Below are 288,358 nucleotides of genomic sequence, written 5' to 3'. Positions count from 1 at the left end.
TTTTAATTATCTTAGCCAGGTTCGATCCTGGCTCAGTCCGGTGGTATTTGAAGGTGCTCAAATACGTTAGCCTCGTGTTGGTAGATTTACTGGCACGAAAAAGAACTTCTGCCGGTCTAAATTCCGGTACCTCGGTGTCTCCGAAAACCGTAAAAGTAGTTAATGGGATGTAAGGCAAATATTATTATTATTATTATTATTATCATTATTATTATTATTATTATTATTATTATTATTATTATTATTATTATTATTATTATTATTCGTTTAGGCCTACTATGGACCACGTGGTTCTTAACTCTGGTGAGCTCTTTTTTCCCTTAGACCAGTATTCCTTCATTCTAGCGCTATGGATGTCTTTTCTTTCTTGAGTCCATTTCACTCCTACTCCTGGACGCGGTGATTTAGTTGTTAGTGACTGAAGAGAGTCAGATGTCTTGACTAACTTTCTGAATTTATCTCGGTTGTAAATGTCAATGTGATCAATGTTTAGGTATTGTAGGTCATTCCGCACTAAATTCGTCCATTTGGCATTTGTTGCTTTCCCTCTAGATACAATGTTGAAGATTCTTGAAGTGAGTCTCTGGCTGTCCATCCTGACTACGTGACCATAGAAGATTAGTCTTCTCTTCCTCATAGCTGTTGTAATGCTCTCTATTTTACTGTACAGTTCCTTGTTGTGCCTGATTCTGTAGCCATCTCCTTCTTTAATGGGACCCATAATCCTTCTGAGGATCTTTCGCTCTTTCAGTTCTAGTTTTCTGAGTTGTCCTTTCCGGGTCATGTTTAGGCATTCTGAGGCGTACAGTACAGATGGTCTTACTACGGTGTTGTAGTGTCCAAGTTTAAGATTCACGGAGAGGGATTTAGACTTGTATATGTTCTTACAAAGATGATAAGCTCTTTCTAATGTAGTGCATCTACTCTTCATTGCAAGATCCTCATTAACATTTGGGGTTATCCACTCTCCAAGATATTTGAATGAGTTGGCCTTGTGTAGTATTTTGTCCCCCCAAAAAATGAAGTTGGGTGCTTCTCTGATGTTGGTCAGAAATTCTGTTTTATTGACAGCGATCTTTAGTCCTGCTTTAGCTGCTATGCGTTCTAGGGAGGATAGCTAGTACGTATCTTCTTCCATATTTGAAGCTAAGAGTGTGAGGTCATCTGCGAAGGCTAAGCAAGTAAGTGTTAACTTGTCTTTTTTGTAGCCGATTTTTAATCCAGAGTTGTCAGCTAGTGTGTTCGTCCATTCCCGAATGACCTTCTCCAGCAGACAGTTAAACAGGATAAGGGACAAACCATCTCCCTGTCTAACACCTGTTTTGATCTCGAAGCTTTTTGATAATACCCCTCTGAATTTGACTTTGGACATGGTGTTCGTTAGAGTAGCCTTCACAAGATTCAAAGTCTTCTTATTCAGTCCCATTTCGGTCAACGTCTCAAAGAGGGACTGTCTGTCTACCGAGTCGTAAGCCTTCTGGAAGTCAACGAAAATTGCTACACAGGGTGAGGTGCTGAGGTTTTTGTAGGTAAAAGATAGTTTTGAGGTTCAGAATCTGCTCTGTGCATGATCTTGACTTCCTAAATCCAGCTTGGTACTCTCCTCTGCAGGAATCTAATTGTGCCTCCACTCTTTTAAGCAATGCTTTGGAGAAGATTTTGTACGTCACTGATAGGAGAGAGACCCCTCTATAGTTGTTAGGGTCTAACTTGTCTCCTTTCTTGTGCAGCGGGTGGATGATGGCTGAAGTCCAATCCCTTGCTAGTGTTTCTGTTGTCCAGATGTAAGTTATGATTCTATGGATACTGTCAATTGACTCATCATCTGCATGTTTCCATAATTCTGCAATGATGCCATCTTCGCCTGCTGCTCTGTTAGATTTCAGTTCAGAGATGATCTGTTTGATTTCTTCTTTGGTAGTAGGAAGGGAGTCAGGGTTAATAACATTCTTAGGTTGAAATTGTGGTTTTCCCTGTGGTTCTTCTGCATTGGGGAGGCCATCAAAATATTTTTCAAGGGCTGTAGTACAATCTTCATTGTTCATTTTCAGTTCTCCGTCTGGTCCTCGAATGTGGAGTGTAGGGGCTGAGTAAGCGTTTGTCTGAGATTTTAGAGTTTTGTACAAGTTACTGATGTTGTTCCTTTGAAAGTCTTTCTCTGCCTGATCTATGATGTCGTTGTTATATTGTTATATTCAAATTCAGAGGGGTATTATCAAAAAGCTTCGAGATCAAAACAGGTGTTAGACAGGGAGATGGTTTGTCCCTTATCCTGTTTAATGGTCTTGGCCGTGTTCTTTCTGACTGTTAGGAAGGCTGTATGATTTTCCGTGTTTTTGTTGCAGTTCCATTTCACCCATGCCTGTCTTCTCTCCTCTATTGCCTTATCACATGTTGGTGTCCACCATGGGTGTTTATTCCTTCTGGTTGCAAGGATGGTTTCTGTTGCTGCATCTATCAGTGCCTTCTGTAGGTTAGGCCAATCTGGTTTATTCTGATTATTGCTTAGTACCTTAGTAAAGTTGTTGTTCTCTTTCAGCTGGGATCGATTAAATTTTGGGATTCTGGACCTGGTGTAATTTTTACCTCTGTACTTCGTGAGTGGAATGAAATTTGCTTTGACCAAAGATAGGTAGTGGTCTGAATCAATATTGGCACCTCTCAATATCTTGACGTTCATTATTTCCTTGCTATTCCTTCTACTGGTGGCAACGTGATCTAACTGGTACTCTCCTAGCAAGGGATTGGGACATCTCCAGGTCTTGGCTTTTCGGGGGAGGTGTCTGAATGCTGTAGATTTAAGAACAAGGTTGTGATTTTTACACAGATTGATCAGCCTCTCACCATTACAATTCGTTCTCTTGTGGGCCGGGTATTCTCGGACTATGTTCTTAAACCTGCGCTCCTTACCAATCTGGGCATTAAAGTCCCCCATTAAGATGATCACGTGATGTTCTGGAATTTTATCGATTGTCTCTTCCAGTTCTTCCCAAAAGTATTCAACACTTTGAATATCACTCTTATTAGTATCATTGGTAGGTGCATGGAAGTTAACAATCGTGTAGGCTTTGTTGAGACTTCTGAAGGCTATAGTGGACGTTCTCCCATTTGGTGATGAGAAGGAGATAATAGAGTCGATCATTTTGTTGTTGACTATGAAGCCTGTACCCAGGTGAGTCATATTCTTCATCACTCTCTGACCTGGCTGTCCCTTGTAGATCCTGAAGCCTTGTGACTCAAAAGGTTCTTCGTCCGTAAATCTTGTCTCCTGTAAAGCCGTTATAAGGATGTTGTGTTTTGTTAGGACGTCCAACGTATGTTTCAGTTTTCCCGTTTGTAGGAGGGAATTAATGTTTATTGTTGCCAGATAGTTGATGTGTTTCTTCCTCTTACATGAAGATGCAGGCTCCCAAGAATCTGATGGCCTGCTTGCCCCACTGTGAGTGGGGGTGGATTTGTTACCACCTGGGATAGATTTCCAATTAGTCGTTTGCTCCATGTTTCCAGAGTTACGAAAAAGTTTAGAGGGGTTACCTGAAGGTACGTGGTGTTTAATTATCAAGGTTGTAAACCTTGAAGCCCCCAGCACTGATCGGTTCACTGACCCAGCTTCCTGCTGGAATTGGAAGCCCGATGTGGACTGGAGACGATCTCGAATGTACTATTCCTGTCTTGCAAGAAGATCTGAACAACTAGGTAATTGCTCCTGTTGATCGAGTCTTTCCTTTCAAAATGACCTCGAAATACAAGCTCCTGTTTCTCAAGAAAACACGCAGTTTCTAGTCTCTCAACAACAAGCCGAATTTGTTTTACGACTTAGTTACGTTTAATAGCTTGGATTCTTGCATCTTGCTCCACAGTAAACTTAATTTCTCATCATTCTGAATATGTTTATTTCAATGCAGATGCTTCTCCGCTTTTCTAGGATCATTTTTATAACAATTATCCCATTTAAAGTCAATTCCTTTTAACCACCAAACAAAACATACGTAAACCCTATAATAAAACCACGAATATCGTGTATACCAATAAAATCGAAATTTTCTACCCACTTTACCGTCAAAATAATATCTAAATTGGGCATACATCTTTGTTTTTGGATTCACACTTCTCTTCGTAAGTCCATTTTAAAGAGTTCAGAAGACTTGTGAAGTTCCCGAAGGGATCTAGCGGGCGATCAGCGAAGCACATAGCTTGCTGTCAGCCATGTAGTACATATTAAATAGAGATTATTGTAATTTTAGCATAATAACAACAGCAGACAAAATTCTCACGATATGTATGTAACTTAAACGTATTTCGTAGGGTAGGCATCGCCTCAAATGACTCCAAAGAGTTTCGCCACTGGAATACGGATAGCTGACCCCGTTTAAAACAATTTGATGTTGCATATAAATCTACATTTCGGCCATATATATTGTTTTTGTCATATTTTACTCATGTTAGTTATACAGGGTCATATTTGGTTATATTTTGAGCACTTTGTTTAAATTCAGCCGTAGTTTTTAACAAGGTACAAGGCGATAGAATGATACAAACGTTTGCAAGGAAAAAAGACATTGCTCTAGTTTGTGCTTTTTAGGGTAGAGATAGTAAGTGTCTATCATCACTAGGCTAGACTAAACAAACTTTTACAATGATTGCTCTGAGGACACTATAGTGATATTTCCAACTTCTATATTTTCAATTAATTTTTACCATTCTTTTTCTGAGGAATTCTCCTCTGATATAGTAATGTTTCTAACTTTCAATATTGTACTTTAAAACTTTTTGAGTAGGAATCTTTTTACTTTCATATTATCAGCATCATTAAAAAGTCCCTGGCATCATAATTTTTCCGTTTGGCACCAAATTTCCCACATATCTGATGTATAGTTAAGCTAATAAATATTAGAGTCAATGTTTGTTGTTTGACAGATATCATGTAGATATTTTTAAATGTATTGTTTAATTTTAAACAGTATGTGCAGACACAATATTTCGTAGATAAAATATAATTTTAACCACCTTCCACCGTAAAATGGACATTATCATTTATACACCAATTATCTAACTAACTACTACTGTTTAAACTTTCCCCTACATCAGACAAAAATTGTATGATAAGGGACTCTTTTTATGAAAGAAAACATGAAGATTTTACTAAGCCATAAAATGCAAAATAAAAATGTATGCAACTTCACCCATTTTGGACTATTGTCCTGCGCAATAAGTGTACCCTTCAGACTTACTTCTTCTCTCCTCCAGTGATATTTTCACCGCCTTCTTTTTCCTCAACTCTTTGCCTTCACCTGCGGTATTTTTCCTGCTTTGCTGGGGCGTGTCCAGTAGAACTTGGAACAATTAAATGCCAGCGCAGAGCCATTTAAAGGAGGCGCTGTGTACTTTAAAAATGGCGGCATTTAGGAAATAAAATCATTTTTGAAAGAGCACAGGTCGGGGTATTGTTACTGTTCTAAAGTCAGTTCCGATATTTCTCTTGAAATTCATGAAGTTTGCAAACTAATTGAAAATATTTGTTCACTCAGGGGAACAGAAATTCCTTAGATCGTTCCATCTCAAGTTTTCCAGCTCGATTCTCAACCATGTGGGTGGGCGGCGGTACAATAATATCCACGGTAAACCCTGCCTGTCGTAAGAGGCGACTAAAAGGGGCACCGGGTTCTCTACTTGGGAGCGTGGGTTAGTAACCATGGCTCCGCTAGCTGAGTGTCGCATTGCTTCCACCTACTTGTATCAGACTCCTCGGCTTAATCTTTTCTATTCGCCCTCCCTTGGTCAACTCTTGTTATTCCCCGGCCCCGACAGTATTAGGTTTTACATTTTCGCCGATCGGAACCTTTCTGTTTTTTCCCGATACCCTCATTTTCGAGGTGGCGGACCTTCTCCATTTTCCTTCTGATTATTGTTGAATGGTTGCCAGTTGTAGTTGCTCTTAAAACGATAATTACTACCAACTCGACTACGTAGTACACGATTGTCTAAATTTCAACCAGTAAGGTGGTATATGTTCAGTCCTCAGCCGGAAGGCTGGTTGGATCCTCAACAGTTCCACCGTCAGCTATCATAGATAGGAGTAAGTTTCCCGTTGCTTTCCTCACCGAGCCAGAAGTTGCTATTATATATCAGTCTGCCAAGCCCAGTTCAATGCATGCATCAACCGACCTTATGAGCAACATTTTTACACCATTCATAGCAGGGACTGGCTGCAGAAGGAATGGCATTGCTAGCATCACTCATACCTCAGTCACTTTCATATCGTCAAAGCCAAGGATGAGGCCGAGACAAGTCAAGGAAAGTAACAAAATTGCTCTAGCCTGTACCAGAAGGCACAGTGCACTGTAAGCGCTAGGTCTCACCAGCAAAGGCCCCAGTAAGGTGGTAGTGGTGATTATTGTTTTAAGAGGAAGTACAACTAGGCATCCATCCTCTCACCCAGTAAGCCCCAGGGGCTCTGAACTTTGGAGCGTGGGTTGGCGACTACGGGGCCCTTAACTGAGTCCTGGCATTACTTCCACTTACTTGTGCCAGGATCTTCACTTTTATCTGTCCTATCCAACCTTCCTTGGTCAACTCTTGTTCGTTTCCGACCCCGACGCTATTAGGTTTGCGAGGGCTAGGGAGTCTTTCATTTTCACGACCTTCGTGGCCCTTGACCTTCTTTGGCCGATAACTTCATTGTTAGAAATGTCGGACCCCTTCCATTTTTTCTCTCCGATTAGTGTTATATAGAGGATGGTTGCCCAGTTGTACTTCCTCTTAAAACAATAATCACCACTGCCGCCGTCTCACGCAGTAACCACAACAATCTGCTAGTAAATGAACGAGTGCGCGCCCTATCTTGGAATTTAACTTTGCCGTGATGGCTTGCGGGAACTGAGACTCCAACGACGCCAATCAAGCTGTCGATACGATGTGTATCAATTATTTACTAGAATGTAACGCTTAGACATACTGTATGTGTTACATTCAAAATGTAAAATATTTGAACATATTCAAGGCATGATATCTATTAGTTACAATAGAAACTACTACATTAATATAAACAATAATATAAATAAAAACTAGAATAAGTTTGAAAGACACTAAATTATATTCTAACTATTTTTTTACATGTTTAGCTTAGTAATTTACAGATATATATTTTTAGACCAGGTATGACTGAAACACTAATTTCCTTAAATTAAGTTTACATTTATTAACTGTTGTAATATATTTGATCTCTTGAGGTAGTTCATCGTATATTTTAAACAAATAATTAAATAAACCATTACAATTTTATTTTCAGAAGTAAATTACATGTAAAAATTATATTTTGTGAAAAGTATCGATTACGAGTAAAAATTATTAAACATTTCGTTACAAAGAATTCAATTACTTTTACTAAATTACTCCCCAACTCTGGGAATAAGACACCAGTGTCCTTGGCTCCTGATATCATATATTCAGAAAACATTCTTGAATAACCTCTGAATGTTTGTAGGTGTTTCTTCGAGACAAACTGATTACTCCAAACCATCGTCGCTGACGGTAGACAACACAGTCTTCGCCACAAGAAGAGCAAACAAGGTTTATGCGTATGATACACAACAAAGAGGAATGTATATAAGAAACAAGTACATGTAGGGACTTTGAAGGATCTCCATCCTATTTATCTTCTCCCTGACCTATATATGATCAGGCCAAGTTTAAATGATTTTTATTTTATTCACACTATTCACAATTACAATATTTCAATCTACATATCAGTGAATCAGAGGTAGAGAGCAGATTCCTCCTTAGTCCCATCATCACTAATATCCTCTCATTTGGTCCGCAGAAATGAACACGAAGTTCTTGGTGCTGGTGACGTTGATCGTTCTTGTGGCAGTGGCCAGCGCACAGACAAAACAAGGAAGGTGTCCATCTGTTCGTCCAGGTACGGCCGGCATTTGCGTTCAGAGATGCTCTTCTGATGGCTCGTGCCCAGGAAGACAGAAATGCTGCAGCAATGGTTGTGGACGTATCTGCAAGAACCCTGCCTGAAGTAATTTAGAAGAGGTGAGTACTAAGCCGCTGGTCGTACTGTTGTTTGCATCACTAGCCTACTGTCCATGACGTCCTACTCCATCTTTTTCATCCATTCATAACTGTTACAGTCACCATCTGTTCTAATCTACTGTCGTAAATCAAGGCCAGGTGAAATGTCACAAAAGTGCGGTTGGGTCAGTTTCAGAAAGCAAACTGCAATAAATGCACATATGAGTTGCCACTGAGGCATTCGTGAATTATCACAAATATAGCAAATTCTATTCGTGTACACTTGGGACTGCGCCACCAGCATTGTTCGTGTACACTTGGGACTGCGCCACCAGCATTGTTCGTGTACACTTGGGACTGCGCCACCAGCATTGTTCGTGTACACTTGGGACTGCGCCACCAGCATTGTTCGTGTACACTTGGGACTGCGCCACCAGCATTGTTCGTGTACACTTGGGACTGCGCCACCAGCATTGTTCGTGTACACTTGGGACTGCGCCACCAGCATTGTTCGTGTACACTTGGGACTGTGCCACCAGCATTGTTCGTGTACACTTGGGACTGCGCCACCAGCATTGTTCGTGTACACTTGGGACTGCGCCACCAGCATTGTTTGTTTTTTTACAATTTGCTTTACGTCGCACCGACACAGATAGGTCTAATGGTGACGATGAGATAGGCAAGACCCAGGAGTAAAGAAGGAAGCGGCCATGGCCTTATTAAGGTGCAGCCCCAGCATTTGCCTGATGTGAAAATGGGAAACCACAGAAAGCCATCTTCAGGGCTGCCGACAGTACGGTTCGAACCCACTATCTCCCGGATGCAAGCTCACAGCTGCGCACCCCTAACCGCACGGCCAACTCGCCAGGTAGCTTTCTTCGTGTGCTTAAAATGTTTGTCTTAAATTCTTAAATCTGTTCACCTCATAAGCAAAGCGGACTCTTTTCACAATTTCCAAGGACAGATATAAACTACTTTCCTAGAGCTCTGTATGTTATTTTGCCCTTGGATTACATGGATTCATACATATTTTAAAGAATGAAAATAGTAAGAATATTCTTATTTACCCTACTTCGTGTTACCATTTTCACGACTCAAGCCACCTTAATATTTCGTCATTCCCTCGTATTCTTCAACAGAGTCCGCCCCCCCTCCTCCTGCTTTCGATACTAAATATTGTTTGGATAAAAAAACAAACATTTACACCTTGACGGAGGAAAGGAGATTCCTGCAATATCGAATCATTTACTGAAAACACATTAAAAAGAGACATTTTCAAACTTTATAAATTATTCCAATATAATTTATCACCATGCTTAGAGACACCAAACACTGCGGCTAATTAAGCAGAAGTTATATACTGCGAAACTAGGGTCACTATAATCCTCTTACGCAGAACCGGGACAAGATTACCATGTACTTAAAGACACCAGAAACTGTGGCTCATTAAGCGAAAGTTACACGCCGCGAAACTAGTGTTTCCATAATCCTATTCCACAAAATTGGGGCATAAGTACGAGTGTGCATGACTAAAACCGGTGCATTATTGACAAAATAACTTTATTAAAGCAAACAATGGTAAAGAAACTTTCACACAAAATACATCGATGAATCATACTGTGGTGCTTGTATTTATAACAACTAAGGTTTCTTATTATACCAATAATATTTTTCAACAGACTGTTCTTTGTCAAGGCATTTTGATTTTTTTTCACTGCACACGAGTTAATACAATTCAGTGCCAAGATAAATGCCAAGAATGGTCCTAATCTATGACAGAGTTATCTATCCTATAAAAATACAATTCTTAACCGTTGACAATGAAAACCACATACGAAAACATCGCAACTGGAGAGCACAGCAAAAAGGAAACCAAAAGTGCGCGTGCTACTCGTGTAGCACTGGTTGTCATAATGTTCACAATATTCAAACCATATACAACGAAATTGAATATCGTCATTGTTCACACTAGCGAAAAGCTTACTGACAATATATATTCAATGATTACACTAGCTAAAACCAGCTGACGACATTTCGTCAACAGGAAAAAATATTCCTTGTTTGTATTCAAGCTTAGTCCGAAAATTGTACAAACCTCTACCCTTGTATGCAAGCAACCGGCATTAAATACAAGTGGGACACATGTCAGTAGCGTAGCCAGGATTTCAGTTTGGGGGGGGCCCATTCATCCAGAATTTTATTTTGATAGGTGTCCAAACTTCCATAGTTTAGGTGGTGTAGAATACCGAAAAAGGAAATTAGTGTCCTTGGATCCAAGTAAAAGTGGTGGATTCGTGCGGATTCCGGAAGCTAATAGTAATTTCCTTCTTCTTCTTCTTCCCCACTTTTACCACATCTGTGGGGTCGCGGGTGCGAAATGTGTCGCACATGTAGATTTGGCCCTGTTTTACGGCCGGATGTCCTTCCCGACGCCAACCCTATATAGAGGGATGTAATCAGTGTTGTGTGTTTATTTGGTGGTTAGTAATGTAGTATGTTGTCTGAATATGAATATGTTGGGACAAACACCCAGTCCCAAGCTAGAAGAATTATTCAGATGCGATTAAAATCAAAGACCCAGCCGGGAATCGAACCCAGAACCGTCTGAACCGAAGGCCTCAACACTGATCATTCAGCCAATCAGTCGGACTCCGGAAGCTAATATTAATGCACATTATATATAAAATGCTCAATAAAATAACTTTAGTTAAAACTCCTGGGGTGTCTGGACTCCTTGGACGACAACCCACTGGTCCCCCGGCTACCTCTGTTACTCCCATCCCAACATAACTGCAGCATTTCATATATTCCGCGGAGAAGTGAAATGAATGCAAGAATAAACACTTTGAGTAAGGATGCAATATTCTGGTTTAGAACAAATACGGTAATGTTATAATAATAATGGTCATGTGATAAGCAATAAAGAAGTGACATTTTATACAAATAATGCGGCAAAGATACACACACAAACACACACGCGCCTGCTTGCGCGCGCGTCGAATACAGGTTTCTCGTCCTTCTTGTCCATGGCTAGATGATGAAGGCAAGAGAATGATGGCCCACCGTGACTCGTTATTTCGACATTATAAACAAACCCTAGATGACACAGACTTCGACTCTAACCGCATCTTAAGAAATCGCAGAAAGCAGTTAATCAGAAATTTTAAAAATGCATATATTTTCGGATTTTAGCTAACAACTTAAATTCTAATCGCGCATGGGACCAACTTAGAGCTCTGGGAATAGGAAAACATAACAGAGACAGACAACTCCTGACATTCCACTTGACGAACTGAACGATTACTTTAGTAGAATAAATATTCAACCTACCCAAATTAACTGCACCAACTCACCGCCCTCCCCTCCAGCCAATCCGCCATTCACATTTCACAGTGTCACAGAAAATCAGGTTAAAAGGCTTTGTACTCGATTAAATCAAAGACTACAAGTGTAGATGATATTCCTATTAGTTTTATACATAACATTATGGGTGCTGTCTCGCCTATACTGACGCACATACTGAACTACTGTTTACTAAACGGAACTTTCCCTACTGTATGGAAAACAGCCAATATTATATCGGTACCTAAGAGTTTAGACCCACAATCACCCTCTGACTATCGTCCTATGTCCGCACTCCCTGCGCTTTCTAAAGACTTTGAAAGATTAGTATACGAGTAAGTTCTGGAATACCTAAATAAAAATGCTCTTTTGGACCCTTTGCAATCTGGATTTGAGAAGGGTCACAGTACCGCGACAGCACTTTTGAAGGTTACCGAAGACATTAGAAACGCTATGGACAAACGACTGCTCACTATACGTATCCTTCTTGACTTCAGCAGCGCCTTTGACACTGTACTAATTCCGACTATGCTACAGAAAATGGAACTGCTAAATTTCGACCTGGCTGCGCTTAAGGTTTTTAGTTCTTATTTGAGTAACCGTCAACAGCGTGTAACGGTAAACGACAAGGCCTCTAAATGGAAAATGAAACTTAGTGTTGCCCCACAGGGCAGTATTCTACGGCCCCTAAGTTTCTGTATTTATATCAATGACATACCATCTGTGACAGGAAATAACACACATGACCTCTGTGCTGACGATCTTTAAATAGGCTATATCGACACTGCAAGACAAGATATTAAAAGGGACCTCCGATGACTCAGTGTATATGCACAACGAAGCTCTCTTATACTAAACTGCAAAAAAAACTCAGACAATTATAATCGAATCACGAAAATGACTGAGCTTCTCAAACAATGTCGCAATCCCGCCTATCGTAGTTAATGGTAACATTATTCCCTACAGTAAAACGGTTAAAAATCCCGGCGTAATGATGAATGTAACAGTTGATTGGTCTGATCAAACGAAAGAAATACGTAAAAAGATTTTTGGAGTACTTCACCCTCTTAAACGACAGAGGAATGTATTTCCATTTGAGCTACAGGCCAAACTAATACAGACACTCATTCTCCCTATTCTTGATTATTGTGACGTTGTTTTAGTTGACATGACGAGAGAAGAAACACTCAAACTTCAACGAGCACTGAATTCCTGCCTGCGATTTATTTACAATATCGGGTACGATGTTCATATCACCCCATACTATCAGGCTGTCTCATGGCTGATGTCTGATAAACGTCGGCAGCTACACACTTTAACGATGATGATCAGAGTGGTAGCTGAAAGTTAGCCAATGTATATTTCTTCTAAATTCATCTTTTTATCATCATTTCACAACATTAATACACGTTCTAGATCCTTTCTTTCTATTCCACTGCACCGCACAAATAAAATTATTAAATCATTTGTGGTGACTGTCGCCAGATTATGGAATTCCCTGGCAGTTTAGGTCAGATAAACTAGCTTTTTTAAATCACGATTTAAGGTCACCTGCCGAGACTACCTGCTGAGGACAGCTGACTGAATGGTTGAAGTATGAATGTGTGCGTTCCTGAGGATTAGCCATGTTTAAGAGTTTTTAATATTAATTAGTTCTAATATTAATTTAGTAAGTAATTTATTTAAATTTATTTTAAATTATATTAATTTATATAGTTTTAACTATTTTAAGAAAGTATTCTATTTAAGATATTGATTAGTATGTGGTTAAGTGTACAAGAGGGCCTGGAGCCCTAACTTCGCCACTGTACTGAAGGCACAAATAAATAAATAAATAAATAAATAAATAAATAAATAAATAAATAAATAAATAAATAAATAAATAAATAAATAAATAAATAAATAATGTAAAACGTATGGGTATAGATATTTTGTTAGTTGGTAAAGGAAAATACACGTTACAACAAATGCTATGTAGAGTTTACCTTGTCCTGTTAGTTTCCAACGCGGTTAGGGCCACGCAGCTGTGAGCTTGCTTCCGGGAGATAGTGGATTCGAACTCCACTGTCGGCAGCCCTGAAAATGTTTTCCCGTGGTTTCCCATTTTCACACCAAGCAAATGCTGGGGCCGTACCTTAATTAAGGCCACGGCCGCTTCCCTCCCACTCCTAGGCATTTCCTATCCCGACGTCGCCATAAGACCTATCTGTGTCGGCGTGACGTAAAGTAAATTGTTAATTACTTTTCCACGCAAGTCTGGGATACAGAATATAGTAGTATAAAGTTAGAGTTTCGTGACGCTAATATTCGTATCTATAATTTTCATTAACGTGCCAGAAATCAACGACACTGAGCTGTTGCCATTTCAACACCGTTTTAAGGGTTACCGATCCAATCCGGGATTTGAACCTGCGAACTCAGACTCAGAAGGACAGCGACTCAACCAACTGAGCCACATATAAAAGGAGGCATTTTTGATTATTGTTATAAATAGATACAGCTAGTATTTATACAAAGGTTTTATGAGGAGCATTTATTAAGGCGTACGTTTTCTTACTGTCCTAAACGCACGAGGCCGGACAGAAGAACTAGCTGGAAGCTAAGGAGCCTTGCAGGCGTGTCGCTTCTTTCTCTGTTCACTTTTCCAAATCAAACTCCATGACGTAACAGCCCCGAAGCGCCATCGCCTACCAGGCGACGGCTGTTCAACCCGGAGGCCTGCAGATTACGAGGTGTTGTGTGGTCAGCACGGCGAATCCTCTCCGCCGTTATTCCTGGCTTTCTAGACCGGGGCCGCCATCTCACCGTCAGATAGATCCTCAATTATAAACACGTGGGCTGAGTGTACCTCGAACCAGCCCTCAGATCCAGGTAAAAGTCCCTGACCTGGCCGGGAATAGAACCCGGGCCTCCGGTAAGAGGCAGGCACGCTACCCGTACACTGTGGGGCCGGCTGGTACTTTTAGGTCTCCTTATTTTCGAATTTCATTTAAGATATCCTGCATTCGATTCCCGGCACTGACAGAGTTAAGAAAGGCATGGGATGGGGAAGATACAGCCTTGTTTTTGGGTGCAGTAGAGTTTTCCTTGAGTCTCTCGTAATCGAAATATATACAGCCTGGAAGGTAGTCACCTTCACGGGGTGTAGTACCAAAGTGGTTCCTTTTTTTAAGAAGACAAATTAAATGAAGATTCTACTTCCTCGCAAACGAAGAACGATATTATAAATTTTACGAACAGTTTCAATAATGCAGCCGGTTTATGTTAAGAGTACTAAAGCTATGATTGTACATGGTAACAATCAAAACCAACAATATATACTGAAGATCCGTCACCGCACCCGGTAGGACCGGCTTTCTTTTCATATTCACCGGGCGAGTTGGCCGTGCAGTTAAGGGCGCACAGCTGTTTGCTTGCATCCGGAAGATAGTGGGTTCAAACACCTCTGTCGGCAGCCCTAAATATGGTTTTCTGTGGTTTCCCATTTTTCACAGCAGGCAAATGCTGGGGCTGTGCCTTAATTAAGGCCACGGCCGCTTCTTCCCACTGTCAGCCCTTTCCTTTCCCATCGTCGCCATTGAAGACCTACGGTGCGACGTAAAGCAAATTCTAAATAAAAAATAAAAAATCTTTTCACAACCCCTTCCAAGGAAAAGTTGTATCCACACTACTGTCCTGGACTTACACCCCACCCACTGAAATTATTTTGTGGGTACGCCACTGCATCCACTCACCATTTAAGGTACAAGGTAAGTCCGAAGATGGTTGGATACTCAAAATACACCACCATAAATGATGCGGTTCTGGCTCAAAAGTATAAAGAAAGGTAAGGGACGGGATCAAGTGGTTTAAGTAGAATCCGTATCAATAGAACGTGACTACCCATTTTAAAAATGTCTCATGTATCGACTGCGATTCAAGCCTGGGCCGTCCTGATGAGGAGATAGAAGCATTGGAACTGAGTTATCACGCCCGCCAATTACAAAGTATTTACCCGCACTTTTGATGGTGCCATTTGAGGTTCCAATCAGTCCTCGATAATTTGACAAAATATATAGGCCTACCTATCGAACTTAGGCACGCATCCGCGATTGTCTTGGCACTGTAAGAATTTTAAAAAAACTTTTTCATAACTTACCGAGGATGCACATAGTGTTGGCTTTTCAGTGACAAAACGGTCCCTCTTCAAAAAATGTTACTTATATGGCACAAAATGAGGAACTAACGTGCAGATCACAATCCTGTCACAGTCTTCCCAACGCTGCAACTCAAACACAGCACATCTCTCAACCACGGTGCAACCCGAGGATCCCTAGGACATTGTTGTTTCCTGGAACCGATCTGCAAAAGCTGACACGATGTTGTAAGCTTGCAGCTGTTTCTGGACGTGGCCCCCGTTATCTCGGTGGTCACGTTCCGGCCCCCTACTGAGTAATCCCTTGCTAATTGGTCCTTTCTTCATGTCTTGACATTTGTCAATACACGGTTTCATTCCCAATACTGAGGCCTCTACAGGGAAATATCCTCGCGCATCAAAATCCTAAGTGTCTTCCTTTCATTCAAGCAGTACAAATATGGAGAATTATGTATGTCCCTATTGAGCCCTACTAATAGATTATTGTCGCTACGTTAATTTAACATTTCGGCGTACGTTTTTAAGTTGTTCGTACCGTACGTAAAACAACGGCTAATCCTCGCTCTAGTTTCAGAAAATATTTTGGGGGGGGCCCGGCCCCCCTGGGCCCCCCCCCTGGCTACGCCAGTGACACATGTCATCTTATGACAATACTGTGTGGCAACCTTAGTTGTAGTCGCACGATTCATTCTTAGTGCGCAATAGTGTTTGCAAATAAGTTTGTTTTGGCAACGAGCTAAATACGTAGCGTCTTGAAGAAATATACGTAAATCAATCAGCACTGATCTGCACTTAGGACAGTCGGCCAGGTGGCAGACTTCCTACCTGCTGTTTTCCTACCCTTTTCTTAAATGATTGCAAAGAATTTGGAATTTTATTGAACATCTCCCTTGGTAAATTATTTCAATGCCTAACTCCCCTACCTACAAACAAATATTTAATCCAATTTGCTCTCTTGAATTCCACCATTATCTTCATATTGTAGTTTTTCCTATTTTAAAAAACACCTCTCAAACTTATTCGTCTAATAATGTCATTCCACGCAATCTCTCCACTGACAGCTCAGAGCATACCACTTAGACGAGCAGCTTGTCTCCTTTCTCCCAAGTCTTCCCGGCCCAAAATGTGCAACATTTTGTAACGCTACTCTTTTGTCGGAAATCACCCAGAACAAATCGAACTGCTTTTGTTTGGATTATTTCCAGTTCGTGAATCGAGTAATCTTGGTGAGGGTCCCATATACTGGAACCATTCTCTAGCTGGGGTCCTACCAGAGATTTATAAGCCCTCTCCTTTGCATCCTTACTACAACCCGTAAAAAACCTCAGAATCATGTGCAGAGATCTGTACCGTTTATTTACAATTCCATTTATGTGATTACCGCAATGAAAATCTTTCCTTATATTAACCCCTAGGTACTTACAGTGATCCCCATAAGGAACCTTCACCCCATCAACGCAGTAATTAAAACTGAGGGGACTTTTCTTATTAGTGAAACTCACAACCTGACTTTTTAAACCCCGTTTATCATCATACCATTGCCTGCTGTCCGTCTCACAACATTATCGAGGTCATTTTGCAGTTGCTCACAATCTTGTAACTTATTTATTACTCTGTAGAGAATAACATCACCTGAAAAAAGCCTTACCTCTGACTCCAGTTATTTTCTCGTATCATTTATTATTTAAGAAAATCTGAAGGTGTCCAATAATACTGCCTTGAAGAATTCCCCTCTTAATGATAACAGGGACAGATAAAGTTTCACCTACTCTCATTCTCTGAGTTCTATTTTCTAGAAATATAGCCGCCCATTCAATCACTGTTTCTTCTAGTCCAATAGCCCTCATTTTTGCCGTTGACTCCCATGTTCTACCCTATCAAATGCCTTAGATAGGTCAATCGCGATACAGTCCATTTGACCCCCGAATCCAAGATATCTGCTATATCTTGCTGGAATCCTACAAGCTGAACTTCAGTGGAATAACCTTTCCTATACCCGAACTGTCTTCTATCGAACCAGTTATTAATTTCACAAGCATGTCTAATACAATTAGAAAGAATGCTTTCCCAAATATTTTTCAAGTGCTTTTGAAAACAACTCTTTCTTTCTAAAATTTTAAAATATCCTGTTATATTGCCAGTAAATCTCTGATTCCATACTTTTCGTTCATTTTTCCCCTTCATTAGTCCTAGTAATCTGGAGTTAACTGTAGTACAGGTTTCAATTTCCTGAACTCAATCGGGCTTTTACCTCGCCTTGCTTAGTTATTGTGCTGCCATCTCATTCACACTGCCCCCACTTTCTACGCCCTCTGAATTCTGAATTTCTACTTGATCTTGACGAACATTTTCATCCACTATTGTTTGCTCTTTGTAAGTATCTTCTCTTCTTCGTAGTACTCGAATTTATTTGTTGTCGAATTGCCTACGTAGTAAGTTATCAATACTATCAGTAAAACTTCACATCGACCCATCTCGCTTCCACCTCTATGACGAATAGATATGAATAGTTGGATGACTCCCTCTGAATCACATATACGCGCAAAATATCTGGTGTTAACTTTTCGTGTGCTGAAAAGTGAAAAATATTACGTATTTGAGAAGTAGGACGTATAATTCTGCATATGCTTCAATTTACTACCACATGAGAATATGCCAACAACTTGCTATATCCCGGATTACAAGCCGGGTTGCGATAAACAGTCAAATTAAAACCTTTGTTTTTCACTCCAAGGGATCCAAATTTGGTCTTCAAGTGGCCGAAGGATACTCCACAACAAGATCTGCCTTTGAGTAAAAAAAACGTATCTGTGATCTGCATTTTATCGCCGAAAATACCCAAAAATGTGACAATTTAATTATTCAATCAATCAATCAATCAATCAATCAATCAATCAATCAATCAATCAATCAATCAATCAATCAATCAATCAATCAATCAATCAATCAATCAATCAATCAATCAATCAATCAATCAATCAATCAATCAATCAATCAATCAATCAATCAATCAATCAATCAATCAATCAATCAATCAATCAATCAATCAATCAATCAATCAATCAATCAATCAATCAATCAATCAATCAATCAATCAATCAATCAATCAATCAATCAATGATCTTCATTTAGGCCAGTCGCCCAGGTGGCAGATTCCCTATCTGTTGTTTTCCTAGCCTTTTCTAATGATTTCAAAGAAACTGGAGATTTATTGAACATCTCCCTTGGTAAGTTATTCCAATCCATAACTCCCCTTCCTATAAATGAATATTTGCCCCAATTTGTCCTCTTGAATTCCAACTTCATCTTCATTTTCTGATATTTCCTACCTTTAAATACGCCACACAAACTTATTCGTCTACTAATGTCATTCCACGCCAACTCTCTGTTGACAGCTCGGAACAAAACTTTGCAACATTTTTGTAACGCTACTCTTTTGTCGGAAATCACCCAGAACAAATCGAGCTGCTTTTCTTTGGATTTTTCCAGTTCTTAATCAAGCAATCCTTGTGAGGGTCCCATACGCTGAAACCTGAAACCATACTCTAGTTGGGGTCTTACCAGAGACTTATAAGCCCTCCCCTTTACATCATTATTACAACCCCTAAACACCCTCATAACCATGTGCAGAGATCTGTACCCTTTACTTACAACCCCATTTATGTGATTAGCCCAATGAAGATCTTTCCTTATATTAACACCCAGATATTTACAATGAACCCCAAAAGGAACTTTCACCCCATCAACACAATAATTAAAACTGAGAGGAATTTTCCTATTAGTGAAACTCACAACCTGACTTTTAACTCCGTTTATCAACATGCCATTGCCTGCTGTCCATCTCACAACATTATCGAGGTCACGTTGCATTTGCTCACAATCTTGTAACTTATTTATTACTCTATACAGAATAACATCATCCGCAAAAAGCCTTACCTTTGATTCACTTGTTTATTCATATCATTGATATATATAAGAAAACATAAAGGTACAATAACACTGCCTTGAGGAATTCCCCTCTTAATTATTACAGGGCCAGATAAAGCTTCGCCTACTCTAATTCTCTGAGATCTACTTTCTAGAAATATAGCAACCCATTCAGTCACTCTTTTGTCTAGTCCAATTGCACTAATTTTTGCCAGTAGTCTCCCATGATCCACCTTTACAATTTTTTTAGACAGGTCAATACCGATACAGTCCATTTGACTTCCTGAATCCAAGATATCTGCTATATCTGCTTTACCTTGCTGGAATCCTACAAGTTGAGCTTCAGTGGAATAACCTTTCCTAAAACCGAACTGCCTTCTATCGAACCAGTTATTAATTTCGCAAACATGTCTAATATAATCAGAATGAATGCCTTTCCAAAGCTTACATGCAACGCATGTCAAACTTCCTGGCCTGTAATTTTCGGCCTTATGTCTATCACCCTTTCCTTTATACACAGGGGCTACTATAGCAACTCTCCATTCATTTGGTATAGCTCCTTCAACCAAACAATAATCAAATAAGTACTTCAGATATGGTACTATATCCCAACCCATTGTCTTTAGTATATCCCCAGAAATCTGATCAATTCCAGCCGCTTTTCTAGTTTTCAACTTTTGTATCTTATTGTAAATGTCATTGTTATCACATGTAAATTTTAATACTTCTTAAGCATTAGTCTCCTCCTCTATCTGGACATTATCCTTGTAACCAACAATCTTTACGTACTGCTGACTGAGTACTTCTGCCTTTTTGAAGATCCTCACATACACACTCCCTTGTTCATTAATTATTCCTAGAATGTCCTTCTTGGAACCTGTTTCTGCCTTAAAATATCTATACATACCCTTCCATATTACACTAAGATTTGTATGACTGCCAATTATGCTTGCCATCGTGTTATCGTTAGCTGCCTTCTTTGCTAGATTCAATTTTCTAGTAAGTTCCTTCAATTTCTCCTTACTTCCACAGCCATTTATATCTCTATTTCTTTCCAGTCTGCACTACCTTCTTAGTCTCTTTATTTCTCTATTATAATAAGGTGGGTATTTACCATTCCTTACCACCTTTAAAGGTACAAACCAGTTTTCACATTCCTCAACAATTGCTTTAAACCCACCCCAGAGTCTGTTTACATTTTTATTTACCGTTTTCCACCGATCATAGTTACTTTTTAGAAACTGCCTCATGCCTGCTTTATCAGCCATATGGTACTGCCTAACAGTCCTAATTTTAATACCTTCTTTTCTTTCACATTTATTTTTAACTACGACAAAAACGGCTTCATGATCACTAATGCCATCTATTACTTCGGTTTCTCTATAGAGCTCAACTGGTTTTACCAGCACCGCATCCAAGGTATTTTTCCCTCTAGTTAGTTCCATCACTTTTTGAATCAGCTGTCGTTCCCATATTAGCTTATTTGCCATTTGTTGGTCATGTTTCCTGTCGTTCGCATTTCCTTCCCAATTGTCATTTGGTAAATTTAGATCTCACGCTACAATCACATTTCTTTCGATGTCGTTTCCCACATAGCTGATTATCTTATCATATAATTCTGAATCCGTGTCAGCTCTACTCTTTCCCGGTCTGTACACTCCAAAGACATCGAGTTGCCTATTATATTTAGAAATGAGCCTTACACATAGAATTTCATGTTTCTCATCTTTAACTTTTTCGTAGCTTACAAATTCTTCTTTCACCAGAATTAATACTCCCCCTCCCACCAATTCTATCCTATCTCTACGATACACTTTCCAGTTCCGTAAGAAAATTTCTGCATCCATTATATCATTTCTCAGCCATGATTCAACTCCTATTGCAATATCTGGTAAATATATATCTATTAAATTACTTAATTCTATTCCTTTCTTTACAATACTTCTACAGTTCAACACTAACATTTCATGTCATCCCTACTTGACTGCCAGGTCTGTGAACTCTTATCACCGCTCCCTAGACAACCCCGTTTCTCTGAATGTACCTCGCTATTACCCTTCCAAAAAATTTCCTAACCTATACGAACCACTGCGGTTTAAGTGAAGGCCATCTGAGCGCAGATCCCTATCTCCTACCCACCCATTAGGATCTATAAATTTCACTCCCAGTTTCCCACATACCCACTCCATAGTCTCATTTAAATCCCCATTCACCCTCCAGTCAGTATCCCTCCTACACAGTATTCCACTGATAACAATCCCCGCTTCCTTAAACTACACCCGTGCTGCATTTACCAGATCCCACACATCCCCAAGTATGTTGGTACTTATATCAGCTTGCCTTACGTTGTTGGTACCAACGTGAAAAACTACCACCTTCTCCTTCCCCTCCTCCCTCTCTTCTACTTTCCTCAACATCTGCCACAACCTAATTCATGGATAACACTCTACCCCGGTTCCCTCTCCTCGACACACTTTCCCCACATGTCTAACGATGGAATCCCCCATGACCAGAGCCTCATCCCTACCCACCTCATTTGATCCCCTCCTCTACTGGTCATCCCTATCTTTCCTGATAGCTGCAGAAGCTACTTCTTCCTCCCTTTTCTCCTTCCCATGACCCTGTTCCACCCGTCTTTTCCTATCCGCTACTCTACATTTCCCTTTCTTACCTTTTCCCTTCCTCCTACTTCCACACATCTCAGCAACAGTTCTCTGTTCCTCATCTTCCCTCTGTTGTTCTACCTGGAGTGATTCGTACCGATTTCGCACAGACACCTGTCCTGAATTCTGATCCTGAATAGAGCCCTTAGCCTCCAATCCCCTTCCTCTTAGAACATTAGACCACCTGTCTTCTACAACTCCCCCCCCCTTTCCTTCCTCTCCCTCCTGAACATCTACTGTAACCTATACATTGTTTGAGGGAGGCCTATCTTCCTTCCTGTCTTCTGTGGGAATCCTAATTATCTCCCTCAAACTCTCCAACTCCTCCCTCATACCCCTCAATGCCTCGCCACACCCAAGTTCCTACACTTGCACTCCTTAGCCGTTCTTTACGGAAAAAATGAAAATAAAAGGAAAAATAAATTAACTTACGTGCAAAAAATGAACGGAGCGACATATTGTCTGGGATAGTATTCAAAGATCACACGACAATAACGTAATTCATATACGAGTACACTTCAATACTAGAATACTACAATACTATGGTGAAAAATGTTGAAATTCCAAGATAGAGAGGCAAACTGGATCCCACAGCAGTCACACACATTTTTTCCAAATCTTCCATTATACACAGTTCAAAAAATTAAGAGAACATGTTTTTGAATGTATGTCATGCTCCACAAAACAATACCATACACCCAGGTATATTACTAACTAAACCTTTTTTCTTTACCGTTGAAGTATACAAAAGAACATCAATGGATTCGCGTTTATTTTCAGAACACAAACGGAAATGTCCAAATAGGGACGAAAACGAAGTGTTAACAGTCCTCCAGGGTGGATTTTTATCATAGCTTGGCATCTACGTGGCATGCGCTGTATAAGTCGACGGAGGTCACGTTGCGGTATCAGGTCCCACTTTCAATGAGAACCTGTTCGAGGTCTTGGAGAGTCTGTGGTGGAACAGGACGCCCACGAACACTTCTGTCAAGCCTATCCAACACAAGCTCGATGGAATTAAGGTCGGGACTCACTGCTGGCCATTCCTTCTTTTGAATGTCCAGTTCTCGCAAGACAGCTCTGGTTATGCGCGCTATGTGAACCCTGGCATTGTCGTGCATGAGTACGAATTCATGATCAACACCGTATGCAGCAACCAACACATGCTTTATCGGTACCTGCTCGATGTACCCCGCATCGGTAAGAATACCCCGGACGACGACAAGATCCGTACGGCCATCAATACTGATGCCACCTCACACCATCACAGAACCTTGTCCGAATCAGTCGCCTTTCTGGACAACATTTGGCATGTACTGCTCACCACGGCGTCTCCATACACGTTGACGTCCATCACGCTGTTTCAGAGGAAATCTGGACTCGTTTGTGAACAACACAGATCTCCATTGACGAAGTTGCCAGTTGACGTGGGTACGGGAAAACGGAAGGCGAGCTGCGCGATGTTGCTGCGTTAAACGGGGCACTCGATCAAGACGTCTGGGTCGTAAGATCACGTCTCTTAACCTGTTCCTTACTGTCTGGTCAGATACCTTGATTCCAGTGACCCTCCTGAGGTCTTGTTGCAGTTTTCTGGCAGTTGCTGAACGACGCCGCAACGCACAGATGGTCAGATATTGGTCATCCTGTGGGGTTGTCATGCGTCCACGACCTTCTCCATCCCTTGTGAACTGGCCTGTCTCACTGTAACGATTCCACAAGCGGTAAATAACTGACGGAGAGACATTGCGATCCACAGCAACACGACGAAAAGTCCATCCTTTCTGGATCAAAGTGACGGCCCTTGCGACTTGAACCTCGTTAAGATGTATCATGCGATGTGCTGGTTGGCATACAACGTGCTAAAATGACCGCAGTAGTCTGTGTACCTCACAACGACACACGGACACACCGCTGTTCACTTTGTTTTGAGGGGTCGCCTGACAGTTTAATGCATGGCTACGCCTACAGATGGAGTGTAACTTGGATTTGACATACCCTGAGTAGCTAAGGTCTCAAAGTATGCTGTACGGCCATTGGAACCCCATCTACCAAATTAACGTTCACATACCAGACGTTGCAAAACATGTTCCCCGAATTTTGTTTGAACTGTGTATATATCCTGAAACATCATAGTAAAAGATGTCCATATCAACGCCAGTATACTAAAACAGATGTTCCTTCCACTCATGATTATTCCATACTGGACTCCTCTAGTATTAGCTCTGTATGCTCTAGTGCTGGTGATAACACAAAGTTAGTGCTGATAATCAGCAAGAAATCGTGTTAAGCAAAGAGAATGAAGTATCTCCACAGGAAGTTACTAATAAGATTCGAGATAAGCTGAGCTTGTTAACATATAAGTGAAGAAGTTACGTAAGAATTGCATGTGTTGGCAAGCCTGCAAAGGTTTAATATGTTTAATGCGATATATTTCCCAGCATGTACACAAACACTTGACATCTCTTTTTTTATTCAAGGTTATAACTGCTACAGAGTTTGATATACAGTCATTTTCGTGGCGAATTACTGAAAGAACACTTAGCGCAACTAAGCACAAACGTTTGAGATATTGATTACGTTACTGACGAATCAATTTACGAAGGAATGTCATTGTTAACTGTAAAATACTTTCTACGTATTTTTTGCAGAATACTTTCAAAACATGAAACACTATATCTTAATTTGAATCAAACGTATATAGCACATAAACACAGTCATCAGTCAGTAAACACAATGCACAGCCCTGAAGCACCACAGTAGTGAACGGTTTCAAATCACTTATTTAAACTATAAATTTCGAAGTAAATGACATCAATCCCCATATCGAAACACATGTTCAGAGACAGCTCATCCCTATCTATTTACACCAGCGCGCGTAGTGAAGGAACATATCAACCAGCACAAGTCATCACACTATACATTTCTATTCGTCCTGCTGTTATCCCAAGACAGACTACAATATATCACACCTTAGTGCTACTATCAATTGTCGGGAAAATGGTGGAATTCGTGGTGGTCGTAAGGGATGTGTGATTCGCACGTGTTTATGTTTGTTTACATTGTGTTTGAGGATATGAAGTACTATATCAACAGCGTTATTTAAGTACAAAGTAGGCCTAGTGTTAGAGGTGTAAATAATATTGTGCATAACAAAGTCTATTGTTGTGTTATAACGGCTGTAGATTTTGCTAAAGTGGATCGTTCGTGCTGCGTACTAGGTTGTAGATTAAACTATACTGTTGCAGATTATGTACTTCAGTTTTTAAATTCCCTGAATATACAGCTCTATGGGAGAAAATTAAGTCTAAGGCCAAACCGGGCCAAACCGGGCCAAACCGTTCAACGTATTGAACCAAGATTTGTGGTAAAGAAGCGTCCCTTACCAACAAAAAGTGGCAGTATTTTAGGGAGAAGAGTTGAATTTTGCTAAGATTTGATCCATTTTTGATGGACTCAGAACAAACTTCTGGTTCCACTTATTGTGGATGATAGTGCTCTTTTTACTAAGGTACACGATGATGGTAGGTTTGACGATATCTTGTCAAGGAATGCCTGTTTCGAAGTGTCGAGTGCACCTTGAATGTGAAAGTTTTTTTATAAGAAAATATATGTGTACCAAACGAGACCTTCTGTATAACAGCTGGGATAAGCTGTACAATGTGGTGAGTCAGTTTACAATTACGAACATCTTTCCACCTCCAATACGATTTATATTCCAGTGAATATTTTTGAGGATGCCTTCATTCCTGATAGTGATATGGATATAGTAAGATGTAGGAAAATAACATTTGCTTTGGAGTGATATTGCGGTTATTAGTTTCAGCTTAGGCACAGTATCCACCAGAGCTTTTGACATGGACTCCTACAATTTCTCCACATATCCAGGAGTCTATCAGTTGATGCAAATAACTAACATCATGGCTCTATCTCATCATGTATATCTTTGATAGAATAGGTTCGTACTAATACTATTAAAGCTTGTTCTAAATTTGACCAGGAACGCCTTGTATCCTACAGTTATCTAGAGAAAGTTTGTCTAGCTATTAGCATTTATCATAACATAAGAATATATCATAAGATTTTACATAATAAGTGCACTGTTATTTCTGAGGGCACTATCCGGTTCTGAATGTATTACCTAAAAAGTGGATTAACAGAGGTGTGCCCAGCCTTACTTTGAGTTTCCTACCGTAGCAATTCTGTCTTTATATTTCTGTAACTGCTCAGTTAGGATTGCATTGATGAATATAGTCTTATCTACTACCATCGTGTAGGCTACCTAAATAAAAGGAACGATATCATCCTTTATTACTATGTTAAGTGGAACCGGCTGTGTGTTAGATAAAATGTATCCATTGAATGTCATATATACTTACATGCTTCGTTATGTCAGTGTTGTGTTATACATATTTTAAACGATGCTGAGGTAATCCATTAACCTAACTAACACATTGGTTACTAATCCTCTTCTTGTTTATTGTGCTTCATTGCAATTATTGTCTACAAAGTACATAGTTTTGACATTAATCTTGGAGATCCTGGAGGAAAGAAATCTAATATGCGAAGCTTTCGCATCGAAATGAAATTATTCTGATGACTCCCTAACCTTGAACAGTAGGCAGCTGATCCCCCTATGACGCCCACCATGTTGGTTTTGACATTACGGTCTGATATATTGTAGTCGGTCTTGGTGATACTGTTATCCCATACTTGATAGTGTAAGGCAAGGACAACACGCAATGTTAATTTTTCTTTTGTTTCAGATGGGGACACACATCATCTAGTTCAGTATAGCGTCGTTCACATTTGAAGACAATTCCAGGATGTTATGTAAATAAAAACTACTTGAATTTATTTAATAAAGACTTTGTTCCTTTATTTCTTGCCACGTAATTACCAATGTTCAATTATTACACAACATAAGACACTAACAACATTATAAATATGTGGCTTACTCAGCAGCGCAGTGGCCTTTCACCGCTGAGTTTCGTGGTTCAAATCCTGGTCATACCATGTGAGATTTGTGCTGGACAAAGCGGAGTCGCAGTTTTTCTCCGGCTACTTCGGTTTTCCCTGTCATCTTTCATTCCAACAACACTCTTCATTATTATTGCATTTCATCTGTCAGTCATTAATCACTGCCGCACAGGAGTGCGGCAGGCATCGGCAGGCGGCACAAATCATATTCTCGCCTCTAGATAGGGGCTTCATTCATTCCATTCCTGACACGGATTTTCATTTAATTGAATATTTTGTATGGTCGGCGTAGTGGATTTCTGTTTAGAGAGCCCCTGGTTCGATTACCGACTAGGCTGAGGATTATAATTGCGTATGGTTTATTCCTCTAGCTCGGGGACAGACTACTCACTGTTGTGTGTTTCTGAGGTATCTGTGGTGGTGTGTTATATGTAGATGAAGAAATGAGTAGAAATCCACACGAAGTGTCGAGCCCAAGAAATGAGGAAAAGGCCAAAAAGGAAAGGATTACAGATATCTTGTACAGTTCCTTGGAAGAATGGTAAAAAGAATTAAAAGAAGTAAATTGATATTTGGATCATGTGCCGAATAGGGAACGAAGTCTGGAAGGCACAGCCTAGAGACGACTACAGTTTTCAGACACCCTGGCTGTAAGATGACATCAGTTTCTTACTCTACTGATGAACCTTTAGGTTCTTGCAAAATAAACGTCGTCGTAATTCGTAGTATAATGCACACAATCGCACATACGAAGTGCGTATTTTAAACAACAATATTTTGAAAAATATTTTCTTTTCTTTGAATACTACACACCTTAAACTATTTCTCCACGTAGTCATCACCATTATTAAGGTTCTTGAGGCGCCAATTATTGTACGAACACAGGCATGTGAAATGAGGAACAACTCTTAATGTAAACATTCCTATATAATAACAATATTCACAAGCAAACAGAAAGAAAAAAAGAAAACAGAACGATAATATAGCTTGTTTCTCAAGTACATTTTCGAACAAGTCTTACGTACGGAGTTTTAAATAATATTCACAAGTCAACAGAAAAAATAGAACATAATTCGTAAGTAAAATTTTTTAAGGAATATTTTATGTGTGAAGATATAAAAAATATTCACAAATAAAGAAATTAGAACTTGCTTCATAAATACATTTTCTTAATAAATATCCTATTACCGTATTGTATATTATGCATTTTATGATACAAAATGTGAAAACCTCTACCACTAAATGTACCGCCTGAACAGTGCCCATTGGGAAATGCAGTTCTCTGAAAGAATGCCCGCTTTCTAATCTCATTTCTTGATATAAAATCATCTAGCTCCTTCTCCAGATTTAACACCTTAGCAGCCCTTGACGACTACCAAACTCCACGTTTCAAGGAGACTTAAGATCTAGGAGAAACATTTGATGGGGGAATCGGGTCGGGGGGGGGGGGTTTATGGCACTCTGCTCCTCTAAGATCATTTCGGGGGGACAGGAAACGTCTTGCCCCCACAAAGCCGGCGCCACTGACCGGGCACACCAAATCATCTGTGATTACAGATGGTGCACATGATGACGATATTCACTGAACATTGGAAGACATTTCCTCACCATTCCATCCACCATACACCTCACACAGTTGGTGATGAATGTCAGTGTGTTTAATGTTTCTTGCGTTCAAGAAACGAATCGCGGACCGTGGATTGTTCGTTTGTCTTGAACATTTTAAACACTCACTATACAAGATACAATATATGAAGGTCTCCAGCATTGCACATAGCGTGTTAACAGATGAAGGAACCCATTGCGCTTGCTTAATATTACAACCGCAGCACTGCAGCGGAAATATACGCAAACGATACTTATTAAAAAGCCGTCGCTAGTAGCAATACTTGAATTGCACCATTCATTTTTATTTACATTGTCATTTTATTTACAAAAAAAAAAAAAAAAGAATGAGGTCTCTGTGTGTTATACCGGTATTCTATTTCTTTTAGACACTAACTGTAGAAACCAATTTTCTGATCAACCAGAGCGATGCTCTGTACAAGTCCCTGTACCACCATGACTTGATGTAAGCAACACGATTTGAATAAAATGCTACCGAACTTCTATTCCTAGTGATGAGTCGAGTTCGGAAGTTTATGACCTAAGGAAGTACAAAAGTTTCAAAGCAAATATGCTCTAAAAGTAGCTATGACTGAAAACGTTTAAAAAAGCCCTTAAAAGATGAAAAATATGACCTAAAACTAGCTAAATATGACCCAAAAATATAAAATATAACCTTAAAACTAGCTAAATATGACATTAAAACTGTTTATTTATCCGAGTCCGAAATCACTACAATATATTTACAACTACTCTATTTACACTTTGTTTATCCAATATTCAGCTGTCGAGATGGCACATTCATCAGCTTCTACCAAATCCATCATACTACATGGTTTAGACAGATTTATACAGATGAGAAGGTGTCTATGATGTTGCTTTTCACCACACTCACACAAATCTTAATCACCGTACATAAAAACTAGCTAAATATGCCCTAAAACTAGCTAAATGTGACACAAAAGGAAAATTTTTAGGGACAGCATGTATTAGAGTACTACTAACACTAAACATGTCAAAAGTGATAAGCGATAACAACATGTTTATTGTTAGAACCGGGCGAGTTGGCCGTGCTGTTAAGGCCACGCAGCTGTGAGCTTGCATCCGGAAGATAGTGGGTTCGAACCCCGCTGTTGCCAGTCCTGAAGATGGTTTACGATGGTTTCCCATTTTCACACCAGGCAAATTCTGGGGCCGTGTCTTAATTAGGACCGCTTCCTTCCACTACTAGCCCTTTCCTATCCCATCTTCGCCATAAGACCTATCCGTGTCGGTGCGACGTAAAGCAAACTGTACACTATCTTGTTACAAACGACGCCTCAATTTAAACAAAAAATCATATAATGAGAAAAATATGACCGAAGCAATAAAATGGCCGAAATATGAATTTATTTGAAATATAAAATTGCTTTAAATGGGGTCAGGAACTCATCATTCACAGTTAATTTTCAGGTTTCGGGTAAAATGACCTTAGGAATGAATTAGGACCTTTCCTTAACTTCCGAATCTTAGTGATGAGACAAGAGGTTTTAGAATTTAGCTAATTCTTTAGGAGAAAATATTTGGTAGACATGGTCTTGGAACATGATGAATTTCCTGGCTTACACATTTAATAATTTGATTTTAGGTTTTATCCACTGAACTGTTCGGGACTAATGCAACAAAGACGAAACTGTCACGTGGACTGCCAACGTCCAGTAACTTTGCTTGAAGGAGATATCGGCCAGTAAGTATTCGTCTACGTTCTCTGAGCTGATACAACGACAAGGCCAAGTGGCTCTAGATACCTGCATTCATTGTATTTTGGACGTAAATACATGTGTAAATAGGATATGAGCGATATGCAAATGAGCTGACGCGATAAACCCCCGAAGTAATGTTTAACGACCAGCGGTAATTCGCACAAGGAAAAGAGGAAAAGAAACACTGATAGCAATGGGTATAAAAGTTGGAGCAAGGTTTGCTTGGTTACCCAGAGACACGCAGTAAGTATGCAATCTAGCATTCAGTAATATCAAAATTGCTGGACATTCTTGAACACATTAGTTATTTGCAAGAGTCGTCGAGTTCAAAGAGTGTATTGGACATTGAAGGAGCTCTTAACCTTTATTCGTTGATAATTTTGTATTGTCATAAGATGTGTGCAGATAACTGTCTGGGGTGTTGTCGAATTGGTCCGATGGTTATAGGAATTTTGAAATCAACCAATTAGTGAGGTCGAACTGGTCCGACGGTTGGCACTGGGGCGGGGTCGAACTGTTTCGAAGCTAAAATATCGAAACCAAGGATCGAAGAAGTCTTATCATCTTCTCATATTTATCATACCAACTGTCCCAACAAAATGACACAGGAAAATATAGTAAATATATGTAGCGGCCTTTCGTCCTTGTCAAATAACGTATATATATATTGCCCTTTATGTTAGGTTAGGATCGCCACTTTTGATCCGATTGTGTCTTGTCACTTTTTGAATATCTAAATCGCTCAAAAACGACTATCTTAAAACCCCTCTCACTTAACATGGGAAGTAGTGGACACTTCTACGCGTTATACTCTGCTCTGAGACAGTCTAAGAACTGACACTGAATCTAGTGAAATGAAGCAGTTGTTGGGGTTTAGGTTAGTAACCCATTCAGGAATTCCTGCCTCTAACTGCCTAACAAAAACGCTGAAAATATAACCAGATGTACATTTACATCACTAAAGTGAACAAAATATGACCAAAGCAATAAAAGGCCGAAATATGAATTTATACCCATCGGGCCAGTTCGGTACTACCCAACTGTGAGTAACCAATTACAATTAATCTTGGAGCTGTCGACAAGTGCTTTATCTGTCATAAGCCGCAGTATTTGTCCAGGCGTGCACTTTACTTAATAATGTTATTCATTTTACGTCAAAATAACTACTTCCTTTAACGATTTTTCTTTTTTCTTACAAGTCGTTTTACGTCGCACCGACACAGATAGGTCTTATGGCGACGATGGGACAGGAAGGAATATACCGTACAATACCATATACTTTATTGCCGTTAGATAGCATACTACGTACAGTTGCAATAGACAAAGTCAAACGCAAAATATAACTTACAGTTTAACAAATATAAATACATTTAATTGTCATTAAACAGGTTTATATACACTGAAAAGTAAAATGGAAGCTTATCGTGACACGTTGTGCTATTAGTCTATTGAATAGTAACCGTGGATCTGATCATAACTACCAGTGTTACCTACCTATTAGGAAGGTGCTGAATTTCATATTCGCCCCTTGACATTAGCGTTACTTTTTCTTCAAATTCAGATAGTGAATAAAAACAGCCATTTTTATGTTTTAAGTTACTTCAGGCAATATCTTTCCACTGGGTCGGTAGCTTATTGAATAATTTTATCCCATTTGATCTATTAATTTCCTTGTGCATTTTTTATCTGACGTGTGCTAAACCTAAGTAGGGGCTGCCTGGCTGAGGCGGTAAAGGGGTGCTCGGTTCACCCGGAAGAACATGGGTTTGATTCCCCGTCAGGAAGTCTTAAAATTTAAGAAACGAGATTTCGGATTCCGGAGGTGCATATTGTCCTGAGGTTCACTCAGCCTGCACCAAAAATGAGTACGAGGTTATTTCCTGGGAGAAAAGGCGGCCGGGTGCAGAGCTAACCACTCTACCTCACCAAGTGCCGAGGTTACGGATAGTGGAAGCCTTTACCTTCCACCCCTCCAAGGGCCTTCGTGGCCTGTATGGAGATGACTTTGCTTTGATTCGCTTTGCTAAATCTAAATCATTCCTTCTCCGTATATCGTATGAATGTACATTTCTACGAGATGTCAGATCATCGAGATTTTCTTTGATATTAAAGATGCAATGAAATGTTTATAGTGATGGGAGAGTCATAATAGCAAGTTCTTGAAACACAGGCCTGCATGACTCCCTATTGGTCTTGCCTTTTATACACCTTATTGCCTTCTTTTGCCACTTAAACACATCTTGTGTGCCTGTCGAATTCCCCCATGAAGCATAGTATGCACACATCTGATTACTGCTAACTGACTCTTCCAGTCTTCGAAATAAAAATAACCCTCTCGACAGTCTTTTACCTAAATTTTTTGTGTGAGTATATCAGGTTAACTTAGAATTTGACAGAACTACGTTATTTATTCTCATCTGAAGTTGATTTAATTAAGTGAAAGTAAGTAACTTCTATCTTGTTACTATTTAAAAATAGTTTATTACCCTGCAACCAATTGGATGATTTGTCTAGCATATCTAACCTTTTATTTTCCACATTTGTAAAGTCCTTTCCACTTGTTATGATGGTGATATCATCTGCATAGAGCACTGACCTGCAAGGTAAATTACTTACATTTATGTACACGAGGATGAGCTACTCTGAGTGCTACAGACGTTTTGGTTTTCAACTTGTACAATTTGACGTCTGTTGTTGAGATAGGGTGTGATTAATAATAGGCCTAATTCTACATCTTTAACCCCGTAATAGTTGAGCTTTCTTATTAGTATATCATGTGGTATGAAATCAAAAGCTTTACTGAGGTCTAACAATGTAGCAAATGTTATGCGGTGAGACTCAAAACCCTGTATTACCTCAGTCACAACAGTTTCTACAGCTTTAATGATGGATTTACCAGATATGTAAACAGAAGGAGGGGTATTTAATAAATTGTACTTTTCAAAATATGCTGATAACTCTTCCTTTATACAATGTTCTATTATATTAGATATAATAGGAACAATTGGAATGTATTGATACTTTCCTGGATCCAATCTATCACAATTTTATCTGGAAAAATTCCTTCAGTCAGTTTCCAGCTTAGTTGAAGGAAATAATGTTATGTCAATAATGTTTTTAGGATATAGTTACTTGCTAATTGCTTTACGTCGCACCGACACAGATAGGTGTTATGGCGACGATGGGATAGGAAAGGCCTAGGATTTGGAAGGAAGAGGCCATGCCTTAATTAAGGTACAGCCCCACCATTTGCCTGGTGTGAAAATGGGAAACCACGGAAAACCATCTTCAGGACTGCCGACAGTGGGATTCGAACGATATGGTTACTTAATAATAATATTCGTAATTTGAGTAAATTAATTCTGATACTTTTTTAAGACTTTTACAAGCTTTATCTCTTGCCACCTAAATGGAGGTCTGTAAGTTTCAGAAATTACATTATTTTTAACATGTTATTGTACATTGTTACATTATCACGGGAGGCGCTACTGTTGTTCATATATTTGACACTTACTGTATTTACAACATAGTCATTCAATACATCAGGTTCTATTGGCACTGACATTTTATCCTCTGTCCTACCAATTTCATCGTTTATAACTGACCAAGCTGCCTTAATTTATTTTTGAGTTGTTAATAAAATAATCATTAGCTTGCTTTTTCAATGTTTTTATTTCTTTAGATAGCACTTTTTAATAAAGACAATTTTCTTTATCATTTGAAGAACCCCCCCCCCCCCCATTTTGCTTTAATGTAATACATCATCTTTAGATTCCTAATAGCTGCAAGGCGAGGAGTGTACCATTTCCCTTTCTGTTTACTTTATATTTACTTGATGTGTCAATTATCTTTGTTGTTCTAGGACACCATATTCTCGTACAGGACCATAACGTTTGCAAAAAGTTTTCAGTTGCTTCTGAAACATTACTGGAGTTTGCTATCATGTTTTCAAAATTGATTTACAGTAGGCCTAATTAATTTCTTAGCTTAAAAATATTATTATCTCCTAACATCCTAAAGTGTATAAGTTGTCTGTGGTTACTGTGTTTTTGCAAGACACTTTTGAATTTTAACCAAAGACCGCAGTGATCAGACAAAAGAGGCTCTGTGACACCACATGTACAATCACTTTTATGAACATTAGTAATGATCTTGTCCAAACAAGATTTTTTTCTAGTGGGTTGGTCATTGGCAAGATAGAAGTTATATGACCTTAGAAGATCACAAAAATAGATTTTGGCAGATGATTGAACTAAAGTGTTAATATTAATGTCTCCAATGGAATAGATTTTATAGTTTCGATACCTATCCAAGCACTCTGCGAAATTATCCCACAAGTTCATAAAAATGTTAATGTCGGAATCAGGTGTTCGATATAGAGAAACAGTTATCAGTTTAAAATGAGTAAATATCATCCCGGCTACTTCAAATAGCTTCTCTTCACAGAACTGATCTAAGTGTAAAACAGTGTATTTCATGTTGGTATTCATTTTCTTACATATTGCAACACTCCCATTTGAAACCCTACTTCTACAGAAATATGTCATTACCTCGTATCCTGGGTGAATATACACGTCAACCTCTTCCTTTTACAAGCCAATGTTCATTCACACACAGAATATCAACAGAGAATTAATTCAGGAACATTTCAATTTCACCAAGCTTATTTCTGATGGATTGTGAGTTGATATGGAAAATAGTAAGTTCTGTATTTGCATAACAATATTTGCTAGCGTTCTTAACTGTTCGTGGAGTTTGGTCCACTGGCCACTGCAAGCTTTCCTCTGGTATTAACATCTGTACTATTTCCTAATGTTACATTTACCTCATAATTGGCGACTCCCTTGTGAACCTGGATCCTTGTGCTTAAATATTGATTTAAGGACCAAGGATTTCCAAACAAGTTTCCCTGTACATGCCACTTCAGTGGTGTAGGTTTACTGATGTTTAATTTATCCTCCAAATCATTCCTGATAATATTAACAATTTGTCTACTTAGGGGTTCTTACCCATCTCTATTAAAGGGTAGGCCATGCTTAGTAAATAAGTGCCTGCTAAACTCCGAAATTTCTATTAAATCAAAATTTCTAAAATGTTTCCACAATAAATTTATTAATTCTCATATTTACATCCTGCACAGCCTGGTTCACATATGAGTCTTTTGCAAGATCATGCCTATATGGTACATTAACTACAGTAATTTGGAATCGGGTAATTTAGAAATCTTACCTTTGAGGTTGATAACTAATTCCTCACCTTTATCTACAGCAATATCATTTGTCCCACTTATAATCACTACATAGTTGTCCTTCTCTAAACAGGATCACAGTCCTTACGAACATTTCGTGCTCTAGCACCCTGTTTTACTAATCCCTGTATTCTGAAGATAAGACTTGATATTTTCTGCCATCCCTCGTCATTGACTGTCCGTGTACAGATGGATTTTCGGCTACCGTGACCTTAATTAAGGTGTGCCTGGTGTGAAATTGGGAACACTGAAAATCACCTTCAGGGCTGACGTTTTGGGGTTCGAACCCACGATCTCCCGAGTGCAAGCTGACAGCTGCGCCCCTAACCGCACGGCCAGCTCGCTCGGTTTTAATAAGTTTCGGAGACTTCGAGGGATTAGAATTTTGTCCTGCAGGAGCTAGTTTCGTGCTAGCAAATTCACTGACAGGAGGCTGGTGTATTTGAAAACTGAAATGAGCCGGGATCGAACCCGCTAAACTGAGCTCAGAAGACCAGCGCTTTACCGTCTATGCTACTTAGAGAGTCTACCCCCTACCGTTCAGTTGCTTGTCCCAACAGTGAAAGAGTTCCTCTATACTCTCCATAATGGCTGGCTGTTGATTGAACCACTGTTCTACAGAATTACAGACCACTTGATTGGCGATGAAACACTTTCTCTTCAGGGCCTTCCTTCTTCAGCGGGCCAAATCCACACGATAGTCGCAAGCCCAGTGTACCCGGTGCTGGGTTGACAGCGTGTTGACGTGCGTGGAGCATAAGCACATCTTATGACAGTTTTCCCGTCAAAGGACCTTCTGTGTACAGAAATTCAACCCTCCTACTTCGTATTCGTTTGGAGAAAACACTTAAACCCGATATTGCTTCAACATTTTTGTCTTCTTAGTAGACGCGTGTCTAGACATCGGTGGCAGCACGCCGTGCAGGGCTGTAGTCGAGGGAACAGGCGGGTATACAGTAGCGGCGATTACGGGGGGGAGAGGCAGTCACCTTCCCCCGAACTTTGTGGAGAAATTATTACATTTTTCTTCAATTTTAGCCGGCTGAATCTAGGAATTATAGGAATTATTTTAAAAACCAATTTGTACAAGCCCTGTTGTCTTATCAGTTAATTATTTACTTTAATTTCTTTAATTATTAACAAAATACTTAGGAGCAATACCCACAAAATATCGTTCGTCGCGGCTAACCGATTCGTACAGCAGCACAGCAAGTAGCGGAGACTCGCGCAGCAGCGTATACCAGGTGCTGTGAGGAAGGGCAGCGGTATAACTTTTGGCCAAGATCATGGACACTGAGGTAAGATTCACCCGCTTGTCGCGCGCATTCGTTCGTCTGGCAGTCTCTTTAGTCTCTGTTAGTTTCTTCGCGTGTAGTAACATACTAAATGATTTTTAATTGTATAACCTCCCCGTACTTTTATTTAATGTAATACATGTGTAATATTGCTCATTGGTGAATGTTTTATTGTAGAGTATTGAATCAAGATCTCAGAAAACTCTTAATACTGCAATTCAGTTGGTAAACTGTCACGCTTTACTCTCTGTAGAAATTCGCTCTGAGAGCATCAAAACTTACCATTTAGTAGGCTTTCTCTTTTTCTTCAGTTTTGATGTATATAGACCCCCCCTGCTGCTATATCCCGAAAATTCGGGAACATTTTGTTGTCTGTACATTTTTTCTGCTAAAATGGAGCTGATTAGTTGTTACGTTCCTGCTGTTTCACTTGTTTTCATGTTTATTAACGAAAAGCTTCAAACCGGAGCTATTTACACGGGCCGCCTTACTCTTAACTCAAAACATTCTCCCCAAGCGATATTTAAATTATTTCTGAGCTTCCGCTAAAACGTTGATAACTCCTGAACCATTCATGCAAATTATACTATGATGCTATTTTTATCTTAATAAACTTATTGAAATGAATAAACAACCTATTTTGATAATGATTACGTGATTAATCTAAAAATATAGTTCGTAATTTTAAATTTGATTCTTTTTACTGTCAACTATAACAGAGAAACACTTCTAGAGGGCTATGTTACACAGATAGGTATATACCGTCCCGTACGGTTTTGTAGAGATTTTTAATGCTGTAAAATTCTTCCAGACATACTTGGGGGTCTATCGTTGACGGTTTAGGCAGCGTAAGCCGAGTATACGCTTGGATGACAGTTTTTCTTTTACTTTCTTCACTAAATTACCACTATTCGGCTGTCTTCTGTTGTAGATTAATATCTCATACAGTTGAACCTTCCCCATGAAGTGTTCTACACAACGGGGGAAATCAAATCAATATCCGTTGGGTGGTTGTCAAGATAATTATAATTTCGTGTGGCTATTTGTAGCCGAGTGCAGCCCTTGCAAGGCAGACCCTCCGATGAGGTAGTGTGTGCTGTGTGAGTTGCAGGGATGTTGGGGACAGCACTAACACAGCCCCCGGGCCATTGGAATTAACCAATGAAGGTTAAAATCCCCGACCTGGCCGGGAATCGAACCCGGGACCCTCTGAACCGAAGGCCAGTACTCTGACCATTCAACCAACGAGTCGGACGTTGTCAAGCCCGCACAAAACTTGATGATATGTAGGCCTATAGGTAAGGTTAAAGGTAGCAGTGGAGGGCAAAAGGTTGTAATCACCACCAACAATAATATACTCTCATTTGTCTACAGAAATGAACACGAAACTGCTTGTATTGATGATGGTAGTTCTTGTGGCGATGGCCACTGGTCAGTCCCGATCAGGAAACTGTCCACGTGTTCGGCCAGGTACGTTCGGCATCTGCGTTGAAGAATGCTCTAGTGATGACGCGTGCCCAGGAGCACAGAAATGTTGCAGCAATGGTTGCGGCCGTACCTGCAGGAATCCTGTATGAATAACATCGGAGAGGTGAGTAAGTACAAAGTCACTGGTGATACTTTTGTTGTTCTGATCACCAGCCCATTGGCATATTTATAGCACCCTATCCCTTGCTGATACAGTTAAATCTGTCAAGTTGAACACCTCTCTAACATGACCAGTGCTGATATTGACAAAATTTTCATTGAACTGGAGAACACCCATTAGTTTATATGTACAATTTATTCTGTAAGTTGAGCACCTGTCTAACTTGAAGCTCGACATCTGGGTGTACGGAATTTAAAGCAATTTTCACCTGCATAAGTTGACCACTGTAGTTCAAACTTAGTGTGGTAGTGTACACATCAGTGGCGAATTCTGGTTTTTAGACGTGTAGGATGAACCATTAGTAGTTAGACATACAATAAGAAAATGAAGTAGGTAGGGTAAGCAATAAGAACGTGTTTCTTCGTTTGTTGATGACGTTCACGGAGAATATTTCCTAAATGATTTATATCAGCCACACCTGCATTGTTCCAAGTTGCAAAACTTTTTTTTTCTACTTGCTTTACGTCGAATCGACACAGATAGGTCTTATGGCGACGATGGGATAGGAAAGGCTTAGGACTGGGAAGGAAGCGGCCGTGGCCTTAATTAAGGTACAGCCCCAGCATTTGCCTGGTGTGAAAATGGGAAACCACGGAAAACTATCTTCAGGGCTGCCGACAGTGGGGTTCGAACCCACTATCTCCCGGATGCAAGCTCACAGCTGCGCGCCCCTAACCGCATGCAACTCGTCCGGTAAAGTTGCAAAACAATAAACACGACCAACAGAACAGTTGATTTAAATGTCTACACACGCTTAACTACGGTATTTCTCTATGCTTAGAAATATAGAAATTAAGTTTCGCTGTTTTACGAAACTGAAGTAAGCTGGGTAATGATGGTGTAGGCCGCCCTTTTTCCTTGAAAGCTTGTTGAATTGAACGGGCATTTCATTAGTCCTTCGATTACACAATCACAAGGTTCACTTACGTGGTTTTCACACTTTGATGTACTCGCATTATAAAACATTTTACGACGCGTTGATTCATTACAAGCTTCGGGTCTAGAAAAACCTGCTGTCGGACGAACGACCACGTCCTCGCTGCTCGATGTCTTGAGCACAGTTCCCCTCTAAACCTCGCCTTCTTCTCGCTGCGTTGACGTCACCTATAGCTATGTGGATTCAAGGACAGTTTAAGACGAAGCTAAGACGTCCTCACACCCAACACCAACCTGCTCAGAATAAAACTCTTTCCAATAGTGCCCTTCAATGAAAACCTACAACCTGTTTTTCAGTCTTTGACCGGGTCAGGGATGTAATGAATGCAACATATATAGGCTGTTGTTACAATGGGGTCGCCACACCCAAGGTGATTTTATTAATGACTGATAGATGTTATGAAATGAGAATGGAGAGTGTTGCTGGAATGAAAGATGACAGGGAAAACCGGAGTACCCGGAGGAAAACCTGTCCCGCCTCCGCTTTGTCCAGCACAAATCTCACATGGAGTGACCGGGATTTGAACCACGGTATCCAGCAGTGCCTTTCAATGACGTTGTTAATTGTGATGTGTCGTTTAGTTTTCAGTTACAGCAATAAATGTTAATAATATTTTATACAGAAAAATTGTGGAGTGTAGGATGCTATTTTTTTTTTTTTTTTTTGCTATTTGCTTTACGTCGCACCGACAGAGATAGATCTTATGACGGCGATGGGGCAGGGAAGGGCTAGGACTGGGAAGGAAGCGGCCGTGGCCTTAATTAAGGTACAGCCTTATGCCTGGTGTGAAAATTGGAAACCACGGAAAACCATCTTCAGCGCTGCCGACAGTGGGGTTCGAACCCACTATCTCCCGAATACTGGCCGCACTTAAGCGACTGCAGCTATCGAGCTCGATGAGTATAGGATGACACTCACATCTTATATGGAATAATTGCCACTGGCACACACATTCCTCACAAAGTAACAAGGCCACATTCCAAGCATTTTGCTACCCTTCTTTATTTGTTTCTTTAAATGATGATGTGCAATTAAGTTAACCTAAAAATGGTTTGAATGAGGGAGGTTCCAAGATGTTACCAACAACAATAATTAGTATACAACTTGTAAGAGGACAGACGGGGAAAACAAGCTGCCTGTCATGTTTGGTTCAGGTCAAACACGGTCAATCCTTATATGACCATGTGCAGCATTAAATACTTTTTTTTGTTTTAAGCGAGGTGTAAATTCTCAACTTTTGTGATGTACAGTGCTGTACTTCAAATAATAATAAAATTGTATGTTTATTAAGGCCGAATATGACCTAGATAAAGTAATAAATATGTGTACATACCGTAGTACAGTAAAATTTTGTAATTTTTAAGTCGCCACTTGATTTTAAAATGATTGTATTTTTTAAAATAAAATAACAACCTGTCTATGATGATCAGGTTTTATCGTATCTGCCCAGTCGTTATAGACTGATCTACTATAATCTACTTGTCGTATTTAGACTTCAACCTGTCTGTTTTGTCTTCACCGTTTTACGTTCCTAGTTCCAGAACGAATTCTAGATATCTCAACATTTTTCTTGTAAATATTTACCGCATTGTTTTCTGATTATCAACACAACTCGGTATCCCCACATTTGCGGTCAGTTTCTAAACATCTACTATTCATTCAGCTGCGGTATCTTTCTTTATGTAGTTGACTATCAATAGATCTAATTGGTAAACCAAGTCGTCTCACATAAATACGTCGTGAGGGGCGGGCAACGGCATGAAGTAAGTGACTTCGTGTGCTCCGAGACCGCTACGGTAGCTGTGAATGACCTACAGGAACCGTGAACAACCATTGTAAACGGGCTATGGTGAAAGGAAAACTGGTCAACGGCTTTGAAGGCAGATGATTTTAAAGCCCAATGGTTGAGGAGTCGGAAGAACCGACGTCCACTGCTTTGTGGTTAGAGTAACATCCAAAGGCTAAGGGTAATGAAATGAAATGAAATGGCGTACGGCTTTTAGTGCCGGGAGTGGTGGTGGTGGTGATTATTGTTTTAAGAGGAAGTACAACTAGGCAACCATCCTCTATATAACACTAATCAGAGGGAAAAATTGGAAGGGGTCCGCCACTTCGAGAAATGAAGGTATCGGCCAAAGGAAGGCAAGGGCCACGAAGGGCATGAAAATGAAAGACTCCCTAGGTCTTCATACGTAATACCGTCGGGGTCGGAAAAGAACAAGAGTTGACCAAGAGAGGTCGGATAGGATAGATAAAAGTGAAGAGCCTAGCACAAGTAAGTGGAAGCAATGCCAGGACTCAGCTAGGGGGCCCGTGGTCGCCAACCCACGCTCCAAAGTTCAGAGCCCTTGGGGCTCCTTTCAGTCGCCTCTTACGACAGGCAGGGAATACCGTGGGTGTTATTCTACCGCCCCCACCCACAGGGAGATTAGTGCCGGGAGTGTGCGATGACAAGTTCGGCTCGCCAGATGCAGGTATTTCGATTTGACTCCCGTAGGCGACCTACGCGTCGTGATGAGGATGAAATGATGATGAAGACGACACATACACCCAGCCCCCGTGCCAGGTTAAAATTCCCGGCCCTGCCGGGAATCGAACCCGGGACCCCTGTGACCAAGGCCAGCACGCTAACCATTTATTCATGGAGCCGGACAAGGCTAAGCGTGAGCTCCCTGAAAGAAAAGGTCCAGCAAGTCCGGGGGCTGTAAGGAGGCAGAGCGCCCTGGACAATTACAAAGCAGGTTGATGCCGTGCACACGAACTTTTCCAAAGCTTTCGACTCTGTTCAACATAATTTTTGTCAGCATACGGCATTCAGAAAGCTTGCTCGAATGGTTTAAATCTTTGCGACAGGAGGTATTCAGCAAAATACTAGGCCTCACTTCTCGTCCTTACCAGTCAATTTCTAGAGTTCCACAAGGTATTTGTGTTTCCTTCTATTTGTTAATGATCTGCCATTACAAATTCATTCCAGCAACTATCTGCTCTATGGTGATGATCTTGAAGTTTACACGGTAATTGAAAACATGAGTGACTGCGAATTACTACAGTCAGCTACAAATAATATTAGTGATTGGTGCAAACAGTGGCATCTAACCCTAAATATTTCAAAATGTAGTGCAATATCCTTCACGGGAAAATCGAAAGTTAATGCATTCAAGTATTATATAATATAAAAGGTCAAATAGCGAAGCGTCTTGTTGTTCTTACCGAGCTCGACAGCTGCAGTCACTTAAGTGCGGCCAGTATCCAGTATTCGGGAGATAGTGGGTTCGAGCCCCAATGTCGGCAGCCCTGAAGATGGTTTTCTGTGGTTTCCCATTTTCACACCAGGTAAATGCTGGGGCTGTACCATAATGAATGCCACGGCCGCTTCCTTCCTACTCGTAGCCCTTTCTTATCCCATCGTCGCCGTAAGACCTCTCTGTGTCGGTGCGACGTAAAGCAAGTTGTAAAAAGAATCTTGTTGTTCTTTTTAGTAATAAATGAACATGTGTTAGTGTAAAGATCGGCAATAAGGAATACAGAAAGGTAAGTTTCCTGAAAAGAAATGGTAAGAGTTTAAAATCCATTGTCTTATTGACAGCCATGTACGGTCGAGTCCTGCGTATTGCTCTGAGTTGTGGATCCGTTCACAGCAGTACTTAAATTAATGCCTTAGAGCGAGTGCAGATATGATTCTCAAATTGGATCGGTATAAAATCAATCGATCAATCAATCAATCAATCAATCAATCAATCAATCAATCAATCAATCAATCAATCAATCAATCAATCAATCAATCAATCAATCAATCAATCAATCAATCAATCAATCAATCAATCAATCAATCAATCAATCAATCAATCAATCAGGACTGTCGCCCATATGGGAGATTGTCTATCAGTTGTTTCTATTTCAACGTAGTTGGACATTTATCAGACATTTCCCTTGATAAATTATTATCCCTAATTCCGTTTCCTATAAACGAATATTTTCCCCAAGTTGTCCTCTTGAATTCCAGCTTTTTCTTCATTTTGTGATCTTTTCTACTTTTACAACTCCAGTGAAGCTTGTTAGTCTACTAATGTCATTCAGTGCCATCTCTCCACGGAGAGGTCGGAACATACCGCTTAGTCGAGCAGCTTGTCTCCTTACTCCCAAGTCTTCCCAGCCCATAGTTTGCAACATTTTCGTAACACTACCATAAATCACCCGAAACAAATGGTGCTGCTTTTCCTTGATTTTTTTCCAGTTCTTTGATCAAGTATTCCTGGCGAGGGTCGAATACACTGGAACCATGTTCTAGTTGGGGTTTTATCAGAGACTTACACGTTCTTTCCTTTAGCCTACATCCTTTGCTAGTGGCTTTATGTCGCACCGACACAGATAGGTCTTTATGGCGACTATTGGATAGGAAAGAGCTAGGAGTTGGAAGGAAGCGGCCGTGGCCTTAATTAAAGTACAGCCCCAGCATTTGGCTGGTGTGAAAATGGGAAACCACGGAAAACCATCTTCAGGGCTGCCGACAGTGGGATTCGAACCAAGTATCTCCCGCATGCAAGCTCACCGTTGCGCGCCCCTAACCGCACGGCCAACGGCCCCTAAATTCCCTCATATCCATATGGAGAGACCTGTAATATTTCTTTATTATCCCGTTAATATGATAGCCCAATTTAGATCTTTCGTTATATTAACACCTAGTTTCTTGATCCCCATTACTGTCACTCCATCAACAAAGTAATTACAACCTGAGCTAGTTTGTCATTGGAAACAAATTAGGGAAAGCCATCGATTTTGATGATGTGATTTGCAAAATTTACAGAGAACAAAGTGAGGGAAATTGTCTTAAAGTGCATATGCTCACAGTGTTAAGTAAATAAACCAGAAAACAACACTTGGAACTGTAAGTACCGTATCTTATTCTTCCCTCCTTTAATAATATCAATGTACGAAGGGGGATGACAGGAAATTTTCCTCACGGGGTTCCACCTACTTTGTTACGCCACTAACGGGAAGGAACTAGAATTTGTATTAACTGGAGCAAATTAAGACAACCAAGGAATTTACAGATATATTTGTGTATGAAACTTGCATTAATATACCTGCGCAGATTTCTAACACAAATCTTTGTACAAAACAGAACATAATCCATCGATGAGAGCTTGGTACACAAACATTGCAGGAGGCCAAATGGATTGTATTGCGACTGACCTAATCAAGACTTTTGGCAGGGTAGATCATGGAAAATTATTAAAGAAAAGGGGGGGGGGGCTAGCGGGGCTATTGAATATACAAAAATGTGGCTAGATGTGTGGCTGATTTTCCAGAAAATAGAACTTAGAGAATTGGTGTAGGAGAAGCATTATCCGATCCTGTAGTGATTAAGAGGCGGGCCCGAAAGGCAGTGTTATTGAACCTCTGTATTTTCTTGTACACAGTATATGAGTGATATGAGTAAGGAAATGGAATCACAAATACGGCTCTTTGCAGATGATGTTATACTGTATAGAGTAGTAAATAAGTTACAGGATTGTGAGCGACTACATAAAAAAAAAGAGACCTCGACAAAGTTGTGAGATGGAGAGAAGCCAATAGTATGATGGCAAACGGGGTGAAAAATCACGTTGTAAATCGGGCTGTGACGTCAGAACCACCCGGTGAGAGTATTGGCACACGAAGTGACCAGATAACCAGGAAGTTCGCCCGGTCGGAGTATAGTAATAAATCTTAACTTGTGCAGTTCTGAGCGAAAACACAGCGGCGAGTCACAAAGTGGTCGAGGATTTCCAGCGATGAATAGAAGGCCGAAAGTCCATTCCGGGCGAAATCAGTATAACAAGAGACCTAGGTAAATGTTTGGTGGTATTGCAGAATTTTCTATAACAACTGTACTAAAAGGCTTTATCTCAGTTTTGAACTTTTTTCTAATTGTAGCGAACATTTTAACCACTGAACATAAATTTTACGTACTTATTTCTAAATATACTGTCAAATTTTTCGAAATGTTCTCTTATTATTTTATTTTTGGATAGATCCAGGTGGTTTTGAAGTAAACCTGTTTTATATTTTTCCGTACACATTGATGATTTCAACTTTTTCATTTAATGTTAATTGTTTGCCATTTTAACACTTTTCAAGATACCGTACAGCAAGAATTTTGAGCTGTACCATTGAACCCTAGAACACTAACCCTCTTTCAACACACATTATTACTAACCCCTCGTAAATTTGACTACTCCAGTTTACAATTGTTATATTTTTTACGTAACAGCTAATATTTGATAAAATGTTGGATATTTGGAATTCTTATATTTCACATGAATACGTGAATCAAAATACTTAGATATTAAATCATGCAATTGTTTATTCAAAATAGCAAACTTAATACACATAAAATATTGTATTAACATGTTTTATAAGAATTTTATTTTATTATACAATATATTAAAATAAACCCATAAAACTATGACGGTGGGCTTTTATAGCACAAAGAATCCAAAAGTACCATGAAAATAAATAAAATAAGTCTAAATGTAAGAAAGGCATAAATACACATTTTACTAGTTGAATGAAAAACTTGCCTTGTAGTTCTAATTTTTTTACATGCCTCTCAAGAAACATCCTCTAACGATTCATTTTTGATAAATATTGTATTGCAATCAAAATCAGAATTTTCTGGTCTCTCGTCATCAGAGGAATCAGATGTAATTGGGTTCTGTCAGAGATCTAAAACTGACAACGGGTGAAGTGATTATCACAAACACTAATTTCATTTCCTCCTTCAGAAATTAGATGTTCTTTCTCATCTTCGTAATTCAAATATTCGTCACTGTCACTAGTATCATGAACACTGTCATCTTTCACGTTGTTGTCTTCTTCACTCTCTGCCTCATCTTCATCTGATTCGTACAATAATCGTCAATAAGTTTATCTGGTATTCTGGCAACCATTTGCGTTCTTCTGATTTATCTTCGAAAATGCCCTACGATAACAGAAACGCAGTTGATAGTGACATAAAAACAATACGTGTATACTTAAACAGTATGTGCCTGTTTAAATTGTAATAATAACAATTGTACCTTTAAGTCAATGAGAAACATAATCGCTGTGAGATCCCACGTATTCATTCTATATTGCACTATCACGTACCATTCGTCAATATGACGACACCCACCAAATTATCACAGGTATGAACAAAGATTATCATCAATCGCACACGCCACAGTCAACAACTCATCGAAAAATTCAGTTTCACGAAATGGCGGCAGGCACTCATTCGCGGAAGGCAATAAAATATACCGTACTACTACCTCCATTCGTACAAATTACGAAGGGTTAGAGTAATCTTGGGGCACATTAAATACGTCTGTTTGCCACCAATTCATGACAATTACAAATCATGCCCATTATACCATCACTGTTACCTGCGAATTTCTGGAGCTGTGTTTTCTTTTACCCTGTCCATTATTTCGAAGTTTTAAATTAACGCTGCGGTTACAGAACAATTAGCGGCCACCCGCGCGAGCTAGCGCTACATTTTATAAACACTGCTCAGTGTTGAAACGTTTGAAATTCTCAAGCGCAAGTGAAACGGTCCAATTTCTGCTTCCTCTCGCGAGTTGGGCTTATCAGCAGAGTGGTAATCATGGATTGCGAAAAATTAATAAACGAGGACAATTTGATTTCATTTCATTGCACTCAGATTTTAACATTTTAAAAGAATGATGTATAATGTGAAAGAAAATATAGAAAATGACATTATATTATATTACAAAATATTGTGTTACTGCAAGTTTGTCTTTTGCTGAAATGGAATGTTTTTCTGTGCTTTCAATAACGTCCTTTACATTATCTAAAATATGGTAAAATGTAACTGGTCTTCGATACATTTTTAATAATGTTATTGGTTTACCTATCTACTTTTTCGGTTTACGGGAGCGAGAAATTTTTGTTCGTCGTCTTTAAGCATTCTATGCAAATGGTGGAATTCACGTCGATTGTCATAAATTGGGTGTACGTTAGTCTATACTAAAGTGACCAGACGTCCCGTTTTGAACGGGACAGTACCGTTTTTCAACCTGTTGTCCCGGCGTCCCGACAGATTTTGTCGGGACGCCTCTTTGTCCCGTTTTGTTAGAAAATGAATTTTAATTTTAGTCTCTCTTTTCGTCAACGTAATATTTTAAATTATTATAGATACTGAAATTCGTGTATGGCAAGGTAACTGTTTGTATGTCCGTAACAACTAAGCTAGCTAAGAGTAAAGAGGGAATATAGGAGGCTGTGACAATATTAGTTACGAGCAACAACAAATATGGCAACCCTGCTACTCTGCCTGCATTGTTTTTCCTTGCTTGAAGCGAGTCCCTGGTTAATTCTCTCAACAACAGCAGTTGGAGTGTCGTATGATGCAGGATTAAAGATGCCGAAACGAAAATGTATGTTCACTACTGCGTTGCAAGAAAGGCAAGTGCCTTATTAACTTAGAATTTATAGCGAATTTAATGCAATTCAACTCCCAGTAACTATATATAGATCAACAAATACTTATTTTCTATCGTAGGTACACGTTTATAAAGAAAACACTGACCGATTGTGATTGTGATGTTCGTTGCACCATTTGTAACACCGAATTCACTGTGTCCAATGGAGGGAAAAGCGACATTGAACAACATCTAAAATCAAGGAAGCATAAAAACGCAGAAATTGCGGCATCGTCATCCAAAAGTGTAATCTCATTTTTTCGGCCAACTTCAGCAACAGACCGTGAACTGCACTTCGATGCAATTGAAGGAGCTTGGACTTACCACATGGTTGAAGAAAATCATAACTTTCGCTCAAATGACTGTGCTTCGAAATTAATAAGAAATTGGTTTGAACAGAAATTCTCTTGCGGTCGTACGAAGTGTGAAGCCATTGTTGTGAACATACTTGCACCTCATTCTTATGAAATATTGCAAAAGGAATTGAATGAAGTCAGGTTTGTTACAGTGTTTACAGATGCGTCTAATCGTGGGGAGAAAAAAATATTTCCTGTTATGGTTAGGTACTTTTTACCCCTACAGGGTGTCCGTGTTCGAATTTTGGAAATTGATGAACGTCCTGGCAAAACAGCAGATATTGTTACCGATTATCTGATTGACGTGTTTGCAAAAAACAATCTTAACAACAAGACAATTGCATTCTGTGGTGACAATACTAATAGTAATTTTGGTGGAGCAGCACGTAAAGGATACAGAAATATTTACCACAAACTTAGGATGTTATTACATCGTGAAATCCTTGGCGTTGGATGTGCAGCGCATATAGTGCACAACACAATTAAGACTGCTGATTATTTACCTATCGATGCAGAACTTGTTATTCACAAAATATATTACCATTTTCGCTCATACACTATTAGAGTAGAATCACTAAAGGATTCCTGCAATTTTGCTGAGATTGAGTACAGGAAATTGTTAGGTTATAGTAACACCAGGTGGTTAGCGTTGATGCCAGCACTTGGAAGAGTTCTTGCAATTTTTGAGGGACTGAGGTAAAATTTTCTGAGTCAGGAAAAATGTCCAATGATAATGAAAGATTTTTTGAAAACCCACTGGCGAAAATTGTTCTTCTTTTTCTGCACAACAAAGCTACAACTTTCCACCAGACAGTTCTCCAGGTAGAAGCTGAGTTAACAACAGGAGTTGAAGTAGCCATGGCACTTTCTATGTTGAAAGTAAATATGACTCAGAAAAAGGAGAACAATGTTATCCCAGATGTTGTAAACTGTGCTTTGCATGAACTAAAAGATGAGGGTAAGGTGAAAGTAGAGGAATTCCAAAAAATTGCTAATAGTTTCTATAATAATTTCGTGTGGCTATTTCTAGCCGAGTGCAGCCCTTGTAAGGCAGACCCTCCGATGAGGGTGGAAAGGTAAACTCGTGTCCTCATCCTGAGGTAGTGCAGCTCTTTTCAGGCACACCCCCAATGGAGGTGAGCTGCATGTACCATTTCAACCACATACCAGCCCTCCTGCCATTCTTAAATTTCTGGCAGTACCGGGAATCGAACCCGGGCCCCCGAGGACGGCAGCTAATCACACTAACCGTTACGCTACAGAGGCGGACAATAGTTTCTATGATTCATGTATTCAGTACTTAAAAGTCTGGACTGAGAGATTTGAAGTATATAAGAAATTTGAATGGATCTTGCTTAACAATGTCCTGAAACGGAATGATGTTGAAATATGTATACCTATGATTAAAATTGTATCTGGAGAATCAAATGTTGATGATAATGCTATTTTCAGTGAATTTGTTTATGTTAAGCAATTTGCTACTGCAGACAAAATCACTCAATGGAATAATGAAGGAAAAGAAGCCCATCTGAGATAGGTGGAAATGTTTCAGCATTTCTCTTCTCAAAGACTATCATTCAGTACTTTTTCTAAAGTTGTAGAATTTGGGTTATCCTTGCCAGGTACTAATGCACCTGTAGAGAGAGTTTTTGCAAGTATGAACAAAATATGTACATCAGAAAAAACCTAATTAAAAGTTGAAACGCTGAAAGCATTGTTGCTTACCAAAGTCAATCTAAAATACAGTTGCTTTGAGTTTTTCAATTAAGAAACTTCTGAAGAAAATCCATTCTTCAGAAAAATATGTCCTCTAGGCTAACTGTATAACATGATGTAAAATGTATGCGATTTTTATAGTAATTGTAATGCTTTAAATGTTCTGTATCCATTAGGCATATTGTAATAATTTTGCCTTATGTTTGTAATAAATAGATAAACAGGCTTACAGTTTTCTATTTGCTTTAACTAATAGACGGAATAATACTTTTTTTAAAAAATCAGTTGGTTAGTGTCCCGTTTTCAGCTTGAGAAAATATGGTCACATTATTAACAGGACGTCTGGGTCGTAAGGACACTTCTCTTAACCTGTTCCTTACTGTCGGGTCAGACACCGTGACTCTAATGACTTTCCCGAGGTCTTGTTGCAGTTCTCTGGCAGTTGCTGAACGACGCCGCAACGCACAGATGGTCAGATATCGGTTATCCTGTGGGGTTGTCATGCGTCCACGACCTCGTCCAACCCTCCTTGTGAACTGGCCTGTCTCATTGTAGCGATTCCACAAGCGATGAATAACTGAGGAAGAGACATTGCGATCCACAGCAACACGATGGAAAGTCCATCCTTCCTGGATCAAAGTGACGGCCCTTGCGACTTGAACGTCGTTAAGATGTCTCATGTGATGTGCTGGTTTACGTACAACGTGCTCATATGACCGCAGTAGTCTGTGTACCTCACAATGGCACACGGTCCGACTCGTTGACTGAATGGTCAGCGTACTGGCCTTCGGTTCAGAGGGTCCCGGGTTCGATTCCCGTCCGGGTCGGGGATTTTAACCTTAATTGGTTAATTCCATTGGCCCGAGGGCTGGGTGTTTGTGCTGTCCCCAATATCCCTGCAACTCTCACACCACACATAACACTATCCTCCACCACAATAACACACAGTTACCTACCCATGGCAGATGCCTCCCACCCTCATCGGAGGGTCTGCCTTACAAGGGCTGCACTCGGCTAGAAATAGCCACACGAAAAAAAAAACGACACACGGACGCACCGCTATCCACTTTGTTTTGAGGGGTCACCTAACATTTTAATGCCTGGCTACGCCTACAGATGGAGTATAACTTGGATTTGACATACCCTGAGTCAAGAAATAAGTATAAATAACCACCTAATCGATTAGGTGATTATTTATACTTACTTCTTGATTATACTCATCGATACGGTCAGGACATGGACAACTTGTAATACCCTGAGTAGCTAAGGTCTCAAGGTATGCTGTACGGTCATTGGAATCCCATCTACCAAATTAACATTCACATACCAGACGTTACAAAACATGTTCCCCTAATTTTTTGAAGTGTGTATATATCCTGAAACATCACTGAAAAAAGATGTCTATATCAACGCCAGTCTACTAAATTAGATGTTCCTTCCACTCATGTTTATTCCATACTGGACTCCTTTAGTATTAGCTCTGCATGCTCTAGTGCTGGCACACACAGCTCTGGTTACATCTCTCCAACACGGATATCTAATCTCCGTAGGAGCTCCAAGTACTTCTGCTCGGCCGGGTGGCTATCATCTTTATTTTGCTACCTCATCGACCTCAACAAAGCAAATAGGCTGGCACCTAGTTGGCAGTCGGCCTCCCCAACAATGTTTGCCTGCATCATTCCCAAGGTTGATCCCGCCATCTCCGAAGACGACATTTGCAGCGCACTCAGTTCAGCCAATTTCCGAGTCCATGATGCTTACCGGCTGCTGGACGACTCCACCTCATCCCCGTCTTCGCAGATTCTGCTGTAACTACCAACGCTGAACGATTTGAAGCGCTTCTTCGACACCCGAGTAGCTATACATCACCAGTACTACCTAGTGGAGCCTACTCCTCAACCCATCCTGGCTTAGCTCAGTGCAAATCCGACTACTCTACCCGTCGTAACCACTCCTCAACTTAGTACAACGCCACAGCCTTCATCGCCTACAGTTTCCACTTACACTACTACTACCACCACCACCACCACCACCACCATTACGACGACAGCCTATACCCTCACCCATATTCCCGCCACCACCGTTACTACATGCCATCCTTCATCCATAATGCTATCCTTCCTACCTTATTCCCCACTTTATACACAACTTTAAACCCAGCAACTCCCTGACGACATCTTAGATTCCGCTGCAGCAACACCGCCATCGCCTCCACACTCTACACAAGATGACGAAGCAGCAGCAGTCGGCGCACCGTCATCGACAACGCAGCCGCCACCACCAATCCACAAAATGTACAGCTGTGTGATCCGAGGTGTGGATCCTGCTCTCTCAAACCGAACCATTCTCCACCAACTCCAGCTGAGGGCGTCCCAGTTCGTCGCGTCTTCCGCATCCAGAACACCTCCGGCCCAACGTACATGGTTCGCATCCATCACCGCACCGCCGAAGATGTCCAACACCTCATCAGCAACGGAGTATACATCTATCGCCATCGCCGTAAAGTTGAGCCATCAATCTCCCCATCCCCACCTGTTCGACATCCCACTATCAATACTCCTCGCCGCCCCCGGCCGGCCCCTCCTTTTCAACCTAGTCCACCCGTTAGTCCACCACCTCCCCCCGACAAGTTCCTTCCCCCATTTACCACCGACGTTCGAAATCCTACAATTCCTCACATCTTCCTTCTACAATCTCACTACGACTCTGCACCTACTAACCATCTTCATCCTGGCACACTCATGTAAATTTCACTCCTAGTGTACATCCTCCTTCCTATCACCGTCTTCCCCTTCACTAAATTTTTCAAATCGTCTACCCATCTTCTACATCTAAAACACCGCACTGTTCTCATCGCTTCTCCCGGCCCGATAGAGTGCGTAACGCTTTAGGGGGCCCGCCCCGCCCCGCGGGGAATGAAAACAATAAAAAATCTAGTGCTGGTGATAACTTAAAGTTAGTGCTGATAATCAGCAGGAAATCATGTTAAGAAAAGAGATTGAAGCATCTCCACAGGAAGTTACGAGTAAGATTCGAGATTAAGCCGAACATGTCACATAAATGAAGAAGTTATGTAAGAACTGCACGTGTATGATATGTATTTATAAGAATAATATGGCCAGCCTGAAAAGGTTTAATGTGTTTACTGCTATATATTTCCCAGGATGTACACTAAACAGTTGACATCTATTTTATTTTTTTTATTTTTTTTTGTTCAATTGCTGCAGAGTTTGATATACAGTCATTTTCGTGGCGAATTACTGAAAGAACACTTAGCGCAATTAAGCACAAACGTTTGAGATATTAATTACGTTACTGACGAATCAATTTACGAAGGAATGTCATTATTGACTGTAAAATACGTCCTACGTATTTTACAGAGATTACGTATATAGCACATAAACACAGTCATCAGTCAGTAAACACAATGCACAGCCCTGAAGCACCACAGTAGTGAACGGTTTCAAATCACTTATTTTACTATAAATTCCGAAGTAAATGACATCAATCCCCATATCGAAACACATGTTCAGAGACAGCTCGTCCCTATCTATTTACACCAGCGCGCGTAGTGAAGGAACATATCAACCAGCACAAGTCATCACACTATACATTTCTATTCGTCCTGCTGTTATCCCAAGACAGACTACAATATATCACACCTTAGTGCTACTATCAATTGTCGGGAAAATGGTGGAATTCGTGTTTGAGGATATGAAGTACTATTTCAACAGCGTTATTTAAGTACAAAGTATATACTTAGTCATCAACGAGAGATGCATATTGCGTAGGCCTAGTGTTAGAGGCGTAAATAATATTGTGCATAACAAAGTCTATTGTTGTGCTATAACGGCTGCAGATTTTGCTAAAATGGATCGTTCGTGCGGCGTACGAGGTTGTAGATTAAATTATATTGTTGCAGATTCCGTACTTCAGTTTTTAAATTCCCTGAATATACAGCTCTATGGGGGAGAATTAAGTCAAAGGCCAAACCGAGCCAAACTGTTTAACGTATTGAACCAAGATTTGTGGTAAGGAAGCGTCCCTTTCCAACAGAAAGTGGCAGTATTTTAGGGCGAAGAGTTGAATTTTGCTAAGATACGATCTATTTTTGATGACCTCAGAACAAACTCCTGGTTCCATTTAACGTGGATGATAGTTTGTTGTTGTTTGTCTAACCCTTGTCCCGTTTCTTTACGGGGTCGGGTATGAGGTGAGATGAATCTGTCGTGGCGGGTTTTTATGACCGGATGCCCTTCCTGACGTCAACCTCATCAGAGGAGTTAATGAGATGAAATGAATGATGTGATATATGATATGCAGGGAGAGGGTGAAACCCGGTGCCGGCACATAGCCTACTCCTGTCGAATAGCACAAATGGGTCTGCTCAACGCTTAACGTCTCCATCCGACGGACGAATCACCATCAACAGCGTCATATGCTCTCACTCCATATGAGCACTGTGGAGAGGTTTGGAATTTAATCCAGGCTTTTGGCACGCAATCTAGTGATTAGAAATTGTATACCACAACCTCCCCTACGCTGCCGGCCAACATTCTGATGGTGAACATTTTTTCGACCAACGGGACTCGAACCGGCTAACCTCGGTGTCATACCGTTTAGACTTCAGCGCCTTAACGATCATAGCCACCAGGCGGGCTAACGTGGATGATAGTGCTCTTTTTACTAAGGTACACGATGATGGTAGGTTTGACGATATCTTGTCAAGGAATGCCTGTTTCGAAGTGTCGAGTGCACCTTGAATTTGAAGGTGTTTTATTAGAAAGTAGATGTGTGCCAAACGAGCCCTTCTGTATAACATCTGATATAAGCTGTACAATTTAGTGAGTCATTTTACAATTACGAACATCTTTCCAGCTCCAATACGATTTATATTCCAGTGAATATTTTGGAGGATGCCTTCATTCCTGATAGTGATATGGATATAGTAAGATGTAGGAAAATAGCATTTGCTTCGGAGTGATATTGCAGTTATTAGTTTCAGCTTAGGGCACAGTATCCACCAGAGCTTTTGACATGGACTCCTACAATTTCTCCACATATCCAGGAGTCTATCAGTTGATGCAAATAACTAACATCATGGTTCTATCTCATCATGTATATCTTTGACTAAATAGGTTCGTACTAATACTATTAAAGCTTGCTCTAAATTTGACCGGGAACGCCTTGTATCCTACAGTTATATAGAGAAAGATGGTCTAGCTATTAGCATTTATCATAACATAAAGTCCGGCTCCATAGCTAAATGGTTAGCGTGCTGGCCTTTGGTCACAGAGGTCCCGGGTTCGATTCCCAGCAGGGTCGGGAATTTTAACCTTAGGCCTAATTGGTTAATTTCGCTGCCACGGGGGCAGGGTGTATGTGCCGTCTTCATCATCATTTCATCCTCATCACGAAGCGCAGATCGCCTACGGGAGTCGAATCAAAAAGACCTGTATCTGGCGAGCCGAACTTGTCCTCGGACACTCCCGGCACTAAAAGCCAAACGCCATTTCATTTCATAACATAAGAATATATCATAAGATTTTACATAATGAGTGTACTGTTATTTCTGAGCGCACTATCCGGTTCTGAATGTATTACCTAAAAAGTGGATTAACAGAGGTGTGCCCAGCCTTACTTTGAGTTTCCTACCGTAGCAATTCTGTCTTTATATTTCTGTAACTGCTCAGTTAGGATTGCATTGATGAATATAGTCTTATCTACTACCATCGTGTACTTAAATAAAAGAAACGATATCATCTTTTATTACTATGTTAAGTGGAACCGGCTGTGTGTTAGATAAAATGTATCCATTGAATGTCATATATACTTACATGCTTCGTTATGTCAGTGTTGTGTTATACATATTTTAAACGATGCTAAGGTAATGCATTAACCTAACTAACACATTCGTTTGTAATCCTCTTCTTGTTTATTGTGCATCATTGCAATTATTGTCTACAAAGTACATAGTTTTGACATTAATCTTGGAGCTCCTGGAGGAAAGAAATCTAATATGCGAAGCTTTCGCATCGAAATGAAATTATTCTGATGACTCCCTAACCTTGAACAGTAGGCAGCTAATCCCCCTATGACGCCCACCATTTTGGTTTTAACATTACGGTCTGATTACAAGATATTAGAATCATTCCGTATTGACGGTTTTCACTTTACAAAGGTGAAAAAATTAGTGTATCCTCCTAATTCAATACATCAGTTGGTCTTGGTGATACTGTTATTGCATACTTGATAGTGTAAGACAAGGGCAACACGCAATATTAATGTTTCTTTTGTTTCAGATGGGGACACATACACGGCCGACTGGATCCCTCGCTGCGCTCCGAGCTAGCTAGAGCGACGCATCAAGTCGGCCGTGACACATATCATCTAGTTCAGTATAGCGTCGTTCACATTTGAAGTAAATTCCAGGATGATATGTAAATAAAAACTACTTTAGTTTATTTAATAAAGACTTTCTTCCTTTATTTCCTGCCACGTAATTACCAATGTTCAATTATTACGCAACATAAGACACTAACAGCATTATAAATATGTGGCTTACTCAGCAGCGCAGTGGCCTCTCACCGCTGGGTTTCGTGGTTCAAATCCCGGTCACACCATGTGAGATTTGTGCTGGACAAAGTGGAGTCGCAGTGTTTCTCCGGCTACTTCGGTTTTTCCTGTCATCTTTCATTCCAACAACACTCTTCATTATCATTTCATTTCATCTGTCAGTCATTAATCATTGCCGCAGAGGAGTGTGACAGGCATCGGCAGGCGGCACAATTCATGTCCTCGCCGCTAGATGGAGGCTTCGTTCATTCCATTCCTGACATGGATTTTCATTTAAATGAATATTTATTGTATGGCTGGCGTAGTGGATTTCTGTTTAGAGAGCCCTTGGTTCGATTCGCGTCTGGGCTTGGGATTTTAATTGCGTATGGTTTATTGCTCTAGCTCGGGGACAGACTATTCACTGTTGTGTGTTTCTGAGGTATCTGTGGTGGTGTGTTGTATGTAGATGAAGAAATGATTAGTAATCCACACGAAGTGTCGACCCCATGAAATTAGGAAAAGGCTAAAAAGGAAAGGATTACAGATATCTTGTACAGCTCCTTGGAAGAATGGTAAAAACAATTAAAAGATGTAAATTGAAATATCTGGATCACGTGTCGAAAAGGGTATGACGTCTGCAAGACACAGCCTAGAGACGACTACAATTTTCAGACATGCTGACTGTAAGATGACATCAGTTTCTTACTCGTGCAAAATGAAAAACGTCGTAATTCGTAGTATAATGCACACAATCGCACATACGAAGTGCATACTTTAAACAACATTATTTTGAAAATATTTTCTTTCCTTTGAATACTACACATAAACAATTTCTCCACATACCGAACTTCTATCCCTAGTGATGAGTAGAGTTCGGAAGTTTATGACCTAAAGGAGTACAAAATTTGCAAAGCAAATATGCCCTAAAAGTAGCTAAATATGACATTAAAACTTTTTATTTATCCGAGTCCGAAATCACTACAATACATTTACAACTACTCTATTTACACTTTGATTTTCCAGTATTCAGCTGTCGAGATGGCACATTCATTGGCTTCCACCAAATTCTTCATACTACGTGGTTTAGGCAGATTTCTACAGATGAGAAGGTGTCCATGATGTTGCTTTCCACCACACTCACACAAATCTTGATCACCGTACATAAAAACTAGCTACTGTATTTCTATACCAATATATAAAGAGGTAAAGTTTGTACCAATGGCTAATGTCTAATCCCAGGAACTACTTGATCGATTCTAAAAATTCTGTCACTAATAGAAAGACACATTATCCCTGAGTGCTATAGGCTATATTTTATTTTCAAAACAATTCGAGGTGGGGGGGGGGAGGGTGATTTGGGGAGATATAAAAATACTAGGCTAATATCGGCGAAATATCGAATTTGTCGTACAAGGACGAGACGAAGCTCATTTTAAGCCCCTTGACGCAAATAACAAAACTCACTAAGCTATACGGGCCCGAAAACCATGTTTTTAAGGCCCTAAAACCAACCGTTACGGAGATATCGGCACCACACTACCCCTGCTCTATGAAACGGTTAAGGAAATGAACTGCCGTAAACATGGCAACATCAGCTCCAGTATGCTTACAGCAGCGAGATTAACTACAATATATCACGAAAAACTAACATGTTAGAGACATAAAATTTGGTATTTGGAATCTCCTTTAAAATAAAAGAACACAAATTTCTGTTTTCAGAAAATCCACTTAAGGGGTGAGGGTTGAAAAGAAGTGAGGAAGGAGTTGAATTCTTTATATGAGGATACATATATCTCAGAAACGGAAGATGTTACAGACGTTAAAATTGGTAACCCGTTCTTGGAATCTCTTTAAAAAATAAATGAACGCACTTTTTTTTCCTGAAAAATCCACTTAAAAAGCGGGTGATATTTTAAAATGAGTATCTTCTTTTCTTCTACCTGTTTTTCCATACCTGTGGGGTCGCGGGTGCGAACTGTGTCGCACATGTGGATTTGACGCTGTTTTACGACTGGATGCTCTTCCTGACGCCAACCCTATGTGTAGGGCTGTAATTACCATTGTGTATTCCTGCTCTGGTTGGTAATGTGGTGTGTTGAGTGGATATGAAGAGGAGAGTGTTGGGACAAACACAAACAACCTGTCCTCGAACCAGAAGAATTAATCACACGCGATTAAAATATCCGACCCAGCCCTGAATTGAAACCGGAACTCTGTGAACCGAAGGCCTCAACGATGAACTCTCAGCCAAGGAGTGGGGCAGGTTTTAAAATAAGTATATCTACAGTATATCTCATAAGCTTAACATGTTATAGGCTTGAAAATTGGTATGTGTAATCTTCTTTAGAAATAAAGAAACCCATATTTTTGATTGTTTCTCACATGTAGAGTTCCATGTCACATATTCCAGATTTTGCTCTGCCAGTAGCTTGGTCATCTTAGTCCCAAAACGCAGTGCCACAAACCTGGTTTACAAAGAGGTTCTGGCGTAAATGAAATGAAATTTCTCGGCGAGTTTTTATAATTTAGGGGATTCTCAGATAATTTCTTAGTGCAGTACCGAGGAATAATTAATTTTTATCAACTTAACGAAATCCTCGCGAGCGAAGCCGTGAGTAACAGCTAGTATGACATAAAAGGGTAAAATATGCCCTGAAAATTAGCTAAATATGACCTAAAACTAGCCAAATATGACATAAAAGGTAACACATGCCCCTAAAACTAGCTAACTATCACCTAAAACTAGATAAATATGACCTAAACTAGGTAATTATGACTTAAAGTTGAAATATGCCCTAAAACTAGCTAAACACGATCTAAAACTAGCTAAATATGACCTAAAACTAGCTAAATATGACCTAAAAAGGTAAAATACGACAATCATTTTAGGGATAGCATGTATTAGAGTACTACTAACACTAAACGTGTCAAGAAGTGATAAGCATGTATCTTGTTAGATCCGGGCGAGTTGGCCGTGATGTTAGGGCCGCGCAGCTGTGAGCTTGCATCCGGAAGATAGTGTGTTCGAAGCCCACTCTCGGCAGCCCCAAAATGGTTTACCATGGTTTCCCATTTTCACACCAGGAAATGCTGGGGCTGTGCTTTAATTAGGGCCACGGCCGCTTCCTTCCCACTACTAGCCCTTTCCTATCCCATCGTCGCCATAAGACTTATCTGTGTCGGTACGACGTAAAACAAATTGTACACTATCTTGTTAAAAACGACTCCTCAATTTAAACAAAAACGCTCAAAATATACTAATCAAATATGCCCTTGCATCACTTATAACTATGACCAAAGCAATAAAATGGCCGAAATATGAATTTATTTGCAACTAGCTGCTGTACCCGTGCTTCGCTACGGGATTCTCAGAAAGACAGACCTTGTGGTTTTCTTAACTGAAGTCAACATAGGTCATTACAAAAACGTCAGTACGACAGTAGCGATTAATATTACGGTGCCGATCTAACAGTCCATAGTTCCAGAGCTAGAATGACCAGGCTGCAGACAGCCGTGAACACTCCTCTGCCATTATTCCGTTAAATATGCACACTGCGCATTCCAATTAGTGCCCCAGGGTAGGGATTGAATAACTCGCATGCTATGATGGACTAGTGTGTTACGTACCAGTAGTATCAGAACATTTATAAACCATGGGAATGGCATGCTAAAGAAGAACGTTATATAACTCCCCAGCTACTTCCAGCCAATATTCCGGCAGGCTGTTACATTCGGTACGACCGGGCGAGTTGGCCGTGTGGTTAGGGGCGCGCAGCTGTGAGCTTGCATCCAGGAAATACTGCATTCGAACCCCAGTGTCGGCAGCCCTGAAGATTGTACTCCGTGGTTTCCAATTTTCACACCAGGAAAATGATGGGGCTGTACCTTAATTAAGGCCAAGGCCTCTTTCTTCACATTCCTAGCCCTTTCGTATCCCATCGTCACCATAAGACCTATCTGTGTTGGTGCGACGTAAGGCAAATTAAAAAAAAATACTCAGTACGCAGCAGTAATCCTATCTATCGGAGATGAGTGGCAACAGAAGACGCAAAGCACATCAGAACAAACAATAGTCAACGTAATGTTATTGTTAATCAATTTCGTGAGCTTTATACATTGTAGGCCTTAACATTTAATTTTCTTTGGACTATGTGAGATTAGGGCGTCTTATAAAATTATTTGTAGCGTGTACTGTAGTTCCTTTTTTCTCCGAATTTACATACCGATTTTCATTAAATTCTGTTTTCCCATTTTCTCGCGGCTCGGCGCTGATATGGACTTCGTAACAAAAATCCAAATTCATGAATATCTCTGTGATCATAGCCGGTACGGTAACAATGTATAAGACAAATGATTGTAAACTTTAGTAATGTGGTATTTATCGATGCGGCCACTAATAACAGAAATATTTGAGAAATAAATTTTAGGCCTTCCCCTAAAGTACCATTTCACTCAGCGTGAATACAATTATTTATGACCTAGATTGTAGCGACTTATTCCCGGACATTGCATTCCGATTTTGATTAAATTCTCTTCAGCCGTTTTCTCGTGATGCGTGTACAGACAGACAGACAGACAGACAGACAGACAGACAGACAGACAGACAGACAGACAGACAGACAGACAGACAGACAGACAGACAGACAGACAGACAGACAGACAGACAGACAGACAGACAGACAGACAGAAATTACGGAAAATTAACAAGTGCATTTCCTTGTCACTGTGGACACGACTGATGCAGAAATACCATCCTTTTTAAATTCTGAGCAATGTACAGACAAAACTCTTATTTTAAATATATACTAGCTGATATACCCGTGCTTCGCTATGGAATTCTACATTGTATACAGAATTCTAGGCTAGGTAGTGTACACGCTGTGAGCAAGATTGTATTAAATTGCATAGCTCTTAACGTTACCCTAGAAACGCGATGGGAAAGACACCAAACGTCTTTTCTTATGTGAAAACTGCGTTAGGGGATTTTCATTGTAATAGTAGGCGTGAGCCATGAACACTCTTTAATTTCGATTGGCAGGGGGGGAGGGGGTCGTGAAGGTTGGGGGAGGGGCAAATAGTGCAGAGTCCCAGGGCAAAACTATGCCGTCTTACTCATCTGTTTAATAGGAGTACCCGATGAGTCGGAAAATTTCAATTTACTACACTGGCGGCGGTAAAATCTATTTGACTTGGAGACAATTTTTTCCTCCAAGCCAGAGCAGAAACTCCTTCTTCACTGCTAATTTGGAATAAAATGAATGTAGAATTTAATAAAAGTGAAGAGGAAGAAGCTTTCCTTAAGAAACGGCACCTTTCAGGGTTGAATTTTGAATTATTTAGTGAATTGTAGTGCTATAATTTGGAATAGGCTTAAATTGTAATTCTAGACCAGGTCATACTACTACTATTACTACTAAGTGAGCCTCTACCTTATGTGTGCACAAGGCTCATTCAAAACAGCACGTCAGAGTAGGGATCGAATAGCTGGAATACTGTGATGAACCAGTGTGTTACGTACCAGCAGTACGGTATCAGAAAGTGTATGAATGGCATGCTAAAGAAGAAAGTTTTCTAACTCCTCACCTTTTTCCCTCCAATATTCAATCAGGCTGTTAATACTCGGTACGCAGCAGTAATCCCATCTATCGGAGTTGAGAGACAGCATAAGAGACAAAGAACATTACAACAAACAATGTTCAATGTAATGTTATTGTTGGTCAATGTTATGCGCTTCCGATATTGTAGGCCTTCACATTTAGTTTTCTTCCAACTCTGAAATACCACTCTTATCATAGTCAGTACGGTAAAACTGAATGAAACATAAATGATCGGAAATTGTATTCTCTATAACTTGTGTTATGTAGTATTTTTCGATAGGACAAATAACATACGTATTTAAAAAATTAAATTTTAGGCACCTTCCCCTAAACTACATTTTTCCGGGCTGAGTGATATTGTTTATAGCTTAGACTGTAGTGTATTATTCTACAACTCTATATACCGATTTTCATTAAATTCTGTTGACCCATTCCTCCTGGCTCGGCATTGATATCAACTTGGCAAGAAAAATACAAATTAATGAATATCTCTGTTATTATAGCCGGTGGGTAAAAGTGTACAAGACAAAATGATCGGAAATTTAATGCTATATAACTTTAGTTATGTAGTACTAATCGATAGGACCACTAATAACACAAATATTTGAGACTTAATTTTAGGCCTTCCTCTAAACTACCATTTTACTCAGCGTTAATGAAATTATTTATAGCCTAGATTGTAGCGACTTATTCCCCGACTTTTCATACCGATTTTCATTAAGACAGGACCTCTAATAACATAAATATTTGAGAATTAAATTTTAGGTCTTCCCTTAAACTACTAGTTCTCTCAGCGTGAATACGATTATTTACAGCCTAGATTGTAGCGACTTATTCTCAGACTTTACATACCAATTTTCATTGAGATAGGACCACTAATAACAAATATTTGAGAATTAAATTTTAGGCCTTTCCCTAAAACTACCATTTCTCTCAGCGTGAATGAGATTATTTATAGCCTAGATTGTAGCGATATATTCCTCGACTTTACATACCAATTTTCACTATGATACGACCACTAATTCCATAAATATGTGAGAATTAAATTTTAGGCCTTCCCCTAAACTACCATGTCTCTCAGCGTTAGTAAGATTATTTATAGCCTAGATTGTAGCGACCTATTCCCGGACTTTACATACCGATTTTCGTTAAATTCTCTTCAGCCGTTTCCTCGTGATGCGTGTACAGACAGACAGACAGACAGACAGACAGACAGACAGACAGACAGACAGACAGACAGACAGACAGACAGACAGACAGACAGACAGACAGACAGACAGACAGACAGACAGACAGACAGACAGACAGACAGACAGACAGACATAAATTAAGGAAAATTAAAAAGTGCAGATCCTTGTTACTATAGACACGACCGATACAGAAATACCATCCTTTTCAATTGCTGAGCAATGTACACACAAAACTCTTATTTTATATATATAGATATATAGACATAAAATTGCTTTAAACGGGGTCAAAAATCCAACATTCACAGTTATTTTTCAGGTTTCTGGTAAAAATAACGTTAGGAATGAATTAGGACCTTTCCTTAACTCCCGAATCGTAGTGATGAGACATCTTAAGAGGTTTTAGAATTTAGCTAATTCTTTAGGAGAAAATATTTGATAGACATGTTCTTGGAATTTGATGAATTTCCTGGCTTAAACATTTAATAAATTGATTTTAGGTTTTATCCAGTGAACTGTTCCGGTGCAACAAAGACGAAACTGCCACGTGGACTGCCAACGTCCGGTAAGTTTGCTTGAAGGAGATATCGGCCAGTAAATAATTGACCACGTTCTCCGAGCTGATACAACACGACAAGGCCAAGTGGCTCTAGATAGCTGCATTCATTGTAATTTGGACGTAAATGCATTTGTAAATAGGATATGAGCGATATGAAAATGAGCCTACTCGATAAACCTCCGAACTAATGTTTCACAACCAGCGGTAATTCCCTCAAGCAAAAAACAAAAAAAACAAAACACTGATAGCAATGGGTATAAAAGTTGGAGCAAGGTTTGCTTGGTTACTCAGACACACGCAGTAAGTACGCTTTCAGTCACATCAAAATTGCTGGACATTCTTGAACACATTAGTTATTTGCAAGAGTCGTCGAGTATTGGACATTGAAGGAGCTCGTAACCTTTATTCGTCGATCATTTTGTATTGTCATAAGATGTGTGCAGATAACCGTCAGGGGTGTTGTCGAATTGGTCCGATGGTTATAAGAATTTTGAGATCAACCAATTAGTGAGGTCGAACTGGTCCGACGGTTAGCACAGGTTCGACTGGTTCGACGCTAAAATATCGAAAACAAGGATCGAAGAAGCCTTATCGTCTTCTCTTATATGATACCAACTGCCCAACAAAATGACACAGGGCAATATAGTAAATATATATAGTGACCTTTCGGCCTTGCCAAATAACGTATATATGTATTGCCCTTTAGGATAGGTTAGGATCACCACTTTTGACCCGATTGTGTTTTGTCACCTTTTGAATATCTAAATCGCTCAGAAAACGACTATCTTAAAACCCCTCTCACTTAACATGGAAAATAGTGGACACTTCTACTCGCATTGCTCTGCTCTGAGATTGTCAATCAATCAATCAATCAATCAATCAATCAATCAATCAATCAATCAATCAATCAATCAATCAATCAATCAATCAATCAATCAATCAATCAATCAATCAATCAATCAATCAATCAATCAATCAATCAATCAATCAATCAATCAATCAATCAATCAATCAATCAATCAATCAATCAATCACTACTGATCTGCATTTAGGGCAGTCGCCCGGGTGGCAGATTCCCTATCTGTTGTTTTCCTAGCCTTTTATTAAATGATTTCAAAGAAAGTGGAAATTTATTGAACATCTCCCTTGGTAAGTTATTCCAATCCCTAACTCCCCTTCCTATAAATTAATATTTGTCCCAATTCGTCCTCTTGAATTCCAAATGTATCTTCATATTGTGATCTTTCTTACTTTTAAAGACAACACTCAAACTTATTCGTCTACTAATGTCATTCCACGCCATATTTCCGCTGACAGCTCGGAACATACCACTCAGTCGAGCAGCTCGACACTGAGTCTAGTGAAATGAGGCAGTTGTTGGGTTTTGGGGTTTAGGTTAGTAACGCGTTCGGGAATTCCTGCCTCTAACTGCCTAACAGAAACGCTCAAAATATAACCAAATATGCCCTTACATCACTAACATGAACAAAATATGACCAAAGCAATAAAATGGCCGAAAAATGAATTTATACCCGTCGGACCAGTTTGGTACTACCCAACTGTGAGTAACCAATTACAATTTATCTTGTAGCTGTCAACTAGCGCTTTCTTTGTCATAAGCCACAGTATTTGTTTAGGTGTGCACTTAATAATGTTCTCCATTTTACGTCAAAATAACTACTTCCTTTAACGATTTTTCTTTTTTTTTACAAGTCGCTTTACGTCGCACCGACCCAGATAGGTTTTATGGCGACGATGGGGTAGGAAGGAATACACAGTAGAATACAATATACTTTATTGCCGTTAGATAACATACAGTTGCAATAGACAAACTCAAATACAGTATATAACTTACAGTTTCTTCTTCTTCTTCTTCCTTTTCTACAGCTTTTCCCACACCTGTGGTGTAGCACAATATGTGAATTTGGCCCTGTTTTACGGACGGATGCCCTTCCCGACGCCAACCCTATATGGAGGGATGTAATCACTATTGCGTGTTTCTGTGGTGGTTGGTAGGGTGGTATGTTGTCTGAATATGAAGAGGAGAGTGTTGGGACGGACACACACACTCAGTCCCTGAGCCACAAGAATTAATCGGAAGCGATTAAAATCCCCGACCCGACCGGGAATCGAACCCGGGACCCTCTGAACCGAAGGCCAGTACGCTGACGATTCAGCCAACGAGTCGGTCAGTATATAACTTGCAGTTTAAAAAATATAAGTAGGCCTACATATAATTGTCATTAAACAGGTTTATATACATTGAAAAGTAAAATGAAAGCTTATCATGACACGTTGTGCTATTAGTCTATTGAATAGTTACCGTGGATCTGATCATAACTACCAGTGTTACCTACCTATTAGGAAGGTGCTGAATTTCATATTCGCCCCTTGACATTACCGTTACGTTTTCTTCAAATTCAGATAGTGAAAAAAACAGCCATTTTTAAGATATTTTTTGAAGTTGCTTAAGGGAATATCATTCCAGTGGGTAGGTAGCTTATTGAATAATTTAATCCCATTATATCTATTCATTTTCTTGTGTCCTTTTTAATCTAATGTGTGCTAAATTTAAATAGGAGCTGCCTGGCCGAGGCGGTGAGGGTGAGCTCCGTTCGTCCAGAAGGACGTGGTTCGATTCCCGGTCAGGAAGTCGTAAAATTTAAGAAACGAGATTTCCACGTCCGGAGGTGCATATGGTCCTGAAGTTCACTCAGCCTACACTAAAAATGAGTACCAGGTTAATTCCTGGGAGCAAAGGCGGCCGGACGTAGAGCCAACCACTGTACCCCACCAAGTGGTGAGGTTGCGGATAGTAACCACCCCTCCAAGGGCCTTCATGGCCTGTACGGAGATGACTTTGCTTTGCTTCGCTTTGCTAAATTAAATTATTTCTTCTCCGTATATCGTATGAATGTACATTTCTACGAGATGTCAGATCATAGAAATTTTCTTTGATATTAAAGATGCAATGCAATGTTTATAGTGATGGGAGAGTCATAATAGCAAGTTCTTGAAACACAGGCCTGCATGACTCCCTATTGGCCTTGTCTTTTTCACATCTTATTGCCTTCTTTTGCCACTTAAACACATCTTGTGCGCCTGTCGAATTTCCCCGTGATAAATGTGAAGGGAAGAAAGCATAGTATGCACACATCTGGTTACTACGGACTCTTTCAGTCTTCGAAGTAAAAATAACCCTCTAGACAATCTTTTACATAACTTTTGTGTGTGAGTATACCAGGTTAACTTAGAATCAAAACGTATTCCCAATAATTTGATAGAATTATGTTCATTCTCATCTGAAGTTGATTTAATTAAGTAAAAATAAGTAACTTCTGTCTTGTTACTATTTAAAAATAGTTTATTAGCCTGCAATCAATTGGATGATTTGTGTAGCATATCTAAATTTTTATTTTTCACATTTGTTAAGTCCTTTCTATTTTTTATAGTGATATCATCTGCATAGAGCACTGACCTCCAAGGTAAATTACTTACATTTATATACACGAAGAAGAGCTACTCTGAGTGCTACAGATTTTTGGTTTTCAACTTGTTCAATTTGACGTCTGTTGTTGAGATAGGTTGTGATTTATAATAGGCCTAATTCTACATCTTTAACCCCGTAATAGTTGAGCTTTCTGGCATGGAATCAAAAGCTTTACTGAAGGCTAACAATGTAACACATGTTATGCGGTGAGACTCAAAACCCTGTATTACCTCAGTCACAACAGTTTCTACGGCTTTAATGGTGGATTTACCAGTTCTGAAAACAAAAGTGCGGTATTTAATAAATTGTACTTTTCAAATTATGCTGATAACTCTTCCTTTATACAATGCTCTATTATTTTAGATATAATTGGAACAATTGAAATGGGTCGACAGTTGCCTGGATCCAATCTATCACAATTCTTAAAGACAGATATTCTGACTGTAAATTTCAAACAATCTGGAAAAATTCCTTCAGTCAGTTTCCATCTGAGTTAAAGGAACTAAATAATGCCAATAATTGTTTTTAGGATATAGTTACTTAAGCCATAATAATAATCTTCGCAGTTTGAGTAGGTAGCTTATTGAATAATTTAATCCCATTATATCTATTCATTTTCTTGTGTCCTTTTTAATCTAATGTGTGCTAAATTTAAATAGGAGCTGCCTGGCCGAGGCGGTGAGGGTGAGCTCCGTTCGTCCGGAAGGACGTGGTTCGATTCCCGGTCAGGAAGTCGTAAAATTTAAGAAACGAGATTTCCACGTCCGTTAGATAACATACAGTTATACATACAGGTATTTTACCTGTTGAAAGCGTTCGAGTCGCAATTATGGGTTGCCACAATGGACAAAGTAAAGCATATCAAGATAATGTTTTTATCACATAGAAATATAGCGATGATATGGAACTTTTAGGTTACGGAGGTCCGTAAAAATGAGATCTTAAGATGTGTACAGATCCACGTATGGTGGTGGTAACTATTCTTTCGATGTTGTTCATAGGCAAGTCGAACTTCTTCCAGAATTCTACGAACAAGGCAGGTATTGTGCCACGAGCACCAATCATTAGGCCGATAATCTCTACTTCATTCAGCTGGTATTTATTTTTGTAGAATGGAATGGTGGGCGCGTAGATGTTCTGCTTTTCAAGATGAACTTCATTAGACTGGCCGACATGGTGCTCGAATTGGATGGTCGGATCGATAATGAAGCCTTTCTTGCCGTTATCTTTAAAGGCAAGTATGTCAGTTCGTCTTGTACTCCCTGTTGTAGACAAACCGTGGACTTCTTCATATACACGAAAGTTTTTGCTACGGAGTTATGCTGCAATCAGTGATCTTATCTTGTGGTGACGCGAGTTTCTCAGTACTTCGTCGTAGGGGCAAGAACCCAGAACGTGAGCCAGTGTTTCTTTCTCTCTGACGCATCTGCGACAGAGGTTTCCGCCCTGAGTGCTGCCCGGGATAGTTCGTACTGCAGAAACATTCGATGTAATCTTGATTGCCTCTCGCCATTCGCTACAAGAAAGTCCCTGGTGATGCCTAATCCAATTATCGGCCGGAGTGTATTCTTTATACAACTCTACACCGATCCCCTTCTGAGGCAAAGAGCACCAAGTTGCCATTTCACGACTTCTTAGTTCTTGGTGGATTTTTCTTGGATTTGGAAGGTCACTGCCTTTATTGGAGAGTCTGTTTAAATCTGTGATGTTGAGGGCCTGTGGACAACGCGTCGTTTCGGATGTCAGATCACGCATCTTAAAAACGTAGCTATTGCTGGCTCGGCAAAGAGCGTTGCATGCGCTTATTTGTTGCAGATGTACTTCCCAGCTTGCTTTGAAAAGTCCGAGGCCTTTGAATCTTAAGTCAGTATACAGAGCACTATCGGGTGTATCCGTGGGTAATTGCAAAATTTCCTTTAGGGAGCTCTTTACCATTTTGTCGGCGGTTTTCATGAAGCTAAGAGGTACTTGTGTAATTTCAGCGGTCTGAAAAGCATACACGAGAGTAGGGCTGACTGTTTTGTTCAAAACAATGAACTGTTGATCTGCTGTAAGCGCATCTAACTTCTTGTGCAAGGTTTTTAAAGAAGTGTTCGCATCAAATGTGAGTGTTTCGTTAAAAGTGACGCCAGGATATCGAATTTCTTATCTTTCTTTAATAGTACTGATCCTAAAATTGTCGTGAATATCGAGCACTCCGTCCACGACTTTCCCTTTTTCAATACATATGCCCACACATTTGTTGGCATTTATCTGTAGACCGATTTCCTGGAACAACGTGATAGCGATGCGTTTCAACTCAAGAGCTGCTTCTTTATTTTTGCCAACAATGACTGTGTCATCGGCGAAACCAACAATACTAAGAGGGGGCAATTCTGCAGAAACTGGTTTGCCATATGCTTGTAGTAGGTTTTCTTCTGTTATCTCATAAAAAATGAAATCTGTGGCAAGGTTATACAATGCTGGCGATAATGGAGATCCCTCTCAACAAGCGAATTGGCTTCGTTTTACCCTTAGTGGTTTCGATCTGTGTTGTATTGTCAGTCTGTAGATTAATGATTAGTTCCTTCAGTTTAGATGGAAGTGGCTCGGCAGCTATTGTTACATTTAGGCGCTGATGTCCGATGTTGTCGAAGGCTTTTGATATGTCTAAAAAAATCACGGTAACATCTTGCTTATCTGTCTTTGCTGTTTTGAGGAGTCCTCTGAGAATAGAAGTATTTATAAGGCATCTTGGCTGGACGTTAAAGCCTCTTTGGTGTTCATTGAAAGTTACAAAGGAGCGCAAATGCTGATCTAATACCCTTTCAATAACACGTTTAATTACCGATCACATCGTTACCGGTCTCCAGTTTGACAGACATTCGACATCGCCTTTCTTATGTATCAACACGGTTCTAGCACCCTTTAGACACTGGGGTATTTTACCTGTTGAAAGCGTTCGAGTCGCAATGCTTGCTATGATTTCGCATACCGTGTCGTCCCTGATGACACGTACTAAGACACGGTCAGGACCAGGAGCGGTATCTACTGCAATTCGATGTGTTGCTGCGGAGATTTCTTCTTTTGTGATTCTGGGGCTGAACGTTTCATCTAGCTCTACACGGTCTACGTCACTGATTTTGGAGCAGTAATCGTGCCTTATATTGGAATTTTCAATGGAAAATAAATCAGAGTAAGTGACAAATATTTTGGAAATATCGACGTTGCAAGATTCAGATCTTGGATTCAGTACCCTCCGCACGGCTTTCCTTCGCTGATTGTAGAACTGAAACTGAGTGAGCTGAGAGTCATATTCACGTTTTCTTTCTTGGCGTTCTCTCTTGGTCGCACGTTGTGGATTCGAGGACTTACTATATGTTTTACCTTGATGTCCGAGACGTTGTTTTCTCCTGGCTTCGTAATATTTCGTAGCAGGGTGTTTTGACCAGGTAAGAGAAGGATAGAGTTACTCAGAAATTCCGACAACTCCCACACGAGTATGTCGAACTCAGAATCGTTTTCACTGGAGAACTGAATGAATTTGTTCTTCCATTCCTTTAATTCTGACCGAAAAGTAGTCTCCTCTTGAACAGGATATTGATGCTCGATGGAAATAATATCATCTTCTGACTGAGATACGCGTTGACTGAAGTTGGTTAACAAGGTAGTTCGATGTATTTGTGGATGAGAGCGACTAATGTGAATGTTTACACCTCTTGCTCCTTGAAAATATCCACCACAGTGAGGGCATTGGGTTCTTCGCGTATCGGAATTATCTTCCGGTCTGTTCACAGTCTTCTCGTATTTTTCATCCTATACATCTTCACTTTCTGTCTCAGAGTCCGAATATTTATACTGTGGTCTAAAATTTCTTCCTAACGAAGACAATATTCCCGTGGAGCCCGTAGAAGTAGTAGGTCGTTCCGTAGGGGCGTAGTACTGATTCTCATTCTGGCTTAACCTGTCTTTATGCTTCTTCCCCATGTGGACAAGCAAACCTTTATGAGAAAAGGTTTTATCACAGTGAAGGCATTTATTTCTTGTTTTATATCGGTCTCCATTTTGAATGAGGACGGTGCACAGTGGGACGAAATGACGGAAACGTGGCCGAAAGTCTAAATCTTGGTAAAATTGGACATAAATGGGTACTATAAGGTTTTTGATATTGCTGATTACGAATCTTATGTTAAAATTGAAAAATTCAAAATGGCGGATCCAATATGGCGGACCAAAATTCGTAAAAGTTGGTTTAATTGGACAAAAATGAGTATTATAAGGTTTTTGATACTGCTGATTACGAATTAGATGTTAAATTGAAAAATTCAAAATGGCGGATCCAATATGGCGGACCAAAATTCGTAAAAGTTGGTTTAATTGGGCAAAAATGAGTATTATAATTTTTTTGATACTGCTGATTACGAATTAGATGTTAAAATTGAAAAGTCAAATTGGCGGATCCAATATGGTGGACCAAAATTCGTAAAAGTTGGTTTAATTGTGCAAAAATGAGTATTATAAGGTTTTTGATGCTGCTGATTACGAATTAGATGTTAAAATTGAAAAAGTCAAAATGGCGGATCCAATATGGGGGACCAAAATTCGTAAAAGTTGGTTAAATTGGTCAAAAATGAGTATTATAACGCTTTTGATACTGCTGATTACGAATTTGATGTTAAAATTGAAAAATTCAAAATGGCAGATCCAATGTATCGAACAATTTTTAAAAAAATATAATATTTATAGGCAAAAATATAGTTAATTAATTATTGAAAAACGAAAGTAGTTATTGTTTTTGAATTTAGGATTTTTCAATTATTATCAATAAATATAATTTGTGAATATTAATACATTTTATTAGAATTGAACAAAAGAAACATTACAATATAAGTTTACATCTTTATCCTTATCCTATTGGCTTTGATGTTCTTCAACAGTTGCTTCTGATTCATCTTCGAAATCGCTAATCTGTCCGCCCGAATCATAATCTTCGAAGGAATCACTGTCCCCACAAAAATCATCGTCGTCTGAATCTTCATCACTGTTAGAAGCAACTGGAGGTAACACTAAGAGAGTTTTCGCTTCTGGTAATAAAACCTTCTCTTCTTTGGGACGTACTTGACGCAAGGATGCTATAAAAGGATCAGTTGTTGACAGAAGTCTTCGAAAAATATCCCCCATGTTTTAAACTCGAGAACACTTTCGTGCGTGGTATTCTCGGTTTCGTTTGATTAATTTATTAGTCGCTTCTTGCGCTTCTTCTGATAGTTTGCCAATCGGTAGTAATGCTGCTTTCACTATATCCGGTCCGTGGATCAGTAGTCGGTGAACTCCAGTTGGCATGTTGTACCAGGGATACAATTGAACAAAGTATCTGGCTGTTTCTGTACAATATGTGCGAAATTTATCTATGTTAATTTCTTCACCACTTGAAATTGTTTGCAATATAACGTGAAAACGATGAATCAGATCCTGATTGACTCCGGTTATACTAGCTGATGTACGTGCGTTTTCGAAGAAACGTCGAGCCGTATTTCCATCATTAGTGCTGCCACCACCAGCTTTTGGCATATCAATGAGAAGTCCTAATTCTTTTCTGAAGCCATCCTGGACCATACGTTTTCTGCTTTCTTTCGCGGCTTTGTCTTCGGTTTTGCGCGCTTGCCACTTCTGTGTTTCACTTTGATATGATATATGAATGAGACATTAGAAGCAACGAATCCACGCATGAAGAGTTGACAGTCCTAATTTGTAATGATCGACGTTTACTGGTTTCTTTAACATTGCGTCAATGTCGTTGAACTTACTGGATGTTGCTTGACATAAATAACAACGTTGAGATGATTTAGTTCCCGTAACTGCATTACATACTTTACCGTCAACCAGGGTCATAGCTAATTCATATGTGACCACAATTTTTCTTGTGGCGATTACTCTTTCTAAAGGTTGCAATTGTTGAATCTGTTTGTCGTAATAAGATTTTTCATTCAGTTAGGTTTCGATGGTTTCTTTTACAAATTCTAATTTTAATGGCCTAAAATATTGAGTAGATGAAGGTTTTGTATTGGACCAAACTACAGATTGAACATTAGAAATTGTATTAACTGCTTTAAGTTGCAATGGAACAATCGAAGTGAAAAGTAAACTTGTATCTGAAATATTTGGATCAGTAAATTTCATTTTATAAATACTTTGTCCCGAAGTCCCATCGAAGCCCCACTTGCAAATAAAATTCATATGCTCAAGTTCTTCATCGGTCATTTGCGCAATATTGTTCTCCTTAAGTAACAAAATGCGATTTAAAGTATGATCTAATAAACCTTGCAATTTAACCTCAGCTCTGGATTCTGTAAAACTAAGGCAATCATCATGGGGGTAACAATCATTTTTAGCATGGCCACAGCCGTATATGGTGGAATAACGTTCATACCCTTCGCTTTGAAACGGTTTCTCATTAGTTGATATCGTCCTTTTGACATTCCTGTATCAAAAATAAGAGCTAGAGCTTCATCCCCGTTAAGGCCTGTATTATTTGAAGAAGATAATTTTTTCCGAAATTCTGCGACGTCAGATGGATTAGATATTGAAACATCTTTCACAATTTTGGAAGCATCTAAATTTCCTGAAGCTCGGAGACTCATTTGCGCAGCGTATGTCAGTTCTTTGTGATTATACTTCTCACGAATCTCCGCGGTTCTTCTTCTTTTTGATCTGTCGGACATTTCGTCAAATTCTTTTGGAGGTCGACCCATTGATCCACGCTGTTCGCTTCTCGTAGTAACACCAGGTACAGGAAAATTAATTAAACCATTTAGCCATGTTTCATTTTTCTTAAAAAAATAATCATTACGTTTGGAAGGCTGCTTATGTTTGGTCCTAAACACGTGAAATAAAGTTGAAATAATTGGCCTCATGTATTCCGGTAATGTATAAGGTTGTCCAATATTGTCAGCCACAAATTTTTCCAAATTGTCAACAACTACTTGCAGGTCACTGGAGAGATATGGTTTCATTTGGATGAAAATGTCTTTTCTCGAAAAATGCACATTATCATGGTTACTAGATGAACCTGAAAAAGCATAAAAAATAATATATACACATATATATATACATATGTATGTGTGTGTTTGTGTGTGTCTGTGTGTGTATGAAAAAAAAGATAGGACAGAATATAATAGCATCGTTTGTCCTTTTCTAAGTTATGCGTCAGATCCTTCAAAAGAAGGGTCAATGTTTCCATCTCCTTTCATCACATTCTTTCCTTTACTCTGCTACACGTATAAATAATAGCATAATTCACAGAAATATTGCTATAACTGAACTTTTATATAACTTTTTACAAAATGCATAAATATCGGCTAATACCAATTTTCACTTCAAATGTGGTTCATTACCGGAGTAGTGGCTAGTAGTGCGGTTTTCCAAGAGATTTTTAAAGTAAATTAATTATACTTCATCATAGTATGCGAGATTTAGCCGAATGCTGTCGTATACATAACTTTTACCTATCATTTGTTACTATATTTCAGTATTATTTTACGTTATTTAGCATAAAAGTTAATTATAAATAAACAACTGTTAATATTTTGTTTAACATCTAATAAGGTCTGAATAATAAACTACATACCAGGAGAAACATTATCCATTTTGTCGATACTTTTATAAACGTCTGAGATCACTTTTATCAATATCTTAACATGTGATACGTTGCTCGCTCCGCTTGCCTCGTGCGTGACTAACAGAAACGCTACGCGTTTGACCTGCTGTGCAACTTCACAATGAACCGGCTGGCTGTTTCTAGGGCCGGAATTCAATAGTCCCAACGTTCCTATTACCAACTTATGAGTCGAAAATCCCCAATAGAAAACTTTTTATTTCGGACTTTTGCCCACGTTTTCGTCCTTTCGTCCCACTGTGCGGTGGTATGATAATTCATGGCAGAGTACCATAGCGACCAAATAACAGTTTAACTAAAATCTAGCGCCTAGCGATCGCGGCGGAATTATTATAAGTTAACGGAGAGGTCAGAGTGGACTTTTGCAAAGAGAGTGCTAACTAAGGACCATAATCGCGGCCCCCTTCATCAGCCTCTATTGGCAGTTATTTGAGTTAAACCAACGACATGAAAGATGTAGACTGCTAAACATACTCGTTAAAGCGCCCCTGGTTGAAGCACAGCGAACTAACTTTTGCCTGTAACTATCATGGAGGCTGCCACTTCTTGGTCTTGACATTTAGCCCTTATCAGTTCAATGAATTAATGAGATTATAGTGTATGTTATTGCAAATTAAAGATTTATTTAAAAATAAACACGACATTTTCAGACATGATTAATGTTGCATTTATGTTATAGTGAAATAGGCGCGGTGAATATGGTGAGCATTTGCTTGATTAAAACAAGAATTATGTACGTAGAAGGATGGATAATCCGGCATCATACACTAACAATAAAGTCGTTCACTTCAGAAAGACATGTTATACGTACAGCAGTTCATTGAGGAATTCACACGCGTAGAGAAAGATACCACTGCCTTTTCATGACATACCTTCAGTGTCATTCTGGTATAATTTTTGAATTTTGCTTCTTGGTCTGGTTTGTTATGTTTTATGCTTTTTGCTACTTATGGCTACTTTATAAGAACTTCTGTGCAACATGCAGCACATACGTCCGTTGGTTGCGGCATCCTCTGCCTGTCCTAACGGGCCACTAAATGGGGTAACCCCGGATTCTAAAGTTGAGAACACCTGACCCCTGATTGAGTGTAGCATTCCTTCCACATACGGTATCCTACCAGCTTTACCATTTTAATATTTCTACCGGACCTCTCTTGGTCAAACTTCGCCTGACTTCATTGTACTGAATTCATAGCCTACATTTATTTATTTATTTATTTATTTATTTATTTATTTATTTATTTATTTATTTATTTATTTATTTATTTATTTATTCTTCTTTCTTCGTTTCGGCCTGCTGTGGACCACGTTATTTCAACCATTTGCATCCTTGAGCTTTAATTCTTCCCCAGTACTCACGCATTCTCGTTCTGTGACCCTCCTTTCTTTCATCAGTCCACTTCTTGCCTGTTTTCAACTTTGGCCTTTCTTGGAACCTCTTGTATCCCTGGAGCTTTTTCTGGGGAGGAGCACGTTTCTGGATGTCTTCGAGTGTGATTCCTATTTCTTGAAGGTATTTTTCAACTTAGACAAACCAGGGTCCCTTGGTTTTCTTGTTAAGAAAGTAGGAAAAGATCCTATTAGTCTGTCTCTGTGTGCTCATGCGTGCTATATGGCCATAAAAATTAATCCTCCTTTTCCGAATCGTGTCCGTTATCCTCTCCATATGCTGGTACAGATAGCTGTTGTGTCGTCTCCTGTACTCACCATTTTCTTTGATTGGTCCAATAATCTTTATCAGGATTTTTCTTTCTTTAGCTTCTAGCTTCTCCATCAGACCTTTTCTGTTCATTGCAAGGCATTCTGCTGCGTACAGTGCTTCCGGGCGTACAACCGAACAATAATGGCTAAGCTTGGCGTTGATGGACCCTGATATTTATTTATTTATTTATTTATTTATTTATTTATTTATTTATTTATTTATTTATTTATTTATTTATTTATTTATTTATTTATTTATTTATTTATTTATTTATTCATTCATTTAGTTTAACCTTGCACACCTTCAAAAAGACCGTACCAGTACTCCATCACACAACTTCTCCAGATCCATTCTATGGCAGATTCAAAGGAAATAAGCATATGTTTTGTTTTGCCTGCAAGTGTCATGGCTGCCAGTGGTTCAAGTAGATTCAAAGATGGCCATCAGATTAGCAGTCTATGTTTTTAAGGTCGTTGAGTTAAACGTAGTATAATGCGTGCGTTATTTTCAACGCATGGTTTGCTTGATAACATGCAATCTATGATTGACATAACAAGATCGATTAAAATGTCTACTATCGTTGCTACCAAATCCATTATAACCAAGTACAATAACTCACAAAAAGAGCCACGATTCCGCCGGATAACATCAGTGCACTATTAAAACCCACGAATGAACAGTACAAATTAACAACGACGCCTTAAAAACCGACCAGGCACTTATTTCTTATAGCACAATGACAGAGCACTTCATCCGCACAGCCATCTCTCAACTTTTCAAGCTTTATCTCTTGCCACCTAAGTGGAGGTCTGTAAGTTTCAGGAATTCCATTATTTTAACATGCTATTGTATATTGTTACATTATCACTGGAGGCGTTACTGTTGTTCATATATTTGACACTACTGTATTTACAAAATATTCATTCAATACATCAGGTTCTATTGGCACTGACACTTTATCCTCTGTCCTACCAATTTTATCGTTTATAACTGACCAAGCTGCTTTACATTTTTTGAGTTGTTAATAAAATAATAATTGGTTTGCTTTTTGCTGCTTTTATTTCTTTAGATAGCACTTTTTAATAAAGACACAATTTTCTTTATCATCTGAAGAACCCCCGCTTTTTGCTTTAATGTAATAAATCATCTTTAGATTCCTAATAGCTGCAAGGCGAGGAGTGTATCATTTCCCTTTCTGTTTACTTTATATTTACTTGATGTTTTATTATTTTTGTTGTTCTAGGACAACATACTCTCGTACAGGATCCTAACATTTGCAAAAAGTTTTCAGTTGCTTTAGAAACATTACTGGAGTTTGCTATCCTGTTTTCAAAATTGATGTACAGTAATTCATTTCTCAGCTTAAAAATGTTATCATCTCCTAACATTCTAAAGTGTAAAAGTGGTCTGTGGTTACCGTGTTTTTGCAAGATACTTTTGAATTTTAACCAGAGACCGCAGTGATCAGACAAAAAAGGATCTGTGACACCACATGTACAGTCGCTTTTATGAACATTAGTAATGATATTCTCTGTTGTATACAAGAAGTACGATATACAAAACACAACATAAAAGTTTATTAGTTTGCAGTCTTTCCTACAATATGTACAAAATAAAAGGAATTTAGACTTGCTTCTTAGAATGCTGAATACGCTAGATAACAACATAAGTTAGTTGACTGTTTGTAGAAGAAATATATACATATACACACTCTGAATTCTATATGTACAATGAGATCTATCTTGACGAGATAGGATGCCCAAAGGAGTGAAAGTTTGCGATAGCAGATGGCTATCTGAAGTTTGAGAAATTTGAAGGGAACTTGGAGCAACGTTCGTGTTAGCAGAATGCTAAGTAGGTGTATGTCAGTTACACGGGAGGCGGGTATCTTGAGGCGTAGTTGTCCTGAGGTGAAACCTCCCGATCAGAATTAGTCCACCTGTACAGTACACGTTTTTAAGAGGGTGCCTCCGTGTCTGACACACGGTGTAGTTTGATCGCTGGACACAGCTGACTGCCTGGAGCGGTGAAAACGCCGCACCAATATATACACGCTGGCTGACGTCACACAATATACGTCAGCGCACTGCTGTCCACACCTCGTACATCGAGTAGGTTCAATGCGTTAGCGGGTTGCGGAGCTCCCAGGCGGAGGACACTACAACATTGTCCAAACAGGATTTTTTTTCTAGTAGGTTGGTCATTGGCGAGAGAGAAGTTATAAGACCTTAGAAGATCACACAAATAGATTTTGGCAGATGATTGAACTAAATTGTTAATATTAATGTATCCAATAATAATAATAATAATAATAATCGTATGGCCTCAGCTACCGTGTGCAGACATTTCAATTTGACGCCATCTGGCTGTCTGCTCGTCAATTTCGACGTTCCGTTTTACTCTAGGTCCACTAGATGGCAGACCGAGTAAACCGAAACTCTCTTGGGCGTCCATGGCTGAGATTTAATGAATTTTGTCGGGTAAACACCAAATGTGTCACCACAGATCTTTTACATGCCGACATCGTACGACATGGAGTGTCGAATGGACTTTTTTCCGCCCTTCAAAAATCCGACTACCTCTGCCGGGTTTGAACCCGCTGTCTTGGGCCCGGAGGCCGACACTCTACCACTGATCCACAGAGGCACCTATGTAATAGATTTTATAGTTTCGATACCTATCCAAGCACTCTGTTAAATTATCCCACAATTTCATAAAAATGTTAATGTCGGAATCAGGTGTTCGATATAGAGAAACAGTTATCAGTTTAAAATGAGTAAATATCATCCCGGCTACTTCAAATAGCTTCTCTTCACAGAACTGATCTAAGTGTAAAACAGTGTATTTCATGTTGGTATTCATTTTCTTACATATTGCAACACCCCCGTTTGGAATCCAACTTCTACAGAAATATGTCATTACCTCGTATCCTGGGTGAATATACACGTCAACATCTTCCTTTTACAAGCCAATGTTCATTCACACACAGAATATCAACAGAGAATTAATTCAGGAACATTTCAATTTCACCAAGCTTATTTCTGATGGACTGTGAGTTGATATGGAAAATAGTAAGTTCTGTATTTGCATAATAATGTTTGCTAGCGATCTAAACTGTTCGTGGAGTTTGGTCCACTGTCACTGCAAGCTTTTCTCTGGTATTAACGTCTGTACTATTTCCTAATGTTATATTTACCTCATAATTTGCGACTCCCTTGTGAACCTGGATCCTTGTGCTTAAATATTGATTGAAGCACCCAGGTTTTCCAAACAAGTTTCCCTGTACATGCCACTTCAGTGGTGTAGGTTTACTGATATTTAATTTATCCTGAAAATCATTCCTGATAATGTTAACAATTTGTCTATTTAGGGTTCCTTGTGTATGTATGTTGAGTCCTCAGCCCTAAGGCTGGTTGGATCCTCAACAGCTCTGCCATCAGATTCCCGTTGCTTTCCTCACCGAGCCAGAGTTGCTATTACATATCAGTCCACCAAGCCCACTGAAATGCATGCATCGTCTGACCCTATGAGCAACATTTTCACACCATTCATTGCAGGGACTGGCTGCGTAAGGAATGGCATTACTAGCATCGCTCATACCTCAGTCACTTTCATATCGTCAAAGCCAAGGATGAGACAGAGACAGATCAATGAAAGTAACAAAATTGCTCTAGCCTATACCAGAAGACATAGTGCACTGCAAACACTAGGTCCTGCCAGCAAAGGCATAGGGTTCCTTACCCATCTCTATTAAAGTGCAGGCCATGCTTAGTAAATAAGTGCCTGCTAAACCCCGAAGCATCTACTAAATCAACATTTCTAAAATGTTTAAACAATTTATTAATTCTCATATTTACATCCTGCACAGCGTGGATCACACATGAGTCTTTTACAAGATCATGCCTATATGGTACATTAACTACAATAATTTGAAATCAGGTAATTTAGAAATCTTACCTTTGAGGTTGATAACTAATTCCTCACCTTTATCTACAGCAATATCATTTGTCCCACTTAATAATCACTACGTAGTTGTCCTTCTCTGAAACAGGATCACAATCCTTAAGAACATTTCGTGTTCTAGCACCCTGTTTTACTAATCCATACACCTCCATCCCCGGATTCTGCAGATAAGACTTGATATTTTCTGCCATTCCTCGTCCTTGACTGTCCGCGTACAGATGGTTTTTCGGCGGCCGTGGCCTTAATTAAGGTTTACCTGGTGTGACATTGGGAAACCACTGAAAACCATCTTCAGGGCTGACGACAGTGGAGTTCGAACCCACTATCTCCTGAGTGCAAGCTGACAGCTGCGCCCCTAACCGCACGGCCAGCTCGCTCGGTTTTAATAATTTTCGAAGACGTCGAGGGATTAGAATTTTGTCCTGCAGGAGCTAGTTTCGTGCTAGCAAATCTACTGACAGGAGGTTGGTGTATTTGAAACCTGAAATGAGCCAGGATCGAACCCGCTAAACTGAGCTCAGAAGACGAGCGCTTTACCGTCTATGCTACTTAGAGAGTCTACCCCCTACCGTTCAGGCACTTCTCCCAACAGTGAAAAAGTTCCTCTATACTCTCCATAATGGCTGGCTGTTGATTAAACCACTGTTCTATAGAATCATAGACCACTTGATTGGCGATGAAACGCTTTCTCTTCAGGGTCTTCCTTCTTCAGAGGGCCAAATCCACACGATAGTCGCAAGGAGACTAAGCCCAGTGTACCCGGTGCTGGGTTGACAGCGTGTTGACGTGCGTGGAGCATAAGCACATCTTATGACAGTTTTCCCGTCAAAGGACCTTCTGTGTACAGAAATTCAACCCTCCTACTTCGTATTCGTTTGGACAAAACACTTAAACACGATATTGCTTCAACATTTTCCTCTTCTTAGTAGACGCGTGTCTAGACATCGGTGGTAGAACGTCGTGGGGGGAAGGGGGGCGAGGGAGGCAGTCACCTCCCCCGAACTTTGTGGAGAAAATATTACATTTTTAACCGGCTGAAACTAGGAATTATAGGAATTATTAAAAAAGCATTTGTACAAGCCCTGTTGTCTTATGAGCTAATTCTTGCGTTTAATTTCTTTAATTACTAACAAAATTATTAGCGCAAATCCGCACGAAATATCGTTCGTCACGGCCAACCGATTTGTACAGCACCACAGCAAGTAGCGGACACTCGCGCAGCAGCGTATACCAGGTGCTGTGAGGAAGGGCAGCAGCGGTAAAACGTTTTGCCAAGATCATGGACACTGAGGTAGGATTCACCCGCTTGTCACGCGCATTCGTCAGTCTGGCAGTCTCTTTAGTGTCTGTTAGTTTCTTAGTGTGTGGTCAAATACTGAATGATTTTTAATTGTATAATTACACCGTGCTTCTATTTAATTGTAATACTTGTGTAATATTATTGTCCCTATGGTGGAAGTTTTGTTGTGTAGTATTGAATCAAAATCTCAAAATCTATTATTAGCGTACTTAAATTGGTAAACTGTCAACCTTTACCTTTCTGTCGAAATTCGCTCAGAGAGCATCAGAAAAACTTGAATTTTGTAGTTTTTTCAAAAAAAGTTTTGATGTATATACCCATCCCCCCCCCCCCCCCGCAAACCCCCGTGTACATTTTGTTGTCTGTAAATTCTTTGCGCCCCCACTTCTAATTACCAATTGCCGCTACTGCGTGTATACGCCATATGCCCTCTGCTTAACTCCACTCATTAAATATGCCTACTGATTTCTTGCGTATACCTTCCACTTCAGTTGATTTCCTTTTAAATTTCGCCTTTCTTTCCAGCTACGCTGGTAATCGTGAACATCGAAGGTTCAGCTTGATTAATAACATTACAGTATTAGTCATCACTTATTTAAGGTCGTCACTGTTCGTTGCATACGTCTCCAGTTGACCAATTTAAGCCGGAAAAGTATACAAAATTGTGGCTGCAAAACCACCGTACTGCAACATGCACTAATTCAAGAGTTTGTTCCAGTGAAAAGTGTGATCGCAGATCAAAAGAGGCATCTTTGATTATTTTTAATAAATAGCTGGAAGTAGGTCCAGTAGAAAACGGTTGTGAAAGCAAATTAATATTTTGAAATCAGTGCATCAAAATATGGATTTCTTCTTTATCATCATAAAATGTCCTCCTCTATAAGCCTGGTTTATGATAAATTGAGGGAAGTTTGTGGTAACTAGCTGTAATCCACTAATTTTAAACGCAAGGGTGGTCTGGTATCCAGGATTTGTCATGGCTGTACGCAGGGGAGAGGTTAGGGGGGTTTAAACCCCCTCCGAAATAAAAGTGAACTTGACAAATTTAAACAGCATGTACAGATTTTGAAATATCCTACGAAAAATAAGAAATATAATAAAAAACAAGCATTAGCAAAATAAACAATTGCATCTAACCTATACAATTCTGTGCCGTCTTTAAATGTTTCTTTATGAACATAGTTAACGAATTTACTGAAAACATAAATGGAAATTTTGACTTTGGGAGAGATATAGGGATCGTTTTTCATGTTCTTAATACATTTTGCACCATACAAACCAATTTCAATAAACATATACAAATATTTTCATGTTATCGAGCCGCTACAGGATTAACCGCCTCCATGGCTAAATGGTTAGCGTGCTGGACTTTGGTTAAAGGGGTCCCAGGTTCGACTCCCAGCAGTGTCGGGAATTTTAACCATGATTGGTTAATTTCTATGGCCCGGGGACTTGGTGTGTGCGTCGTCTTCTTCATCATTTCATCCTCATCATGACACGCAGTTCACCTATGGGAGTCAAATCGAATGACCTGCATCTGGCGAGCCGAACTTGTCCTCGGACACTCCCGGCACTAAAAGCCATACGCCATTTCATTTTTTTTTTACAAGATTAAAAATAATGAATCAAATGTCTAATCATTTGTAATACTTACAGTTAAATATACGGTTACCTCCCATTTTTAAACAAATGACAGAAATCTTTGTGTCGCAGTGAACGCACGTGTTAAAGCTTGTTCTGCCCACCAGAATTTACCTTTACGTTTCACCCGTTGAGTTTAAAAGGTACTGCTCTAAAACTATTTCAAACTTTTCTTTCTGTAAAACCTATTTTAAAGTAAAGAAATTATTACTATAGTTTTTTGTTATCAGAAGCAACTCCCCCACCACGCCGCAACTCCTAACCCCCTCCAGAAAACAATCCTGGGTTCGGGTTTGCGCCTGACTTAAGTCAATCAATCAATCAATCAATCAATCAATCAATCAATCAATCAATCAATCAATCAATCAATCAATCAATCAATCAATCAATCAATCAATCAATCAATCAATCAATCAATCAATCAATCAATCAATCAATCAATCAATCAATCAATCAATCAATCAATCAATCAATCAATCAATCAATCAATCAATCAATCAAGAGTGTACACTGTGAGAATTTTGGGACTACAATGCCGGAAGTGTCGTTTGATTCGTCTTCTTCTACCGCTCTTCCTACACTGGTGGGGTCGCGGTTGTGAACTGTGCCACATATGTGGATCTTGCCCGGTTTTATGGCCGGATGCCCCTCCTGAAGCCAACCATATGTGGAGGAATATATTCTCTATTGCGTGTTACTAGAGGTGGTTGGTAGTGTGTTGTGCTGTGTGGATATGGAAAGGAATATGTAGGTACAAACACATACACCCAGTTCCCGAGCTACTGAATTTAACATCTGTACATGCAGTTAAATCTCCGGAACGGCTAGGAATCGAACGCGGAACCCTCAGAACCGAAGGCCTGTACGCTGACCATTCAATCATGGAGATGGACTGTCGGATTCTACATCAGAAGTTCTCAAACCATTATGAGATTTTACCCCTCACTCACGGCTGAAAGTTCAATGTACCCCCACGAAAAATCCCTAAATAATAGGTTAAAAAATATGAGTATTTGGCTAATTAATAAAGCACTTTTAATAGATTAAAACCTTTCTCTTAAATACGCATCGTAAATAAGACGAGATTGTGAAATTAAATACATTTTTTTTTACCACATCGCAATAAAGAGTTTGTGTCTGTATCAAATATAATACAATGATAACAAAGTAACATAGGATAGCTTGTTTGTAGGAATGCTTCAAAAAGCACTAGATTTCAGCTTCAACATCAATATCAATGTCAAATTAATAAATAATGATGAAAAATGTTCGATCTTCATTCTGGAATTCAGACCTTGCGAACCATGAAACTGTCAATGGGAAGGGTGTGCCTGCCTGGCGTGGCACAGTTTTCTGATGAGTCGTGTTCAGGTGAAACTTTCAAGCAAAACGTGGTTTCATATATAGGCCCACATATTCAACTTTCTTGTTATTTATTTCCATATTTCAATTTGTCTTCATCTTTTCTCTGAAGGCTGCTAAACGTCTCAGGCGTACTCGCGTACCACAGTTTGATAACCACTGTTCTATATGTATTCGGTAAGAAAAGATGAAATAGAGAGATCCCAGAAAACCGTAGTGCGAAGGAGTGCAAGAAATTTCTTTCTACCGTAAAATGTCACAAGATTACGGACAATAAATGGCTTCAAAATTATCTTAAAATATATTCGAGAGAATAGAGCGGCTTGTGAGTATTCCAGACCATCCAAAATCACCGATATAGAACGTCGAATGTCTCATGTTAAGCGTCTAAGTCGGCCGAACGTCGTGAGGCGAGTTTCGCGCAACTCGAACCTCAGCGAGCACATGTACTGCCCTAGTGGTGGAAACACGGAAACATTTCCAACCCCTACTAACTACATACTGTACTATACAGAGTGGTCGGAAACAGCGTGAACCGGATACATGAGCGTTAGAAGGTTGGTCATACTGATAAATAATTTGAATTTTTAAAATATTTCGCTCCGTTGTTATCTTATCAGCTGCTGAAGTTAACCAATCAGAGCAATTCGCGGGCGAATTCAAATGAGCTATACCAGATGGTGTTGAGAAATCCGCACGTGACTTTAGACCGGCTTGAAAGCCATGCCGAGAAATCGGCATCGAACTCAAACACATCGTGGCTTTCAGCCAGTTTTACCGTAGCGTATTTATTACGGCGCGATCCTGTCAGCTCGGAGGCCCGTGTTCAAAACCCTCCCCTGGTTAAGTAGTTCTTTCGATTGGTGCTTTCAAGCAATGACATTCATCTGAACAACCCTTATAGTTATCATACATTTTGCGGTCAATAATTCGGAATTGTTTAAACATTTTAAGAAAAAAGGTCTGCGTACAGCGTTTCGTTGCGTACCACCAGAAGAAAGTACTGATTATTATTAACAAGAACAAAGTTATAGCCTATTTAAAGTGGTGGACCAACAGATGTGGATTGAAGAAAGCAAAGCGAAGTTCGCTCGATGGTTATTCGCAGTAGCGGCGATTAGGGGGGGGGGGGGGGAGAGCGAGGGGGGCAATCGCCCACCCATTTTGTGGAGAAAGTATTACATTGTTATTGCATTTCACACGGCTGAATTTAGAAATGAAGAGAATTATTAAAACAAGCAATTTGTACAAGCCCTGTGCTCTTATCTTATTTCCTTTATTTTATTTTATTATTAACATAATTCCCAGAGGAAATAGGAAAAAAAATGAAAGGTCGTTGATCGCGGCTAATCGATTTGTATAGCACTACAGCAAGTAGTGGACATTTTGCATATGCTGTGAGGAAGGGTAGCAGAGGTATATATCGTCGTTGCCGGGACGAAACCTCCTATATGATAATATTTTTGGAGATATACTGACCCGCAGCACATACATTATGAAGAGCGAGAATGCCTTGACAATATTCACACAATATTGCACCTTAGATGACAGAACTTCACCGGCCAAAGTTCCAAGCTAAAATATTTCACATAGGAGGTTTTGTCCCAGCAGCGACGATATTTTTTACCAAGGTCATGGATACTGAGGTATGATTCACCCGCTTGCCGCGGGCGTTCGTCACTCTGGCAGTCTCTTTAGTGTCTGTTAGTTTCTTCGCGTGTAGTCAAATACTAAATGATTTTTAATTGTATAACCTCGCCTACTTTTATTTAATTGTAATATTACAATATTGTACCTTGGTGAATGTTTTACTGTATAGTATTGAATCAAAATCTCAAAAACTCTTAATACTGCAATTAAGTTGGTAAACTGTCACCCTTTACCCCTCTGCAGAAATTCGCTCTTAAGAGCATCAAAAAACTTACCATTTTGTACCTTTTTTTTTTTTTCAGTTTTGACGTATATAGACCCATCTGCTGCTATATCCCGCAATTCCGGGAACATTTTGTTGTCTGTACAATTTTTTGCTGCTGAAATGGAGCTGATTGTAGTTGTTACGTTCCTTGAAGCTTTCCAGCATCTACTTTTAAACTGTCATAATGGTAAACAATCCCGAGTTCTTTTTTTGCAGTTTTTGTCTGATTGACGTAGAATGTCCCATTCCAGTTATTGACGTAAACGGTTGAAACTTCCGAGACTTTTATCTGTAACTATCCTTTTGATATTCCTGCTAATATCCTGCACTGCATTGTTTCACAGAATATTGGGGCCTTCCAGAAATTATCAGTAAGGAAATTACTTGTCTCATGTTTATTAACGAAAAGCTTCAAACTTGAACAATTTACAGTGATAGGCATTATCAGATTTTCTTGTAGACGTAGTTTCTTCCTAAAGCTTGTAAGTAGCTCAGAGCGACATTTTTCCAAGGTCCTTCGGGCCGCCTGACTCTTAACTCAAAACATTCTCCCCATGCGATATTTAAATTATTTCTGAGCTTTCGCTGAAACGTTGATAACTCCTGAACCATTCATGCAAATTATACTATGATGATATTTTTATCTTAATAAAATTATTGAGATGAATAAACAATCTATTTTGATAACGATTACGTGATTGATCTCAAAATATAGTTTGTAATTTTAAAGTTGATTTTTTTACTGTAAACTATAACAGAGAAACGCTTCTAGAGGGCTACGTTACACTTATAGGTATATACCGCCCCATACGATTTTGTAGAGATTTTTAATGCTGTACAATTCATCCAGACATACTTGGGGTTCTATCGTTGACGATTTAGGCAGCGTAAGCCGAGTATACGCTTTGATGACAATTTTTCTTTTACATTCTTCACTAAATCACCACTATTCGGCTGTCTTCTGTTGTAGATTAATATCTCATACATTTGAACCTTCCTTATGAAGTGCTCTACACAACGGGGCAAATCAAATCAAAATCCGTTGGGTGGTTGTCAAGATAAGCTCGCACAAAACTTGATGATATATAGGCCTATCTTCTTAAGACGTCATCTCCAAACGGAGGTAGACGATCCACGCAGCCAGCTCTGATCCTGACGTTGCAGCCATGCCATGTGAATTTATTGGAATATCTCACAGGATCTTTAATGCAGTTCTCGTTGCCTTCTGCATCCTAATGCCGTTGACCAAACTGGTTCCTCCGCTTTTGGGAACAATTTCTTGTCCCCAGGACAATAGAGTGCCGCTCATCCACTCTCAAAGAGACTATTGGCACTTGGTATAGGAGATCTCCTTATACCGGGAGATAATCGGTCGCTTCATTCGTTAGCCGCCTGCATATAAAATATAATTGTTTATGCAGTCGTTGCTCCCTAACTACCGCGGGGAAGTGAATGTCAGGATTTCACCGTCACTGAAACAAGGACCAAATGGCATTTCCTTGTTTCTCTGGTTCTTTTGAGAGGATGTAGGCCTATAGGTAAGGTTAAAGCTAGCAGTGGAGGGCAATAAGATTGTGATCACTACTAACAATAATAACCTCTCATTTGTCTACAGAAATGAACACGAAACTGCTTGTATTGATGATGGTAGTTTTTGTGGCGATGGCCACTGGTCAGTCCCGATCAGGAAACTGTCCACGTGTTTGGCCAGGTACGTTCGGCACCTGCGTTGAAGAATGTTCTACTGATGACGCGTGCCCAGGAGCACAGAAATGTTGCAGCAATGGTTGCGGCCATACCTGCAGGAATCCTGTATTCGGAGAGGTGAGTAAGTACAAAGACACTGAAGATACTTTTGTTGTTCTGACCACCAGCCCATTGGCATATTTATTCAACTGTCCATAGCACCCTACCCCTTGCTGATACAGTAAAACCTGTCAAGTCAAGCTGAACACCTCTCTAACATGACCAGTGCTGATATTGACCACATTTTCACGGAACTGGAGAACACCCATTAGTTTATATGTACAATTTATTCTGTAAGTTGAGCACCTGTCTAACATGAAGCTCGACCACTATCTGGGTGTACGGAATTTAAAGCAATTTTCACCTGCATAAGTTGACCACTGTAGTTCAAACTTAGTGTGGTAGTGTACACATCAGTGGCGAATTCTGGATTTTTAGATGTGAAGGATGAACCATTAGTAGTTAGACATACAATAAGAAAATGAAGTAGGTAGGGTAAGCAATAATAACGTGTTTCTTCGTTTGTTGATGACGTTCACGGAGAATATTTCCTAAATGATTTATATCAGCCAAGTTGCATTTTTTTTTTGCTACTTGCTTTACGTCGTACCGACACAGATAGGTCTTATGACGACGATGGGATAGGGCAGAGCTAGGACTGGGAAGGAAGCGGCCCTGGCCTTAAGGAATATACAGCACCAGCATTTGCTTGGTGTGGAAATGGGAAACTACGGAAAACAGACTTCAGGGCTGCCGACAGGGGGGTTCGAACCCACTGTCTCCCGGATGCAAGCTCACAGCTGCGCGCCCCTAACCGCACGGCCAACTCGTCCGGTAAAGTTGCAAAACAATAAACATGACCAACAGAACAGTTTATTTAAATGTCTACACACGCTTAACTACGGTATTTCTCTATGCTTAGAAATATAGAAATTAAGTTTCGCTGTTTTACGAAACTGAAGTAAGCTGGGTAATGATGGTGTAGGCCACCCTTTTTCCTTGAAAGCTTGTTGAATTGTACGGGCATTTCATTAGTCCTTCGATTACAAATCACAAGGTTCACTTACGTGGTTTTCACACTTTGATGTACTCGCATTACAAAACATTTTACGACGCGTTGATTCATTACAAGCTTAGGGCCTAGAAAAACCTGCTGTCGGACGAACGACCACGTCCTCACTAGTGATGTGCGCGAATGACGCCAGGAATCGCGAGAATCCGTTCGTACGACTTCGACGTCGCACTCAATGTCGCATGCGATGAATCGGTTTTCCGATGACGTCGCCAGAGTGTGCTGGGCCGGCCTTGGCTGGGCGCACTCACTAGGGTGGATCGTCTGGATATAAGTGGGGCAAATTCGAACGTGCAATATTTACTATAGAGCGTTCCAACCTTAAATTGCAGTACAGCGTAGATGGAGCGCGCTGTTGCAAAATCGACTCGTGAAGATCACGCTCGAGTGTGACTCAAACAGGGCGTCACAGTTCCCCATTTTTCGTTTGTAATTTTGTAATTTTAAGCTCATTCGTTCATAAATTAATATTTGTAGGATGGTAAAATAAATACAACATACCTTAATCACTGGCGTTCGGGAGATGAACTTGAGGTTGATCCGGACGATGAAGAAAGTCGTATTAAAAACTTTTCATCGTCGACATCGTCCTGTAATTCGTCTGCTTTCCACAAAACTCTTTCATTTTTCTTTACTTCGTTCACGTAATTTGCCCAATTGTCTTATGTTTTTATGGCATAAAAATTTTAGTTCAGCATTTGGAACAAAACCATGTTCATTACCCGCGTGGACTAAGGCAAATCACGGTCCTCGACTTTTCGGTGGCCTAAGTCCCGAACTCACCCCTTCAAAAGCGGCCTGCCGTGCACTTTTCACTGCCGTATCCTTCCATTCTTTTGTCACTGTCTGCCCAATATTTACCCACGATTAATCTCTGTAAATTATAGCTTTATTTTGTGCCCTCAAACGTTTTATCTCCCTGAGATATCTGTGCCTCCAATTAATAATTTCATCGGTTTCAGTGACAGCTGCTTTATACCCCGTCTTAAATAACTGAAGCCTTTATCATGTAAGAAGCGATACAATGTCGTTTTGGAAAATCGTGGCAAAGAATCTTCTCCATTTACGCGACTCAGAATCACCTTCAATGTCGGTGGTATGTTAGCAAATAAAAGAGACTGAACCGCCCGACGAATCCACTTCTCACAATTTCATCATATTTAATTTTTCTGTCGTCCTCTCTTTTTTTTCTTTCGAAAGTTCGCAAAGGACTAGGTGTGTGTTCCTTCCTTATAGCATAGATTGTTGTTCTTTCAGAACAACCTGTAGCTTCGGCTGTTTCACTGATTGCGCTGGTTATATTCATAGTCTTTAAAAAATAATCCAGGACACTCATTATAATATTGCGTTCTTTTCCCCTGAGTTTACCTACGGAACGTTTCTTTTTAATTTGACGATCCATTATACATCCTTCTGCACTTTTTCTTCGAACTAAGAACTATACATACGAGCACGAACTGACAACTACACAGACTACACAAATACAGTCCACTTGTCCTCAAGAACTATACATTTATCTTGTCCGGCTCCATGGCTAAATGGTTAGCGTGCTGGCCTTTGGTCCAGAGGGCCCCGGGTTCGATTCCCGACCGGGTCGGGGATTTTAACCTTCATTGGTTAATTCCAATGGCTCTGGGGCTGGGTGTGTGTGTGTGCCGTCTTCAGCATTAGAATTCACCACAGGTAAGGGGCCCTATTCTTATAGACGCGCAGGTCGCCTATGCGGCGTCAACACTGGAAAGACCTGCACTCGGCCTCTTCGGAGGCCACACGCCATTAAATATTATATATATCACTGATCTTTATTTAATCAATCTTATAATACTGATTAAATGAACACCACTGCACACGGCTGCCAGTATATTTAAAAGCTCAGCCAGCCGAGTCACTTGTGAAACGTAAACAAACGAGATGTTTTCCCTGTCATAAATTGAGATAACGAGATAGGGACTTGAGGTATGATTTAAAAATAACTTCCATATTCGAAGAGCGTTTGCTTTGCTTTAGCCACGCCATGATCCTTCTGCACATTTTCTTCGAAATTAGATCCCCACGCACGAGCACGAACTCACGAACCACACAAACGAAATACACTTTCCCTCAAGAATTGTACATATGTCACTGATATGTATTTAATCACTATTATACATACTACTGACGAAATGAGCACTGCACTGCATGCGACTGTCTGGAAATGTTAAAAGCACATGTTTGGGAGATCACTACCGGTACTTCAGCCAGCCAGACAGCCAGCCGAGTCACGCTCGAAACCAAAATTCAAGGAGATATTCTTCTTGTCACAAATTAATAACTAAGCAGGATAGGAACTTCGGGATTGTTTTAAAAATAACTTCCATATCTGAAGACCATTTGCCTCGCTTTGACCCCCCATGCAAATTCCATAGGATAGACGCTGGCCAGCGACTGACTTTTTCGTGCCTACACATAAAATTCCCTGAACATGACTGAAAATAAACGCATATACTGCATTTTGTTATCATTTAAATTTAAAAATAAACTTATCTACGTCGAGCTGAAATGTTTCTTTACCAGCAGTGAAAAAATTAGGAAAATAATGAATATAAAATAGGAGTTATGGCATGATAAGTTCTATGCAATGAAGATTTTGCATTTGGCGAAACTTTCCATTATATTACCATTTTCACACTAAATTATTTTTTTACATTTTTTTTGTTAACGACATCAAATGCGCCTTGAAATTCTGTACATAACACAATATTCACCCAATTTAACCGATAACATTCTGATTCACGGATATTTGGCAAACCCGCTGCATTAGAGTAGGACAGCGCTACACGCAAAACATGGAAGAAGGAAAGAGACGGAATTATCCCATTACTGCTGTACTGCAATTTAAGGTGGGAACGCTCTTATAGTTCTTTTGTATACAGTATAGTATGATATAGAACCCATTTAAATTACACGTCTTAATGGTTTTCATGAATAAATTATGACACACAATAATGAAATAACAATTTAACCTGGTAGTCTGGAAATCACATTACACATTTCGACACTGGGTGTAGCAATCGACAGTGTTATTTATGCTTATACTGTATTTTTCTAATGTGGTTTTCAAATATCGCTAGTATAAACGTGTTAAGTCTGTGGAATTAAGTGTGTTGTATGTATGTTGGGTATTCAGCCCGAAGGCTGGTTTGATCCTCTGCAGCAACATTTTTAATAAGTACACAACTTGTTAGTCCGCCTCTGTGGTGTAGTGGTTAGCGTGATTAGCTGCCACCCCCGGAGGTCCAGGTTCGATTCCCGGCTCTGCCACGAAAATTTGAAAAGTGGTACGAGGGCTGGAACGGGGTCCACTCAGCCTCGGGAGGTCAATTGAGTAGAGGTGGGTTCGATTCCCACCTCAGCCATCCTCGAAGTGGTTTTCCGTGGTTTCCCACTTCTCCTCCAGGCGAATGCCGGGATGGTACCTAACTTAAGGCCACGGCCGCTTCCTTCCCTCTTCCTTGTCTATCCCTTCCAATCTTCCCATCCCTCCACAAGGCCCCTGTTCAGCATAGCAGGTGAGGCCGCCTGGGCGAGGTACTGGTCATACTCCCCAGTTGTATCCCCCGACCAAGAGTCTGAAACTCCAGGACACTGCCCTTGAGGCGGTAGAGGTGGGATCCCTCGCTGTGTCCGAGGGAAAAGCCGTACCTGGAGGGTAAACAGATGATGATGATGACACAACTTGTTTCGTCGCATACCTGTCTTCCGTTACATGTAATTTCCAATGACATTTTCGAACTACTGTCCGACTCGTTGGGTGAATGGTCAGCGTTGAGGCCTTGGATTCAGAGGGTCCCGGGTTCGATCACGTGTCGGGTGGAGAATTTTAATCGCCTCTGATTAGTTCTTTTAGGTCGGGGACAGGGTCTTTGTGTTTGTATCAACACTTTCCTTTTCATATTCGGACAACACACTATACTACCAACCACCACAGGAAAACGCAATAGTGATTACATCCCTCCATATAGGGTTGGCGTCAGGAAGGGCATCCGGCTGTAAAACGGAGATAAATCCACATGTGCGATACAGTTCGCACCCGCAACCGCACAGGTGTGGGAAATGTGGTAGAAAAGAAGAAGAAGAAGAACATTTCACACTACTGCTAAATATTATTATGAGGAACTCTTAAAATTACTAATTTTATTTGCATCACTGCTTAAACTTAGTTAAGGTTGTCTTTTTAGTACAATTGTATTTTGTTGAAATAGTAGTATTATATTATGTCATAAACCCCCTACAAGTTTTGATTTGTTGACAATCCATACAATTTGAATAGTTTCAAACAGAGAATCATATTTTCTGATCAAAATACAGTCGCATTAGAGTATATAACTCCAGGACATTGTAATGAGAGCAGGCATGGCTTGTAAAGTGACCTGATTATAAATCAAAACGAACTCACATTACAGAACACATTGGTGCTGCACGTGTTTACGTATCTGCATCATAGATGGTGCTACTAGTCCCTCGGAATCGATTCCGGAATCGGGTACCCTATACCCCATGCCAAGACCGACTCCAATCCTCAGACCGTAATATATAAAAAAACATGGCGGCCGAAGTAGTCGGATTTCTGGGACTGGATAACGCGAAAATATCACGTGCAACGGCGGTAATTTAACATGACAAATGTAAGAGCATAGGGAAAACCACTGTGTTTTCACGAACGAAAATGCATCGGCAACAACTACCAATCACATATAATCAACTAGAATGACATACATTCTACTAGAAAAAAGAACAACAAGCTGATTATTTAGAAATTTCAATTACTCAAATAACGTTTTGTCTTAGATTTCACTTCGCTGGTTAGATGAAAATACATTATAAAACCGTTAAAATGATATTTATAACATCATTTTGAATGTTTCAAAATAAATTAAGGTGCGAAATTCCCCAATTTATTCGCTCTCATGAGAACTATGAAACATAATTTGTTGCCTTAGTTTTGAAGTAGTGCCCAGTTTCTTATATTCAGCACCCAATGAAAAGGAAGTACACCCGAAATAATAATGTTATTGGCTTTACGTCCCACTAACATTTTTACGGTTTTCGGAGACGTCGAAGTGCCGGAATTTAGTCCCGCAGTTCTTTTACGTGCCAGTAAATCTACCGACACCTTGACGTATTTGAGCACCTTCAAATACCACAGGGATGAACCAGGATCGAACCTGCCAACTTGGGATCAGAAGGCCAGCGGTTTAACCGTCTGAGCCACTCAGCCCAAGTACACCCGAAATAATTATATTAAGACATTGAACGGCCCTGGTAACGCTAACATAATGTTGGCATATGGCATAGCAACACTTCTCCCCCTGTGGGTGGGGGCGGCAGAATAACACCCACGGTATCCCCTGCCTGTCGTAAGAGGCGACTAAAAGGGGCCCCAGGGGCTCTGAACTTTGGAGCGTGGGCTGGCGACCACGGGGCCCTCAGCTGAGTCCTGGCACTGCTTCCACTTACTTGTGCCAGGCTCCTCACTTTCATCTATCCTATCCGACCTCCCTTGGTCAACTCTTGTTCTTTTCAGACCCCGACGCTATTAGGTTTGCGAGGGCTAGGGAGTCTTTCACTTTCACGCCCTTCGTGGCCCTTGTCTTTCTTTGGCCGATATCCTCATTTTTCGAAGTGTCGGACCCCTTCCATTTCTTCTCTCTGATTAGTATTAAATAGAGGATGGTTGCCTAGTTGTACTTCCTCTTAAAACAATAATCACCACCACCACCACCATAGCAACACTTCGTACAATGATAGTAACCTTAATGATGAAACGTTCAAGACACTAAAGATATAATGGATGGGCGAGCTTCAGTTCGGTGTAGTCTGCTTGATAACAGATAACCACAGCGTGAATTGGACGATGTTGGTAGTGTAAACCCCTGCGTTACAAACCCACCTAATCCCTCGAAGTCACTACTTCTTCTGTGTAACAGTATACAGATTGCTCCATCTGTCACACTTATAAGTTTTGTTATACTCCAAGATCCAGCCAAACATTTCCGCAGACAAGCACATATTATTGCAAAATACACTTGCATCTACATCACTCGACACTTTCAAGCACATAGACACTGACGGAATATCACAATATCAATTATATTCTATCTAAATTAATATTTTTAGAGGAACACGAATAGGTTCACCGTTTGGAATTAGAGAAACGTCTTCCCTAACCTCAGACTTATTCTCAAAATTATGTAGTACGCGAACCTTTTCTTGAGCCCAAGTTTCCATTCGGCACTATGAAGCTCAGGGCTAAAGAAAAGGTTCGCGTACTTTATGCACACTAGAGTTTTGTCATCGACTTAAAAATACCGGTAATCACGATATATATTCGTAATCCATTTCTCTCTTAATGTCTTATTCCGTCGAAAACGTAGGTATAGTTGTATGAGAGGCATTGCCAATGTTAGACTTGAACCTGGTTCACAACATGATCAAAACAAACTCATTCTCATATTACTGCGTATAATTACAGATCCTAAGTGTCCACTGGCTCATATAAATACACTCGCACACTTATATTATACAAAGCAACTAATATTTGTCGTCAACTTTAATGAAATTACACCGACTACATACGATAACAACAAACAAAAACAAACCCACATTTCCAACAATTGCGGCTACTCGATTCGCCATCTTTGAACGATCGAGAGCAGTGTTGCCAACTTATATTTTAAAGATCCGCTAAATACTACTAAAAATCCGCTAAAATTCCGCCAAGAAATCCGATCTCAAATAATGAGCATTAAAAGTGAGCAATAATAATAATAATAATAATAATAATAATAATAATAATAATAAATGAAATGGCGCATGGCTTTTAGTGCCGGGAGTGTCCGAGGATAAGTTCTGCTCGGCAAATGCAGGTCTTTCGATTAGACTCCCGTAGGCGACCTGCGCATCGTGATGAGGATGAAATGTTGATGAAGTCGACATATACACCCAGCACCCGTGACAGTGAAATTAACCAATTAAGGTTAAAATTCCCGACCCTGCCGGGAATCGAACCCGGGACCCCTGTGACCAAAGGCCAGCACGCTAACCATTTGGCCATGGAGCCGGAAATAATAATAATAATAATAATAATAATAATAATAATAATAATAATAATAATAATAATAATAATAATAATAATAATAATAATAATAATATGCAAACTAGGTGAATCCTCTACCTCAAGGCCCACACACAGAACAGACCAGTTAATTAGACGATCTTCCTTCATAGCATAAATATAAATAGTTTCATTATCTGTCGTCTTTCGTCAACTAAGAGATAAGTGCCCTTTCCCCACGCATTACAAATTTATTATACCATGATCTCATAACATCAAATCCAAATAACATGTTTTCCTCGTGTGACTGCTAGCTCCTGACAAGAAATACAGAATAGCTCGGAGACAGACTGGAGTAGAAATCTTTTTAAACACACAATGGATAAAATGCTAAATTCCGCTATAATAAATCTAGAATTCCGCCAAAAAATCTGCTGTCCGCTAAATGATATATTTCTCCGCCGACGGTCTTCTGATTCCGCCAAATTTAGCAGAAAATCCGCTAAGTTGGCAACACTGATCGAGAGTAGCATTAAGGTCTGAGCAAGACCAACTTCATCCTCAGACCGTAATATTAAAAAAAACATGGCGGCTGAACTAGCCGGATTGCTGGTATTGGCTAACACGAAAATATCACGTACATATTATATAAACGACCGTAATTTCACATGATAAATGTAACATCATAGGGAAAATCACTTTTACACGTATGAAAACGCTTCGCCAACAAGTACGCACCACATATAATCAACCAGAATCACATATTTTCTACTAGAAAAGAGACCAATAAGCTGATTATTTAGAAATTTCAATTCCTCAAATAACGTTTTCTCTTAGATTTCACTTCGCTGGATGGATGAAAATACATTATAAAACTGTTAAAATGATATTTCTAACATCATTTTGAATGTTTCAAAATAAATTAAGATGCGAAATTCATCAATTTATTCGCTCTCATGAGAACTGTGAAACATAACTTGTTGCCTTAGTTTTGAAGTGGAGGACAATTTCTTAAATTCAGTACACAATGAAAGGGAAGTACACTCGAAATAATAATGTTATTGGTTTTACGTCCAACTAACTCCATTTTTTATGCTTTTCGGAGACGTCGAAGTGCCGAAATTTAGTCCTGCCGTAGTTCTTTTACGTGCCAGTAAATCTATCGACACGAGGCTGACGTATTTGAGCACCTTCAAATACCACCGAACGGAGCCAGGATCAAATCTGCCAACATGGGGTCACAAGACTAGCGCCTTAGCCGTCTGAGTCACTCAGCCCAAGTACACCCGAAATGATTATATTAAACCTATGAACGGCCCTGCTAATGTTAACATAATGTTGACATATGGCATAACAGCACTTCACATAATGGTGGTAGCCTTAGTAATGAAACGTTCAGACACTAAAGATATAATAGGGTTTTACCCATTAAAGGACATGAGTGCAAGAACTCTATTGACTAAACATTTATATTTAACCACATGGGCGAGCTTCAGCTCGGCGCAGTCTGCTTGATAACGGATAACCACAGCATGTATCGGAAGGCGTTGGTAGTGTAAAACCCTACGTTACAAACCCCGCTAATCCCTCTAAGTCACTATTTCCCCTGTGTAACAGTATACAGATTGCTCCAACTGTCACACTAATAAGTTTTGTTATATTCCAAGATCCAGTCAAACATTTCCGCAGGCAAAGCACAGATCATTGTAAAATACACTTGCAACTAAATCACTCGACAATTTGAAGCACATAGACACTGAAGGAATAACACAATATCAGCTATATTTTATCAAAGTAATATTTTTCGAGGAACTCGAATAGTTTGGAAGTAGAGAAACGGCTTCCCTAACCTTAGACTTATTCTCAAAATGATTTATGCACGCTACAAAATAATCACGATGTATATTTCTAATCCATTCTCTCTTAATGTTCTGTTCCGCAGGAAACTTAAAAATAGTTGTATGGGAGGCATTGCCATAGTTAGACTAAAACCTGATCCACCTTGTGCACTCGTGTTCTTTAAGGGGTAAAAACACGATCAAAACAACCAGATTCTCACATTACTGCGTATGATTACAGATCCTATGTGTCCACTGATTCATATAAATACACTCGAATAATTATATTCTACAAAGAAACTAACATTTATCGTCAACTTTCAATAAATTACACCGACTACATACGATAACAACAACCAAAACAAACCCAGATTTCCAACAATTCCGGCTACTCGAATCGCCATCTTTGAACGATCGAGAGTAGCATTAAGGTCTGAGGATTGGAGTCGGTCTTGGTCTGAGGATTGGAGTCGATCTTGCCCAGGCATATGGAATCGATTCCTCGCGATTCCAGTCGCAACCTATCACTAGTCCTCACTGCTCGATGTCTTGAGCACAGTTCCCCTCTAAACCTCGCCTTCTTCTCGCTGCGTTGACGTCACCTATAGCTATGTGGATTCAAGGACAGTTTCAGATGAAGCTAAGACGTCCTCACACCCAATACGAACCTGCTCAGAATAAAACTCTTTCCAATAATGCCTTTCAAAAACGTTGTTAATTGTGATTTATCATTTAGTTTTCAGTTACAGCAATAAATGTTAATAATAGTTTATACAAAAGAATTGTGAAGTGTAGGATGATACATCTTATATGGAATAATCGCCACTGGTACACATATTCTTCACAAAGTAACAAGGCCACATTCCAAGCATCTTGCCACCCCTCTTTATTTGATTATTTAAATGATTACGCGCAATTAAGTCAACCTGAAAGTGGTTTGAATTAGGGAGGTTTCAACATGTTAGCAACAACAATAATTAGTATACAACTTGTAAGAGGACAGACAGGTAAAGCAAGCTGCCTGTCATGTTTGGTTCAGGTCAATCCTTATACGACCATGTACTGTATTAAATACTTTTTTTTTCTAAGCGAGGAGTAAATTTTCAACTTTTGTGTTGTACAGTGCTATACTTCAAGGAGTAATAAAATTACATGTTTATTAAGGCCGAATATGACCTAGATAAAGTAATAAATATGTGTACATACCGTAGTACAGTAAAATTTTGTAATTTTTTTTGTCGCCACTTGATTTTTAAAATTACTGTACTTTTTTTAATATAAAATGACAACCTGTCTATGATGATCAGGTTTTATCGTATCTGCCCAGTTGTTATAGACTGATCTACTCTAATTGACTTGTCGCATTTAGACGTTAACCTGTCCGTTTTGTCTTCACCGTTTTACGTTCCTCGTTCCAGAACGAATTCTAGATATCTCAACATTTTTGTTGTAAACATTCACAGCATTGTTTTCTGATTATCAACACAACTCGGTATCCACACATTTGCGATCAGTTTCTAAACATCTACTATTCATTCAGCTGCGGTATCTTTCTTTATGTAGTTGGCTATCAATAGATCTAATGGGTAAACCAAGTCGTCTCACATAAATACGTCGTGAGGGGCGGGCAACGGCATGAAGTAAGTGACTTCGTGTGCTCCGAGACCGCTACGGTAGCTGTGAAGGACCTACAGGAAACGTGAACAACCATTGTAAACGGGCTATGGTGAAAGGACAACTGGTCAACTGCTTTGAAGGCAGATGATTTTAAAGCCCAATGGTTGAGGAGTCGGAAGAACCGACGTCCACTGCTTTGTGGTTAGAGTAACATCCAAAGGCTAAGGGTAATGAAATGAAATGAAATGGCGTATGGCTTTTAGTGCCGGGAGTGGTGGTGGTGGTGATTATTGTTTTAAGAGGAAGTACAACTAGGCAACCATCCTCTATATAACACTAATCAGAGGGAAAAATTGGAAGGGGTCCGCCACTTCGAGAAATGAAGGTATCGGCCAAAGGAAGGCAAGGGCCACGAAGGGCATGAAAATGAAAGACTCCCTAGGTCTTCATACATAATACAGTCGGGGTGGGAAAAGAACAAGAGTTGACCAAGAGAGGTCGGATAGGATAGATAAAAGTGAAGAGCCTAGCACAAGTAAGTGGAAGCAATGCCAGGACACAGCTAGGGGCCCCGTGGTCGCCAACCCACGCTCCAAAGTTCAGAGCCCTTGGGGCTCCTTTTAGTCGCCTCTTACGACAGGCAGGGAATACCGTGGGTGTTATTCTACCGCCCCCACCCACAGGGGGATTAGTGCCGGGAGTGTGCGATGACAAGTTCGGCTCGCCAGATGCAGGTATTTCGATTTGACTCCCGTAGGCGACCTGCGCGTCGTGATGAGGATGAAATGATGATGAAGACGACTCATACACCCAGCCCCCGTGCCAGGTTAAAATTCCCGGCCCTGCCGGGAATCGAACCCGGGACCCCTGTGACCAAGGCCAGCACGCTAACCATTTAGCCATGGAGCCGGACAAGGCTAAGCGTGAGCTCCCTGAAAGAAAAGGTCCAGCAAGTCCGGAGGCTGTAAGGAGGCAGAGCGCCCTGGACAATTACAAAGTAGGTTGATACCGTGCACACGGACTTTTCCAAAGCTTTCGACTTTGTTCAGCATAATTTTCTACTGACTAAGTTGTCAGCATACGGCATTCAGAAAGCTTGCTCGAATGGTTTAAAATTTTACGACAGGAGGTATTCAGCAAAATACTAGGCCTCACTTCTCGTCCTTACCAGTCAATTTCTGGAGTTCCACAAGGTATTTGTGTTTCCTTCTATTTGTTAATGATCTGCCATTACAACTTCATTCCAGCAACTACCTGCTCTATGCTGATGACCTTAAAGTGTACACGGTAATTGAAAACATGAGTGACTGGAATTACTACAGTCAGCTACGAATAATATTAGTGATTGGTGCAAACAGTGGCATTTAACCCGAAATATTTCAAAATGCAGTGTAATATCCTTCACGGGAAAATCGAAAGTTAATGCATTCAAGTATTATATAATATAAAAGGTCAAAAAGCGAAGTGTCTTACGAAAATTAATGATCTTGTTCTTTTTAGTAATCAATAAAAATGTGTTAGTGTAAATATCGTTAATAAGGAATGCAAAAATTTGAGTTTCCTGAAAATAAATTGTAGGAGTTTAAAATCCATTGTCTCACTGAAAACCCTTTATTTCTCAGTCATACGGTCGAGTCCTGCGTATTGCTCTGAGTTGTGGATCCCTTCACAGCAGTACTAATTAATACCTTAAAGCGAGTGCAGATCATATTCTCATATTGGATCGGTAGAAAATCAATCAATCAATCAATCAATCAATCAATCAATCAATCAATCAATCAATCAATCAATCAATCAATCAATCAATCAATCAATCAATCAATCAATCAATCAATCAATCAATGATTTCGGACTGTTGCCCAGGTGGCAGATCCCGTATTAGTTGTTTGATTTCAAAGTAGTTGGACATTTATCAAACATCCCCTTGATAAATTATTATCCCTAATTCCGTTTCCTATAAAAGAGTATTTGTCCCAATCTGTCCTCTTGAATTCCAGCTTTAATGGCGGGACCTAGTGTTTACAGTGCACTATGTCTTCTGGTATGGGCTAGAGCAATTTTGTTACTTTCATTGATCTGTCTCAGCTTTATCCTTGGCTTTGACAAAATAAAAGTGACTGAGGTATGAGTGATGCTAGTAATGCCATTCTTTCTGCAACCAGTCCCTGCTATGAATGGTGTGAAAATATTGCTCATAGGGTCGGTTGGTGCATGCATTTCAGTGGGCTTGGTGGACTGATATGTAATAGCAACTTCTGGCTCGGCGAGGAAAGCAACGGGAAACTACCTCACTCCTCATTTCCATAGTACGCCTCTTCCTAGGCCATCTATGACAGCTGATGGCGGAACTGTTGAGGATCCAACCAGCCTTCGGGCTGACGACTAAACATACATGCATCTTCATTTTATGGTCTTTCCTACTTTTAAAACTCAAGTGAAGCTTCTTAGTCTGTAAATGTTATCCCATGCCACCTCTCCACGGAAAGCTCGGAACATACCACTTAGTCGAGCAGCTCGTCTCCTTACTCCCAAGTCTTCCCAGCCCAAAGTTTGCAACATTTCCGTAACATTATCGGAAATCACCCAGAACAAATCGTGCTGCTTTCTCTAGTAACAACACCCAACAGTGAATACATCCCTCCACATAGGGTTGGTGCCAGGAAGACCATCAGGGCATAAAACTGGGCTAGATCCCTGCCGAGTGCTGACCACAATACAATGGGAAAATGGCCAGGAAGAGAAGGAGATCGGATGAAGTATCTCTTCTTCGAGTAAAACATACATTTTTCTGCAGTTTCGCACTCAGGTTTTTAACGAAAAATTAACCAATATTGAACATCGTTAATTCATCATAGTGCTTCACTCATTTGCTAATATACGACTACAAACATCAAGCTCGATAGCTGCAGTAGCTTAAGTGCGGCCGGTATCCAGTATTCGAGAGATAGTTGGTTTAAACCCTACTGTCGGCAGCCCTGAAGATGGTTTTCCTAAGTTTCGCATTTTTCACACCAGGCGAATGCTGGGGCTGTACCTTAATTAAGGCCACGGCCGCTTCCTTCTCACTCATAGGCATTTTTTATCCCATCGTCGCCATGAGCCTATCTGTGTCGGCGCGACGTAAAACAAGTAGCAAAAAAAACTGCAAACAATATAAAAAAACATTCATATCTTTGGGTTTCAAGTGCTCCACACTAGATTGTATGTAGAGGAAACACAGCGAAATATGAATTCTCTTAACTCTATCATTTTTAGTATCCTTTTTCTCAAGTACAAGGAGTTGGATCAAGTTTTACTGCCGGATGCCGTTTCTGACACCCATCCTAAGTGTATTCATGTCATATTTCTCTGGTAGTGTACGTAAATGAAGAGGTGTGTACTGCAATGAACACAATCATCCAATCCTGGAGTGACAGGAAGTAATCAAATGCGGTTACAATATCTGGCCTAATCAGGAATCGAACCCGGGGCCTCTCTAACCAAACATCACCACGCTGACTATTCAGCCAAGGACCCAAGCCTCCTATTAATTCTAATCACAGGATTAAATGTAAGGAATTGGATTATTTGTAGAATGATAGTTTTGGCAAAATATTTTCTTTTTACAATTTACCTTACGTCGGACCTGTGCAGATAGGTCTTATGGGGTCGATGGTATTAGGAAAGAGCTAGGAGTGGGAAGGAAGTGAACTTGGCCTTAATTAATATACAGCCCCAGCATTTGCTTGGTGTGAAAATGGGAAACCACGGAAAGCCATCTTCAGGGCTGCCGACAAATGGGTTCGAACCCATTATCTCCCGAACTCAAGCTGACAGCTACGTGATCCAAACCACACAGCCACTCGCTCATTCCAGAAGTAAAAAAAACATATGAAGCTGTAAAATATTCCAGGAGTCTCAGCAACTGGCCTCTTACCATGAAACAGTTCAACTGATGTGTAAAAGAATAGCATTTCTGTACGAATGTTAATTACGCGATATTGAACCGCTGTATATCTTAGCTACGGGGTGTTGTTTCTTAAGTGATGGTACACTCGGGGCAAGTTCAGTCGGCCATGAAATGTTCGTCCGAGTATGTTCGCTTACTGGTCGAAGTCGAAGCGAGTCTTAACCAGCTTATGCAGGCCTCTAGCATTCAGGTAAGTGAATATTATTACTGCTTGTATTGACATAGACCCACTGTTTGTTTTCGAAAATGTTTGATGACTATCATACGTAACTTGATAATAATAAAGGATCTTACTTAGGACCATCATACAAAGTGCGGCAGAAACAATGGCCAATCAGAAACATTATATTTCAGCTTGACACATTAGAACTTTCTTTCTTTCTTTCTTTCTTTCTTTCTTTCTTTCTTTCTTTCTGAATCTGTTACTGTACAGGGTTGGTTTTTCCCTTGGACTCAGCGAGGGATCCCACCTCCACCGCTCAAGGGCAGTGTCCTGGAGCGTGAGACTTTGGGTCGGGGATGAAAACTGGGGAGTACGACCAGTACCTCGCCAAAGTGACCTCACCTGCTATGCTGAACAGGGGCCTGTAGAGGAATGGGAAGATTGGAATGGATAGACAAGGAAGAAGGAAGGAAGGGCGGTCGTGGTCTTAAGTTAGGTACCATCCCGACATTTGACCGGAGGAGAAGTGGGAAACCACGGAAAACCATTTCAAAGATGGCTGAGGTGAGAATCGAACCCACTCTACTCAGTTGACCTCCATAGTCTAAGTGGACCCCGCTCCAGCTCTTGTACCACTTTTCATTTTTCGCGGCAGAGCTGGGAATCGACCCCGGGCCTCCGGAGGTGGCAGCTAATCACACTAACCACTACACCACAGAGGTGGACGTGGTATTTTACATATTAGTAAAAAAAATGAATCAGTAGCTTTGTCATATATCATCGCTACAATATACACATTATCAAATAACATGGATCTTTTCAGGTTCTTCATATTTCTTTTCACCAATTTTACATGGTTGCCACTATAGCTATTGGTATATTTAGTGCGCAAAAACAATACATCGAGCGAGTTGGCCATGTGGTTAGGGTCCTGTAGGTGTCAGCTTGAATTCGGGAGATGGTGGGTTCGAATTCCACCGTCGGCAGCCCTGAAGATGGTTTTCCGTGGTTTTCCATTTTCACACCAGGCAAATGCTGAGACTATTCCTTAATTAAGGCCACGGCCGCTTCCTTCCCACTCTTACATACTGACAATAGTTCGCTAAATCTGTTGCACGGACATATTTTGTTAATTTCCCTCATAATATTTCTTCATAAATAGCAGAACCATATCAATCAATCAATCAATCAATCAATCAATCAATCAATCAATCAATCAATCAATCAATCAATCAATCAATCAATCAATCAATCAATCAATCAATCAATCAATCCTGATCTGCACTTAGGACAGTCGCCCAGGTGGCAGATTCCCTATCAGTTGTTTCCCAGTCTTTTCTTAAATGATTACAAAGAAATTGGAAATTTATTGAACATCTCCCTTGGTAAGTTACTCCCCTTTCTTTGAACGAATATTTGCCTCAATTTGTCCTCTTGAATTCCAACTTTATCGTCATATTGTGGTCTTTCCTACTTTTAAAGATACCACTCAAACTTAGTCGTCTACTAATGTCATTCCACGTCATCTCTCCACTGACAGCTGGGAACATACCACTTAGTCAAGCAGCTCGTATCCTTTCTCCCAAGTTACCAGCCCAAACTTTGCAACATTTTTGTAACATTACTTTTTTGACGGAAATCATCCAGGACAAATTGAGCTGCTTTACTTAGGATTTTTTCCAGTTCTTGAATCAAGTAATGCTGGTGAGTGTCCCATACACTGGAACCATACTTTAGTTAGGGTCTTACCAGAGGATTATATGCCCTCTTCTTTACATTCTTACTGCATCCCCTAAATACCCTCATAACCATGTGCAGAGATCTGTACACTTTATTTGCAATCCCATTCCTTATATTAAAACCTAAGTACGTAGAATGATCTCCAACAGGAACTTTCACCCCGTCAACGCAGTAATTCAAACTGAGAGGACTTTTCCTATTTGTGAAACTCGCAACCTGACTTTTAGCCCCGTCTATCATCATACCATAGCCTGCTGTCCATCTTAACATTATCGAGGTCATTTTGTAGTTGCACACAATCTTGTAACTTATTTATTACAGAATAACTGACTGTCTGTTAGGTCATCAGCCCAGAGGCTGGTTGGATCTTCAAATAGCACCACCAATGGTTATGCGGTTATAAGGAAACCCATCATCCGCGAAAAGCCTTATCACTGATTCCACTTCTTTACTCATATCATTTATATATATATAAGAAAGCATAAAGGTCCAATAATACTGCCTTGAGGAATTCCCCTCTTAATTATTACAGGGTCAAACCGGTTCGAACCCCACTGCCGGTGGCCCTGAAGACTGTTTTCCGTAGTTCCCCATTTTCATACTAGGCAAAAGCAGGGGCTGTACATTAATTAAGACGATGGTCGCTTCCTCTCCTTTCCTCTCCCATCGTTGCCATAAGACCTATCTATGTCGGTGCGATGTAAAGCCAACTAAAATTAAATATTTGAAATCGTTATAGTCTGAAATTCAAAACTGGGATTTACCTGTCTCCTGTGTTAGCATTCTGCACCATCGATATGTCTTTTCAAGTACACTGAGTGGCCAAAAGTCACGGGAAGAGCTATACCATTAGAAAATGTGCCGTGTATGACCCCTGAGCGTTGCGGCTAGCTGCGGCGTAGCTGGGCTGCTGTCTGTCACAGACACCAGTGTCATGAAGATAGCAACAGGTCGCGCGTTAACCGACTTTGAACGTGGGATGATTATCGGCCCACGGCGCATGGATTATTGTGGAGATTATACGCGAATTCGGGTTTCCGAGGGCAACACTGTCTATGGTTGATCTTCAATTTCGCAGAGAGAATTCTACCACCCGTGTAAACCGCCGCACGGAAAGACCACAGGTGTTTAACAAATGGACATCACGTAACCTCCGCAGAACCATAATGGGCGTTCGACGGGCTCCTGTGAGTCAGATCACCGCCCAGTTGAATGTTGGGAGCCAGGAACCCAATTCAACGAGGACTGTAAGGAGACAACTGCACCGCATAGGCTTCACCAGCCGACGACCAACTCGTGTTCCTTTGCTGACACCTCGACACAGAGCTCAACGACGCGCATGGGCCCGCGAATATCGGCAATGGACCCTGGAGCAGTGGCGGCGTGTGGTTTGGTCCGATGAATCCCGGTTCCAGTTGTATCGAGCTGATGGGCGCGTGAGAGAGTGGCGTATGGTCCATGAAGCAATGGATCAAGCGTGCCAAGAAGGTTGTGTCCAGGTGGGAGGTGGCTCAGTTCTTCTCTGGGCGGCATTCCCATGGTCGGAATTAGGCAGCATTGTCTGGCTGCAGGGAGCGCTGACAGGTGCACGTTATGAGCACCATCTGCATCCCTTTCTGGCCCTAGAGTACTCTGATGGAGATGCCATGTTTCGACAGGATAATGCGCCGTGTCACCGCTCTGGGGTGGCACGCAGGTGGTTGGAGGAGCACTCCAGTGAAGTTACGACAATGGATTGGCCCTCCTGATCCCCCGATCTTAATCCAGTCGAGCATTTATGGGATGCTATCGATGCTAGTGTACGCTTCATGAACCCCGCACCAACTACACAAGACCAATTGTGGGTAGCAGTGCAAGACGCGTAGGTCCAGATCCACCTTGTAGAGTCGATGCCTCATCGTGTTGCTGTAGTTTCGAGGGTTCGCTGAAGAGCAAGCAACTCATTATTAACATCACATTCTGTGTCTTTCCATGACTTTTGGCCACTGGGCGTATATCCGATTGCTTAGGAAACTAAGAACCGGGAAGTATTTGAAGGTATCGAAATAAATATTTAAAAAAGTTATGGCACTAAAGAATTCTTTAGCACTAATGATTAAATAGGTATTACCTTTCATGAGAAGCTCTTTGAATTGACACCAACCGTTCCAGAGTTTTCTCGTTTAACACCGTAACATTTTTACAAGCAAGAACTATGGTACCATAAGTAATATTTTATTTCCTTTGAAGCGGAACATTTTAAAAAGAGTTCTCGTTAGAGATTTGCTACAAAGTAACACTTGTTTTTCCTCAACAAAGTAGTTCGTAAGTGAGGGCGTTGAACATTCAGTCGCACGCTATGAGCCGAACAAATTTGTTGATACTAGCAAGTGGTTCTCCGTAGCTAAACATTCCATTTTTCCTTCCACTGTTGCTTAGTTGATGTTTTTTTTTTTTTTTTTTTGTTTTACAACGATCAATGCTGCGCCTTTAAAACGCATTGTAGTTCAGATTTACATCGTCAAGTGTTTCATTCGCCTACATTCCTTCTTTGCAGTGTTGACACCAACATGTGTGTCTACGTAACTAAAACGTACAATTTGTCTCTCTGACGATCCTCGCCGATTTTGTACCTTTTCACAGGAGTCGATACTGCGGTAGAAATGCCTCATAAGTTAGAAATTATTGCACTTGTTTACGTTTTGTTCAAACGTAACTACCTCGACGTTGGATCAGTGCATCATTCAAGTCACTTCCAATTCAACATTGCTTTGTATCTGCCCTGACCAATTCTTCACTAATAATTAAAGGACTTTTCTGCTATTGGGTCGTATATAAATTTAACACGCACCCGAACAGGTTCTTTCTGATTCTTCGTCATGACGTTAGCAATCCACTGCCTACCCTCCTTAGACTCGCTGTCTTTCGTCTCTTTATCTTTTAGTGAGTGGAAACGATTCTTATCAGCATCTTGATATTTTAAGGGTATTTTATTAAGTTCTCCTTCACTTGACCTGTTAATGCTATTATCTTTCATTTTACCTTCATCTACTGATTCATGAAATGAAGGATTTTTAATATTCCCATTCCTCAGAAGTGTCTTTATTTCTTCCTCATACTTAAGTGTAGTTAGGATGTTATCAGGGTTAACATACTTTACATCATTTGTGGAAAACAAGAAATCGTAAGGTTTTTCTGTTCCTAGTATGTCAATCTCTTTTCCATTAATGTTATTCTGGAACTGGTTTCCGATATAACCAGGAAGTTTTTTAGGTATTTCCAGAGGGCCGTATGGAAGAGAGTTAAGAGGAGAAATAGATTGAGAAGGAGGCTGATCCAGCGTTTTAACGTCCATTATGACATTTGCGGCTGTGATAGGGGCGTTTGCTGATTCTACCTGAACAGGCTGGGTGACGAAATTTATTGCTTCCTGAAGTTTCTGTTTCAGAGTGTGAGAGAGTTTTCCTGCCTTAGTGCTACTGAGGGTCGCTTGGGGACTTGAATATGCTTGGTGTTGAGGGGTCGATAACGTAATAAGAGAAACATATTGCAGGTCGTGTGGACGAATTTTCGCTAGTGTTGAAGAATTTTCAACTGTATGCTTGTTGGTGATTGGTGTTGTAGATAATTGTGCCATATAAACACTCCCAGATGCACCTCGTGTTGTTAGACTCATTAATTTTGTTGGTACTGTGAGGAACGAGCCTTTGTCATTACTTAGATTTTCTTTAACATTTGATGCTAGAGCTATGATATTGGATTCCTGGTTCTTTTTCTCTTGGGCAAGTGTAGTCTGTTGATATACTGGATGTGCATCCGTAGAAATATCTTTGTTCCCAGCGGAAGAAGTTTGAGGATATATTACCGCGGTACTCAACTGCGGGCCGACAGATCCTTCAGTCTGAGTGGGTAACGTGTTTGATCCATTGTTTCCCGGCTCTCCAATGGTAGATGGAATAGGGTTTTCCGCATTCAAATTGATTACGGGACTCTCCTGTGTGGCCTCAGTGATTCTTGAGCCGTTATCTTTGTTTACTTTAATGGTTGTCATCGCCTTCTTGAAGCAGCACCAGTACCAGGGTTCTAAAAAAAATTAAAGAACAAAATACATTACTTTAAATGGAAATAGGCTTTCATTCCAGATATGGGAGGATTTGATATGCAATGCCATTAGGTTGAAATATTCCACTGAGATCCATACGGGTAACTCGTGAAGTAAACCCTAAGATGGTGGTGGTGATGGTTATTGTTTTAAGAAGTAAAACTGGGATACCATCCTCTATATAACACTATTCAAAGGGAAGAATATGAAAGTGATCCGACATTTCGAACAATGAAGGTATCGGCCAAAGGAAGACAAGGGCCACGAAGGGCATGAATCCCTACGATTCGCAACCTAATACCGTCGGGGTCGAAAAGAACACAAGTTGACCAAGGGAAGTCGGATAGGATAGATAAAAGTGAGGAGCCTGGCACAAGTAACTGGAAGCAATACCAGGATTCAGCTAAGGGCCCCGTTGTCACCAACCGATGCTCACAACTTGAGAGCCCATGAGGCCCCTCTTAGTTACCTCTTACGACAGGCGGACGATAGCGTGCGTGTTATTCTACCACCCCCACCCACAGGGTTAAACCCTAAGAGCCAATGACCTAAATTTTAAGCCCCTTATGGCTGTTCTATGCATCTCTGTTCTGTCGTGTGTTGTGGCACGACTATTATCGAACGGATTTAATGGTGATATTTCATGCACCACGTTTGTCGTGCTAACTCGACTAGAGAAGTAGTTTGAAAGAACAGAAGCTGTGAAAACTATGGGATGTTCCTCCAATCAATTCTGTGAGAATGTGTGCGAGGTGCATTTCATACTTTATATAGAATAGGATAAAATAGAATAGAATACCCCCATCCCCTAGTTCCAGATCGCTAAGAATTGGGGATAACGTAATCATTTATTACAATCCAAATGAGTTGGTACTTGCATGGTTTTGTTACACTTAATTTTTCTATTACTGCCTTAAATATTACTCTCTAATTACACCCGATTCCTAAATTTTAGTTTCCAATTTTTTTTACTGTTTTTATCCTAGACCTTAACGTTGTTATATAGTCTAAAACAACGGTTCTAAACCTAGGGGGCACCCCCCCCCCCCAGGAGGCGTTGGAGAATTTCAGGAGAGGCGTGATCAGCAATGAAAAACTCACAGGAATTTGCTAAACAGTAAAAAGGTGTAAGAAAAGAATCTACTACAAAAAGTTATCTTCACCGCTAAATCGTATTATGTAGAAAAAACTTATAATAAAATTATTATAAGTTACTAAACGAGCTTCTTGATGACACAAAATCTTCCATTAAATTTGAAAAGTGAATTGAAGAGCTTGATTTCAGAACATTTGTCGTCCTTAAAAGCCGGAGTTTGATGCTACTTCCCAGACATTTCTTCAGATAACTAGCAATTTCAGTTGACGCGAGATCTGTTCAAAATAGAACTGGATTTGATTTCTAATTCCTTTTAGGAGCAGGCAATCGACCTAAAATGTGATTCCGAAGTAAGAGCTGAGTTTCTACATTTGACTGTTGAATAATTTTGGTTAAATTATTTTTCAATTAATAATAAAATCATTATAAATATTTTTGACATATTAACCTTAACAGAAAAGTAAATCTTGTGCAAATCAATAATAACTTATGGGGGTGTGAAATAATTTACAGGTACGAAGGGGGCGCAGGCTCACAAACGTTGAGAACCCCTGGACTATTAATTCGTGTTAGTGAAAGTATTTATTTCTGTCACTAGTCTGAACAATGTTATCCTTAGCTTACAATAGACAGTATGAATTAACTGAATGACTGTATGAATGAATGGGTGGGTGGATAAATTGCCTGATCGTATTACATTGGTACGCTGCCTGCCTGCCTGCCTGACTGACTGACTGACTGACTGACTGACTGACTGACTGACTGACTCACTGACTGGGTTCATGCATGCACGAAAACAGGGCTCTCTCCCAGTCACGGATAACCACCAACTCGGGAGAGAGCTTCTATTATTAACTGAGTATCGGACAATGAATGAGCGAATGGATGAATTAATTATCAATGAATTTAATGAATAAGTGATGAATGAGTCGAAAGCTCTCCGCCTACATCTACGGAACTCCAGTAGATACGGTGAGAATATTCCATGTGGATGAATACACGACTGACTGAATGGATGGATGATTAATGCAACAGTAAGTGAATGAATGGATGAATGAATGAATGATTGATTGAATGAAGCGAATTCATGAATGCATGAAAAAATGAAAAACATATCTGCCTCCCTGTCACGGATAACCACCAACTGGGGAGAGAGCCTTTATTTCTGGACGAGTAAATGAATGAATGAATCAGTAAGTGAATGCTCTCAACCTACAGCTACGGAACTCCAGCAGCAATTTCACATGCAATTAGTTACCTTAATGAAAACAACAATGACCTCAACAATGCAACCATAATACTTCAAGTTAACTTTGTGCTTTTTTCTTTGATTCTCATTTGCCACATAACTTTTAGTATCTCGGAACATTTTGCTGACCTACCCTGTGCAATCCATTCTTTACTTAACAGTTGTATAATTGCATAACATTCTTTCTCTCTTTCTACTTTTACTTTACAGTAACTACGCAGGGACTTAATCCTAACTGATTCTGTTTCCCTACATACTCTCAACAGGTGTGCATCCGCCATTAATTTTCCACATAAGAAACAGCAATTTTCTTTATTTTTCTCTCAGACCCTTATTCTTATAGAAAACCATTAGCCACCACAATATACCCCTTATTTCTCTATTCGCCAGTCTTTCTTTCTCTATGGGCAGATTTTTGCTATTTCTTTCCTTCAGTCGAAGGTTGCCACAATGGACAAGCATAACGAAATTAAATTATAATTTTGATTTACAATAATTTTGTTGATTAGATTATTTTCATAATGTCTTTAAACGAAGAGAGTTATAACACGTAGTAATGATTTCTCAGTAACGGAACTGAACCTCTTAAAGCTAACAAAGACACAGTTTGTAGTTCCAGAACATCTAAATAAAACTGCTTCCGAAAATTCACAGTGAATCGAATAATATGATGATGATGTTTGTTGTTTAAAGGGGCCTAACATCGACGTCATCGGCCCCTAATGGTGCGAAATGGGACGAAATGAAATGACCACTTAAAATTCCAAAAATCCTCCACTGACCAGAATTCAAAGCATGAGGACGAAGAATGAATGGATGGACGGATATGAATTTAAAACGATCAGTGGATCCGATCCACAGTGCATCACATGCACAGAAGCTGGCACAAAACAATAGTAGTACGGACCAAGGGACTGCTTCTATAGCACGATGCTGAGTCGATTATGCGTGTAGTCGAAACGGATCCAAAATCCAGGGCATCAGCCCCTCATAATGATACTTATCGCTAGGAAAGTAGAACCATGCTATGTGTAAGTTGCGGTACTAATCAAAAGTAGCGGAGACTCGCGGTATTCCACACATTATGGTACTATTCACAGGTAGTGTAATGGGCATATGTAACACAGACCTATAGTGTTTCGCACATAGCGGCGCTATTTACAGGCAACGCAAACCTATAAAGGCAACGCAAACCTATGGTGTTCCTCACATAAGTGGACTAACCACAGGGACTCGTACTATCCCGTGGAATTCCTCACACAGTGGGAACTGAGCATAGGTAAGGCAGAACCATGGTGTCGCTAATCCCATGGTGTCGCTCATATAGGTGTACCAATCACAGGTACTGTAGGACCCACAACCTGATTCACACACTGTCGCTGCTAATCACAAACCTATTGCGTACCTAACATACTAGTACTACGCGCAAGTAAATGCAACCCATGGTGTTCCCTGCGTGATGGTACTAATTACAAGTAGTTCAATGGTTCAAATTGGATCATCCCTTGGTCGCCCCTTTCAGTCACCTCTTATGACAGGCAGGGGATACCGTGGGTGAATTATTCGTCTGCTTCCCCCACCCACAGTGATGTGTGTTTGGTCCGCGAGAGGTATTTTATTTCCCTTAAGTCCGCCGACAAGCCGGTTAGGATCCCCCTATTCGCCACCTGAGACGCGCCACGTGGGAGTATCACCTCTCCCTCTGTTACGCCAGCATAGCAGGTTCGTGGAATCGAAGAAGTGTCCTTCAATCCAAATGTATATAATAAATTATGGTCGGTTCATAGATAAGCTTCTTTTCCCTATCAGAGTCTTCTGTTGGTTTGTGGAGATTTCATAACGAACTGTGGGGTATATTACAAATCCCGCACTCTCTGATTCCTTTTAGGCTATGATATCAATTCTCCTACTGCTACCATTATCGGTAAGTCTGAATACCTCTTCGGCGACCCTATATTTTTTCTTTCTGAGGGTATTTGCTATGAAGGACCGAATCGTGATATGCCTGGCGTTCCGCAGTATCCTCCATGAGGGCAAGTTCCCAAAACATAAGGAAGTGCTTCTATCTCTCTTCGGCAATGCCCACAGAGGTTTCCCTTTTTCCGTTGCCTCTAATACTTCCTCCGTTATTATTGGGTCATCTAATAAGGATATTGTGTTCTTCATGGTTCTAAATATGCCAATCTCATTTTCCCTCAGTTTCCATTTACCCTGACCCCTAACAATCCCTTGAAATGCTCTATCCATTCATCATTGCTTATACCGGTACTTACTTGGTTACTGTTCTTATTATCTTTACAAATTTTGTTTATTCTGTTCCATATTTTTGGTTTCATTTTCTTTACAATATCTATTCAGTAATGGTACTTCTTTGGACTGCCAATTTTTCTTATTTTTCCTATTGAACTTTGTACTCCCTTCGTTGCTTAGAAAATTTTACCCGTCTCTCAGGCCAGGGAGATGAGATACAGTGAGGAGATGTTCGGAGAAGGGGAGGGGGTTGGCGGCCGTGGCCTATACTAGCAACTGTCCCGGCATTCGCCTTAGTGCAGGAGAATGGAAAACCACGGAAAACCATTCTCAGTACAGCCAACGGTGGGGACCAGTTCCTCGTCTCCCGAATAAAGAGGCGTAGAGCCGCGGTAGAGCCGTGGTCACCCCTCCTCTGCTCGGTTTCCCGGTCGGAGTGCAGAGCTGTCGGACCACGGACCAGCCGTGACCACTTGTGAGCCGAGAACCTCTCTGCATCCATCGACCTTATTCGACAACAATGTATGATGCCAATAAGAAGTTGGTATAGTAGCCATCAGTCAGCTCATTTTCGAACAAACTCTCTCTGCGCGAAGTTAATAATAGACTAGGCTTATCAGTTGTGCGGTCTGATATTTTTCAAACTTTTCTTGAACAATTTTAGACTTTTTAATCGAGTAGATTATTATAACTGAGACTTCGTTATCGGTTATAGAGTATAGTTCTGTAGTTACCGAGAAATGAAATAAGTTCAAGTGAAATAGGAACATGTAAGTGGTTCATGGTTGGCAGTTCAACAGCTCACTCGTTAAACCTCGGAGGTATCAAATAAAAACCTATTAAACACTATCTTTCAATAATCCTCCGGTAATCCTTTTGTTTATATAACTTGACAATATATTGCTGTAATTAATAGGATTTTACATTTTATTTGACGGGGACCTTACTTTATATTTTGGCTGGCGGGCCCATGTAGCATTCGTTACACCTTCCCCCTTGAAGTAAGGGCAGAGAGTGTCTAAATGGGTAAACCAGATAACCTTTCAAGTGTAATAAGTGGTACATGGATCTGAATTCTAGGCCCGTTCGGCCTTTCAAAGTTGAGAGTTCGATATCTCTAAGAAAAGTAACATGTCTTACAAGCTTCAGCATCTTCATAAAAAAAACCAAAGATTCCCTCACCAAGGATGTATAAAGTCTTGTGAATTGGGAGTCCTTCTCCCATGTTACTTAGTTTACTCTTGTAATATCCCTTTCTAAATATTAATTCTGAGGGTTATTTCTTGTTAATCACTACTGTTGTAGTTGCTATCATTGAAAAGAAAATAGAAACCGAAAAGAAAATATCTTTTAACTAATCTATTCAAAATTTTGAAGTGTTTGTGTGGCATTTGTCCAATAGCCTAAACACTGCCCCTTTGTCCCCTCCTCTGCCCATGTAAACAATAATAATAATAATAATAATAATAATAATAATAATAATAATAATAATAATAATAATACCGGGGGAGTTGGCCGTGCGGCTAGTAGCACGCAGCTGTGAGTTTGCATCCGGGGCATAGTGATTTCGAACCCCACTGTCGGCAGCCCTGAAGATGGTTTTCAGTGGTTTTCCAATTTTTACACCAGGCAAAATGCTGGAGCTGTACCTTAATTAAGGCCACGGCCGCCTCCTTCCCACTCATAGGCCTTTCCTATTCCATCGTCACCATAAGACCTATCTGTGTCGGTGCGAAGTAAAGCAAATTAATAATAATAATAATAATAATAATAATAATAATAATAATAATAATAATAATAATAATAATAATAATAATGTTCGCCTTTGGTGTAGTGGTTAGTGTAATTAGCTGCCGCCCCGGAGGCCCGGGTTCGATTCCTGGCTCTGCCACGAAATTAAAAAAGTGGTACGAGGACTGGAATGGGGTCCACCCAGCCTCTGGAGGTCAACTGAGTAGAAGGGAGTTCGATTCCCACATCACCCATCCTCGAAATAGTTTTCCGTGGTTTCCCACGGTTTCCTCCTTCTCCTCCAGGCAAATGCTGGGGTTGTTCCTGACTTAATACCACGGTCGCTTCCTCGTCTATCCCTTCCAATCTTCCCATACGTCAGCACAGCAGGTGAGGTTCACCTGGCGGGGTACTGGTCCTCCTTCCCGGTTTTATCCTTGACCCAAAGTCGAGGCGGTAGAGTCCGAGGGAAAAACCAAACCTGGACGGTAAACGGATTATGAAAGAAAGAAAGAAAGAAAGAAAGAAAGAAAGAAAGAAAGAAAGAAAGAAATACGATAAAAATAAGTTATCTGGTTTTTATTTATTGACATGACATGAATGAACACGACGACAGCCTTGTAGCCAAGAGAACACTTCAGCTACCCGGGGCTACGAAGAGGAAGGCCTAAGAACAGATGAAGTGGCAACCTGTTTACGACTCCACTGATGTTCAAACACAAGCAGCTGCAACAACAAAGTGCAAGTACGTTCCGCCAACACGTATTACGTCATCAATGAAACACAATCATCAATAATAAAGCGAGCAAGAAGAACACTTATTGACGTGACAATTACGCAATACGATGTTATTCGTTTCTTGTCCGCCACCGTAGCGTTAACGGTTAGCACTATTAGGCCCAGACTCGATTTTCGGCACTGCCAGAAATTTAAGAATGGCAAGAGGGCTGGGATGTGATTAAAATGCTACATGCAGCTCACCTCCATTGGGGATGTGCCTGAAAAGAGTTGCACCACCTCAGGACGAGGACACGAGTTCTTTGTACGTCTCCTTGGCTGAATGGTCAGCATAGTGCTCGTCGCTTCTGAGGGCCCCTAGTCGATTCTCGGTCGGGTTGGAGATTTAACCTTAAATGGTTATTTGTACTGTCCGCAACACCCCCGCAACTCGCTCACCACACAACACCATCATCCACTGCAACAACTCGCAGGTTCCTATACACGGCAGATGCCACCCACCCTTGTCGGAGGGCCTGCCTTATAAGGCTAGAAATAGCCACACGAAATTATTATTATATTTTTATTCGTCTCTTAATGTAGTTATCATTTTATGTTGAGTATTCATCCCGAAGACTGGTTGGATCCTCAACAGCTCCACCATAAGCTGTCATAGATGGCACAGGCGTCACTGAAGAGGCGTACTAGAGAAATGAGGAATAAGATAGTTTCCCGCTGCTTTCCTCGTGGGACCAGAAGTTACTGTTACCTATCAGTCTGCCAATCCCACTGAAATACAGGCACCAGCCGACCCTATGAACGACATTTTCACACAATTCATAGCAGGGACTGGCTGCGTAAGGAACAGCATTACTAGCAACACTCATACTCAGTCACTTTTATACGTCAAAGTCAATGAAACGTTTAGTGGCGCCGACTTTCGGGGGAAAAGGCGTTTTTTTTACCCCCTCCTCACAAAAATGATCTGGGGGCGGGGCAGAGCGCCATTTTGCCACCGCCCTGCCCCCGGAAAAATCATCTCCTAGATTTTAAGTCTGAGCTGGCCCCGTGGTGTAGGGGTAGCGTGCCTACCTCTTACCCGGAGGCCCCGGGTTCAATTCCCGGCAAGGTTGGGGATTTTTACCTGGACCTGAGGGCTGGAATTGAGGAGCTATCTGACGGTGAGATGGCAGCCCCGGTCTAGAAAGCCGAGAATAACGGCCGAGAGGACCACACGGCACCTCGTAATCTGCAAGCCTTTGGGCTGAGCAGCGGTCGCTTGGTAGGCCAAGGCCCTTCAAGGGTTGTAGTGCCATGGGGTTTGGTTTGAATGTTAAGTCTCCTTAAAACGTAGAGTTAGGTAGTCTTCGGCCGGTATCCAGTAATCGGGAGATAGTAGGCTCGAATCCCACTGTCGGCAGCCCTGAAGATGGTTTTCCGTGGTTTCCCATTTTCACACCAGACAAATGCTGGGGTTGTACCTTAATTAAGGCCACGGCCGACTCCTCCCTTCCTACTCCTTGCTGTTTCCTATCTCTTCGTTGCCATAAGACCTATCCATGTTGGCGCGACGTAAAGCAAATAAAAAAAAGGAACGGTAAGATGGTATTTCATAGCGTTTTGAAGAAATACATTTGTCTGTAATATTGTGCACTTCATGCAACAACTACCTGTCTTCCTGAGACCTGGAGATTTCCTAAAATTACGGCTGAATAATTCTGTATGCTAGACTTGTGGCCACCCAATGAAAGAGAGTTATTTGTTGCAAACATCATAGAAACAGCAATAATAATGACGCCTCGTTCTGGCCTGTCAGTGCTGAAGAGTACATTACTCCACCATCCGAAGACGGTATAGAGGGAAACGTCACATATTTTGCAAGCGGCACGGTCCGAGAATTTGCCTGAAGCACTTTCGGAAGGCAGCATTGCGTTTAAGACAGATGGTTGGATAGATAATTAAGAATACGTACCACCATTATATTACCCACCTTGGTCGCTACATTTACGAGTGAGCGCTACAATGCGGGATTCCTTTCAGTTCAAAATTCTTAGGAGATAAACCTTATACTGTCATCGTTAGCAGAACTGTAGCCGTTGGTATTGGCGTCAAAATGTTTCAAAAATGCCATTTCGTCACAGAATAGGGAGCAAATATAATAAAGGCTCTGGAGGATTTCAATAGGTCATCATTGTCTGTCCACTGTCCTACGTCATACGTTTGAGAGCAATTGTTAGGAAAAGATTGTTGAAGAACCGACAGTGTACCAAATATTGAGCGCGTGCAAGGCGTTGGACTCCCTACAAAACGCAGTACCTACAGCAAGAATGAGTATAACTCGCTGGAACACGAAGATTACTATAACTTGGTACGTTATGGATCAGCGGAGGGAAATAGGTAAGGTAAGGGTGTATTCTGTCCGAAGGCAGGTCCGAACCCCCGCAGAGGTGTGCCTGAGCTGGAGTTTACGCACGGTAGAATGGCCAGTTCCTTTCCGTTCCTCCATTCCCTTACCCCCCCACAAACAGCGCGCGGCAACCCATCCAAATCTTGACCACGCCCAATGTTGCTTAACTTCGGAGATTTCACGGGATCCGGTGTTTCAACACGGCTACAGCCGTCGGCGAAGGAAATAGAGGAACTGTTAAATAAAAGGGGCCAATCAGAGAAAACTTCATGCATAGACAGGGACCTGTTACAAGATTTGATCATTTTCCTGCAATCTTTTCGGGACGAGATGGACAAGCTTCAAAGCGAACAAGTAAACTACATCTTAGTATGGAACCTGATCTGAAAGAAAATAAAACATGATATCTGCTTCAGCGAAGAATAAATCACGGCAAAATTTTAGAACGAGCTTTATATTTCTTCCGAATAAAATACAAGTCAAGAAAAAGCAACGAATTGCCACATTTCTCACCCCCACTTTTCAGCAACGGGAAAATGACCGACACTCGGGGAGGGATCTCATAATATCTGACATGCGTGCGGAGTATAAGACCTTCGAAGGCAGGACACTGTTTTCGAACTCCTAACAGAAGAATACGCGGTTCCTTAGAGGATGCTTGCGGTCAGTGGATGGACGAGGCACCCGCTTCTTAAGATCCTGATGAAGTGGACGTATACATCAGGACTGAATCTTGGTACTTCGGAAAATGGTGTTTGTAGCAACTGCACTATATAGAATACGTGCCACTGTGGCGAGATGTCGCAAGACATTGATTGCCAGCGCACCTAGCGGGGTGGCCTTGAAACTGAGTGTAGTTGTGCACTGAGTACACTATGAAGTTTCCAAGTCGTCGTTAATGAAAAAGTGGCTACAGGAGTTTCCCCATTTCACATCGGATGGTAAAATTATATTCCGTGACGTCTGCAGCACAGAGATGAGTGAAACTTGTTTTACATATTTCCCCTAACGAGTTATTTTCAATTTAGCGAAATAAACACAGTTTTTAATTGCTGTCTATTAAAATGCGTAAAATTGAAGCTGCCTAAAACTATTTCAGAACCTAATTCAGGTATTTAAAATAACATTTAAGCACCTAAAAATCCGAGGTCTAGTAATCACTACTGAATGTTTATGTGGTGGTTGGAAGTGTAGTGTGTTGTCTGTATATGAAGAGAAATATGTTGGAACAAACATAAACACCCAGTCCCCGAGCTATAAGAATTAATTACTCGCGATTAAAATACCCGATCCAGCCAGAAGTCGAATCCTTGTCAGTACCGACTTTCTTGGGATTAGGTAAAACAACATTCTGCTAAAAATCGGATGGTACTTCTCCCGTCTCATATATATTACACGCTAAATGGAATAACTTCGCCATGCTGGTTTCTCCTAAGCCAGTCAGCAATTCAGAGGGAATGTTATCAATTCCAGGTGCCTTGTTCCTATTTAGGTCTCTCAAAGCTCTTTCGAATTTTGACCTTAAAATTGCGTCTCCTATTTCATCAGCATCAACAGCCTCTTCTTCTTCCAGAACCAGATCATCTACGTCTTTGCCTTGATACGACTGTTGGATATATTCCTGCAATCATTCTGCTTTGTCTTTCCCTAGAGGTGGTTTTCCATCTGAGTACTTAATATTCATACACCTAATTTTCCTTTCTCCAAAGGTTTCCTTGATTTTCCTGTATGCAGAATCTACCTTTCTAAGGCCCATACAACCTTAGACATCTTTGCACTTCCCCTTCAGCCATTCTTCCTTAGCTGTACTGCACTTTCTATCCACTTCATTCTTTAATCGCCTGTGTTCCTTTGCGCCCTCTCCATTTTTTGAATTCTTATACTTGTGTTGTTAATCAATCAGGTCTAGTATCTCCTGAGTTATCCGTTGATTCTTAGTTAATCTTTCCTTCCTTCCTAACATTTCTTCAGCAGCATTCTGCACGACTGTCCATTCTTCCTCCACAGTGTTTCCTTCAGCCTTTTCATTTAGTCCTTGTACAACATGTTCCTCGAAACAGTCCCTCACACTCTTTCCTTCAACTTTTCTACATCCCATCTCCTTGCATTCCTTTCTTCAACTTCAGATGGCATTTCATAACCAACAAGTTGAGGTCAGAGTTCACGCCTGCTCTGGAGAAAATTTTGCCATCCAACACCTGGTTTCTGAAACTCTCCCTAGTCATAATTAAGTTTATTTGATACCTTCCAGTGTCTCCAGGTCTCTTCCACGAATACAGTCGTCGTTTGAGGTGTTTGAACAAAGTATAGCATAGAGTAAATTATGAACGGTGCAGAATTCAACCAGCCGATTTCCTCTTTCATTCATTTGTCCCAGTCCGAATTCTCCAACTCCATTTCCTTCTCTTCCTTGGCCTACCATTGCATTCCAGTCTCCCATGACAATTAGATTTTCGTCACCTTTTACATATTTTATTAAATCTTCTTATATTCTTTCGATTCCTTCATCATCTGCTGAACTCGTAGCGCATATAGATATGCACTATTAGATATGCACTATTGTAGTGGGCATTGGTTTGGAGTCTAACGTGACAACAATAATCTTTTCACTATGCTGGTCGTAGTAGCTTATCCTCTGCCCTATTTTCATATTTATTATTAAACCAACTACATTTTCCCTGTTTTATTTTTTGTTGATAAATCTGTAGTCGCCAGACTAAAAAACCCTGCTCTTCCTGTCAACGTACTCCACTTATACCAACTACATCTAAATTTAGTATATCCGTCTCCCTTTACAGATTCTCTAACCTACCACAACCAATCAAAATGCTAACATTCCATGCCCCGACTCCTCGCAGAATGTCAGTATCCATCTTCCTGATGATCGCCCCCTCTCGTGTAGTCCCCACCCGGAGATCCGAATGGGGGACTATTTTACCTCCGGAATATTTTACCCGGGAGGAAGCCATCATCAGCACATTGTTCATACAGAGTGAGCTGCATGTCTTCGGGAGTTAGTTACGGCTGTAGTTTCCCGTTGCTTTCAGCCGTGTAGCAGTACACACACACATATGTTGAGTATTATTACAAGGCCATATCAGTGAATCATCCAGACTCTCGCCCTTCGCAAACTGAAATTCTGATCCTGGCAGCCCTCCGTGGCCTGAAACCACACTGGTTTTCATCCGCCTTACTCCCAACCGCTGATCGCACCCTCCCTTCCAAAATGCCAGTGAACACTTTGTCTGGTATACTGATCGATGAAATACCTCGGTAGTTGGTGCGATATTCCCTGTTCCCTTGATTATAGATAGTGGCAATTACTGCATTTGTCCAATCAGAAGGTATCTTGCTGACATTCCATCCTAATCTTATTACTCTATGAATCAATTTCATCCTCGCTTTCCCACTATATTTCACAATATCAGGTCAAATTTCATCTATCCCTGCTGCTTTATAACAATGGAGTTTACTGACTCCTTTCCACTTCACCAACATCATTGCCCTCCTCCCCATGAGCTCTGTTGTTCGTGACGTCACCATGAAGATTTACTTTTACGTTGAAGATTTTAAAAATATTCTTTCCACCTGTCCATTATGAGTTCACTTGATTTACCCAAAACAGTATAAATTTCCTGTTTCCTTCCCTTTCTAGGATTGTGATTTACTGTCCAGAAAGGTTTCCCTGCCGATTGACCAAGTTCTTCCAGGTTATTACCAAAATCTTCCACACGACTTCATTTTGGATTCAACAATTACTATTCCCGCTCTGTTTCTTTCATCTACGTAAAATTCCCCTGTACGTCAGTCCTTGTTTGGAGCCATTTCTGATATGCCTCCTTTTTACGTTTGTAAGATGCTTGCCTGGCTGAGTACCTCAGACGGTTGAGGCGCTGGCCTTCTGACTCCAACTTGGCAGGTTCGATCCAGGTTCAGTCCGGTGGTATTTTAAGATGCTCAAACAGGCCAACTTTGTATCGGTAGATTTACTGGCACGTAAAAGAACTCCTACGGAACTAATTCCTGGCACCTCGGCATCTCCGAAAACCATAAAGTACTGCAGTTGGTGGAAAGTAAAAACAAATAATATTATTGCAAGATACTCTCAATTCATCATTCCACCAAGATCCGCACTGTTTCCCATCTTCACACACAGTTGTTCCAAGGCATTACCATGCTGTTTCTACTACAGCATCCCTGTATGCCACTCATTCTCTTTCTATATCCTGAACCTACTTATGTCCATTGTTTGAAACTTTACCCTAATCATATCCCCGGAGATTTTTTACACTTATTCGTCTAGAGACAGATTTCACTTTCTCTATCCTAGGCAGAGAGATGCTTAGTTCACTACGGATCAGATAATGATCCGCATCATCAAAAACCGGGCGAGTTGGCCGTGCGGTTAGGGGCGTGCGGCTGTGAGCTTGCATCCGGGAGATATTGAGTTCGAATCCCACTGTCGGCAGCCCTGAAGATGGTTTTCTGTGGTTTCCTATTTTCACATCAGGCGAATGCTGGGGCTGTACCTTAATTAAGGTCACGGCCGCTTCCTTCCAACTCCTAGGCCTTTTATATCCCATCATCGCCATAAGACCTCTCTGTGTCGGTGCGACGTAAAGCCACTAGCAAAGCATCATAAAAAAATTCCCGGAATACCTGCATGTTTCTAACAGATTTCCTGAATTCAAAGTCAGTTATGATATAATCTGCTGAATGGATCTCATACTCCTGCCCTCCCATGTAGCTGTGCATAGTTTTAATCTCTGCACATGGTTATGAGGGTGTTTAAGGGTTGTAGTAAGGATGTAAAGGAGAGGGCATATACGTCTCTGGTAATATACCAGATAGAGCATGGTTCCAGTGTATGGGACAATCACCAGGATCAATTGTTTCAAAAACTGAAAAAAAAAAAAAAAAAATCCAAAGGAAAGCAGCTCGATGTTTTCTGGGTGATTTCCGACAAAGGAGTAGCGTTACAAAAATGTTGCAAAGTTTGGGCTGGGAAGACTCGGGAGAAAGAAGACAATCTGCTCGACTAAGTGGTATGTTCCAAGCTGTCTGTGGAGAAATGGCGTGGAATGACATTAGTAGACGAATATATTTGAGTGGTGTCTTTAAAAGTAGAAAACATCACAACATGAAGATACAGTCGGAATTCAAGAGGACAAACTGAGGCAAACATTCGTTTATACGAAGGGGAGTTAGGGATTGGAATAAATTACCAAGGGAGGTGTTCAATAAATGTCCAGTTTATTTGCAATCACTTAGGAAAAGGCTAGGAAGAAAGCAGATAGGGAATCTGCCACTTGGGCGACTGTCCTAAATGCAGATCAGTAGTGACTGATTGATTTGAATGATTTGATGCATTTGTAACCGTTAATTTCATACTAGGTCCGACTCGTTTGTTGAATGGTCAGCATACTGGCCTTCGGTTCAGAGGGTCCCGGGTTCGATTCCCGGCCGGGTCGGGGATTTTTAACCTTCATTGGTTAATTCCAATGGCCCGTGGGTTGGGTGTTTGTGCTGTCCCCAACATCCCTGCAACTCGCACACCACACAAAACACTACCCTCCACCACAATAACACGCAGTTACCTAGACATGGCAGATGCCGCCAACCCTCATCGGAGGGTCTGCCTTACAAGGGCTGCACTCGGCTAGAAATAGTCACACGAAATTTAAAAAAATCCCATACTAGGACAGAAGTCCAGTAAATGCTTCGCATTCCTATCAGTTTCTATATCTTCCTCACATTTACCCATCACCTTCTCATACCCTTCAATTTTTTTCCAACTTTGAAAATAGCTCATTAGGACTATTCTATCCTCGTTTTTGACCCTAACTATGACGTCACTCAGTGCTTCATAAAACTTGTCAACTTTCTCCTGCACCCTCACGTAGAGACAATTTTCGTCCTAATTCGTCCAACAGCAAAATCTACCCAACCGGGCGAGTTAGCCGTGCGCGTAGAGGCGCGCGGCTGTGAGCTTGCATCCGGGAGATAGTAGGTTCGAATCCCACTATCGGCAGCCCTGAAAATGGTTTTCCGTGGTTTCCCATTTTCACACCAGGCAAATGCTGGGGCTGTTCCTTAATTAAGGCCACGGCCGCTTCCTTCCAACTCCTAGGCCCTTCCTATCCCATCGTTGCCATAAGACCTATCTGTGTCGGTGCGACGTAAAGCCCCTAGCAAAAAAAAAAAATCTACCCACGCCATTCGCTCATTAACGTTCTTAACGGAAACTATGCTGTGTGCAATAGTACCGCTAATGAAAAGTCCTACACGACAATCAGCCCTTCCCGTTTTAATACCCGTCAAGGACACTTTAAAATCTCCTACCTCTTCCTCGTTATCTCCTCTTACCCGAATATCTTTAACTCCTAACACACCCGGACTCATTCTCTTTGCTGACCCAGCCAGTTCTATTTTCTTTCTTCCATAAGCCCCATTAATACTGATAGCTCTCCATCGAATTCCATTTCGTCCGTTCGCCAAGTTGTTTCCAAGAAGTCCTTTGCCTGTCAAATGGAAGTGGGACTCCGTTACTCCTATGTGTCCGAGGCTGGCTCAAAATGTTCTGAGATCGGTAAATTCTTTTAAGGAGGGTGCTGCCCTACTTATACATAGTCCCAGTGAGGATCTCTCCTCTAACGGGTTAGGGACCACCACTGGATTATATAGTCCTAGCCGTCTGAGAACAAGGTAAGTCATGACTCAGAATATATCTGAGGTGCCCATACCAGCTGGTGTCCCGACTCTCAGAACTACTTACCACGCCACTCAGCCATTGCCCATTACGAACTAGGATATGACTACAGTAAGCCACACCATGAACCATTTCTTTAAATCATTTCAACAAAATCAAACTGTTCTTTGATTTAATGTTCCTTTCGTAAATGTATCACTCATTCAATTAAACTCCAAATGCTTCATTTAGTTTCTCAGTGTACGTTCCTCGTATCACCGTCCATGTGTTTATCTCAAAACGACCTCATAGGCTGGCAAAATCCAAGCCATTTCAGGAGCTTTCTAGCCCCGTATGACCCTCGGGTGTGGTGAGATTTCGCTGTGTCACGCAGTCCCACAGAGATCGCCGTCGCCCCTCTGCTGCACCTGAGTAGTGTTTGATGTCGGTGGAGCTGACGTAATTAGCAATATCTATGAGGGATGTCTGCTAGGAATCTGCATACACCTCGTTCTCTCAACTCACGACGTGGCTATTTATATACTTCCGAAAAAATCCAGCACCTTAAAAAAGTCCTTATTACAACATATATATATAACCTAAAAATAAGAAATTTGCCGTAAATATTTTTCGTAATAATTACTTCTAGAGTACCTCAGACAAACCTATAAAGGAAATTAGGCGACGCACATTTTATTTTTGATCTACGCTCGATTTCTTCTGTGTGGTTTCTGACAAAAGAGTAGGGCAACGGAAATGTTACAAAGTTTGGGTTGGGAAGACATGGGAGAAAGGGGATGAGCTGTACGGCTATCAGTGGAGAGATGGCGTGATATCTTAAAAAAAAAAAATGTCGGACCGGTTCAATATTGCTTGGCCAGTGCCCGCTGCGTCAGCACTAGTCGAAGTCGCACCAGGTCTGAGGGCCGACAAGCGTCACAAACACTGGACATCCAAGGACGATAGAATCCCCACAACCACCCAGTGTTCGAAACAATCAAGTTTTTGTTGTCTGCTGCGAAATTTAGTTTTCTTGACATATGCTCTTTTACAAGCATACACTTGACTTAATATTGACATTGATTTAGAGAAGCATGACTATGTCAAATATTTTGGGAATTTAATGGCCTGTTGATTTCTATATGTAACTAAACAGAGAAGTTGAAATATTATGGAAAATAGTTTGAATAAATGCTGCGTTTTTCCTCATTTATCTGAGCCAGTCAGCTCGGCTGGTGTTACGATGAAAGTGATGCGGAGAAGGGCAAGGAGGAAGCGGTCGTGGCCTATAAAAAGATCTGTCCCCGGCTTTATTGCAGCAGAATGGAAAACCACTCTCAGGATAGCCGATGTTGGGGACCAGCCCCTCCGAATGAAGAGCTCCAAGGTTAGCCAAAGCTAGCCTCTGATATCTGGAATACACCAAAAATATTCTCGGAAACGAGTAGCGACCGACGACGACACGTCCATTGGGAATACATTTTCTTGATAATGGAGAATCATAATTTCTTTAAAGCCTAGTACAAGGTCCCACGTACTTAGCAAATAAGCATTGTTAATCTGTTAGAGGAGAAATGATTGTCCATCATTATAAAAAAATGTACTCCCAACAGTCGCATAATGACAGTTAAGGCTTTCACAGCCATATATTAAAAAATCACACCAAAGAAAATAAAGAACCTTCAGGGCTATTAGGCCCTGTGGATATGTAGTATTTTACCCACGGCGTGAAATTATGCTCGTAATTCTTAGTTTATTACGAGAAATATTTTTGATGTATTCTAGGAATGTTAAAAACGACATAAAAGTAAGTAAATTTAACATTTTAAAATATTATTAATGTATAGAAATTATAAGTTATTACGTTATTGCGAACTTTGTGCCATCCAGCAAATTTGGCACTCTAGGTACGAACCCAACGAGTCCGTTTATGAATTTGGCACTGATTGTAAGGTATAAAATATTGTGAAAAGGCTGAGAAACACTTATCGAAAATAAAACTGTGGAGTAGCTTCCCTCTTTACATTAACTGGAGGCAACCCTACTTACCGGTTGAAGAATGTGTCGCATCTTTCATTGAAGGTGTTGGAGTGTTCAATAAATGCCCAGTAACATCCGTAGCGGGAGAAGCCCCTTGAGTGTTCTGGGTAGTTGGACACAAAATTTGGTTGATGTTGAACATAGTAGTGGAGGGAGCTGCGCTCGTGGTGGTGGCGGTGGTATTGTTTTTACACAGACACTCGAGCAAGTGAACCCGTTCCTCGAGCATGTTGCGGCTGTACGTAGTGGGGTAAGTTGTTTTGCACGTAGTGTGACGAATTGTTTTGTACGTTGTTAAACAAGACTTGTATTTCAATGGACGTGGTTTGCTGGTTGCTACTTGAAAGGTAGAATACTTGAAAGTAGAACTTCCCGGTCCAAACCCAACTTTAATTTTAACTTCAACTTGAGCTGAATGTTGCCCCTCATCGTTAGAAGGGCTGTGTGGTAGTGGTTCGAGCTTCTTGTTTGGAATGACTCTCCCATTTTGTAATTGTGGAGAATGATTGTATGACCCTATACTTTCGGTCGGTTCTCTGACTGGATCTTTTCCTTGGTTAATGATCTGTCCGTTGATATTTCCAAGATCTTTCTGATCGGTGTCATAATTCTTATCACCGTTAGGAACATTTACTTTCTTACTGATTTGCCCATCGATATTTTCAATACGTTGTTGATTAGTATCACTACTTATTTCAACGTTGATGAAATTTCCCTGTGTACTGATGAGCCCGTTAGCGATGCTTAAATTTGGCTGACTAATACCACTATTACTTGGAAAGTTCCATTGATTACTTATTGGAATATTAACGGTTCCAGTATTTAACTGCGTATTACCACCAATCTTATAACACACTGGGACGTTTCCTTGACTACTTTTCTGCCCATCAAAATTCTCTTGATCCGTATATGTCGGCATGCCTGTGGCGGTATAAGAAGAAATATAATTATTACTAAGAATTTCCTCTGTTTCCTTCGTAACAAATGCTGAGAAAGTTGCTGCTTCTGTCGTTTCAAAAACATTGCTCTCCATCATGTGCTCCGATGTTGCCAGAGCTTTCGAATTCAATTTTTGGACTCCGACGGCGCCCTGATTAGAAACATTACTATTCGTGAACCATCCTTTTCCTTTGCCTTTATGTAAGACTCGCGGAGTATTGATTGGTCTACCATTTGATACTGGAAGGACTTTTCGTCCTGTAAACATAGTTCTATGATGTCTAAGGGTCGACCTAAGGGTAAGTTTCATACGATCATGTAAAGCATGTCTGTGCTTCTCGTTTAACTGATTCTGTGGTCGCTCTGCGTCCTTATCGCTCTCACCAGCAACTAACTCTTCCTTTGCTTTCCTGGTAACGATGTTCTCGTCTTGGACATGAAGTTGACTTGAGATACCTGGTGTGACAGGCTTAATCATCAACTCTATATTGACGGAATGGGTGACAGATTGGTCATACCCCTCGTCTAATTTGTTAGCATTACTTTCAGGAACAAGTTGCTGCACTTGCTTTCTGTTTATGTCACATTCAGTTTCATTCTCCAGACCGATATTACTTTCCGTTGCTCTACCACTATATGATCGATTTTCTTCAGGAATTTGTATTGGTGATGTATACGACAGAGTTTCCTCCGGTTCTTCTGATTCCTCCTTCAGACCAACAAGGGGAACCTGTCTTATCCCGTTCCCGTATTCATCATCTGAACTCTCCAGGGAAGTGGTAGCCATTTCAGACTTAATGTGATTGTGCATCTTACTTTCATTGTGGCTATTTAACTGAACTCCATATTCTCTTTCAGCACGTGTAAACTGTTCAGTTGTATAACTCTCCGCTAGCTTGAACTCAGAAAATGCCTGTCCAAAATACTGGGTAACGTTTTGAGATTTCTCCTCCGGGTCACTCGCTTTGTTATAAGAATGACCTGAATCTTCGCGCGCTGCATCAGAGGCTTCACTATATTCTAAAGTTGCTTTTAAGTTATGAGATGTATTATCTTCTTCACATTTTGTCGGATAAATATAGTTGGAGCTAATTTTGCCCTGTTGCAATTTAGCACCCGCTACTATACGATTAGCACCTTCAAAGAATAGAACTGATAGACACACTGTGTAAGTTAACAGCCACATATATTTCCATTTCTGTCATTTAATTCACATGTATAATATTCTATAAAATATTTTTTCCTATGGTCCCATTTGCGATTTAATATGAATGTAACCATGACAATTCAGTGGAACTGCACGGAAATATTATTGTCCCCAACAATGAACCTACATTTCGGTTAATCCCGCATCGTTTAACGGGATGTTATTTAATTGTATTTTTCCTGAAAACAATAACTACCACCAAAACAATGCAAGGGAGGGGGAAAATTACTCGTGGCGTTAAAATGATAATAATTCAGGGCAGCATTGTGCTTTTGCCCTGTCTGGCTTCTTCTTTCTTCGTTTCTCCTTTACTGACGTTGATGAGAATCTATATCCCTCTTTTTCTGTCGTAGGGTACGTTCTGCATATGTAGCTATCTGATCCCAACATTCCTGGTTCCATAACATAACTAGAACAATTCATTCTGGTGTCAGTTCTCCTTGCTCAACTTCTAAACATCTTCTTCGTGTAGACCAATACTCACATACAAAAGGAAAAAGAAAACGGTGTGAAGTACATGGTCAGCAACATTACAATAAATACCGTACACATTGGATCGCTCGCTCTGCCTATTCTATGTAGACATTTTCTAAAGTATCCGTGGTCTGTCAAGAGCTGCCTAAGGTAATAATTAACTTCACCATGTGCCCATGCTACCCAGATCGCTATCAGCCGCTTAGTCCATTTACCTCGTGGATCTTCCTCCCATCTTTGCTGCCATCGTTCCATTCGTTTGCCGTAAACCAGCTTCTTGGCGCATTTCTTACCTTACATTTCTTACATTTCTTACCGAACTCTCCTTGAGTACGCCAGGCTTCCTGTCTCTGTGGTACGTCCAAGATGCACGCTGGTTTTCTGAGTCAGACAGTCGGCGCCGATTCGCATAAGTATATCCTTTGTTGTTGAGCGGGACTGGCCATAATGCACCTGCGCGCAGGAAGCCTGCGCACTGGTAGTCTGACTCTGATATTTACCGGAATGATTAGTTCATTCTCGTTTCAGACAACCTGCCGCGCAGGCTGTTGATTATCGTGTTGAGTGTGGTAATTCGCCCAGTTCTTCGTAAGCCTGTGTTCAATTAAAAAAATAAAAATAAAACGTATTCGAACTCATTCTGAAATATTAGAAAAATCTGTTTTCGTCGGCAAGTAACTGTGGAAAAAGGTGTTTGTATTCCCCGTAAATATATCTTAATTCATCAGTTGGATGTACTGTATATCACTTCTCATTGGTTGTAACATTGTCGCTTAGCAGCAATAGAGCTGCAGCCTGTTCTCTTGTTAGTTCCATGCTACATTGATCAGCTGTACCTCATGTTTTTTCTTTTGTGGCAGCTCTGTCTGCCCTGACAACCAGCTTTCATAATGGCCACATCCCACCTGCCGCTCGGAGTCAGACAGTCAGCACCGATCGTCTGACTCAGACAACCAGCGCGCATCTTGGACGTACCCTCTCTAACGCAAGTAAGTCAATCGGTGGTACTGCTGTTACTGTAAGGATCCCAGGTTCGGATACCGTACGATATGCACTTGTAATTCTTAAAGCTGATCTCCGCTCTATTGTAGCTATCCTTCGCCGGTATTTTCCATACTTTAAAGACTCAGTCCAAGTTTCAGAACCATACAGAAGTATTGATTGAACTATCGACATGAAAAGTCTCCTCTTGATAGATTTTGAACATTTTACATTGATCATTAATCTGCTTACCGCAATAGTTGTTTTGTTTTGTCTACCACACGTTTCATATGATCCCAGAATGTATGTTTGGTATCAAGTGTCACGCCAAGATACTTTATACTTCTAGATGTTTCGATCACTGTTTGTCCAAACTGCATTGGAATGATGACCATAATTCGTTTTCTTGTCAAAAGAACAATCTTTGTTTTATGATCTGCTAGAAGTAATGTGTGATTTGCCATCTATTCTTTAACATATCGCATAACTTTATTCAACTTAAACTGAGCCAACTCTAAATCTCGAGTTACTATCGAAACAACTACATCATCATCATAACCCACTAGAATAGTGTCTTCTGGCATCTCCAATCGCAACAAACCGTCATACATGATATTCCAAAGATTTAATCCAGGGATAGACACTTGTGATCCACCAGTTATGAGACGTTTCATTCATGGGCGCCCATATGACGGTTTGTAGGGAAGGGCCTAGACCTGCGGGTATGTAGTATTTTAAAAATTTTGGTAGGAGAACAGCGACTTACTTTCCACAGTAGAATAACACCCATGATACCCCGTGCCTGTTGGTGAGGGCGGTACTGCAACTTCTACGTAATACCGACTTTTAAATCATTTTATTGGAAGAAAAACACCTGACTACATTAGATTTTTGCCTTTCGCTGAGAGGTAGAGGGGGCCGCCCCCCCCCCTATCCCCCGGGGATGGGCGCCCTTGGTTTCATTCTCTGACCATCTTCTGCATAATATATTAGAGTACGATCTTTCAATGCTTCTTATTATGTGCATACTCTGGTAGTTTAAAGGTTTCTTGAAGGGCTTCCAACATGTCATTCTGTCTTGCCGAGTTGAAAGCACTCTTAACATCCGAAGTCACAAAAATCGCCCGTTTGTGCGCTTTCTGCTATATTCACTACTTCTTGCACTGCATCAAATTGTTGAGTGTACTCTACTCTAATTTAAGATGTTGCAAATAATAAACATACCTTAGTACGGGAAAGTCAAGAGGTCAGATAATTGTAATTATTTTCGTGAATGGATCCAGCCGAATTGGCTTGATAAAGAAGCAAATAAGGGAAGGGCCAGAAAGATGGAGTTAGCCTATAAATTAGTACAGAATAGATAGGCCTACAACAAAAGAACGATATCCTACAGGGCAAAGGTCAGATACTACAGCACGGTTATCAAGACAGAGGGACTTAACAGGTCAGAATGTCTGACACTCAATAAGAAAGGAAAAATAGAATATCTAGAGGAGAAAGAAAGGAAAATCTTGTGAAAAAAACAGGAGGAAGAGGAGAAATTAAGATCTATACAAACAGACGGAGAAGATCACGTACACTATACGTAAGAGCAGACTGAAATTTTATGGGCACCTCTCAAGAATGAATGAGAGTCGACTAACAAAGAAAATCTTTAATTACATAATCAAATTAAAAGCAACTATTAAATGGGTAGAAAAATCAAGAAAGGACATGGAGAAAGGTGGCATCAGTCCAAAAGAAATCTTTAATAGACGTATGTTTCGAGCTAAAATTGATAAATTCAAGGTGTTCCAGGAAAAGCAAAATGAAAAGTCCAAGAACATGTGGTCAGAGGAGTAGAAGAGGAACCACAGCGAAATGATGAAGAGGTTCTGGGAGAAGAAAGGACTAACCACCAAGTCAATTGTTTACCGTGGTCCGAACTAGACCAAAATAATAATAATAATAATAATAATAATAATAATAATAATAATAATAATAATAATAATAATAATAATAATAATAATAATCGGACTCATTGGCTGAATGATCAACGTTGAGGTCCACAGTTCAGAGGGTTCTGGGTTCGATTCTCGACCGAGTCGGGGATTTCAATATCGTGTGATTAATTCTTCTGACTCGGGGACGGGGTGTTTGTCTTTGTCCCAACATTCTCCTCTTCGTGTCCAGACAACACACCACACTACCAACCAACGCAGAAATACGCAATAGTGATTACATCCCTGCACGTAGGGTTGGCGTCAGGAAGGGCATCCGACCGTAAAACAGGGCCAAAACCATATGTGCGACAGCTCGCACCCGCGACTCCACAAGTGTTGGAAAAGCGGTAGAATAATAATAAAAATAATAATAATAATAATAATAATAATAATAATAATAATAATAATAATAATAATAATAATAATAATAATAATAATAATAATAATAATACACTGACTGACAGAGCAAATGCAACACCAAGAAGGAGTGGTCAGAACTTTATGCCAATTGCAGGGTAGACTGACGTCACTGAGGTATGCTCATGATGTGAAATGCGCCACTGTGCTGCGCACGTAGCGAACGATAAATGGGACACGGCGTTGGCGAATGGCCCACTTCGTACCGTGATTTCTCAGCCGACAGTCATTGTAGACCGTGTTGTCGTGTGCCACAGGACACGTGTATAGCTAAGAATGCCAGGCCGCCGTCAACGGAGGTATTTCCAGCAGACAGACGACTTTACGAGGGGTATGGTGATCGGGCTGAGAAGGGCAGGTAGGTCGCTTCGTCAAATCGCAGCCGATACCCATAGGGATGTGTCCACGGTGCAGCGCCTGTGGCGAAGATGGTTGGCGCAGGGACATGTGGCACGTGCGAGGGGTCCAGGCGCAGCCCGAGTGACGTCAGCACGCGAGGATCGGTGCATCCGCCGCCAAGCGGTGGCAGCCCCGCACGCCACGTCAACCGCCATTCTTCAGCATGTGCAAGACACCCTGCTGTTCCAATATCGACCAGAACAATTTCCCGTCGATTGGTTGAAGGAGGCCTGCACTCCCGGCGTCCGCTCAGAAGACTACCATTGACTCCACAGCATAGACGTGCACGCCTGGCATGGTGCCGGGCTAGAGCGACTTGGATGAGGGAATGGCGGAACGTCGTCGTGTTCTCCGATGAGTCACGCTTCTGTTCTGTCAGTGATAGTCACCGCAGACGAGTGTGGCGTCGGCGTGGAGAAAGGTCAAATCCGGCAGTAACTGTGGAGCGCCCTACCGCTAGACAACGCGGCATCATGGTTTGGGGCGCTATTGCGAATGATTCCACGTCACCTCTAGTGCGTATTCAAGGCACGTTAAATGCCCACCGCTACGTGCAGCATGTGCTGCGGCCGGTGGCACTCCCGTACCTTCAGGGGCTGCCCAATGCTCTGTTTCAGCAGGATAATGCCCGCCCACACACTGCTTGCATCTCCCAACAGGCTCTACGAGGTGTACAGATGCTTCCGTGGCCAGCGTACTCTCCGGATCTCTCACCAATCGAACACGTGTGGGATCTCATTGGACGCCGTTTGCAAACTCTGCCCCAGCCTCGTACGGACGACCAACTGTGGCAAATGGTTGACAGAGAATGGAGAACCATCCCTCAGGACACCATCCGCACTCTTATTGACTCTGTACCTCGACGTGTTTCTGCGTGCATCGCCGCTCGCGGTGGTCCTACATCCTACTGAGTCGATGCCGTGCGCATTGTGTAACCTGCATATCGGTTTGAAATAAACATCAATTATTCGTCCGTGCCGTCTCTGTTTTTTCCCCAACTTTCATCCCTTTCGAACCACTCCTTCTTGGTGTTGCATTTGCTCTGTCAGTCAGTGTAATAATAATAATAATAATAATAATAATAATAATAATAATAATAATAATAATAATAATAATAATAATAATAATAATAATAATAATAATAATAATACAGGGCGTCGGCCTAGAGAATTCTGGAAACTTCCTCTCCGCTATAAAAGTTGGGACCTTTTGGGCCATGTTGTCTTTCGATCGCTCCAGTTCATAGAGGAGGCAGGGGTTCTTGCCTCGTCCATTTCCGAAAGGTCCACCAGTTCAAGGTAATGGCAGACATCTTTTAAACATGTAATAGTCGCTGAAAGCTAACTCGAGAGGAAGGTTTCAAAATCCTTTCATAATGTAAAATTCTATTCTAAACACCTTAGTCTAATTTAGGTAAGTTGCTAAATAGTGGGAACCCTCTTTTATTCCCCTTCTACTTGGTTTAGAGGTGACTATGATTTCGTAAACTTTAAAATTTACCTCTTCCCTAGTCACCTCTGTAGTATAGGCTTAGCCTCTGTAACTTCGGACCATAAGCCCACATAGGGTTTTCAGTATGTTCAAGGGAATTTCAAAGGAGTGCAAGTTTTCGCCTCCTAACATTTTAATTTACGGCCAATAATTTTCATCTTTTCTTTTTCCAATAAGGCCATGTAGAATGGGCATGTATTGTCCATGTTAAATTGTAACTTCCAATTTAAGTGCAACTTAGACTGATGAACGGATAAATGAAAACTGTTTGTTTTTTGTAAAAGTTAGTTTGTGCCTCGGAGAAGGCTTGAAACCTGTAAATTTTTGAGAAGAGTCTCCTACTTAAGTATGTGAAGCAAAGATGCTCTTTGGGAATGTAGTAAATTTTGGAGCTCAATGTCCTCGAGGATTTATTGAAGGGAGCAGTGGTGCTGTTGTAAAAATTGTAACTTTGGAGCTTCAAGCTCATTTGTTAAATCGTTGTTGTCCGATTGTTCTAGACTTTTCCAATATTGTTTCTCGAGCTCACGAACTAACTTTTGTTCTATTGTTATTTGTTATTGTTTAGCAAAATTTAATATCTGAAAAGAAACAGAAAAAGACAAGGAAAGGAATAAAATTTCGAATTTTATAGTTTTAAATTACAATTTGATCTTTTCTCTATCCGCCAATTTATGCCCGCACCTTCTTACACCTGTGTGCTCCATGGTATCCCTGTAATAATAATAATAATAATAATAATAATAATAATAATAATAATAATAATAATAATAATAATAATAATAATAATAATTTTAAGAAATAACAACAATAATTCAACCGGTTCATGTGAATGGTACTCAAGTATCAGGTGCTGAAAATCCATCGCAAGTGCCATCACGTATATCTGTCCCTCCTGTAACTCCGTCATCGACTACAACCTGCATGGCAGGGCAGCAACAGCTGCTATAATAATTTCTACGAGTACCAAGGAAAAGGAGTGATATAAAAGACGCTGGACAAGTCTCTTACACATTTGTTTACCGCATATTCCCAACCTTCTTCCTATGGTGAAGACGAAGATTTTGAAGACTTTTGTACTGGATTTCTGGAGCGAGTTGGCTACACAGTTTGGGTCACGTAGCTGTTAGCTTGTATTCGGGGGATGGTGGTTTCCCTGAAATGTTTTTCGGTGATTTTTCATGTACACACCAAGAACATGCTCGGAATGTTCCCCAGTTGAGGGCACGGTCGCTTCCGTCCTAATCCTATCCTATCCTGGAGTTCTGGATTAAACTCTGCTGACCTCTTGCCTAACAGAAGGACTGTTTTCCTTATCTCTGCTTCTGGTAGTATCTGAAGTGTATATGACATTCGTTTTTCAACATATTTTATAATGTCGGGTCCGAGTTTCTGTTTGACTACAGATCCTTGGAAATATAGGAATACACAGGGCTACTTAGCAATCACGAGGAATTTTATATGAGAAGGTTTCCAAGCGTTAGTTCTCGGAGTGTATGGCTCATTTCAAACATTTTCTAGGAATAGTCATAAATGCGAGTAACGAGCCGGCGAAAGGGAAAATGGGAAAGAACAAAACGAAATGAAGATATAGTATTGCTACTTATAAGTACTTACTAAGGTGCGGTTAGGGGCTCCAAGAGGCAACAGGTATAGCGAATGTTCCTCCCAAACGTTGTCCTGCAACTTGTATTATGTTACTTTTATATGCTAATACTCCAACCTAATACTACAGTGTAACACAGAGCCTCTCAGGGTGCATGCATGCGTGCATTGCGCGGTGCACGGTGCAAAAGACGACTTCGCTTGGTTGACCAAAGTGCAGACCCCCACTCCTCGATTTGGAGAATTGGTGCTCTCTCTCTCTCTTTCCCCACGCCTGTCTCGCTCGCTCCGCCTGTCTCTCTCTTTCTCACTTGCTCTGTAGCGCTCCAAATCCGAGCCGAGTTGAGCCGAGCTTAGCCGAGTAGCTCAGGGACGAAGCGTTGGTCCGAGCCGAGTGGGACCGATGCACTGTGCACAGGAACTCTGCGCCTCAGTTTGCACGCGTGAGATTTTGGGCGTTTGAGGGGCCCTCTGTATTGGATACACAGGAACATGATACTGGAGAGTAACCATTTGTCCCATCCCTAATGCTCACTCCAAATCAGAGTTGCATGCAACAATCAAATTTCTAAGGGCTAAACGGCTCAATTGCACGTACATTCATCGTGAAATCACTGCTGTATATAGTGAGCGTGCAATTTATCGTCCAGGTGTTAGATAGACAGATAAGAAATGGGTGAGCCCTGTCTTCACAGAGCTCCACACGTAGGTCTATGAAGACCCTTTGTACCCCTTAAACAGGTTTGCCTAGTCCAGCCCTAGTGCTCCTATAAAGGATACTAGTGTCCGGATATTGGCATTCCTGATGTCTTCCAGGCTCACAAAATGTGAGCCAAGGTATCGATGTCTGGTGCTTGCAAGAGCTTCGTACTGACATAATACATGAGCGGAGGTCTCCTCCTCCTTACTGCATCTTCTACACATCGGATCCTGGGTGATTTTCATGATGTGTAGGTGTCTCTGTAAGGTATTGTGGCCTGTTAACAGTCCATCTACCATTCTCATTCTGGTCCTATTCAAATTCATTAGGACCTTTTTATAACTTTGGCTAGGCCCTTTGATAAGTTCACGTGCCTGCCTTGCTATAGTTAACCTCTTCCAAATATCTAAGTGAGACTGGTTTGTCCTCTGGGATATTACCAGTCTCACACTTCGGAGTGACACTCCCAGGAAGGGCTCTGGTCCTGTGAAAGAACCTTTTGAGCCTTGTTTCGCTAGTTTGTCAGCTTATTCATTTCCACTGATACCTGTGTGCCCAGGGACCCATAATAGGGTAACTGAGCTAAATTCACACAGCTGATCTAACATCCTTTGGCATTCCCATACCAGTTTTGATGTTGTTTTAACTGCACATAGTGCTTTTAGTGCTGCCTGGCTATCACTGCAAATAGTGATGCATCTTCTGTGTCCAGGCATATTCCATATATATACAGCACAGGCTAGTATTGCATATACTTCGGCCTGGAAAACAGTAGCAATTTACCCATAGGAAGGGAGAGCCTTGTCTTAGGCCCCCAGACCCCGGCGCCTGTGCCCGTCTCCGTCCGCGAGCCATCTGTGTACCATGTACAGCCCCCAGACTTAAGACGGGCCCCAGCATCCGCGGCCCACTCCTCCCTTGTGGGTATCACCACTGTAAATTTATAATCTATATAAATAAAATTGTATCTGTTTGTCTGTTTGTCTGTTTGTCTGTTCCACCATCACGTCGAAACGGCTGGATAGATCTCAACCAAACTTCATATTTAGAGTATACTCATCCCGGGGAAGGTTTAGATACGCATATCATTTTAAAATCTTTGAATACACGGGGGGTTTATAAGAAAACCAGAATGGTTTTTCCACCATCACGTCGAAACGGCTGGATAGATCTCAACCAAACTTCATATTTAGAGTATACTCCTCCCGGGGAAGGTTTCGATATGCATATCATTTTAAAATATTTGAATACACGGGGGGTTTATAGGAAAACCAGAATGGTTTTTCCACCATCACGTCGAAACGGCTGGATAGATCTCAACCAAACTTCATATTTAGAGTATACTCCTCCCGGGGAAGGTTTCGATATGCATATCATTTTAAAATCCTTGAATACACGGGGGGTTTCTAGGAAAACCAGAATGGTTTTTCCACCATCACGTCGAAACGGCTGGATAGATCTCAACCAATTTTCATATTTAGAGTATACTCACCCCGGGGAAGGTTTCGATATGCATATCATTTTAAAATCTTTGAATACACGGGCGGTTTGTAGGAAAACCAGAATGGTTTTTTCCACCATCACGTCGAAACGGCTGGATAGATCTCAACCAAACTATATATTTAGAGTATACTCCTCCCGAGGAAGCTTTCGATATGCATATCATTTTAAAATCTTTGAATACACGGAGGGTTTATAGGAAAACCAGAATGGTTTTTCCACCATCACGTCGAAACGGCTGGATAGATCTCAACCAAACTTCATATTTAGAGTATACTCGTCCCGGGGAAGGTTTCGATATGCATATCATTTTAAAATCTTTGAATAGACGGGGCTTTATAGGAAGACAAGAATGGTTTTTCCACCATCACGTCGAAACGGCTCGATAGATCTCAACTAAACTTCGTATTTAGAGTATACTCCTCCCGGGGAAGGTTTTGATATGCATATCATTTTAAAATCTTTGAATACACGGGGGGTTATAGGGAAACCAGAATGGTTTTTCCACCATCACGTCGAAACGGCTGGATAGATCTCAACCAAACTTCATATTTAGAGTATACTCGTCCCGGGGAAGGTTTCGATATGCATATCATTTTAAAATCTTTCAATAGACGGGGCTTTATAGGAAGACAAGAATGGTTTTTCCACCATCACGTCGAAACGGCTCGATAGATCTCAACTAAACTTCGTATTTAGAGTATACTCACCCCGGGGAAGGTTTCGATATGCATATCATTTTAAAATCTTTGAATACACGGGCGGTTTGTAGGAAAACCAGAATGGTTTTTTCCACCATCACGTCGAAACGGCTGGATAGATCTCAACCAAACTATATATTTAGAGTATACTCCTCCCGAGGAAGCTTTCGATATGCATATCATTTTAAAATCTTTGAATACACGGAGGGTTTATAGGAAAACCAGAATGGTTTTTCCACCATCACGTCGAAACGGCTGGATAGATCTCAACCAAACTTCATATTTAGAGTATACTCGTCCCGGGGAAGGTTTCGATATGCATATCATTTTAAAATCTTTGAATAGACGGGGCTTTATAGGAAGACAAGAATGGTTTTTCCACCATCACGTCGAAACGGCTCGATAGATCTCAACTAAACTTCGTATTTAGAGTATACTCCTCCCGGGGAAGGTTTTGATATGCATATCATTTTAAAATCTTTGAATACACGGGGGGTTATAGGGAAACCAGAATGGTTTTTCCACCATCACGTCGAAACGGCTGGATAGATCTCAACCAAACTTCATATTTAGAGTATACTCCTCCCGGGGAAGGTTTCGATATGCATATCATTTTAAAATCTTTGAATAGACGGGGCTTTATAGGAAGACAAGAATGGTTTTTCCACCATCACGTCGAAACGGCTCGATAGATCTCAACTAAACTTCATATTTAGAGTATACTCCTCCCGGGGAAGGTTTCGATATGCACATCATTTTATAATCTTTGAATACACGGGGGGTTTATAGGAAAACCAGAATGTTTTTCTCCACCATCACGTCGAAACGGCTGGATAGATCACAACCAAACTTCATATTTAGAGTATACTCCTCCCGGGGAAGGTTTCGATATGCATATCATTTTAGAAACTTTGAATACACGGGGGGTTTATAGGAAAAGCAGAATGGTTTTTCCACCATCACGTCGAAACGGGTGGATACATCTCAACCAAATTTCATATTTAGAGTATACTCATCCCGGGGACGGTTTCGATATGCATATCATTTTAAAATCTTTGAATAGACGGGGGTTTATACGAAAAGCAGAATGGTTTTTCCACCATCACGTGGAAACGGCTGGATAGATCTCAACCAAACTTCATATTTAGAGTATACTCATCCCGGGGAAGGTTTCGATATGCATATCATTTTAAAATCTTTGAATAGACGGGGGGTTTATAGGAAAACCAGAATGGGTGGTTTTCCTCCATTTTCTCTTTTACTATTGATTTTCTGTAAACTTCGTTTACCGTACGTTAAACGGCTCTTCATTATAAACAACTTTCGTTTTGTTCATAATTTACCTTACTCTTCACATGACGGAGAAATTTACAATTTTCCGCTGGTATCATGCTCTGCATTGAGTGACCGACAGACCGACAACGAACCTACAGGTTACCATGGCAACGTCTCTGCATGTCAGCAGGGAAGTAACGTATTGCCATTTTCCTCATCATGCTTTTAAATTCGTGGTTGTTCCTTAGGTAGAAGGCAAGAGAGGCGTCAATCGGCCTATCTGCGGGATATTGGCGGAATATCGTTGGATGTTATAACCGCCTTCGAATAGATTAAGTAATAACACCATTAGTCATCTTCTTATTATTTGTTTACCTAGGAATCAATGGACCTAAATTTCTCCTCTGTTACCGCTTTATTATATCCATAACTCACACTAGCATAATTTTTTGAGGGGCATTTGATTTTCCAATACATTAACTTGGCATTTACATATTTGTCGTTTTCCGGCTGCCCTCAATTATAATCCATTTTCTATTGCTTTCAACTTTCTTAACTGTATTATTTCTTCCTTAATTACGCCGTATGTACGCGAGTGCTACAAACTACTGGATGTATTTCCACCAATACTCATATTTAGAATACACCTGTCCTTGATAGGTTTTAGGGCAAATATTGTTTCTAAATCCCTGAACTGACTGGGGGTTTATACGAAACCGAAACAGTGATTTTGCACTTCCACAAAATATACACAACCAACGTTAATTTAAATCTACCTGCCTCGGTAGAAATTATCTAAACCTTTTTTCTCATGTGCATCATTTCGATACGAGGATTAATAAGGGAGATATCATTAACGGACCGTTTTTTTGTACAAGTCCCATCGGACTTAACTCACGAGCGGGTGCGTGTAAAGCGTATTCCTTACAACTTGAAAACTACTGAAGATATTCGAACCAAAATTCATATTTAGCATCCACCTGTCCAAAGGTAGGTTTTAAACGTAAATAACATTTCATGTTCCGGAATGGACTGGTGGTTTATAGGGAACCGAAATGGTGATTTTACTCTTCCACAATATATAGAGAACAAGACCAACCTGACTGGAAATCGACCAAACGTGTTGGAATTCCACCTCTAAACCTTTTTTTCATGTGCATTTTTTCGTCAGGAGGATTAATAAGGGAGATATCATGAATGGTCAGTTTTGCAGGTTAAGTCCAGCGGACATAGCCAAAAAGGTGTTTTACATGGAGCAGATTCCTTATCTACATAAATCAAATCGTAACGACTGTGTGCCTCTACAATGACTATTTTGGCGAAATTTTCGTACAGCTTTCCGTTTAAGGGGTAATAATGACCATCTGCATAATTTTTGGTTTAGTTTCCTGAAAGTCCTAATTTTTACCCGCCTCGCCGAAAATCCAGATTGCGGCATAATCTGCCAGAAGAAAAAGAAGATAATTGAAATTTGACAAAATTATACGTTTTAGACTATAACGAACGGAAAACATCCAAGATCATTAAATTTTTCACTTTTTATCCCCGAAGAATATCGAAATATGCAGGCAATTTTTATGATGGTGCAGACCTTCGGAAATTCCTATCACATAACAGATTGCACAATCTCCGTTCAATTTGGAATGATCTACAACCTTGGTCTTATGACTTTTTGCCGTATCTGTATCGCTTTTACGTTTGATTTCTCTCTATTAATGGATGTTAAGTCAATTTGGAATTTTCACATGCATAATTCATACCTTCGATTACTTCTATGAAATACAGAATCATCAAACTCTTCACGAAAATTGGCCCACCCAGTAGCCATACATGAGCCAAATGCTATGTATGTAGCCGTCACATAATTATTCGAAAATTAATGTAATGTGAGATAATCTTACAAGAACGTTACCCTGTTCCACGTTTCTAACTCAATCTGACCCAAGAATAGATTACATATCATAGGACCAGCCATTTAGGCCACTAAATCCGGCGTGTCTTATGGTATAATCCTTTGTCGATATGACGTACGTTTAGCAGCAGTTAATCTGTAAATGAAGGTCTTCAATATTGTAAACACGCATATACTTTCGTATGTCGATCTATATATATTCACTGATGTCGATTTTTAGCGATCGAGAAAGGGTGGGTCTGCTATTGTAATCAGTACTCCCCACACCGACTTTGACTGGCAGTATGAAAGGGTTCCTTCTCCAACTCCTGTGTAACTGTCATTAGTAAGGAAGGCCTACAATTGTAATGAATAGTTCCCTTCTCGATTTGACTTGCAGAAGGTAAGTGAGCATGCAGTTTTGTTTAAAACTCCCCTACCCGATTGTGTTTGGCAGTAGGCAAGGGTGCCCGCCATTATAAAGAAATGTCCTCATCTAAAATGTGACTGGCATTAGGCATAGTGGCCTGCTATTTTGATGGAAACTCACCAACTTGGTGTGACTGTCAGGAAGCTGGCTGAAAGTAGGAAAATGGGCCTGGCATTATAATGATAACTGCACAACTCAATTTCGAGTGATAGTAGGATAATTGCCTGCCATTATAATAAAAACTGTAATCTGTCTGGAAGTAGGAAAGTGGGCTGCCATTTTAACGAAAACTCTCCAAATCGATTCTGTCCGCATAGTAGGCAATGGGGCCTGAAATTATAATGTAAACTTCCCAACTCGATTGTGAATGGCAGTAGGCCAGTGAGCCTGCCGTTATATCACAAATCCATAACAAACACTTTACATTGGAAACAACGTACGGGGACCTCCCCATGCTCTTCCTCGGATAACGCTAAGAGACATGCAATTTTAAAACAATCTTATTGACTGCATGCACACTATTTACTTCGATATTCGAATACAATGTAGAATACCGTAGCGAAGCACGGGTACATTCGCTAGTTCAAATTAAAGCTAGGCTTCATCAGATCCGCGATCATCATTGTCATAGGGAAAGTCTGGTGGAGCCTTGTAAGAATAGAGGCATGCCCTCTATTCGGGTTTTTGAAGGACCATCCTCCGAGTGACCAGAGGCGATAGGCACTCATTCCCGCTATTACCTTAACATATAAATGTAAGGGGGGAAAACCTAGGATGGCCTCCATTGCACATAATGGTGTAGTATCCAGTGCCCCTGTTATTCCTAGACACGCAAGTCTTTGGACACTGTTTAACTTGGTGGTCACAGTTTTACTCTCCGAGCCTGGCCACGAGACTAAAGATGCATAGGTGATCGTGGGCCGTACAATAGAGATATAGAGCCACTGGACCACCTTAGGTCTTAGGCCCCAAGTCTTCCCGACGGCCCTGCGACAGGCCCACATAATCTTGCGAGCGTTATCCACCTTATAATCTATATGTTTCTTCCAACTCAGTCTTGCCTCAAGGATTACCCCTAGGTACTTAACTGAGGTTGTCTTAGCTAATTTTTTCCCAAATAGGAAAGGCTCTGACAGTCCGTCTAGCCTCCTCCTCCTGGTAAATACCACGAGCTCCGTCTTATCGGGATTAACCGACAAGTCTGTCTCGTGGCACCATCTTTCCACCCTACGTAAAGAGCTCTGTACGAGCTCGGAAACCGTGCTGGGGAAATTTCCTACCGCCATCAGGCTTATGTCATCTGCATAGCCTTGGGCGTATATTCCTCCAACATTTAACCTGGTAAGTAGTTCATCCACTACCAGACACCATAATGTTGGTGATAATACTCCTCCCTGTGGACACCCCCTGTCTATATTAGCTCTCAACATTACAGCGTTGAGGGTAAACAGAACTTGACGGCCCTGCAGTGAGGCCATAATCCATTTTATGAGCATACTGCTCACTCCTCTTCTCTCTAGACTACGTTCTATGGAGCCCAAAGATGTATAGTTAAAGACCCCTTCTATATCTAGGAATACAACCATAGCAAGTTGTTGCTGATCCAAGGCACTCTCCAGCCTAGAAACTAGCTGGTGTAGTGCCGTCTCAACCGACTTCCCTGGTTGATATGCATGTTGATGAGAATGCAGGGGAAAGTCCCTTAATACTTTCTCCCTGATATGTCTATCCACCAGTCTTTCCAAGGTCTTAAGTAGAAAAGACGTTAGACTAATGGGTCTATAATCCTTAGGTCTAGTATATGAAGACCTTCCGGGTTTATGTATATACACCACCTTCGCCTGACGCCACAAGGAGTACACGTACCCCATAGTGAGACAAGCTCTAAAGATTCTGACCAGGTATGGTATAAGGACCCCCTCCGCTTCCTGAAGAAGTGCCGGGAAGATCCCATCCACCCCTGGGCTTTTGTAATGGGCAAAGGATTCTAATGCCCACTTAACCCTTCTTGGGGTAACAATCTCTGCGGCTTCCTTCCAGCCACTTTTATCGGGTCTGAAGGATACGCTCGATTCTACCTCACTATTCGTGACTACCGAACCTGGAAAGTGGGCATCAAGCAGTAAGTTCAGGGTCTCCCTCTCTGTGGATGTGTATCCATCCGAAGGCGACTCCAGTGAACCCAGCCTTGCCCTTTTATCCAAGGTTCATGTTGACTTTCAATGGATTCACAAAACTGTCTCCAAGATTTCCTAGAAGCCTTTTTGACTTCTGACTTGTACCTTCTTTGTGATTCTTTGTAAGGATCTAGGCTTTCTTGATCCTGAAGTTCCCTGTATTTATTCCAGAGCCTTCGTGTATTTCTCCTCAGGTGTTCAAGATAACTATTCCACTTGAAGCTTCCTGTTACTATTTTTGCCTTAACAATAGGGCAGTTTAATTCATAAGAGATAACCAGTGTCCGTGTGAGAAAACTCAAGTCGTTTCCCCGCTGGCATCTTAGTGGGTGAGGTCCTCTGTGCCCTAGAAGCAGAGCCATTTTCAGGGTCCATCCTCTTGTGCCCATTGGATCCCCCCACAGTTGTTACTGTCGTGGTATTAGAAGGCCCCTCAGCTCCCGGAGTTAAGCCCTCTTTGGCCTGCTCCCGGGCCTTTAAGGCCTTCTTATATCTCCTCTTCTCAGCGCCAGAGCGCTGTTTCTTCTTCTTCTTCTTCTGGACCTGTAGATTGCCCACCTCTTGAGTGAGTCCTCTAACTGTCGAAGATGAACTATCCGAGGGTATCTCCGAAGAGTCCCCTTCGGTTGTTGTTGTAGTGTGTCTCTCGGAGGCCCCAGAAGAGCTCTCCGGTTTATGGATGGCTACCGTATTCATTCAAGTCCCACGAGTAGCTAGGGAAATATATGTCCGCCCAGGCAGAGCCCCGCATACCTGGGTAAGGCTACTTACTTCGAGAGGGCGCCAAGTATCTCGAAGGCTCCGTTCAAGACACATCTCCCATGTGCCATGCACCCCATCGGCACGGGTCGCATTACACCTTAGGGTTGGGCGGTGCTTTAGCTTCCTCCTCCTTGTATACCGAACGGTTACCCAATGGGGCTCCATTCGGCATCGCAAGAAAGGAGCGACTAGTCCCCCTCACCACGAAGAGGATCTTCAATTGAAGAGGGTAACCAGGGTTAGCCCTCTACAATTGTAGAAGCACGCACGAGGGGGGCCCAGGTGTTGTAAAGTGATGTAAGCAATTTGGCGCCGGACGCACGGATCTCACGGACGAATGTCGCGAACTCCAGCTCCTCTTTGTTTTTAATTATATTTGAGGGTCCTCCCTCCAGTCCCCTCCTCACGTCCTCCCTAAAGGACGTCCAATCGGTTCGTCTAGGGTTTCTGTAAGACGGGATCTCGAGGGAGCCCTCTATATAAAACACAATGTGTCTATGATCTGACAAGGAAGGCTCCAAAGAAACCTTCCAGTCTTTAAATTCCTGTATGATTCCCATGGAACCTAGGGTAAGATCTATGATCCCCTCACTCCTATTATTAATGAAGATAGGGGTATCACCAATGTTCATGATCTCAAGATCAGTTGTACATAGAAATTCTATGAGGTGCTCTCCCCTTCGGTTTGTATATTTACTTCCCCAAATGCTGTGATGAGCATTGGCGTCACATCCTACTATGAGGTTTAATCCTTGTTTCCTACAGTATATCACCAGTTTCTTGAACTCCTCCGGCGGGGGTGGAGTTTCAGAGTCTCCTGGGAAATATGCAGAGCAGACAACCAAGTCTTTTGGCTGTCCGCCCTCTTCATATCTTACTAGGACTGCTACCAGGTCTCTAGTAATGAAGCCTGGTATAGCCCAGGCGTTGTGATCTTTAACTAGTATACATGCTCTAGGCTTCTCCTCTGCTATTCCACTGAATAAAGTGAAGCCTGCACATTTTAGTCCCATGATATGCCCCTGTCTAAGCCAGGGTTCTTGTATCAGGGCGACCGAAAACCTGCCCTTCTGGATACTTCTAATAAGTACCCTAGAGGCCGCTACACAATGTTGTATATTTGCTTGTATGAAAGTAATTATTCTTACCTTCATGCAATACTTTACCTTATGCGGTCTCCGGAACGTGCTGTTCCGTCTTCCGCGATGAGTCTTAAGGCTTGGCTGGCCCAGGTTCCTGTCCGGGCTCCTGCTCTTCGCCCCTGTTAGTCTCGGTATTTTCTGTGGTGGGATTGGTCCTCTGGTTGTCACGCTTGCCCTCCACCAAGGTGAAGGTAGCCACATGCACACCGCAGAAGATCTTCTTCCCCACCACTTTCTCCACGTCTCTGGAGTCCATGCTAACCACAAGTCGGACACCTCTCTTCTCCTCCTTGCGGTCGTAGACCCTCCAGCTGGTGGGATTTAAGCCATGGTTCTGGCGTGTCATTCTTCCCAAAAGGACGTATCATCAGGATGTAACACAGCATTAGGAGAGCCTGAAGACCACTATTCGGGATGGATGCAAAGAAACGATGGGATGTAAGGTCAAGTAACATCAGAATTGGTTTGATGAAAGTTATGAAGATATTCAAGCATTGATCACAGATTACGAGTGGCGAAACTACATAAACTGCCTCGCAAAGAAAGAAGCCTTTTGTCTTGCCAAAGCAAATGCTCAAAGAAGAATACGTGCGCTCAAGAATGCATGGTGGACACCCAAAGCAAAAGAGTTGCAATATCTAGCAGACAAAGATGCGCGGAAAATCTTACAAGCCACGAAAGTAGTTTATGGTCCCACCACGATTGGTAGAAATCCACTCTGTGCAGTGATAGGAGTGCACTTCTAAAAGATCAATGCTTACTCATGAATAGTAGGAAAGAGCATTTTGAAGGTCTCTTGAATCAGAAATGAGTTGTTGAACAGGTGTATGACTCAATAGAACAAACACCCATCAAAGAAGAACTACCGGGCGAGTTGGCCGTGCGCGTAGAGGCGCGTGGCTGTGAGCTTGCATCCGGGAGATAGTAGGTTCGAATCCCACTATCGGGAGCCCTGAAGATGGTTTTCCGTGGTTTCCCATTTTCACACCAGGCAAATGCTGGGGCTGTACCTTAATTAAGGCCACGGCCGCTTCCTTCCAACTCCTAGGCCTTTCCTATCCCATCGTCGCCATAAGACCTATCTGTGTCGGTGCGACGTAAAGCCCCTAGCAAAAAAAAAGCAAAGAAGAACTTGGCTCCTTACCAAAACTGGATGAAGTTAAGCGTGTTGTAAATCAAGCAAGGTGACACATGGCCATCGGTCTTCATGGTATACCTGAGGAAGCTCTCATAGAAAGTGGTAAGGAACTCATAAGATACGGACATGAACTAATCGTTAAAATTTGGAACACTGAACAAATGCTTCCTGATTTCAGAGATAGTCTTATAGTTCCAAAATTTAATATAGGTGATCGAACAGACTGTAATAACATTCGGAGAGTATCATTACTGCCTTCCTTGATAAAGTTTATTGCTACAATTTTGGCAAATCCTATACTAACCTAAGTGGAGGAAATGGTACCAGAGAGCCATTGTGGCTTCAGGCCTTCTAAAGGACCACATACATGATATTTTGTCAGCTTCAGTAAGAATGCAGAGAACAGACTAGACCTCTTTATTTTGCCTTAATGGATCTCACCAATGCACTTAACTTTGTAAACCGTGATGCTTTGTGGAATATTCTATGTCTGTATAATTTTCCACAGAAATGTATATCCATCTTGAAAGGTATTTACACTGATATGATGGCAGCTGTTATCGGTATCAACTCTGTTGGAGAGCTATTTAATATCAATATCGGTGTTAAGCAAGGCTGTGTGATTGCCCCGACTTTGTTCTCATTACATATAGCCGCTGTTATGCAGCTAGTCAAGGACGTTCTTCCTCCAGGAATACCGATAACTTATAGACTGGTTGGTAAACTGTTTAATTTGAGCCATCTAATTGCAAGGACTTGTACACTTTCTTTAGCATTAGTCGAGTTACAGTAAGCTGATAATAATGCAGTTGTAGCTTAGTACAAAGAAGAACTAGTGTTATTCTTGAATGCCTTTTCATCTGCATGCAGAAAGATTGGTCTCGAAACGAATACAAGTAAGATACTGATTCTCTATCAACCAACCCTTGGAGAAGGATATAGATCAAAGTCTCCATCAACGGAGTGAGCCTTCAAGTGGTAAACATCTTTCCTTACCTTGGCAGCATCCTCTCATCAAGCGCAAACATAGGTTTGGAAATCCCATTTAGGGTCAAACGTGCTGGAGCATCCTTTGCCAAAACATCACGTCCAAACAACACTTAACACAGTGAGAGCAGCTCGCACGACCAGGGATCCATAAACAAGAAAACAATAACACAATATTCAGAAAAACTTACCAGTTCATGATCCTCAAGGAAAGGTCGTCGCATGGAGTGGAAGCCTGGACACCAGAGGTCGAGTGGAAAGAGGTACACATTATTATTATTATTATTATTATTATTATTATTATTATTATTATTATTATTATTATTATTATTATTATTATTATTATTATTATCCTGACTGAAATAACGACACTAATTCAAATAAAGGAAACATTTAATTAAAATAATTACCTCAAACTCCGACAACAACAGTAATAGAAATTAAAGAACATATTAATTAATTATTTAAATTCTTGAAATTAATTCGTATGGCCAAAATAACCTTTGGTTTGATTACGACGATAAATTAATAATCATGAAAATTAGGATCCTTTAAAAACACATCACGACATTAATTCATTAATAATAAATGATTACATAACAACCCTCGCTGGGTGTAAGAAGAGAAAATTAGGCAATTAAAGTCAAAACAATTCCCAACGACTACCAGAGTAACGTAAAATTAAAATGATACCAGATATAGGCGGAAATAGAGGTAGAATGACCATAGAGGTAGGCAAATCTTGAAAAATAAGAGATAACGTCCGCCTAGTAATAATTCAATTATCACATTAAGTTTCAACTAAAACTTCATGAACAGTATGCAAATTAAATACAATCAGCCCAAAATCAAGGGCGCTTGACTGTATACCAGAAGAATCAATCTTTCCATCATCCACGGTGAACTTCAACTATAACCTTCAACAACGAATGCGACACTCAAATATCAAAATCAACAGAGGCCAACGCCCACCAAACGTTTACACTAAGTTACCATGGGAACCACTCACGTGACACACCAACAAAATGGCTGCCATAAAACAACTTCAGTAGTCATTAGAAAATGCCTTTACTTTAGCATACTCCGCAAGATCTAGGTGGTTGTGAGATTAACCGAACCAATACCAATAATTAAATTAGTTAAAGAAAATATACTTGAACCACCAGATCAAGAGTTGCACCCATTACATAAATGTTTAATGTAGCACTTATAACTTACTGAACGTTAGCCAATTACCACTCAAAACCTTGAAGATATTTCAAGTTAAAAATTAAATTAACTCATCACCTTACAATTTTATATGTAAGCCCAACATTAAGTATCAATGGATTACATAGTTATGGTATGACCTGAATTTCCATACATTACTACTGCTAAGTCCAGTTTTCCTCAATTTTGAATAAACCGTAACCTTTTAAGTATCCCTAAAGCCAGACATCTTCCGATAACAGTTCCAGGGTATCTTGTCTAGTTGAATGCTCTGGTTACTCCGGTCTCGAAGAAATGCAAATACAAGCCAAAGCTACTTATAGTTGTCGGCGAGGTTATTAGAAATAAAATGCAATTGATGGCCTACATGCCAAGTAGGCGATTCATTTAACCAGGATCAATTTCCATTCTCCCTTTTTCTTATCTAATTTGCAGGCAAAATATCTCCCACCAGTAGTACGTGATAGACTTCCTTCTTTTTCTCAATCAAAACCAAAAACAAGCGACACACACAAGACATTGTTTCCACGCATTAACTGACGATCAAGTTAGTTTCATCGGGTACCGCAAGATGGCATCAGCGTACAGTCCGCCACTCAGTCAAGTATGTACCTGACGGCACGAAAGAGTTCTCCAAGTAAACACAGGATGGAATGTCATTGTATCAACTCGTTGGACCCAAATCTCGTAATTGCATTACGGGGAGATACTGAACAGTTCATGGGTCGAGTATAATAATTAAAACTCCATTATAAAAACTACGATCCCGAGTATAGACAATTCAGTTGTAGTTTCCAGCTTAGTATTAGCATCTGAATGCTGAACATATACAACGTATATATACGACGTATTAAAAAGCTGGCACAATAACGCCAGCGATGTTTAAGGAGAATTCTGCACATAACCTGGCAAGATAGTGCACAAATAGCAATGTACTTGAAGAGACACGGACCCCCTGTAGAGAAGCCATGGTTTTAAGACGTCATCTACGATGGACAGGGCATGCCCGATAATCGCATTCCCAAGCAAGTGTTTTACTCTGAGTTAACAGTAGGTAAACGTTGTTTGGGAGGTCAGTGGAAGCGATTTAAGGATGTAATTAAGGCTAACATGAAGATGTGCCACATTGATGTAAACAACTGGGAGACCTTAGCCCTCAACCGTTCATCCTGGAGATCATAAGCATCGCGCCGCACTACTTTTTGAAGAAAGCTTTAGGTGAATAGCGAACGATAAGAGGCAACGTACAATAAAGGAAAAGAGCAAAGTAGGAAAACAGCGGCTGGTCCACCCGAGACTATCTGCCATCTCTGCGGTGAATCGTGTGCCTCCCGTATTGGGCTGTGCAGTCATCTACGGACTCACATATGAAGAGGAGGTCTGTTCGGAAGACGAACCTACTCGTTTTCGAGTGTTTGCTGTAATTGTTTTTGTTGTATATATAATCGTAATATGTAATATTTCTAAACGCTCTATACCGCAATCCTCTATAAACCCAAGAATTATCATAAATAAGGAAGTGGTTAAAAAGGCGTGCCAATTGGAACAAATTAAGGAAATGATAAGGGATCAATCGAAGGAAATAAATTATATGAAGAGGTGGATTCAAGAAAAAATGTATGAGACAACGTCCACGGCTGGAAGTAACGCGGAAGAAATGGTGATACTGAGGAAGACGGTGAAAAATTTGGAAGAGGAGGTAACTTAGCTAAGTTGAAGAAAGATGAAGCAATTAGCAGTCAGGAATATACGAGGAAATGCATATTTTCTATGGTGTTCAAGAGGGAGCGAAAGAGAAATAAAGTGGATTTAGTGTGCTAAGTGGTGGAGGTGATAAAAAATAAAATGAAGATTAATTTAAGTGAAGTGGATATTTACGATGTGGAAAGGGTAGGGAGAGTGAGAGGTTATAGGCCAATAAAGGTCAGGTTATTATCTACCTTGATGGCCGATAATGTGGTGAGAAACGCACGGAATCTACAAGGTGAGAAAGTGTGGGTGAAGAAAGCGGAATATCACTTGTACTTAAAATATGCGTTACAACGCAATCATTTGGATTTGACAACCTTTATATTTTTCAATCGCTCTGTTTCCGACGATGGAATGGTAGGTTCAAGGGTTCAATATATGTATTAAGTTTTGTAATAAATGAGCCCCGCATTTTAAAATACACTTCCACTTCCTGAAAGTAACAATGACAAATGGAGATGGTCTCATATTACTTTTTTTAGGCCATTCAGTATGTAAAAGGACCCGGCATTTCCAAATGTATATTTCAGTATTTTATTTATTTATATATATTTTCTAATAATTAACCGGATTGAGTGGCTCAGACGGTTGAGGCGCTAGCCTTCTGACCCAAACTTGCCAGGTTCAATCCTGGCTCAGTCCGGTGGTATTTGAAGGTACTCAGATACGTCAGCCTCGTGTCGGTAGATTTACTGGCACGTAAAATATATCCTGAGAGACTGAATTTCTGCACATCGGCGTTTTAGAAAACAGTAAAAGTAGTTAGTGGGACGTAAAATCAGTAACATTATTATTATTATTATTATTATTATTATTATTATTATTATCATTATTTATTTATTTATTTATTTATTTATTTATTTATTTACTTATTTATTTATTTATTTATTTATTTATTTTTATTATTCGCTAATCGGCCAAAGAGGGACCATTAGAAGTTTCATTATGCACTGACGTAAACTCAGTTTTCCATTGGTCCAGTAGGTTTTCATGACCTCGCTGTGTCAAGTACGGCGTTGATGTGAGCACTTTGCACCAGTTGTCCACTTTACATCCCGGAAAGTCCCAAAATTCACAATGCTTGTTCTGAAATGGTGTCGTTTGTGTTCGTCATCTGGTCGTAGGCCAATTTCTTCGTGGTCTTTCTTAACATTAACGTACCAGGGAATCGTATTTTTGTTTTGTTTTTGTTTTGAGTCAAAATTGCTAAAAATGCGTTTTGTTCATTGAGAGTCATCCATCCGTAGTAAGTGACCGTAGAAGCGAGCTGTGCGTTTGCGCACTGTGTCCGTGATCTTCTCTATCTTAGAGTAGATTTCTTGTCTGGACTTTCTTATATAAGTTCCGCTTTTGTAGTTTGGGCCAAGAGTGTTGTGTAGAATCTTCCTCTCTTTTGGCTCTCACTTACCGAGCGCACATTTCCGAGAGAGGATAAGGCATTCTGACTCATAGACCGACTTGACGACATTATTATAAGGATGAATTTTGATATTTAGAGAAAAGCACCTTTTGTTATGTCGGTAAGGTGTATGTTCCGGTTGGTTTGGAAAGCTACCTCCATTTTATTCTCTGGCCGCTAAGGCCTCTGTATCTAGTCCGTTTGATTGGATCCACTCACCAAAGTATTTAAACTTATGCACACGGTTTATTGTTCCATATTCGGTGTTCAGTTGGGTAGTGTTTTCTTTTATGTTTGACATTACTTCCGACTTTTCAAAGGATATACCCAAACCTGTTTGTTCTTCTACCTCTTTCAGCACATTAATTTCTTCTGATACAGTTTCAAAATTTTCTGTTATTATTGCTACATCATCTGCAAATCTAACTCCGTTCTTCTTCGTCCCAATCCTTAAAGGCCTGAAGAAATTTCTATCTTGTAGTATCTGACGCCACTCATGTATTACTTTCTCCAGTACGCAGTTGAACAAAAATGGTGAGCGCCCATCTCCCTGCCTGATACCCGTATTAATTTCAAAGGCTACAGAGTAGCATCTTTGGAATTTTACCTTGGAGATGGTATTAGCGAGGGTTGCTCGCATTACCGATAGCAGTTTTTCGTTGATTACCATTTCTGCAATTATTTCAAGCAACACAACGCGGTCAATGGAGTCGTATGTCTTTGTGAAGTCTGCAAATGTACACACGTATGTTCGGCCACTCAACATATGATATCGTTTTATACTGTAGTTTTAAGATTGTGGATCTGCTCTGCTGCTGATTGGCCTTTCCTAAAACCTCCAAGCGAGCGATCAACTTGCCGTTTCAGTCGTTCTAGGATGGATGACAATAGAATCTTGGGCCGAATGCCCAGATGTTAGGCCCCTTTAAACAACAAGCATCATCATCATCACCATAGAATCCTGTATGCTGGTGGGAGTAATGAGATACCACGATACATATCTTATGGGAGACGTGATTAGCTCAGTGGCTTAGCTGCAAGCTTCCCACCCGGAAGCTGAGGTTCGAATCCCGGTCTATTCGGGGTCGAGAGCTTCATTTCAAGAATCACGTGACGTCAGGAAGGGCATACGGTCTTAAACCCCCGGCCAAAACCAAAATGAGCCTGGGTGCCTCCAGCGACCCCAGAAATAACTGGGATAAGCTGAAGAAAGTTTATATTACCTTTCTTATGTAAACGATTAATTAAAGCTACCTTCCAGTCATCCGGAAGTTGTTCTTTCTTATACAATATGCCTATTGATTCTTCCGGGGAGTATTTTCATAGTTCTGTTATGGAGGAGTCTTCACCAGATGCCTTTTTTTTTTAAGTCTTCCTGTGTCGCGTTTGATTTTATCGCGATCCGGGGGTGAAGACAGCAGGTTTCGACATGTTGATTTGCATATTATTTACGCTGAAACGAGTCGTAATCCTTCAAGCGCTCGCGCAGTCGCTGGCCTCGATTGGGTGTTCGTGTCGGAGCGGAGTCTGCTGTGTGTGAGGTCACACGCGGGGCTAGATGGAGGAGAATCTTAAGCCGCGTATACAGTTGAGCATTTACCCCGAATGAGCATGCGTTCGTCCAGTTTTGCGCAGATGAGTACAGGGCGAACCGAATGGATCCGCATGCCTGAGCCCGATCCGAATGTTGTCGGTACCTCAAAGTGAGCGCGTGCTCTGTTCGTGCTCAGTGTGGACGGTTGATAACGAGTGGGGTAGCCGAACAGTATGAGTCGACTGCTTACGTTATCGCTATGCGATTTCGCTCGTGCAAGTGAAGTGAAGGAAGAGTATGAAAGGTAATTTCAAGTTGAAATGGAATTGTACCAGGACAATTCTCTTATCCTCGTGGGGTACTACCACAAGTATCCCAAGGACGAGTTCTATTAAAAGGACGATGCTTGGAGTGAAATTGCTGCCCTCATGCAATTTTCATCGTTTTCTCCTTTTTGTTTTCAAGGAATGCAATAAATACATATAACAATAACTGGCGATGATCAATCTTCGATCCACCATTGTAGCCTCAGGTCAGGCAAAACACTGCACTACACCTAAACACAGACGGTGTTCTCGGTCCGCACGAGGTCCGAACGCAGTGGAAACTTGCTCAACAGATTGGCCTGCGGGTCGTGCTTGTGCGCTCGCGCATCGGCAACGCATGCTCAATCGGGGCGAATGCTCAAGTGTATACGCAGTTTTAGGCTTCCCATAAGTTTTAGCGTACTGAAAGCGATAACTGACAAAAGGCAATCGTTAATGTTTCTCATTAAGTGCAGTGTGATTGCCATTTAGGGGCAATCGCTTAAGTGCGGCCAGTATCCAGTATTCGGGAAATAGTAGGTTCGAACCCTACTATCGGCAGCCCTGAAAATGGTTTTCCGTGGTTCCCCATTTTCACACCAAGCAAATGCTGGGGCTGTATCTTAATTAAGGCCACGGCCACTTCCTTCCCACTCCTAGCCATTTCCTGTCCCATCGTCGCCATAAGACCTAGCTGTGTCGGTGCAACGTTAAGCAAAGAAAACAAAAACAAAAAACCTATTCACATCATTTACTGGCAGACTGAATCAAGTCCTGCTGCATTCTTTGATGTGTTCGCTTTTCAGAGAGTGATATTAGTAAATTACAATAGTTCTATATTCAATACATTTGTATTCTATACATTTAACTGTCTGGGTAGTAGATATTGTGTCCATTTACTCGCACTATAATGACAGAGTTCTTGTTATATCTTGGTACAATAAGAGACCTTAACTGTCATGAAAACTAGTACCACAAACTGATGTATTTAATGAGAAAGAGCTTCTTTGTTCTTTATGATTATTTTATGTTTGCTTTAAGTGAAGAACTTTTCTCTATAATCCACCGATTTTTGTCACGTATACTTCAATCCCGAATTTCTGAAGGATAATTGTGGCGACGCTGTACGTTTCAGTACATTAAACAGGATTCAGACGCAAGGGGTATTAATAAAACATGTAGACAACAGACATTCAGGAAACCTTAAATTTTATTTCATTATTTATTAGTTTATAAGGCAATAATGCCCTTAACCAAAGAAATGGAAGATATTATTAATATTATTCCTAATACCATCTTGCACTAACTGGGCTATCTTTGTAGCATTGGCAGCCATGTCCATTCCCATCTGAAGTCCCTCGTGGATTTTCGCTTGAGCAGCAGAAGTCATATCACCTATCATTTGCTGAGCGTTCTTTGTAGCATCGACAGCCAACTTTTGTTGCTGGGTGACAAAATCCTGGGTTATGCTTCTAATATCTTGTCCCATCTTCTCAGCCATAGAAATGCCGTTCATAATGTTGTATTGCATGTCTTGGATTCCTTCTTGGATTCTCGCCTGAATGTCGCCAGAAATCTTCTGCCCCATAGCGGCGGAGTTCTGTATCACCTCGGTGAACCTTTCCCGAAGCAGTTCAGCACCCTTTTGCATACTCTCGGTTAAGTTCATTGCCATTTCCTGGCTATGAGCAATGCCTGAGAAGACTCTCTGTTGAATGTTAGCCATTTCTCCTTGGACGTCAGCTGATGCATTGCCAATTTGCTGTCTAATGTTATCGTAGGCTTGATGAAGAACATTTCCAGTCATGTTCTGAATCTTAGCGAATATTTCGTGGAATATATTTATCTCCTTACTGGTGTCCTCCACGCCTTCCGCGGTGACATGATCGACATTCTGACGCATACGTTCCATCACATCTTGCAAGCGGCCAATCTGGCTAGTGGCATTTTTCTCGACACGACCGAAGATGTCACTTATTTCCTTGTCCAAGACACTGTTGTCAAATATGGCGTGGAGGTTGGTGATGAGATTTTGTTCCTCATGGATCAAGTTCTGAAAGTCTTCTATAACGGACTCGCCTAGAGCGATGCTTGGACTGTCCTGCACTGCAGCCTGACGCAGCGTCATTCCGCGAGCGACCTGAAACAAATGCATCATATTACTTATTTTTTTGAAAGAGGCGAATCCGTGAAATAATGAAGAAGACATCGAATTTAATGATAGACGATAACTGGCCTGAGATCGAGGTCGAATGTGCTGTAAAGAGGCAATTCTGAACAAAGAATGGGACTTAATGTGTACGTCATGGTTTGTTCTACAAATTGTGAAAGCACCTTTCTCTAGAATTAAAAAAAACTCAACGTCTGTAACTAACTAACTAACTAACTAACTAACTAACTAACTAACTAACTAACTAACCAACCAACCATGTATACCTGTATCGGTGTTCCGTTATAATTCATGAATCGCTCGACAGATATTTGTACAGTTTTTGTATTTTTTTATTTTTTGAATGGAGGAAGGCTTTTGCGTATTAAATATTGAAGTGTGATGAAAGATCCACCTGTAGGTGGGTGTGTGTGTGTGTTGAATAACACCCACGGTTTTTCCTGCCTGTCGTAAGAGGCGACTTAAAGGGGCCCCAGGTACTCTAAACTTGGAAGCGTGGGTTGTCGACCACGAGGCCCTTATCTGAGTCCTGGTATTGTTTCCACTTACTTGTGTCAGGCTTCTCACTTGGTCAACTCTTATTCTTCTCCGACCCAGACGTCCTTAGAATATTCGAAGGCTAGGGAGTCTTTAATTTTCACGCCCTTCGTGGCCCTTGTCTTTATTTGGCCGATATCTCCATTCTTCGAAGTGTCGGATCCCTTCAACTTTTTCTCTGATTATGTTATATAGAGGATGGTTGCCTAGTTGTACTTCCTCTTGAAACAGTAATCACCACCCCCACTGTCCGACTCGTTGGCTAAACGGTCAGTGTACTGGCCTTCGGTTCAGAGGGTCCCGGGTTCGATTCCCGGCCGGGTCGGGGATTTTAACCTTAATTGGTTAACTCCAATGGCACGGGAGCTGGGTGTGTGTACTGTCTTCATTATCATTTCATCCTCATCACGACGCTCAGGTCGCTTACGGGAGTCAAATAGAAAGACCTGCACCTGGCGAGTCGAACCCGTCCTGGGATATCCCGGCACTAAAAGCCATACAACATTTCATTTCGTACCACCCCCACTTGTGATGAAAGAAAGCCAAGCAATGACGGTTTCACCGAGTTCGATAGCTGCAGTCGCTTAAGTGCGGTCAGTATCCAGTATTCGGGAGATAGTGGGTTCGAACCCCATTGTCGGCAGCCCTGAAGATGGTTTTCCGTGGTTTCCCATTTTCACACCAGGAAAATGATGGGGCTGTACCTTAATTAAGGCCACGGCCGCTTCCTTCCCACTGCTAGCCCTTTCCTGTCCCATCGTCGCCATAAGACCTACTGTGTCGGTGCGACGTAAAGCCAATAGCATATATTATATATATAACGGTTTCTGCGAATGAACTGGAAGAAAATTGCGTCAAATGAACAATTTCTCGGCTTACGTTGACTAAATTGTTATAGATATCCACAAACTATATGCGAAGAATTGTAAACATAACAAATTCTACTAAGCCAATAATCTGATCCAATGGGAATACGAGGTCTAGCCACGCACACATGTTATACCTGTTGGCAGCGTGTTAGATTAACTGTCCAGCATAATTACACACATCAATCAATCCATTTGGCATGTTGTCACATAATCTTAAACTAAAAGTTGGAGTACCGGTCATTCCCTGAGGTACCTGAATACCCCAAAACTACGCAACGGGACCAATGTGCAAGTTACTGAGTTGCATAACTACCTCTTAGTGGGAATAATAATGAATGGATAAGGCACTGGAGGAAAGGTCATGTTATTGAGAATTCCTCTAATTTCCAAAGATCTCCCTTTTCAGTTAACTTTAAGAGTCTTTAATTTTCTGTACGACTTTTCTTTGGTATGGCTATAAATAGAGTACAGGAACAGACTTAAAAGATCGCTGAATCGAATGGGAACACGTCCTACTTTTCAAATGAACAAAGTTGCTTTTTGACGTGTCACTACACCGTGTCATCTTTATGTTCTAGCTCGTAGTGGTAAAACAAGGAATGTTGTGTATAATAAAGCCCTGAGCTAATTAGCTACATCTATCCACGTCTTCGTCCATATGAACCTAATTCGACATTATCTGTATAAATACAGTTGTAGGGGTGCGCTGTCTGTAATTTCGTTGGTTTTTGCCAATTTTTCAGATATTTATCAGTTTTAGGTCAACTCAAGACCGAGTCAGTTGTTTTTAGCTTTCGTGTTTGTCCGTCTATTCCACCTTCACAGCAAAACGGCTGGAGAGATCTCGACCAAACTTCATATTTACAGTATACCCATGCAGGAGCAGGTTTAGATATGCATATTTAATTTTTTTAAACAATTTGTTTTATGTCACACCGACACCGATAGGTTTTATGGCGACGATGGGGTAGGAAAGGGCTAGGAGTGGGAAGGAAGCGGCCAAGGCCTTAATTAAGGTACAGCCCCAGCATTTATCTGGTGTGAAAATGGGAAACCACGAAAAACCATCTTCAGGGCCGCCGACAGTGGGGCTCGAACCCACTATCTCCCGGATGCAAGCTCACAGCTGCGCGCCCCTAGCCGCACGGCCAACTCGCCCGGTGCATATGATTTAAAAATCACTGAATAGACTGGCGATTTGTCGTAAAACCAGAACAGATTGTTACAATTTTTTGTAAAATCTGCGGACTATATGTGAAACATCCCTTCATTTTAAACCACTTTTGTTTGCACATAATTTCGCTTACTCTTCAAATGACGGAGAAAATTACTATTATCAGCCTCCGATGACGGACAAGCTCCCAGACCGACAACGTACCTAGCGATTACCATGGCAACCTCTCTGACCGCTTGCCAGCAGGGAAGTAACGTAATGCCATTTTCGTCATCATTCCTGTAAATTCGTGGCTGTTCCTTGGGTAGAAGGTGAGAGAGACGTCAAGCTGCCATTCTGCGCGATATTTGAGGAATATTGTTGGAGGTTACAATCGTCTTCGAATAGCACAAAGGGTGGCTGTTAATATTTCCACGGTACTGCCGGCTATAGCCCATTATTTCACACCGTAAGGTGTTTTCTGGCATACGCTATAATTTTACTCTTTTTCTCTTCTACTTATGTTTTCTGCTTTAACGTCTTGCCTCTGCCTTGCTTCTTTAGGCTTAAGTAATAACACCATAAGTCATCTTCTTATCTGCTTACCTAAGAATCCCTGCGCATAAATGTGTCCTCTGTTACATCTTTCTTAAATCCGTAACTCATATCATCACATTTTAGTGAAGAAAATTACATTCATCCAATACATTCACTTTGTATTTACATATTTTTCCTATCTGGCTGGCCTCAGTTATTATTTTCAATTAATGTCGACTTTCTTAACTGTATTATTTTCTTCCTTAATTGCTCCGTATGTATGCGAGTGCTAATCCCGAAACCTCGACACTCTTTTCTTTGAGGACAAATTCTAAGCTTTTCAAATGTGTAACATTTTTGGCCCCGAAAATTATCGAAATATGATTTTCGTTTCGAGGCAATTGGTGGCTAAACGGTAAGTCCTATCATAAAACAGATAGCACAATCGTTGCTCAATTTGGATAAATCTACAACTTTGGTCCTACGACTTTTTTCGTATCTCGATCCCTTATACGTTAGACAGAGCTGCATTTCTCGATTATAATCAAATCTCTCCAACTCGATTGTGCGTGCCATTAGGACAAGGGGCCTGTCTTTATAATTAAAACTCCCTATCTCAATTATAAATGGCAGTAGACAAGTGAGCCTGCCGTTATAGCAGAAATTTCCGAACTCGATTCTGAATGGCAGTAGGAAACATGGCCTGCTGTTATCACCAAAGTCCCCAACGCGCACCTTACGTCGGAAACAATGTCTGGGGTCCTCCTCGTAGTGTTTCTGCATAGTGCTAAGGGACATGCAATTTAATATAATCTTACTCACTGCGTGTACAGTTATTTACGTAGAAATCTGTACGCAAGGTAGAATATTTTTGCACAGCACGAGTATATTTGCTAGTACTAGATTTATGTTTGCGAAATCACTTACTGGTTTGATCGAAGGCAGTTCGGGTTTAGGAATGGTTATTCCAGCGAGTCTCAACATGTAGGATTCCAGCATGATACAGCTATACGAGTGGCTAAATTTATACAAAATCGAACTCAGAGAATAAGAGTAGGTGAAATATTACTTGATCCTCAAATGATTATGATGGGGGTGGGGGCCGGGGGAATTGTCAAGGCAGTATTATTGGCTCTGTACGTTTTCTTATATATGTACTGGAACCGAGTGAACTGGCCGCGCGTATTAACGTGCTACGCCTATGGAGTCAAGCTCTGCTTGCGGGAGACGCGTGGGTTCGAATTCCACCGTCAGCTGTCCTGAGAAAGGTTTTCTGTGCTTTCCCATTTCACTTCCAGGCAAATGCTGGAACACTTTCAACTCTTAGGTCACAGCTGAGACAAAAGAGTGACCGAATGGGTGGCTTTATCTTTATCTGACACTGTAATAATTAGAGGGGAATTCATCACGGCAGTATTATTGGACCTTTGTGTGTATATATATATATAAATGATATGAGTAAAGAAGTGGAACCATAGATAAGGCTTTTTGCAGATGATGTTATTCTGTACAGAGTAATAAATAAGTTACTAGATTGTGAGAAACTGCAAAATGACCTCGATAATGTTGTGAGATGGACAGGAGACAATGGTATGATGATAAATGGAGTTAAAAGTCAGGTGGTGAGTTTCACAAACAGGAAAATTCCTTTCAGTTTTAATGACTGCGTTCATGGGGTGAAGTTCCTTATGGAAATCATTTAAGTACCTAGGTGTTAATATAAGGAAAGTCATTCATTGGGCTAATCACATAACTGGGACTGTAAATAAAGACAGGTCTCTGCACATGGTGATGAATGTATTTAGGGGTTGTAGTAAGGATGTAAAGGAGAGGGTATATAAGTCTCTGGTAAGACACCAAATAGAGTATGGTTCCCGTGTATGGGACCCTCACCAGGATTACTTGACCGAGCTCGATAGCTGCAGTCGCTTAATTGCGGCCAGTGTCCAGTATTCGGGAGATAGTAGGTTCGAACCCCACTATCGGCAGCCCTGAAAATGGTTTTCCGTGGTTTCCCATTTTCACACCAGGCAAATGCTGGGGCTGTACCTTAATTAAGGCCACGGCCGTTTCCTTCCCACTCCTAGCCATTTCCTGTCCCATCGTCGCCATAAGACCTATCTGGGTCAGTGCGACGTAAAGCAACTAGAAAAAGAAAAAAAAAGGATTACTTGATTCAAGAACTGAAAAAAAAATCCAAAGAAAAACAGCTCGATTTATTCTGTGTGATGTCCGACAAAAGGGTAGCGTTACGAAAATGTTGCAACGTTTGGGCTGGGAGGACTTGGGAGAAAAGAGACGAGCTGCTCGACTAAGCGGTATGTTCCGAGCTGTCAGTAGTGAGATTGCGTGATTGATTCATGAGCTTGAAAAATATCTGTTTCATGATAAAGATAGAGGTAGAATAATTATTTTCAGGCAACTGGGGACGTGGACAAAATCTAATATTAAAAAATTGGAAATAATATCCTTTTAAAAATGGTTTTATGCCGCGCCTATACAGATAGGTCTTATGCTGACGATGGGGAAGGAAAATGCTGGGAGTGGGAAGGAAGAGGCCGTGGCCTTAATTAAGGTACAGCACCAGAATTTTCCTGGTGTGAAAATTGGAAACCACGGAAAACCATCTTCAGGGATGGCGATAGTGGTTTCGAACCTACTATTTGCCGAATGCGAGCTCACAGCTGAGCGCCCCTAACTGCACGGCCTTGCTCGATTCCAACTACTACATTACGGTAAATTTAATAATTTGACACTGAGGAACAAATAAACAACCACAAACAAGGAAGCTGCGTATTAACATTCATCATTGGAGCTGGGCTGAGTAGCTCAGATAGTAGAGTGCTCGCCTCCGATCTGGCTCAGTCCGGTGGTATTTGAAGGTGCTCAAATACGTGAAACTCGTGTCAGAAGAAGAGTTACTGGTACCGTACGTGAAAGACCTCCTGCGCGAGGAAATTGCGGCACTTCAGCATCTTTAAAATCGGTGCAATCAGTTAGTCGGGTGCGAAATACATTATTATTATTATTATTATTATTATTATTATTATTATTATTATTATTATTATTATTATTCAGCATTGGAACTATTACTCCACAGAAGTTTTCGTGCGACCTCAGACAGCCAAGGCTTATTCAAATTTATTTCACTTGTTTTTGACGTGAAGTGTCATTGAAGTTGGGGTCGGGGGTTTCTAACCAAAAATCAATGTGATGCTTTCTATGTACCAGTAGCTTAGCCAGGAGTAGTCGATGGGGAAGGGTGGTGGTGGTTATAGTTGCAAAATGACGGTAGAACACAATCAAGGTGCATGCATGACTTATTACAAGGACACTGATAAAAGTGAATTACAGATCTGTTGGTTCTACAAGTATGTCCCTGAATGTTTATTTAGTTTATTGTTTTGGTCAGTTTCTGTTCATTTTCTGTAAAAATTCCATTGGGAGGGGGCGGGGTGTTTGTAACGCCTCCCTCAGTAACCACACCCCGGCCACGCCCCTCTATGTAACTCAAAAAGTCACCATTGCTTAAAGATATTACATAATGTGGAAGGTTTTATAGACAGTATTATTTTATAATAGGAGAACGAGTGCACAAGAAATGATCTGGTAACTGACGTAAAGTGTAAAACGTCATTACAAGTTGACTGCCCAATTAATACGTAGGGACTTACGCATGTTGTGCTACGCTAAGATCATTGTGCATCAAGAGTATCCCATTGTCAGAAGCGAGTACATGTTCCGGGCTTCCCGCAGACTAGTGATGGGAATACTTGATAGTTTTGTAATCACAGTTACAGCTGTGAATGCTATTTTTCAGTATCTCATATTTTTAACTGTTATCTGATCACAGCTACTTACACCACAGCGGCTGCGTTCAGATATGTTATTTATTTTACTGTTCTAAATGATTTATATTTAGGGTATATTATAAAAGTAGGAGCGTAAATAAAATATATTTTCACACTCTTATTTTTAAGCTATACTAAACGCTCCAATAAAAAGAATAGCTATAATTTTATTTACATATAATTTTTTGTAATTTTATTTTACTACATTAGCGGGGGAGAAAACAATCTGTCTTGCAGGTAGTTTTCCCTCCAAGTCAGAGAAGAAACCCTCTCATCCCTAAAATAATTTGAAAGTAATTAGTTTAGCATTTTAGTGAGGGTAGAGAGGGAATCCCTTCTCTTAGGAAACGAATTATTTCTGATAATTTAGCGGTCTGTTCAAATTTAAGAAAGGCCGAAAAGGTATGTATTAAAAGCAGGCTGTAAGTGATCCAAGTCCCATGATATTTACATCTTATGTTTGGTTTCTCGGTCCTTATGACCTGTGTATGTGTAACAGGTATAAGAACTGGTCTCCTATTGGCTGCTCTGTAGCAATCACAGCTAAGTGAGAAGGTCGGCTGCAACTGGTGGGCCAGAAGCGGTCTCAGGCTCTTAGCTGAGTTAACTCTTGTGCGTGTCAGAGAACAACAGTTCTTAATGTTGCCACTAGAGATCATAGCTACGAGAATGTCTACAAATACTACGAAACAGCTCACTTTATGTGACTGAATCGACATTCGGCACACCTTTAACACAACGTGAAATTTTTAATCAGTTTACTACATATTCTACAGTACGGTAATTCGTTGAACAGGACGGAAAAATTATAAATCACACATATTTCGCTCCATCGAACACATATTGTGATTACTACTGTTTGGTACGTTGTGTATGTATGTATGTATGTAAGTCCATCTCCTCACCAAACTCGGACCCCCTGTGGGTGGGGGCAGTAGAATAACACCCATGGTTCCCTCTGCGACTAAAAGGGGCCCCAGGGGCTCTGATCTTTGGAGCGTGGGTTGGCGGCCACGGGGTCCTTAGCTGAGTCCTGGCATTGTTTCCACTTATTTGTGCCAGGCTCCTCACTTTCATCTATCCTATCCGACCTCTCTTGGTCAACTCTTGTTCTTTTCCGACCCCGACGCTATTAGGTTTTCGAGGGCTAGGGAGTCTTTCATTTTCACGCCCTTCGTGGCCCTTGTCTTCCTTTGGCCGATATCTTCATTTTTCGAAGTGTCGGATCCCTTCCATTTTTTCCCTCTGATTAGTGTTATATAGAGGATGGTTGCCTAGTTGCACTTCCTCTTAAAACAATAATCACCACCATCACCAAACTCGGAAACAAACCAACACACCTGAATTATCCTTTTTACGACTGGGTGGCACTCACCTCTACCTGCAACTCAGAAAGCATAAACAGACAGACGCCTAGTTGGCTGTCGCCTCCCCAGTACATCATGTATTCCTGCCTCATCACAGGTGTGGACACCGCCCTCACGGAGAACTTCATTCTCACCGAACTTCACAGGTCCGGCTCCCGAGTCCACGATGTTCGCAGACTCCGGGATCGATCAACTTCACTACCTTCAACCCAGGTGGCATATCTTCGAGATGGAGACGAAACGTCAGTCCTCGAAGCCTGCGGCGCGAAGATCAACAACAGACTCCATGAAGTGTTGCCAACTCCAGAATACATATTGGAACAAATGTTTAATAATCCTAACACCCTTCCCACCGTTGTTGATGAATATCAACCTAAACCAACCCAGCAGGCACCACCGCCCCCCACCTCCATTTCGTCCACATCAACTACTACTACTACCACTACCATCACTACCTCGGCCTACACCTCTCCCCATACGTCCATCATAACTACCACGACCACCCACCCCTCTCCCATAATGTCAATACCCATCACCTACATAAACTCCACACCACCCAGTCCTCAGAAACCCCCTGCCAACCAAACGGATGCAACCACCACAGCACAGCCAGCCGCACAAGAAAATACAACCGCCGCAACACCAGTACCTCAGCAGCTACTAGTTCCGAGCTGTGTCATTAGAGGCATTGACCCAGCCATCACAACAAGAGACATCCTAGCAGAACTCCAAACAGCAGGCGTCCCAGCCCGCCGAGCATATCGAATTTACAACAGCAACGGCCCAACATTTATGGTTCGGATACAACTCCCCTCCGAAGAAGAAGTACAGCAACTGATATCCACCGGCGTCCGAATTCACAGCCAGCACCACCGAGTAGAGCACTCTCGCTCCCCACCCCATACTATGCGCTCCTCTACCAACAACCCTCACCGGCGCCCCCGGCCACCCCGACCACCCACCCCACCACCGAAATTCGCTCACCTACCCATTCCCCAAACTAACTTCTTCCTACCGCCCCTCCCGATTCTAGATCTTCTCCGACTTCTCGCCACATCCATCGGCAATATTACAACAATCCTCCACTTCCTTACATTCCTCCCCTACCCCAGCACTCCTTACTATACCTTCACATGCAAACTGCACCAATATATGCATTTGTAAACTGAATGTAATCCTATGCATATAAATCAATGTAACTCAATATATGTATCTCAATGTAAAATTCTCAATAAGAAGCACGAGAACAGAACTGCCCCCTTAGCCAAGAGGCCAAACCTCCACCTCACCCCCATACAAAACATCACCGTTTTTCCCCCTTCCAACTCCTGCAAATCCTCCAAATCCGCCAAATCTCCTGGCCAGAGAGAAGGCGTTACCTTCTGGGTGGCCCGCCCCTCCCCTTTGGGGAGGGGAATGAAAACTTTTCCCTTGGTCCTTATGTAAGTCGGTGGATGCAGAGTGGGTTTCGGCCCTTGGGTTTCGTCCCTGAAGAGGCAACGGCTTGTCCGTGGTCCAACAGCTCTGTACTCTGACGGGCCAACCGAGCAGAGGAAAGTTGGCCCCGGCTTTACCTTGGCTCTACACCTCTGCATTCGGAAGACGGGCCAGGGGCACAGTGCCGGACTTCACGCCTGGTCCCACCCGTCGGCTGTCCTGAGAATGGTTTTCCGTAGTTTTCCATTCTCCTGCACTAAGGCGAATGCCGGGACAGTTCGTAGTGTAGGCCACGACCACCCACCTCCTCACCTTCTCCGCACATCTCCTACACCGCAACAAACCTCTCGGCCTGAGAGACGGCCTCGCCGTCTAAGAAGCCCGCCTCCCCCTTCAGGGGAGGAATGAAAACGTTTAGTAGTAGTATTTTGTATGTATGTATGTATGTATGTATTTATGTATGTATGTATGTATGTATGTATGTATGTATGTATGTATGTATGTTCAGTCCTCAATCCTAAGACCGGTTGGATCCTCAACAGCTGTCATAGACGGCCTAGGCATCACTGAAGGGGCATATTAGGGAAATGGAGAGTGAAATAGTTTCCCGTTGCTTTCCTCACCAAGCCAGAAGTTGCTATTACTCATCACTCTGCCAAGTCCACTGAAACGCATGCACCAACCGACCCTACGAGCAACATTTTCACTTCATTCATAGCAGGGACTGGCTACATCGCTCATACTTCAGTCTTTTCACACTGTCAAAGCCAAGGATAAGACAGAGACAGATCAATGAAAGCAACAAAATTGCTTTAGCCTATACCAGAAGACATAGCCTAGTGTACTTACTATGACTAAATCACAGTTCGTGTGATTGTGATGCACATCACTCCTGCAGACACAGTTCTGCTGCGGTACTGATAACAGATGCATCACAGTGTGAGAGTGAAATGGCGAGTCAGCTGGAAACGTACTCTAAAGTTGAAATAAGCGGGACAGTATGCCACACCATAAAGCACAAGAGGCTGGAAAATTGAGCAAAGGCATTGTTCTGTTCTCCTGCACTACAATGCTACACCCCACACAGCGCACACAACACAAGCTTTGCTTCGGCATTTTCGATGGGAGGTATGGAAGTATCCGCCATACAGTCCAGATGTTGCACCATGTGATTTATTTCCATCTTATTGGTAAGCTGAAAGAACATTTGGAGGAAAGAGACTTTTCAGTGATTAGGAAGTTCACACAGCGGTTGTCGAATGTCTCCGTGATCAAGGAGCGGTTAGTCGAGGAGTTCACACCGTTGTTTATAGATAGGCTAATTGGTGACTATGTTGAAAAATAATTTCATGTATCTGTGCCACTTTGTAGTGTAAAGCAGCATTCATTAAAAATTACTTGGCCTGTCATAATAATTTACTTTTTGAAGTCCCCTCGTAGTACACAGAGGACCACAGTAAGGTACGGCCAAACTTTCACATTCCTCACACGTAGAAGAAGAAAATATGTTATAGGCCTATGGACAGGGGTCCGGAAGGACTTTACCGTATTTCCAGGTTAGAACTCACTTTCTACAACTCTACATTAGTCACGGGAAACACACAGGAACGGAACGTACCAGCTACCACATGAAACTCTTTCTTACAGGAAATGTTTAAAACACCCCCCGTTAGCACTGAAATGCAGACAGTGTTGATGTCATGTTTAAGCACTAGATGCCCCTTTGGGTGGGGGCGGTAGAAGATGGTACCCCCTGCCTGTCGTAGGAGGCGACTAAAAGGGGCCCCAGAGGCTCTGAACTTTGGAGGGTATGTTGATGACTACGGGGCCTTTGGCTGAGTCCTGGCATATCTTCCACTTACTTGTTCCAGGCTCCTCACTTTCAACTATACTATCCGATCTCCCTTAGTCAATTCTTGTTCATTTCCGACCCCGACTGTATTAGAGCACTCGAGGCCTAGGGAGTCTTTCACTTTCAAGCCCTTCGTGACCCTTGGCTTCCTTTGGCCGATACCTTCATTTTTGAAGTGTCGGATCCTTTCTATTTCTTCTCTCTGGTTAGTGTTATATAGAGGATGGTTACCTAGTGGTAGTTCCTCTTAAAACAATAATCACCACCACCACGTCAGGATGTCGTTTTAATCGAAGTTCAGCCCTCATCGGCATGGGGGATGGGGGATGAGAAGGGGTGAAAAAGAAAATGTCCAAAATAACTGATATTAGTGTTGATTCCACAGCTTTCGGGATCGCTAAACTGATCGGTGACAGTTCCAGTGACAGTTGGAATCGTTTACATGTCTATAGCACGACGCGTAATTGCATAATAATTACTTGAAAGAATCAACTACTTCCCGGACAATCTAGGCTTCCACAAGAACAGTTTAACGCGAAATTACATAATCTCAAACTTAAACTAAACATATAGCAGTAACTCTAAATCTACCAAAGAGCTCGTAAAATATTAATTGTGGCAATAAAGAAATCTACAATAATTCTCTTCAAACAGGTAATACAAATCCTAAAATTAAACATTCAAAAGAATACCCGAGCTAAGCCAGGTACTACAGATAGTATCCTATAAAGCGGTTGAAGATATTTATGTTTTGCCTCTGTCTTCGTTATATTAGATGTTGAATATACTGTACTTTTCGTCACTCAGCTTCTTGTAGAAATATTTTGAAGATGATATTTAAGGCAGGACCTTCGTTTCTTTGCAGTTTTAAATATAATACTGTAAGGTAGCGGGCCAAATTCCGTCCCCACACCTAATTTCGTCCCCCTAGGGATTTTCAGTTTGCAGGGTTGATAGGGCCTACCTAAAGTTTAGCCGTGTGCAAATGTGTAGCCTCATCCCGTCATCTTGTGCGAGTTGGTTGTGTGCACCATGTTTAGTTTCCGTGCACAAGCAGGATTCATTTTTCATACTGGGCTGAGTTAGTGCAGCATTCTAATTAAGAGCCTGTTATTCTTACAGTGAGCACAACACTGGACTGCATTTCAGTCGTGTGGTGTAGTTCCTGGCGTGTTATCGCTACAGTGAGGTGGTTGGCGTGAGTTACTGTAGGGACCATTATAATAAATCAGGGAATGATAGTAATTTCGTCCCCCTTCATTTTATTCAGATGAAAAAAGGCAAGCAGCGGGATAAGGAGGCTATAAGAAGGCTATTAAGGCATTGCGGGACAAGATAACGGGTTACAAACTTGCAAGTAAAGAGTTTAATATCGCACGAGCAACGCTGAAAGACTGTGTTTAAAAGAATACCAAGAAGACGTTTTTCATAAATGGCCTTCGGGTAATTCCTTATCAATAGTGTTTGGTAAGGTTATAAAAGACAAACATATTAAAATTAATTGAACTTTTCATAAATTTGCTGGGGGACGAAATTACGAACACATTTTTGGTAGTTTTAGTTTTTGAAGTATCTATGTCAAATATTGACTACTTTACGTTATAAAAGTTTCATTGTAACTTTCCCGTAAGTGGAGAATATATTTAGAAATATATATACCAATTTCTAGCCTTGTCCATAATATTCCCGAATTACTACAAGTCCAAATCTGCTAAGGGGTCGAAATATGGGCCCCTACCTCATGATCAAGAATCAAATAAACAAAAGAACTGTTCTTGGAAGATGATGGGTGTTGTGATGTTGGTACCTAACCACAGAACGAGAATACAAAAGTAACTTGATCTACTTTTCCTCTACAAAACAAGAGACGGACTGCAAGTACAAAACTTCGAAGGTTTTTCCTGTAATTGTGAAAATCAAAATCCACAGCCTGTTTCCAGTCATTCGACCGGGTCAGGAATAGAATGAATGAAGTCCCCATCTAAACAATCAGTCAATACTGATCTGCATTTAGGGCAGTCGCCCAGGTGGCAGATTCCCTATCTGTTGTTTTCCTAGCCTTTTCCTAAATGATTTCAAAGAAATTGGAAATTTATTGAACGTCTCCCTTGGTAAGTTATTCCAATCCCTAACTCCCCTTCCTATAAATGAATATTTGCCCCAGTTTGTCCTATTGAATTCCAATTTTATCTTCATATTGTGATCTTTCCCACTTTTATAAACGCCACCCAAACTTTTTCGTCTACTAATGTCATTCCACGCCATCTCTCCGCTTACAGCTCGGAATATACCACTTAGCCGAGAAGCTCTTCTTCTTTCTCTCAATTCTTTCCAACCCAAACTTTGAAACATTTTTGTAACGCTACTCTTTTGTCGGAAATCACCCAGAACAAATCGAGCTGCTTTTCTTTGGATTTTTTCCAATTCTTGAATCAGACAATCCTGGTGAGTGTCCATTACACTGGAACCATACTCTAGTTGGGGTCTTACCAGAGACTTATATGCACTCTCCTTTACATCCTTACCACAATCCGTAAACACCCTCATAACCATGTGCAGAGATCTGTACCCTTTATTTACAATCATATTTATGTGATTACCCAAGGAAGGTCTTTCCTTATATTAACACCTAGATACTTACAATGATCCCCAAAAGGAACTTTCACCCCATCAACGCAATAATTAAAACTGAGAGGACTTTTTCAATTTGTGAAACTCACAACCTGACTTTTAACCCCGTTTATCAACATATCATTGCCTGCTGTCCATATCACAACATTATCGAGGTCACATTGCAGTTGCTCAGAATCTTGTAAATTATTTATTACTCTATAGAGAATAACATCATCCGCAAATAGCCTTACCTCCGATTCCACTCCTTTACTCATATCATTTATATATATAAGAAAACATAAAGGTCCGATAATACTGCCTTGAGGAATTCCCCTATTAATTATTACAGGGTCAGATAAAGCTTCATAACTCTCTGAGATCTATTTTTTAGAAATATAGCAACCCATTCAATCACACTTTTGTCTAGTCCAATTGCACTCATTTTTTCCAGTAGTCTCCCATGATCCACCCTAACAAATGCTTTAGACAGGTCAATACAGTCCATTTGATCTCCAGAATCCAAGATATCCGCTATATCTTGCTGGAATCCTACAAGTTGAGCTTCAGTGGAATAACCTTTCCTAAAACCGAACTGCCTTCTATCGAACCAGTTATTAATTTCACAAACATGTCTAATATAATCAGAAATAATGCCTTCCCAAAGCTTACATACAACGCATGTCAAACTTAATGGCCTGTAATTTTCAGCTTTATGTCTGTCACCCTTTCCTTTATACACAGGGGCTACAATAGCAACTCTCCATTCATCTCGTATAGCTCCTCCGACCAAACAATAATCAAATAAGTACCTCAGATATGGTACCCATTGTGTTCAGTATATCCCCTGAAATCTGATCAATTCCAGTCGCTTTTCTAGTTTTCAACTTTTGTATCTTATTGTAAATGTCATTGTTATCATATGCAAATTTTAATACTTCATTGGCCTTAGTCTCCTCCTCTATCTCGACATTTTCCTTGTAACCAACATCTTTACATACTGCTGACTGAAAACTTCTGCCTTTTGAAGATCCTCACATACACACTCCCCTTGTTCATTAATTATTCCTGGAATGTACTTCTTGGAACCTGTTTCTGCCTTAAAATAAGTATACATACCCTTCCATTTTTCACTAAAATTTGTATGACTGCCAATTATGCTTGCCATCATGTTATCCTTAGCTGCTTTCTTTGCTAGATTCAATTTTCTAGTAAGTTCCTTCAATTTTTCCTTACTTCCACAGCCATTTCTAACTATATTTCTTTCCAGTCTGCACCACCTTCTTAGTCTCTTTATTTCTCTATTATAATAAGGTGGGTCTTTAGCATTCCTTACCTCCCTTAAAGGTACAAACCTGTTTTTACATTCCCAAACAATTTCTTTAAACCCATACCAGAGTCTGTTTACATTTTTATTTACCGTTTTCCACCGATCATAGTTACTTTTTAGAAACTGCCTCATGCCTGCTTTATCAGCCATATGGTACTGCCTAATAGTCCTACTTTTAAGACCTTCCTTTCTATCACATTTATTTTTGACTACGACGAAAACAGCTTTATGATCACTAATACCATCTATTACTTCAGTTTCCCTATAGAGCTCATCTGGTTTTATCAGCACCACATCCAGGATATTTTTCCCTCTGGTTGGTTCCATCACTTTCTGAATCAGCTGTCCTTCCCATATTAACTTATTTACCATTTGTTGGTCATGCTTCCTGTCGTTCGCATTTCCTTCCCAATTGACATCTGACAAATTCAGATCTCCCGCTACAATCACATTTCTTTCCATGTCGTTTCCCACATAGCCGACTATCCTATCAAATAATTCCGAATCCGCGTCAGTGCTACCCTTTCTCGGTCTGTACACTCCAAATATATCAAGTTGCCTATTATCTCTAGAAGTGAGCCTTACACCTAGAATTTCATGTGTCTCATCTTTAACTTTTTCGTAGCTTACAAATTCTTCTTTCACCAGAATGAATACTCCCCCTCCCACCACTCCTACCCTATCTCTACGATACACACTCCAGTGCCGTGAGAAAATTTCTTCATCTATTATATCATTTCTCAGCCATGATTCAACTCCTATTATAATATCTGGTAAATATATATCTATTAAATTTCTTAATTCTATTCCTTTCTTTACAATACTTCTACAGTTCAACACTAACAATTTTATGTCATCCCTATTTGATTTCCAGTTCCCTGTTCCCTTATCACCGCTCCCTAGGCCACCCTGTTTCTCTGAATGTACCTCCCTATTACCCTTCCAAACAAATTTTCTAACTTATACGTATTACTGCGGTTTAAGTGAAGGCCATCTGAGCGCAGATCCCTATCTCCTACCCACCCATTAGGATCTAGAAATTTCACTCCCAGTTTCCCACATACCCACTCCATAGTCTCATTTAAATCCCCAATCACCCTCCAGTCTGTATCCCTCCTACACAGTATTCCACTAATAACAATCTCCGCTTCCTTAAACTTTACCCGTGCTGCATTTACCAGATCCCACACATCTCCAACTATGTTGGTACTTATATCAGCTTGCCTTACGTTGTTGGTACCAACGTGAAACACTACCACCTTCTCCTTCTCCTCCTCCCTCTTTTCTACTTTCCTCAACATCTGCCTCAACCTAATTCCTGGATAACATTCTACCCTGGTTTCCTTTCCTCCACACACTTTCCCCACGTGTCTAACGATGGAATCCCCCATGACCAGAGCCTCAAGCCTACGCACCTCATTTGATCCCCTCCCCTCCTGGTCAGTCCCATCTTTCCTGATAGCTGCAGAAGCTACTTCCGCCTCCTTTTTCTCCTTCCCATGACCCTGTTCCACCTGTCTTTTCCTATCCTCTACTCTACATTTCTCTTTCCTACCTTTTCCCATCCTCCTACTTCCACACATCTCAGCAACAGTTCCCTGTCCCTCATCTTCCCTCTGTTGTTCTACTTGGAATGACTCATACCGATTTCGCACAGACACCTGTCCTGAATTCTGATCCTGAATAGAGCCCTTAGCCTGTAATCTCCTTCCCCTTAGAACATTAGAACACCTGTCTTCTACAACTCCCCCCTTTCCTTCCCCTCCCTCTTCTACACCTACTGTAACCTGTACATTGTTTGAGGGAGTCCTATCTTCCTTCCTGTCTTCTGTGAGAATCCTAATTATCTCCCTCAAACTCTCCAACTCCTCCCTTATACCCCTCAATGCCTCGCCACACCCACAGTTCGTACACTCGCGCTCCTTAGCCATTCTTACGGAAAAAAATGAAAATAAAAATAAAATATCTTATTTGCAAAAAATAAAAGAACGGAGGGATATATTGTCTGGGATAGTACTCAAAGATCACACAACAATACGGTAATTATTATACGACTACACTACAATACTACTTAGTCGTACTCTCTTTTTTATCCTACAACCCCTAACAGGATAAAAGCCGATGTTAATTACTGAATATCGAAAGGTAATACACAAGAACTACACAATTCGAAACTGCAATTAAGCCTATCCTAATTACAACAACAGAATTTTAGTAAGAGTTTCTACGGATACCTCTACTACACCAGTACTACACAAATATTTTACAATAATAAAATAAGCACACTAAATTCTAAATTATTCGTATACTACTGTACAGTACACTAGTCATTTTTAAACTACTTTCAGACGTATCCTAATTACGATACCGGTAACGTATGTCACTACTAAGCACAAACAGAAATGAAATTTGCAAGATTAGGATAGGAATTGCGCCGGCTGCCGAAGCCTGCTGCACTCCTCTGGGGCAATGATTAATGAATGACAGATGAAATAATATTCAAGAGTGTTGCTGGAATGAAATATGACAGGGAAAACCGGAGTACCGGGAGAAAAACCTGCCCCGCCTCCGCTTTGTCCAGCTCAAATGTCACATGGAGTGATCGGGATTTGAACCTCGGAACCCAGCTGTGAGAGGCAGGCGCGCTGCCACCTGAGCCACGGAGGCTCCATGAAGCTAAATTTATTTGTTGAGATTTCGAAACTCACGCTTAGTTTATGGAGACCTACACGAACCGATGGGCTTTCTGTGGGACCTCCGTCATTCTAATCATCGTAATACAGTACAAACGCTGTGTCTTCCAAAATAATTTAACCCTTTTCAAGTGAGTAAAAACACAGCTAGCGTAATTTCTGTCGCAATTATTTAATACTTTTTTTATTCATGTGCTATTCAACGCCTCATAAATTTGATAACGCAGAGTTATTCAACTGTTGAAACTAAAAGGATTGATGTAGTCAGATAGTTGTTTAATTTTTGAAATAAAAGTAGCATTTATGATTATCTCAATAATAATGTGAACAACCCATATGATTTATATAGCATTACAGTATCACATCCCGCTCACTCCATGTGAGATTTGTGCTGGACAAAGCGGAGGCGGAACAGGTTTTTCTCCGGGTACTCCGCATTTCCCCGTCATGTTTCATTCCAGCAACACTCTCCACTATCATTTCATTTCATCTGTCATTCATTAATCATCGCCCCAGAGGAATGTGACAGGCTTCGGCAGCCGGCACAATTCTTATCCTCGCCGCTAGATGGGGGTTTCATTCATTCCATTCCTGACGCGGTCGAATGACTGGAAATAGGCTGTGGATTTTCATACCGTACAGTAATTTTGCGAAGTTTATTTTCCTTATACTCAATAACTCGTTATCAAAAGTAACTTTTAAACGAGAGAAGTAGACGTGTAAAACAGTGGCGTATACTGAAGGCTACTAAGGCTATCAGTGAATCCCAAACCTCAAATGAAAATGATGGAAATCTAAATGGCATTATAATGTAACCATCTGACACATGGTTCCATTTGTAATACTTGAATGAATGAGAAAAAATGTCGCTCGTATTGTTGAGTGCAAGGCATCGGAGACATATCGCAGTCCAGGCGCTGCGACCCTCTCTCCGCGCCTCAGCTCGTGTGGCCCTTTGCTAACATAATGTACTCGGGGACCGAGGGGATTGGTCGACAAGGCTTCGTTCCGTCAGTTCGCCACTCGCCCTCGCACTGCTAACGAGGAAGAGGAAGGTTCTCCGGAAGACTCCGAACAGTCGCTATTGACACATATACTACTGTCACGTGTTTGCTGTTGCATATACAAGACATCTTACTAATTGTTTGTCGTTGAGTAAATTATTTGTGTGTTCCAGTATTACTGATCTCAGAACACTTTTAGTTTATTTGAAGTTAGAGTGTATAACATGACTGACCGTGTGGGGTTGCTTTTATAAATTGGCTGAACCGTATAAAACAGGTACTGGATAAACCATTCTCGCAACTGAAGTATACAGATAAATTGATGATAGTTTAAAATGGTAAGCCTGCCACACATCTTCCTCGGAATCAAGCTCCTCGTACTTTTAATTTCCCAGGCTTGAAAGGCTTGGTGGTGAAAAAAATGAATGACGAAGACGTCGTAAACACCTAATCCCCAAGTCAGGGGAATTAAGAGTAAGTGGAGGTTGACCCCAAGAATCGAACCGCGGCCATCTCACCAAAGACAAGCATTCTATCTATTTAGCCACAAAGCTGTACTTTAATTTGCTAAATACTCGGCTATCATTTCCACTGATCCAGCGTTGAGTATTGGCAGTGGCAGAGGCCAGGGCAGTAGCCTGTGAAACAGCCTTGACAACACAGCAGGCTACTCCGGTGGCCCAAAACGCTTTAAGGCTTGACGTTCACTAAACCAGTTTTCGAAAAAGAGTGTGTGTGGGGATGGGGGTGGGGGTGGAGGGTTAATCTTAGTGGTAACCCACGTCTTGATCCCAGTATACACTACTGGTGGGAAAATAAATGATCAATAAATCTTCTATTTCTAAAGATAACTATTATATGGGTTTGCAAATTACGGAAGATAATATTATAAATAATTTTTACTATTCTTCTGTGAGCTCTGTTACAGTTAAGACAACATTTCATAATCTTGATTTTGACGCTTTTCCAAATCTACATTACAATATTCAGGATTTTTAAAAGACCTAAGTTCACATTTTTGCAGTTTCGTTTTGTCTAACTTGACGTGGAAAGTCCCACGTAGGGTAATATTGCGAAATGTATTTCCCTCCTGCTTAATAACTTGTTACTCAATATAGTCACTTTTAAATGTAGGAAGTATAGTCTACTTACCGCAAGCACAAAAGCTACGAAGACGATGAATTTTCCCACCATGGTTGATATGTTGAAGATACAAGCAGAAGGCTACACCGCTATTTATACCCAAAAGTCGACTGGCCGTACAGATGTGCGCAAACAGACGTGATGTGTGGACCAAGTTAACTAAAACAAAACTATTTATGTTCGTTTGAAATGAGCGTTCCTTCAATTGCTAAAAATACTTGGCAACTGTTCTAACATGTGAGGCCACCTGCAGCCTCTCTGTAGTCCCAATACATAGTGTTGGGATGAGGAAATTTGTTGTTAAATCCTCTATCTTTACCCATAGCCGAGGTAAAGATTACCATGTTACGGGTCTCTGAATATTTATGAACTTTCTCAACAGTTTTAGAAAGACCCCTTCTTCCAGTACACTGAGAAAATTCACTTTATAACTAAGTTGAGAACTTTCAGGCACTAATAATAATGGCGTACGGCCTCCGGAGAGGTCTGGTGGGGGTCTTATTATCGTAACGGCCTAAAGGCGACCTGCCTGTGTGTGTGTGAAGATAAGGGCGCTACTTAGGATGATTTCTAATGCTGAATACGCCACACACCCACACTCCGGGTCATTGGAATTAACCAATTAAGGTTAAAAAACTCGGCCGGGCCGGGAATTGAACCCGGGACCCACTGGGCGAAAGGGCAGCACGCTAACCATTTAGCCATGGGAGCTGGACTTTCAGGCAATAAAGCAGCCAAAACAGGTACTACCAAAAATGTGTATAAACTTGTATTTATTTCGCTATGTTATTTAAAATTCAAATTATCTCATGAACAATGTTAAATATGGATTTTACTGTATTTGGAAGGATCAGTTGATTATGGACATCAGTTCTCCGAAGATAGAATAAACCTGTATGTACACTGAGTAGAAGTAGGAGAACATAAGAAAGAACACCTAACATATTGCCTGCTGTCTTTTCTGTCAATTATACAGTAAGTGGTCTGTTACTCTCTGCCAACCAAAGAGATATAGCAAACCAAAAACAAAATAATTTTATTCAAAACAGTCCCTCAGTTCTCTTCTGTGTTGTAGTGGTGAGCGTGAGTAGCTGCCAACCCCGGAGGCCCGGGTTCGATTCCCGGCTCTGCCACGAAATTTGAAAAGTGGTACGAGGGCTGGAACGGGGTCCATTCAACCTCGGGAGGTCAACTGAGTAGAGGTGGGTTCGATTCCTACCTCAGACATCCCCGAAGTGGTTTTCCGTGGCTTCCCACTTTTCCTATAGGCAAATGCCGGGATGTTACCTAACTTACGGCCACGGACGCTTCCTTCCCTCTTGCTTGTATATCCCTTCCAATCTTCCAATCCCCACACAAGGTCCCTGTTCAGCATAGCAGGTGAGGCCGGCTGGGAGATGTACTGGTCCTCCTTCCCATTTGTATCCCAGACCCAAAGTCTCACACTCCAGGACACTGCCCTTGAGGCGGTAGAGGTGGGATCCCTCGCTGAGTCCGAGGGAAAAACCAACCCTGCGGGGTATACAGATTAAGAAAGAAAGAAAGAAACTTCCCTCAGTTGAAAGTTGCCACAATGGACAAAACATAACATAACTAAACAAATGAAACTATAATTTTGGTTTAAAATAGTTTTGTTGACTACATTATTCTCATAACGTCTCTAAACGAAAAGAGTTGTAACACGCAGCAATTATTTCTCAGTAATGAAATGGAACCTCGCAAAGCTAATAAAAGGCACAGTTTGAAGTTCCGGAAACTCAAAATTAAACTGCTTCCAAAAATCCAAAATGAATCGAGGAACAGTCACTTGAACTCCTACCATTAATCCTATCACTTTAATGTCCTTAAATCCATATTTATCTTCATAATAAATTATGCTCGGTTCATTGATAAGCTTCTTTTTCCTATCAGTGTCTTCTGCCTGGTCTGTGGAGATTTCAAAACGAACTAAGGGGTCTATTATACTGTGTGATTAGCCGCCCCTTCCAATGTCATTTTATGCAACCCAACTAACGTGCGACATGTGTATATCCCCGCATAGGCGCACTGAAGTCCGCCTTTGTGGTGTGGTGGTTAGTGTGATTAGTTGTCGCCCCCGGAGGCCTGGGTTCGATTCCCAGCTCTGCCACGAAATTTGAAAAGTGGTACGAGGGCTGGAACGGGGTACACTCAGCCTCGGGAGGTCAACTGAATAGAGGTGGGTTCGATTCCCACCTCATCCATCCTCGAAGTGGTTTTCCATGATTTCCCACTTCTCCAAGCAAATGCCGGGATGGTACCTGACTTAAGGCCACGGCCGCTTCCTTCCCCCTTCCTTGTCTATCCCTTGCAGTCTTCCCATCACCCCAATAAGGCCCCTGTTCAGCATAGTAGGTGAGGCTCCCTCGGGGAGGCACTGGTCCTCCTCTCCAGTTGTATCCCCGACCCAAATTCTCACGCTCCAGGACACTGCCCTTGAGGCGGTAGAGGTGGGATCCCTCGCTGAGTGCGAGAGAAAACCCAACCCTGGAGGGTAAACAGATTAAGAAGAAGAAGGCGCACTGTATGGTACTAATGTCCAGTGAGCACATATTTCACACGATTCTGAACCCTACCGACAGGTTATATCGTCCGCTCGCAAAACATGACGCATTTAAATCATGTAACGACGTCCTTTGACCGTGCAACTATGTTAATGTGTCGTGCCTCTTGACCGGGAGTAACGAAGAGGGGAATCAATGCATACAAGTATGCAACAGTGCGGTAATTAATGTCTACACCAAACCGGATGGCGTATGTATAATACTTTCGTCGTACTAGCAGCGTGTTTCCCGTAGTGAAGTATAGCGGATGTCGTTAAGCGTTAGCCTAGCAGTCGACGGAATGTTCCATCGGCTGTTAGAATCATATTTTTGCATCTGTATGGTGTCTGAATACGGTAACACAGGCCCACGTTTGTCACATTCAAACAGTAGAACGATGCTGTTATTCATCTTGTGCCCTGCGCATACTCCGCTGGTTAAGGCCCGAATGTAATCTCTGCTGTCATTCGGCATGTTTTCTACATACATTGATTCGCTCCTCATTTATGGAGAAGGAAGACAAAGCGCGTGCGAGGCACTACGTCTGTAGCGGGAACGGTATCCCGACAGGCGACACCAGACTGCTACGACATTCCGTCGTGTTGAAAGACGCCTAAGGGCAACGGAGTTGATTTCCAAGCAGCCACAATCCGTGATAGGCCCGTTACATCGGGTGAAACAGAGGAGGCCGTTCTGCTGCAGCTCATAATAATCCACACATCGGTACAAGGGCGATTCCACAACATGTGAACACCAGTCAGCCGAATACCACTTAAACATAAATTACACCCATACCATCTTGAACTACACCAAGATCTCCATGGGCGGGATTTCGAAGCTCGAATGGAGTTTTGTCGGTGGCTATCAGGCAGGCTGGACAATGATGCAGCATTCATTTCGTGTATCTTGTTCTCGGACGAATCGCGCTTCCACAATATAGGGAACGTCAATTGCTCCAACATGCACAATTGGAGTCCGCACAATTGGGTGCGAGAAGCGCCTCTTTCAAGTACGACGGGGAGTGAATGTGTGATGTAGAATTTTGGGGGATTAGCTGCCAACCCCGGAAGCCCGCGTTCGATTCCCGGCTCTGCCACGAAATTTGACAAATAGTCGAGGGCTGGAACGGGGTCCACTCAGCCTCAGGAGGTCAAATGAGTATAGGTGGGTTCGATTCCCACCTCAGCCATCCTCGAAGTGGTTTTCCGTGGTTTCCCATTTCTCCTCCAGTCAAATGCCGGGATGGTACCTCATTTAAGGCCACGGCCGCTTCCTTCCCTCTTGCTTGTCTATCCCTTCCAATCTTCCCACCCCCCTGCAAGGCCCCTGTTCAGCATAACAGGTGAGGCCGCCTGGGCGAAGTACCGGTCATTCTCCCCAGTTGTATCCCCAGAACACTGCCCTTTTGGCGGAACAGGTGGGATCCCTCGCTGAGTCCGAGGGAAAAGCCAACCCTTGAGGGTAAACAGATTAAGAAAGAAAGAAGGAAGGAAAGAAAGAAAGAAAGAAAGAAAGAAGAAAGAAAGAAAGAAAGGAAGAAAGAAAGAAAGAAAGAAAGAAAGAAAAAAGGAAATAAGACTTTGTCTTCGAGCTGTTGATGTTTGAAAGATAATTATTTAAAAAATCGTCTTTGTGAAGTTGTAGTTATTACAGCTGGGCCCGCGGGTTAGAGTCAGCGTGCTTGCCCCTTAGCTGGAGGCCCTGAGTTCGATTTCCGACCAGGTTAAGGATTTTTATCTGGATCTGAGGGCTGGTTCTAGGTTCACTCAACCTACATGATTAATTGAGGAACAGAGATACACACAGTCCGATTTCAACTTGCCCATGCTTGCCTGAAGAGCACGTAAGCAAGCTAGTCGCACGTAAACAATTGAACAGGCAGACCTCTGCACTCCTGTCCAGGAGAACCTCAGCCCAACTTGGACAGGCTAGATTAACTTAATTGTATTCTCCCTAGTGCGCTAAGCAACGTAATAGCTTGTGCTATTTTTGCTTGTTCATAGTTTTGATATGAGTCTCGCTCGAATGCAGACAGGAACGGAGTTACTTGCCTGATTTTATATAGGGTTTCGTTAACACGTTCTATTATGTAAGTAATGATTATTTAGTCATATAATAGTCATTACAAAATTAATCTATTGAACCCTTGGGAGGTCCATAAAGGATACCTACCTTCCTTACCTATCAGCAGTTAGTATGAGATCTATCCCTTGGGTCGTTAACGGGTTCTTCGTCACTTGCTGAGGTAAAAGGCGGGTTTCAGTATTTCTAATCTATCTACTTAAATGAAAGATCAACTCTAGAAAATTTGTGGTTTGTTTAAGAAATAATGAGGGAAATTCGGAAATCAATATTATAATTCGAACTAATCTTGTTCAATCAACGCAACACTAATTACAACGCAAAGGAGAGGTATACTGGTTTGAGAAGCATTGACGTAAGTGCCTGATGGGCATCCTTACTAGAAACCATTGCCACAAATTAAGAATGAAGAAAGAAAGTCTGGAAATCCTTAAAATCGGCTTCCATGTGAGACTACATGTACCATCATGATGATTCGTGATGGTCCAGCCCTCCTAACACAAACTCTGGACTTTTGGTATAATTAAGGCAGTCCAATCGGTGTGTGCCACAGAATGGTTGTACGGCATGGACCCTTAATTGAATCGATGTGACGTGCGACTATGTCATGGACCGATATCTGATCTTCTAATTGTGGATGATGAGCGCAAGGAAAGTGATGCTATAATGGCATATGGCATTAATCCAAATCACTGAATTTGATGACCCCATGACCATCCAAGTTTCTAAGCTGAAGGTTAAACACTATTAAGTCACATCGGTTGATGACCAAGGTTTCCACTTTACTAATCCCAGTACAGTTAATGCTCAATCAATCAAAATCAAATAATGCAACAACAACAATGGTCACAATATTTTGCGGCAGTAAAATTCATTATATTCGGACATGTCCCTTTAAATGTTATGCCAATAATTGAACTTCTCCAGCAAAATAAACTAAGATTTCCAGAATACATCTTCAGGTAAATCACTTGGCTTTAAGTTATTTCACAAATACGGTTTCCACTGAGTTTAATAATTGAAATAAATTGAAATGATTTTATAAATCCTAATTAACAACAAATTCTATCTCCGCGGACGAATGGTTTCTTTAACAAGTCCCTACTCAAACTTATTTTACGTTTATTTTATAATGTTTATCGTCGCTTGATATCGTGCAGCTGGAAAAATTTACATTTCATTTATTTCCAGTATAATATCTTGTTTCATGACATCACACCATAAGTTTAATCTAACACTAGCAATTATTAACCTTTGGATAACCCTAATTATTAAATACTAAAAATCTGCGTAACTCGACGTAAAATGTAAGCCAAATACTATGTCACATCCCACCATGACATTTACATAAGGCTTTGTACACCCCTAAAAAGTAAATCAATAACTACTGCCATCACTCTATTTTGGACACCCTGAAAAGGGTAAACTTCGCTCATTATAGTCTAACTTCCATGGTTTCAAATATCCGTTCAGATCTCAGTTAAACAAGTTCCTATTATAGAATGATATCTAATAACATACACGTTACTCATGGATGAAGATTGCAATTAGTTTCTTGCAAAATTGCGTACTCCCTTCTAAAGAATACAATCTAATTTTCAAAACGTAAAAGATAGCACAGATACCGTTACTCTCCTCCAGCGGCGACCTCTCCGATCAGCTGTCTAGCAGAATGCGCCTCCCTCCGCTGCCATAGCTTTGACTGAAAACACCTGTTATATATTCACGTTGAACTGGTCTCAAAAGAATTAAATCTACGATTTCGCTGATAAAATTACAAATACGACATTCCTGGCCCAAGCAGATTATGCACAGAGATTTACTTTAAAATGTCATTCAAAAATTACACGTCATAAACTTACACTTCCGTGGATTCCCCTCACGATTTCCATCTTAAATATTATATTAATAACTTCCTCGGCTTCACACAGAATATCCCGGCATAATTACAGGCTTCCAATCACCTGATTCACAAAAATCCTACCTCAATTCACATCTAACAAAACTTGAACCTCTTGCCTCAAACACGACAAATCTCAGTGACAAAAAGAATGGAATAATAATCCTTAGAATCCACAAGGCATAACGCCACACAATACTAATGAAACATCTTCGCGTAGCGTGACCTCGTAATTCTGAACTGGATTTCACAAAAAATGACTGACAAACTTTACTGCTATTTATTGTCAGTCAGACACAGTTTAAACGGACATAGAAATAGCAGTCCCTTCGTGACAGATATTCACCGATCTACATTGCTCAACACGACAGCGCGCCTACACCCGATTAAAATGGGTAACCACGGATTTCTTGCACCACTTCCGTCAGAATTCAAACCGAATTCTTTTTCCGTCAGATTAAACATCTTGACACCACAAAATACAGCAAATAAGTTCACGAAAATGCCGATCTATTTTAGACGTTATACCATTTCATAACCCTCAAATTGACTATTTACAACACATTACATGGCACTCGAAAAAATTTATAAATATTTTCCAAGCATGAACAAAAACAGATGACTTTTCGTCATATTTTCTTACATTTCACGAAACAAATGGGTGACCAAACTGCGTCATAAATACCCATTACAAAATATAAGTGTGACATCATAATACAGATACATAGGCGGTGATAGAGGCATTTCACCTACCTTAACTGGACGTCAGCTTCCATCGTATTAGCTCACCAGCAACCTTCCGGTTTTATTTTATTTCGCCATTTCAACACTTCTGGCTTCACATTTTATTTTATTCATATTTCTTTTCTGAAATGAAGGCACAAAAAAGAACTACCCTTCACTCGATATTTCGCGGACCGAACACGATTACTATCGACCGCACACGGATATCTTCTTTTTTAACATAATATTATTTGAATTTCACTAATTGCGATATTCAGATGACCGTCTTTACATATGATGAACACTCTAATGAACAAAAACTATCTCTACTTCGAGACAATACTCCAGCCACATCGGCCAAAATCTCAGTTTCTACTGGACTTAGTCTATTATTCTCAGATCAGTTTACTCAGCAGTACGTCCTCTCACGAGCTCCAGTGATTCAAATGCAGGGTGATTTCAACATGGCGCACCCCTTTATTTATAGTTTTCCATCCCGTCTTTTGGGCATTATTTTCTTGCCGCCAAGAAATTTCGCGTACATTTTCCGACCTTGTGAAAATGTATTTAAAGCAGTTTTTACTGTAACCAAGTACTTGCTAAAATGCTAGTGACATTGTTCATGAACATTTAAAATTATCTCGTACCAAATTGACTGGTTAATTGACCTCGTTTGATAGGCACTATATTCTGACGACATGACAAGGTTTGAATAGACACGCGCGTCTTTCACGAAATTCTCTCGGAAACTGCTTAGCAATCTCAAATCTGTATTACTAAAGGCCAATTGTCTTACAGATAATTACAGGACACTCATTACATTACGTTCACTGCTAATTCCTTTTAATAAATATATTTATTTAACCATCACTTTATTCTGTATCCATCCACCTTCGACACGTGCGAGTGACGTCAGGTTCCATAGCGTGAGAAAGAAAGTGGCAACCTTCTTGCCTCGTGCCGCCTCTGCGAGATACAAAAATATATTCGAGCTTCACATTGCGATTAATATGGAGCCTCATGGTGTAACTTTAAGACTCTAATTTCTTGGGACACAAAGGTAATGGGTTCACTATGTTTAAATATATTTTGTAATATAGCCGTCTTATGTAAGGAATTAACAGATAATCTTTCACACCGGCAAAAATATTTACCTAGATAAACTCTAAACGAAATATATGAATGAACATAAGTAATACTGAGGTAAATTAAGCCTGCCCTCAAAGAAAGTAGTATATCATATTTGGCAACTTTACAGGAATGAAAAATATTAAATAGTTCTTTGATCTAGGTTTTTCTTTGTAAGTAAAACTTACACTTTCTTCTTCTTAGTAAAATAATATATTTTCATGTAAATGGTATCATAGAAGGATTACAGTGAGGATACAGCAAGCTCCCTGGAAGAAAAATGAATATCACCAGATAGTTAAAATGTTTTATATCAAGTCATGAGTGTTGTAGTACTTTTGCGTTCTAAATACAAGAAAACTCGAAATATACATTTTTTAAAATTGCATGATCAAGAAAGGAACATGTGTACTGTTTTCTAACTCGAATGGCCTTGAAATACAGGCTGATACTCCTTCTATCACAATGAGGAAACTATGAGGTATTTTAACAATGCAATAAATCCTGCAAAAATAGAAGTCATTTGTGCCTATTCAAGTTCAAATAAATTTGTTCTTTGCTTACACAACACTCCTGCATCCTATTGTACCGTTCCCGTCGGAGAGATGCGTGTTCGGTTCGCAAAAATAAGATCAGGGCTAAAATCAATCAAATATCTCAGGATAAAACATTCCATGGGTATGTTAACGGGAAAGAGTAACATAATTCCGAAAATAAAATCCAAAATAGGGGTTAAGATAGATTTATTGTCTAAAACAGTATTGAAAATTCGCAAAATAATCAAAATAATAAAGAAAAAAATTAAAAATGGCTCAAACAAGTGCCAAAATTACCAATATGTGCCGTGCAAATGATTAATAAATCATCAATACTTGACATGAAAAGACAGGCAATATCCCTTATTAATAAAATATAATTACAAAATAAATCTGGGGAAGAATACATACTTCGCTTCGGGTCGAGTCGACGTAGTTAAATTTATCTTAAGAAATCCTGACGGGTATCATTCAATTAACCTTCATACGAATAGAATTATACTAGAACCGATCCATATTAGAAATTATATTTACAACATTTATAAACGCTTCATTGTTCCAGAGGGAGCCCTAACTTAAATCTACACTGATTTTACAAACAGACCGTTCTGTTACAAGTTTGACGGCTAGAAAGCAACTTCCCAATAAAATGGGTTAGGGACTCATACGTAATAGACAAGTCTTTAACAACGATGACAATGACATGAACATCAAGAACTTATTAACACAAATCAATAAATGACACACTTCAAGAAACCTGTAAATATCTTTCAATAAAATAAACAAAAATTATCACTGTATATCCGCATATCTAAAATACAATTTATGAGATGATAAACTCCTTCTTATTATAAACCAAGGGAATCCTGGCTCCGCTACACATGTTGATGGTCATCTTCACGTCGTATCATAAATCTTCTGACATTACTGATTCTCCAGCTATGAGACAGCCTGCTTCGCAAGAGAAGATATCAGCTAATTGGATTCTTAATTCCTGCCTGAGAGATTCTAATGTATATAGGGGACACATATTAACGCCACAAATCACTGCCCTGTTCATTATACAAACAACAGGCCTCGAACTCAATGCTTTTCAATACGCATTACTACGGCCGTAAATACACATTTCGATTTAACGCGGCTACTACATATGATACACGGCACATCTGGCCTAACACCTCGGAATACAAGAGCTCGACTCTCGTAATATTAATGAACACTCTAGGCAAATCAAGCCTTTCTCTCACCACGCAGTAAACACCATTATATTTTCCCCTTATTTAAATTAGCAGGCTTAACACACATTTGTATGAATCTCCATTCATCAGGCTAATCTTGCCTTTTTCTCGTAGTATCACAACACAATCACAATTAGCTGATTCTCTTTGAATATCTAAATGACATTAATTCAACGATGGAATTTCGAGCTGGTTACATCTGCCATGCAAACACCTGTAAACATGTTACATGCTTTAAAACAAACTATTCCCTGCTAAAATTTATTCCCAAACAAACTTAAGGCTGTGCAGCCTCCTTAATGAAAGAGTCTATATCCCGTAACAAAAAATTTGAATACACAGTAACCTCATGACATACATCTATCCTTATCTACACCTAATAATTTCCCTCTTTCCCATCTAATAAAAAGGAAAAATAATAATAAGCAAACTTCAGGGTTTGAGCATGCATTTCCCCTGAAACATACCATTACTTTACAACAATAAAATAAAACTGGGCGAGTTGGCCGTGCGGTTAGGAGCGCGCAGTTGTGAGCTCGCATCCGGAAGATAGTGGGTTCGAACCCCACTGTCGGCAGCCCTGAAGATGGTTTTCCGTGGTTTCCCATTTTCTCACCAGGCAAATGCTGGGGCTGTACCTTAATTAAGGCCACGGCCGCTTCCTTCCCATTCCTAGGCCTTTCCTGTCCCATCGTCGCCATAAAACCTATATGTTTTGGTGCGACGTAAAGCAACTAGCAAAAAACAATAATAAAATATAGCTCAGCCACAAAGAGACTGATATTTACAATTAAATTACATCAGGATCGAACTAGCCTAATTCCTCCATCTAAGCATGCCTATGATTTTATATAAACTTAACTGGTGTCGTCTCAGCTTTCTTTATGGTCCCCAGGCCACTGCGCCTGCGAAAATTACGCCATCATTGCAACACACATGATAGCGTTACAAGATACACTGCTGGTCTTTGCTTCTTTCATCGCCGTCTTTGAAATGTGGTGCTCGGCACACACCATTAATTTATTCCGAACGATAAACGATGATTCGCACACGGTCTTCGCCATCACGCGTACCGAAAACAGCTTTTTCACTACGCGAATGCAACTGCATACACGGGTTTGGAGATATCGATAATAAATACCGTCTTAGTCATTAAGAATCCCGTGCCAAAACTGCACTCTGGCATACTGCAACGTAAAACATGATTTTATAGGTAGCAAAGATAATTGCTTTGTAAATTGTGCTGTACACTCCCGTGATTAAATGATATCACTTGCACTTAGATAATGCATATAACTCGTTAATTAACGTCTCACATTTCATGATATAAATATGTCTAATCGGTTGATGAAAATCGTCACAGTTAATGTTAACACCATTCGACATAGGCTTAGTATAAGAAAAACCGATCCGCGTGGTACACACATTCAGAGCAGATTGCCTGTCCTATTTCCTCAAGCTGCACGCGTTCACCAAACATCCTGTATTAGTAATACTTCGGGGATTTCCACTGATAGATGACGCAATTGCTCAACCGCTTACTTGGTAGAAAACGCTGACTCAATTAATATATATATATTACTTAATTAAATAATAATTAAGTACTGTTTCTGTCTGCAAGTATTTTTAAATACATTATTAACTTCTATTTCACATCAAAAACGTGGAGTATGGCTTTATAACAGATTGCCTAATTAAATCATTGATGGTGCAGCACTGTAAAAATCAAAGTTGGTAGGTCTGCATTCGTTTGTTTGTATATCCCTTCATTCCGCAATTTCGCTTCCAAGCTTGGGATTGGTCTCTTTCGAAACTGCCACTCTCAATCAATCTCGTAAATTCCCCGATTGTCTCATGTGAAATATACGAATTGCTTGCTGTTGCTATGGAAGTTTACAAGTTATTTTTAATGCCACGCGCTGCCGAGTTCTTGCATTGCGAACTTCCTCATTATACCAGGACTTCTTTCTTGTAATAAATCCCCAGCATTACACAAATATATATTTTCCTCTTGGGGCATTTGTGATATGGCACACTATGTTTTAACCATAACACAAAATAAACTTCAAACATACAATTACCATAATAACTGCAAACATTGCCCTCCGCGTCTTATAAAATTGCTTGTCTTCTGGCTGTAGATATAGTGGAATTAAAGCAGAATACAACGAACAGAATTGAAGTACTGGTAAAGGCAACTCAAGTCATGGCTGAATACTCATTACAGAATATTTTATTCATGTCTGCAGTAAATTACGGCTTTTTCTCACAGAGTTTACCTGCAACAAATTGTATCCACGTAAATTGCGTGATTTTCAATGCATGATCATGTTTCGTGTTCTCTATCACACAAATGTACAGTAATCTTTAACAGCCTCCCTTACAACAACCTTTGGAATTGCACACTCGGGCCTACACGGAAACAAACATGTTAATAATAAACTAGTTTGTTAAATAGTAAACGTATTATATGACATATTGTTATAAAGAGCACGTTACGCGAATATATTCCTTAACCCGGGAACCGTACATAGGGGCACTGAGTGCCGCAGGGAATTTTTAATTCGCAGTAATTTTATGTTCGCAACCCCTATAGTCTGCTACCTCCGTGACTATTCTCTGATCTTCGTACTCTCTCTCAGCTCGTGCACTGCAGTTCCGTGCTAATTAATCGGATCAATGGATTTTTTTCATTATTTGCTGAATGGTTAGAGACAGTGTGTTACACAAGACTTAGTCCCCGCGCTCTCTTTTTTTTTTTTTTTTGCTAGGGGCTTTACGTCGCACCGACACAGATAGGTCTTATGGCGACGATGGGATAGGAAAGGCCTAGGAGTTGGAAGGAAGCGGCCGTGGCCTTAATTAAGGTACAGCCCCAGCATTTGCCTGGTGTGAAAATGGGAAACCACGGAAAACCATCTTCAGGGCTGCCGATAGTGGGATTCGAACCTACTATCTCCCGGATGCAAGCTCACAGCCGCGCGCCTCTACGCGCACGGCCAACTCGCCCGGTCCCGCGCTCTCTACACACTATTTGCACTGTTATTCATTGTTGATTAATTTGTGTGGGTGATTACTGTGGATAAAAGCGGTATTTATTTCGAAGTGAGTCACTTTGGAGGGTTTTTGATGTGGTAGTAATACATATTTCTTCCATGGATACGACTCCAGAAAGCATAGTGCAATTATAGTACTATCTCAAAATACTTCTATAACACAAAGAGAGATTGCTACTAAATTTGGTATTGATGTGGGCACTATAAACAGAATTATTCAGTGGTACGATTGAACTGGATCAATTTCACCGAAGAAAAAGAGGGGAACTGTGGCAGGAAAAAGAAAACGACGCCAACTGATGACCGTTTCCTCTTCAGGAGAAGTAAATTATACCCTAGGCTAATTCCTGTGGACTTGGCACGTGAATTGGGGAAAGGGGAGTTAATATGCACGTTTCTAATGTTCGCCGTAGACTTCCATTAGCTGGAAGGAAAGCCTGCAAAACTGTAAAGAAACACCTTATAACAGGAGAAATGTGCAAGAAACGTCTTTTGTGGGCATGTAGTCATCAGAACTGAACAATGAAACACTGGAATACTGTTCCTTTCTCTGATGAGAGCTATTTTCAAGTGCGGGAGAAAAGGGTTCAATATGTGCGCCGAACGAACAATGAGACAACAACTTCACATCACTACCCCCTGTGGGTGGGGAACGCTGAAGAAGAATACACCCACGATATCCCCTGCCTGTCGTAAGAGGCGACTAAAAGGGGCAACCAAGGGATGACTGTATTAGAACCATGAAACTACTTGTAATTAGTACCATCATGTGGGGAATACTATTGGTCGCCTTTACTTGCGAGTTGTACCACTATGTTAGGTATACAATAGGTAAGTGATTAGCAGCAGCAGAGAGCGGTTCACTGTGGGTTTCCAGTACCCGTGATTAGTACCATTGTGAGAAACACCACGGGTCTGGGCGTTGCCTGTGATTAGTATCCACTATATGAGGAACACCACTGGGATACCAGCGCTCGTGATTATTGCACCTAGGTGAGGAACACCACGGGTTTGCGTTGCCTATGAATGGCGCCATTATGTAATAAACACCACAGGTCTATGTTACCTGTGCGACGTACAATACTTGTGAGTAGTACCATAATGTGTGGAACACCGTGAGTCTACGCTACTTTTGATTAGTACCGCAACATGACAAATACCATGGTTCTACTTTACTAGCAATAAGTACCAATATGAGGGACCGTTGACCTGGTTTTGGACCCCTTTAGACAACAGGATTGTGCTCTAGAAGCAGTGCCTTGGTCAGTAATACCATTGTTTATGATAGTTTCTGGGTCGGATCCACTGATTGTTTTAAATTCATATCCACCCATTCATTCTTAATGTTATTTTTTTAAATCTTGGTCAGAGGTTGATTTTGAACTTTTAAATTGTCATTACATTTATTACCATTAGGGGCCGATGACCTAGATGTTAGGCCTCTTTAAACAACAAGCATCATCATAATCAACTTCACATCACTTGCAACAGACCGTAAAATATCCGTGCAGAAGATGTTTAGGGTTTCTTCCACACATGAAAGATTGGGACCCTTGCTACCAGTTGAAAGGATGATGGAATCTGATCAGTACATCCAAATACTACAAAGAAGAGTTGTTCCTAAGCTGTAGGAGAGGTTTCCAGACGGTGACGGAATTTTTCAGCAAGATCTGGCTGGCTCCATGCCATACTTCAAAGAATGTGAAAAAGAAAAGTGTCAGTGAGAAAAATGGTCTTGTTTTAGAGTCGCCAGGGGGCTCTCCTGATATAAATCCCATAGAAAACTTGTAGGCTAGTTGCAAAAAGAGACTCTCAAGTCTTGACTGTTACCCCAAAGTATGCATGATAGAGTCTCTAATTAAAGTGTGGTTTCATGATGACGAACTGAAAAATATGTGCTTAAAACTTGTGGAATCGTTGCCAAATCGTTTTAAAGAACATATAAAATACAAAGGAGGACATATGAACTATTAGAAGTTATTTAAGGTATGTGTGTGTATGTTCAGTCTTCAGCCCTAAGGCTGGTTGGATCCTCAACAGCTCTGCCATCAGCTGTCATAGATGGCCTAGGCATCACTGAAGAGGCGTACTAGGAAATGAGGAGTGAGGTAGTTTCCCGTTGCTTTCCTCACCGAGCCAGAAGTTGCTATTACATATCAGTCTGCCAAGCCCATTGAAATGCATGCACCGACCGACCCTATGAGCGATATTTTCACACCATTCATAACAGGGATTGACTGCAAAAGGATTGGCATTACTAGCATCGCTCATACCTCAGTCACTTTCATATTGTCAAAGCCAAGGATAAGGCAGAGACAGATCAATGAAAGTAACAAAATTGCTCTAGCCCATACCAGAAGACATAGTGCACTGTAAACACTAGGTCCTGCCAGCAAAGGCAAATTTAAGGTATATATTATGTAAATAAACGAAAAAATGAAAAATGTGTGCTTTTCTGCCGCGTTCCGATTAATTCGCACGGGACTGTAATTCTAATGAGTGAGGACTGCTTGTATATCAAAATATATGTTTGGGACATACGGTTAATGAAAAACTTTATTTCTTAGTATCCAGTTTGGTTTTTCGTACTTTTTTAAACACGTATCTTTGTGTTACCATCGCTTGCCTGAAAGTAAAAAGATTTTACCAGAATCATATTATATGTCTGAGCCTGATATCCTTGATAATTTCATCAATGCTGTAGACGACGATGGAAATAAACATTGTTGAAGAAGATGACGCGAAAAAATATGAATTTCCCTTCCTGCTTCAGATGAAGAATTCATGAAATCTTGAGCATGACAAGGACTGGAAATCCCGTAAACACGCAGAGGAATCCGCCTTTCCATTGCGTAAAAAATGGTATTTACGATACTCACCCAACACCAGTTAGTCTCAGGTCTAGAATATGTAACGGCTGTCCAGAGTGTCTAAACTCACCATTACCTGCATTGAATGAAAGATATTCGTATGAAAAGCCATATGCTGGAATTGTGGGCAAATTTTGAAAGTGAATCTTATAGTAGTACCCTAAACCAAAAGGTAGAAATTTCTTTTCCTTTAATGTGACTTTTTTATATTTCATTACCAACGATTACTCTCGGCGTCTCACGAAAAGTCGCGGCAGCATGTAGGTAGTAGTAGTGTTTATTGAACTTAACAGGCTTTTGACCAGTTGCAGTGTTTCCCAATTCCAAATTAAAAATAACCACAGAAATAAACATTTATAAAGAAATGAAATCAAACTACTTCTACTATGTGGCCCCTCTCACATGGGCGGATATCCAGCTTCACATGCAAGACACCACCCCTATATTTGCAGAGTACAACGAATAAAACCATACTAAATCTACTATGCGGCCTCTGACATGGGCAGATAGCCAATCAACATGCAAGACGCCACCCCTACATCTAACTAAACTCTGAAATACTAAATCTACTATGTGGCCTCTCACACGGGCGGATAGCCAGTCCACATGCAAGACGCCACCCCTACATCTAACTAAACTCTGAAATATTAAATCTACTATGTGGCCTCTCACATGGGCGGATAACCAGTCCACATGCAAGACGCCATCCCTACATCTAACTAAACTCTGAAATACTAAATCTACTATGTGGCCTCTCACATGGGCGGATAACCAGTCCACATGCAAGACGCCATCCCTACATCTACACTAAGTCTATTCCAAATCTGACCGGTCGTGTCGTCCCACCCTGATGAGCAACAAGCCACCCTCCCTGGGATGACACGACCAGCCATGTCACGTGGGGCCAAAACTGTTACCTCACAGACCCTTAGAGCTGACAATGCTAATACCTCACCATTCCATTATGCAACAGCCCACATGTGAGTGGGTAATCAGCTCTGCACGTGTCCCGCCGCAACTCAATTTTCCTGCCGAGAGAGATGACTCGGCTCATCTTTCACTGACGCATAGGCAGCTCAATTCCTACCACTTATTCTACACATACGAACGCTCTGACAATACTTTCTTGGGATAGGGCAGGCCTATCCTTCCCTCTTCCAGCTACGTCCTACACTCCTCCATCCCACGTTTTCGAACTTACCTCTTACTATTCATATAATTCCATTACACATATACCTTAACAATGTAGTATATCACTACTAAAAGAAAGTCTAGCAACCTATCTCTCTTTTCCTGATTAAATCAGCAAGACCTATCTCCTTACATTCCTTACTCACTCGTCACTTGTCCTCAACTGCTGTTCCCCCTTGACGTGACCTATCCCACGACTTGCTGAATCAATCTTGTCATTCCTACAGTCTGCCGAGGTCGTGCCTTCCTTCCTCCTGAGTTTCTGCTTCCTGCCTTCTTAAGTTTTTGATTCATGTCCAATTGTCTCTCTCATATTTAACAGCACCTAAATCTAGACACCGTAACTTAAAATTTAAATTCATCGCCAATTAATTGTCTCTCTCTTATTTAACAGCAACTAGATCTACACACATATTTTTTGTTTGGATACTTCCCAAATTATTTTACACTACCACATAATTCAATTTTTACACATAGTTTTTAACCGCACTTAAATACCTACTCAATGTCCCTCCCCTAAAGCATTCTTTAATCACACACCCGATAATTTTTTTGCTCATTACCCAGATTTAATAACTTTCGTTGTCTTACAATCGGGAGTTTCACTGTCACATTTTCCGTTTCTTTGCATTGACCTACCAAGTGCAGGTCATCATTCGTTTTCCGACATAAAATACACAGTGAATTATCTTTATTCTTAATTCCTCCCTTATTTTTATTCAAACCCATAAACCACTACAAAGCCCTCCTCTCTCCTATCTACCACGTTACTAATATTTATCCTACCAACTTGAATTATCTGGTTAAATAAACTAAGGGGAGCTCTCTCTCTGCATTGTTCCACCTGTCGTTGCCTTTGTAGGCCTTTAACCCCCTTATAATCGATCTCTGGCTTCTACTTCCCCTACTACTCCACACCGCCTGCCATATGTAAACCATACTCACCATATCCACATACATTTTAATCTTCTACTGCCAGCTCCCAGCATACATACTTCTCAGTTGTTGCTGGTACACCGCTTGCAGAACTTTAGAAGCATCCAATAGTTAAGTACACTTTTTATACATTTCACTTCTATGTACTCCCCACACATTACCATCGCTCCGGCATTTGCAGTATAATGCGGTAGTCGTATTAACGTTTTACTAAATTTACAAATGATTTGATTTAATATATCCCTTTTGTCCTCTAGACCCCGTATTTTAGCCCCATACAGTACTCAGCTTAACACTATTGCTTTTAACACCATCCTTTGAATACTATCATTTATGCCCGGGATCTTTGTCTCTAGAATCTTGACGACTGAGAGAACCGCCACCCGCTTTCATTTCACTTTCTTAATTTGATCCTCCCATCCCCCACTTCTGTTTATGAGCACTCCTAGAGATTTCAACCTTTCTACTTCTTCAATCCTCTCTCCCTGGACCACCCATTTCCTTCCCTTTTTCCTCCCCCTATTCTTACGCACTACCATCACCTTCGATTTTTACCATTAATTTTCAGGGACCCCTTCCTAGCATATTCCGAAGCCGCATCCAAACTTCTCTGCAGCCCCCCCCCGGAAAGGTCAATAAAATCACATCATCCGCAAAAATCAATCCTGGGATCTCTAAATCGTTTATTACCGGCGGCGCCCAGTTATTTTCCCCGTGGCCTTGTAGTATATCATTTATGAATAGTAAAAATAGAGTCGGCGATAGCTTGCAGCGCTGTTTCAATCCTATCTTACAATCTATCATACTGCTTACTAAATTTTCCTTCAATTTAATACAACAATAAAAATTCTTATATATTGCCTCAATCGCTCAAATAATCTTCCCAGAAACCCCCACCCTTCCTAATTTTTCTATTAACGCTCTTCTACTCATTGTATCAAACGCCTTTTCAGAATCTATGGCGACTTGGTATATTTTACCTCCTTTTCTATTAAGATACATTTCCAGGATCACCTTCACTGTCATTATATTGTCTGCCATCCTTCTGCCCTTCCTAAAACCACCCTGAAAAATTGACAGTATCGATTGCTCCTCCGCCCAGACTCGCAATCTATTCGCTAGTACTCCTGTGTAAATTTTACTCAAGGAGTCTAGGAGGGTTATACCTCTATAATTACTCGGAAGATTCTTGTCACCTTTCCTGTTATATATTGTGCATATAATCCCTGTTTTCCACTCTTTAGGGAACTTACCACCCTCAAAGATCCTACTGAATAGTTTTACTATGCCCTCTATCATCTCTATGTGTTTACCTATTTCTTTCCAAAACACGTTGTTGATTCTATTGCTTCCACCCGCCGACCTTCCCTTAAGTTTACCTATCACCCCTAGTACTTCCTATTTTGAAATTTCTTTACCAAGCTCATATCTGTACCTCTATATCACTCCACAAGACCTTTCTCCCTTTATAGAATTCCATTTATTCTTTCCTCCTAATAATTCTCAGAAGTAATCCACTCATTGGTCGCAATCAGTACTCGGTTTTCCAAACATCTTACCCCCTTTATTAATTCTATTTATTCTGTCCCATAATCTCTCAGGTTCATTCATCCTGCATTCCCTGTTTATTGACTCTGTTTGTTCCCTCATCCAAAATTTCTTCCTCTCAGCAATCTTAAGTTTGCATTCTTTTCTTAGTTTACAGAAAGCTACTCTTTCTGCACTCACACCGTTCTTTCTAAATGCTTTTAGCGTTTTCTTGACTATTCTCCTTAATTCCTTGCACTCCTTGTTGTACAACCCTCCTTCTCCTTTCGTCTTTCTTCTCTTGCCTCTCTCAATCTGTGCCACCCTTTTGATGGGATATTCAATTAAATCCAACGCTCTGTCAATATTGTCTTCTCTGAGCGCTTTCTCCCAACGAGACCTAATTAGTTATTTTCTACAAGGGTATCTAATTCCTGTTTTACATTTTCTGACCATTTATATTTAATGTACCTTCTAACCTTTTCAGCTTACCTGTTTTCTTCTCCATATTTTACCTCTCCCTCACTTCTTTCGATCGTCACCTAGACTGGTGCATGATGACAATCAACCCAGTCTCCTATTTCGATCCTTCAAATTATCCGTAACATATCTTCCAAACAAATTACTAAAACATTAACGCTACCACCCTGTGCTATGATATATGCCAACTTCCCTTCCCTATCCTCTTCCCACAAACCATTGAGAATGAAAAATTTCCCTGCGGCACAAAATTTCAGGACTTTACGCCCATAACTATTACTCTCTTTATCTTCACTACGTCTTCCTTCCTTCATTATCATCTCATACTTTTTGCTGAATGTTGGTCAAAGCTTACCTCCAGCTCACCTCGCCTTCCAGTCACCAAATAAGAACATTCCGTCTTCATCGAATTTCCCGCCTATAATACTTGTTTCCAATAATAAATCCTCAATATTGTATTAGCGTAAGGTGAGCTCTTGGGATGACAGTATATAAAAGCCAAACATACCTTTCTGTCTCTCCCTTTCTCACTCCCCATATTGAATCTGACCCAGACCACCTCTTCCATGTCATTATCGATGTCCTCTATTAGTTCACCAATCTCTTCCTTTATTAAAACCACTAGCCCCCAGCGTTCTACCCTTGTTGCACTCTTCTCTCTTGGATTTGTACTCGACCACAAACCCTTCCACGTAATCACATTTCCTAAATCTAACCACGTCTCTAGGAGCGCAACAATGTCAAAGCTTTCGACTACCTTTGTGACCTCCTCATTGCCTAACTTGCTTAACAATCCTTCAATATTTACAAACCATATCTTCCAATCTAATTATACCTTACCCTCCCTTGCATCCCCATTTCCTCCCTTATTTTTACTTCTCGTTTTTATGGCCCTCTCTCTTTACGCTTCCGTTCCGTTTTTATGGACATATTGGGGCGCTGTTTACCCTCCATTCCCTCAGCACCTTTAGTTTTCTCATTCCACAGTTCCCTTAAGCTCAGACTTCTCGCTTTGTTCAAGGATTCCCTTCCTTTTATATCATCACGCGTAACTTCACCTTTGCTACGCACGTGTCCACTGAAGGCTTGACTTGCCGATTCTTGAGATTCTCCCTCCACCGATGCCTGCTGACTCCTCATTTCTGTTCCTGAAGTACACTGTACACTGAGCCCTGCCATGCGCTCGTCTCTTACCTCACCGCTTCCCTCCGCTCGCTCTGCCACCCGCATGCCATCTTGCCTTGTCACCTTGGTTTCTTCCTGCTTGATGTTCTCATCCATCTGCTGCAGCTTTGTCACTGGCCACAATTTCACCCGTCTGCCGTTGGATACCACCAGCTGTTGGCCCCTGATGTGCGCCGTTAGTCCTTGGTGCCTGGCTTTCATTAAATGCCTCCTTAAAATTTTCAAAAACTTACTACCTTCGCTTCCCATGTCTCTTTTAACCCATATTTTCTCACCATCTAAATTCTGCGCGTTTCTCACAACAATGTCAGCCATCAAGGTAGATAACAGTTTCACTTTAATTGGCCTACGGCAGCTTGTAGGTACGGCACGAATAACAAATACTACACTAAGCGACAAATGCTAGTCGATATAAAGAGTGCGAGCTCTTTGAGTGGTGATGGTGGTAATTATTTTAAGTGGAAGTACAACTAGGGAACCATCCTCTATATAACACTAATCAGAGGAGAAATTGGAAGGGATCCGACATATGGAAAAATGAAGGTATCGGCCAAAGGAAGACAAGGGCCACGAAGGGTGTGAAAGTGAAAGACTCCCTAGGCCGCGAGCGGTCTAATACCGTCGGGGTCGGAAGAGACCAAGGGAGGTCGGATAGGATAGATGAAAGTGAGGAGCCTGGCACAAGTAAGTGAAATTAATGCCAGGACTCAGCTAAGGGCCCCGTGATCGCCAACCTAAGCTCCAAAGTTCAGAGCCCCTGGGGTCCCTTTTAGTCGCCTCTTACGACAGGCAGGGGATACCGTGGACTTCGTTCTACCGCCCCCACCTACAGAGCTCTTTGAAAGAGATGCGAGTTCATTATTAAACTGTTCATTATGCAGTGCTTACAGTAAATGTGCCACAAAAGCACAATTGCACTACCCACTTTGGATATTCACAGCAGCATCTTAGTTAACAAGAATCACGTCGTACGAAACCGATGTTTATTGTCAGGCCTTGAGACTTGAGATTAACGCAGGCGTAGCAGCCGTGCTTACCCTCCGCACCCCTCACCCCGCATGCACGCGACTTCTCGCCCGACAGAGTTGTTCTTCGCCAAACATGAACCGTCTCATATACTGTATGAACACATGGGGGAGATAAAATATAATCTCAAAATGTTATTCTGTAGTTAATGCTTGTATTTTATGTTCAGATTGGTGACACTCGCTGTTGAGGTTGTTGGCTGAAATAATCCAGCACTGGAGTCGCGTCACCCTATTCAGAAATTTAGCGGTAAAAAGGTGGGTGGAAGCCTGAGTTGGCGGGGAAGTCTTGGGAATGAGGTGAGTAGCTACTCGACTAAACGGTATCGGTATGTTCCGAGTTGTCACTGAAGACGTGGCATGCAATGACATTATTAGGCGAAACATCACACTATCAAAATAAAGTTAAGATTAAGGAGGATAAATTGGGGGCAAATATTCGTTTATAGGAAAAGCAATGTCCGCCTCTGTGGTGTAGTGTTTAGTGTGATTAGCTGCCACCTCGGAAGCCCGGGTTCGATTCTCGGCTATGCGATGAAATTTGAACAGTGGTACGAGGGCTGGAACGGGGTCAATTCAGCCTCGGGAGGTCAACTGAGTAGAGGTCTGTTTGATTCCCACCTCAGCCATCCTGGAAGTGGTTTTCTGTGATTTCTCACTTCCCACTTCTCCTCCAGGCAAATGTCGGGATGGTACTGTGCTATTTCACTGTCCGAATTTCATAGTTTATTGGAATTAAAATGGACGCAAATGCCAAGACAAGTCAAATGCGGTGCATAATCTCAGTCATCTATTCTATCAATGAAATACAATATATGGCGTGATCGAGGCAGAAAAGATCAAGGCGGCAGTGACTAAGAGAAATAAGAGTTCAGAATTGTTAGAACACTACTATTGAAAGATTGAAAATTGAAAGAGCAAAACCTGAGCAAGCTAGTCTGGATTTCTTCGCGACCCGCCCTGGACGCAGGAAAGGCGCAGTACCTATTTTACGGCTACGGGCGCTTCCTTCTCTCTTCCCTGTCTATCCCTTCCAATATTCCCATCCCCCACTAGCAGGTGAGGCCGCCTGGACGAGGTACTGGTCATCCTCCCCAGTTGTATCCCCGACCCAGAGTCTGAAGCTCCGGTACACTGCCCTTGAGGCGGTAGAGTTGGGATCCCTCGGTGAGTCCGAGGGAAAACCAACCCTGGAGGGTAAACAGATAAAGAAGAAGAAGAAGAAGGAAAAGGAAGAGGAATTAGAGATTGTGATAATTTAGGCTACCTGATGTTCGATAGGTTTTCAACCTCTTTGAAACAATTTAAGAACTAATATAAGAATATGTTACATGAGTAACTTAGAACCTACTACCTGGGCGACAGATCAGTGGTAATTGACTGAATAACAAGGCTTATAACGTTGCAAAAACCGGTGCATCATCGACTACTTTCTTCTAAGGTAGGACATTTAGTTCGAAGGAGATGTTTGATGTTCTCGGCATGGCCCTCAAGCCGATCATAAGCTATATGCAAATTTAGCAACACCGCCTGGTAAAGCGCATTTGAATTTACCCGAGAAGCAATCTGATTTCAGTAGGTGAAAAAATGACAACGGAGTGAGATTGCGAATTTAAAAAGTATATTTATCAGTATGACCAACCCTCTATTGCTCATATACCCGGTTCACTTTGTTTCCGACCACCCTGTATAAGAATGAAATGGCATCTGTCTGTCTGCTTGCCTTCCGAAAGGGCATAACATCTAAACTGCTTGGCAGAATATCGTAACATTTTGCACAAACATTCCCAGAGAAAGCCGTCGCATGACCAACTAACTACAGAGCCTCTCTTATAAACCCAGACCGAGCGCACGGTGTTTGTACTCTGCGCTACAGGAGTTGCCTCAGCCCAACTTACGCCGCGCGGGGTCGCCTTGCATAGGCGTGTATACAATCTTATATTAAATCTTACCTTATAAAAGATGTCATCCTTCATAATGAGGGACTTCATAAACATAAACACCATTAAGATTTTCTGAACACCAATAGCAAGAGTTATGACTGTTCACATGGCCATTAAGACGAAACCAGCCCTCATCCGATAAGAACACAAGCTGTGGGTCGAATAAACGAGCATTCAGTGATGCATGATACCACTCACAATATCTCACTGTTGTTGCTGGATCAGCAGGCTTTAAACAATGGGCCCGTTTAAACCTGTACTGTTGTATGTGTAACAGCTTTATAGCTCTGTGTGCAAAAGAAACCGAAACCCCTACTTGTGCTAACTGTATGAATGATTTATTCGATGACAGTTCAAGATTAGCACCAATATCATCTAGCTTTTCCTCTGTTAAAACTGTTCGTGTGCGCGGATGTTTTTTGTTGAGCACTGTGCCGGTTGTTTCAAATTTATTTACACATACGTGAATCTGTAATCATGAAGGTGGCACTTCACCAGGAAATTGCTGAACAAATGTATCGCGTACCCATCGAGCCAACTTAAAATTTTTACATACGGAAATACGGTGTTGCAGTAATAACTATTTCACCATGTTAACAGCTGAGATTCAGACTGGCTATTGATGCTAGGTCGAACACATGCGCGCTCTTTGCGAAGTCAAGAACTAATCGCGCGCCTCGCGTACAGCTGCTTAGGTCTCGGAGAGTGGAAACGCCGCTGGGCGGTCTGGGTTAATAAGAGAGATCCTGTATACTTCCTGCCAAATGTTAAAGAAGTACTCCTAAGTTATATTATTTACAGGTGTTCTCACTTCCTGACTAGTAACAAAACCATTTTATCTAGCACTTTGCATAGCATAGAACCTCTCGAGGGGACACAGTTTCGTGTCAGACCATTGACCTACAGCAAATTTACTGTCAAGGGGTAGACGTGGAGGATACTCTTTACGCATTAGGTAACTTTAAAATATTGTGAATATATTCTGTTACATGTTACATGTAACTTTAAAATATTGTGAATATATTTTGTATTGAATAGGTGGAAACCTTTACTGTGTTGTTTACTCATATGTTATTCTCAGTTCAATACGGACCAACAACATGCAATTTATAACCCTTATTCAGGCAAGACGAGACGAACTACTGGCACTTACTTCATCAAAAGCAGTCTGATCAATTCTGGGTAGATATGTTTGGGAAGGTAGTGACTGGAAGGTCACTCTGTATAAGAACTCACCAAGAGAGCTGAGAGCTACCCTCTTCTTGAAGATATCCTGAGCCAAGATGAGAGAGAGCTTTCTTTTCAAGCAGTTTTACCGGAGGACCTCGATATATACATGAATGGACTCAAAATGTTACATGCGTAAACATTCCTGTCGTGACTTTTTGATTACAATGACAGTGAACCCAAAGTGGAAAGAAATGCCTTTTAAATCCCCTTTACCTCTCAAATACCGTGGTGTAGGGGTAGCGTGCCTGCCTCTCGCCTGGAGGCTCCGGATTCAATTTCCGTCCAGGCCAGGGATGTTTCTCTCGACCTGAGGGCTGGTTCGAGGTCCACTCAGCCTACGTGATTAGAATTGAGGAGCTATCTGACGGTGAGATGGCGGCCCCGGTCTCGAAAGTCCAGAATAACGGCCGAGAGGATGCGCCGTGCTGCCCAAACGACCCCTCGTAATCTGCAGGCCTTCGGGCTGAGCAGCGGTCGCTGGGCAGGCCAAGGTCCTTTCAAGGGCGTTAATTGCCGTGGGGTTTGGTTTGGTACCTCTTAAATACAACTCTACAATATTTCCAAAACATCATACATTTCAACTGTAAAATTCCTAATCTTACCTGTTGTAGACTACTGCGACACCGTGTCCATACTTACGGACATATCTCAAGACGGTAGGAAGATGCTCGAACAGAGTTTAAACACCTGTACTCGATTTAAATTTAAGTTGCGATATGATTCTCACATTTCACCTTATTATAGGAGTTGTCATGGCTTCGTGTGCACGAGCGTCGCAGTCTCCACATATTTTCCCTTCTGCATGGAGTTCAAAATTCAGGTGTGCGGAATTACCTTTCATCCAACTTTACTTACCTCTCCTTCAATCAAAGCCACGATGCACGATCTGACTCCTCTTTAACTATATATCTCAGTCACTCCAGGACTTACTACTGCTCCTTTGTAGTCACTGCCGTTAGGTTGTGGAATACTCTCCCTGCTTAGAGATTTGCGTTCTTGTAGGTGATTTAAGATGAACTGCCAAAATCACTTCCTGAGTACTTCTAGCTGACTTTTATGATGAGTGACGTGTGAATGAATGCGTGAATGAGCATATGTTGATAATAATTAGGAATGTATTTGCTAGTTGTAGGTTTTTACTGTATTTCCCTCTTTTATTATTACTATAGTTAGTTTATAATTATTATTATACTTATCTATATTATCATGTTGTGTATTCTATAATTATGTCTATTATAACTACCTCCATATTGGCTATTAGTACTGCTATATAATTTAATTATGATTTGTTGTACTTTTAAAATTAAATTTCTGTTAAACAACTCCTTTAATGTCGTGGTTAAGTGTAAGAGAGGACCTTGAGCCTTAACTTCGCCACGAATAAAGACGAATTCCTTAGTTATTTAAAACAGTCACTGTACCCAACTGATCGTAATATTAGGTCACGGTTATTTAACTTGAAATGGAAAGCTCTTGCGTACTTACTAACAAAAGAACAAATATTTGGACAAACTCCTTTTTACGTCCTCGCTTGAGTGGCATATGCGTGGTTTGCTTGTACTGTTACGGCTCGACGTTGCCGTCATTGATAAGGTCATTATCGCTTAATTGCCAGAGAGAGATAATCACACAGAGCTTCTTAGCTTTATTGAAAGTGACGTGGTGCTTGAGCCATGGGGGCCTGTGATGTGGCGCTCACCATATACAAACCAAATCCCATGGCGCAACAGCCTCGAAGGGCCATGGCCTACCAAGCGATCACTGCTCAGCCCGAAGGACTGCAGATTACGAGGTGTCGTGTGGTCAGCACGACGGATCCTCTCGGCCGTTATTCTTGGTTTTCTAGACCGGGGCCGCCATCTCATCGTCAGGTGGCTCCTCAATTGTAATCACGTAGGCTGAGTGAACCTCGAATCAGACCCCAGATGCAAGTAAAAATCACTGACCTGGTGGGAAATCGAACCCGGGGCCTCCGGGTAAGAGGCAGGCATGCTACCCCTACACCGCGAGGCCGGCGCTCGCCTATACAGTGTCATCCAATTAACGCAGAACCGTAGCTGGGGCGAGGCTCTGCCTCCACGGAGAAGCTATCGCTTCCCTCCGCTCGGGCAATACGACAGCAAACCACTGACTGCTGAATTCTAACGCACTTTAAAAGTGTTCACCCATATTACTAAAGGAGGTGCTGGAACTGCCTGCCTTCGTTTTCGACACATTTCTGGCATCGTCTTATAGAACTACCTATTACTCTTCTTTATCCACTTTGAGGAGTCGAGCTGATCTCTTGGCGAGTGGTGTCCTTCAGTTCGTCTAAAGTGTGAGGATTTGCTTTATGAAACTTTATCTTTCAATGATCTCCAGAGATAATAATCGCATTCTGTTAAATCAGGGGATCATCGGCTTTATCACCAAACACTTATTGCATTTTCTTCAGTGAAACATAGGCTACATGAGCCGTCACCGAGTCCTGCTGAAAGAAACGTGAAGGTACTTTTCCTCTCAGTTAATTCATCAAACAAGGGTCGCAAAATTTTGTTCACATATCAAACACTGTAACGGGTAATTGTTCCACTAAAATAATAACAACCAATGGTCCTATTACTATTCTCCCACCGGAAACTGTAAACTACATCACTAGAAGAAGTTCCTTGTGGACCAGATTATGTTTCTCGGCACTCCAGGATCGGCTGTGTTGAGAATTTTACTTAAGTAAAACTACGCTTCGTCTGAGAAGATAAATAGATTGGGATCAATCTTTAAGTCATGCATTTTATTCAAAATCCATTCACTAAAACTAATACTACGTACAGGATCACCCAGTTAAAATTCTTGTACAACAGTACATTTATAGTCGTGTTTCATGACTGAATAGTAAGCGTGCCAATCTTTGGTCAAATTGATTCAGGTTCGATTTCAGACGGGTCGGGGATTTTAACATTCATTGGTTAATTCCGGCAGCTCAGAAGGTGTGTGCGTACTGTCTTCAACAGTAGAATTCTTAATAGTTAGGATCCCATCCTGACCAACAGATACGCAGGTCGCTTCTGGTCTGTCTCCTTGTCCAATACTCTCATACTTTGCAACTTTCTTCTGTCCATGATGATTTTGTTCTGGGCCTAGTTGTGTCCTGAAAACCTGTGCAAGCCTGAATTTTCGATTTAAAAATCACTCTGTTGTATATCTCTGGTTCCTGTATCTTCTAGATCCCTTTGTAGAGGTGGTTTCCAACAAACACTGCCGCGTGCGGTGGAGCTCCGTCATGTTGAAACCACATCCTTCAGCGGTCAAGGAGTGAAACGTGTTCCAAAAACGGTGGTAGTTCATCTTGGAGAAACCACAGATATCGTTGGCTGGTCAGATGGCCATCAAAGAAATGGGGACCGATGAGCTGATCACCCATGATTTCACACCATACATGCACGCCCTACTGTACCTGAAAAGCTGTCTGTCGCACCCAATGGGGATTATCCATACTCCAGTAATGCATATTATGGCGATTAACGGTTCCATTGTTGTTGAATCGTGCTTGGTCCGTAAATAAGAGAGTCGATAGAAAAGCAGGAGCAGTGTCCACATGCTGTAGGATCCATTGACAGAACACCGCCCGGGCATCGAAATCGTGACCATGGAGCTCCTGGCGTAAGTGCAGACGGTATAGGTGAATCCGGTGGGTATGCAATATCCGCATAACAGACGCTCGGCTGATGTTCGTCTCCTGTGCAATGGCCCGTGTGCTAGTATGAGGATAGAGTCGAACACGACCTCTTCCTTGTCAGCAGATGTCACGGCATGATCTCGAACAGACGGTGTCCTTCCCAGGGATGCAGAATCCCGCAGGTGTCTTTCCACACTCCAAAATGTCATGACCGTCCGTTGTCGTCTATCCGGATAGCGTTCTTGGTACAGGCGTTGTGCCTCGTATGCATTCTGTCTAGCTTCTCCATGGATATGTAACATATCCACATACTCGTCGCTGGAATACATCTCGAGGCAGTGAATAAACTTTGTGTTGTAAAAAAATGGAAATGGCGTATGGCTTTTAGTGCCGGGAGTGTCCGAGGGCAAGTTCGGCTCGCCAGATGCAGGTCTTCTGATTTGACTCCCGTAGGCGACTTGCGCGTGATGATGAGGATGAAATGACGATGAAGACGACATATACACGCAGCCCCCGTATCAGCGAAATTAACCAAGTATGGTTAAAATTCCCGACCCTGCCGGGAATCGAACCCGGGACCTCTGTGACCAAAGGCAAGCACGCTAACCATTTAGCCATGGAGCCGGACTTTTTGTTGTGAATTGCTTCGAAGGAGGGGAGTTCGCGCAGATACTTGATGTACCTTTTTCGTGGTATCAGTACATCAATAGATCAGAATAGTCCCGCAACATGACGTTGAAAAGGAACACCTTGGATGAGACCTTCGACAAAGCTGACGTCGAAGACCCATCTTCCCCTACAAGCGTAACAAGGCGCTAGCTAAGTCAATAGAATATACGGGTCGTAGTCTGTCCTTACTGGGCAGTAATCTAGTAATTTGTAGTAGGGGAATCTTGATAATGAGAGGAATACTATCAAACTATGGAATGCAAAGAATGAATTTTTAAGGACAATTTAATTAATAAAGCACATGCTTAAATCTTTGCACAGATATGCCACCGCATCAACACACAGATAACAAACACTAATATTTCTTGATGTTAGGATGTCTATAATTATAGTCTCATTTCTATAATCGCATCTGCTCAGAAATATGAAAAAACTTGAGAAGGCGTCCCTTCTCGGACCGATTAATTATTTAAACACTTATCACTTCACACGCATGCCTATATACACAAATAATCTGACGGAGGCATATCGTGTGTGTTTTGCGTAAGTCAAGCTATTAATTTACATTACCAAATGACAAGCAGCATCGTTACGCTGTCAAGTTAAATGAGGTTTTGATCAAGATATTTGTGAGTACACTCTGAAGTATGCGAAGGTCGCCTCGTCCTATTCATTTTTAAAACCCTATGCAATTATCTCATAAGTGAATAAATATGTACATAATGCAAATTCCATCGGGATGTTACTTCACACTGCTGTACAATTGACATCCAAACGACGTTGTTCCCTGTAACGATACATTTTTAATGAACCAAGAACCCTTAGATTACATGATAAATCTCCTGAAAGGTAAACGACAAATAAATAAACACTTCACGTTCATATGACAGTTGATCAACAGTGTGGTCCATCCACAGTAGGTAGCAGTGGGTATGACTTTCACTGCTACTGCCTGGCAACGATCCGGGTTCCTCTGACAGTGTGGGTGTGAACATCTCAGTTGAAAACCCTGAGCGGTAAGATTTATGCAAAGGGTGGTGGGAATTCTCTCATCTAAGATAACTGCAGATCTACCGCAACGTTGTTATTCTACAAGTTATTACAAGTAAAGCTGTCTTGGAGAAAGAATGCGAACTTGAACGAGCCTTTTAAAACACAGCAGCGGTAGTTTCTTTCTTTCTCTCGGGCATTCAGCCCTGTCATGAAATGGCCTTTCAGGTTAATGACCTGTCTGCCAGAATACAAACACTTCCTTCGAGTAACGGGATTTTCTCTGCCTATCTTGCAATCAATACTCTCGCTGCCCATTCACTCTCATTTATTCCCAATATGTCACTAATATCATTAATGCGAATCGGCCTCTTTATATTCATCACACGGAATTACCCATCGCGTGGACTATTCAAATCGCTGGGCATTATTCACACTTTCTTAAATCACAGTCTTCTACACAGAGTTCGCGTCTTACTCTCTCGACTCGGCCATACATGTAAATTACAAAGGAAGCTGTTCTATGACTGGGGACAAATATACATCGACACTCGCGATTTTAGTATAACTCATTTATAATCACACCCACTGTCATATCGTATTTTTGATGCTCATATATTATCCTTAATTTACACAGGTGGGTATCTCATTGATGTGAAGCATAAATAGAAATTTAGGAATGTTTCTAAAGACTCATACAGAATTTAGCTGATGGTAACTGAATTTAATTTTACATGAATCTCAAGTCCCTTTACTGAATTACCCTGCTTCACATTTTATTTAACTAAGGGCCCTTAATCATAACAAGCAATTATATCCCGTGCAAATGGACTAAGGGACGGCCATAAAACCGTGAAGAAATCTATATACTCCTACTATGTAACTATTTCATCCTTCTGAAATTGCAAGTCCTAATCTACAGTCTACAGCATTTGCATGCAAGTTATATATTTATATTGAATTTAAATTGCGACTCTCTAATACTTCAGAATGGTACTTAACACTTGTCTGGTACAGTCCAACATCTCTCCTCCAGCGGGCACGGCATAGATCCTTAGTGGGACATCACGGCAGCGCCAACAGCATGAAGTCTGTAGTTCGATCGTAGATAGGTTGCCCTCATGGTGACTTGGATCACGTTCGTGCTGAGACGGCATCAAAGTCCACGATGCGTCGAATAGATGACCACCTGTGAACGTGGATATGCTCCTAAGAATGACGACGTCGCTGGTACATAACACAAATGAGGGGATTTTACTTAGTATAACTGTGTTAATTTGTGACACATTATACTGCTATGCGATCAGATCAAACTCATGGACTCGAGTTCTCTAATCAAACGATGGAAATGTTCATGCATCCCTCCGCTCTCCCCCATTCGTCTCCCGAATCCACTATCAGCAATTAGGCCCTACGTGATAGACGATCTCACTTTCACTTCATTGGTTACCCGGCCATGGCATGACAAGTACGATTTCAACTCGGCCTGTTTCACACTAGTTTCTATGGGATACAGAGTTAACTACTGCACTAGGGTTTTCTTAACTGATACCGCCCTTTCCGAATTCACTATCAGTGAGCCGCTTGTTCGTCTCTAAATTTACCATTTAATATTATACAGCTAACAAAGCTCCTCCACGATTTTACTGACATTGCTAAACTCGTATATTGAGTTCTACTGAAGCGTCGCCTACTAGCGTTTAAGTTACACATTAATCGCTACTATGTAGTTTATTCTATGAGTCCACACGTCACATGAATAATCACCGTCACGTCCTCAGAAAGTACGAATACTTCCACACATTTACATACAATTATATCAATGTTAATATTATGATTATTATCATTATTATGAAGCTTGTAGACGCCAACAAATAGTTACTGAATTTATCACACTTTATAACAAGGACTTGTTGAAGAGTCACTCACAACATACACAACGTCGCACTGCCATTAGAAATATCGAAGTACTGTGAATGTTCTGAAGCAGTCACCTTAAATAGAGAAACTGTGTTAGAACTAGTGGAGGGGACAAACTCCACCCCCTTATGAAGATTCACTTCGTTAATCGGCACTTTCCACCATTAATTGTGATATCAAATTGAAGCTCGTTCACTCCAGTTTTCACTGATCGATTCTCATTACTGCGTTTTGACGTAATCTCCATAGCGTCCTTTGGCGGCTTCGTGTGGGAGGGACTTGAACTTAGGAAGCTTGCGAATTTTCTCCAGCCATCCGTTTTTACCATCTGGCGAACACTTGTTACAGTATTTGTTTTTTGCGTACTTGGTTACATATTCATTACATACAACACTCCTTGGCGTGATAAATCTGCATGTATTTAGCCGATTATTATAAGCTTTGACTCTTGGAAATCCGTCAAGCATTACCTGATATCTGCAATTAATTTTTTTGAAACAGTGGAAGTCTTATGGATTGGTAGTGGTGTTTTCGCCGGAAAAGACCGAAGAAATGATATTTTTCCAGGGTTGGGTGCAGTGTTCGTGACCTACTTATCGGCTTGGCTAGTTTCTTCTCTCTCGCGCCTCACTCAGAGCGCTTTCGCCCGCAGGCCAAAATATGACTCGGTAGAGCAAGTACGCACAAGTAGAGTTTGGCTCATGGAACGAATTGCGCGTGACTCGTATCCCGGGAAGGGTAAACGTGCGCTAACTTGGGCGCTAATTAACGTAGAAGAGCGCGGGAAACGGCATATTTTAATGGTAGAATACCATAATATATTCCTGATGATATGATGAACGGTCACATACCTTACCTTTCATCGCATGTTGTTATCGTTCCAGTGGGGAATACTTTGCCTAACCTGTGGTCTACGAAGCTTGGAACATGTGCGACGTCGATAACTGGCCACAGATCTCGTCCAACCCAGCACCTTACCCAATGCAACGATACATACGGTCTTTTACAGGGTCAAATAAAAAAAGTCCTTGTAAGCTATCAAGTGCCTTTGCTGAGTGGCTCAGACGGTTGAAGCGCTGGAATTCTGACCCGAATTTGGTAGGTTCGATCCTGGCTAGGTCCTGTGGTATTTGAAGGTGCTCAAATACGTTAGCCTCGTGCCGGTAGATTTACTGGCACGTAAAATAACTCTTGATGGACTAAATTCCGGTGCCTCGGAGTCTCCGAAAACCGTAAAAGTAGTTAGTGAGACGTAAAGCAAATATCATTACCACTGAAGCTATCAAGTATGCAACCTTACCACATCCTAGGCAACTGGCTGTTAAAAGTTCTATTGTGGGATTCGAACCTCCTACCTCGAGCACTGTCCACTATCACATATCTCCCCGCCTGCTTGCCATGTGAGCTACTGCGACACTTGACCTACGGCGATCACTTCCCAGCCTATACAGTACCGTGCTCCCGGTCTGTGCGTCCAGCTCCTGTTTTAAAGTACGTGTTCTGCGTATCTGTACTCGTTTTACAGGTTCATTCGAGGTACTCATAATGAATTAATAGAGGCGCTCACGATTCCTGCTGTCTCGACCCAGCGCTCGTATAGAACACACCTACAAGAACCAACCACCGGCAATCAGAGACTAGCTCCCTAATTGCTAGCCACATCGCCGTCATCTACCAGGTTTTCGGTGTTGGGTACATCAGTACCAATCAAGCTTCAAAAATACCCAGCTAACCGCGAGCCCCTTGCTCGACTAAACAGGCCACCTGCAACACAGCCTGTTTAAACGGAACAATAGTCAACTGCCAGCCAAGAATCCGGGTAGAACCAAGAATTGTCGGCAAATCAAGCTCATCGCAGGCCACTTAGTAGTTTTTCAGGACTCATTGTGGTAACTGGTTCGAAGCTTGTCATGTTGTGACACGGCAAAACGACATCTGTTTCGACCGTGCCCACTGAGTGCGATCTTAACTAAACACCGTCCTCGCAAGAGTTTGACCTACCAGTGCTTCACCTCCCATAAATCCAACACAACAGTACAATAATCATGAACGACTGGGAGGCTCAACTAAATCTTTTCAGCCAATTAGGCAATCTTAATTTCACTTTACTACAAGAACCCACAATAACACGACCACAACAATACTACTCACAACAACCTAACCAGTACAGTCAAACCCCCACCCCACCTACCCTCTCACCACAAAGCAGGTCAATATCCTCAGCAAGATAACGAAGAAGAACAAGAATAACAAGAAGAAATCGACTTCTTCGCCCCCCTCTTCTATGTTAGAAACATTACCTCCTTCCCAGTCTCGCCAAAATGCAAAGTCCTAATCTTCCCACTCACAAATCCAGACCCAGATCCACTAACCAGGAAAACCATCATAAATGCCCTGTTGCCCATTTACAACCAACATTTAGCCGTCATAGAAGAATCCCATAACAACCTCCTTAGAGTCACTCACCGTAAAAATTCTTCTATCCGCGATATCCTAGAAACCCTAAAACCTACAAACATTCCCACACATATAATAATAAATACACTCAATAACACCTCCAACCAGTACGTACAAATTGATCCTGAAGTCATGAACCAACAAACCCAAACCCTACCCCTCCCTCGCTCACTCCCTCCCTCCCACACCCCAATCAACAAACCGTAAAACTAAACATGTTTCAATCCAAGCTACTCCCTCTACAATAGACTCTTATTCTCAAACCACTCCTCAAACCTCTGACTTCTGTGACAAAACCAGCCCACCCTCCGAAGAAACCTATGTGCAAACCATCCCAATACCGCTACTTCTCTCTCCCTCCCACCTCCATTATTCGTAAGTCAATTCAAACCAAACAAACCCAAGGAAAAGTAAAAATTTACTTTAAAATAATCGTGTATTAATGTAGGCCTTGTCCGCGACTGTGAATGAATTCGTTATTAAATAATGAATTCTGTTACCAGTCACAATATTCATTAAGTTGTAGTACACAACGCGTTTTAGGTCTTTCACTGCATCGTCAGGTAGTGAAATGGTGACATGCAATTGTAGCTAAATTTGATACACAATTGTTTTCAAAGACATAAAAGAGGCAAATACCATGTCAACTTTACAGACTACAAAAAGGCTTTCGACCTGCTGGATCATCAGATTCTTATTGATAAACTCGGACAAATACTAGGAAAAGGAAATTATGTGGCAAATATACTGGTAAACATCTTGCAGGATAATACAGCCATTGTAGGAGACATCTTCAATCTTCACGATCTATCATCTAGACGAGGGGTGTTCTGCAGGGTGACTCGATTAGTCCGCTCTTATTTAACCTTATTACTGCACACGTCGTGGAAATACTGAAGGGATTTAAAGGGCAAATCTCTCTACATACCTATGCGGATGACATGGCTCTTGGCTCTTCCGATTTAGAAGACTAACAGAAATGCTGGGATCTATTGGTATCCTGGGTAAAAATAAACAAATTGTAGTTAAACATGGACAGAATGGTTCACATGTTATTCAGAAGGGGTGGCAGAGTTGCCGCCATAGATCAACTGTCATATGAACAAGACCCCGTAAAAATTGTTGAGGCGTCTCCGAAAACCATAAAAGAGTAGTTAGTGGGACGTAAAACAAATACAATTATTATTAAAAATTGTTGATGATTATAATTATCTTGGTGTAACCTTACAGATCTTCGGAAGCTCCTTCACGAAACATGTAATAAAGAGGGCGACAGCAGCTATAATTCCGATGAGCGATATCAAACTGCTACGAAGACTATCAACAGACACTGCTATGGAGATTTTCTTCAGTAAAATAAGTCCCATCGCTACTTATGGGTTGCAAATCATCTGGCCATACCTCACCAACAACAATTTAAAAACAATTGAAAAAATGAGGGCAACTTTTGTGAAGAAGATTTTGTGTTTTTTGAGATTCGCACCTTCCAGACCAACTTATGCATTATCCAGGGAATCCTTTTATATAAAGGACTAGCTGATGTACCAGTGCTTCGCTACGGGATTCTCAGAAAGATTAACTTTTTGTTTTTCCTAACTGAAGTCAACTTAGGTCATAACAAAAACGTCAGTAGGAAAGTAGCGATTAAAAGCAATGTTATCATATAAAATACTCGATCCAATGAAAAACCGCACATTTTGTCACTTTTACTGCATCGTCAGGTAGTGAATTGGTGACACTCATTGTAGCTCTATTTGATAAACAATTGTTTTCAAAGACATAAAAGAGACAAGTACCATGTCATCTTCATAGACTACAAAAAGTTCCAGAGCTGCAATGAGCAGGCCGCAGACAGTTGTAAACACTCCTCTGCCATTATTCCGTTAAATATGCACCCTTTTCATTCCAATCAGTGCCTCAGAGTACGGATTGAATAGCTCGAATGCTATGATGAACCAGTGTGTTACGTACCAGAAGTATCAGAAAATTTATGAACAAGACGAATGCCACTGTCGGCAGCCCTGAAGATGGTATTCCGCGGTTTCCCATTTTCACACCAGACATATACTGGGTATATAATTTAATGAAGGCCAAGGCACCTTCCTTCAGACTCCTAGCCCTTTCTATCCCATTGTCGCCGTAAGACCTGTGTGTGTCGGTACGGCGTAAGACAAATTAAAAAAAGTACTCGGCACGCAGCAGTAATACTATCTATCGGACATGAGTGACAACAGAAGAAACAAAGGACATCACAACAAACAATGGTCAATGTGATATTATTGATGATCAATTTTATGAGCTTTCGATACTGTAGAGCTTCACATTTAGTTTTCTTTCGAATCTGTGATATTAGGGAGTCTCATAAAATTATTTTTGTCGTAGACACTAGTTCCTAATTCTCTGACTTTACATTCCGATTTTCATTAAATTCTGTTTACCCATTTATCGCGATTCGGCGCTGATATGAACTTAAGAACAACAATCCAAATTCAAGAATATCTCTGTGATCATAGCCGGTGCAGTAACAATGTATAAGACATAAGTGATCGGTAATTTAATACTGTATAACTTTAATTATGTAGTATTTATCGATACGTCCACTAATACCATAAATATATGAAAATTAAATTTTAGGCCTTCCCCTAAACTACCACTCTTCTCAGAGTCAATACAATTATTTATAGCCTAGATTATAGTGAATTATTCCCGGTCTTTGCTTACCGATTTTCATTAAGATACGACCACTAATAACATAAATATTTGAGAATTATATTTTGACCTTCCCCTAAACTACCATTTCACTCAGCGTGTATACAATTATTCGTGGCCTAGATTGTATCGACTTATTCGACTTGGCGTACCAAATTTTATTAAAGTCTCTTCAGCCGTTTTCTCGTGATGGATGTACATAAACACAGACAGATATAGACAGACATTACGAAAATTTAAAAAGTAAATTTTCTTGTTACTGTGGACGCGACTGATACAGAAATACCATCCATTTTAAATTCTGAGCAATGTACAGAAAAAATTCTTATTATATGTCTAGACGAAGGCTGATCAACAAAGACTAATTTTTTTCACAGATCTTTATTACTCCATTTCAATGTTTACATGATCTTTTTCGAAGCAGTCCTCTCCTACTTCAATGCACTTTTTATAGCGTCTCTGCCAGTCCTCGGACACATGCTGCAGACCATTCTTTGTCAGGTCCTTGAGAATCGCCTCACATTTCTTGAGCACTGCTTCACAGGTCTCAAATCGAATGCCCCTAAGCTTTGTCTTTAGTGATGGGTATAAACAAATCACCGGGTGCAAGATCAGGGCTATAAGGTGGATGCGGTATACAGGTAATGTTGAACCGGGCCAGAAACTGCATGACTTCATTTGCGACGTGAGGCCGTGCATTGTCATGAGGAAGTCGCCACCCAGTCCGAGAAATCTCTGGTCGTTTCTTTGCAATGTGCTTCCTCTGTGTAGCCAGTACTGACGTGCAGTAAGTTTCTGTAACAGTAGTGTGCGCTGTAATGCTCCTCTCCCGTCACCTCCATCGTCTAGTATGCCAAATGCACGTAGCGTCTACACAATACAGCATTACTACCAACCTACCGATACGAGAGTGCTGCCACCTACGACATTACACATAAGAACCCGCTCTTTTCAAATATTTATGTTACAGGTAGGAAGTTATCACGGAAGCTTAGTCTCAGTAATTGTTGATCAGCCTACGTGTATAAGACTACGGATGTGCTTACCATCCACAGCCGCCTACCAACAACTGTTAACAGAGCTACAGGCTAAGTAGAAAGAAATATGGCCCGAATTCTATAACAGAAGCCATGACATCTACAGCCTTGAAAGCGCCCGACTACGATCTTCGACATATGGTGACGTTTTTTAGTGCACGGCTTCCACTTTCGAGTGTACAAAACCAGAGCCTTCCATGGGCCAGCAGAGTGCATCTGTGAACTATGTGGACAGAAATTCATGTGAGTAGTGTAGTAGGAGACAGGGGTCTCTAAAAGACTTATGTGATGAATAACCTGTTATTTTCACTATAATAGTTTCATTTGGATCATTGGCTATGAGCTTCATTAAATCTATTATTAATTAGAAGGATGATTGAAGTCAAGGTCGGTTATCCTAAATCTGTTCAGAAATAGAAATTGCTGTGATAAGACTCGACGTTGACAAGAAAAACATGGCGCAACAGCACCTGAACTTGGTGCTCCATGGGCACTGATAACTTCTTCCATGCGTCATGGCCTACCAAGCGACCACTGCTTAGCCCGAAGGCCTGCAGATTATGAGGTATCGTGTGGTCAGCACGACGAATCCTCTCGACCGTTATTCTTGGCTTTCTATATCGGGGCTGCCATCTCACTTTCAGATAGCTCCTCAAGTGTAATCACGTAGGCTGAGTGGATCTCGAACTAGCCCTCTGATCCAGGTAAAAAATCTCTGACCTCTCCGTGAATCGCACCCAGGGCCACCGGGAAGGAGGCAGGCGCGCTACCCCTAAAGCGCGGAACTGCTAAGAGAAGAACCAAGCAATGCAAATAAGGGGATATGTTTTTGAAACTGTTGATATCGTGATCATAGCCAAAGAACTTCCAGTTTTACGAGGAATTCAAACCACAGGGATGTGCCTTTCATTCTTAAAATCTCACATACATTGGACGAGATTCGAACAGGGACAGCACGATTAGAAGCCATCACGATTAAGAAAGAGACGGGAATGTCCAAAAAGGAGTGTGCAAGTTTGCAACTTATCCCTCTTCCTGGTTAATATAGTAGGCATATTACCACTCATGTTCATAAAAAACAGAACCTTGAAAAACTAGAGACAGGAAGTTCTTATTCACAGGACATGTTCATTAGTATGTCCTGCAGAAATGATTAGCATTTCAGTCACCTGGGTTCAGCATGTGTCCTGTTGCCAGGTAGGCACCGGGTCCTCCATGGTCACTGATAAATTGTTCCATGCGTTAAGGCATCGACGCGTATAGGACGTGAATGGCGTCCTGGGGTATAGCCATCCATGCTGCATTCACCTGGTTCCACAGTTCATCATTAGCGGTTGGCACTGGGTCACAGCACCGCACCCATCGTTTCACCATAACCCGTACATTTTTGATTGGCGACAACTCCGGTGATCGGGCGGGCCAGGGCAATAGTCTGGTATCCTGTGACAACAAGAAGGCACGTGTTCATGCAGCGACAGTGGTCGCACATTGTCCTGCTGAAATATGGCGTCTGGGGTTTCGTGCAGAAAGGGTATGGCTACGGGTCGCAGGATGCCATTCACGTAGGTCAAACTGGTCACAGCGGCCTGGACTCGCACCAACTCTGATTTATGGTTGTACACAATAGCATTCCACACCATAAGGTCTTGAGTTGGCGCTGTATGTCTTGTGCGAATTCAGTTAATGTGTTGCCCCTCCCCCAGGCTACGGCCATCACTTTCAAACAAACAGAACCTGGATTCGTCCGAAAATGCTATCTGCTGCCATTTCTGTCCCCAGTGACGTCATTCCATTGCAGTCTACCATGTTGATGCACATTAGTCAAAGGTAGGCAGAGAAGTGGACGACGCGCCGGTAACCCAGACCGTAATAAACGGCGACGGACTGTCGTTCCACTATTGCGCCAGAGCCGGGGAGGACGCAGATCTGTCCTGCAATGCCATTCAGATGAGGGGTCGATCTTCTCGAGGGCTGGGTGGTGCGACCAGACCCATCTCGTCGTGTTCTACGGCCTTCTGTGAACCATTCTGTACACACCCGTTGCACTGCCGACAGACTTCGTCCCACACGAGCAGCAATTTCCCGGGTAGATGCATCACGTTCTCTCATACCAATAATGCGTCCTTATTCAAACGAACTCATTTGACGGTACGGTTCTCGCATACGTTTTCGAGGCATCCTGTATGTCTGTTCAAGTCACAGTGATCCATTACCTTCGGTTTATAGCGGTAACGAGAGTCGCAGGCACATTTTACCAGTCGGTGGTGGTACGCAGAGATATCGATGGACCTTGAACCTGAGGACCGACATGGTTCAAATGCTAATAATTTCTTCAGGACATTCTAATGCACATGTTCTGTGATTATGAACTTCCTATCTCTAGTCTTTCAAGGTATTCAGGTTTTTACGAACATGAGTGTAAATAGAACAAGCAATTAACGAAATCAATGAAGGAGAAGAAATTGGTATAAAAAATGCCAAAGATTCGTAATTTTATCCAAGTCTGGAAAAATGCTGCAGTTGATAAATGGAATTGTATGGACGCAATCTTAGATGCAGAGAGGATGTAGAACGTAAACAAGCCTAAGCAAGGGGGATGAATTTACTTACCTCAAATGTGTATTAGATGTTTGAGTGGAGCAGGACAATGAATAGAAGTGAAACAAGGACAATTGCTGGTTCAGATGGAGGGGGGTTCAAGCCTTTGAAATGTGGTGTTACAAAAGGATGTAATCTGGGAAAATTTGGTCACAAATGGAGATGTACAGAATCAAGTTGTTGAGGAGAGGACGATTTGATGAAATATGACTAAAGGAAAATGTAGAGAGTAAGAGCGGTAAGGAAGGACTAAGTTATGAATATAAGTTGGTGAACGGATTAGAGTAAATATAGGCTCTGACAGTTCCATGTGTATGACTAGTTTGGCACAAATAGAATTTTACCGTGGGAGACATCATACCATTCTAGGGGCATTTAATGCAGACAGGCACTTAACAAACCCAATCAGTTCTGCATATCTCCCTCCTGACCACATGGCACAATCAATAGACGGCAGTCACAGAGCGAGTTGGCCGTGCTTAGCTGTAACTTTGCATTCGGGAGATGGTGGGTTCATTCGAATCTCATCGTCAGCAGACCTGAATAAGGTTGTCAGTGATTTTCTATTTTCACACCAGGAAAATGCTGGGGCTGTACTTTAATTAAGGCCATGGCCGCTTCTTTCCCACTCCTAGCCCTTTCTCAATCTTACATATCCGAAAATCTTCGATGTGTTAGTGCGACGTAAAAGCACTAGCAAATAAATAAATAAATAAATAAATAAATAAATAAATAAATAAATAAATAAATAAATAAATAAATAAATAAATAAATAAATAAATAAATAAATAAATAAATAAATTAGACTGCATTCTGGTGTGACGAGGGCAAGGACCCAGTGTGTGAATATGGAGTAGAGCAGACTACAGTCCAGAATGATGCGCAATGGAAGGAGACCTCGCTGGGTTACAGAAGCAGGTTTGATCCTGGCTCAGTCCGGTGGTATTTGAAGGTGCTAAAATACATCAGCCTCGTGTCAGTAGATTTACTGGCACGGCAAATAACTCCCGTGGGACAAAATTCCGGCACCTCCGCGTCTCCCAAAATCGACAAAATTGGTTAGTGGGACGTAAAGTAAATAACGTTACTGGATATATCCTGTTTATGAATGACTAATCGTGCTGGCGCCTGAAAAACTCGTTAAGTGAAGATATTACCGAAAAAATAGTAACCCGCAGAACATATAACATTAGGAATGAGTTTTATTTGGACCTTGGATGACAGAGTTTTAAGTGCTGTGGTGGTGGCGATCGTCATTTTAACAATGTCCGGGTCCATGGCTAAATGGTTACGGTTAGCATGCTGGCCTTTGGTTCAAAGGGAACCAAGTTCGATTCCCGACCAGCTCGGGGATTTCAAGCTTAATTGGTTATTTTCACTGGCTCGGATACTGGGTGTGTCTGTCATCCTTAAATAGAAAATAAAAGGAAAAGCAACTAAAGACAAGTAAAGAATGCAAAACTGAGAGAAACCAAAAAAAAAAAAAAAAAAAGGAAATACCTACAACTAGGAAAATGGATGAGGTCCGACACTCCGAAAATCGAAGGTATCGGTAAAAGAATGAGAGGGGTTACGAAGGGCGTGACAATGAAAGACTCTCTACGCCTCGCAAACCTAATACCTGTCGGGTCAGAGGAGAACAAAAGTTAACCAAAGGAGGTCGGATAGGAAAGACGGTAGTGAGGAGCCTGGCACAAGTGACTTTTGAAGATTTTCCACAGTTCCTCGTAAAATTATAATAATTATTATTAACAAGAACAGTACAATTGGCAAATATCCCCGTGGAAAGAGAAATATACAGTAAATTATATACAGTAATAGTATAACAAAGCAAAATTAAAGCAAAAATTAATAACACTGGGCGAGTTGGCCGTGCGCGTAGAGGCGCGCGGCTGTGAGCTTGCATTCGGGAGATAGAAGGTTCGAATCCCACTATCGGCAGCCCTGAAGATAGTTTTCCGTGGTTTCCCATTTTCACTCCAGGCAAATGCTGGGGCTGTACCTTAATTAAGGCCACGGCCGATTCCTTCCAACTCCTAGGCCTTTCCTATCCCATCGTCGCCATAAGACCTATCTGTGTCGGTGCGACGTAAAGCCCCTAGCAAAAAAAAAGTTAATAACAACAAAATCAACAAATAATTAGGCCTACATGAAATTAACTACTACATAAACTATATCGACACGAAAAGTTCATAAAACTAAAAAAAGAAAAAATCATGGTAATAGAATAATAATAATAAGAATAAGGAAAGCCACAGGTACATTCAAACAAAAACAGGAAGAGAGACAATTATAAATGATATGCGAGCTGTGTAACTTTCCTTATTTTACAATGTACTTCACGCCCATCGACACAGATAGGTGTTATGACGTCGACGGAATAGCAGATCTCTAGGAGTGGGAAGGAAGAGACCGTGGCGTTCAATTAGGTACAGTCCCAGCATTTTTCTTGTGTGAAAATAGGAAACCACGGAAAACCATCTTCAGGGGGGCCGACGTTGGGGTTCGAACACACTATCTCCCGAATGCAAGCTGACAGCTGCGCGATGCTAACCGCACGGCCAACTCGCTGGGTCGCAAGATTTTGATTATTGAAAAATCAGAATATCAACTTTCGGTTCGATTGATTCTTTAGTTTTGGCTTGACTGAGCAAGAATGAGACAGTTTCCATCTCATGTTAAAACAGTACAGAATGTTTTTTGCAAAAATTGTATTTTTAAGTCGATTTTTTAGAAACAAAACATAGTCACGCGACAGCTCCCTGGGAGAATGCTTCAACAAAATGTCATGAAATTCCGCCCATCGGTTTAGGCGCGATGTCGTTTCTCAATTTCAGTTTTGTACCTGTCCGGCTCCATGGCTAAATTGTTAGCGTGCTTTGGTCACAGGGATCCAGGGTTCGATTCCCGGCAGGGAATAATCCCCAAATCGATCCACTGACCATAATTCAAAAAGATGATTATGAACAATGAGTTAAATAGCCTCTCCGGAGGCCGCATGGCATTATTACTTTTGTACATGATTGTAACCCTTCCTCTGCCCTACATGATTCTAATCGGATTCAGAATCTCCAGTCAGATTTATCACTAAAAATCAAGTATTAATTGTCGCTACAAAATGCTAAACAACATGCAGCTTACTTGTTATTTTCTTGACAAATGCACCACTCTGACTACAAGCGGCTGGTAATTGTACAAGTGCTTCTAGTTCTTGTGAAGGTTATCACATCACTATAAATAGCATGGAATCCCAGCAGATAATCAGTAGGTCCTCAGGATTCCAGTCGACCAGCTTACAGCAACATGACAGCCAAAATCACCTTCAGCCTCCTGATCCTCGCTTGTCTAGTGGGAACAGTAAGTGACAGTTCCACTCCCTAGAACAGTAGACATTGTAAGATTGTGATAGTATATATATCATACCCTCACACTATATGTAGAAGTGAGAGATATTATTGTCAGTATTCGATTTATTATTATTATTATTACTATTATTATTATTATCAGTATTTCATTTGTATATTTTATCATGTATGTAGTATGAGTAATTCGTTTTACGGCTGGGAAAACATTGCTTTAATAACTCTGGTAATTTGTATGACTCATGCGGCCATCCCAGTGTATTATGAGATGTGCTTGTTGTTGTACTAGGAAAGTTCTACGACTCATGGGAAACACCCCAGAGTGTGTTATTGTCTTGGGAGCAAGAAGAAGTTTAGGGCGTGGTCTTGACAAGAGGATCACTCATGATAGGCTGGCAAGGATCAATCTCGGCGAATCATGTGAGAGATGAGGTCTTTATATACTTCGACATCACAGCGGAAAGGAACCACTATTGACACACTGTACGAGAAAGTAGGAGTGCTGACACTGTACGGGGATGAAGTGGTGCTAACACGATACGGGAGTGAAACTGGATATGCGGTGCTGGAGTGACGCTGTTGCTATATTCTGGACTGGACTTCAAACGTTCGTGGAAAGTGGTTGATCGACAAATTATGGAGTGCTTCCGCATGAGATATTGTAGCACTTGTGGCGGCCTGGTATTATATGTTTGGTGAAAGGTATCTCAGACTTTCCATAATTTATGTTCAGGATCGACAAGCGTGTGTTGCTCAAATGTATCTATCTTTACAAGAAGTGTTAAAATCAGTGAACACAGTAATCTGAGGTACAGTATCTGTGTGATATTATAAGTGCCGATTATGAGAATCGGCAAGTCGTGTTGGTACAGAGACAGTGAAGGGTTCTTATCTACATATATGTACATTGGTCAACGGACTATCTGCAAATGGTGGCATAGTTCTCGCTTTCGTTTTCATTGTTGTTGTTGTACATATGGAGTCTTCCAGCAATATTTTGTGTGTGTATTATATGTATAATTTTGTGTGTTGATGAGGTGCTCATGCACGGATTTTATTGAGAATATAGTTAGCTATTTTAGAATCAGTGGAGTTATTGATGAACCTAGGTGCAGTTCCTACCTATTTAGTCGTTTTCTGAAGGTTAGGTAAGGCTTGTAGCAGATGTACCAGTACGCAGCATTATGTACACGCCCTGGGAGATAAAGAATTATCATGCTCTATCTAAATTCGAGAGATCCATTCTGGTGAACTCTGGCACCCATACTACGGACATTTCGATTAACTCTTTTTAATTTAATTTATTTCATGTATGTTATTTATTTATATATTTTTATGATATTCAAGAAATTATTTATTATTCACAAATAATTGTAATTGTCGCACCAACGTGTGGCTGAATGATTGGTACATCTCTTAGGCTTATTAGCGAAGGTGCACTTGTCAGGTGTGGTTGGAATTCTGCAAACTATGTCAGTGAAGTGTTTTATATGTACGTTATATGTATGTTGGAGTATGAAGAAATGTTGTAGCAAGTCGAGTATTATAAAATTGAGAAATAGAGAGGTTTTTAAAGTTGCTAGTACTATGAATCAGGATAAGAGAGGCCAAAAGAATTCCACCACAATGAATTTATCTAATTTAAGTGAGAGTAGCGAAATGGCTGATAGTAGAAAAGATCAATTTGCAACGGTAGCTGAGGAACCGAGTAACCCTTCTCATACTCAGAATGTAGGGGATCAAGGGGAGGCTTTAACCTTTAGTATGATTAAATCGCTATTTAATGAATTGTCCAGTAAGATTGATAGTCAGACTAAAGAGTTGAAAGGTGTGTTTGATAAATTGTCCAGTAAGATCGACGAGAGGGGTAAAATATTAAGGGAAGTATTTGATAAAGTAGAGAGTGAAATCGTTTATCAGAGTGATTTTCAGAATAGGGGGCGTGATGACATTAAGGAAGATGTGTCGGATGTCTTACTTTGTGCTAGTGGTGATGGTGGTAGCGGTGTTGCGAACGATAATCTTACAGAAGTTTCTGAAATTGAAGTTGTGAAGTTTGTGAAGTTGATGAAGGTTGTTTAGTGAGTGAAGAGTTTTTGTGGAGTATACATCATGAGGATGTTTTTGTTGATTTAAGTGTACGTGAGGAGAGTAATGTTAGGTCCATTATGTATGAAAATGGTGACTTTGATATTAATGAAACTTCTGGTAAGAGAGTGGAGAGTATCAGTGTTATTGACATGAAAGTGGTGCCAGTAGGAGCTGGTATGGAATGTGGTGAAGATGGTTTAATGGTTGAGGTATTGAGTAGTAATGATGGTAATCTCGAAGTGAATTATGGTAACGATTTCAGTAATAGAGTTAGCGTGAGTGAGAGAACGTGTACTAAGTGTGGTGTGAATGAGCTTGAGGTAACTGAAGTACGTATGTCTGATAAGCATGTGTTAACTACGACCGTTGTTCGTGAAGGGTTATTTGAAGCGAATTGTACGTCATGTTTTGTGCTTAAGGAGATTCATCGGAAGGGTGGTAAATTGTATGGTGATTCAGGGTTTGAAGATTTTGTGATAAATTGTTGTGTGAGAGATCATGTGCGTGTGTGGGAAATGGTTAAGGACAGTGAGAATGGAAATGTGCGTGAGATGAAGGAAAGTCTGTTCAAGCGAATGTGTAATGTTTTATTTAATGTTGAGAGTTGTGTGAATGATTTGAATGACGTGCTGTATGAGATCGATGTGGAATGTGTGAAAAAGTATGTGATCTGTTTGCTTGCATTAATTATGAAGAGTAATAATTGTGAGATTCCTGCTCATTTCAGAAATAGGGATTTCTTAGTTATGAATGTTCTGAATGAAAGCTTGTATGATTCTTGTGTGACTGGATGGGATGAATGTTTGTGTATGAGATAGATTGTATTCTAGATATAGTTAGATTTTATTGCGGTAAGCATTCCTCGTCTATCGATGCTGATATTAAGTTTATATATTGTTTTTCCATTTATATTAGAGTCCGTATACTGTGGACAGTAGAATAGGCAAATGTGCTTATCGACTTCTAACTTCTGACGACAAGGTCCTTTGGACATTTAATACCTATAGCCTTCGCAGATATAGGAGGTAGGATCTGCACCTTGGATGTATATATTATCAATATTGAATTAAGTGTACAGCAGTAAGAAGGGTGAATTTGAGATTGACCATGTTGCTATAACAGCACGAAACCAGAAAGAAATCCTAAATGTCAAAGTAAGGAAAAGCCTGAACATTGATTCGTATCACTATCTCTCTGAGATAAAAGTAAGATTCCAGCCGAATAGATCTAAACCGAGACAGCAAAGGAAGCTCAGGATCAATATAGAGACTCCGGAGCAGAATAAATTGGAATACCAACAGAACCTCTCCAAACTAAGGATGACCAACTGGGATGAAATCAGAGATTCCATGAACAAAGCTGCTGAAGGTTTAGGGAATCCTCCAAGGAAGCGGAAACATAGATGGTGGAACGAAAAATGTGACGATGCATTAGAAAGTAGACTAAAGGCCTGGAAGAGATGGCATTCGAACAGCAACAGCGAGAACTTGGAAGACTTCAAGGAAGCAAGGAAGGGAACAGCTAGAATCATAAGAACAGAGAAGAGAAAGTATGACAGGAATAGGATAGAGAAGATAGAAGATGAATTTAAAAGGAATAACACCAGGGAGTTCTACAAAACCTTCAAAGAAGACTTAAAGGGATACACACCACCAAATCTGTGCTTCAGACGAACAGACGGTAGCATAGCAACAAATGATAAAGAAAACTGCCAGCTCTTGGCTGACTACTTCCAAACGCTGCTCAACTGTGAAGAACCGCATGAAAGATTGCCTGTCCTGAAACTATCCAATGAGAATCCAAATTCCAAACCACCAAGTCTAGATGAGATAAAATGTATAATCAGAGAGCTTAAAAACAACAAAGTACCAGGGGAAGATGGCATTGTGGCAGAAATATGGAAGATTGGAGAAGAAGTGGCTGCAGAAAGAATACATCACCTCATAAAAGAGATTTGGAAAACTGAAAGGATTCCGAACGATTGGAAATATGCGCTTATCCACACACTCCACAAGAAAGGTAGCCGAATGGATATTAATAACTACAGAGGTATCTCTTTACTTTCAGTCGCGTACAAAATATTCTCCAAAGTGCTACTGAACAGGGTCGAAGAACAAATAGACTCCCTCATTGGAGAATACCAAGCTCATTTCAGGAAAGGGAGGTCATGTACAGAACAGATATTCAACCTTAAGGGTATTCTAAGGACTAGAGCATTGAGGGGCCAGAACACAGCGGTAATCTTCGTCGATTTCCAAAAAGCATATGACTCAATTGATATACAGACATTTTTAACGTCCTAGAAGAGTTTGGAATCGACAGGAAAACGAGAGTAATAATAAAACAAACCCTGACAGACACCATCCCAAAAATTATCTTTACAAGAAGTGTTAAAATCAGTGAACACAGTAATCTGAGGTACAGTATCTGTGTGATATTATAAGTGCCGATTATGAGAATCGGCAAGTCGTGTTGATACAGAGACAGTGAAGGGTTCTTATCTACATACACTGCCAGAAAAATGAATAGCATCTCGGTGAATTTTCTCCTCATATCAAACTATTTCATGTTTCAGTATGACAGGTCATTACAAAGTATTACAATCTATATATTTTCTGAAAGCTTGTTTTATTGCCTCTCTAATGCAGGATAACAAATTAATTTATTGCCCTTCACATAGCAGTCTGTGTAGCATTTCTTAATTGGAGGGACAAAACCAGAATTTTACACTTCACTAATTACTTTCTTATCTCGGCTCTAGTACTTGGTGGGATAGCCTTTTGACCTCAGAACATCTTGACACCTCCTCGGCATGGAATCTACTAGATTTTGGAGAGTTTCAATGGGTATTCCATGATACCAGATATTAACAATAGCCTCAATCAATTGCAGTCTTGTTCGGGGCTTCCTTTTTCTCATTTTCTTCTTCAAAATTGCCTTACAAATTTTCTATTGGATTTAGGTCTGGTGAATTTCCAGGCCAAGACAGCGCTGTGACATTTTCTTGTTCACCTGAGAAGTCTTTTACCACTTTTTCACGATTGCAGGGTGCTGAATCATCCTGAAAAATGAATGGGTGTCCTGCAAATAAATCCATTCCGGATGGTAACATTTTCTTTTCCAAGATTGTCTTGTACTTCTGCCCATTGATGGTGGATTCTAGGACATCAATACTCTCTACACCATTGTATGAGAAACACCCACAGAGCCTAACGCTAGTTGGAAACTTCACAGTTTTCAGAGTACAGGCTGGATTCAGTGCTTCACTTGTTTCCCGAAACACTCGTCAACCCCCGTCACTTCCACCAATATTGAGTTTAGATTCATCACTGAACAGAACCTTACGCCACTGCTCAGCTGGCCAGTGCTGATGTTCTTTAGCCCACTGAACACGCTTCATACGTTGCTGTTTGGTGAGCATTGGTTTCTTTACCAGCTTTTTGGACACCAAATAAAATTTTCGCAATCTGTTCCTTACAGTTCTAGAACAAACATTAACTTCAGACGTTTCCCTCCATTTGTCTCTAAGTACTTCCGAGGTAGCAAATCCATTTTCCAGACATAAACGATGCAAAGCATTGTCAGATCTGGGTGAAGTTTTCAGTTTTCTACCACAGTTTCCCACTCTACCACTGATAAGACCACCTGTTTCTCGAAACTTTGTCAATTGTCTCCCAGTTGTACTTTTGTGCACTCCCACAATTTGAGCTATCTCAGAATTAGTTTTACCACATTCATTTAATGTCACAATGGGTGTAGCCTTTCTTGGTGATATATCACATTTTCTACCCATTTTTTATTACAATTTGGCACTCGAACTCTTTCAAGCAAAAAGAAACAAACTGGTAAACACGAAAACTTCTATGAGGATTCAGAGGGATTATTAACAGACAAGAAGTAGGAATGCACAACAGGAAGTAGTACCTAGCAGCTGTTTACACAACAGAGACATCTGTGGACGGTCAGTAACACTAGTAGAAGCATTTACTGCTATCTACGCTAGCATGTAATGTGCAAATTTTTTGTTTTTTCCCCTTCAATAAAGAAATGCTACGCAGACTGCTATGTGAAGGGCAATAAATTAATTTGTTATCCTGCATTAGAGGGGCAATAAAGCAAGCTTTCAGAAAATATATAGATTGTATTACTGTGTAATGACCTGTCACACTGAAACATGACATAGTTTGATATAAGGAGAAATTCCGGCAGTGTATATGTACATTGGTCGACGGATTATCTGCAAATGGTGGCATAGTTCTCGCTTTCGTTTTCGTTTTCCCACTGTTTTCGTTGTTGTAAATATGGAGTCTTCCAGAAATATTTTATGTGTGTATTATAATATGTATAATTTTGTGTGTAATGAGGTGCTCATGCTCTGATTTTATTGAGAATATAGTTAGCTATTTTAGAATCATTGGAGTTATTGATGGACCTATGTGCAGTTTCTACCTATTTAATCGTTTTCAGAAGGTTAGGTAAGGCCTGTAGCAGATGTACCAGTACGCAGCATTATGTACACGCCCTGGGAGATAAAGAATGATCATGCTCTATCTAAATTTGAGGGATCCATTCTGGTGAACTCTGGCGCCCAAACTACGGACATTTCGAGTAATTTTATTTATTTATTAATTTATATATTCTTATTCATGATATTTTACTTTATTTGTTTGGTAGTCACCAAATTATTACAAGGTTCCATTTACAGTAGCTCAGATTGGTCGTGATGACGACGTTTACCTACGTTTTAACGTAAAGACCTCAATAAAATCAGGCTACATACAGTACATTAGAACTAGCACGGCAACACGCAATAACGAGTAGATTCCTCTACAAAGGGTTGGTGCCAGGAAGAGCACTTTGAACCCGAATTTTGTTTAGCTGAGATATCGCAACAGACCGAAAGAAGAAAACCAAACTGAACTTCACTTTTATCTCGAATTAGGTGTACAAAATTCTGTCCGTGGCCGTGTTAAGGCTCCCACAAACAGACACGATATTCAGTTTGGTTTATGTCCTCGATGAACAGTCAAGAATCCATCTTGATGGGAAGAAGTTTTTCTTCTGACAGCCGCTCTTGATTGAAGACAAAGGTGAGCTCCATTAATTATGCGCCAAATTTACATAGATTCGTACGCTGTGTATTGATAGATGTTATTATTTTTCCTCCGATCTACAGCATTCAAGCCTTATTGATCTATTAAGGAGAAAAATAATAATGCCCAACCTAGGCAGCTTAAGCTGACATACACATATAATAATTCTTGTAAAATAAACATAACTAACACCAAAACAAGGGAAAAAAATGCGATATTGATGTAAATAATAATAATCAAATGGCAATGAGGCAGAATGGTCTGTTGTCCCTAGTATAAGGCAGTATGGCAATGAGAAGTTAAACTGGTAACATATTGCTGTGTAGAGTACGATGTTTTGTCGGATTGCATCTGCTCTTTAAACAAAGAGTATATCAGTTCCGGCCGGGTTCGCACTCAGCACATTCTTTCTTGAACACTGACCTCTCTATTTTTCTACTTAAGTTGAAAACCTGACTTTGCATTACCTCCACTGTAGTGCCGGTGTGCAATTTTTCACCTTACGTTTCGTTACTGTTGACCACTATTTGAACTCTATTATCTCACTATATTTATTATCTTTAGAATCCAGACAACTCACCACATTAACTGAACCCATATTCACTCACAGTTAACTTGGACCCTAAGCTCATATACCATCCATCTCCACATATTAGCTTTACCCTTAACACCTATCCAATTTACAATCTCTCTCTTACTCATTCACTACAACACACTTTACCGCCTACGAATTTAACTATTTAATCACTCTTGTCATAGTTACGAATAACACACAAACTCCGCTATCCTCATGTGCACACCAATTTACTTTCTACTGCAGATTGCCTTTTTTGCCTCTTGTCACTATGCCTTCGTCCAATTTGTACTTCTTACCCCATATCTCTCTTAGGCTTAAACTTCTCCCTTTCGCCAAGGCACCTCTTGCTTCTTCTTCTTGCCTCCCGGCCGTATTTTCACTTCGTTTGTGTGCTCTTGTCACATCCTGTGTTTCCGCCCCCACAATCACTCCCTGTATCTTCCTTTCTTCTCTCACACAGGCCTCCGTCCTCAGCTCCTTAATTAATGCCCTGGTCTCCCTGGTCTCTTTCCTTATCTCCCTCCTCATCTCATTTGCTACCTCCCTGGCTCCTTTTTCGATCGATTTGAAGATAGCATTCACGTCTTCTTTTGTCAAGTTAATTTCCTCTTGCTGCGAGCTTGGGTCCAGTGCCTTATTTTCTTTGGTTATTTCTTTATCTCCAGGTCCGTCTTCACCCACTTTACTGTCTCTGACTTGCCTTTCTTCCACTCTCTTCCCCACTACCCCTTCGTCCTTCCTATTCTTTTCCATTTCCCGTAATTTCTTCGCTGTCCACACTCTGGTCCATAGTCCATGGGATACTACTAATTGTTGATCCTTAATGTAGGCTCTTAACCCTTGTATTTTAGCCCTGACCAAATGTTTTTTCAGAGTGTTTATATTCTTTACCCCTTCTCTTCCCATGTCTCTTTTAATCCAAATTTTTGTGTTACGTATATTGTCTGCGCCTCTTATCACTACTTCCGCCACCAGGGTGGAAAACAACTTCAGTTTTATCGACCTATCACCCCTTTTTTTTACCTATCCTTTCCACATCATCAATATCAACTTCACGAAAGTTAATTTTCATCATTTTCTGAATGACTTCCACAACTTTGTAAGTTGTCAGCACTTTGTCTTTCCCTTTGTCTTCCGGCACTCCATATTTAAATAAGCATTTCTTCCTGCGTTCTCGGTTACTGTCTTCAATTTCTGCTTTCAGCTTCACCACCTCTTCCTCCATCTCCTTTATTTTTGCCTTGCGCGATATCATTTCTCTCTCGCTGATTTCCACTTGGTTCATTCTCTCGTGTGTTTTTCCCTGTATCCAACGCCTCATATGTTCAAATTCCTTCATTTGTTCCTTCATCATATTTTTAATCTGCTCAAACGGACATACTTCTTCCACCACTTCTTTCACCATTCTTCTTATGTCCTCCAAGTCTTCCCCGTTCATGTTACCACTGGAAGTCGGGCCGGGGTTCACCTCCACACCTCCTATGGCTAAAAGTACCATAATCACCGCTGCCACCAGTATCATCTCGCCCATCATTCTTGTTTCTACTTTACCTCCTTTATTTCCAGCTGTTTCCTTTTTCCATCTCCCCTGCCATCTTCCAATAGCTGCACGATATTGATCCACACCAATCATCTTCCTCTTCCCTCCCGTCTTACTTTTCCACTCACCGGTCACACTCCACACCGGCTCTACCGGCACCTCAACTCAGCACGTCTATCACCGAACGCTGACTAGGTTAGACTGGTACGCTGTGCATATGTAGACATATTTATAAGTGCATAAAGAGTTTTATAATGAAATACCTGTCAGTGGTTGTTATTTATGTTCTTATCTTAGGGGAATAAAAGAAGCACCTCTGTCGATGTTACAAACATTTTGAGAGAGGAACTGGGAAAATTGTGTACATTGATTCTCCAAATTCTTAAGGATAAAAAACAATTTTAAATGTGCTTATGTGACTCCGTGGCTCATGAGGCAGCGCGTGGGCCTCCCACCATTGGGTTCCGTGGTTCAAATCCCGGTCACTCCATGTGAGATTTGTGTTGTACAAAGCGAAGGCGGGACAGTATTTCTCTGGGTGCTCCGATTTTCCCTGTCATCTTTCATTCCAGCAACACTCTCCAATATCATTTCATTGTTCTGTCAGTCATTAATCATTGTCCCAGAGGAATGCGACAGGCTTCGGCAGTCGGCACAATTCCTATCCTCGCCGCAAGATGGGGGATTCATTCAACCCATCCCTGACCCGGTCACTGACTGGAAAACAGGTTGTAGGTTTTCTTCTCTTCTTCTTTACATGTTCTTCAGAATGAATACTGAAAGTTTAGATGAAATTCTGAGAGATGTGCTTCACGAAAGTATAGAATTTAAATGTTTTCTGTCTCGATCAGTTCTTTATAAAAAATTCCCAAGTGTCGTGCTACAGTGAGCAGTCCACTCTGTAACCATTTATAATCGTCCGGAACTAAATATCGCTCTGTGTGTGGGAGCTTTTACTCTTTTCGTATTCGGGCCATTTTATTAGGCTAATATAAGGTAATGCCTTTGCTGGCGAGACGTAGTGCACAATGTTTTCTTGTATAGGCTAGAGCAATTTTGTTACTTTCATTGATCTGTCCCTGTCTTAACCTTGGCTTTGACAATATGAGAATGACTAAGGTATGAGCGATGCTAGTAATGTCATTCCTTATGCAGCCAGTCCCTGCTATGAGTGGTGTGAAAATGTTGCTCACAGAATCAAGTTGGTGAGGAAAGCAAGTGGAAACTACCTCACTCCTTATTACCCTAGTATGCATCTTCAGTGATGCTATGGCCACCTATGGCAGCTAATGGTAAAGCTGTTGAGGATCCAACCAGCCTTCGCACCGAGAACTGAACATACATACAATGCAAGGTAATTAAGTTGCCAGAGCACTAGACGGGTACACAACAGCGAGTCTAATTTTAACTTCGAGATATTTTCCAATATATTGTGTCTGCACTTGACGTAGACATGCCCCGGTTTTAGATTGTACTGTATGTAGATAAAGAGGCGCGTGTTAAGATGAACACAAACACGCCGTCCTCGAGCTATAGGAATTAACGACACGCAGTTAAGACCATCGGCCCTTCCGACTCCTTGGCTGAAAATGCAGTGTTGAGGCCTTCGAATCAGAGGGTCCCGGGTTCGATTCCCGTGCAAGTCGGGGATTTTAATCGCAACAGATTAATTCTTCTTGCTCGGGGACTGGGCGTTTGTGCTTGTATCAACACTTTCCTATTCATATTCAGACATCACACCACACAACCAACCATCACGGATACACGCAGTAGTGATTACATCCCTCCATACGTTTGGTGTCAGGAGGGGCATGCAGCTGTAAAACAGAGCCAAATCCACATGTGCAACACAGTTCACCCCCGTGACCCCACAGGTTCGGGGAAGAAGCAGCAAAAAAGGAAGACGAAAGAGTTAAAATAATCGTTCCGCACAGGAGAGGAAGTATGACACTTGGTGAGCCTCATTTACATTTGAAGGGGGGATAGAGTTACTTCATTATGTTTTCCTGTAAGAGGAGTAATAACGAAGATATTCGCGAATGCTATATTGTCCGCAAACTTGCAAATATCTCCAGAAAACGGACGAATCACCATCAACAGGGTCATATGCCCTCACTCCATATGAGCAGTGCGGAGAGGTTTGGAATGTAATCCATGCTTTTGACATACAATTTAGTGATTATAAATTGTATACCACCACCTCGCCTACTCTACCGGCCTACTCTATCATTCTGATAGTGAACATATTTTCGATCAACGGGACTCGAACCGGCTAACCTCGGTGTCAGACTATGTAGACATCAACAGCAGGCGGGCAATACTACTACTACTACTACTACTGCTACTACTACTACTGCTACTACTACTACTAATAATAATAATCGCATGATCTCAGCTACTGTGTACAGGAATTTTAATATGACACCATCAGGCTGCCTGCTCGTCAGTTCGATGTTCTGTTTTGCTCTAGGCCTACTAGATGGGAATGGAATCTCTCTTGGGGTCTATGGCTGAGTTTTGATGGATTTTGTCTGGTAAACACCAAATATATGACCCGAGATCATTTTCATGCCGATATTGTACGAGAGCGAGTACCGAATGGACTTTTGTCCGCCCTTCAAAAATGCGACTACCTCTGCTGTGTTTGAACCAGCCATCTTCTGATCTGGATGCCGACACTCTACCAGTGAACTACAGAAGGAGCTACCGTTTAGATAGAAATAATTTTTGAGAAGGTACTTGGAAGTTTGTGAAAGAAAAAATTGCGAATATCTCCGATGAAGATATATGGGATCTAAAAAACTGAAATTATCTTTTTCGTAATTTTTATGATATACCGTTTTAACGAAAAATACGTCTAGAGTTTCGGAACCGCACTTTACTAGGTGAGCGTTACAACAAGAACAAGAACATCAATAAAATATAACAAATTTCAAATCAAAATAGGTGACATGTGCGATAGTGTTCGATATCTCGTTATAGGAGCAGTGTATCTAATAACGAGAGTCTGTTGCAGCAGTGCTGCCATCTTGAGGTACTGAAGTCGTCATACCACGAGGTGAGTCTAGCTCTGGGCTCAAGCGTAGTATTACATCGTATGGGATGTCGAAGTTTCACAAATATACAGAAATATACAGAAAACTGTGGTGCAAAGAAGTGTGAACAACTTTTTTCCTTCACAAGTTATTACGACTTGTTGGAAAGAAATGATTTCCGAAGTATCTAAGAAGCCTTCGAGAAAATCCAGCGGCTTGTGTGATTTCCAAAGAATCGAAAGTCACAAGTACTACGTGTCAAAAGGCTCATCGGGAGCGTCGCGAAGCGAGGGCGGCCAAGGGTCGCGATGTGAGTTCCGCGCTACTGAAACTTGGGCGAGCAAATCTACAGTGGTAGAAAATGATTTGGAAATCATAGACGTGAATACTTCTGCTCTTGGTTCATCGACTTTCTTCAGGACGTGTCAATATGTTTAACGTTAAGAAATACAATGTGAAGAGTAAAATCCCTAACCCTTACAGACTAGAAATTTGATTTCGACAATATTTATATTCTTATTCTTCTTAATCTGTTTACCCTCCAGGTTTGGTTTTTCCCTGGGACTCAGCGAGGGATCTCATCTCTACCGCCTCAAGGTCAGTGTCCTAGAGCGTGAGACGTTGGGTCGGGGATACAGCTGAGTAGGATGACCAGTACCTCACCCAGGCGGCCTCACCTGCTATGCTGAACAGGGGCCTTGTGGGGATGGGAAGATTGGGAGGGATAGACAAGGAAGAGGGAAGGAAGCGGCCGTGGCCTTAAGTAGGTACCATCCCGGCATTTGCATGAAGGAGAAGTGGGAAACCACGGAAAACCACTTCGAGAATGGCTGAGGTGGGAATAGAACCCCTTCTACTCATTTGACCTCCCGAGGCTGAGTGGGCCCCGTTCCAGCCCTCGTACCACTTTTACAAATTTCCTGCCAGAACCGGGATTCGAACCTGGGTCTCCGGGGTTGGCAGGTAATCATGATAACCAGTATACCACAGAGGCGTACAGCGTGGTTTTAATTCAGTGACAATTCTCAACACAACGGCGAACTTCAATATTTATCAGGGGATTCGTATTCTACGTACTTGCGTCGATGACCTCGACGCTGCCCGACTGGAAACTTTTCTATACAGGTAATAGTAAGGAAGGAATTTGACATTTCCTGTTTTGGCTTCATTAATATTGCTACTCTGCATTATATTGATCATATAATATACAGCGCAAGGCTATCTATGAACTCGAACACCGATTTTATAGAAATTCTCTTAAAACCTTTCTTCCGTGATGTCGTAGCTAAGAGGCAGGCAATGAATTGAACCCACTTTCGACTCTTTTGGATTCAACTTCGAATGAAAATGAAGAATTAGGCAAAAGTTTGAATGTCCATACAATGTTACAACTTCCTTGTTCAGGGGCGTAACGTTAGGGCATTCAAGGCCTGCAATGCAGGTGGAGCCCCGCAGACTTCTCGCTAAAAGTATATACTGTATATCCTAATGTAAATCTGGGCGGAAGTAATCAGGGCGGTTTTGCATAATCAGCATTGCATAATGTACTACTAAGTACGAACAACTAATCAGGTTTGCCGTTCAACCACGGAGGTAGCCAAATGAAACCTATTAAACATTATTTTTAAATAATTTTACAATAATGAATAGTCTCTTTGTTTATATAATTTGACAACATATTACATTTCTTACTGCTGTAATGAAATTTATATTAGTTATTCATAGATTTTACATTTTATTTGAGGGGGACCGTTCTTTTAATTTTAGCAGGCTCGCCCGTATTAAATCCGTTACGCCCCTGATATTGTTATGAACTAGTGTCACACATTATTATAACTGCATCTGCTTTAACATGCAATGTTTTACTGTTCGCAGCTAGTACACGCCATGCCAGATACTTCCGCGTCCGCCAGTTCCGAGAGTGTCGCTACAGATGCTACAGCTGCTTCCGTCACTTCCGAGTCCGGCAGTTCTCAGAACGCCGCTGACTACAACACCCAGACCCCAGACATGTTTGGTGCGATCGTGCGTATTCCATTCCAAATAGCACAAGGCGTAGAACACTGGGGTATCAACATAGCCCAGAATGTTGCCCAAAGAGCACCACAGCTTGCTACTCTTCCCCTCAGACAGTTCGGGAACTTCATTGTCAGGGGTAATAGGTTGAATCATTGGTGATATTTGTATGCCAATAATCAAAAGAAGCATGGAGATAAAGATTGAATGGAAATAAATGTTATTATTCAGTATGCTTGTTTCACTCATTCCCTTATCACTAGAATCTGAATTTTAAAATGGTGTTACATCAGTAGGCATTGAAATATTGCTCTCTACTTTGTCTTTGGATTAACGACCCGTCCCGACTGTGCACAAGTGTAATTTTGAAGTTCGTTATCGTTGTTTGTCCTCGTGGTGTACGTGTGACATTTTTCCTAGAACTACTAAGTTATTCTCTTCTAAGCAATACTTAAATCATTCCTTTTCTTTCACAAGAACGATGAAAACTGTTAACCATTCATACGATAATATTATTGACGTGAATAATTATCTTAATAATAATAATAATAATAATAATAATAATAATAATAATAATAATAATAATAATAATAATAATAATAATAACGTGTGGCTATTGCTAGCGTGGTGCAGCCCTTGTAAAGCAGACCATGTGACAAGAGTGGGTGGCATCTGCTGTGCATGGGAAACTGCATGTTGTTGTGGTGTTATCCTTACCTTTCGTCACCGTTTTTCTAAATTGCATATCTGGAACTCTATCTTTACGGCCATTTCTTCTACACCTCTTTCTATGTACAATGGCATGGATTCCACTAATTAAATACCAGCTGATTTCTAAAAGTTTTTACATCATAACCTTTCCATTCCCGATGTTTCTTGAATCTTCCCTTCCCCTCTCGCTCCTACCTACATGTTATACTTCCCCGCCGTGGGAACCGTATAAATATCAGTTTCTACCACTTTCTCACTGTCTGTGCTATGGTGCTGGTGTGAGAGCGAAGAGTTTCAAATTTCCTTCGCTCTGTTTGGATGCACCTACTTGCTGGCACTATCTCTACGAAGCATGTCCATCATGTATCTTTGATTGTAGGGGAAGAGACCTCTCTTGAAGCTTGCACTTCTACACAAACAGACTATCTATTTTTTAAGCCTTGCCTTCCCTTTTATTTTCTATGTTTTGAGAAAATGCTCCGTAATGCTTTCCATAAGTCTCACCTGATTTTGAGCGAGCGATTGATCCAGGCTTAATCCTTGTGAAATGAAATGGCGTATGGCTTTTAGTGCCGGGAGTGTCCGAGGACAAGTTCGCCTCGCCAGATGCAGGTCTTTCGATTTGACTCCCGTAGGTGACTTGCGCGTCTTGATGAGGACGAAATGGTGATGACGACGACACATACACCCATCCCTGTGCCAGCGAAATAACCAATTATGGTTAAAATTCCCGACCCTGCCAGGAATCTACCCCGGGACCCCTGTGGCCAAAGACCAGCACGCTAATCATTTAGCCATGGAGTCGGACTAATCCTTGTGATTCTGCCGTTTATATTTCCATGTTATGTACTTCTTTCCCTTCTATTTCATTCGGTGGTTCGAGCAAATGACCTGTCATTTCCGGTACGGTGTGACTTAAAAAAGTATTGTGATAGCGGAATACAGTTTCTTGTTTATTATTTTCTGCGCTATACCATACTTATAGATTAGTTACCGTACACGGGATCCAGACCATATTGTACTTTGAATGGGCTTCTAATTCGCTGTTGGTGTGTGACGTCGCAGCGCGTGAAATTTTAATTGTGGGCGCGGTTGTTTGACAGTTGCCACGCCACGGAGAGGTGGGTGGTGTGCTCTGGTGTTTGACTTTGAAATTAGGTGGTTAGTGTGTAGGTTTGCCAATATGTTACTACTATTACTACCACTAAATTCTACTAATATGTTTGCATTCCACCCTGAAGGGGGGAGGCGGGCCTCTTAGACGGTGACGCCGTCTCTCAGGCCGGGAGATTTATTACGGTGAAGGAGGTGCTCGGAGAAGGTGAGGGGCTTGGTGGCCGTTGCCTGAACAAGAAACTGTGGCGGCATTCGCCTTAGTGCAGGAGAATGGAAAACCACGGAAAACCATTCTCTGGACTGCGGACGGTGGGGATCAGGCGTGAGCTCCAGCCCTTTCCCGTCTCCCGAATACAGAGTCATTGAGCCACGGTGGAGCTGTGGCCTCCACTCTTCTGCTCGGTTGGTTGGTCAGAGTGCAGAGCTGTTGGACCACCGACCAGCCGCGCCCACCTGCGAGCCGAGATCCACTCTGCACTTACCGACCCAATATGACGGAGGGTGTGCAGTGCCGTACATTACCTCCCCTGAAGGGGGAGTCTCTTAGACGGTGACGCCATCTCTCACGCCGGGAGATTTGTGACGGTGAAGGAGATGTTCGGAGAAGGTGAGAGGGTTAGCGGCCGTGGCCTATACTAGATCTGTCCCGGCGTTCGCCTTAGTACAGGAGAATGGCAAACTACGGAAAACCATTCCCAGGACATCCGATGGTGGGGATTAGATCCTGTCCGTCTCCCGAATACAGAGGCGTAGAGCCACGGTAGAGCCGTAACCACCCCTCCTCTGCTCAGTTGGCCGATCAGAGTGCAGAGCTGTTGGACCACGGACCAGCCGTGGCCTCTTGAGGGCCGAGACCCTCTCTACATCCACCGTGCAAGCCGTAGCCGTCATACGTATGAGCCGCCTGTACAAACCCGAGTTCCATGTGTATAAGAGAGCAAAGGGGTAAACATACAGGTTTGAATTTTACTTTAGGTTTGATATAATTACATGAGAGTGATATAGGCCCCCCTATGAAGTATTATAGTATATTTAGCAGTATTCTTAAACTTTTACCAACTGTTACTCCTGCAGAGCAGAGGTATGTTTTGACTGCGCTCTAGTAGGCAACGCGAAAATTAGAATGTTTTGCCACGTGGGGCACATGCTGCGCTCTAGTGTAAAAACGAAAAGCCTTATTAAAACTTTTTGGCGCAGGGCATGCTGTGTAGGTTTAAGTTCGATGTTTATATGACCTCAATGGTAACCGTACAGGTTTGGATTCTACTCTGGGCTAATACTATTAATAATAATAGTACGAGGGCAAATCAATAAGTGTCAGCAATTTTTCTCTAATTGTCTTTAGGTTGGCTCTATGGCGTTGTGTGCTCACCAACCGCTGTATGGCATCGTTGTCTACGTCTGCGGTAGGTTTGGGCGTTACAGATCAGTACAGCTTGCACTGTAGTGACGTAAAGATTGCCGCGCCACTCTCTGTTGGCACTAAGGAAGAACGGTGTTCCGTATTGAAGGTGTACGAGGAGCGGAAATACATAAAAGACGTTCACCACATAACGGGGACAATATTTTGCCATAGCGGATGCTTTCATTCCATGCTCTGACGTTTGCTCTCTGGTTCGAAGTGGTGAACCCTCGTTTCATCTCCAGTGATGATACGTTTCAGAAATGTTTCACCTTCGTTAGCATGACGGTCCAGTAGCTGCTGACAGATTCTCACACGATTGCGCTTCTGCTCTTCATTGAGTTGTTTGGAACCCATCTCGAACAGACTTTGTGAAAGTTACGCCTGTTATGCATGATTTCATATGCGGCACCATGACAGATGTGCGTATGGTTTGCTACGTTATCAACAGTCACTCGTCTGTTACTCAGGATTAGATCACGCACTTCTTCAATATTGGCAACAGTTACGGCTGCAGATGGAAGCCCGGAACGTCACGCTCGTGCGGGCCCTTGTGAACTGTTTTGAGAGTTGTTGTTAATGCCTTAAAAGTAGACAATATAATAGGTTTAGCCTGTTTTAGAAGACCAGTCCTTAATAATAAGAGAAACAATGCAAGAAAGGCTTCTTCCACCGTTGTATATGCATGAATATGCTGGCGAGAAGCGTGTAAGGGTGGTGGGGCAGGGAGGCATGCCCTATATGGTTAGCAGGGCGTGACATTTTTTTTTTATCAACATGTAGCATGATACGAGGAGGAGGAGTTGGTCATTCTGTTTATGAAGAAGCGCACATAGATTTTGGTAACAGATTTAACATAAAGTAACTGTTTTGTACTAACGTATGAATGTTACTTAAGCGCAAGTACGTCCTTTCCTCTTTTGCATGACAAATATATACGACCATAGGTAGGTATATTCCACTCTGCTTTACTTCTGAGCTGTAAATTCTCCCCACATCGTTGTTTTGAGCGTACGATTTAAGCGTTCTACAACTCTTGTCTTGAGATTGCTCTACATAGAATAGTGATGTACTAATACTAAAGCAAAGCAAAGTAACCTCCGTACAGGCCATGAAGGCCCTTGGAGGAGTGGAAGGTAAAGGATTCCACCATTGTTAACCTCGACACGTGATGTGGTAAAGTGGTTAGCTTTACGCCCGGCCGCCTTTGCCCCCAGGAATTAACCTGGTACTCTTTTTTGGTGTAGCCTGAGTGAACCTCAGGGCCATATGCACCTCCGGGAGTGGAAATCTCGTTTCTTAAACTTTACGACGTCCTGACGGGGATTCGAACCCACACGTCCTTCCGGGCGAACCGAGCACGCTTTTACCGCCTCGGACAGGCAGCCCCTACTAATACCAATCTTAATACTAATACGAATAGTATTGAAATGGTGGACCCTTCCTACCCTTTGATAGTGATCAATTGTCAATACGGATCATAATGAAATTCATAACTTATGATTGTTGAACAATATGTGTGGAGGCATCTTTAACTAGAGCCGCTGTCTTAGAACGCACAGGTTCTGCAAAAGCAAACTTAGAGTACACATCGATGACAGTAAATAGATACTTATACCCTTTATTGCTAGAGGCATAAGGAACAATTTCTCCTATGTCAGCTTACCATATTTCATCCTTTCCACGTGCAATAACACATCTGCGACGTAAGATGCGACGAGATGGTTTAATTAACACATATGCAATGCTTATCTTTACAGGCACGGTCTTGCCTTGAGGAGCCATTACCCAATAATAGCAGCATGACGTAATTATTCCTATATTTCTATAATTACTGGTTCGTGACCTGTGTGGCTGGCATCTTAAGAGGCTCTTAGCAGTTGCAAACGCTGTACGAGTAGGTTGGGGTCATTCCAGCATCTACGTCTACATTGGACAACAAAGGCTTATAGATAACATTGAGACCACGTGCAGTCAGTGGATGTGAAGAAAACAGCTTAGAAATAAACTCTCGATAATTGCGACTCCTATTTGCATTTACAGCTTCTTTTCTCTTGTAATTACGTCGAGTAGCGTTAGTAACAAAAAAGAATCGAACTTTTCTTCTTAGGATGATCTGGCGTATTTATATTCTTGTCAGGTATTCGAGAGGAGAGGAGTTTTAAGAGTCCTTCAGTAGGTTTATAGGGGACACCTTTTACGATAAGACTGTCGCTGTTAATCTTAACATCACCTATACGAAAACAGTCATCTTCATAGCGAATATCGTAGGTTGTGCCGGTGCGTCCTTAAAGGAATTTTTCTATATAAGGAGCAAAGAAAGAAGCATAGGTGTTTTGAATAAATGTTTTTAACTGATTACGATACTCTGGTATAATCATAACCTCAGACAAGGAAGGTAGATGTTTTTATGTAGTAGGTGTTCGCTTGTTTGGATTGTAACGAGACGTCAAGATCTTCTTACTCCTCTCTTTTCTCTTCACTCTCTTCTTCATCCTGCTTCTCCTCTTCCTGTTTCTCCTTATCTCGAGGTGTAATAGAACTTGTAGTAGGCGCAGTTGATGTGGCAGAATTAAAAATCTGTTTTAAAGGTATATCGAGTTGCGTTTTAAAAAGGAATCAGTATTTACTAGAACACGTTTCAGCTCTATAAATTTACTTCGAATATCGTTTTGTGCGCGGATAATACGTCGTGCAATAGCTTTGTTCGTTGTTGACATGTTGTCGGCGTTAGATCAAGTGCTGTCCGTAGCCGCTGTGTTCATGCTTATAAAATGCCAAAACCCATGCGATACCGACCATAATGAACGTAAGTTTCTTCATCAATAACTAAGAAGCCGTAACGTCACGATGGCCAATATGTAGCACACAGGCGTTTAAAGTCATTGAATACCATATCAGTGTTAACATGATCACCATAAACGTGTCGCATGTTCCGCTGATCTTGTCGGAAAAACACTGTGCTATGAGCGTTGTCACAAATCAGCTAATTAGGCACACGAGAATAGCCATGCTTTCACGAATGATTTCACGGGCCGTACTTATAGACATGATACTGTATAGGCTTTTGGGCTTATGCTGTGTCAAGAAAATAAGGTGAAATTCTTAACGTTTCGCAGAGAACTGTGCTCTGCGTCCTCAGAAGAAATCTTGAGTGTCCACAAGAAAGGTGTTGAAAAGGCACGATGTTTCGGAAAGTAATAAGGTCAGCACGGTTTATATTAAAATGACACTATTTATACATACGTGAATCACAGATGGATGCAGTGAAAACAATAGACATAGAGATTACAATCGTAACGTGTCAGAATGGACAAAGAAACCATAGTGTGTAGGTGGCGCTACTTGATGGTGGCTCATCCAGAGTCATATGAATATATAAACATTCTCAACACACCCTCTCGAAGGATGAAGCAGCTTCAACGTTTTAGTCTTCTGACACCCAAACACACCAAACACTTCCAGTGCTTATCCTTCGGTAGTCCCTTGGTTAATATATCTGCAGGCATCTTCTCAGTTGACAAATATTCAAGGTGAATGTCCCCAGATGAAAGAACCTCTCGTACAAAATGATGTCGCACATCAATGTGCTTAGTCCGAGAGTGGAAAACCGGATTTCCAGCAAGCTTCTGAGCTCCAGTGTTGTCGTTATATAGCTGTACAGTCGACACGCTGTTAATGCCTATCTCCCTTGCTAGTCGTAGTAAGTGCACTGCCTCTTTTGATGCCTCACTCAAGGCCATATATTCAGCCTCCGTTGAGGACAATGCCACTGTCCGTTGTTTCCTGGATGCCCAAGATACGACCCCGCCATACATTGTGAAGGCAAAGCCAATGTATGACCTGCGATCGTTGATGCATGCAGCCCAATCAGCATCTACATACCCAGTTAAATTACTGGTATCGCTTCCAAAGGTGATTGCCACATCAGAAGAACCCTTCAGGTACCTCAGTACCCTCTTTGCTGCTTGCCAGTGTTGTATTGGCTTAAGACACTCACTGCACGAGATATGTCTGGGCACGTTGCAGTTGATAGGTACATAAGAGCACCTATGAGCTCTCTGTAGGGGGGCCTCTCGCCATCATCCTTGGACCGAGGATTTGATCTTGACAGTTTAATTCCAGCTTCAATTGGTGTGGCCACAGGCTTGCAATCAGACATTCGAAAGCGATCTGAGATGTCCATAATGTAACCTTTCTGTTTCAAGGTGATACCGGATTCATCTCGAGAAAACTCAATCCCGAGACAGTACTTAATGTCTCCTAGGTCTTTGACCTCAAACGACTTTTGTTGAAATTTGTGGACCTCGTCAATTACTCTCGAGTTCCGTAACAAAACTAAAATGTCACTAACATAAACTATGATTAGGAGAGCATCAGAACCCTTCACATAGACGCTCGAATCGTCGGACGTTGGTTTGACACCAAGCTTTAGTAGTTGCTCGTTCAAGCGTTGGTGCCAACAGTGGCCAGCCTACTTCAAGCCATACAGAGCCATTTTAATACGGCATACACAATCCTTGTTCAACATCTTCAGCATCCTCTTGGCTTCAGCTATGATCTGATGTTGTATTGCTTTCCTGTACGATGAATTCGAGTATTTCTCTGGTGTAAAATCACCGAGAAAGAAATAACAATATTGAACGGACAAAGTGTCAAAGTGTCATTATTTAAGAAGCCCTTCTCGTAAACAGCAGAGATTTCTTCTGAGGACGAAGAGCACAATTCTCTGCGAAACGTTAAGAATTTCATCTTATTTTCTTGACACGGCATAAGCCCAAAATCCTATACAGTATCATGTCTACACGAGAATAGGTTTGACATAAATAAAAACAATCTGTATATTTATGACGTCCCATACTAAAGTATGAATGAACAGTGTCTTGTTTTTCTGTTGCAACATCGTCAAAGATCATAGCACAATTGGCAAGCACAACATCCGGTGGCAGTACTTGTTCACGTGCATTAACCCGCGGTTACTCGCATGGTGAGCGCGGCGCTCACCTTCGTAGTATATTGCTTCTTGTTGGAATATTACAAAACCTACACCTTTGTAAGTCCCTGTACCTTTGTAACAGATTATTATGAAGGGGTTGTGTCAGTCATTTTCATTATCTTTGAAGATAAACACCCGCAATTCATTATTAGGCACGGAAGTGTATGTTTGGTGAGCGGTGCGCTCAGTAGCGAGGAACTGTGCTACTTATATTTCGCTCATTGTAATAAGCCAGGTTTTGTTTTATGCTTGTGTTTAATGCGAAATATTTATACTGTGGGTGTTAGACAATATTTACAAGTTATTGTGGCATTCAGTGACCAGATACTTTCGTGGTTGTGTGAAAGGAAGGAGGGAAGGTCTTGAACATCGAGACTGATGGTATGAAACAGATGAGGTTTACGGAAGTGAGCCTAACTCTGTTTCATAGTGTCTGCAAGTTCTGGGGAAGGAAAGGAACTTTCGTTTATAGCAAACTGTGATATCAATGCACATAGCTTGTTTTACGACCGGATGCCCTTCCTGACGCCAACCTCAGTTGAAGAGCTAATAAAGATGAAATAAATGATGGTGAACAAAGTTGGCTAAACAGGTGTAAGGAATCGGCTGTAGTCTGTGAATAGAAACTGCCCCGGTATTTGCCTGGAAGCGTAAACAGAAAACCATTCTCAGGACAGCTAACGGTGGAGATCGAACTTACGCCACTCCACTGGGCCGTGTTCCTAAATAAATAACTATCTCAACTGGACATATTAAAAATACCTCCATATTCATATGGATATATTATAACCTTTAAACACAAAGGTGAGCGCTGCGCTCACCAGCGAGTAACGGCGCACGTAAAGACCTAGCGAGTAATGCCGGGTTAAAATGAAAATATTTCAAACCAGCTTTAACCAGATCCTGCATGATAAGTTGCAGAATTATATACAGCGGTTGATAGAGTGACTTTGCGAAAATGTAAATATTCTGGAAGCATATGCCATTTGAATGGGTAATGAGTGTGAGTAAAAGATAGATCTTGCCATATACTGATGATCCGATAATGATACTGTGACCGTTCATCACGTCACCAAGAGTGTACTACGGTATCCTGTAGATAAATATGCCGCTTTCTGCGCTCTTCTACGTTAATTAGCGCCCGAGTTGGCGCATGTTTACCCTTTACGGGAATAGTATAAGGGCCCAACTAAGACAACTGAGACACATTTACACACGTGCAGAAATGCACACGCACACAACATATAATATTTTTCCAATTTGTCCTAGGTGGGCACAGCGAAAAAAGTTGATAAAATACCACCAATTTAAGACATTTATATACTAACATTATTATTTATTATTATTATTATTATTATTATTATTATTATTATTATTATTATTATTATTATTATTATTATTATTATTATTATTATTCTGTCTTAGGTGGGCCCGACGAAAAATTGTTAAAATACCTACAATTTAGGACTTTTATACTAACATTAATTATTTTTCCTAGGTGGGCCCAATGAAAAAATTGTTATATACCCCACAATTTACGGCCTTTATACTAATTTTATAATTTTTTCTTATTTGTCTTAGACGGACACAACGAAAAAATGCTTATTATTGTATTGGTCCTACATGGGCCCACCAAAAAAGAATTAAATAAAAAATATAGTAACATTATTATTATTATTATTATTATTATTATTATTATTATTATTATTATTATTCCGGGGTTTTCCGTGGAACGCAGAGGTGAAAGAAGGTGCCGGAGTGAATGGGTCTAACTACAATGTCAAGACTAGAATTAAAACTCAAACTGAAAGTTATATTTTCAGAACTTCAATTTTTTAGGTCAATATTATAGGTACAAGTAGCAATTCTTAAACAAAATTGGGAAAATTCAAGGTTCAGAACCTTAACACTTGGGGCTTTAAGCCCTTAGCTTAACATTTCCTGAGCTACAAGCTCAAATTTACAAAAGAGCACAAATAATTCAGGGGCAGAAATCCCCTAATTCAATAGCACTTGCTCTCCAAAATCTAAATATCCAGCCTTCCAGAGGCACTCTTTATAATTACAAAAAAATTGGAAAAGAGCTAACAGGCTCTCAGTTTCTTCTAGCCTATTCAAGGCAATATCAGAAAATTACAATCACTCGCCCGTTAAGGCACAACGTACAAGTTGAAACAGCGGTATCTAGTACCCAACCTACAGGGCTTTTGCGGAAAAGAACAGGTTAAGTAAATGGCCCGAAACACAAGCTGAATGGAGGCGTATGCTTGCACAACTAGATATGAACACTAAAACAACCTAAGGGGCTCAAGGCCGATGAAACATGGGCTATTCCCAAACTACCGAGGTGACTCGTTTAGAAATTACTTTACCACATTGCAGAATGAAAAACAGTTATAAAAACGTAGTCACCTCAAACCAAGATGAAGGGGAGCTAGAGAGGGTAATTCACTCTCTATCCCCGCTTTACAGTTAAAGGGTTTACGAAGTTTTTACATTAGCCGAAAAAAGATTTACATTTTAGAAAAGTTGGTTACATAGTTAAATATTCGGACGTTTCCCTCGGGTTAAACTGCGGAGGTAGCAAGAAAGAAAAGTTATGTGGCCATTATCTTGTAGAAGTTATAGCAGCTGACGAAAGAGGCCGCCCGCCTCCCGCTTTGACACACACACTCAGTAAGATGACGATCAATTGGCCAAGAGACGTGAAAAGCCGCAGTTTATAAACCCTCTGGGAAGGTTCGAGATCTTTCACGACTAAACCAGCCACGCCCTCTCAATTTTATTGGTCCATTTCAAAGTTACACTCAGAATCGAAGAAGAAGCCTGAGATAGGCTGAAAATTAATAACAGAAATTTGGGATTGGCTAGATTCAAAACTGGCGGAAATAAAAAGGAAATATTGCCAACCCAAAAATAAATGAACATCATTCAGTTACAAAAACCTAGAAATACAAAACTTATTTCAATTATAACTTCCTACAACTCGCACCAGGATCCATGATCATAGTTTTTTGTAGTGTCATATGTGGAAGAAAGTCCAAACTTCTTGATGCATGGCAAACAAAACCAGGAGAAATTCAGTCAGTTTAAGAAACTTCACAATAACAAAATTACATCATATATCTGTGGTGACATCTTCTGAGTAAAGTTCTAAGTTGATGTAGTTTCAGTTTCACTGTTTTACCAATAGAGGAGTTCATTTAGGCGCTGAATTTGAATGCGCGGCGATAGGGTGTACCTCCCGCTAAATTATTATTATTATTATTATTATTATTATTATTATTATTATTATTATTATTATTACTATTATTATTATTATTTCCTACTTGTCCTGAACGGGTCAAGAAAAAAATGGTTAAATACAAATCTATACATAAAACATTACTGTGCACTGAAAGAGTATTAAAAATATAAACAATAGAATAGCATACACTTAACTGTGTTCTTGTGCTATATACAAATATATACACTTAGATGTGTTCTTATAGTAACATATATACAATATGAAGAAAAAATCACAGGCTTACGAGTGCTTACCACTACTCCAGAGGCCTTCATTCACACAGACTTACGGATATTCTCCCACCCCTTTCCAAAGTACTAGAACGCTTGGTACACGAACAAGTCCTCACTTACTTGACTAACTTCTCACTGCTTGACCCTTACCAATCTGGTTTCAAGAAAGGACACAGCACAATGACTGCCCTACTGAAAGTAACTGATGATATCCGACAGGCAATGGACACTCGACAAGTGACTGTACTGGTTCTACTTGATTTTTCTAGTGCTTTTGATACTGTTGTTCCACAACTGCTACTTTCAAAATTGGATTCAATAAATTTCAGCAAGACGGCAATAAACTTTTTCAGTTCGTTCCTCAAAAATCGCCGTCAGTGTGTCAAAATAATTAATAGCAGATCTGAGTGGCTTAACAAACCCCTCGGTGTCCCCCAAGGGTCTGTACTTGGACCATTGCTATTTGCAATTTACTTACACGATGTTGCCAAATCGATTACACATTGCAAGTATCATCTTTATGCTGATGATCTGCAGATATACTACCACTCAAGAACTGATAAAATTCAGAGTGCTGTAGAAAAAGTTAATGCTGATTTAAGTCTCATAAGTAATTTTGCATTGAGTAACAATCTCAAAATTAATCCTCTTCAAACGCAAGCAATTATCATTGGTACTTCGAAAAACTTACACGTCTTAAAACAATATGAAATTCCTCCTGTAGCACTAAACAATACCATTATTCCATTTTGTGAAACAGTTATGAATCTTGGTGTGGCTATAAGAGAAACATTGAACTGCTCGCAACATGTGACGGAAGTGTGCCAAAAGGTATATAAAAACCTGCATCCTCTGAAGCGGTTTAAAAATATATTTCCTTGGTCCTTGAAAATAAAGCTCATTCAATCACTCTTGTTTCCAATTCTCGAATACTGTGATACAGTTTTTATTGATATCAATAACGAGCAAAGCATGAGACTGCAACGTGCCCAAAATGCATGCATCAGGTATGCATTCGACATACAACCATACGCCCATGTATCCCCATTCTATACACAATTATCTTGGTTACGACTGAATGGCAGACGTAGACTCCACGCAACTACTTTGGTGTATCAAGTGCTTTCTGAAAACACTCCTCCTTACCTATCCACCAGATTTCGCTATCTTAGTTCCCTACACCTGTTCAATACCCGGTCAGGCTGTACGCTAGAAATTCCTGTGCAACGAACCGCAACCTACAACAGATCGTTCACGATCACCGCCACAAGCTGGTGGAATGAACTCCCCAATGACATCAGGGAAGCTAAATCTAAGACAAAATTTAAAATCCTTTGCCAGCGTCATTTTTAAGCACTTCCAGTCTTTCTTGAGTGTGAATGGGATGCTTGAATGAGAGTGAATATGGTTGTTTATTGCAATGTGTTCCTGTATATAATTTAGTTATACTTTACTCACCTTAGTTTAGTTAGTGATACTTTAGTTGCTTTAGTTATACTTTAGGTTGTAAAGATTTCATATATTTAAATTTTATGTAAAAATTACATTGTATATACATGAAGTGGTTAAGTGTAAGAAAGGGCCGGGAGCCCTAACTTCGCCACAATAAAGACGATTTAATAATAATAATAATAATAATAATAATAATAATAATAATAATAATAATAATAATAATAATAATAATAATAATAATAATAATAATAATAATAATAATAATATTTCTATCAGATAGGTAAGTAAAGGACTTTACTATGCTTTTCAACTCCCCAGTTTCAACTACTTTTCCAGTAATTCATTTTTTTATTTTCCCATCTTTTGCAGGTTTTAAAAGTATTTTTTCAACCATAATGTTCAATTTAATTTTTCTCTAAAACCAAGAATTTTAAACATTTTACTTCTTATTAGTAGAAACATATTCTTATTTTTCCTTAATTTAAAATAAATAATGACTCCCTTCTAAAATTTGAACTCTATTGAATGTTTTTAACTAAATAAATTGAAGTTGAAAATACAATGTCTACTACCAGTAATAAATACTCTATAACGGAACTACTTGGAAATAAAGCAAAACCAACAAACGTGCGATTTGGATTGTGGCTGCATGCAGAAAATTTAAATAATAATAATTTAGTTACAAATATTGGAGATATAATTTATACAGATGGAAAAGAAAGATTAAGAGAATTTAAACTTAATACATAACCATTTTGCGATAATGTTATGGTTGTTAAGATAACATATTTTACAGATTGCGAAGGAGAATTAAGAAATAGAGGATCTGAAGTTAAGAAACAAAAATGTGGAGCACTTAATAGTTACTTAAGAGGAACATTTTCGAAGTATACGCTTTCTGGACATGGATTTAAGGCCAAAATTCCCTACCTCTTAGATTCTAATATAAAAACAATAAATGGAGTAAAACAAATTATAGAACGAGATTTAGAAATTATAAATCACAAATATAAAAATCCAGTTGCTATTCCTTATAAAGTAGAACTTGCTGATGTAAAACTAGAAACTCTGTAAACATAATTACCAGACATATTAGAACAACTTTCTAAAGAACATTATTATTTATTAGAGTTAGATATGACACAAGATTTTGAAGGAATATTTAACAAAGAAGAAATAGTTAATTATTTAATATACAACTATAATTTCGAAAGGAAGGAGAATATAAAAGTGTTTGTAATATAATTGTAGATAATAACAAAACAGTTAGAAAAGATTGTTTAACATGGACGAATAGTAATTCTAGAGTTAAAATAGATAATAAATTTATATGCCAAAGTCCAGGAGTAAGTAAACAACTAGGAAACCATATTATAGATTGTTAAATTGTCCAAATAGAAGATTAAAAGAAACAATTACATCTACATTAGCTAAAGAAAATGGAATAAGTAGATTGGAAGCAGCGATTTATAATTATATTAATGACGAATTTCAAAACTAACAAAAATTTGATCCAATAAACGACTGTATAAATTTAATACGAGATAGTAGAAAATATTTCTGTAATGCACCATTGTATTCTGTTCCGCTCTCCAAAATGTGGGAAAAATTAACAGATAGTTTACAAAACAGTTGCTGTGTGGTTTTTAAAGATTTGTTACAGTATGTATATTGGGAGATCATAAATAGTAAAAAAATAACTGGAATACAAATTAAATTACCAGAAAAGCAAGAAGATAGGAACAAGATTATTAATTATGTACTATGGGCATTTAGTGTTAATTATTTACCAATTAACTATTTAGAAGTTAGATAAGATACAGAAAATACAAATGTTATATCTATTAATAAAAATGTTATATTAAAGCAGGAAAAACTTATTTTTCTAAATCTAATTCTTTTTTTCTACTCTTAATATTAATATCGATATAGACGAGTTGGGATTAATAAGAACTAAAAATTATATTCCAGAAATTTTAAGAAAGAAGACTAATATTACTAATAAACTATTTCCTTTCCCAATTAAGAAAATAAAACCAATTTATAATGTATATACGCTGTCTGCTAGGAAAAGAGAGAAATAATTAGGAGAATTAAAGATCCAAGAGAGAAAATTAGAATATTTAGAAAGAACACAACTCATAAAGGAAAAGTATAAACGTGTACTAGAGAAGGAAGAAAAATTAAACAAAGGAAGAATAAATTATTTTAATAAAAGATGGATAGAGTTCGACTTGAGAAGTTCTTATAATGTATATGCCCTTGTAAACAAAGGAATATATATTTATGCAGGTGCATTATGTGAAAAAGATGGAGTTAAATATATTTATTTTTACAGCAATATTTAAAAATAAATTAATAGATATTAGTAACGATAGAGAAAAATTAAAGTAGGAAGGATTTGTTTTTATTCCTTATAACGGTCTAGAAACAATGTATCATCCAACAGACAAACCATTTATGGAAATTAAAATTAATGGAACTAAAATTTATAATGGCCATTCTTATCCAAATATAGAAGTTTTTAAAATTTTACCCGCTTTATGGGCAAAGGAAAATTTAAAATATAAGGGGGAAATAAAAGAGCAAATATAAGAGCAAATGGAAAATACAAGAATGGGAGAACTAAGTGGAAAAGTAAAAGTTTTAGATTGTAACAGACTGGAAAAGTTTTAGATTGTAACAGACGGGAAAATTTAGAAGATGGAACATAATTAATAATTGTTAACATATCTATAACAAAATATAGGGGCAAAGATAGATAAATTTCTAAATTCGAAAATATTGGAGAGTGTTTTGTTTCTAATTATTGGTTAGAAAAAGAAATAGAAGATAGAAACATAGATTTAAATTATACGGTAAAAGTTAAATTAGACAAAATAAAAACAACACCAAATAAGAATAAGGAGAGGCTAGTATTTATTGTTTAAGTTACTATATTTTTTATTTTAAATATTAACATTTTTAACATCGAATGTTTCTGGTATAATTATATTATTTTGTTTAAAATAACCTAAGAATAGTTCTGGATATATATTATTTATTCCTTGTAATTCTTCTATAAATTTCCTTATATAATGCTTTCCAAAAATGTAGCAAGGTACTAATCCATTATTTTTCTCTAGATCCCAAATTGTATACATGCTATCAGCCAAATAAGTAGTATAGAAATAAAATAATTCCTTTTTTACTTTTTCTTTGGTTATATAAATATCTGCATCGTGTTTATATGGTGCAATACCTTTAGGTATAGTTAGTTAATACGTTTATATAATAAGAAACGTTTAACTAACTTTAATTTAATTTATAAGTATAATTATAATGTAAACAGAGTTAGAACTGGAGTTAAAAAGATAAATAAAGTCTTCATGCTTTTTAAATGGAGTCCAAAGGTTTTAATTCTAAAGTTATAGAGTTATATTATAGAAATAAGATGCATTGCCAAGACACAAGAGGAAATTAAATTAAAGAAAAATTAAACGATTTACTGCACGAAGAGTACCAAGTAGAATGTTTAGATGAAATACACTGACTGACAGAGCAAATGCAACACCAAGAAGGAGTGGTTCGAAAGGGATGAAAGTTGGGGGAAAAAACAGAGACGGCACGGACGAATAATTGATGTTTATTTCAAACCGATATGCAGGTTACACAATGCGCACGGCATCGACTCAGTAGGATGTAGGACCACCGCGAGCGGCGATGCACGCAGAAACACGTCGAGGTACAGAGTCAATAAGAGTGCGGATGGTGTCCTAAGGGATGGTTCTCCATTCTCTGTCAACCATTTGCCACAGTTGGTCGTCCGTACGAGGCTGGGGCAGAGTTTGCAAACGGCATCCAATGAGATCCCACACGTGTTCGATTGGTGAGAGATCCGGAGAGTACGCTGGCCACGGAAGCATCTGTACACCTCATAGAGCCTGTTGGGAGATGCGAGCAGTGTGTGGGCGGGCATTATCCTGCTGAAACAGAGCATTGGGCAGCCCCTGAAGGTACGGGAGTGCCACCGGCCGCAGCACATGCTGCACGTAGCGGTGGGCATTTAACGTGCCTTGAATACGCACTAGAGGTGACGTGGAATCATACGCAATAGCGCCCCAAACCATGATGCCGCGTTGTCTAGCGGTAGGGCGCTCCACAGTTACTGCTGGATTTGACCTTTCTCCACGCCGACGCTACACTCGTCTGCGGTGACTATCACTGACAGAACAGAAGCGTGACTCATCGGAGAACACGACGTTCCGCCATTCACTCATCCAAGTCGCTCTAGCCCGGCACCATGCCAGGCGTGCACGTCTATGCTGTGGAGTCAATGGTAGTCTTCTGAGCGGACGCCGGGAGTGCAGGCCTCCTTCAACCAATCGACGGGAAATTGGAAACTGTTCTGGTCGATATTGGAACAGCCAGGGTGTCTTGCACATGCTGAAGAATGGCGGTTGACGTGGCGTGCGGGGCTGCCACCGCTTGGCGGCGGATGCGCCGATCCTCGCGTCCTGACGTCACTCGGGCTGCGCCTGGACCCCTCGCACGTGCCACATGTCCCTGCACCAACCATCTTCGCCACAGGCGCTGCACCGTGGACACATCCCGATGGGTATCGGCTGCGATTTGACGAAGCGACCAACCTGCCCTTCTCAGCCCGATCACCATACCCCTCGTTAAGTCGTCTGTCTGCTGGAAATGCCTCCGTTGACGGCGGTCTGGCATTCTTAGCTATACACGTGTCCTGTGGCACACGACAACACGTTCTACAACTACTGTCGGCTGAGAAATCACGGTACGAAGTGGGCCATTCGCCAACGCCGTGTCCCATTTATCGTTTGCTACGTGCGCAGCACAGCGGCGCATTTCACATCATGAGCATACCTCAGTGACGTCAGTCTACCCTGCAATTGGCATGAAGTTCTGACCACTCCTTCTTGGTGTTGCATTTGCTCTGTCAGTCAGTGTACTTCTTAAAAATGATTGTGCAAAAATTACAGTTTACAACAAAGAAAAGGACGAGTTTGTCTCTCTAAAGGGCCTTCCAAAACGAGCAAGAAAAATGTATATAAATAGAATTCTTAAAGCGACTAATAAATGTTACAAGGAAAGCGATTCGGAGGACACTAGTATAGAAAATTAAATCGTAAACACAAGCGACCAAACTGTAAGAGATTGAAAAGAAGACATAGAGGAAAATATTAAAAATGTCGGAAATAATTATGGAAGAGACTGGCCTTAAAGCAGATTTGTTTTTTGTATTATTTTAGTTAAATTTAATTGTGTTAATTCTTTTATATGTTTATCTTTTATTTTTTATTTTAAGAAACATACAGTATTAGAGATATAAAGAGTAAACATAAAAACAGATAAAATATACAAGCACTGCATATTAAAACCGGATGTAATATAAATACACACAGAATATACAGACATATAGAACAGAGAGACACAGAACAGACAAACACGCAGAACAGACACACAGAACATTTTTCTAATCCAGAACCAGTCCCACTAACCAGGAAAACCATCGTCACTGCCCTGTTGCACATTTTCAACCAACATTTAGCCGTCATAGAAGAATCCAATAACAACCTCCTTATAGTCACTCCCCTAGAAACCCTAAAACCTACAAACATTCCCACACCTATAATCATAAATCCACTCAACAACACCTCCAACTAGTACGTAGAAATTGATCCTTAAGTCATGAACCAACAAATCCAAACCCCAATCCTCCCTCCCTCACCCCAGTCAACAAACCGTAAAACTAAACATGTTTCAATCCAAGGTACTCCTTCTACAACAGGCTCTCATTCTCAAGCCACTCCTCAAACCTCTGACTTCTGCGACAAAACCAGCCCACCCTCCGAAGAAACCTATGTGCAAACCATCCCAATACCGCTCCTTCTTCCTCCCACCTCCATTATTCGTAAGTCAGTTCAAACCAAGCAACATACCACCTCCACACCCGCACAAACCTCCAAATCACAGGCTCCGAAGAAGAATAAGCAAACACTCAACACACAATCCAAGCCTCAGGAGCCCACCAACACTACTACACTAAGAGACACCCCCCCACTCTTCTCGCTCTCGCCCACCGCACCCCACACTTACAATTATATGCTATAACTGTCTCAAATTGGACCATCATGCAGCTCGCTGCAAAAACAACACCCGCTGTGTCAGCCACACTGTCAAGCGAATAATAGCGCTGTCAGTCCATACAGTATTTCAAATAAATATAATTTTTATAACCACTTCGAATTTCACAAATTTTTCGGCTTTCTAAATTCCTTCAAAACCTAAATTATTCACTAACTTAACAACTTCCTTTAACAAGCTACCTTCGCTATACTAAACACCGTCTTTCACTAACTAGGCCTAAAAATTTTCTGAATTCACATTCATACTAATAGACTGGGTGAGAAGCATTGAATTGCACCGGTGCCAGTAATTAATTCAAAACTCCTCCCGCCCCCTGTGGGGGGTAGTCTTAAATTTATTATGGACAACTTCTAGCCCGTAAACACACATCCCTGTTTAGAAGAAGGACCGATGCCTTTCAGAATTGTAGTAAATATGAAGGGATGCATAAAACTGGCTCACAACCACAAGTTTTTATACAATATTTTAAAACTTTGCTTAAAATTGTGCACAAGTGCTCAATTATTGTGACTTGGACTCTAATGAAGTCATTTAAAATTCACTTTTTTTGAAAACCTACAAACTGTTTTCCAGTCAATGGCCGAGTCAGGGATGGGAAGAAATGAAGCACCCAACTTGCGGCGAGGGTTTGAATTGTGCCGGCTGCCGAAACCTGTAGCACTCCTCCGGGGTAATTATTAATGACTGACAGATGAAATGAAATGATAGTGGAGAGTGTTGCTGGAATGAAAGATGACAGGGAAAACTGGAGTACCCGGAGAAAAGCTGTCCCCCCTCCGCTTTGTCCAGCACAAATCTCACATGGAGAGACCGGGATTTGAACAACGGTATCCAGCGGTGAGAGGCCGGCGCACTGCCGCCTGAGCCACGGAGGCTCTCAATGTGTTTTTATGACTTGAAATTCACGTTAACTACTTTAAGTGTGTTAGTGCCGATACCTTTCCTGGTTTATATATTTGTTTGAATTGGTGATGATTCAAAGAGAATCGAAACTAGCCTTAATTTATTAAAGGTATAAATGATACAGATTATACAAAATGTTGAATGGTGCAACATCCCTCTACTGATTCGTATCATGTAAAACAAAGTAGTTCACATTTCACTTATGAATGAATGGACATTTATTTATTTATTTATTTATTTATTTATTTATTTATTTATTTATTTATTTATTTATTTATTTATTTATTTATTTATTTGGGAAACCACACCAGCGAGATGCCGAATTAAAGAGTTCCCAGTAAATTTTTTTTTACTATACATACATACATACATACATTATCATTATAGACTGTTATGCCTTCAGTCTGTAAGCCTCTGTGAATTTACTAAACGTCGCCACAATCCTCGATTTGCAACTAGTGTTGTGGCCTCATTTAGTTCTATACCTCTTATCTTAAAATCGTTAGAAACCGAGTCTAACCATCGTCGTCTTGGTCTACCTCTACTTCTCTTACCCTCCATAGCAGAGTCCATTATTCTCCTAGGTAACCTATCCTCCTCCATTCGCCTCACATGACCCCACCACCGAAGCCGGTTTATGCGTACAGCTTCATCCATCGAGTTCATTCCTAAATTAGCCTTTATCTCCTCATTCCTAGTACCCTCCTGCCATTGTTCCCACCTGTTTGTACCAGCAATCATTCTTGCTACTTTCATGTCTGTTACTTCTAACTTATGAATAAGATATCCTGAGTCCACACAGCTTTCGCTCCCGTAAAGCAAAGTTGGTCTGAAAACAGACCGATGTAAAGATAGTTTCGTTTGGGAGCTGACTTCCTTCTTACAGAATACAGTCGATCGCAGCTGCGAGCTCACTGCATTAGCTTTGCGGCACCTTGATTCAATATCACTTACTATATTACCATCCTGGGAGAACACACAACCTAAATACTTGAAATTATCGACCTGTTCTAGATTTGTATCACCAATGTGACAATCAATTCTGTTGAATTTCTTACCTACTGACATCAATTTAGTCTTCGAGAGGCTAATTTTCATACCATACTCATTGCACCTATTTTCAAGTTCCATGATATTAGACTGTAGGCTTTCGGCACAATCTGCCATTAAGACCAAGTCGTCAGCATAGGCCAGACGGCTTACTACATTTCCACCTAATTGAATCCCTCCCTGCCATTTTATACCTTTCAGCAGATGATCCATGTAAACTACAAATAGCAAAGGTGAAAGATTACAGCCTTGTCTAACCCCTGTAAGTACCCCGAACGAAGAACTCATTCTGCCATCAATTCTCACTGAAGCCCAATTGTCAACATAAATGCCTTTGATTGCTTTTAATAATCTGCCTTTAATTCCATAGTCCCCCAAGATGGCGAACATCTTTTCCCTCGGTACCCTGTCATATGCTTTCTCTAGATCTACGAAACATAAACACAACTGCCTATTCCTCTCGTAGCATTTTTCAATTACCTGGCGCATACTGAAAATCTGATCCTGACAGCCTCTCTGTGGTCTGAAACCACACTGGTTTTCATCCAACTTCCTTTCAACGACTGATCGCACCCTCCCTTCCAAGATGCCAGTGAATACCTTGCCTGGTATACTAATCAGTGAGATACCTCGATAGTTGTTGCAATCCTTCCTGTTCCCTTGCTTATAGATAGGTGCAATTACTGCTTTTGCCCAATCTGAAGGTACGTTACCAATACTCCACGCTAATTTTACTACTCTATGAAGCCATTTCATCCCTGCCTTCCCACTATACTTCACCATTTCAGGTCTAATTTCATCTATTCCTGCTGCCTTAAGACAATGGAGTTTATTTACCATCCTTTCCACTTCCTCAAGCATAATTTTACCAACATCATTTTCCTCCTCCCCTTGAGCTTCGCTGTTCACAACACTACCAGGATGATTTCCTTTTACATTGAGAAGATTTTCAAAATATTCCCTCCACCTCTCCAGTGATTCCCTGGGATCTATTATGAGTTCACCTGAATTACTCAAAACACTGTTCATTTCCTTTTTTCCTCCCTTCCTAAGATTCTTTATTACTGTCCAGAAAGGTTTCCCTGCTGCTTGACCTAGCCTTTCCAGGTTGTTACCAAAATCTTCCCATGACTTGCTTTTGGATTCAACAATTATTTGTTTCGCTCTGTTTCTTTCATCTACATACAACTCCCTATCTGCCTCGGCCCTTGTTTGGAGCCATTTCTAGTAAGCCTTCTTTTTACGTTTACAAGCTGCTCTCACTTCATCATTCCACCAAGATGTTCTCCTTTTCCAATCTTTACACACAGTTGTTCCAAGGCATTCCCTGGCTGTTTCTACTACAGCATCCCTGTATGCCACCCATTCACTTTCTATATCCTGAACCTGCTTAATGTCTACTGTTCGAAACTTCTCACTAATCATATCCATGTACTTCTGTCTAATTTCCTTGTCCTGGAGATTTTCTACCCTTATTCGTTTGCAGACAGATTTCACTTTCTCTACCTTAGGCCTAGAGATACTTAGTTCACTACAGATCAGATTGTGGTCTGTATCATCAAAAAATCCCCGGAAAACTCGTACATTCCTAACAGATTTCCTGAATTCGAAGTCTGTTAAGATATAGTCTATAATGGATCTGGTACCCCTAGCCTCCCATGTGTAGCGGTGAATAGCCTTATGCTTGAAGAATGTATTCGTAACAGCTAAACCCATACTAGCACAGAAGTCCAGCAAACGCTTCCCATTCCCATTAGCTTCCATATCTTCCCCACATTTACCAATCACCCTTTCGTATCCTTCAGTTCTATTCCCAACTCTCGCATTGAAATCGCCCATTAGCACTATTCTATCCTTGCTGTTTACCCTGACTACGATGTCACTCAATGCATCATTAAAATTAAAATTTGCCAACTTCATCCTCATCTGCACCCTCACATGGTGAATACACGGACACAATTCTAGTCCTAATTCCTCCAACTGACAAATCTACCCATATCATTCGCTCATTTACGTGCCTAACAGAAACTATGTTCCGTGCAATGCTATTCCTGATAAAGAGCCCTACCCCAGACTCTGCCCTTCCCTTTCTAACAGCCGTCAAGTACACTTTATAATCTCCTATCTCTTCCTCGTTATCTCCCCTTACCCGAATATCACTTACTCCTCGCACATCCAGATGCATCCTCTTTGCTGACTCAGCCAGTTCTACTTTCTTTCTTCCATAAGCCCCATTAATATTGATAGCTCCCCATCGAATTCCAATTCGTTCGCCAAGTTGTTTCCAAGGAGTCTCTCGCCTGTCAAATGGGAGTGGGACTCCGTTACTCCCATAGGTCCGAGGCTTGCTTAAAATGTTCTGAGCTCGGTCGATTCATGAAGCAGGATGCTGCCCTACTTGCACATAGTCCAAGTGAGGATCTCTCCTCTAACGGGTTATGGACCACCGGTGGATTGTATAGTCCTAGCCGCCTGAGCACAAGGAGGGCCAGGACTCAGAATATGTCCGAGATGCCCACTCCCATTCCATAGCAACTGGTATCCCGACTCTCAGGACCACTTACTAGGCCACTCAGCCGTTGCCCATGGTTCACGAACTAGGACGTGACTACAGTAACCCACAAACATGAACAGTAACACAAAATGTCCGTCTCTGTGGTGTAGTGGTTAGTGTGATTAGCTGCCACCCCCGGAGGCCCGGGTTCGATTCCCGGCTCTGCCACGAAATTTGAAAAGTGGTACGAGGGCTGCAACGGGGTCCACTAAGCCTCGGGAGGTCAACTGAGTAGAGGTGGGTTCGCTTCCCACCTCAGCCATCCTGGAAGTGGTTTTCCGTGGTTTCCCACCTCTCGTCCAGGCAAATGCCGGGCTGCTAACTAACTTACGGCCACGGACGCTTCCATCCCTCTTCCTTGTCTACCACTTCCAAACCGCCTGGGTGAGGTACTGGTCCTCCTTCCCAGTTTTATCCCCCGACCCAAAGTCTGAAGCTCCAGGACACTGCCCTTGAGGCGGTAGACGTGGTATCCCTCGCTGAGTTCGAGGGAAAAAGCAACCTTGGAGGGTAAATAGATTGAGAAGAGAAGAAGAAGAACAGTGCACACTTAAAAAAATTAATAAAGAACGAATAAAAATCAACTAACGACAAAAGTAGGGGAACATTTTTTAATTTAATAAGATAACTGTAGGGACACAACAACTAACAAAAAATAATAGAAAATGAAAAGAACGAGGAATATTCAAGATTGAAGGTAAAACGAAGAGAAGAATTTATAGCTAGGCACAGTAAGGTAATACAGATGACATATAAGTAAATAAATATTGGATTATTTACAATAGAGGGGACAGAAACGATGGAGATAAAGAGAATATGAAGAAAAAAGCTAGCTTAAGTCAAGGAATATTTGATTAAAGGAGGCATACGAAGAAGAAACCTACAAGTGCCTCTCAGAAGATAAAGAGTATTGTGTACCGAATTTAGCCACAATTGCATGTCACCATTTCACTACCTGACGGTTCGGTATAAGATCTAAAACGCGTTGTGTACTACAATTTAATGAACATTGTGACTGGTAACATTATTTAATAACGAATTCATTTACAGTCACGGACAAGGCCTACATTAAAACACGATTATTTTTAAGTAAATTTTTACTTTTCCTTGGGCTTGTTTGGTAATACAAAGATGTATTGCAATATTAATTAACATTATTAATAAATTTGCTTATATTTAAACATTCTAAACATGTTTAATAAAAGTATTTCTGTTAAATGTGAATTTAGGTTGGTACAGAAATCGGATTCTGGACAAGTGAAACCTGCGACCGTTATCTGCTCGCAGGAAAGTAGCCGACCTTAGATTCCTATGCAACGCTGTAATCTGTATCCTTCTTTTTCCTACATGTCCCAACTCGCAAAACCAGGATGAATCCACCACTTCATATCCGTATTTGCACTTCTCTTTTGTTCAAAGAACTTTATTTATTCGCATTCCAACTCTCCTTAACGTTGTTTTCAAAGACATAAAAGAGGCAAATACCATGTCAACTTTACAGACTGCAAAAAGGCTTTCGACCTGCTGGATCATCAGATAATACAGGATAATACAGCCATTGTAGGAGACATCTTCAATCTTCACGATCTATCATCTTAGACGAGGGGTGTTCTGCAGGGTGACTCGATTAGTCCGCTCTTATTTAACCTTATTACTGCACACGTCGTGGAAATACTGGAGGGGTTTGAAGGGCAAATCTCTCTACATACCTATGCGGATGACATGGCTCTTGGCTCTTCCGATTTAGAAGACTAACAGAAATGCTGGGATCTATTGGTATCCTGGGTAAAAATAAACAAATTGTAGTTAAACATGGACAGAATGGTTCACATGTTATTCAGAAGGGGTGGCAGAGTTGCCGCCACAGATCAACTGTCATATGAACAAGACCCCTTAAAAATTGTTAATGATTATAACTATCTTGGTGTAACCTTACAGATCTTCGGAAGCTCCTTCACGAAACATGTAATAAAGAGGGCGACAGCAGCTATAATTGCGATGAGCGATATCAAACTCCTACGAAGACTATCAACAGACACTGCTATGAAGATTTTCTTCAGTAAAAGAAGGCCCATCGCTACTTATGGGATGTAACTCATTTGGCCACATCCAACCAACAACAATTTAAAACCAATTGAAGAAGCGAGGGAAACTATTCTGAAGAAGATTTTGGCCACATCTCACCAACAACAATTTAAAAGCAATTGAAATAACGAGGGCACCTTTTCTGGAGAGTATTTTGGGTTTGTCGCGATTCGCACCGTCCAGACCAACTTATGAATTCTCCAGGGAATCATGTTATATACCTAGAGGACTAGCTGATGTACCCGTGCTTCGCTGCGGGATTCTCAGAACGACTAACTTTGTGTTTTTCTAACTGAAGTCAACATAGGTCATTACAAAAATGTCAGTAGGAAAGTAGCGATTAAAAGCAATGTTATCATATCAAATACTCGACAACTGCATCGTCAGGTAGTGAAATGTTGATACACAATTGTTTTCAGACATGAAATAGGCAAATACCATGTCATCTTTATAGACTACAAAATGTTCCAGAGCTGGAATACCCAGACCGCAGACAGCTGTAAACACTCCTCTGCCATTATTCCGTTAAATATGCACACTGCTCATTCCAATCAGTGCCTCAGAGCAGGGATTAAATAGCTCGAATGCTATGATGAACCAGTGTGTTACGTACCAGTAGTATCAGAAAAATTATGAACCAGAGGAATGGTATGCTAAAGAAGAAAGCTATCTAATTCCCCAGCAACTTCCCGCCAATATTCAGGCAGATTGTTACACTCGGTACGTCCGGGCGAGTTGGCCGTGTGGTTAGGGGCGCGCAGCTGTGAGTTTGCTACCGGGAGATGGCGGATTCGAACCCCACTGTCTGCAGCCCTGAAGATGGTGTTCCGTGGTATCCCATTTTCACACCAGACAAATACTGGGTATATTAATGAAGGCCAAGGCCGCTTCCTCCACACTCCTAGCCCTTTCTATCCCATCGTCGCCATAAGACCTATCCGTGTCGGTGCGACGTAAACAAATTAAAAAGAAAACTCGGCACGCAGCAGTAATACTATCTATCGGAGATGAGTGACAACAGAAGACACAAAGCACATCACAACAAACACTGGTCAATGTGATGTTGTTGTTGATCAATTCTATGAGCTTTCAATATGGTAGGGCTACACATTTAGTTTTCTTTCGAAACTGTGATATTAGGGAGTCTTATAAAAATATTTATAGCGTAGATTGTAGTTCCTAATTCTCCGACTTTACATTCCGATTTTCATTAAATTCTGTTTACCCATTTTATCGCGATTCGGCGCTGATATAAACTTAAGAACAACAATCCAAATTCAAGAATATCTCTGTGATCATAGCCGGTGCAGTAACAATGTATAAGACATAAGTGATCGGTAATTTAATACTTTATAACTTTAATTATGTAGTATTTATCGATACGACCACTAATACCATAAATAGTTGAAAATTACATTTTAGGCCTTCCCCTAAAATACCATTCTTCTCAGCGTGAATACAATTATTTATAGCCTAGATTATAGCGAATTATTCCCGGACTTTGCTTACTGATTTTCATTAAGGTACGACCACTAATAACATAAATATTTGAGAATTATACTTTAGGCCTTCCCCTAAACTACCATTTCACTCAGCGCAAAAACAATTATTTATAGCCTAGACTATAGCGAATTATTCCCGGACTTTGCTTACTGATTTTCATTAAGATACGACCACTAATAACATAAATATTTGAAAATTACATTTTAGGCCTTCCCCTAAACTACCATTCTTCTCAGCGTGAATGCAATTATTTATAGCCTAGATTATAGCGAATTATTCCCGGACTTTGCTTACTGATTTTCATTAAGATACGACCACTAATACCATCAATATATGAAAATTAAATTTTAGGCCTTCCCCTAAACTACCATTCTTCTCAGAGTCAATACAATTATTTATAGCCTAGATTATAGTGAATTATTCCCGGACTTTGCTTACCGATTTTCATTAAGATACGACCACTAATAACATACAATTTGAAAAGTAGAATTTAGCTTTTTTTTTTCTTTTTTTTTTTTTTGCTAGTTGCTTTACGTCGCGCCGACACAGATAGGTCTTATGGCGACGATGGGACAGGGAAGGGCAGGGAGTGGGAAGGAAGCGGCCGTGGCCTTTATTAAGGTACAGCCCCAGCATTTGCCTGGTGTGAAAATGGGAAACCACGCGAAACCATTTTCAGGGCTGCCGACAGTGGGGTTCGAACCTACTATCTCTCGAATACAGGATACTGGCCGCCGGACTTAAGCGACTGCAGCTATCGAGCTCGGTAGTAGAATTTAGACCTTCCCCTAAACTACCATTTCACTCAGCGTGTATACAATTATTTGTGGCCTAGATTGTATCGACTTATTCGACTTGACATACCAAATTTTATTATAGTCTCTTTAGCCGTTTTCTCGTGATGGATGTACATAAACACAGACCGATAGGTAGACAGACATTACGATAAATTAAACAGTGCTTTTTCTTGTTACTGTGGACGTGACTGATACAGAAATTCCATCCATTTTAAATTCTGAGTAATGCACAGGAAAAAAAACTCATATTTTTTATCTAGACGAGGGCTGATCAACAAAGACTGGGACTGATTTTTCACAGATCTTTATTACTCCATTTCAATGTTTACATGATCTTTTTCAAAGTAGTCCCCTCCTACTTCAATGCACTTTTTATAGCGTCTCTGCCAGTCCTCGGACACATGCTGCAGACCATTCTTTGTCAGGTCCCTGAGAATCGCTTCACTTTCCTTGAGCACTGCTTCACAGTTCTCAAATCGAATGCCCCAAAGCTTTGTCTTTAGTGATGGGTATAAACAAATCACAGGGTGCAAGATCAGGGCTATAAGGTGGATGCGGTACACAGGTAATGTTGAATCGGGTCAGAAACTGCATGACTTCATTTGCGACGTGAGGCCGTGCGTAGTCATTACGAAGTCGCCACCCAGTCCGAGAAGGCTCTGGTCGTTTCTTTGCAATGTGCTTCCTCAGTGTGGCCAATACTGACGTGTAGTATGCTGCTGTAACAGTACTACTCCTCTCGCGTCACCTCCATCGTCTGGTATGCCAAATGCACGTAGCGTCTACACAATACAGCATTACTACCAACCTACCGATACGAGAGTGCTGCCGCCTACGACATTACACATAAGAACCCGCTATTTTCAAATATTTATGTTACAGGTAGGAAATTATCACGGAAGCTCCGTCTCAGTCTTTGTATATCAGCCTACGTGTATAAGACTACAGATGTGCTTACCATCCACAGCCGCTACCAAGAACTGTTAACAGAGCTACAGGCTAAGTAGAAAGAAATATGGCCCGAATTCTATAACAGAAGCCATGACATCTACAGCCTTGAAAGCGCCCGACTACGATCTTCGGCATATGGTAACTCGTGTTTTTCAGTGCACGGCTTCCTCTTTCGAGTGTACAAAACCAGAGCCTTCCATGGGCCAGCAGAGTGCATCTGTGAACTATGTGGAGAGAAATGTGAGAGTTTTAAGTGGTGTGGTGGTGGCGATTATCATTTTAATAATGTCCGGCCCCATGGCTAAATGGTTATGGTTAGTATGCTGGCCTTTGGTTCAAAGGGCGCCGAGTTCGATTTCCGGCCTGGTCGGAGTTTTAAGCTTAATTGGTTATTTCCACTGGCACGGGGACTATGAGTGTGTGTGTGTGTGTGTGTGTGTGTCGTCCTTAAATAGAAAATGAAAGGAAAAGGAATTAAAGACAAGTAAAGAATGACAAAAATAAGGAAACCTTAGGAAAACAGAAAACAATAGGAAGTACCTACAACTAGGCAACCATCCTTACTTAACACTTACCAGACAGGAAAATGAAGAGGTCCGACACTTCGAGAAACGAAGGTGTCGGTTAAAGAAGGGGAAGGACTACGAAGGGCGTGAAAATGAAAGACTCCCTACGTCTCGCAAAGCTAAAACCTGTCGGGGTCAGAGGAACACAAAAGTTAACTAAAGGAGGTCGGATAGGAAAGAGGGAAGTGAGGAGCCTGGCATAAGTGGATAAATGATCAGAACCCCATGGTCGCCAACCGACTTTCCCAAGTGATAACCCGTGGGGTCCCCTTTCAGTCACCTCTTATGACAGGCAGGGATTACCGTGGATGTGTTCTACCACCCCCACTTTATAATTATTATTAATGATGACGATGATGCTTGTTGTTTAAAAGGGCCTAACATCAAGGTCATTGTCCCCTAATATTATGAAATGAGACGAAATCTAATGACAATTGAGAAGTCCAAAATTCATCCACTGACCAGAATTCAAAACATTATGATGAAGAATGAATGGATGAATACGAATGTAAAATAATCAGCTGATCCAGCTCACAATACTGAAAGTTAAAAAATATTCCAAAATCGATCCACTGACTCGAATTCAAAAAGACGACGATGAACAATGATTATGTAATTAAAACAATCAGTGGATCCCACCCGCAGTCGGGGATTTTAATCGTGTTTGATTAATTCTTCTGCCTCGGGGACTGGGTGTTTGTATTTGTTCCAACTCTTTCCTCTTCATATTCAGACAACACACTACCAACCACTACAGAAACACGCAATAGTGATTACATCCTTCCATATAAGGTTGGCGTCAGGAAGGGCATCCGGCCGTAAAATAGAACCAAATCCACATGTGCTGCACAGTTCGTACCCGCGACCCCACAGGTGTGGGAAAAGCGGTAGAAGAAGAAGAAGAATATGAAGTGGATCCGACCCACAATGCCCCACCTTCTCAGAAATTATCTTAAAACAATAGTATTGCTGAGCAAGGGACTTCCTCCAAAGCACAATGCTGAAGCTATGATGCTTGCTGTCTAAAGAGGTCCAAAATCAAGGTCAAAGCACTAATCACAGGCAACGTAAACTCGTGGTGTACCGCATATAGTGATACTAATTACAGGTACTGTAAACCTACAGTGAACCGCTCTCTGCTGCTACTAATCACAAATCTATTGTGTACCTAACATAGTGGTACTACTTGCAAGTAGGGCTAAATGCAACCCATGGTGTTCCGCGCGTGATTGTACTAATCACAAGTAGTCTTATGGTTCTAATTCAATCATCCCTTGGTCGCCCCTTGTAGTCGCTTCTTACGACAGGCAGGGAATACCGTCGGTGTGTTCTTCGTTTGCGTCCCTCACCCACAGGGTGTTTATTATTATTATTATTATTATTATTATTATTATTATTATTATTATTATTATTATTATTATTATTATATTGCGAATGATCCCATTAGGACTACGCAAAGTACTTAGAGACAGGCATTTGCCTTTCTTTGTGCCCACACTTCCTTCATTCGTTTGCTGTGTGCTTCTTTTCTCTCTTGAGACCATGTTGTTCCGGTCTTCTTCTTTGGTTTTTCCTCTTGGTCAACTTGCCACTTATGAACTTTGGTTCTGAAGATAACCCGGCTTTGGATGTCTTCAGGTGTAATTCCTGCCAGTTTGAGATCTGTTTTAATTTCGCCAATCCATTTTATTGTGTCCGTTTTAGCTTTACTTCGGTTTTCATAAAATTCAACTATTTGCTTGGTAAGTCTATCTGGGTTCATCCTTTTTATATGTCCAAAGAATCTTAATCTGCGTTTTCTGATGTCGCTGTGAATGTTAGAAAATTGTTTGATTTCCTGTTTCCCTCTAAGGCGGTACTGTTCATCTACGAGTTTTGGGCCTAAAATTTTTCTAATGATCTTGCGTTCCTTTTTCTGAATATTTTCTAGATCAGTTTTCCTGTTCAAAATTAGTGTCTCTGATCCATAGAGGCATTCTGGTTTTATAACTGTATTATAGTGTCTTGGTTTAGCATGCTTGGAGAGACACTTTTTGTTATAGATATTTTGGGTGAGTCTATAAGCAGTTTCCATTTTTTGGCATCTAACTTCATTGGCTTTTGTTTCCATTCCATTCTCCTGAATTATTTCACCGAGATATTTGAATTGCTGGACCCGTTTTATTTTGCCATATTTTGTCTCCATGAATTTAGGGGCTTCTTTGCTGCAGGTCATGTATTCAGTTTTTTCAAACGATATTTGGAGGCCGACTTTTTCCGCTGTTTCTTTCAGGAGTTCGATCTGGTTTATAGCTGTTGAAACGTCACGAGTTAAGATTGCCAGATCGTCCGCAAATGCCAGGCAGTCTACTGCTAATTTGCCCCCACCAAGAGTGATTGGTTGGTCAATCTTGAGGGCAGACTTCTGTTTGCGCCATTCCTGTATTACCTTTTCAAGGACGCAGTTGAAGAGTAGTGGAGAGAGCCCATCTCCCTGTCTTACTCCTGTTTTGATCGGAAAAGGGTCTGAGATTTCCCCCATGAATTTAACCTTAGATTTTGTGTCTGTCAATGTCTCTTTTACAATTGCGAGTGTTTTCCGGTCTAGACCCTGTTCTTTTAATATCTGAAACAGTGATTGACGATCAACTGAATCATAGGCCTTTTTGAAATCAACAAAAGTACAAACTACATTTTTGCTACAAATTCTCTGATGCCTTAGGATTAACTTTAGGTTCAAAATTTGCTCTGGACATGAACGGCCTGGTCTGAAACCTGCTTGATATTCTCCAATTTTTGGTTCTAGTTGCTGTTGGGCTCTATCGAGAAGGCACTGAGATAAAATTTTGTAGGCAACAGATACCAATGAGATTCCTCTGTAGTTATTTACATCTGTTCTGTCTCCTTTCTTATGTAAAGGATGAATTAGTGCACTTTTCCAATCTTCTGGAATTTGTTCTGTTTCCCAAATCTCTTGGATGATACCGGTGAATTCTTTTATAGTATTTGGGCCTGCTGATTTGAGAATTTCTGCTATGATCCCATCCTCACCTGCAGCTTTATTCATTTTAAGTCGTTTTATCTGTCTGGTAATTTCCTCTTCATCCGGTGGTACTGAATTTGGGTTTGTGAAGTCAGGTTCCTGCGGTGGAAATCTTTGTGTTGGCTCTGGGCAGTTAAGCAGTTCTTCAAAATACCTTGCAAGTTCGGTGCAGTTTTCTTGATTGTTCAGTGCAAATTGCCCATTTACTTTCTTAAAGCAAAGGTTTTGTGGCTGATACCCTGTTAGCTTTGTTTTGAAGTTCTTGTAGAAATTTCGTGTGTGGTTTTTTTCGAAGTCCTTTTCAATTTCCAGTAGTTGATCTTTCTCGAATTTCCTTTTGGTCTGTCGGATTAATTTCGCTGCCTCTTTCCTGACTGCCAAAAACATTTTGTGATTCTTATCGGTCTTTTTGCTGTTCCACTTATTGTATGCATTCTGCCGGGATTGGATGGCTTGTTCACAGTCTGCGTTCCACCAAGGGTATTTTTTTCTTTTCTGCAGAGGAATCAGTGTTTGTGCTGTTTCAATTAGTTTGGTCTTGAGTTGCTGCCAATTGTTGGACTGCTTTTTCTCTAATTCTTCGGTGAGAGATGGCTGGATCCGACTGGTATCAAATTTCGGAATTATTTGCCTCCTTCTTCTGAACCTTTGGGGTATCAACTGTAGTTTGACTCTTGTCAGATAGTGGTCCGAGTCTATGTTTGCACCTTTCCTTACTTGGACATTCATAATTTCTCTGTGGTTTGGGTACGAAATTGCCACGTGGTCAATTTGAAACTCGCCCAAGAGGGAGTTTGGTGATCTCCATGTCATTTGTTTAGAAGGTTTCTTCCTGAAGTGAGTCGACATGACTTTAAGGTTGAATGCATTGCAGAATTCGACTAATCTCCGTCCATTTTGGTTCGTCCATTTATGTGCTGGGGATTTTCCAACTGTTTTCCTGTATTTCCTTTCCTTGCCTAGCTGAGCGTTGAAATCTCCTAACAGAATTTTGACGTGGTTTTGAGGAATTTTTGATGCTGTTTCTTCTAGTATTTCCCAGGATTTGTCTACCTTCTCGCGATCTGTTTTATTGTCTTCATTGACTGGCATATGTGCATTGATCAGTGTGTATGATTTGTTTGCACACTTTAGGGTGATTGTCATTAGCCTATTGTTTACACATTTCACACCTATTACTGAGTTAAGTATGCTCTTCTTGACTGCAAATGCAACTCCTAAATGGGGTGTGTTTTTGAGAATCCGTTTGTCTGTTTTACTTTTGAAGAGTCTGTAGTTCCCGAAATCCATTGCGTGTTCGTCAGTCAGCCTCGTTTCTTGGAGTGCCAGTATTTCTGTTTTTTGATCATTTAGGGTTTGCTCTAGTTCGTACAACTTCCCTGCCCGCAAGAGAGAATTTATGTTCAGTGTTCCGAAAAATGTTTTGCTGTTTGGGCGAAGTTGGCCAGAGGTCTCCGACTCCCTCTGTTTGCGTGTCCAGCCAGACTCCCCAGAATCCGATAGTCTGGTTGTGCTGCTAATGTCAGCAGTGGATTGGTTACCACCTGGGGTACAAATTTGTTTTCTGCCACGCCTCATGGTACTTGATTATTCAAGTATTGGACCGTAGTCCAGTTTCATAGGACTGGAGTGGATAGTTCCAGAACATACATTTCCAGCCGCACCTCTGGTGAACAGACGCTGACCACTTTGCCGCTTGCTGCAAGTCAGACGCGAAGTGGATTTCAGTCAGTTCTTCCGCCCTCTCCGCCATCGGGATGAATCCTCTTATGCCGTCGAGGCCGTTGACCATTTTCCTTGTTCCCTCAGTTGATCCGCGGGTGCTTATTTGGCTATGCCTTATTCGCACCTGTCCTGCATATCTACAGGAACTTTCCCTATCAGCCATTGGGACGCGCCGTGTCGGGGTTGAGGGCCCCCACCCCAGTGTCTTACATAGAGTTATGCCTAACTCCTACTCAGTTCAGAGCTAGACCCCCACGCAAGCTGACCGGGCACGGTTATTATTATTATTATTATTATTATTATTATTATTATTATTATTATTATTATTATTATTATTATTATTATTATAGATCTACTTGCATCGGAGCGACAAGAAATCTGGCGTACCCAAGGAGACCTGGGAAAGAAATGTGCAAAGAAGCGTGCCTTAAGACAACGGATGAGGCGATGGCAATTCAGATGGGAAAGTGACCCTCTGGGTAAATGGACCAAGCGACTGATACCACGCTTGGATATCTGGGTTGAAAGGATTCATGGTGAAGTCAACTATTACTTCACACAGCTTCTAACTTTCGGAAATTCCTGCACAGAGTGGGCGGAGCGAGTGGTGCAGCATGCAAATCCCATGACGACATCGATGATGTACTTCACACCTTCTTTGTGTGTGGCCACTGGATGAGAAAGAAAAGATGTGTGAAAGCAGAATAGGGAGAACTGACACCAGATAATATTATTTATGTGATGCTACGAAACCAGCAATCCTGGGATCGGGTAGCAGTATATGTGGAGGATGTCCTTCGTCAGAAGAAGAGGGATTTGGAAGGGTATGAACGCCCCTAAAGGAGAAATGAAGAAAGAAGAAGTCTGAAAGACTAAGTAACCACACCGTGACCCTCAAGTAATGCAAGAGCGGTTCCGGGGTGATGAAACACATCGTGGAGAAAGAGTGTGTTGTTTTTAGTGGGTAAGAATCCCACATACTTGTGGAGTGCGGACCATTCTCAAGTGTGTCTTGAAAAGATTTTTCACAGTTCCTCGTAAAATAATAATAATAATAATAATAATAATAATAATAATAATAATAATAATAATAATAATAAATATTATTAACAAGAACAGTAGTCCGGCCCCGCGATGAAGGGGCCAACGCGTCTGCCTGTCATCCGGCGGTCCCAGGTTCGATTCCCGGCCGGGTCAGGAGTTTTTAATTGTAATGATTAATATCCCTGGCCTGGGGACTGGGTGTTTGTGTTGTCCTTAATGTTCCTTTCCTCACATTGAACACACTACACTACCGCCATTCCAAGTACACGCAGATTCCTCACATATGGTGCCTGTATGGGCAAAAATCTTCATAGGTCGACGCCCAGAAAAAATAGCATTCAAAAAAGAAAACAAGAACAGTACAATTGGAAAATATCTCTGTGGCAAGACAAATATACAGCAAATTATATAACAGTAAAGAAAGCAAGATTAAAGCAAAAATTAATAACAACAGAAATCAACAATTAGGCCTACATGAAAACCAACTACTACAAAAACTATATCGAAACGATAATTTCATAAGACTAAAAAAAATTCACGATAATAGATTGATAAGAATATGAAAAGCCGCAGGTACATTAAAGAAAAAATTATTTGCGAGCTGTGTAACTTTTCTTATTTTACAATTTACTTCACTCCCCATCGACACAGATAGGTGTTATGACGTCGATGGAATAGCAGATCTCTAGGAGTGGGAAGGAAGAGACCGTGGCATTCATTTAGATACAGTCCCACCATTTTCCTGGTGTGCAAATAGGAAACCACGGAAAACCATCTTCAGGGCGGCTGACGTTGGGGTTCGAACACACTATCCGCACAGCTAACTCACTGGGTCACAAGTTTCAAATACGCACAGTGCCGTACATATCAATGGCTACCATTTGAACAGTTTGATTATTGGAAAATTAGAACCCCAACTTACGGTTCGATTGATTCTGTAGTTTTCGCTTGACTGAGCAAGAATGGAACAGTTACCATCTCATGTTAAAACAGTACAGAATGTTTTTGCAAAAAATGTATTTTCAAATCGATTTTTAAAAACAAAACATAGTCACGCGACAGCTCCCTGGGAGAATGCTTCAACAAAATAGCATGAAATTCCGCCCATCGGTTTAGGCGCGATGTCGTTTCTCAATTTAAATTTTGTACCTGTCCGGCTCCATGGCTAAATCTTTAGCGTGCTTTGGTCACAGGGGTCCAGGGTTCGATTCCCGGCAGGGAATAATTCCAAAATCGATCCACTGACTATAATTCAAAAAGACGGTGATGAACAATGAGTTAAATAGCCTCTCCGGAAGCCACATGGCATTATTACTTTTGTACATGCCTGTTGTCCGCCTCTGTGGTGTAGTGGTTAGCGTGATTAGCTGCCACCCCCAGAGGCCCGCGTTCGATTCCCGGCTCTGCCACGAAATTTGAAAAGTGGTTCGAGGGCTGGAACGGGGTCCACTCAGCCTCGGGAGGTCAAGTGAGTAGAGTGGGGTTCGATTTCCTCCTCAGCCATCCTGGAAGTGGTTTTCCGTGGTTTCCCACTTCTCCTCCAGGCAAATGCAGGGATGGTACCTAATTTAAGGCCACGGCCGCTTCCTTCCCTCTTCCTTGTCTGTCCCTTCCAAACTACCCATCCCCCCACAAAGCCCCTATTCAGCATAGCAGGTGAGGCCACCTGGGCGATGTACTGCTCCTCCTCCCCAGTTGTATCCCCCGACCCAGAGTCTGAAGCTCCAGGACACTGCCCTTGATGCGGTAGAGGTGGGATCCCTCGCTGAGTCCGAGGGAAAAACCGACCCTGGAGGGTAAACAGATTACGAACGAGCATGGCTGTAACCTTTCTTTTGCCGTACTTGATTCTAATCGGATTCAGAATCTCCAGTTAGATTTATCACTGAAACTCAAGTATTAATTGTCGCTACAAAATGCTTAACAACATGCAGCTTACATGTTAGTTTGTTGACAATTGCACCACTCTGACTTATGCACTACAAGTGGCTGGTATTTGCACAAGTGCTCCTAGTTCTTGTGAAGGTTATCACGTCACTATAAATAGCACGGGATCCCAGCCGAAAAGCAGTAGGTCCTGAGGATTCCAGTCGACCAGCTTACAGCAACATGGCAGCCAAAATCACCTTTAGCCTCCTGATGCTCGCTTGTCTAGTGGGAACAGTAAGTGACAGTTTCACTCTCTAGAAAAGTAGACATTGTAAGATTCTGTTTTACAGTAGCTCAGATTGGTTGTGAACTTGAGGACGACGTTAACCTAGACGTAAAGACCTCAATAAAATCAGGCTACATACAGTACATTAGAACTAGCACGGATACACGCGATAACGGGTAGATTCCTCTACAAAGGGTTGGTGTCAGGAAGAACACTTTGAACCGTAATTTTGTTTAGCTGAGATAACGCAACAGACCGAAAGAAAAAAAAAAACTGAACTTCACTTTTATCTCGAATTAGGTGTACAAAATTCTCTCCGTAGCCGTGTTAAGGCTCCCACAAACAAACGTGATATTCAATTCGGTTTATGTCCTCGATAAACAGTCTGGAATTCATCTTCATGGGAGAAAGTTGTCTTCTGACAGTCGCTTTTGATGAAGACAAAAGGTGAGCTCTTACCGAGCTCGATAGCTGCAGTCGCTTAAGTGAGGCCAGTATCCAGTATTCGGGAGATAGTAGGTTCGAACCCCACTGTCGGCAGCCCTGAAAATGGTTTTCCGTGGTTTCCCATTTTCACACCAGGCAAATACTGGGGCTGTACCTTTATTAAGGCCACGGCCGCTTCCCTTCCACTCCTAGCCCTTTCCTGTCCCATCGTCGCCATAAGACCTATCTGTGTCGGTGCGACGTAAAGCAAGTAGCAAAAAAAAAAAAAAAAAAAAAAATGTCATTCCTTATGCAGCCAGTCCCTGGTATGAATGGTGTGAAAATGTTGTTCACAGAATCAAGTTGGTGCGTGCATTTCAGTGGGCTTGGCAGACCGATATCTGATAGCAACTTATGGCTCAGTGAGGAAAGCAAAGGGAAACTACCTCACTCCTTATTACCCTAGTATGCATCTTCAGTGATGCTTAGGCCACCTATGACAGCTAATGTTAAAGCTGTTGAGGATTTAACCAGCCTTCGCACTGAGAACTGAACATACATAAAACGCAAGGTAATTAAGTTGCCAGAGCATTTGACGGGTACACAACAGTGAGTCTAACTTCGAGATATTTTCCAATTTACTGCATTGGCACTTGACGTAGACATGGCCCAGTATTAGGCTGTACTGTATGTAGATAAAGAGGCGCGTGTTAAGATGAACACAAACACACCGTCCTCGAGCTGTAGGAATTAACCACACGCAGTTAAAACCATCGGCCCTTCCGACTCCTTGGCTGAAAATGCAGTGTTGAGGCCTTCGGTTCAGAGGGTCCCGGGTTCGATTCCCGGCCAGGTCGGGGATATTAATCGCATCAGATTAATTCATCTGGCTCGGGGACTGGGCGTTTGTGCTTCTATCAACACTTTCCTATTCATATTCATACATCACGCCACACAACGAACCACCACAGAAACACGCAATAGTTTGGCGTCAGGAGGGCATCCACCTGTGAAACAGAGCCAAATCCACATGTGCAACACAGTTCACCCCCGTGACCCCACTGGTTTGGGGAAGAAGCGGCAGAAAAAGAAGACGAAGGAGTTAAAATAATCGGTCCGCACAGGAGAGGAAGTATGGCACTTGGTGAGCCTCATTTACATTTGAAGGGGGGATAGAGTTACTTCATTATGTTTTCCTGTAAGAGGAGTAATAACGAAGATATTCGCGAATGCTATATTGTCCGCAAACTTGCAAATATCTCCAGAAAACTCGTCATTGCTCAAGAGGTAGTTCCTTCACGTTTTTTCTCTCCTCATTTCGGTAATGATCTTCATGATTTTTGTGGATAATGACCACGCAGTTTTGCAGCTTATAAATTAATCGCAACAACCATCACCGGTTAGTTCGTTGCCATGACGACAGAACAGTATTTCTCACCATTGATAAACTAATCTAAATTCGTGGATATCTTCATTATTAGAGATCTTACGGTAAAAGCGTCCCAGATAAAAACAATCGAAATTATATGTTCTATAACACTGGATGTGTGCACATAATAATAATAATAATAATAATAATAATAATAATAATAATAATAATAATAATAATAATAATAGTGTTTGCTTGTTTGTTCAACCCTTATCCCGTTTCTGTACGGAGTCGGGTATGAGGTGAGACGAATATATCGTGGCGGTTTTTTATAACCGGTTGCTCTTCCTGACGTCAACCTCATCAGAGGAGTTAATGGGATAAAATGAATGACGTGATATATGATAGTCTGAAGAGAGAGGGTGAAACCCGGTGGCGGCACATAGCTTACTCCTGTCGAATAGCACCAAGGGATCTGCTGAAGGCTTACCTTCTCCATCCGACGGACGAATCACCATCAACAGCGTCGTATGTCCTCACTCCATATGAGCACTGTGGAGAGGTTTGGAATTTAATCCAGGCTTTTGGCACGCAATCTAGTGATTAGAAATTGTATACCACCACCTCGCTTACCTTACCAGCCAACATTCTGATAGTAAAAATATTTTCGACCAACGGGACTCGAACCGGTTAACCACGGTGCTGGACCATATAGACTTCAACGAAATAATGATCATGGGCACCAAGCGGGCAATTATAATCACATGATCTCAGTTACCATGTGCAGGCATTTTAATATGACACCATCAGGCTGCCTGCTCGTCAATGTCGATGTTCTGTTTTACTCTAGACCTACTAGATGGGAGAGTGAATGGCATCTCTCTTGGGGTCTATGGCTGGGTTTTAATAAATTTTGTCTGGTAAACACCAAATATATGACCAGAGATCATCTTCATGCCGATATCGTACGACGGCGAGTACCGAAAGGACTTTTGTCCGCCCTTCAAAAATGCGACTACCTCTGCTGTGTTTGAACCAGCCTCTTTGGGATCTGGATGCCGTCACTCTACCAGTGAACTACAAAAGGAGCTACCGTTTAGATAGAAATAATTTTTGCGAAGGTACTTGGAAGTTTTTGAAAGAGACAATTGCAAATATCTCCGATGAAAATATATGGGACCTAAAAAGCTGAAATGATTTTTTTCATAATTTTTATGATATACCATTTTAACGAAAAATACGCCCAGAGTTGCGGAACCACACTTGACCAGATGAGCGTACAACAACAAGAACAAGGAGAACAACAAAATATGACAAATTTCACATCAAAATACTTTCTAGGTCACATGTGCGATAGTGTTCGATATCTCGTTATAGGAGCAGTGTATCTAATAACGGGAGTCTGTTGCAGCAGTGCTGCTATCTTGGGATACTAAAGTCGTCATGCCACGAGGTGAGCCTAGCTCTAGGCTCCGGCGTAGTATTGCATCGTATAGGATGTCAAAGTTCTACAAATGTACGGAAAAAATGTGAACATTTAAAAAAACTGTGGTGCAAAGAAGTGTGAACAATTTCTTTCCTATACAAGTTATCACGACGTATTGGAAAGCAATGATTTCAGAAGTATCTAAGAACCCTTCGAGATAATCCAGCAGCTTGTGTTATTTCCAAAGTTATCTGTGTTATCAGGTGTATCTCAGGGCAGTATGCTGGGACACCTACTCTTTGTTCTCTAATCGATGACATAATTCCAAATACTTTAATACACCAATATCGGGCAGCTCTATCTCAACAGCATTGAGCGGAGTGCGAACAGCGACGATGGTGACATCTAGCGTGCAGGTGTGACAAGCCCAGGAACTGCATACTTATCTATGCTACAGTTGAGCGGAATGCATCTACACACATTGGAAATATTTTTATTAAAATAACTGAACAATCATAATAATTAAGAATTAAAATTTATAATATGAAATGCCTCCTTCATAAACTCCAAACGAGCACTGTGTTAGCCGTGCGTTTCGTTATGTCTTAAAAATTAAAATAAAAATTTCTCTGAATATCCGCCTAGCCTCTGGGAGGAATATTCACCTACTACTCTCTTCTCTTCTTTCTAGACTTTTCCCAGTTACCTCGGGCAGCACTTTGTGTAGACTTAGCCTAATTTTCCGGCCGGATGCCTTTCCTAACACCAACCCTATGTGGAAGGATATATGTATTTACTATTGCGTGTTTCTGTGGTTGATTTTCGTGTGATATGTTGTATATATTTGAAGAGGCGTATGAATACGAATACAAACCCGTAGGCCCCGATCTACACGAATTAACAGAAGAGATTTAAATTTCCGACTCAGCCGGGAATCGTACCAGGGCCCTTTGAACCGAAGGCCAGTGCGCTGACCATTCCGTGGTGGTGATTATTATTTTAAGGAAGTATAACTGGCCAAGCATTCTCCCAGAGGGGAAATGGAAGAGGACCAAAACTCCGAAGAATGAAGGTATCATCAAAAGAAAGAGAAGGGCCACGAAGCACTAACCATTCAACCAAAGCGCCAGAGGAGGCAGATACCTTAACAATATCCATGGTTTATAAAGATTTCGGGAAAGAGAAGGTGTAATTAAGGAACAGGAGTTTTGGTCCATTGTTTCCTCTTCCCCTTTTCATTTTCCTTCTTCTTCTTCCTCTTCTTCGGTACCCGGCCAATCTTCCCGAACTCTACAGAAGAACTCACCACAAGCTGCTGTCTCACCTTTGCCGGACTTTGAATGTTCTGTTTCACCTCTGAAGACAGAAATACTAATCTGTGTGTATATATATATAAAATACATATTGGGGTTACGTGAGTGACCTACGATGTGCCTGACATTTAAGAAGTGTTCATAATTTCCTAAAGTCTCTTTCACATATTTATGCATGAAGAATTACCCTACATGCGTATTAAATTAGTTGGACTGGTGCTCAAGCCTATGAAAATAACACACTGAAATAATTTTCTTGCGCCGGGGTGAGTGGCTCATACGGTTGAGGCGCTGGATTTCTTATCCGAATTTGGCACGTTCGATCCTGGCTAAGTCCGCTGGTATTTGCAGGTGCTCAAATACGCCAGCCTCGTGCAGACAGATTAACTGCCACGTAAAAAGATTTTTGTGGGATGGAATTCCAGTACGTCGGCGTATCCCAAAACGTAGTTTGTGGGGCGTAAAGAAAATTATTACTAGTATTATTATTATTATTATTATTATTATTATTATTTTCTTACAGTAAAAAGAGGCGACTGGATTCGAAACTCATGGCCTTCAATTTTCAATTTCAAGAGTACCACGATAACCACTACGCTACAGGCCCACAAGTTTCCAACTGTAAAATTTATGGTGGCCTACTATATAACAATGTGGACCCTCAAGTTTGAGTGTACTAGAGTTCCATATTTGTAAATGTTATTGGTTTTACGTCCCACCAATATTTCAGTAGAGTATCTGATTGATTTCTTAATGTAAGGGGCACAGAAGGTCACGTCAATATAGATGCGAGGTCATTACTTTTTCTAATACTTGCGGTCCTGATCAGTTCCCATACCATTATCTTGTTCGTTAATTTGTTCATCGCATAACGCTTTTCTTGGAATATAAGCTTAACTGCAATGTAAGATTATTTAGTGACAAACACTGATACATTATAAACAACACGCCAAAGCGCCAAGAATCATACAGATGGCAATATGTCACTGAAGAGTTAGTCACACCAAGTCATGTAGGTAGCAGCACTATCGACTTTCTCGCTGAAAACTGCAAGCTGTCCGGTATTATCATATTAAAGTACTAGCAAGATACCCGTGCTTCGCTACGGTATTATACTGAAATTTATAATTGAATGCTCATTGTTTTAGATATATAATCCGCCGAAATTCGCGGTCTGACTCGTTTTCTGCGGGAACCCACCAAAATTCCCGATCTGACTCGTTTTCTATTAGATTACGGCATGTTTCCTCCCATTTTTCAATCTTCTTTTCCAGCAATCGATTTCGTACTTCCCGGGCTAGGCTCAGGTATTCCTCCCGGTCAGTTGGGTCCGTAAATCTTTGCCATCCTTTCCTATAATCATTTTTAATATGGATAAAATCCTTCAGGAGATCCGGCGTGGTGTCATATTGCGTGCCTAGAAGGCACTGAACCCGCGGCCGGACTGCATTCTTAGTCATTACCCGTCCAGGAGCCGTTTCCAGCGCGGTCCGCACATTTGACGACGGTCCGGAACATTATTATTATTATTATTATTATTATTATTATTATTATTATTATTATTATTATTATGTGTTGCTGGAATGGATGATGACAGGAAAACCGGAGTATCCGGAGAAAAACCTGTCCCGCCTCCGTTTTGTCCAGCACGAATGTCACATGGAGTGAACGGGATTTGAACCACGGAACCCAGCTGTGAGAGGCCGGCGCGCTGCCGAGGATCCTTATAAGTACATTAAGAACAGTAAAATCAATTGGTCTCACCTCCTTCTACACCCCACCGCCGTTAAGTTTATTTACCGGCACATCCCTCCCCCCCCAAAAAAAAATTAAAAGAAGGCTTGTTTCTTATGTTTAAAGAAGATTTCAAACACCAATGTTCACGTCTATTACCTTCAGTTTTGAGATATAAGTATCCCCATAAAAATAATTTACTTTTTTCACTTCATTTCACACTACTCCCCCCCCCTAAGTGAATTTTCCCGCAAAAGATACTTGTTTCTTTAATAGTAAAGGATCTTCTAAATACCGATTATCACGACTCTAACTTCTTCAGTTTTTGATTTATGTGTCCTCATGAAAGGAATTCAACTCCTTTACACTCCCGCCCTCCAAGATGTTTTCCCCCCAAAACGCGTTTTTCTTTGTTTTTAAAGGAGATCCAAATACGAATTTTCACGTCTGTAACAACTTTAGTTTTTATTAGATGTATGTATTCTCATTCAATTAATTCAATTAATTTTTCAATTCTTTCACCCCCCCCCCTTCATTGGATTTTCCGAGAATACGTGTTTCTTTATTTTTAAAGCAGATTGCAAATATCAAATTTCACGTCTGTAACATCTTCATTTTTGAGATATCAGTAGCCTAATTAAAATAATTCAACACCATTTTCAGTCACTTTTACCCCCCCCCTCCACCCAAGTGGTATTTCCGAAAGCTAAAAATACAGGTTTCTTTATGTTTAATAGAGATAAAAAATACCATTTTTCACTTCTGTAACATGTTAAGTTTTTTGAGATAAACTGTAAAAATTCTCATTTTAAAATTTCACCCCTTTTGAGTTCCCCTTAAGTGGAGTTTCCAAACACACATCACCTATGTTTCTTTAGATTTACAGGAGATTACAAACACCCACTTTTTACGTCTGTAACATTTTACGTTTCCAAGATATTCTGTAGATATAGTCTTTCAAAAATTCACCCAATTTGTCACTCCTGTTTAACCGCCATTAATTGGATTTTCAAAAACTAAAAAATACGTGTTTCTTTATTTTTAAAGGAGATCCCATATACAAATTTTCAGTTCTGTAATATCTTTCGTTTCTGAGATATATGTATCCTCATTAAAGGCATTCAACCCATTTTTCACCCTTTTACACCCCTCCTATTGGGATTTACAGGAAATAAAAAATACGTTTTCCTTTATTTTTAGAGGAGATTCTAACTACCAATTTTTACATCTGTAAATTTTAAAGTTTTAAGATGTATACACACTCATTTTAAAAAATTTACCCTCCCCCCTTTTTACCCCCCAATATTTGGATTTTCCAAAAGCGAAAAAAAAACGTGTGTTTATTTATTTTTAAAGGAGATTCTAAATACCAATTTTCACATACATAACCTTTAAAATTTTTGATCGATACACTCATTTTAAAATATTACTCCCTTTTAACCCCCCCTAAATTGGATTTTCCAGAAACAAAAAAATACGTGTTTCTTTATTTTTAACGGAGATCCCAAACACCAATTTTCAGGTCTGTAATATCTTCAGTTTTTGATATATAAGTAGCCTCATTAAAGGCATTCAACCACTTTTTAGCCCCTTTTCACTCCTATTGCGATTTTCCGAAAACAAAAAAATACGTGTTCCTTTATTTTTAATGAAGGCTCTAAATACCAATTTTTACATCTGCAAACTTTTAAAGTTTTGAGATATAGATTCACTTATTTTAAAAATTCACCCCTTTTCACCCTCCCATTAATTGGATTTTCCAAAAACAAAAAAATACGTGTTTCTTTATTTTTAAAAGAGATCAAAAGTACCAATTTTCAGGTCTGTAATATCTTCAGTTTCTGAGATATAGGTACCGGTGTCATTAAAGGCATTCAACCCATTTTTTCCCCATTTTCACCCTTTTTCACCCCTCCTATTGGGATTTTCTGAAAACAAAAAAATACGTGTTTCCTTATTTTTAAAGAAGATTCTAAATACCAATTTTTACATCTGTAAACTTTTAAAGTTTTGAGATATAGAGCAACTCATTTTAAAATTTCACCCCCGTTTTCACCCCCCTTAGCGAAGGAATATCCAAAAATCCTCTCTTAGCGAGCACCTACGTCTTAATATGAATACATCCCCAAAATTTCATCTCTTTATGTCCAGTAGTTTTGGCTCGGCGATGATGAATCAGTCAGTCAGTCAGTCAGTCAGTCAGGACAAGTTATTTTATATATATAGATTTGATAAATCTTTGCATGTCAAAAACATATCAGATGTAAGGCTTTTCAGGCGTTTGCTCTATTAACCAGCGTTTCGTCTTAGGTCTGACACTAGATTCATCAGAGTGGGATGTGTCAGACCCTACCCACTGACGCTAGGGTGAATGCAGGAGAACTTATCAGAAGCTCTTATAAGAGGCACAGTCTGATAACTGCATACGGGAGATAAATCTCCACAATGGAATAATTTCCCGCCTAGGAATTCCGAATGGAAAATTCTAAATTCCCATGGAGGGAATTAGATATTTTTCACCAATAGAGCATGTCAAAAATGCCAAAAACATATCAAAAACAGATCAGATTCTTTGCACCCAAAATAGTTAGTGTTCCCTCCTCTTGTACGCCGACGACCTGAAAATCCTAAGAGAAGTGTCTACGCCTGTTCTCAATTCGTGTGGTGACTGGAACCTTTCTCCCAATGTTAAGAAGTGCAATACAATCTCCTTTTCATTGCTAAAGCAAGGACTGAACAATGCCTATACCATCCAGGGAAATACATCGCAATCGGCTTCTCAGGTAAGAGACCTAGGTGTTATAATAGACTGTAAATTAACCTTCTCTGCTCATATTCAGTCTATAAAATCCCGTGCTGTGCGTATCCTAGCCATTATTTACAGGTTCGCTGAAATTAATGATATTAACGCCTTAAAATTATACTTTGTCTCGTATGTTCTCCCCAATATTGAATTTTGTTCCCCTATTTGGTCCTTATCTGCTATCACAAACATATATCAACTACATAGTATTTTTAACTTTTTAACTTTCATTGTTAAGACTCGCAATCCTGTTTGTAAGAACAAAACTAAATCTGACATTATGAACTACGTGGGTATACTTGACTTGAGAAGCCGTTTACAGTTCCACGATCCATGTTACCTTCATAAAATAGTCAATGGCTACACCAAATGTAATACTCTTGCGGCGTACTTCCCTATACACGTTCCTCCCCGCCCTACACGCACTCATCATGTGTCCCGTCCGCGCCTAACCTTACAACAACACTCTATTCACCACCGTATTCTCCCAACTCTTGGTAACTCAATACCCGATATCGACATATTCACACCTTTCGCATCCTTCAAACAAAAAATTAAAAGATTCCATTGAAGTCCTCTTCAATCAATCAATCAATCAATCAATCAATCAATCAATCAATCAATCAATCAATCAATCAATCAATCAATCAATCAATCAATCAATCAATCAATCAATCAATCAATCAATCAATCAATCAATCAATCAATCAATCACTACTGATCTGCATTTAGGGCAGTCGCCCAGGTGGCAGATTCCCTATTTGTTGTTTTCCTAGCCTTTTCTTCATTCAAACTGGAAATTTATTGAACATCTCCCTTGGTAAGTTATTCCAATCCCTAACTCCCCTTTCTATAAACTAATATTTGCCCCAATTTGTCCTCTTGAATTCCAACTTTATCTTCATATTGTGATCTTTCCTACTTTTAAAGACACCACCCAAACTTATTCGTCTACTGATGTCCTCCCACGCCATCTTTCCACTGAAAGCTCGGAACATACCACTCGTCTCCTTTCTCCCAAGTCTTCCCAGCCCAAACATTGCAACATATTTGTAACGCTACTCTTTTGTCGGAAATCGCCCAGAACAAATCGAGATGCTTTTCTTTGGATTTTTACCAGTTCCTGAATCAAGTAATCCTGGTGAGGGTCCCATACACTGGAACCATACTCCAGTTGGGGTCTTACCAGGGACAAATATCTCTCTCTCCTTTACTTGCTTACTACAACCCCTAAATACCCCCGTAACCATGTGCAGTGGCATACACCCTTTATTTACAGTCATATTTATGTGATTACCCCAATGAAGATCTTCCCTTATATTCCATATATTCCAGGTTTCCATTTTTTTCCGTTCCTCCAACCCTCGAACTTTCTTCTTTATAATTTCTGCAACCGACACTTGTCAGTTATCGCTGTCATTGTTGTTACATTGTTACTGTAAAATAGGTAATTTATTGTTGTTAATATTGTTGTTTATACCTTTGTTATCCTTTATACTTATTTAAACTAATTATTAGTGTAAAATGGCCCTCCATAGGCTGTATATAATTAGTTAAATTAAATAAATAAATAAATAAATAAATAAATAAATAAATAAATAAATAAATAAATAAATAAATAAATAAATAAATAGATAAATAAATAAATAAAAAGTAACAAGTACTGAGTATCAAAAGGCTCATCGGGAGCGTCTCGAAGCGAAGGCGGCCAAGCTTCGCAATGCGAGTTCCGTGCTACTGGAGATCCGGCGAGCAAATCTACAGTGGTAGAAAATGATTTGGAAATTATAGACGTGAATACTTCTGCTCCTGGTTCATCGACTTTCTTCAGGACGTGTAAATTTGTTTAACGTTAAGAAATAAAATGTGAAGTGTAAAATCCCTAACCCTTACAGACTAGAAATTTTATTTTGACAATATTCTTCTTAATCTGTTTACCCTCCAGGTTTGGTTTTTCCCTGGGACTCAGCGAGGGATCCCAGATCTACCGTCTCAAGGTCAGTGTCCTGGAGCGTGAGACGTTGGGTCGGGGATACAACTGGGGAGGATGACCAGTACCTCGCCCAGGCGGCCTCACCTGCTATGCTGAACAGCGGTCTTGTAGGGGATGGGAAGATGGGAGGGATAGGGATAGACAAGGAAGAGGGAAGGAAGCGGCCGTGGCCTTAAGTTAGGTACCATCCCGGCATTTGCCTGGAGGAAAAGTGGGAAACCACGAAAAACCACTTCGAGGATAGGTGAGATGGGAATCGAACCCACCTCTACTCATTTGACCTCCCGAGGCTGAGTGGACCCCGTTCCAGCCATCGTACCACTTTTACAAATTTCGTGGCAGAACCGGGAATCGAACCCGGGTCTCCGGGGTTGACAGCTAATCACGATGACGCTGCCAGACTGGAAACTTTTTTATATAGGTAATAGTAAGGAAGGAATTTGAAATATTCTGTTTTGGCTTCCTTAATATTGCTACGCTGCATAATACTAATCATATAATATACAGCCTAAGGCTTACTATGTACTCGAACACCGAGTTTCTAGAAATTCTGTTAAATCCTTTCTTCCGTGATGTCGTAGCTAAGAAGCAGGCAATGAACTGAACCCACTTTCGACTTTTGTGTATTCAACTGTGAATGAGAATGAAGAATGAGGCAAAAGTTTGAATGTCCATATAAAGTTACAACTTCCTTTATATAAATATTGTTCAGGGGCGTAACGTTAGGGCATTCAGGGCCTGCAATGCAGGTGGGGCCCTGCAGACTTCTCGCAAAAAATAGGTATATATATTGCCCCGTTCCC

The 288,358-nt window shown here is 40.8% G+C and overlaps 3 protein-coding genes across 3 annotated transcripts in view; 2 read left to right on the top strand and 1 right to left on the bottom strand.

The window, feature by feature from the left end:
- Positions 1–63,923: 63,923 nt before the first annotated feature.
- On the top strand, positions 63,924–239,018 carry LOC137501008 (uncharacterized). Its single transcript, XM_068227843.1, has 4 exons — positions 63,924–63,982; positions 88,619–88,831; positions 131,961–132,089; positions 238,647–239,018. Exons 2-4 carry the CDS (start codon positions 88,621–88,623, stop codon positions 238,757–238,759), a joined length of 453 nt encoding a protein of 150 aa, XP_068083944.1. The 5' UTR covers positions 63,924–63,982; positions 88,619–88,620; the 3' UTR covers positions 238,760–239,018.
- LOC136874442 (uncharacterized) lies at positions 158,064–179,571 on the bottom strand. Its single transcript, XM_067148074.2, has 2 exons — positions 179,437–179,571; positions 158,064–159,014 (listed from the first exon to the last, which is right to left on the bottom strand). The coding sequence occupies exons 1-2, from the start codon at positions 179,476–179,478 to the stop codon at positions 158,124–158,126; spliced, it is 933 nt and encodes a 310-aa protein (XP_067004175.2). The 5' UTR covers positions 179,479–179,571; the 3' UTR covers positions 158,064–158,123.
- A 37,342-nt stretch (positions 239,019–276,360) lies between the features above and the next one.
- LOC136857686 (uncharacterized) overlaps positions 276,361–288,358 on the top strand; it is a 15,762-nt gene continuing 3,764 nt past the window's right edge. The window contains exon 1 of the mRNA XM_067136538.2: positions 276,361–276,499. Coding sequence (XP_066992639.2) covers positions 276,446–276,499 — 54 coding nt within the window. The 5' untranslated portion in view covers positions 276,361–276,445. The remainder of the gene's footprint in view (positions 276,500–288,358) is intronic.

This window comes from Anabrus simplex, chromosome 1 (genome assembly GCF_040414725.1).
Source record: "Anabrus simplex isolate iqAnaSimp1 chromosome 1, ASM4041472v1, whole genome shotgun sequence".
NCBI classification, from domain to species: Eukaryota; Metazoa; Arthropoda; class Insecta; order Orthoptera; family Tettigoniidae; genus Anabrus; species Anabrus simplex.
This window is presented reverse-complemented; position numbering and strand designations above follow the sequence as displayed.

What these genes read in the sequence shown, in the direction of transcription:
- LOC137501008 (XM_068227843.1), top strand. Translation starts at nt 88,621, where the DNA reads ATGAACACGAAACTGCTTGTATTGATGATGGTAGTTTTTGTGGCGATG. An exon ending in TCCTGTATTCGGAGAGGTGA is followed by an intron (nt 88,832 to 131,960) that starts GTAAGTACAAAG and finishes CTTTTGTGGCAG; the next exon opens with CTCTGTCTGCCCTGACAACC. An exon ending in ACGTACCCTCTCTAACGCAA is followed by an intron (nt 132,090 to 238,646) that starts GTAAGTCAATCG and finishes TACTGTTCGCAG; the next exon opens with CTAGTACACGCCATGCCAGA.
- LOC136874442 (XM_067148074.2), bottom strand. Translation starts at nt 179,478, where the DNA reads ATGGTGGGAAAATTCATCGTCTTCGTAGCTTTTGTGCTTGCG. An exon ending in TCGTAGCTTTTGTGCTTGCG is followed by an intron (nt 159,015 to 179,436) that starts GTAAGTAGACTA and finishes CATTTGTTTCAG; the next exon opens with GTCGCTCGCGGAATGACGCT.